We start from the raw sequence: 251,307 nt of genomic DNA, 5'->3' as shown, positions 1-251,307 counted from the left end.
TTTCTTCCGCTTATCCGGGGTCGGGTCGCGGGGGCAGCAGCTTCAGAAGGGAGGCCCAGACTTCCCTCTCCCCAGCCACTTCTTCCAGCTCCTCCGGGGGAATCCCAAGGCGTTCCCAGGCCAGCCGAGAGACGTAATCCCTCCAGCGTGTCCTGGGTCTTCCCCGAGGCCTCCTCCCGGTGGGACGTGCCCGGAACACCTCACCAGGGAGGCGTCCAGGAGGCATCCTTACCAGATGCCCGAGCCACCTCAACTGGCTCCTCTCGATGTGGAGGAGCAGCGGCTCTACTCTGAGTCCCTCCCGGATGACCGAGCTTCTCACCCTATCTCTAAGGGAGAGCCCAGCCACCCTGCGGAGGAAACCCATTTCGGCCGCTTGTACCCGTGATCTCGTTCTTTCGGTCATGACCCAAAGCTCATGACCATAGATGAGGGTGGGAACGTAGATCGACCGGTAAATCGAGAGCTTCGCTTTTTGGCTCAGCTCTCTCTTCACCACGACGGACCGGTACAGCGCCCGCTTCACAGTAGACGCTGCCCCAATCCGCCTGTCGATCTCCCGCTCCCTTCTTCCCTCATTCGTGAACAAGATCCCCAGATACTTAAACTCCTCCACTTGAGGCAGGACGACCCCCCTGACCCGGAGAAGGCACTCTACCCTTTTCCGGCTCAAGACCATGGCCTCGGATTTGGAGGCACTGAGCCTCATTCCGGCCGCTTCACACTCGGCTGCGAACCGCTCCAGTGAGAGCTGCAGATCACGTTCCGATGAAGCCAACAGGACCACATCATCCGCAAAAAGCAGAGATGCGATCCTAAGGCCACCAAAACGGATCCCCTCAACACCTCGGCTGCGCCTAGAAATTCTGTCCATAAAAGTAATGAACAGAATCGGTGACAAAGGGCAGCCTTGGCGGAGTCCAACTCTCACCGGAAACGAGCCCGACTTACTGCCGGCAATGCGGACCAGACTCTGACACCGGTCATACAGGGACCTGACAGCCCGTATCAAAGGGCCCGGTACCCCATACTCCCGGAGTACCCCCACAGGGCCCCCCGAGGGACACGGTCGAACGCCTTCTCCAAGTCCACAAAACACATGTAGACTGGTTGGGCGAACTCCCATGCACCCTCCAGGACCCCGCTGAGGGTGTAGAGCTGGTCCAGTGTTCCACGACCAGGACGAAAACCACACTGCTCTTCCTGAATCCGAGGTTCGACTATCCGACGGACCCTCCTCTCCAGGACCCCTGAATAGACCTTACCAGGGAGGCTTAAGAGTGTGATCCCCCTGTAATTGGAGCACACCCTCCGGTCCCCTTTTTAAACAGGGGGACCACCACCCCAGTCTGCCAGTCCAGGGGAACTGCCCCCGATGTCCATGCGATATTGCAGAGTCGCGTTAGCCAACACAACCCCGCAACATCCAGAGCCTTAAGGAACTCCGGGCGGATCTCATCCACCCCCGGAGCCCTGCCACCGAGGAGCTTTTTGACCACCTCGGCGACCTCGTCCCCAGAGATTGGAGAGCCCAGCCCAGAGTCCCATGCTCAGCTTCCTCAACAGAAGGCATGTTGGTGGGATTGAGGAGGTCTTCGAAGTATTCCGCCCACCGGCCCACAACGTCCCGAGTTGAGGTCAGCAGCGCACCATCCCCACTATAAACAGTGTTGGTGCTGCACCGCTTCCCCCTCCTGAGACGCCGGATGGTGGACCAGAATCGCCTCGAAGCCGTACGGAAGTCTGTCTCCATGGCCTCTCCAAACTCCTCCCACGCCCGAGTTTTTGCCTCAGCGACAACCCGAGCCGCATGCCGTTTCGCCCGCCGGTACCCATCAGCTGCTTCTGGAGTCCCACAGGCCAAAAAGGCCCGGTAGGACTCCTTCTTCAGCTTGACAGCATCCCTCACCGAAGGTGTCCACCAACGGGTTCGAGGGTTGCCGCCGCGACAGGCACCAACAACCTTGCGGCCGCAGCTCCGATAGGCCGCCTCGGCAATGGAGGTACGGAACATGGTCCACTCAGACTCAATGTCCCCCACCTCCCCCGGAACGTGTTCGAAGTTCTGCCGGAGATGAGAGTTGAAGCTCCGTCTCACAGGGGACTCCGCCAGACGTTCCCAGCAGACCCTCACTATACGTTTGGGCCTGCCAGGTCTGACCGGCTTCCTCCCCCACCACCGGAGCCAACTCGTCACCAGGTAGTGGTCAGTGGACAGCTCTGCACCTCTCTTCACCCGAGTGTCCAAGACATACGGCCGCAAATCCGATGAGACGATGACAAAGTCAATCATCGAACTGCGGCCTAGGGCGTCCTGGTGCCAAGTGCACATATGGACGCCCTTATGCCTGAACATGGTGTTCGTGATGGACAATCCGTGACGAGCACAGAAGTCCAACAACAGAACACCGCTTGGGTTCAGATCGGGGGGGCCGTTCCTCCCAACCACGCCTCTCCAGGTCTCACTGTCATTGCCCACGTGAGCGTTGAAGTCTCCCAGTAGAACAAGGGAGTCCCCAGGAGGGGCACTCTCCAGTACCCCCTCTAAGGACTCCAAGAAGGGTGGGTAATCTGAACTGCCGTTCGGCCCGTAAGCACAAACAACAGTCAGAACCCGTCCCCCCACCCGTAGGCGGAGGGAGGCTACCCTCTCGTTCACCGGGGTGAACCCCAACGTACAGGCGCCCAAATGGGGGGCAACAAGTATGCCCACTCCAGCCCGGCGCCTCTCACCGTGGGCAACTCCAGAGTGGAAGTACGTCCAGCCCCTCTCAAGGAGACTGGTTCCAGAACCAGAACCATGCGTCGAGGTGAGGCCGACTATTTCTAGCCGGAACCTCTCAGCCTCGCACACTAGCTCCGGCTCCTTCCCCACCAGAGAGGTGACGTTCCACGTCCCAAGAGCCAGCTTCTGCAGCCGAGGATCAGACCGCCAGGGTCCCCTCCCTTGGCTGCCGCCCATAGCACAATGCATCAACATAAAAGCACAAATCAGAACACTTTTGGGAGTTTAAATAGTCATTTTTAAGCATGGAATAAATTAGATTACAACATCTGATTTAATATTTTAAATGTCAGACAGGCAAAAAATATAATGTCCCTGTACTTGTATTTTAAAGCTGAAAGTAATATAATTTACATGAATAACAATTACAAAATAAATTTAAGCAGAAGAAACTCCAAACAAAATGTCAACATAAAAATAAAGAAGCCAATACTTACAGGCAGTAAAGTACAACCATTAGAACAAAGTACAGTTCTTCCAGTGACAATATTCTCAGTGGAGAGAATCCAGTCGGCTTCTGACACACTGCAGGTAAATGCAACCCAAATCAGACTTTTCCAGGGAAGTCTCAATGGACCAAGTCCAATATTTTCACACACACTTTGTTTGAAACGCAATACAGCAGTTTAACCTACAAAAATAAATAATACTGAGACCTCTCACATGTGACAGAGAGTTTTAGTGACTCACTGATAGTTCAGTTTGCCATCTCACTTTGCAGTCCTGCATTCAATGGTTTGCCCAGCTGTGGCTCACTAAGGGTTGGAAAACAGAGGCCAGGGCAAAAGAGCCTAAATGTTGTTCTTGTCCTGCCATCTGCAGCCACAGACTGCTGCTTAAATATCTAAAGTCCACTTTCAAAAACAAGGAAAAAAAAAAGGTACAAAAATAGGGTGTAATTTTCCTTTCAGAAGACCAGGGTACGCATGGTTCCAATGGCCAGTAGAAAGTTGGTTTCACGATCACCATAGAGCTGAAAAGTGGTCTTGTTTGATTGAAGTTGTTGGATCATCTGCTAACTGGAGCACAGGCAGAAAAACAATCACAAAACAAACCATGTTTTAGGGACTAATCAGTGTAATGATGAATAAGTATCATAAATTTCTTACCTCAAGAATGTGAAGGACAATCTCATGACACGATACACAATATTCTGCTCACAATACGATATATTGCCATATTCAGCAGATGATACAATTCAATACACTTTTACAATTTTCTGAAAGATTTTAGAGGGACAGAGTCATTTTGGTGACATTTTGTGACTGTTATATAGTTGGACTGAATTAATTTAACTGAAAACTGATTAAAAGCACCAACTACACAATACCTGGCTCTGGTTGGACACAGACTTAAAGTCGACAGCTGAACAAAATGAATCAAAGAAGTGGTGAGAAAACATGTTTCTTTTAATTGAAACCATACAAACTAGCTTACATGCATTTGTAAAGTAAATAAAGTGCACAAAGTACCTGCTCTGAATAGTTTGATACCTTTTTAACCTTGACACTTAACATCTGAAGGAATCACTATAAGCCTGATGACCTAATCACTGTCCTGGCAAAGCAAGCAGTGAGTGAGCAAGGTGCCAGTTGGATGTTACGATACATGCGGACGAATATCGATTTTTTTCTAGGAAAGAAGATATCGATATATATCGCAAAATTGATATTATTACACAGCCCTAACGAACAGCATCACTTGCAATTTCCAAAGTTTCTTTTAGATGGTGCAATACGTGATTGGCATAGGCTTCACCATGGCAACAGTTTGGTTTAGGGCTGAAATGATTCCTCGAGTGATTCGAGTACCTCGATTATTAAAATTCCTCGATTAAAATTAACCTGCCTCGAAGCTTCGTTAATTTATGCTTTACCATTTAGCGCACCGTGTTTCAGCCGGAACATTATTTGCGTTGCGCGGAGCTCTGACTTCCGCCTCTGAGTTGTTGACGGAAGCTACGTGTTAGCGGCATAACGTCCAATCTTCAAGTTCGGCCCGCGGGGATTTTACTGATTGGTGATAATTCCGGGTTTTCATCGTTTTTGTGGGACCAATAAACATCCTTAAAATGACCGGCGCGATGCCGGGAGTCCGGCAGCCTTTCTGCTCCGGAGCTGCTGGTTGAACGGCGGGAAGAAGCTGAGGAGGATTTCTACAGGTGAGCGGAGAGACTGAACACGGCGGGCGGCTGAGGGTTGATGCTTACAGGGTAAGAGCAGCTTTACGGACGAACCGCACAATAAACTTATATCATCCCGGTCTGAACAAACGGGAGGCGGAACATGGCTGGTAGATGAGTTTCTGAACGGAGGAGCCGTAAATATCCCGTGTTGCTCCCCCGGTCTACAAAACAGTAACTGGTAGGGAAGCTCAAAGGTGGAAAAAATAGACTGATGTTGATATCCGATAGTAACACTGGTGTTATGGAAGATTTACCAATATTTTATTTCATAATTGTTTTTATCCGATTACTCGATTAATCGTAAGAAAAATCTGTAATTACTCGATTACTAAAATAATCGTTTACAACAGCCCTAGTTTGGTTTACTTGAAAAATAAAACAAGTCTTATTTTAGTTCATGTGCTCAATTACAATATTACATATATTCAAGATGGCAAGACAGTCATTTTAATTAAATCAACCAAAGACTACTTAAATTTACCAATCAAAAATAGTGTTTAAAATATCCTGGTAACAGTGTGGAATATCTAACCTTTTAGACTCATTGCATTTAAGTTTTTAAATTACAGCACATCAAACACTCTCGAACTTAGTGAAATACTAGGCGGAATTGCCCTTTAACCATTTCCCGAATCAGAAGCTACGAATGAGAAGCTTCTGATTCTCATTCGTAGAATCAGAATCAGAAGCTGATTCTGATTCTACGGTTACAAAGCTTGGTAACGGAAGCTACCAAGCTTTGGAAGCTACCAAGAACTCGTGTCGATATTATTTTTAAGCCACAGCTATTGTGGTTAATGACTGTTCAATATATTCACAAGAGCAGCTCTTCAACCCGCGGGTGAAAATTGACATATCACGACATGCTAACTAGCTTCAGTTAGCTTATCTTAGAAAGACAGACAACTTTAAACTTACCTCTCAGTACAGCAGCTGTAGGGTCTATACATGTAAAAAAGTCCTCCATCTTCATCCATGTCCAACCGAGATTAGAGAATTTGCCAAAAGAAAATCTTATAAAAGTACAGTAGATAAAAGCTTAGTTAGGCTGTTACAACTGAATCAACCGTTAATCAGGGCAGTTAAATGATCTCTGGCGTTGCCGTTAGTGATGTGCGGATTGATACTGAAATATCGATTCTTTCGATACCAGAACTTAATTCTTTAAAATCTATTGTCAGATCCAAGGATCAATACTTTCAACACTTTAGTAATTTGAGATAATGTATCTTAACAAGAGCACGTTAGAAAGTAACTAAATTATTGAGATCTTGCCTAAATGAAACGTTGTTAATGGGAACTACTTTTTCTTCCGCCTGGTAAGTATGTAATGTGTAAGGACGTAATGCCCATGCGCAGCGTGCTGCTGACGCTCAGAAATGAACATGTTGACAGATTATTTAAAAAGTGACATGGAGCTATTTCAGCTGTCATTTTATAGTAGTTTTAATAATTAAACAAGGATGTGTTTAGTAGGGTTATTACTTTACTAATTTTTAGTTTGCAACTCCATTTTCACATGTTTTGTATATTTCTGCTGAATTAAAATAATTTATAGTAAACAGGATTGTTCTCAATGTACTTCTGAGTTTAAAATGAGTGCATCAGAGTACATTGTGTTCTTTTTATGAAGCCAAGATATGGATTACATGTTTTTTTATTTAATTAAGAAACAAATTAACTGTCTTTGCACAAAGTATGGGATCTGTATTGCCAATACCAGCTTAAATTTTACTCAGTATTGGATCGGAAAGAAAATCTGTTGTATCGAACATTAATACTATCTCACTGCCATTTTGGGTGCTTTCCCATTTGGATTGTATGATGTCATAAAAGGGGTGACAAACATGATGAATAAAATGTTGTTCAAACTAATATTAGTAACTTATAAAGTAAGAATTTGAAATATAAACCAAAAGTTAAAATATTTATCATGACATTGAGCTAATCAATATTGTTGATTCTAATCTCATTGTGTGGAAAACCAGCCATTTCAAATCACACATCAATAGAAATGTCAGTAAGAGGTCCCACATCTTGCATCAAGAAGATCAGATTAAGGTCCATAGCAGATGGAAACATGCCAAGAATCATCTTGATATATAAACTGATATTGTCTCTGAAATTGTTGTGTTAATGTCCATCCATCCATCCATCCATTTTCTTGCACCCTTTTTCCCTCAGTGGGGTCGGGAGGGTTGCTGGTGCCTCTCCAGCCAACGTTTCGGGCGAGAGGCGGGGTCACCTGGACAGGTCGCCAGTCTGTCGCAGGGCAACACAGAGACACACAGGACACACAACCATGCACACACACACTCACACCTAGGGACAATTTGGAGAGGCCAATTAACCTGACAGTCATGTTTTTGGACTGTGGGAGGAAACCGGAGTACCTGGAGAAAACCCACCATGCACAGGGAGAACATGGAGACTCCATGCAGAAAGACCGGGAATCGAACCCAGAACCTTCTTGCTGCAAGGCAACAGCTCTACCAACTGCGCCACTGTGCAGCCCCTGAAATTGTTGTGTTAATGTCAACCGTTTAAATATTAAATTATAATTTCCAGTACACTCTGCCAACTTATACAAGAGTATAAGTTCATGGCTTTTTGTTTTTTTTTTCATTGACAATAACACAAAGGATTCCAGTTGGACAAAGTCTGTTTTAATTATCTGAAGACATTTCATTAAGTAAGTGATTTATCTTTTTGTGCTTGAAATAAGAAATTTTTCCTTATATAAAATAAGTTGTAGACTTGAAGTTTGATCGGTAAATATTGATATTCTAGATTCTAGCACATATATACTCATAATAAGTAATATTTTCTTAATATCAAGCTTTTATATCATACTGAGATAATTAAGTACAAAACACTTAAAATAAGAAAAATATTCCAACATAAATCCCTCTTGGTGAGAAAAATTATCTTGTCACAAAAAAAACAAGAAAAATCTCCTTAATTTAAGAAATGTAATCTTACTAAGATTTTAGTTTTTGCAGTGTACTGTTCTGCCTGCTCCTTCCTTTCTTCTCAACATGGATACGAATGGAAAATACAGCGAAACATCAGTTCTCTCTAATAACAGGAACTCTACTGAACATTATTCCATTAATGTCGTATATTCCGTTGAAGTATTTTTTTCTAAAGCAAAGAAGTAAAAGAAAACTTTTGCATAAGGATCTGAGCTTCTGTGTAGAAAATGCAGTGAGACCATAAATGTAACAATTTCTGCCAGTAAAGGTCTGGAAGTTATTTTCAAAGTAAAAATATTCAGTATATAATTTTACATTATGCTTGTTATTTTATGATACTGCTTGGTAGATAATAAATTGTGCTCGTTCGGTTAGTTGTATTTGATGTGCTACATTAAATAAATACACCGAGTTATTCGGTAAGTGTCTGGTTTTCCACACCATTACATGACTAATCAGCAAGATCACAATTTAAACCATGTTTTAATTTAAATGGCTTTAACACATCATTTAAACATAAAATTAATCATTTACACAAGATTACAGAAACAATATTTCTTAAACTTCCTGCCTGTAATGAAGAGAGCTTCATTACTGGGTCTACTTTTACTTAAATCACTGAATAGCACTTTAAGTGCACTTTTGGCATTTTATGAACAAGCACTTTATTTAGCACTGCACTTTAAGCAGAGATTTGCACATAAATAGCAATTTGCACACGAGAAGTTTTAATGGTATTTCTTGAGTATTGTTAGTAATTAGCATGTAGCCTTTTGTTCTGGGCTCTGCACAGCTGCTCCTCATTGGAAAGTGAGCTGGTTGCCTGTGGAGGGAGGATAATTGTTACTCAGAGCAATGAGCTACTGGTGGGTAAAACTGAACAAATGTGTGTGCATAATCTGTAAAGTGTGGAGTGCTGATATTGAGTGACTCACCTGTCTTTTCTGTGTCCTCTCCAGGGTGTTTGGGAAAATACTACCCCAGGGGTCCAGACACCATTTATAGGTTCTGGGAGAGGCCATTGAAAAGTCTGGGGAGATAATCGTTTATGGGTTTTTGTGGTGTTTCATTTGGTGTAGGATAAAATATGAAATATTTATAAAAAGTAAATTTAAATGTTTCTATTTATTAAAGTGTATTTTATTTAAATAGGTGGAGATTTGTTAAGGGAGATCCCACTGTGAAGTGGAAGTGGTTGAGTCCAACACAGCTGAGACTATTTAAGCCTTCAGTTTTCACCTGTGAAGAGAATAATTATTGTCTGTGTATTGATGCTGTGAGGAGAATAAACCCACTGCTGTTACCACCTGAGTCTGCCTCCTGAAATCTTCATCATCGTAAAATCCAACCGCAAAACAGCCGCCTTGTTACACTGCCTGAGGGATAAACCCGACTCTCCAGAACCAGAACACGTTGGCTCCTGCTCTGCAGATGAAACCTTGTCTCCCAGCAGCCTTCAGCTGCACGGGGGCGGGGCTACAGCCGAGGCGTCCAATCAGATCCTCGACCTTCTCATGGATTTAATCAAAAACAAGCTGAAGGTTTTACATGAAAATATTTATTTAATATCTGAGCAAAACGAAAATAAAACAATTTCAACACATTATTTATCATCAGAGTCCAATGCAGGAGGAACCCGACTCTACAAAACTAAATATTAATAAAAGTCCTGATTTTAGTCCTGATAATAAAAATCCATCTTCATCATCTTCCTCATCTTCAGTCGTCCACGATGCTCAGCAGGCCGCTCAGCTTCAGCCTGCAGGCCCGTTCTTCTTCTCTGCTCGCAGCGATCTGCTGCTGCAGCTGCTGCAGCCTCTGGGCCAGAGGGACGGGCGGCGCTGCGGACCGGGACGCTGTGGACAGGGACGCTCTGTCCACACGCTCCTCTGTCTCCGGTTTCTGGGAAACCAAAACGACAACAAACTTAAAAAACAACCATGAAATATTAAAGATGTGCATAAAGTGACCAGAGAAGAAGAAGAACCTGAGCTGCTGCAACAGGCGCAGAAACCCGCATGGTGGACGGAGACGACAGCAGGGTGGAGGACGGGATGAAGAGCGGCGTCGCCAGGTGGTCCAACGGGTCGCCGTCCAGCCAGCGCTGCAGCTGCTCCAGACTCCTGCACAGAGAGCGTTACCATGACGACAGAACTGATCAACATGGAGGAGATTCAGGAATAAACGTTTTCCTCCACGGATCAATCCGACCAGATTAGAACCAGGAAACCCAAACAGAACCGCCTGGAAGGTCTCATGGTTCTGACAAGGTCAGAAACTGAAAAATAAAGAGTCAACAGAACCAGAACCAGACCGTCGTCATGACTACCTCCTGCTCTCGGCCTTCTCCTCCTCCAGGCTCTGCAGAACTCTGTGGGCCAGCAGCTCCTCCGTGCTGGGAGTGTGTGTGATGTCCAGGGGTGGCGGCGCGGCCTCGGGGCCCTCTGGGGCCTCCACCCGGCTGTGGAACAACTTCTGCCTCAGGGACGGAGCCAAACGCAGAGCGCTGGGGGCCGGAGCCCATCTGACAGCAAAAACACAGGAAAATTAAAGTTCAGCTTTAATTTTACAGCAGAATTATAAACTGAGTTTTTGTTATCCAGCAGCACTGCTGTCCAAAAATGCTACTTTTTAAATTTTTCTACCTAAACATTTTATATTTAATATATTTATTTAATACAAATAAAGTCAGGAAGGGAAGCAGAAATCATAAATATAAAACTGAAACTGTTTTGAGCTCAGTGAGAAATAAATGTTTTTTCTCAGCAGTGTGAACAGGATTTGGGTCTCTTTGCAAAAACACTTCCTGTTGGTTTGACTAAGTTTAATAAAAGCAGATTTTGGTGCTTCCAGCAGAAAGTCTGGCTGTTAAAGATGAATAGAATCATAAAACTATTCATTTGTCATTTAAAAATAAAACGTCTCCGTCTGGATAAACTTTCTAACTTTGACACTCATGATGTTCAGTTTTTGCAGAAATCTTTCCAGCGGTAGAGAAACCAAACTGAGGTCCAAACGACCGATCAGATCCGATCCGATCCGATCCGGTCAGATCAGATCAGATCAGATCAGATCAGATCCGATCCGATCAAACCTCCGTCTGCAGCCGAGGCTTCAGGAGCTGCAAGAGAAAACACTATAGACCTTCCTCACCCCTCCTCTTCCTCCTGCTGCGTCTCCCTGTGGGTCCGATCCACAGCCTGAACCCAGTCAGCCGGAGGCCGGAACCCGTCCAGGGAACCGCTGGGGAAGAAAACCAGGATCTGTCCGTCCGCCGTCAGCGCGTCTGGATATAATATAAATATATTACTGATGAAACTTCCTGATTCATTTCTAGTCAGTTTAACAACAGAGGGGGGAAGTGATGAATGGGGTCAAAGGTCAGAGTTGAGGAACATCAAAAGATATTCCAGAAAAACCAGTAAACTCTGAAAGACCTTCAGAAAATCTGCAGGATTGTTGATGAAGATGATGATTACTGATTATTATTATTGATGGTTTCATCAGATCAGGGGAAGGTCAGGTCTAGAAGCAGAACCTCCAGAACCACAGGAGGTTCTGCAGGTGGTACCTGGAGCAGCAGGCGGTCCGGCCGGCTGCCAGTCCTTCAGCTTGTGGTCGATGAAGATGAGGACGACGTCGTCCCAGGGAATCCGGCTGGAGGCAGCAGAGAGACCGGCCGCCCCCCGGCTGATGCCGCCCCGGGTCCGTCCGGGCCCGGCGGGCCGGGTGAGCCGGACCCGCTCCAGAAGGTTCTCCAGCCGGGACATGAGGAGCGGCTGACTGTGGCGTGAAGTCGGGATGTGAGCAGCGTAACGAAAGATGGAGGAGCAGAGATCCACCCAGGAGTCTGGAGGAGGAGGAGGAGTTAGTGACCCTGAACATGACCTCTGACCTCATCCACACTCATCTGCTGCCAACCATCACATTAGTAAACAATTAGAATATCAATTATTCTGACGATTAATTGTTTTGATGATTGAATAAAAATAACTGCCACATTCTGCAGATGTTTCATATAATTATTTAACTCATTTTATACATTAAAAATACATAAAATGCAAATAAAAAACTAAATGTTTTCATTTTAAGGTCTGAACTGCAGCAGCAGCGTTTCTGAAGCCAACATGAGAATCTCAGCAAACGGCTGAACTGATTATTAATGAGGTGAATCTAAAACGGCCACTAGACGTTTTTAAAGGTTTTAAATCTTAATATATTTTTATACAGTTTCTGCTCTGACTGTTGTTTTCTGTAGAGTTTGTATAATCCAGTTAACTGAGTACTGAGTACTGAATTGTTGTCGATGACGTTAACCAATCAGGATGAAGGTTTCAGCCGCCCACCTGCAGCATTAGGCTCCGCCCACTCCGGCAGCTGCAGGTCCAGCAGGACGGCCCTCAGCCAGCTCAGGTGCGGCGCGGCGTTCCAGCCCAGGTGAGGGATGAACTCCCTGGTCTCCGGCTGGCTGAACTCGGTGGGCGGCCATGACAGGCAGCTCAGCTCCGGGGACGACACTCTGTCCGCCACGTGGGTCAGGACGGCGTTGTACAGCCGGACCACCGGCGCCGGGCCCTGGCAGGGCAGCCCGGCGGCGGCCCGGTTCTGCCGGTTGGAGTAAACTCTGGGGCAGAACTCCTGACTCAGCGCGGCTTCGACCAGCTGGACCAGCGGCTGGCAGGACAGGGGCGGGGTCAAAGGGCAGCGGGCCATCAGCCAGCAGACGGCCTGGGTCAGCTGTTCAGAGACAGAGAGAGAGAAGAACCGGTGGAGAAACGCTGCAGCTGGTGGTCCGGGTCCGAAACGCTCCAGCTGGAGGTCCGGGTCCGAAATGCTCCAGCTGGTGATCCGGGTCCGAAACGCTCCAGCTGGAGGTCCGGGTCCGAAACGCTCCAGCTGGAGGTCCGGGTCCGAAACGCTCCAGCTGGAGGTCCGGGTCCCAAACGCTCCAGCTGGTGGTCCGGGTCCGAAATGCTCCAGCTGGTGATCCGGGTCCGAAACGCTCCAGCTGGAGGTCCGGGTCCGAAACGCTCCAGCTGGAGGTCCGGGTCCGAAACGCTCCAGCTGGTGATCCGGGTCCGAAACGCTCCAGCTGGTGATCCGGGTCCGAAACGCTCCAGCTGGAGGTCCGGGTCCGAAACGCTCCAGCTGGTGATCCGGGCCCGAAACTCTCCAGCTGGTGGTCCGGGCCCGAAACGCTCCAGCTGGTGGTCCGGGCCCGAAACTCTCCAGCTGGTGGTCCGGGCCCGAAACGCTCCAGCTGGAGGTCCGGGTCCGAAACGCTCCAGCTGGAGGTCCGGGTCCGAATCGCTGCAGCTGCAGGTCCGGGTCCGAAACTCTCCAGCTGGTGGTCCGGGCCCGAATCGCTCCAGCTGGAGGTCCGGGTCCGAAACGCTCCAGCTGGTGATCCGGGCCCGAAACTCTCCAGCTGGTGGTCCGGGCCCGAATCGCTCCAGCTGGAGGTCCGGGTCCGAATCGCTCCAGCTGGAGGTCCGGGTCCGAATCGCTGCAGCTGCAGGTCCGGGTCCGAAACGCTCCAGCTGGAGGTCCGGGTCCGAAACGTTCTAGCTGGTGGTCCGGGCCCGAAACGCTCCAGCTGGGGTTTCGGGTCCGAATCGCTCCAGCTGGAGGTCCGGGTCCCAAACGCTCCAGCTGGAGGTCCGGGTCCGAATCGCTGCAGCTGCAGGTCCGGGCCCGAAACTCTCCAGCTGGTGGTCCGGGTCCGAAACGCTCCAGCTGGAGGTCCGGGTCCGAAACGCTCCAGCTGGTGATCCGGGCCCGAAACTCTCCAGCTAGTGGTCCGGGCCCGAATCGCTCCAGCTGGAGGTCCGGGTCCGAATCGCTCCAGCTGGAGGTCCGGGTCCGAATCGCTGCAGCTGCAGGTCCGGGTCCGAATCGCTGCAGCTGCAGGTCCGGGTCCGAAACTCTCCAGCTGGTGGTCCGGGCCCGAAACGCTCCAGCTGGTGGTCCGGGCCCGAAACTCTCCAGCTGGTGGTCCGGGTCCGAAACGCTCCAGCTGGAGGTCCGGGTCCGAAACGCTCCAGCTGGTGATCCGGGCCCGAAACTCTCCAGCTAGTGGTCCGGGCCCGAATCGCTCCAGCTGGAGGTCCGGGTCCGAATCGCTCCAGCTGGAGGTCCGGGTCCGAATCGCTGCAGCTGCAGGTCCGGGTCCGAATCGCTGCAGCTGCAGGTCCGGGTCCGAATCGCTCCAGCTGGAGGTCCGGGTCCGAATCGCTCCAGCTGGAGGTCCGGGTCCGAATCGCTGCAGCTGCAGGTCCGGGTCCGAATCGCTCCAGCTGGAGGTCCGGGTCCGAATCGCTCCAGGAGCTTTAGGCTCTACCTGCTGGGATCCCTGCAGGTCGCTGGTGGAATCTGGGATGAAGACGAGCAGGAAGTCCGAGATCAACTCTTCCTCCATCAGCGGCTGGAGCTGCAGAGCTGAGAGAGACAGAACCGTGAGAACCGGACCAGACCAGAACTGAACTGAACTGGACCAGGACCAGACCAGGACCAGAACTGGACCAGAACCGGACCAGAACAGAACCGCAAACTAACCGTTGATTCAGTAATTATTTTCATGACTTAACGTTTTTCCATACGATATTAGAAAAACATTAAAAGATGCAAATAAATATTTTAATGTGTTTCTAAATAAAATTAACATTTTATTGCCTAAAATGCAACAACTGACTTTTTTAGTAAATTAATCACCTGAATAATCAATTAAATGTCACCATATTGATTATTCTGATAATTAATTAGACTTAAATTGATCGGGTTCAAATAAATAAATAATAAATGTCTTTTTTAAGTAAGGAAGGAAACTTTTATTGCCTAAAATAGATGAATTTGTTTTTAACATCAACATGTGAAAACAAAACGCAGGAAAATCTGAAGATTATTTCTGGATAAACTGATTAATAATCGGATGGTAAAAGGATCTTAAGGGACTTTTGGATTTTCCAGGATGTGAAGCTGAAGCTGCTCAGTTTGTTCATCTTTCCAGCAAACAGCCTTTTAATAATCTCTGTTCTCCAATTAATTTATCGATTACTAAATTAGTTGATGATTATTTCAGATTAATCGATTCAGCCCTGAACTGGACGGATGGATCCCTGATCGTTGCAGACAGACAGACTGATGCTGGGTCATCTGCCAGGAATCACCTTCTTCCAGCCTCTCGGCGTCCGCAGCGCCCCGTTGCCATGGCACCAGGACCACCAGCGGCAGCGGCCAGTTCCAGCTGCTGATCTGCTGCAGCTGCTTGAGCTGCAGCAGGGCGGAGAGCAGAGGGACGTCCTGCTCCGCCTCCAGGAGGGGCAGCAGCATCATGATGGCCGCCGCGCCGCGCAGCTCGCCGCGCTCCTCTGCTCCGGACAGACCGGCGTCGGTCAGCGGGCCTCTGGACGCCTGGAGAGACGGAGGAAGCTGCTGAGGAGAACCGGGTCACAGAACCTCTGAGGAGCAAAACTTGTTTTTCCTCTTTGGAATCAACTCAACATAATGTTTAAATTTAAAAATGACCCTGGAACAAACTTGACCTCCCGGCTGTGATCTGACCTTCACTGTGATGTGGACTTTGTGAGTTCGGTGTCCGTTGTCCTGCAGGCTGTTGGAGACACAGAGCGTCCTCAGCGTCCCGTCTCTCTGCTCCTCTGACTCTGGATCGGCGCCGAGTTTCACCTCCAGCCAGTCGGACAGAAGCCTGAACACAAACAGCGATCAGCAAACGGGTTCATTTTTAACACTGAAACACGGCGGTGGCAGCATTATGCTGAGGGACTGAAGCCTTAAAAGACTTTCTGTAAATTATGTTACAATAAATGAATATGTGGTGGAGAAATGAATAAATAAATCATCACTGATGGATTATTGAAATAATTGGCAAATAATTTAGCTAATCGATTCATTATTGATAATCTGCTGAAAGAACAACAGAGTCAGAGCAGCAATGATTAATCAGCAACGATTAATGATCAGAAAAATCAACTCAATTTTATCTGCTGTCAAAACAATCAATAAAAAATCCATTAATTGTCTTAATAACTGATAAAATATCAATTAATCATCAGAATAACGGTCAGAATTGAATAATCAATTGTCAGAGTAATCAATAAAATGCTAATTTAACTGATTAATCATCAGAGTATTAAATAAATTAATCAGCTAATTGTCAGAATTGATAAATCTCCAGACTGATTGACAGATTAATCAATCACTAATCAATAGCTGCGGTTCCGCCCGGCCCGTCGTTCCTCACCGGTCCGCCGGGTCGGCCTCCCGTTCGCTGGGCAGCAGCAGCAGAACTTTCCAGAAGATCCGGTCCGTCGGGTTCGGGACGTTTTCCGTGGCCAGCGCCGGCAGATCCAACGGCTTCCAGCACGTCTCCCTGAGCGAAACACCAGAACCGGGTCAGAGTTCTGCTTCAGGACCAGACCCTCAGAGCGACTGGACCCGGACTCACTCCAGCAGCTGCTGGTAGAAGGAATGGACCCTCAGCTGGTGGACGGCGCCGCGCCGCATCCGCAGCAACCTGAGCAAACAGGAGACAGGTTTAGCTTCGCCCTGCGGCCCGGCCCGGCCCGGCCCGGCGGCGACGGACCCACCTGGTGCTGGACACGGCCAACACGCCGGCGTTCCCCAGGTCCACCAGGCCCCGGGCCAGCGCCGCCATGGAGGGCCTCTGGGGGGCGCTGGGGGCCAGGGCCCGCAGCTTGAAGCAGGGATCCACGCAGCACGGGGCCGCAGGGAAACTCCTCATCTGACGCTTCAGCTGGCGGCGCACGGCGACCACATCACGCCACCTGGAGGTCCACACAAAAACTTGGACTAGGCCGAAACTCATCCAAGTTCTACGCTGACGTTCTGACCCGCTTTAACCTTTTGATGAACTTCTGGATCCGCTCCAGCTCGGCCTCCAGAACATCCTCTGCTAGCTGAGCCACGTCTGCGGCTAACGTCTCCTCGATCAAGCTGCCGCAGATCTGATGGCTGCATCGGGCCAGACGCTCGGCCTCCTCGTCCAGAGCCTCCCTGGAAAACAAAACGGGTCAAAAATCCAACAAACACGACGGAAAAGTGAAATCTGAGCGAGAGGATTTTACCACCGGTTCTAAATAAGCAAATGTAACATCTTTTAGGATCTAAATGAATGAAAACAAAGTTAAAAAAGGTAAAAAAAACAAACTAAGTTGTGCTACAAGGAGTTAGCATATCAGCTAAGCTAAGCCTAAAATAGCATCTTGGCGCTAAAAACGTAGCAGCTAACGCTAATGTGAGCGTCCACATTCCCAGAGAGACTCCAAGAAGGATCATTTGGGAAGATGAAGGGATAGAAAAACACTTTGATCGTTTGAAGAACAGATTAAAACCTGGAAACATTCCTGCTGTTCAGTGTCGATTTATTCAGTCACTCAACAGAAAAAATCCCACCGTTGGTCTTCAGATGTCCTAAAAACCTGGACTAAACCGAGGCTGTACCGTCTTTTCACCACGTCTTCATCTTATGGAACGGGTTCAGGAAGTCTTACTGGATCTCGGCGGCGGCGGTTTCCCTCACGACTTCGGCGACGACCTGCTGGACGACCTCTGAGCAGAGCGAGCAGCTGAACTGAGTCAGGAAGGCTTCGCGCTCCTGACGGCGCCTGAGACGCACAGGAACCAGAAACATGGACACAGAGCGGAAAACGTAGAAACACAGAGCGGGGTCCCCCTGTCCTGATGGAGGTCGGGTTGAGACCTGCAGTGCATTGTGGGAACCGACCTGGCCTCCTCCAGTCTGCGTCGCTCCTCAGCGAGCCGCTCCTGCTCCAGCCGGATCTCCGACGCTGAAACCTCCATCATCATCTGCTCCAACACCTCCTGCACCAGAACCTCCATCTGCGCCTCGCTCTCCCTGCGTGGACACCATCACAGGTCACCGGAGCGTCCGCCTGACGCACAGAACCAAACGCTGAGCGTTAGCTTACCGCAGGACTGCTCTGGCGTAGCTGGCGCCTCCGTCAGCGAGCGCTCTGACTTCGGCCTCCACCACTTCCTCCAGCAGCGCCGCCGCCGCCGCCTGGACGTCCTGGAACACAACGCAGCAGAACGTCAGCACAGAACCAAGATGGCGGACGGCAGAGTCTGCCGGCTGCCTCCCACCTCCTCGCTGTAGAGCGGCTGGGGTTTGGGTGGAGGTGACGGAGGTCTGGCGGGTTCAGGCGGAGCGATCGGCTGGAAGATGGGAGCCGCCGGCGGGAACGGCTCTCCGGTCTCAGCCGAAGCGTCGGGAACGACGACGGGAGGCGGCGCCTCGACGTGCGGCGGGGAGGAAACCTCAACGCCGTCAGCTGGAACCAGAAAACATTCATGTGATCCACCGTTCTGACATCATCAACATTCAGTTAAAGCAGAATTATTTATTCTGCGTTAGAGAAAAACAGAAAAAACACACTTTACTCTCTGGTTCCTAAAACATTAACCCGTCAAAAACTTCTGAAGGTTTTTACATTTTTTACATTTTTCCTGTTTTGTCCCAAAAACAGATTTATTTGAAAAGGAAAAAACAAAAAACTACTAAATTGTCAAAGATGAGCCATCAGAACCATGAGGTCATCAGGAGCCGACGGGACGAAACGGTCAGACAAATTATAAAACTAAAATTAAAAAGCAAATCCTGGGACAGTTCCACAGGTGAACCTTTCGCCTGACTGAGATATTAGGAATCAGAACCAGGAAGTGGGCAGGAAGTGAGCAGGAAGTACCGGTCTGCGGCCCGGCGCCTCGGGGGTTAACGTATCCGAGGCCGGGCTCCGCCAGCTGGCCGTCTCCTCTGTATCTGTTGTGGGAGTCGAAGCTGCAGACGGGACGGTGCTGCGGCGGGTCGGGGACCGGACCTCCGTTCACCACCTCCCCGATCAGCGCCGCCTTCTTGGACAGGATGACCTCTGACCTCTTCAGGGACAGTGGGAGCTCCGGCTCCTGGAAGACCATCCGACTCAGCTCCACCAGCCTGAGGAGAACCGCACAGAACGTTCCTCCGTCAAAGACTCGCCGCCCAGACACCCGCCGACCCGGACCGCCGGTCCACCAGACCGCCGACCCGGAACACTGACCCGCCGACCCGGGCTGCCGGCCGCCGACCCACTAGACCGCTGGGCTGCCGGCCGCCGACCCGGACCGCGGCCCGGGCCGCCTCTGTGAAGGTCAAAGCGCCTCACCCGTCGTTGACGTTGAGGCCGTACTGCTGGACGAAGTCCGTCGCTTCAGACGCGCTGCGGAACATCAGCATGCGGACGATGTCGTCGACGGGGAACGGCGTGGATCGCGTGCCGAAGGTGTGAGCCGTGATCAGGACCTTCAGGGCCTTCGATCGGACCTGCAAGCAGAACCACAGCCCAGCGTGGAAACCGTTCAGGACACATCGGACGATTCAAAACCAAAAATCAGCGCTGACTGATCGTCCTCTGGTCAGGGAATCAAACAGGAAGTGATGCGAGCGGCGTTTCCTGTTGCTCCCACCTGGTTGAAGTATCGGTGCAGCAGGCAGCTGGACAGGTAGGAAGCTCCTTTCACCAGCTTGAAGAAACGCACAAAGTTGTTGCTGCTGACGGCCGTGAAGGCTTGAACCGCAAACTTGACCTCTGGAGACTTTCGGACCTCGTCGCGGAACTGCTGCACCTCCCTGTGGGGACAGGAAGTGGTCAGAACGCCGTGAGCAGCGACGGCGTCCAGCCTGGACGGGTGGAAACCTGGAGCTGGTTCTGATCGATGTGTTTTAGCAAACGATTAATCAGATAAATGATTAATTAAATTAGTAATCAATTAAACTCTAAAAAAAAGCATTTGCTGAAAAAACCACACAGAGCTTCAGTTAAACCAACTCTGGACTATAAACTTTATGGATTTAAGATAAAAAATCCTCTGTAAATATTTTCTACTCGGGTTAGAAGAAGTTTTCAGCTGCAGATGAATCTTTGATTCAAAAGTTGAAGCGTTCACTGAAGAATTGCTGTTATTGTATTTAGGCAATGAAATGTTTATCTGAATCTTTGATGTATTTCAAATAATGTATAAAAAACTGAAGGGGTTCAATAAAAACCTGGAAGAATATTTTAGAATAATGATCACAGTAATTAATAAATAATAAACTTATACATTGATTGTCAGATTAACTGATTAGTCCTAATCATCAGAGTGATGATTATAATATCACGCTCAGTTTCAGGCCTCAGCGGTGCTGCAGGTTCGGACCGACTGACCGCAGGATGTCGCCGTCGTTGAGCTTCAGCAGGACGCTGTACTGGCGGAACTCGGCCTCCAGGGGGCAGAACGTCTGCTGCGTCGCCAGATCCGCGTACATTTCCTTCAGACTCTGCAGGCACTTGGTCATGTTCTCGTTGTTGATCTTGGCGTCGAAGGACGACATGTGCTGCTCGCAGAGGTGGTGGGCGCAGTGAACGTGGAACCTGGTGCACTTCTCGATCAGCGCCACGGTGACGGGGCAGCAGAGCCGCTGCTGGGTGATGTCCTGAGCAGAGCGGGAACGTCAAACCGCCGCCGTGGGGGAACCTGCTGGACGCCGGCGCTCTGACGCTTACCTTCCGAATGCCTCGGGTTCGGTTCCACACAAAGTCGTACCAGTCTCTGTGGCTGTCCGGACCCCGGTCCATGATCTGGGTCACCAGGTAGTCCATGGTCATGCTGAGCACCGGGAGGGGCCGCAGCTCGTGAGGAAGAGGCTCCTCCTGGTCGGCCGAGGAGCGGCTGTACTCCTTTATGGCAGCTGCATGATCCACCTGGCAGGAACAGGACAGACCGGGACGAAGGACAGGACATCTGGATGAAGGTTTTCACAGGAACGTCTGGATTCAATAAACTCAGAATATAAACATTTCTATTACTAAACGCAACTAACTGAGTCTGGAAACAAATATTTAAGAGGAAGAGACAAAGTTCTTCACTGAAACATGTCCTGAATCTTGGAGAGACGATCAGCAGCGATTTGGATCAGTTCAGACTGGACCAGACGCCGGCAGGCGGCCGGCAGGCGGCCAGCAGGCGGCCGGCAGGAGCAGCATCATGATGCGGGTTCAAATATTCCACAACGTTCCGGTTCTTACCACCTCCGTGTTCGGGACCGTCTCGTACACGCTGAGCTGGTTCCGTGTCTCTCTCATGTACCTCTCCTTCTCTGGACACATGTCAGGACACGTCCCCACAAACGCCTTGGACAGGTCCAGGTCTGTCCTCTTGGGTCGTCCTGAGGGACACCAGGACACGACTGTGAGGCTTTCAGCTGCAGCTGCAGCAGGCGGACATCGTCCTCACCTTGACGCAGGACTTTGTCTCTCTGCTCCAGGAGACGGTACTTGTCCTCGGCGGTCTCGGCGGCCTGTCCCACCAGGTGGACCAGGGAGGACGGGACGAGACGCTCCGACCCCTGGGACTCGGCCACGTTCTCCTTCTGGGGCTCCGAGTCAAACGGCAGCAGCTTGGCTGGAGACGGCCTCCTCACCGGAGAGCTGCAGGAGACGAGACGCAGAGCTGCAGCCGAACCCGGACAGAACCGGTTCCGATCCGTTCAGACGGACCTACCTCTGCCTGAAGGAGGCGTGGCCGCCCTGCGCTGGAGGCATCAGGGCCGGCCGTCTGAGAGGAGAACAACCCGGCTTCGGCTCCTCCACGTTCGGGCTTTCTGCGGCGGATCGGTCCGGTTCTGCTGCCGCTCTGCTGCCTTTGTCTCCAGGACCTGAAGAGACAAAAACTCTCCATAAACCGACTTTTATTCAAAAATATAACAATAATCTGATGTCTGAATGACCTCAATCCAACCTCCAATCAAAACAAACCATCAAGTTCCTTTTTTAAATTGATGAAATTGAGCTCAACCATCAAACTAAGATATTCTGGTGGAAAAGTTAAAATGATGATTTAACAGTTTTGTTGAGTAAATCTGACCTGCTTCAGTCAGAATGAATAAATAAACGTCACAAAACTTACGAATTTCAACAACCTACGAATAAACCAAGCCGGATGATTAATGGACTTTAAACACTGAAGTTCTTCTGGTCGGCGGATCAACGAGCTGCTTACTTGGTTTCTTCTTCTGCCAGAGCAGCAGCAGTTCGTGTCGGTGCAGAAGCTTCCCTCTCCGCTTCGCTTTGGCAGCCGAAGCCTGAAACACAAAACAGGATGAGAGAGGAGCTGCGTGGCTGCCATGGCGCGTCTTCACCACCAGGCCGCAGCACCGAGCAGCTTCCTGTTCCTGTCAGAAAACCACCACCACTCCCAACAAAACCAGTAAGATCTTTACTCAGTTTGAACAAAGAAGGTTTAAAATAAATCATTAAGAGCGGGGCTACAACTAACGATTCTTCTATCGATTAATCGTCAGACTAATCAATTATTCAGTATCAATTAATCGTCAGAGTAATCGATTAATCATTTGTTCTGAAGATTAATCTGAAGAAATAACTGGCACATTCTGCAGGTTTTTCATTTAAGCATTTCAGCTTATTTTATGCAATATTAGATATAAATATATAAGACATGCAAATAAACAAAAAGTTAAACTCTTAAATAATAAACTTTTTATTTCCTAGAATACAAACACAGTGAGCCTTTAGTGAAGCAAAGGAACATCACGACTGAAAGTTTAGACTTTCTGTTCTTTTAGAAATCGGCCTTTTTTAGAGTCAGCTAACAATTAATCAATGACGAGATTATTATTTCAATAATCGATTAATGATTTCGCCTGACCCCAGGTGTTGGAGTCAAACCAAAGCAGCTGGAGACGAAGTGAAGAGCGACTCACGTGGTCGTCGAAGTGAACCACGGCCAGGTTCTTGTTGGGGCGGCAGAAGATTTTACAGACTTTCCCGAAACGAGCGAAATGCTTCTGGATCACGTCCTTCTTGTTGAGGCTTGGCGGGACGTTCCTGACCATGATGGTGGTCAGATCGCTGGGAGACACTCCGCTCAGGCTGTCCGCGCTGTCCCGGCGGGGCCCACGGCCCACAGGGGTCAACGCCTCAGAGGCTGAGGTCAAAGGGTCAGGCGGGCCTGCAGAGCAGGGAGACGGTCACTAATCCCACAGGAAGACATGTTTGTTTTAACTAGACCACAGGAGGTAAAACCCAGAGGAGACAGAGGAGCAGCAAAAGCAAAGGATGTGGATGAGCAGCTGATGGAGTCATCAGAGGTCATGTTTATTAAATATTAATATTCTGACCTGAATCTTCTGGTTTCTCTGCAGACTCTCTGCTCAGTGGCGGCGCTGTGAGCGTTTGGGCCGGCGGTTCGTCTCCCTGAGCTTCCTCTGGCTCCTCCAGGGCCGGCCTCTCAGGGGGCCCCACAGCAGGGGGCCCCAGACCTGCTGGCCCCACAGCGGGGGGCCCCAGACCTGCTGGCCCCACAGCGGGGGGCCCCAGAGCGGTGGGGGGCCTCGGCGGCTCCTTCGGGGCCTCTCTCCTCACCGGGTTGCTCTGCTCCTTCCGGATCCCACTCAGTGCCCGGCTAATCAGGCCCACTGCGGGGCCCCGGGCCCTCACCACCGGCCTCTTGGCGGGGTGGCGGGGTGAGTCGGCGTCTGGCAGCGCAGGGGCATCGTCCTCGCCGCCCGGTTTCTCGGGGCCGCTGGCGGCCGGGTCATCCTTCCTCTTGGCTGCTTTGCTGAGCCGAGCGAACACGTTGGGCTCCGGGGCCTCCTTATCTTCAGGGCCCAACTCGGGTTTAGGGTCGCCGAAGGCGGGGGGGCGGCTGAAGGAGGAGAAGAGCGTGGGCTGGGTCTGCAGGGAGCTGGTGGTGAAGCTGAAGGAGGACGGGGTGGTGGGCTCCGCCGTGGAGCTGGGGCCCTGCGGGGCCGCCGGGTTGGTGAAGGAGAACCGAGGGCCGCCGCCGCCACCGCCTGATGGCGGGTTTGGGCCGGCAGGGAGAGCGGCCGGCTGGGGGAAGCAGCTGAAGACCAGAGGCTTGGCTCCGGCCAGCAGGGAGAAGCCGGCAGAGGGGCCGGAGGGGGCCGGGCCCCGGCTGCTAGACGGCTCCGGGCTGCCGCTGAAGATGGGTTTGAACACGGCCTCGTTGGGCGGCTTGAAGCTGAACTCTGGAGGTCCAAACCCCCGGTTCCGGTTCACATTCTGAGCAGCGCTGAACACGCTGGAGGCCGGCTGCACAAACGAGGGGTTGGAGGCGGTGGAGCCCGACGGCTTGAGAGGGCTCCTGAAAGCAGGAGGGGCCTTTCCCAAACCTGAATGCTGACCGAACGCAGAGGGCTGGACGAAGGAAGGGCTCTGTCCAAACACAGAGCTCTGGTTGAGTCCGAAAGCCGCAGCTGAGCTGCTGGTTCCCACCGGAGGCTGCCCAAAGGCTGGAGCCTTGCTCATGGGAGCCTGGGGCTGGGCAGGCGGCTGTCCGAAAATGGAACCACTCTGAGTAGCAGGCTGATTAGCCGCAGATGGCTGTCCGAAAATGGAACCACTCTGAGTAGCAGGCTGATTAGCCGCGGATGGCTGTCCGAAAATGGAACCGCTCTGAACTCCAGGTTGATTAACAACAGACTGCTGTCCGAAAACAGAACCAACCTGAGCTGCGGGCTGATTTGTTGCTATTGGCTGTCCGAATATGGAACCACTCTGAGCGCCGGATGTCTGTCCGAAAATTGATCCATTTTGAGCGGAAGGCTGATTTACCGTGGATGTCTGTCCGAAGACGGAACCACTCTGCCCTGAAGGTTGATTAACAACAGAGAGCTGTCCGAAAACGGACCCACTCTGAGATGATGGCTGATTCACCCCAGATGATTGCCCGAAGATGGAACCACTTTGCGCTGTTGACTGATTTGATGGCTGTCCGAAGATGGAATTACCTTGAGCTGGAGACTGATTTGATGGCTGTCCGAAGATGGAATTACCTTGAGCTGGAGACTGATTTGATGGCTGTCCGAAGATGGAATTACCTTGAGCTGGAGACTGATTGGATGCCTGTCCGAAGATGGACACACTCTGAGCTGCAGGCTGATTGGATGCCTGTCCGAAGATGTAACCACCCTGACCTCCGGGCTGACTAACAACAGACGGCTGCCCGAAGATGGAGCCACCCTGAGGGGCAGGCTGGTTCACCACATATCGTTGTCCGAAAATGGAACCGCTCTGCACTGCAGGCTGAAGCGCGGCAGACTGCTGTCCGAAGGCAGGAGGTTGGAGAAAACTTTGTCCCTGGGATCCGCTGGGATTCTGCTGCCCGAAGCCCTGGAACAGACTGGGCTTCATGGAGCTGCTGGGGGCCTGGAAAGCTCCTCCCTGCGGACTTCCAAACGGATTCATGGCGCCGAGAAGCAACTTTATGGGATGTAACCGGATCCAACTGGTCCGATCTGAACAACAGTTTGTGGCTCTGCAGTTAGCATCGGCCAACTCTCACAAAAATCAATAAAAAATGCCCCACATGTTCATTTCTCCCGCTACTCCGGGTATCAGAAAATCGAAACAAAGTCTTACATTTCAAATATACCCAATATATACAAGCTTGAAATAAAAACGATCCATAATTTTACTCGGATTTGTTTTTGTCGTTCAGGGTCCGCTCAAAAAACTTCACACTTCCGGCTTCGGTCCGACGTAGTTTTTAGTCCCCGATTAAACCTATACTCAGTTCCGCGACTCTCGAGCTAAAACAGCAAATATAATATAACATAAATATTTTTATTGTCCCACAATGTGAAAAGTGTGTGCTTTCTATCAAAAAATGAAGAAAAATTGTTGTGTTATTTTTATTTAACAAGTAAACTGTGAATGTTAAGCATTTATAAAGCGAGTTTAACCACTCTGAAGTTTGTTTCAGATTAATATAATCTCATTTTGAAATAATAACCAACGCAAGTCAGTTTAACTCTGTACTATTGAAGTCTGTCTGATCTTGCATAATTTATTCTAATTTCTGTAGAAATCTAAGATTCTGTAGAATAGTTTATTGAATTATCTAATAAATGTACTCAAACATTTAAAAATATGCAATTTAAATGTTTTTTTATGCCTGAAGTCCTAAAGTCCTATAATGAAAACCAAAATATTTAGATGGGTCAAACTTGAACTTTATCCCATTTTAGGCACAGATTCCTCAAAGTACAATTTGAACCTTTAACTTGTGAACATTTAAAAAGGAGAGCTTTACGGGCCGGGGGGCGGGGCCTATGACCGGGGCCCTCACGTGAATGACCGGGGCTCTCACGTGAATGACCGGGCCCCTCACGTGTATCGCCTGCTGGAAACTGTTGAGTGGGGGGCGGGGGGGTGAAGGTTGGGACAGTAACTTACATACACCTTTCTCAACAGGCGAGGGCGCACTTTCTCCATCTAAAATCAGACATTAGAGCATCTTGAAACCATTCCCCCCCCCTCCCTGGCACCTCCAGACCCGGGCCCCGTTCCGGCCTGGGCCGGGGGCAGCCCCCCCCCCCCCCCCCAAACCCCCCTATGGCTCCGCGCCTGGACCTGTTTTGTTTGAAAATATTTACCATGTCCATCCATCCATTTTCTTTACACCCTTGTCTCTTAGTGGGTTCGGGAGGGTTGCTGGTATATTTACCATGTAAATTCTTGAATTTATCCAAACTGGACTAGATGGATCTACAACACCATGGTGAAACATCATTACTGGTGTTAGAAAATGGATGGATAGTTTTACTCTCTTCCTCTCTGTCGTTTCTCTTGAGTATTTCTTCTATTTATCTTAAATTTGTACATTTCTCTCTCTCTCTCTCTCTGTGTGTGGAGTTAATCATTAGTCGAATCTCTCAGCTCATATAGAGTTTAAATGTAAACAAATGTATCTTCTAACGACTCGTATGAAACTTAAATACAAACAAATTCAACTGATAATTAACTACCAGGTTGCGCAAAGGTTGGCACGTATAGCTCAAATGAACATTAAATGTAAAAATACTGTTACATTTAATGAAGTGCATTTTAAGACTAAATATCGTCAGCATTTAGATTCTGAATTGAGGAAAATGTTGAACTAGCCCTTTAATCAAGTGTCAAACCGGAAGTTGTAAGTCAGAAGCCAACTTCAGCACCGGCTTCATGGTGTCACCTTGAATTGTGTTCTGAATGACTGACTCTGAATGAGGCTGTTCTCCTTTACTGAGAGGCTCAGTGTTGGTTCCTATCAGCAGCTAAAGGCTCGGTTCGGGTTCGTCCATGCCGTGAGGTTCCGCGTCGCGTCCATCTCCTACTCGGCTCAAAATGGGAGTAGTTCTGCGGAACCTTCAGAAGGTGGTTCCTCTCCGCCGCGCCAGGCTGCGCAGGGACGTGGACACGCTGAGACACATCCTGGGCATCCAGAAGTTTGACCTGGGCATCATCTGCGTGGACAACCGCAGGATTCAGCAGATCAACAACCTTTACAGGAAGAAAAACGCGCCGACAGATGTCCTGTCCTTCCCGTTTTATGAGGTAACCGATTCCGTTAGTTGTTAAATATGGCTGTTAAATGTACAGCAATAACATTACCGATGGAGTTGCTGTCAAACAAAGTCTATCTAATCTTTAATTAACTTTAAAATTATATTAATAATACATGACAGAACCATATTTTTATTTTTGATTTTTTTTTATTCTGAAATTTTTAGCCAACTTCCTGTGTGACTTCGAAAAAAATCGGAGTCTTCGGTTGCTATGATTCCCGCATTTTCTGGAAAGAGGGACGATGGAGCAGCAACGGCCGTTAAAGCCTTAAAAACAGTCGCTGTGTTTAAAACTCAAAGTCGTTTAAAACTCTGCCTAAGTGGCAGAACCTTCTAGCGACCACAGAGGGGAAAGTTTATGTGTGTGCGATGTTTTATTCCAGAGATATGGAAGATTAAATTAACGGGATTGAAAGAAAAAAAAAATAGCGCCTGAAATCAGTGGCGCTCCCAAAGGAGAGGCCCGGGGGCACACAGCCATATTCTAATATGACAACACAAAAGTAAAACCCTTTTAAGATACAAATACATAAAAATAAGTGTATTTTTTTGTTCCACTTCAATTTTTTCGGTTGTGAGCTGACAGAATACGATACTGAATTGAAACACACCGTGGGACAACTAGACAAAAATCTTATTTCTGTATCTGCATCATATGGAAGCCCATTTCTGCCTTGAAATAAAATATAAAAGCCTTACTAGAAGTTATAATTTCTAGCTTTAAATACTTTTTTTTAAAAGTTACGATTATGTGATACTAGAGCAATACTCCTTAGAGAAACGATGTGATATTTTCTGTCAATTATGTCTTTGAAAGTCAGAATTATGAAATGATGAACCAACTCAAGTGCCATGTGAAGGTTTTCCGTAGCTTTCAGGTGAAGTTATTTCCATCCGTGTTCCTCCAGGACCTGAGGCCCGGTAAGCTGCCGTGTCCGCTGCACAGAGATGAGCTGAACCTGGGAGACATCTTCCTGGGGGTCGAGTTCGTGATGAATCAGTGCCAGAAAGAATCGCTGGACCTTCATGGTGCTCTTACTGTGAGTTACGAGTTTTCTATTGACTCGTATGTTCAGCTGATCACAGGTTCTCACTGCTGAAAAAATTATTTAAGAGCAAATTTACACCAATAAACTGAGAAAATTAGAAAAGAAATTCCATATTTACAAGAAAAAAAGCTGGAATTTTCTGTAAAAAGTTTATGGAGCTTATAAAGTCAGACATTTGCGACAAACAACAGAAGTCTTTAAGACTGAAGTGGTAAATCTGAGACCAGCGTCTGGATATTTTCCAGACTGGAAGCCGTAGCTCCGGGCTTTTCTCCTGGATCAGAACATTTCTCGGGTTCAGATTTCTGCAGCTTCCTCCTCAGTCTCCGGTGTTTTCTGGATCCGGTTCAAGGTGAAAGGTCAGTCTGGACCTGGAGGATTTGGCTCTGCTGCAGGAAAACAGCCTGGATTTACCAACTACACTGGAAAATATCCAGATGTTGGAGGACTTTTGGCGTTTCTCTTTACAAATGCACAAATTTATATTTTAGTGAAATTCCAAGTTTTTTCTTCTTCTGAATTTCTGACATTATGTCATAAATAATTCTACATTTAAGCTGTTAATCAAAGAAAATAGTTTTTTCTTGCACATTAACATTTTGACAGAGAAATAATTCTTTCCTTGTAATTATGTGAAGTGAATCTAGAAATGTACTCGGCCGTTGTTTTCATCTCTGCTCTGCTGCTCCTGCAGGCCGTCACTGCTCACGGGATCTGCCACCTGCTGGGCTACCGGCATGAGACGGAGGAGGAATGGGCCGAGGTGAGTCCGCAGCTCACCGACAGGCGGCCATGTTGTTGTTCATTATTGATCGCTATAATCACTCCTGATCAGATCAGACGGTTCTGTTCAGCTCAGAGTTGCATTCAAACTTTGATCCGTATCATTTTGATTCAATTCAAAAGTACTTTATTCCAAATACAAGTTAAATATTGTCATAACTTATCTTCACAAAGTCGCTGTGAATGATGCAGTGGGCAGGAAGGATCTCCAGTACCAGTCAGTCTTGCAACAAATGTGAAGAGGCCTCTGACTGAAGCCTTGTGCCAACGGCTGCAGATGTTTAAAGTCTGCCTGGTGGCAGAGATGCTGGAGTAGGGGATGAGATCAACTTCCTCCTCCTCTCTGCATCCTTTTCAACTTGTCTGGGGTTTGGGGTCAAAGTTCAGCTGTTTCTTGAAATGGTAATGAGCTGCTCTGAGTGGTAAAAACAACATCTAGTTACCATGGTTACCCAGAGAAGGTGTCGCTTCCTGTGATCCCTGACAGAAACATTCCAGATGAAGAATCTCTTCATTCCTGGATCTTCTCTAAGGAGGGAGAAATGATTAGGAATATTCTCCTAAACAGGATTTTTAAATCGTTTTCATGTCCAAAATGTTTTAACCGTTTTAACATTTTACCAGTAAATGTATGGATCAGCCAGCTGAAGGTCATCAATGACGACATTTTGTTGCAGATGCTGCAGAGGGAGCGATACATCCTGAGCGAATACAACAGACTGACCGGCCGCCATCTTGAGCCGCTCATGAAGGCGTTCAGCCCGGAAACGTGACGGCGGCGGTTCGGCGCCGCGCTCAATGTTTTTGCACCAGTTCAACCCACTGCTGAAGTTCAATGGTTTCTATGTAAAAACACCGACTGCTGGAAGGACATTTACAGCAGAACAAAAGCTGAACCGGTTATTTAAAAAAAAAGAACTAATCCAGTTTGTTTTGACTATAATTTTATTAAAATCTGCTTTCAGGAAGAATCAGTCGAGTATGAAGGGTAGAAAAAGCTTCTCACTCTCACTGCATAAATACATTTCAGCCTCTTGACGCTCAGGTTTCACTCAGACGGCAGGAGGTCCGGCTGGACTTCAGCTCTGCCCAAACCGCTCATGTTAAAAAGAAATCATCTTATGCGGGTAAATTATGACCGACTTGTTTCATTTTACAGTGGATTAAAAACTATAAACAAGGATTCTCCTCTAGATAAATACTGAAGAAACAGGAACAGTTTCTCCTGGGCCGACGGGCCGCTACGCTGCAAACACCAGAACCATCTGCTAGCTTTACACAAACGAAGGTCCAAACATCCAAAACCAAACAACGCTGTCAAAATAAAGCTCAGAAACACGTTTAGAAAAGTTCTCTTAGGAGGCACAAGTTCAAAACCCAGTAATGCCGAGTCCAACTCAGGAGCTCAGTAACTAACGGACAGAACCGAACACAAAGCAGCACCAAAGCAACGGAAAGCATCCGAGCCAGAACCTACGTATTGCACCAAACGGACCCGCTAAACACAGCAAGCCTCCAGCTCTGCCACAGATTTACTCCAACATAGAATTTCTTTATTCAGTAGAGAACTAAAGGATCTGCAAACATGGAACCAGAACCAGCAGCTCTGCTGAAACCAGGACAAAAAACAAAACAAAGAAAAAAACAAAATGGCCTCAGACACGGAGGCAAAGTTTGATCCGCTGAACGTTTGAGTCGTTAACACTTTGCCGTCTGAGTAGAGGAACAAACGGAGGACAGCGCCACCTAGCAGGAACCGGCAGGATGTGCAGAGCTCAGAGCGGCTGCAGGACGTTCCTTCCTGCTTCAGAGGCGCTGCTGGATCCGGACCGCTCCGCCTCCGACAGCTGCTCGAAAACATCCCTGAAACAGACAGACGGCCTCCGATCAGCCCGGCTGACTGCGGAGCAGCTGGAGGGTTTGGGTCGCTGACCGAGCCTCCAGGTCCTGGTCCAGCTGGTCTCCAGGGTTCTGAAGCTTTGGGCCGTTTTCAGTTTCTCAACTCGTTATCTTCACATGGCTTTTATGTTTTCCAAATTTCTCACACTTTGAGTAATTAAGTTTAGTGAATTTAAACATAGCTAAACGTGTTGTGAATACTGCATGCTGTTAAAGGGGCAGCAGGTCTTACACCCCTATCAGGTCACTGTGACCTTCAGATGTTATCAAAACGCTTTAAATGTCAAATATGACTTCAAATAAAATTTGCTTCACAATTTAGCCCCCTAGCCCCGCCCGTTTTGAGGGCGGAGCTAGGTCCACCCAGGCGTTTTGCACAGTTGAATGGTTGCCACGGAGATGAAAGGATTTCTCAAAATGTGTGAAAGTGTCGAGGCAACTCCAGGTATGTTTTAGATGAGGGAATAAACGCTAAAAAGAGTAGATTTTAGGGCACTGCCCCTTTAATCCTGAAGCATTTAACTGCCAGGGGTTGGAAATAAATCCAGGAAACGTGTCTAGTTAAATCAAGAAACTTTCTCATCATCCCAAAAAAAGATTCTGTTTAATACAAGTTCATTCCTCCGGCAGATTCCGACTTCTTAAAAAAGGGGCTCCCACTGACCCGATGGACTGAAAACTCACTTGTGCATGTAGAAGAAGATGTACCCGCTGCGGTCGCGGTCCCGCTGGACGGCGGCCTCCTGCGTGCGCGACACGTCCAGGTCGTTGTAGGTCAGCCACGACTGCTTCTTCATGTCGTAGACGTCGCTGATGTAATGTCCTGGGATGAGATCAGAACCGGCTTTAGTAGAGGAACGGCGGTGAAAACGGGGAGGACGAGGAAGAGGAGCGCACCAGAGGAAGAGCTGCTCCCGATGTGGCTGACGACGCTGATGAGTCTGTAGGAGTTGGCCAGCTCTCCGGCCTGCGGATCGGAGACCAAACGCTCAGTATTTCAGATTTCAGGCAGATTTCCAGGACAGCCGGACGGCCGTTACCTCGGCGTTCCTCTTCAGCGCCTCCGCCTCGGCTTCAGTGTACTCCATGTCCAGGACGTCCTCGTTCCCGGAGTCGTCGTCCGAACCCAGCAGCTCCGGCAGCGAGTTGTTGAACTCTGCAGGGCGACAGAAACGCTGCAGTTCCTCTGGGTGGACAGACAGACAGACAGACAGACAGACAGACAGACGCTCTGCCTACCTTGGAGGCTGAGCTCAGTGGCTCTCTTCAGGTCGTCGTCTTCCCTCATCTCCTGGGCTTCCTGCAGGAGAACGGCCGGGTCAGAGCGGGTCAGAACCGGCACCAGGCTGAACCCCCCACTTTCTTCAAGTCTAACACAACTAGTGTCAATCAACTAGGCAGCAAATCTTTTTGTTGGAGCTGCTTCTGCTTTGAAGACACTGACTATCTCTGTAGCGTCTTTAATATTTATTAATATTTATTTATTGCCGGCGGCACAAAGGAAAGGTTTTGCTGCACAGCGTTTTGTGCTGCTGGGCTCCAGCCCGAGTCGGGCGGCGGTTCTGGTCTTACGTGTTCCTGCAGGCTCTGGGCCAGCGCCTGCTGCAGCTCCTGCTCCTCCCGCTCCCGCTCCTGGTCCAGGCTGTACTGCTGGACCCAGTCCAGCTCGCCCTGCGGCTGCGCGCCCTCCGGGGTCTGGTTCTCCTTGTTCTCATCCATGGTCAGATCCAGAGAGTCCAGGACGTCTGAGCGGCACCAGAACGTGCAGAGACAAACCCAGACATGTCAGTGAAGTTCTGCTGGTCTGGGCCAAAAACAACTTTTACTCCAGTTTGTTTCACACTGAATGACATCATCAGACTGACGTGGCTCTTTAAAGGGGCAGTTTGATGTTTTCCAGGCGCATGTTGCCATTTTAAAGCACAAGCGTTAAAATGAGTTGAATAAAAATGCTGTTCTTATCAAACACGACTTAAAACAAATTCTGCTTTGAGCAAATCCACCAGCTGTTTGCTAATTGCTGCTGGCTAGTCTGAAGGAGCTGAGTGGGGGAGGAGCTGCGCCTCGAAGGCGGGGCTAGGACCACCCAGGCGTTTTGCCTTGTTGAACGGTTGCCATGGAGATGAAAACTCTCTCAAACATACATTAAAGTATCAAACAACCCTCCAGGTTTGTTTTTGATAAGAGAAAAACAGAACATGATGGAAAGATCAACATGATGCTGCCCCTTTAAAGCAGAAGCTGCTGCATTAAAGCTAGCGCCACCTGCAGGCTGCTTGCTGTCCGTTTCCAGCAGCTCCGTGTGATAAGCCAGGTCGTGAACGTCCGAGTCTCCGAACCCGGTGTCGGGGCTGCTGGTCGGCTCGTCCTCCAGCGGCGCCGCAGCAGGAAGCCCGGCTTCCTGTCGGCTCATCTCCAGCACGGCGGCTAACATCTCGTCGTCGTTTATGCCACTGAATTCTGACGAATCCATCGCCGCCGCCGCCGGCTTCTGAAAACACATCAAACTTCAAAACGACACGACCAGACGCAGAGGGCGAGACGAGCAGCGCTCAGGCGCCGAGCTGGACCCGACCTCCTCTGGACGGTCGTCCTCTTCAGGCAGGCAGATGCTCAGGCGCCGCCTGCGGCTCACGTTCACCTTCCTGGTGGGTTCGTCTTCGTAGTCCGAGTCCAGCAGGACGGAGCTGCAGCTGGAGGATTTCCCTCCAACCCTCCTGCACAAACATCACAGAAACCTTTAAAACTCGTCGCTTCAGAAGAAAACCTCAGTCACACATCAGAGAATGGAAACTCAAAATCCAGTGAATCAGAAAACTAGAATATTCAGAAAGTGTCCTAGTATAGTAGTAGAACCAGAACCGGGCTGGTGCTCAGAGGTCCAAACAGGACAGACCAGGAACCTGGAGGTTCTGCTCTGTAGAGCCACTTTGTTTTATTGGTTGATGTAACAATCTGATTTCCTGAGGAATCATTAAATCAGTTGTAACCCTTTGAAATCCTGAGATAAGTTAGTACAACCCTGGACCTCAGGTTCTGGTTCTGGTGAAACTCACCTCTGAGGAGTCGTGGAGCAGTTGATCGACTGCGACGTTTTCAGGGTTCTGGACCTTTAGGAACGGAGCAGAAACATCATCAGCTGGTGAAACAGGAAGTGGAGGTGAAGCGGCGTGCAGCGGGCCGTACGTGGCGGGTTGGGGGGTCCAGCTCAGGCTGACGGGGGCCCGGGTGCCGTCGGTGCAGTGGGACAGCAGCGTCAGGTACCGCGGGATCAGAACCTGCTGGCCCAGCTTGCTGTTCAGGGACAGCTGGGCGTTGAAGCTGTACCTCTTCAGGTGGAGGATGAGGACTCTGAGAGGAAGACACGGGTCAGCTGGTTCTGTTCAGCTCCTTCAACTGGGCCGGGTCAGACAGCGATACACCACTGGACAGGACCGCGACTGTTAGCCGCTGCAGCTAGCGCCTGCCCATTAGCTGCTATACTATAGCTAGCAATGCACACCAGCAGCCGCCATTGCTACACACCCGTTGCCATGGCAACCGACTGACAACAGCTCCACAAGCCGACAGAGAAGAAATTACGTTGAATTGCATCAAACACCAAAAAAAACATCCAAACATTTCCCACAAAGATCAGAACGTTCAGTCTGTTAGTTTTACGTTTTCAGGGTCGATGTTTGTTTTGTGATCAATAAGTGATCGTCTGAACACGGAGCTGCTTGATTAGCTCATTTAAACGTCTGTCAGACGATGAGGATCTTTTTACTGACCTGTTAAAAGTTACACATTGAGCCTCGTTATCTAGTTTCTGTAGTGCTGACAATTAATCGTAAAACATGTAAAACATGGCGTCCCCGTTGTTTGATTCAATGCATAGCAACATGTGCATACAGCAGTCACATGACCTCCGGTCCAGTAAAATACATGGCCGGTTCTGGATTCTGTGGTACCTGGGCAGTTTGCTGAACTTGTGAGTAACCGTTGCAGATTTCCCGCTGCACTTTTCACACGAATATTCAATCTCCTCCATCTGGAAACAAACAGAGCACCCAGCAGACGTTAGGTGGGTGACAGCTAGCATCTTTAGCTAAAGAGATGAGGAAGAGGAGGAGGACTGACCCTGAAGAAGAGGTCCAGGGAGTCCTGGATGGAGCGCAGCGGCAGCGTTTTCTTCCTGCGCGGCAGGTCGATGGAAAGGTCGTTGAACTGTTCGCGTTTGTTCACCACCTCACCGCAGCTGCAACACCAACGACAAGCATCACAGCCTCAGAACCGGCTGGCTAACGCAGAAACCAGGAGGAAGAGGAGCGGGAAGAGGAAGAGGTCTCACCATTTGCAGGTGATGGTGTGCTGCACCTCGAACTCCATGTTGACGGCCACGGGGCAGGTGTAGATGCGGGAGGTGTCGGCCTCGTCGCCGGGTGTCATCGCCGCCTCCGGAGCGTTGTCACACGTCACCGAGGAGGAAGAGGAGGAAGAGGAAGCAGCCGTGTCGATCGCCAGGCTTTTGTTCATCTTCTCTACGTCGTCCTTCAGCTGATCCAAACACTGACTCAGGAACTCGTGAGCGTCCTGACCAACAGGGACAGCTTCAGGTCACGTTTGCTCATTTTCTGGCTGAATTGTTTGGACAATTATTCCGTAACCATGGCAACAAGGTATTGGTTTTAAAACTGGGAGCAGCTGATCAACATTTCCAAACCCTCAAATTATCCCTGAACTACCTGGTGGCCCATCAGACTCGGTTTGATTATTTGTCTCTCTCTCTGCTCTGAGTGAAACCAACCTGTTCCCCTCCTGGCCTGTGGGGGCGCTGCACCAACAACCACTGAAGGAAACCACACAAAACCTCTGAAGACGCTGAGAGCAACTTCCTGCTTCACCAACAAAAACGGTGTCATTTGATTTTAGCGGTTGGAGGATTTCTCTTTAGTCTTTGGCTAAAGACCACGAGCCATTTCTCCTGCTAGCGCTAGGCTAGCACGTTTGTTTTTGTTGGATTTACCCAGAATGCCCTGCTCTCCAGTCCATTCAGCCAGACTGAATCAAGAGTTCACACCTCCCCAAACAAACCAGACTTTCTAAGCAAACACACTGGAGTTGGACTAAAACGGAGCCTTTCAGAGGACCAGCAAAAGCAAATGAAGTGGATTAGCAGAGCTAGCTAACAGCTGATGTCATGTAGAACATGCTATCGTAGAGTTTCGTCTCTGCTGCGTGGATATCATGATGGTCATGAGACACACAGCAACAATCTTTAGTCAGAGGATTCTTCAGATTCGCTGCGACACTGGCTGCTACTGCAGATCCTTCCACTCCACAGCATCAACAGCAACTACACATTTAATCAAGTATTTGAGTTGAACTGAAGCAGCATTAGTGGCTTAGGGGCAACTTCAAGTTCAGTTTCAGATTGTTTTAACCAACATGAAGCTGGTTCTGTCACCATGGCAACTTATGAAGCTCCGCCTCTTCATCTCTGTAACTTGAACTTTAAAATTTGCTCACATTAGGAAAAAAAAACGAATAAACGCTTCTAGAACTTCTTGTGCTTCGTTTCCAGTGAGTCGTCTTGTTTCTGGACCTTCATGTTCACTTGATGGTCAAAGATTTTTTTTTTTAACTTTCTAAAAATCAGAGATAAAATGGCTTAAAAACAGTCTGGACTGATGGGCAGGTGAGCCTGACCTCCACTAGACGACCTTTTAGTTTCCGGTTCATTCGGCTGATTTCTCGGTGTGGGTCTAGTTAAAGTCTCTGCAGGAGCGTGTTAACGCCACAGAAAGGAAGCAGGACGTCTTACATTCTGCACGTTTCCAGAGAAGCGTTCGGCCGTGGAGGAGATGGCGTTCTTCACCTTCCTCAGCAGGTCCTTCTTGGTTTCTGGACAGGCCACATCCTTCTTCACCATCAGGTGGGCGAAGCGCCTGCAGACGGACGCGTGGCGTCAGAGATGGGGTCAAAGTTTCAGTGAAGCGGCCAGCGGGCGAGCCTCACCTGAGCAAGGCGTTGACAGGAACCTTCTTCCAGGTGATGCTCTGCTTCAGCATGTCGTTGGAGAAGGAGGGGAGGCTGAACAGCGACTGCAGGATGGCGTTCATGTAGCACGTGTTGCCCAGGTTGGAGAACCTGCAGAAAGTCACGGTTAATTTGGCGTTGGGTCAGGCTGAAGCTCGTTTGTGCTTCGGGGCCTCACCCCTGCAGGGGCGGCTGCGGCTGCGCCAGGCTGGACGGTCTCTGCTTGTTCCAGCCGTAATCCAGAGATGGACGGACTTTCTTAAAGGGAGTGGAGTGGTTGGGCAGCATCAGGCTTCTCTTGGTGGTGGAGGTCTGAGCGGCGCCGGACGCCCTGAGGACCGTCAATAAACGTCACGCTCTCCGCTGGCAGCGAGCGAATCGCCTCACCTGAGAGGAACTCACCTGTCCAGGAACGAGTGGCTCTGGCCGTAGTCTTTGGTTCCAGATCGGCTGCCGTAGAACGACGTCGGCTGAAGAGGAGCGGAGCTCAGCGGGGCTGCAGACGGAGGAGAGGAGGAAAGATGGAGGTTAACAGGAAGCCAGAGGAGCAACACGACTGAACACCGGAGCTTTTAAAGCAGCTGTCGGTTTAAAAAAGTCACAGGATTTGTTACTTATTTGAAAAAACATCACGATATTTATCAATATTCACCTTTTAAAAAGAAAAAGAAACAAAAACATAAAGCTGCTTTCAAAATAAATAAAAAATAAAATAATCACTAGTCACGTTATTGAATAAAACAAAAACAGGTTTCTAGATTTGTCACTTAAAAAAAAGAGAAAAGAAAAAGGCACTTTGAAAAAAGATTTGTTGTTACTCCCGTATTTGGAAAAGAAAAAGCTGATGAATCTTTTCTGTGTCTTTAATATTGTATGGAGTAAACCTGAGGTGTTACAGAACAATTCATCAATTCATCTTCAGAATAATAATCACAAGCTGCAGTCCTCATTCCCAGACCGTCTGAAACACATTCGGGGCGTCATCATTAAACAGTGGTGAGGCGTTGGGGGCGGAGCCAACCTGAGCTCCGGTTCTCCTCCGTCTGCTTCAGTTTATCTTTGCAGCTCAGCAGAAACTTCCTGGACGGGTCCAAAGTGGCCTTGTTGTTACTGAAATCACAAGTGATAAAGTGTTATTGTTTGCTTTCTGTTGGTAAAACATCAACGTGTCGCAGCAGCAGCTGCAGCAGCTGCAGCAGCAGCAGCAGCAGCAGCAGCAGCAGCAGCAGCAGCAGCAGCAGCAGCAGCAGCAGCAGCAGCAGCAGCAGCAGCAGCAGCAGCAGCAGCAGCAGCAGCAGCAGCAGCTGCAGCTGCAGCTCACCTGGAGGAGTCGTTCTCCTTGGGGTAATCCTCCGTTAGGTCGCTTTCAGAGTTCAGCAGCCTCTTCCTCTTCTCCCCCCTGAAACAGGCAGCAACAACAAGCTGCACCAAACTGACCTGAACACGGCCGGGTTTACAAAGGGACGCCGGCGCCCCTCCCCCACCTGTTTTCAGAGAGTCCGCTGCGTGTCGGCGTGGAGGCCGCTCTGCTCGGGCTGCTCAGAGGTTTCCGCGGGGTGGAGTCGTCCCGGCCGTCGGCGCTCTGCCGCCTCGGCGTGGTCTGAGTGTTTGAGTCAAACGTTCAGCCTTCGTCTCTCTGACTGAGCTCGGCGCTCAGGTAAACACCGATGCTCACCTGTCTGTCCCCAGACGGGCTGTTCTCGTTCTTCATGGGCCGGTTGCCGAGCACGCCGAAGTTGGCACTTCCATGGGACGATTTCAAGACTGAGGGACGACAGGAAGCACAGCTGCTCACATTACAGAGCATCACATACAGATATTTCCATCATTTATTTATTTTTCTGCTGGATTTTACTCTTAATAAAACAAGTTTAGCTTAACTTCATCGTTAATTTTTTATTAAAACATCTTAATAAATCATTTGTTTAGAAAACGTTATAATTAACTCCAGCAGAAGAAACCCAACTTAAAACTGGTTGAACAGTAATAAATGGAGAAACTCTGCCACCTGCTGGTAGAAACTGCACCTGCAGGCACCGTAAACATTGTTTACAACTAAAAACAAACATTTCTACCTGTTAGCAAAGCAAGAACTGCATTAACTTTGTGACTTTTTGTAATTTTATGATTTTCTGTCATCATTCTGAGTTCAATTTAAAACATTTTGATTGACGTTTTTCTAGATCTGACTGAACATGTGTGGTAATTACCCGGTTTTCCTTGCTTCAGTTTCTCCAGGAACTCCTTGGTCCTCTGAACCAGCTGGACGGGCATTTTATCCAGGGTGATGATGCTGCTGTCCTTCAGGGTCAGCATGATCCGGTTCAGGTTCTGGGTAAAGCTCTTCACGTTCTGATTCAGCTGCAGGCAGCAAAATAAATTCACTTCAGTCAAATTCATCCTGCGTTTCCACACTGTGCATCACTTCACCATGAGCAAAGAAATGAATAAAAATCATGCAAAAATTAATTAAAATAGATAAAAACAAATAGAAAAACATAAATACAATGATAAACACACAAAAATACATTTAAAATTATATAAAAATTAATTACGTGGATAAGTAAAATAAAATTAAAAATGTAAAAATAAATAAAAACATCTAAAAATAAATTAGAAACAGAAATAAGTGAATAAATAAAACAAAAAATGTGAATAAATAAAAATAAGAAGAAAAAATATAAAAGAAAAATCAATTAACAGTAAAAACATAACTAAAAATAATAAAACCAAATGTCAAAAATATAAATATTAATACATTATTCATAAGAGTAACTAAAAATAACCCTGCAGTTGGCCGCAGGGCGACCAGGTTCCCACCTGGAAGGTCCTGGCTGCTCCACCGCTGCTGTATCTCAAGCTCAGGCTGACCTTGTTGTCCTTCTCCAGGATCTCAAACGTTCCCTCTCTCCACTTGGTGGTGCCCAGGTCCATGCTGTTGAACCGGATCTTTACTGTACCACCACTGCAGAGTTTGGGCACGAAGGCTGCCATGGCTTATTGCCCCAACAGCTCACCGCCACAAGATTCCTAGAAGCAGAGGAAGGTTTGTGTTGTTAGCATGGAGACGAAGTTATGAGCAGCAGTAATAGTTGGTAACATGGTCAAATCAAAGAGTCTCGTCTCTAGTGCCCGGATGCTGAGTGTTGGCATGCCGGGCCAGTCTGGGGGCTGATATGTAGCCCTCTTCAGTTAGAGGCTTCTTAAGCTTTCATGCAACAACAGAGATGGAAGACAGCATTTAATTTCCTTTGGGATCTGGGATAGTGCTGTATGTAAAATAACCCAGCGTTGAATTTAAGGTTCTAGCAGCAGCTCTGGGCTTTATTCAATGACAACAAAGCCAATGTCGACCGGAACCAATCCAAGAGGTTACAACCCAAAAATATAATCCTCAGAGGAGGCCCAATCTCCCAGAATGATGAGGAAATTCCTCCTGTTTTCCGTTTGTCCATCATTAGTTTAGCCTGCGGTTCGCTTCAGCTAACACTGACAAACTCTCTGCCGCCGCGTTTGATGGCGACGACGTGAATTATTGTGACAGAACAGAACACAGAGGTTCCGGTCCGGATGAGCCCCGGGAAGAACAGCCAAGCCCAGTTAAGCGTCTGGGAGGCAGGGAGCTCCGTCTCATTCTCCGCGGGCGCTGAATGGATGGAGGAGGCCGACATTAGCAGAGCTGCTAGCAGCAGCCGCTAGCTGAGTGGCTAATTACTGCTTGTAACTTGGTGATGGAAACAGAGTCATGGCGTCATTAACTCGTCGGTTCTTTACCTGAAGACGGCGGAGCACGCGCCTTCGGACGCGCAGAATGTGGTTCGGTGTTTGTGGGTTGTCCTCCGGGAACAGAAAGTTAGTTTCGCCGGCATTCACCTGGTCTCCGGTGGGTCTCTTGTTGACAGTGAACGCGCGATGATGGCGGGAATGTGAACGTTTACAACGGAAAGGAGATGGTGATGGGACTTTCGGCTCTCTTCCGGGATCCATGTCATTTCGCTTCATGTGGTAAGAATTTCTTAATTTTTTTAATTAAACTGTTTTAACATTTGTACAAAATAACGTGGCATGTAATAATAAAGAGAGAAAAATACGTCAGTTTGTGAAAGTTTCCAATCTTTATTAAAGACTCGGAATCCATGTAAATAAAAACTGTTTTTTGTTGTAGTTTTCTTATTATTGATATTATTATTAGGAAAAAGAGTTTACTAACAGAACAAAGCAACAGTGCAGCGCCAGCCCAAGGTCATATGAGAGCTTATGACATGCATAAGTTAAATACTAACCCAATTCAAGGAAATAATTTTTGATCAATCAACTGGGCAATTTTAACGTAATTTAGCCCCGTCTTGCCTTTATTGCCCCTGAAACAGAGCTTACTACAAAGTGTGGATTACTGCGCCTTCATCCAGGTGCAAAGTCATTTAACTGTCACACATTTCCACCTGTACATATTTTTGTGCAACTTATTTAACTTATTTATTTACAACTGCAACTCCTCTTACTTTCGACTTTTAAACAACTCTGGTTTGGCCTTGCTGTCAAATGATGTCTTTAAAATAAGAGAGAAACGGTTCGCAGCAGTGAAGTGGAGTTGCAAATAAGTTTGTCAATGAACCAGCATTTTGAGCCGGATCGGTCACGATCAACACATCCACAACACGAGAACGGAGCTATTATTTCCTCTCGCGATATTTGTCACGTCCGCATCTCGTTAGCTTCCATTGCTGAACAAAAACAGAAAGATTGTGTTTACTGAACGAGGAGCAGGCAGCTTAAAAGTGCATATGATGTTTTAAATAGATACAAGTGAAAAGTTTAGAGTTTAATTGTTTAGCTGATACGCAGAGTTTCAGAGTAATAACTGGAAAACAGGGAGAGGTCCGGAGAATGCTGACGACGGGAGCGGTGAGTGTTTAACACGAGCGGATTTTAACTCGCTGTTTTGCTCCAACAAACTCTAATTCTGGTGGATTAGCATCATTATAAACACTGAATGGACCTATTTTACACATTTTGTTAGGGAACAACTCTGTGCTTGTTTTATGACTGATTTACTCCATCTGATGGAATCGTAGCTCCACGTTTTATTTTTCATTTTAAAATAACGATTAATGCTTCAGGTAATTCGGGTCGGTTTTAATTGAAATAGGCGATAATTTGCAATGACACGTTGTTCTAATCATACAAAAGTTAATGAGTAGTTTTTGAAGGATTTATTCATTTTCACTTGACTGTTTTGAACCAGTTTCAGAAAAAAACGCAGAGAATCTAATTTAGTTGGTGTTACAGGATCTTGTTCCAAAGACGATCTTTGTCAGGCCCAATTAGGAGTGGTTAGACTGAGGAAGAGAAGAAGAAACGGACACTTGGTTAAAACTGTTTCTAAGAAACCAAAATAAAGCAGTAAAGAGAGAGGTTTCTATAAAAGTGGAGGATTCTTAGCCGTGGTTCTCAAACTGTGGTCCGTGTACCACTGGTGGTCCAGTCAGTGACAGATTCATTACAAAAAACAAGCCAGTTTATTAATTAACCAACTGTAAAATGTGATTAAACAAGCAGAGATTGAAACCTTTGCTGTGTCTGGAATAAAGTTTGGTTGGTTGAGTGTAATAAGTTACCCTCATGGATGTCTGGTGAATGGCAGCTTCAGCAGCACAAACTAAGTGGATCTGTCAACAACAAAAGCTGCAGAAACCGGAAGAACTTTTATTCAAGTCTGAATTTATGTGCTGTGGGCCTGAAGGAGACTGAACACTACAGTGACAACATTTGTAGCAGTGAATGAATGAAACCATCATTCCTAAAATGAAATATAGTAAACATCAGTATGGAAAAGACTAAAACTTCAATTTATTCAGGAGTTTTCTTTTGTTTCCAACAATTTTGTATTAATATTTTAGCTTTTGCTTACTTCTAGTAAAGGGAAGTATTATGTAAAATAAACTTTTTTTAAGCTTTACATCATGTAATCATGTTGTTCCCTCTTCATAAACATACCTGGATTGTTGCCTTAATTCTTTAATGCATGTTTGAGAAATCATTTAATCTCCATGGCAACCATTCAGCTGTGCAAAAAACCTGGTTGGACCTACCTCCACCCTCCAGGCGAAGCTCCTCCCCCACTCAGTTCCTTCAGACTAGCCAGCAGCAATTAGCAGACAGCTGAGCCCATTATAGGAGCTGCTGCTCAGAGCAACGCTGTTCAAAACAATAAAGGGTTAATAGAGGAGCCATGTTGGGACGACTTCCTGGAGGCGGAGCTTCAGAAACAGCAGAAGTTTTAAAAGAAACAGAGAGCCAATTTCTTTTAAGTCATATTTGACTTAAAAGAGTTTTTATAGCAACTGAATTTACATGGTTACTTGATTGTGCTGTGAGTGGCAGTATGGGCCTGGAAAACAGAAAATAATCCAGCCCTTTTCAAGACTTGCTAAATGTGCTGCCAAATGGAAGCAAAATTCTCCACTGATGGAGGATTGGAACAGGTGAGGTGAGGACGATCCGGTAAATGTTTCTGTTTGGTTCCAGGCCGTCACCAACGTCACGGCGCTGGCCCAGGTGGACCGGGAGAAGATCTACCAGTGGATCAATGAGCTGTCCAGCCCGGAGACCAGGGAGAACGCTCTGCTGGAGCTGAGCAAGAAGCGGGAGTCGGTGCCGGACCTGGCCCCCATGCTCTGGCACTCCTTCGGCACCATCGCCGCGCTGCTGCAGGTCAGAGCCTCGGCCCGCTCCGGCCCGGTTCCGGTCCAGACTCTGGCTGATTTCTCTCTCTGGTTGCAGGAAATAGTGAACATCTACCCGTCCATCAATCCGCCCACCCTCACCGCTCACCAGTCCAACAGGGTGTGCAACGCGCTGGCGCTGCTGCAGTGCGTCGCCTCGCACCCTGAGACGCGGTAAAACCCAAACCCGCCGCCGGGTTCAGTTTCTGCTCCTCAACCTCGGAAATGTTCTACAGAAAAACAGACATTCTGAAAAGTTTTAAAAATGAGCTGGAAAAGAATCACATTTTTAGATTAAGCTAAAATATTTCTGAAATTCAAAGGTCAAAACTTTTCCCACCATCAGGTCGGCGTTCCTGGCGGCTCACATTCCCCTCTTCCTGTATCCGTTCCTGCACACAGTCAGCAAAACGCGGCCCTTCGAGTACCTGCGCCTCACCAGCCTGGGGGTCATCGGTGCGTCTCTTCAGGAGCTCCGCTGGTTCACTTCAATGTTTACAAGCAGATCATTAAATGTTTGTTTTTATAGGAGCTTTGGTGAAAACAGACGAACAGGAAGTGATTAACTTCCTCCTAACGACTGAAATCATCCCGCTGTGTCTGCGCATCATGGAGTCAGGGAGCGAACTCTCCAAAACGGTGAAGTTTTTAAAAAGCTCCCAAACCCTCAGAAATGAATTCTTGAGTCGGACAGTTTATTAAACCGAGCTAAAGATGCGTTTGTTGCTGTTTTGGTGCCAGTAGAACCGAGTCGACCCGACTGTCTGCTGTTAAACTGCCTGAAGCACTCCACACCAAGCTAATGCAACTATGGTCCATAGCAGCCTATTTCTTATTTTTATTTAGATTTATTACAACAAAGACTGAAGATTCCCAGCATCACAATCCTACTTTTTAATTGTTTTCATTATATTTTATACCAAGAGAAACCTGGCAGTTTGGATGTAAACAAAAAGTTTGATCAGCATTTATCGTGTCGTTGAGGCCGGATTGATGTTTGGAACCTTTTTATTTAACTCCTCAGTAACTTCTGGTTATTTTTCTGGTTGTTTTAAAATGGTGAAACATTTTATAATGATTTTTTTGGACATTTTGTTCCAAGTTGTGCTTCATGTTCCCGGATGTCGAGGGAAATCTTTCAGAAAGATCTAAAACTCATCTGATTCCAGTTTTTATTGTTGTGTAAAACCTGCAGCAGCAGAACCAGATGTTCTCCTGGGATGATTTTCCTCATTTCAGAATCTAAACTAACCTTTAAAAAGACTCAAATGTCCTTTCAGTTGAGTAGCTCAGTGGAGTTTTCCTGACTTTATCCCATAATTCCCGTTTTCCCGTCAGGTCGCGACCTTCATCCTGCAGAAGATCCTGCTGGACGACACCGGTCTGGCTTACATCTGCCAGACCTACGAGCGTTTCTCCCATGTGGCCATGATTCTGGTGGGTTTCTCTGCCGGATTCGGCCCGGGTGTTCGCGCCGCTGCAGCGTTCCCATCATGCTCTCTGTCTCCTCAGGGGAAGATGGTGCTGCAGCTCTCCAAGGAGCCGTCGGCCCGGCTGCTGAAGCACGTCGTCCGCTGCTACCTGCGCCTCTCGGATAACCTCAGGTAGACGGGAGGAAAACTCAGCCTTTCTATCATTTCAGGATGTGTTTATAGTTTTTGGGTGAGTTGGCACCACTAGAGGGCGCCGTTCTGACTCCCGGGTACAGCTGGAAACAGCCGTTTATTTTCTCATCTTGAAGTTTTTGTTGCTGTTTGGAGACGAAAACGACTAAATCAGATCCGCCCGGTGTTTAGAGGTTCAGATTTCAGGATTTATTTGATGAATCCCAGCAGAGGAAAAGGTTTGAGCTGCGTCTTTAAAGGCCTGGAAACATTGAATTTAATCCAGAGATTTTCCAGTTTGGAAAAGGAAACAGATTATTGAAAACTTTTAGTATTTTCATATCATTTTTGATGTAAAATAGTTTGTTTCTCCATCCACCCAGAGCAGCAGGAACTTTATTGTGAAGTTTTTGTATTTATAGCTAAATGGTGAGTTTTGCTAACAGTCGGAGGCAATATGGAGGAACCTGGTTTAGTTTGTGAGCCGAATCTTTCCCTCTCTCTCTGCTCCTCTAACATAATGTCTAGTAAAAAATCCACCTTAAAACCAGTTTCCTGCTGGGAACCCAGTTTGTTCTAAAGATTCTGACTGGCACAGAGGTACATTTCCTCTGTGCGCTTCTCGGTGGAATACGTCAGCGGTTTGGATGGACGGCTGGCTCAGCGCCCCCTGCTGGGCTCTTCAGTCGCTGTTGAGCAGCGATTATTGTTTTCATTCATGGAAAGTTTCCACCAAGCTGCTCAAACATCTTCGTTTGGTTCTGCTTTTACTTTCTGAACCTGATTCTGCAGAAAACCCACAGTTTTCATACTTAACATGTAAAGAAGTTCTGTTAAAATATCCAACATTAAAAATATGAGAACATGATGAATAACTTCAAAATTTTGTAACTTTTAATGTGACAAGAGAGATAACGGATGAAATGTTGAAATCTCTATTGGATCATTTTTCATGTCATCACATTCAGCATCATGCAGTGATGATGTTTCCAACCAGCCGCTAAAAAGACGGAGTGATACAATTTATTATTATTTTTAATAACCGTCTAGTGGTGGGATTTGATTCAACATTTTAATCACGTTAATTTTAGGGTCTGTAATTAATTAATCCAGGAATTAGTTTATTTGCAGACTTTTAGTTTTCAGTAGAGACGCACCAATCAGAAAATGTGGTATTAATACTGCTGTAATGGCCAATAAATGATATCGACCGACATTTTGTGCTGCATCGCTATCGCTGTCACATGACCTCCATCAGCAACAAAATGAAAATGAACATCGGCCCAGTTTTACTTCAATGCAGACACATTTCCCATCACCTGTTTGCAGAACATGATTAGTATCAGTCAGGAGCAGGATGCAGTAAAATGCTTCAGACATTTCAAAACAAAGGAGTTTGAAGAACGAGCCAAACATTTCTCAGGACACGATATGTCTGCGTTTGTACCGAGGGATGTTTGTCATTTTTTTATATAGTGGTGGGGAAAGTCATATAATATCTTCAATTATTGATTATTATAATATCAAATATTGTACTGGCCCAGATTTTAATATCGGTTCATTCTTAAAATGTTCAAGTTGGATGAAGTTCTGAGCCGTTGTAGATGGGAACCGATCCGACGCCTTCGGGTTTCCCCCTGGAAACTGAAAACATGAGTTCATGTTTCAAATGTTTCAGCCAAACAAACAGATCAACGCTTCACCAGAGGAAAATGGACTGAAACTGAAATCAAACCCATGAACATGTAGAACAGTGGTCCCTAACCTACGGCCCGCGGGCCGGATCCGGCCCACCTCCACATTTGGTCCGGCCCCCTGAATACCAGAGAGCATTCAGATTTTTTTCATATACCGCATTTTCTGGACTATAAGCCATTAATATGTGGATTTTTCTTCCACCACCAGGGGGCTCTTTAGCAGGAAGTGAATCGTTGGAAGTCAAAATTTTAAATAAAAGAAGAAAGCGCCCATTAAAACAGAATTAGGTTTTAATAGGGAATTGAAATTTGAGAATGTTGTTGATCAGTTAAATAGCACTGAGGGTAAATAGAAAATGTTTCATTTTTTAAAATAATACTGGGATCATTATGAGAATCTGAGGTATAGATATTAGGATCCAGTAGGTGGCAGTAGTGCAACAATGGATGCAAGCTGCTGTTGAAATCTAAAGCAGAAGAAGGAGGAGCCCATTTTCATTTAGCACATGCTAGTAGCAACACGAAGGATCAGCACTTTTACTGTTACTGTTACCGTTTGGAAACTAATCAGTTCAGTTAAATCTAAACTTGGGAACTTTTTCTTTTTCAACCGTAATAAATGTGATATTCAGTTGACCTGTAGTGACTCAGATGTTGGCTGTCCGCCCCTCTGCTGCTGCTGCATCGCTGTGGAAAACCTGGAGCTGCAGAGATATCTGAGGCTTATAGTCTGGAAATATTTTATGAAAATTTATTTAATAAATAGTGTTATTATTTATTTCCTGGATTTTTTTCTGCGAAGAACCCAGAGAGGTTTATTTGATTGTGCTTTCTGGAAAACAACACATTTTTACATTTAGGCTCTCCTGCAATCGTCACACCTTTTCTGTTACAGACTGACTCCGGCCCCCAGCAGAGAAGGGAAAAGTTATGTGGCCCTCAGGAAAAAGTTTGGGGACCCCTGCTGTAGAAACTGAAAATGGTGATTCGTTAGGGGCCCGGTGATTGGCCCCGCCCCCTGGCCCGACACTGACTTGTTCTGCTAGTGATCGGAATAATACTTTTTGTGATGAGATCAAAATGATCCCACATGGAGAAAACTTCCTCTTCCTCTGTGGATCCATGCCGGTGAGTCATATGAGCCGGAAACCAAAGAACACAAAGTATTTCCATCCAACAAAACCCAGAAACGTGTCGACACAGTTTCTCCCTCATCAACACAGTTTGGCACGTTCACATCCAAACGACAGGAACTGCATGGGTCACCTGGTTTTCCTTAAAGGGACACGCGCACCGACACGGGGGTCCGTCCTGTTTGCTTGCCGAGGTTTCTGTCATCTGGCCCATCACTAGTTTCGTCCAATAAATACATTTCGCAGCAATATTACTTATTAGTCGATAGATGTAAACAAGCAACAGTTTTTTGTTGTTTTGGTTTGTTTTTGCAGCATCGTATGACATCTGAGAGTGACATCGTCTCACTCTTAGTTTGAGAATGCCCGATTTTTAGCTCTTCATCATGAAAAGTCCTTTTTCTTCATCCTGGTTTCGTGTCGGTTCCTCAGAGCCAGAGAGGCGCTGCGTCAGTGTCTGCCGGACCAGCTGAAGGACAGCACCTTCGCCCAGGTTCTGAAGGACGACACCACCACCAAGCGCTGGCTCGCTCAGCTCGTCAAGAACCTGCAGGAGGGCCAGGTGACGGACGCCCGCGGCATCCCGCTCGCCCCGCAGTGACGCCCCGGGCCGCCGCCCGCCAGCTGCCACCAACCCTGGTGCTAGGACTGTCCTCAGAGCCGCACACGGCGGACCGACCACGGACAGACACGGGGTTTTTGGGGGGTTTTTTTGGATTACGAACTCTTGAATTTCAGACACGGTAGATTTTCAAAGAATACATCTTTTACTGAGACATGATATTTTTTCTGAACTGTTTGGCAGTAGTGTTTAGGTGAGACATTTCACAGATTAAATGAACAAACAGGAACTACATCAGGTGAAGCGTTGAAAGGTGAGAGAACGCCATGATCAACCAGAGGTTTGTGATGACATCACTTCCCTCTGATGGTCTCGTGAGCTGCTGCTGATACTTCCCTTCGCAGCCCGTCGCCTCCAGCAACACGCTCATGCAACTTCTGATGGGTGAACTGTGTTCTGTGTTGTAGGCAGCAGTTTGTCATGCAGCGTCCTTCTGGACAGGTTGGCTGTTTGTCGACTCATTTGTACAGAGATGATTTCCTGGCCTCTTTATGTTTCTAAATAAACATTTTTTCAACATATTCAGGAAATTATGACTTCATATGTCAATGAAGTTAGTCAGATGCCAGGAGGGAAAATGTTGACTAAAGATGAAATGAGAAATCATTTGGTACCATCTAGTGGTCGGAGTGTGAACTGCGCATGGTTCATGTCTCCACTACATTCAGTTTCGTCAATAAACTCCGTGAATCTTAACCTTGAGCAACGTTGTGCAATAAAAATATACTGAGACTTAGAAATGTCGCCTACATATATTAAAATAGAAATGTAACCAAAATTATTCCAATTTTAGGTGTGAAGCTATTTAGCGACTTCAGGCAACTAAGGAGTGGAAATGATTATTAACTAGCAATAAGTGTAGATATAACTAGAATAATAAATCACGTGAATGTATGTTGATTATGCATCTAAGCCTTAATAAAATAAAAATATAAATATATCGTAAGTACATATTCCAATAAAATGTTTTATAGTCAAAGTGATAGATGTCTAGTAAGTTATACAGTAAATATTTTTTTATATTTAACTATTTAAAAGACTAACAATAAAAAACAGTATTTGCTCAAAAATACATGTTGAAATTTAATTTATAAACCTTATTTCATGTTGCAAAAAAAGCTAGGAGCTCATAAGACAAAACAGCATAATAATAGTTATTCAAAATCATTTTGTTTCTATTCTAAACAAAATCACAATCCAGCTGTGGATTGTGGTTTATCCACAGCTGGATAAACCACAATCCAGCTGTGGTTTATCTGAATAAATACTGAAATTGAACAGCATTTTATTTTTTAAGTGCCTGGTGTCGCTAATTAGCATCACAGCAAAATTCTCACTAATGTTGTGGCGTTCAAATTTTTAATCTTTATGTAAACGGCAAGAAAACTAGACCTGAACGTTTATTTCTGTTACTTTTAGTGTCGTTCGTTTATGCAAATTTAATCCAGTGGCTTGAAAAATCAAAACAAAAAACAGGTTAAATCTAAATGCGTCATCAGGTTTTCTGTCTTATGTTTTGGGGCAGGTAATGAGAGACTTGGTGGAAAGTCCTGGTTGTGGTTTGAAGCTCTGGAGCCTCTCAGCCTTAATGAGGCTCATTTCCTGCAGCGTCCTGGACTCCATTAACCCCGCAGACCAGGACGGATGGACGGGAAGCATCACGGAGGAGAAACACCTGAATCTCATCCCGCTGGGAGACGATTAAAAGCTGCAGCGGCTCAAATGGAGCCGAGTTTCCATCTCCGATCTGATGAGGGAGACGGTTCTTCATCACCAGTTTAACCCTTTATTTACCAGCATTTAAAACTCGCTGTCATAAACATGGAGAAATATTGGTTATTACTGTTAATTAACAATAAATATTGTTAATTACCTGGCCAGAGGTAATGTCATTCAGTAAATAATTACACTTTTAATGCAACTTTGAATTAAAAATGTCATTATTTACAGAATGACAACAAACATTCACAAAGCGTTGCCATTTATTGGTGACATCATCTCCTTGGTACAACGGCGTATTGAGGCCGTTACAGATGAGGGGAAAAGCAGATTGTCAGATTTCTGACCAAAAAAAAGTCTGACATTTAGAGACTAATCTCAAATTTTCTAGAAAAATCACAAAAAGTAAAAAAAATTTCGACTTTTCATGTTTTTCCAGAAGATTTCTGACACGTTGTAAGAACCTGTGTGACTTGGAGAACTGGGTTTACTGGGAGGAAAATGAAGCTGCGCAGCCGGAGATCAGGACTCTGTCCTTTAGTCACTGTTTGATTTGATTAGATTTAAATGCAGCTTTATCAAGAAGATCTCCTCTCTCTACAATCAGAGGAACTGAGAGTGAGCCTTTTATGGAGGTTATTGTTCTCATGCATGGTTTAATGGCAACTGTTCCCAATAATCAGGAAGCTGAAAGTCCTGCAGCGCGGCGCTGATGTGAGAGGAGGGAGTGGCCGGGCAGGAAGGCAGCGGGACGAGGCGGAGCTGGAGGAGGGAGGGAAGGACGCTGCGGAGCCGCTGGGGAATCAGGTTTCTCACACCCAGCAGCAGCAGCAGCAGGACTGGAGGAAAGGGAAGGGAGGAGTCAGACTGGGACTCACTTCCCCTCCAGTACTGCCAGTTTTTAAAAGCCTCGGTCTGTCCTGGAGTCTCTCTGATCCGAGGAGCACATCCCTCAGGTAAGCATCAAGCTGCCGTTTCCCTGAGTCACTCTGAGCTGCACATGCATGAAAACTTTGTTTCTGCTTCTGATTTACTCTGAAAACCCTGCTGGAGTTTCACATTCCTGACATGGATGCATTAAGGAAATCCAGGATTTCAGCTCCAGCTCTGACTGGGGTTCAGCATTCCTGAGCTGCTAAAACCCCAGAAAGCTTGAGAGAGCCATCAGATGCTGCTGGTCACGTGTGTGTGTGTGTGTGTGTGTGTGTGTGTGTGTGTGTGCGTGTGTGTGTGTGTGTGATCAGTGAACTCCCTGATGAAGTGACTCACTGCCCCCAGAATAAAGCAACAGCAGCAGCAGCTGAAGGTTGGGCTGCTGGGAAGAGCAGAGTGATGCTGCAGGAGCTGCCAGCGCTGATGGTACAAGCAAACGTGGCGATGCTCTGTGGAAAGTACGCATCGCTGCCACCGGCTCCTCTCTGGGTTGAGATTCAACTAAAACTCAAACAGTTTGCTGAAGGAAGCCGGAGCAGACAGACAATGAAAGGAAGAGGTAGTTATTGCACAGCAACCTGAGAAAGCTTTTGCTTTCCGGGTCGGTTTATCAGCAGGCAGCAGCGTAGAGGTCAGGCTGGTGGTTGACCGGGTCGCCGCGCTGTTACCTGGTCCTTGATCGCTGAGCAGGTCATCCGTTTCATTGGTCATCGGTGACCAATGAAGCCAAAAAACAGATTTTATGCAATGATTCCACCAAACGCCTGTTGGCAGCACCAACCATGTGCCTCAGTGATGCAGGCATCTGCCTCCAGAGGGTTTGCCACCTCTCAGTGTATTGCAGATGTGCTGAGCTTTGGAGAGAATACGATGTTTTTCCTCTGTGACGTTGCTCCCTTGCTTTACCTTCCTCCATCGCAGCAGCCCGTATCCAAAATCAGATCCGGTTTGTAGCTGGAACTTTGTCTGCTTACTGTTCCTGTTGTACATAGCAAGGAGGAAATGTTGTTTTCGAACTTCTGCTGCTGGTAACAGCGTTTGATGGCCAACTCAGCTCCCAACAGATCTTTGGGCTTTAGGGTTTTTGTCGTTCGCAGCCCATCATCCAGATCAGGGTCCGTCACACGATTTGCCTGCGGACGGAGCTGCAGCAAATGTGTTTTCAGCCTGAGAAACCAGGACATCTTAAGTTTCCTCCATTCTGTGACAATCAATGGCCTTAATTGAATCAGCAGCAGTGGAGTTCACCAGAACCTCCTTTTGAGCTCTGGATCACTGGAGTCCATCTTTTCATCAACAGGATTTCCTGGCCAGAATCCCTCAGACTTGCAAAGGAAACTTACAATCCAGCTGTGGTTTGTAAGGAAACTGGTCCTTCATTCCCCTCCGTGCAGAATCAGCTGGGCTGCTGTTGGAACCAACATGCCTCCACTGGGAGGGCTTGAAATCTCTCTTATGGTGCAGATTCGATTTGCCACAAACGTCTGGAAACGTTTATCCTGATAGTCGATTCAGAGCTGATGAACCGTCTGTCCGGTTCCTCCAGCTCTGCCTGTAGCATCGCGTCCGCTCTGGCAGCCCAGGCTGCAGCTGGACGTTCCAGCCGTCGGATCGTCGCAGCTGGTAAAGGCGTGACTGCGGCCTTGCCCAATAAGAAAGCAAAGTGAATATGGTCTCTGCTGTCGTTCAGCCAGATGCGTGTTGCAGTGCCATAACCGTCTGTACTGACATCAGCAAAACTATATAAATGGCTTTATTCCAACAGCATCTTCATCTTTACTGTTTTTGATTTAATCTACCTTTTCACATTTTCAATAAATTTATCAGTGAACATTATTTTGGCTTTAAACCATGTTTTATGATTTTATTTCCCCTTGACTTGACTTGGAATAAAATCCTTCAGGAATCATGCATCTTATTTTAATGTACGTATCAAGAGACTGTTGTACTGAAACCAAACCATTTTGGATTAAACCTTGGATCCTTTTCTTTAAACAGAGTAATTTAGCTTAGTCTTTCTACCAGTTTTTTGACATCGTAGAGGCCAACCCAAACCTTTAACCCAAAACCCAAAGCGTTACCCCAAAATCCAGAGCTTTAACCCAAAACCCAAAGCGTTAGCCAAAAGCTTTACCCCAAAACCCAGAGCTTCAACCCAAAGCTTTAACCCAAAGCTTTAACCCAAAACCCAAAGCGTTACCCCAAAGCTTTACCCCAAAACCCAGAGCTTTAACCCAAAACCCAAAGCGTTAGCCAAAAGCTTTACCCCAAAACCCAGAGCTTCAACCCAAAGCTTTAACCCAAAGCTTTACCCCAAAACCCAAAGCTTTACCCCAAAACCCAAAGCTTTACCCCAAAACCCAGAGCTTCAACCCAAAGCTTTAACCCAAAGCTTTACCCCAAAACCCAGAGCTTTAACCCAAAACCCAGAGCTTTACCCCAAAACCTAGAGCTTTACCCCAAAACCCAAAGCTTTACCCCAAAACCCAAAGCTTTACCCCAAAACCCAAAGCGTTAGCCAAAAGCTTTACCCCAAAACCCAGAGCTTTACCCCAAAACCCAAAGCTTTACCCCAAAACCCAAAGCTTTAACCCAAAACTCAGAGCTTTACCCCAAAACCCAAAGCTTTAACCCAAAACCCAGAGCTTTACCCCAAAACCCAAAGCTTTACCCCAAAACCCAGAGCTTCAACCCAAAGCTTTAACCCAAAGCTTTACCCCAAAACCCAGAGCTTTAACCCAAAACCCAGAGCTTTACCCCAAAACCTAGAGCTTTACCCCAAAACCCAAAGCTTTACCCCAAAACCCAAAGCTTTACCCCAAAACCCAAAGCGTTAGCCAAAAGCTTTACCCCAAAACCCAAAGCTTTACCCCAAAACCCAAAGCTTTACCCCAAAACCCAAAGCTTTAACCCAAAACCCAAAGCTTTAACCCAAAACCCAGAGCTTTACCCCAAAACCCAAAGCTTTACCCCAAAACCCAAAGCTTTAACCCAAAACCCAGAGCTTTACCCCAAAACCCAAAGCTTTAACCCAAAACCCAGAGCTTTACCCCAAAACCAAAAGCTTTAACCCAAAACCCAGAGCTTTACCCCAAAACCCAGAGCTTCAACCCAAAACCAAAAGCGTTAGCCAAAAGCTTTACCCCAAAACCCAGAGCTTTACCCCAAAACCCAAAGCTTTACCCCAAAACCCAAAGCTTTAACCCAAAACCCAGAGCTTTAACCCAAAACCCAGAGCTTTACCCCAAAACCCAAAGCTTTACCCCAAAACCCAGAGCTTTACCCCAAAACCCAAAGCTTTAACCCAAAACCCAGAGCTTCAACCCAAAGCTTTAACCCAAAACCCAGAGCTTTACCCCAAAACCCAAAGCTTTAACCCAAAACCCAGAGCTTTACCCCAAAACCAAAAGCTTTAACCCAAAACCCAGAGCTTTACCCCAAAACCCAGAGCTTCAACCCAAAACCAAAAGCGTTAGCCAAAAGCTTTACCCCAAAACCCAGAGCTTTACCCCAAAACCCAAAGCTTTACCCCAAAACCCAAAGCTTTAACCCAAAACCCAGAGCTTTAACCCAAAACCCAGAGCTTTACCCCAAAACCCAAAGCTTTACCCCAAAACCCAGAGCTTTACCCCAAAACCCAAAGCTTTAACCCAAAACCCAGAGCTTCAACCCAAAGCTTTAACCCAAAACCCAGAGCTTTACCCCAAAACCCAAAGCTTTAACCCAAAACCCAGAGCTTTACCCCAAAACCAAAAGCTTTAACCCAAAACCCAGAGCTTTACCCCAAAACCCAGAGCTTCAACCCAAAACCAAAAGCGTTAGCCAAAAGCTTTACCCCAAAACCCAGAGCTTTACCCCAAAACCCAAAGCTTTACCCCAAAACCCAAAGCTTTAACCCAAAACCCAGAGCTTTAACCCAAAACCCAGAGCTTTACCCCAAAACCCAAAGCTTTACCCCAAAACCCAGAGCTTTACCCCAAAACCCAAAGCTTTACCCCAAAACCCAGAGCTTCAACCCAAAACCAAAAGCGTTAGCCAAAAGCCTTACCCCAAAACCCAAAGCTTTAACCCAAAACCCAAAGCTTTAAGCCACTGCTGGTGGTTCACCAGGTTGACACGCTGACTGTTACCTGGTCAGATTGAATGACCAGGTATTGATCGTTGAGCAGGTCATCTGTTTATTTCCTCTGCATCTCATCAGTGACCAATGAAGCCAAAAACATATTTTCTTTACGATTCCACTAAACGCCTGTTGGCACCACCTGGTTTCATTCAGCCATCAAAAACTGTGGAACACCTGCCTTCACCAAGAAATATAAACCGCTCACTGACAATTCACCCATTCACAAATTCATTCATTCATCATCTGCTCCTACAATCAGCTGTCAGATTCCAGCTGCAAGTGCAAACGCTTTTATTTTAATCTGACTCAACCTGAGCCGAGGCCAACAGGTAGAAACGGATTCTTCACAGGAGGAGGAGAGGCTGTTCGTCGCTCAGGTTTAGTTGTTTTTATGCAACTAGATTAACAGAAAAGTACAATCAGAATCAAGAAATCACTTAGACAGAGCCTGAGGCAACACGTCGCCCCCAGACTAAAAGGAATTCAACAACAGACGAGCCTCACATCTGGAGAAACACTAACAGCAGCTACAGTGAAGCTCGGTGGTGGCAGTGTGGTGATCTGGGACCTGGACGTCTCTAACTGTTAGAACCATAATTTCAACTGAAGGAGAGGATCTGACCAGCATTTTGTCTCTGAAGGTTTTGGAGTGTCCTAGTCAAAGTTTGGACTTAAATCTGATCAAGATTGTGATGTGGGAGTTGAAACGAGGCAGTTTACGCTGGGAAGCCCTGCAGTAGAACTGAATTTAACCAATTCTGCCCAGCAGAGTGGGTCAGACATCTTCTGCAGTGAAAACACTCACTGCCAGTTTTCAACAAATTCTCAAGCCTTTTCCGACTGGACCCGGTCTGTGTGGCTTGATTTCCTCTTAAGAAATTAAATAATTGGGAAAAAAAAGGGATTTAATTTCTTAGGGAGAAAAAACCAAAACAGAAGCAAAGACTTTTTCCTTTCCGATCAAAACGTCTGGATCTGTTTAGAGAAAAATCTGCATCACAGCCAATAAATCAGAGGGAAGTCGCTCCGCTCCGGGTCGGTTCTGATTCCTCCTCGTCAGCACCGAGCTGGCCTCTCTGCTTCCAGATAAGATTCAGAAACACTCCCATGCTGTGAAATGCCGACTGTCCAGCGAACAAATAAAAGCCCAGCGTCCCGCTGCCAGGAGGAGCCGCTGCTTTCTTCACGCCGTTCCCACAAATTCCTGCAGCAGCAGGGAGGAGATGATTCATTTCAACCAACAAACCCGTTCGCTGGGGAGAGAATCGGCACCAGCCTGCTGGACCAAAACGAAGTCTGAGCTGAGCTGTGAAGTCCAGAGGAAATCCTAAGAAAGTCTGAAAACCCTTCAGAGAATCTGACTGAATGCGATTCTTTTCTAACGTGTTTATTTTGGACTTTCAGGCCAGAGAAATTCACCAACATCTGTATTTTCTTTTACAGGAAAATATTCGCACTCATGTTCCAGAGATAAAGATGGAGCCTGAAGGTTCATGTGAGTATTTGACCTCTTCAGACTGAAGACTTTCCGGTTTAATGAACGCCGAGTCAAAATCCTGAACTTTGACCTAATGGTTGTCATAACAACCAGAACCTCAGTGAATACCAGGTTTTTCCTAATCAGCATCCTGACGGACATAAAGCTGTGCTGCAGGAGGAATTTTAGGATGTTTTCTGTTTGTCATTAAAACAAAAAAGAAAATCCCTTGGAAATATTTTGGTTAAAGGTTAAATTGTGGATTCAAGTTTTTATTAGAATATCAAATTTCCAGTTTTGAACCGGAAAAAAAAAGTCCTAGAAGTAGAAAACTCAGATGTTTCTTATCAAACACAGCCGCCCTGATAAAAAATAAAATAAAAGCTTTGTTCTGATACCTTTTATCTCATTACATCTTTCAAATGGAGTGTAAACCTTCAGCACAAATACAGAGAAACGTTAGCTTAGCAAACAGTGTTAGCTTGTTTTGCTAACAGTTAGCTATAGCACTATTATTGTGGGCTGGATCTAACTGATTGTAGTTTTTGTCCTGATTATGTCAATAATTCCCCTCAGACGTCCAGGACGATCCGCACGTCAAGCTGATGATGGCGGGCTCGACTCTGAGGAAGGTCAAGTCCCGCTCCTGGAAGAAGCAGCGTCATTTCCGCCTGCTGGAGGACGGCCTGACGATCTGGTACAAATCCAGATGGGCGGGGAAGGGCCACTCCACCTGTGAGTGCAGAAACACCGTCAGATCAGGCTCAGCTCCTGGACGTAGAGGAAAACTCACATTACAGCAGCATTTCTAACTAACTGGGCTAACTGGGCTAGCAACAGAAACAAAATGTCTAACAGAACCAGGCCAGATGCTTAGTGCAAGTTATGCATGAAGTTCATTTGGTAAAAAATTAATCTGATACTGAAACTGTGAATACTTTGATCTTTAGAAGTTATACACATTGTCTTGATCTTGTTTTTCTTTTTTGACATTTTTCAAAATGGCCATCATGATGTGACATATTGTTATGAAAATGTTAACATTTTATGGCTATAATTGGCTCAAAAGGCTCAAAAACGGCGGCCATCTTGGAAAATGGACGTCATTCAAATATGAAAAACATACAACCTGAGGGGTTAGCATGCTAATGCTTATCCACGATTGGAAGGTTTTTTACAGGCGTATGCTGCACTAGAAGAAATGAGAGTTTAGCTGAGATGTGTGCACCGCTTTTTAAAAACAATGGATGCTGGTGCAAGATGCTGATCGTAGATCAGCGACTGGGAATCAGACAGTGTGATGGCAGAGTCATGCAGCAGACGTAAAGGCGGTCAGTCAGACGAAGCTGTGTTGTGCAGAGGTGAAGGACCAGAGGCAGCTGGGCTAGCTAACGGTGCTAACGACTGTCTCAGTCTCAGTGATGGACGTGGAGGCGGTGCGTGAGGGCCATCAGTCTGAGGTCATGCTGAGCATCGCCGAGGAGTTTCCTGCCGAGCTCTGCTTCACCCTGGTGTTTCACGGTCGCCAAGGAAACCTGGACCTGGTGGCCGACTCTCCAGAGGAGGCCCAGGCCTGGATCCAGGGAGTCCGGAAGCTGATCCATAAAGCCCAAACCATGGATGAGCAGGAGAGGCAGGACCAGTATCCCCCTCCAGCAGCTTTCCTTTTACTCTTTTCAAATCTGAGTAAAAAATAAGAAATTAAAGATTTTAAATATGAGAGTTCGATTGTACGACTTGAGGTTTTCCTCAGCGTTTCTCAGATGGGTGCGGGACTGGTTCCAGAAAGCCGATAAGAACAAAGACGGGAAGATGAACTTCAAGGAAGTGAAGAAGCTGCTGAAGATGATGAACGTGGAGATGAACGAAGACAATGCCCTGCATCTGTTCACGGTACGGCTCTGACCCAATGGCAGGACAAACTGGAGATTATCAACCAATAATGACTTTAAGACCTGGGCTGATTAACTGACTGACTGCAGGTGTGAATGGAGAGTGAAGCTAACAGTAAAACTGAACGCAGGAAACATAATTAAACTAGAGTAACTTAAGAAAAACTAGACAAGAAATAAGATAAATTCATTAAGAAAAACTGAACTGCAGAAAAACAGGAACCAGACTAATGAGAGTAAGAAACTATCACCGAATATTTATGAAACTCCAAAACAGTCCAAGATCCCAACAGACGTTTTCTGTTGTTGTAAAGACGTCTTCTAAAAACCGGTTCCTTTGTTTCCAGATGGCCGACAAGTGTGAGAGCGGCTCCCTGGAAATCGAGCGGTTTGTCCACTTCTACCAGATGCTGACCCAGAGAGACGAGGTGTGGAAGGTTTTCCAGGACTACTCTGGAGACGGAGAGCGGCTAACGCTGGAGGAGCTGGAGGCCTTCCTGAGGCTGGAGCAGGGCGAAGGCGACCAGAGCTCCCAGCATGCCCAGCAGCTCATCCAGCGCTACGAACCCTCTGAGACGGGTGAATGCATGAGAATCCCCAGTTCAGATCAGGAGTTACTCACACGTTCACAGCAACATGTTCGGGGTTGTTTTATCAGTAAAACTACAATTTATTGAGCAGAAAAGGTTTAGTTTGACGTAACTCCATGCAGTGTCTCTGCTGGTTTCACCAACTCAAATTTAAGACTTTTTAAGACCATTATGAATTAAATTTAAGACCTATGTACAAAAAATATCACATATTTTAAATTGTGGTAGTGCCAAGGTTTTTTATGCAAAATGCACATCGAAGTACGTCGTCCAGCCAACTGGAAATAAATATACACTTAACCCTAATGGGTACAAAAACACTAGCTAGCTAGCAAGGGTATATTAGCAGCTAGCGGTAGCCTCGACTGCTTCAAGTCACTGACTGCAATGAAAATGTCAAACTTTGCCTGACAGAAAAATCCAGCAAGAAAAATAAACTACATAGACTATAAGAGATTAAATAATTCTGCTTTGTGGGAAATCTGGATTTAAAATATGACAATAAGAATTATTCATGACTTCTTTCTAAGGTAACTGTACATCTGTGACTGCATGGGGCAGCAAGCAGACCCACAAACACAAATTATGTCCTTGAAAAACATTCCTATGTGTAAAACATTTATAGGACACCAGTCACATAAAACACTGTGATTCACGTCACCAAAAGGCCCACAGTGGGGGCATTTAATCACATTTTCATTCATCTCTACTGAACAAATAATGGAGAAAAATAATAAATGTAGCCATGTAACAATACAGACAGCTTCAGGTTTTTTACAATAAACTGGAATTTATTGTGACGATGATGATAAAAATATTATTATGATGAGAAATGTATCATGATTAATTATAGCAATATGATAAATGCTCACCCTTAGTCCTCCCACAACAAAATTTAAGACTTGTGATTCATGTATTTAAGGCCAACGTAAGAAATAACAAGGCCTTTATTTTAAATACATGAATTTGAGACTTTTTAAAAATGTACAGGAAAATAGAAACAATCATGTATTATTCTTTTTTTCCAGATATAACGGGTTAGACATTTAAACGTCCTCATTAAGCAGCAGAGTAAAGCCTGTGATGTTTCGTGTCTCTGCCTCCGTCCAGCCGTGAAGGAAAGCTCCATGTCGCTGGAGGGTTTCCAGATCTACCTGTGTTCCCAGGAGGGCTCCATATTCAACCCGGCGCTCCTGGAGCTTCACCAGGACATGAACCAGCCGCTCAGCCACTACTTCATCTCCTCCTCACACAACACCTACCTGCTGGAGGACCAGCTGAGAGGCCTGAGCAGCCTGGAGGCCTACATCCAGTGAGCACTGCACCAACTCACCACCAAAACACGTTTTCATGCTAAAACGGCAGAAAGGAAAATGTCTGACTGTCTTTATGACTCCTGAGTCAAGCTTGTGTCTCTGGCTGCAGGGCGCTGAAGAGAGGCTGCCGCTGTGTGGAGGTGGACTGCTGGGACGGCAGCGACGGGGAACCCATCGTCTACCACGGCCACACGCTAACGTCAAAAATCCTCTTCAGAGACATTATCTCAACTCTCAAAGAGTACGCCTTCAAGGTGAGCACCAAACTTTGAGTTTTTCCAGCTGCTGTGGTTCTCTCTCTCTCTCTGCTCTGAGTCAAACCAACCTGTTCCCCTCTTGGCCTGTGGGGGCGCTGCACCAAGAACCACTGAAGGAAACGACATGAAAACCTCTGGAGACACTGAGAGCAACTTCCTTCTTCACCAGATGGAAACAAGATGGAGGCGTCAGATTTTAACTCTTCAGTCTTTGGCTATAGACCACAGTCATTTCTCCTGCTAGCGTTAAGCTAGCACGTTTGCTTTGGTTGTACTTACCCAGAATGCCCTGTGCTGTAGTCCATTTCCTGATTTTGGAGCAGTCTGCAGTCCGTTTGGCGTTCACATTGCATTTGAACCGAACCAGAGTTCACTTCAACTGAACCCAGACCGAGGTTTGGAGGACCGGAGTTTGGGTTTTTTGGACCAGACAAACAGACTGCAGTTGGATTAAGGCGGACTGAACAGGGCTGGTGGGAATGAACCCTTAGATTTATGGTGGTTTTTAAAATTCTATTACATTTCACAGTTATTAACATATTTTTATATTTTAAACTTTATCAATCAAGTTAATTTGTATAACAGATTTCAGCAACAATGCCATTCAAAGAGCTTCACATCGTAAAAATACAAAGTCATAGAAATGCAGTCAACATCTGAACCATTACATCATCGTAATGTTTACAGCACATCAGTCACTTTAGCTCAACCTGCGGTGGCTCGTTGTTGTCCTGAAACACAGGAAGCGTCACCATGGGAACCGTTCTCCTGACGAGCTGCCTAATTGTTGTCACGGGAAATGCCACTAATTAATTTGCGCTGACCTCTAATGTATTTGAGTGGCTGCGGCAGAGCCTTGACATAATTATCTCATAATGAACCCAAGTGAAAACAACTCAATCCTCAAACCACAATGTCCGCCGGGAGGAGGCAGCGCCTTGAGAAAAGAGATGAATGTCGACCGTTTTCATCACCGCAGGCAAAGCAGAGTCGAATAACTGAGCTGAAACTTACCAAAAACAACAAGAGCTGGTTATAATATTTGTGTTTAATGAGTTTATCCCCCTGCAGGTATCGGACTTCCCCGTCATCGTGTCCCTGGAGAATCACTGCGGCGTGGAGCAGCAGACCGTCATGGCCAGACACCTTCGCCATATTTTGGGCGAGACGCTGCTGACGGCCCCGCTGGACGGACAGATCCCCCTGATGCTTCCCTCGCCTCAGGTCACAGGTTTCACGTTACTGATGGCGACATAAACCCTCCATGTTTTACTGGTTTAGGAGTTTGTTGTTTCAACACTTGAAAGATTTCAGACTTTAAAGGTTTCTTTCTGCAGGCTGCTCCTCCTGAAGGTGTCCAGCACTACCAGGTTTTTGAAAAAGTTTCTGTCTAAAGAAAACCAGCAGAGCAACCAGAAAACTGCAAAACAGCTGAAACACTGATCATTTGGGACAGACGCCCGTCTCTGCAGTTACATTTACCAAAGCAGAACAGAAGCCTGGTGCTGACCTCATTCAGAGACGGCGTCTTCGTGTTTGGGTCGGACCGTCGTCCGGGTTCTGTTCAGACGGATCAATATTCTGGATCCGTGTTGGTAGAAATGGAGCAAATAGAAGCTGTGGTCAGCAACCAGCCAGACTCTGGGATGACGCATCCGAGTTTAACCTGCAAGTTCAAGTTTCACATTTCAACTTGAAGTTCAAGAAACACATTTAAGCAACAAAGCAGCTGAAAGAGCTTCAAATATAAAAGCTCCAAACAGCCACCAGCTGAGAAAACAAGCAATAAACACGACATTGTAAAGTGTTTCAAAGCAGCTCGAACCTGTTTTCTGGAAGTTTGTTCCAGATTTGTGGTGCATAGAAGCCGAATGCTGTTTCTTAATGTTTGGTTGTGGTTCTGATGCAGAGCAGAACCAGAACCAGAACCAGAACCAGAAGACCTGAGGGGTCTGGAAGGTTGGTACAACAGCAGCAGATCTTTAAGCCGATCAGTTAAAAACTGACAGAAATGTTTTAAAGTGTATTCTCTGAGCTGAGTCCTTCAGGTGACAGAAGGCCGACTTTGTAACTGTCTTTATGTGGCTCCCAGATCGTTCCCCCTCAGGTCCACAGATGATCCGTTTAGTTCAGGAAGATCGGAGTAGACTTTCTGGAGTCGGTTTCTGGTCACTGTTTTTTTCCCGACTCTTCAGGTATTTATCATCACTCTGTCAATAAAAAAAAGTTTTTTCCAGACGTTGACCTGAACAATAAACCCTATAGATCCAAAAATCTCATTTTAAAAATTAATCAGCCTCCCTGTTGTTGTCCATTTAGCACTAATACTAAAAGCAGCAGTAACTCTGACTTATAAACTCCTCTCCATTAGAGCACTCACAACAATCAATGCTAAATGAAGTAATGGCGGAGGAACGCCATGAGAGACTCCACTGAGGGTTTAGTCGATGCTTTGCTTCCTTCAGTTAGGAGACAATACAGTGAAATACAATCCGGTTCCTGCAGAGACAAACTTTTCCCTGTGATTCTTCACTACAGGAGCTGAGGGGAAAGATTTTGCTGAAAGCCAAGAAACTCGGCAGGTTGGAAACGCACCTCGACGAAACGTTGACTGATGAAGTCAGCGACGAAGACGAGATGGCGAACGGTGACGCAGAGAGTCCGAGCGCAGAAGATCGGCCGGCGGAAACGACAAACAAGGTGGTTCAGATGCCATCCATCCATCCATTTTCTTGCACCCTTGTCTCTCAGTGGGGTCGGGAGGGGTGCTGGTGCCCATCTCCAGCTAACGTTTCGGGCGAGAGGCGGGGTCACCCTGGACAGGTCGCCAGTCTGTCACAGGGCAACAGAGACACACAGGACACACAACCATGCACACACACTCTCACACCTAGGGGCAATTTGGAGAGGCCAATTAATCTGACAGTCATGTTTTTGGACTGTGGGAGGAAACCGGAGTACCCGGAGAAAACCCACCATGCACAGGGAGAACATGGAGACTCCATGCAGAAAGACCCCCGGCCGGGAATCGAACCCAGAACCTTCTTGCTGCAAGGCAACAGCTCTACCAGATGCGCCACTGTGCAGCCCAGGATGCATCCAAGATTCAGATGATATACTGTAGAGTCAGTTTCTAATCATTGTTCGTTCTCTGAAGTTCAGTCAGGAAGTCATCGAGCATCGATAATGAAAATATTTCTCCTGGTTTTCTGAAAACAGATTCTGTTTCAAACGAATGAAGCACAATGTTATGAATGAAAAAATAAAAATCTCAGTATTTCCCACCTGAAGCTGTAAATTTATTAGAGTGAGGACAGATCTGGCTCCCTCTGGTGGTGGCGGAAAGACCAGGATGTCCACGGATAAGATTAAGGCTTTAAAATGTCTTAAATTCATTTAAAAAAAAAAATTTAAATACTTAAATATGTAAATCATGGCAGGACTATTTAGTTATTTATATTATATGTTTTCTGTGAGTTGTACATCTTCACTGCATTCTATGATTTGAGGTGGTTGCGGCTAGCGCTAACTAGCTGCTAATGTTAGCCAGCTGGCTAGCTGCTTTGGATCTATTATGGGTCAAGTCCACATTTATTGCTCTTTACTGGATGATGTTCGTCTTCACCAAAGACTAAGACGAACGTTTTGACAAGATTTTTCATTGAAAGTGGTTTTTAAAAGTGTTAAATTTAAGTTGGTGAACCGTGAAGACTCAGCCATCTACAGGGGACGCTACAGGCGGGTTGACTTCAACCCTCCGTCTCCACGTTGTTCCTTTCAGAAAAACACATGGAAATGGCTAAAAGACAAATTAACTGCGAGACTGCTGTTACCCAAGTTGTTTTTTTGGTTTCTAATTTTTTTAGGTTGTTTAAGTCTGAATAAACCAAAGATGTTGATTTGAAACATACAGCTGGAGCTAAATCCTGACTATTATACTGTTATTTGAACTCCTGAAGCACAGATGGAGGAAAGTCGTGTGTCTCTGAGGCGAACGCTGCTTGAGGTTTAGCTCCTGTTTACTGGTTTCAGACACGATGTTGATGATGAGTCAACAGTCCCAATGTTCATGTTTATCCAAGTTCATTAAAAATGTTTAGCAATCCAGCAAAATCTGACTTTCCTATCATTTACCAAGCCTCTGCTGGTCTAACCGGATGTTTCCGTAACCCTGAAGAATCAGGCGTTCAAGCAGAAATGCAACCATTATCCCAGTAGTTTGTTTTTTAAATATTGTGTGTGTGTTTTGCAGAAGTCCAAACTGTCCAGGGAGCTGTCAGACCTGGTGGTCTACTGCAAGAGCGTCCACTTTCACGGCTTTGAGCACGCTCGCTCTCAGGCCAAGTGCTATGAGATGTCGTCCTTCTCTGAGTCCAAAGCAAAGAAGCTCGCTAAGGACGCAGGTAAAAATGATTTATTGTAGGAATTATGACTTTTTAGACAGAACATAGTCGGTTCAGGCTGCTGTGTTCCTCTTTAGGGTCAGAGTTCGTTCGGTGCAACGCTCGGCAGCTGTGCAGGACTTACCCCAGCGGCTTGAGGACCGACTCGTCCAACTACAACCCTCAGGACATGTGGAACATGGGCTGCCAGATCGGTACGAGGAAACACCGCCACCTGCTGGTGCCAGCTAAATATTTAAACGTTTAAACATGACTGACTTTCAGCTGAAGGTTTGCATAATGCATCATCTAAATGTGAGTAAACTGTCAGTTATTTTAGAAGCTAATCTTTGGGTGCGTTCACACTGCAGCCTGAAGTGACCCAATTCCGATTTTTTTGCCCGGGCCGTTCACACTGCCAATAAACAATAAATGTGACCTGTATGTGTTCTGCAGCGTAAACGGGCAAACGACCTGAAAGTGTCCCGCATGCGCAGTAGAGGGCGCCATAGCGTCAGCGTTCTCAGTGTTCTGCCAACCGCAGAAGAAGAAGAAGAAGAAGAGCTCAGTGTTTCCGGAAGTAAACATGGAGGCTAACGGTGGAGCTTAGCTTATATATTTGAAGCTGTTGTCCAACCGGAGCAGCAAATTAACAACTTAATCCTCATATAATCCGTCATGGTTGTTGTTTTTCTTCCTTCTTGCCCGCATCAGGAGCAGAATAGTGAGATTTGTTGAGATTCAGTGACGTTCAGTTCGGATGAATGCGGCCTGGTCGTTATGGTCGCATTTGAATCGGATACGTATCGGATATGGATCACATTCTGAAAGAAACCGACCTGAGCTGTTCACACTGCCATGAAAAAATCAGGTACAGGTCGCATCACGTCAGAACAATCAGAACTGGGTCACTTCAGGCTGCAGTGTGAACGCAGCCATAGAATCAGATTCACAAACTGTTTTGCACAGATTTTGTTCATCCAGAAAACTTGAATAATTCCCCCATAAATCTGACGAGTGGCAGCGTTTCACCCTTCTGACCTCTGCACAGATTGGCCATTTCTAACGCCACAGTCAAAAACTAACAGAAATAATTTTAAGTTAGCATAATTAGCAAGTTAGCCTAGTAGCTAAATATTGAATTGGGTAAATAAATATTTAGCTCGCTGAATATTTAGTCTGCTAACTAAACATTAAGTGTACAAACTAAATATTTAGTTAGAAAGCTAAATATTTAACCTTAAAATAAATATTTAGCTTACTAACTAAATAATTATTTAGGAAGTTACATTTGTTGATGCTAACAAGATGAATATTTTACATCACACTAAATATTTATTTTGAAGCTAAATATGAATTTAATGTTTATCTCTGAGCTAAAGAAATAGCTCAGAGATAAGATGGCTAAATACATTTAGCTACCTAAATGTATTTAGCTTACATTTAGTAAGCTAAATGCCATATTTAGCTTACTAAATGTGACATTTATAAATGAATTAATTATAAATATAAAAATGAAGCACAATGTTTCTCTCTTCTGAAAGAAGAAAAAGAATAATCCAAATGATGGCTGTTGGTTTTTGACTTTGCAGCTTTACAAACGTCACAGAAACAGAACTGCTTAACAAACGATTCATTCAGGATGTAAAATGTTTAAATGTGTGCAAAGAAAGTCCGACGGATAAATAAAGCTGGGAGTGTTGAGTAGATGATTCCCTCAGAATCAGACGATTCAGAGAACCATCTCGTCTCTCGGATTCTGAGCTTTCTGATCCATTTTTATGTGTGGAAAAATGAAAGTTAATGAATTTATTCTCCTCTCCGTCTCAAAGTGGCTCTGAACTTCCAGACGGCCGGCCTGGAGATGGACCTGAACGACGGCCGCTTCAGGCAGAACGGTTGCTGCGGTTACGTCCTCAAGCCCGACTTCATGAGAGACGGCGACAGCCGCTTCAGTCCGGACCGACCCGAGGACCGGCCGGGCTACAAGCCGGCCCGCCTGTCCATCCAGGTCCAGCTGTTCTCCAGCGCGGCTCAGAGGGTGTTTGGTGGGTCAGGTGAGGCTCCAGGTGACTGTGTGTGTGTGTGTGTGTGTGTTGCGGCAGGTGATCAGCGCGCAGCAGCTGCCCAAGGTCAACCAGAAGGAGGGATCCATCGTGGACCCGCTGGTCAGGGTGGAGATCTACGGCGTCCCTCAGGACCAAACCAGGGAGGAGACCAGCCACATCAACAACAACGGTACGAAACTCATCAGCCCACCTGCAAAACAGCGGGGTGTTCACCTGGCTGCTGACCTCTGACCTCCAGGGTTCAACCCCGTCTGGAACGAGACTCTGAACTTCGTCGTCCACTCGCCTGAGCTGGCGCTGGTCCGCTTCGTGGTGGAGGACCACGACAAAACGTCCAGAAACGACTTCATCGGACAGTTCACGCTTCCCTTCACCTGCATCCAGCCAGGTGAGCTCTACGGCAAGCCGTTATCACATGAAATCAGTTTAATCTGGAACGTAATTAGAGACGTTTTGACTAGTAGACGCATCTGTAATTTAAGCTCCATACAAAGAAAAGGTAAAATAAAATTACTTTTTCATGTAAAGTCATAATTTTACCTGAATAAAGTTATATTATGACATTATTCTCCTAATATTTCAACTTTATTCTCGTAATTTTACCATTATTTTTTCTTAGTGTTGCATTTTGTCTAAGAGGAAGAAGTCAAAATAAATTTAATCACATTTTGATGATTAAATCCCTTTCAAGATTTATCAAAATATGTCATCTGATGTTCCGACATCTGCAATTACAGTTCAAGGTATCAAATGTACCTGTAATTTGTCAAAATTAAATGTTTATATATCTGAATTAAGAGCCTTCATGTAAGCCCCGTGATGCTGCCACTGAGCTGTCCGAATAGATGCCTGTAGACTTTTGGGTTTTCTGCACAAAATAGTCAGTTGATGCCACAATAGAGAAAGAAACCAGCATTATGGGACAAAAAGAGACGGCAAATGCAGAAATCTGCTAATAATTTCCCCTTTTATTCTCTGCCAAGACTCAAACAATTCACTTAAAACTAAAAGTGCTGCCGAAAGTGAAGCATTTCAAAATGTTTTCTTTCCCTTTTTTAATTTTAACATCAAAATGCTGCATATATCTGTGATGTTTTGACAAATTACTCAAAAATATCAATGATGTCATTCTGACTTTCAGATATCTGGAATGTGATTTCACATACTCAGATGAAACCGATTTTATGTCAAAACGGTTTGCCATACATTTTGCAGAATCATTATTTGTTTTCATGATTTAATTTGCACTACATCTGGCATCATTAACAACATTAATTGTAAATGTGTGTTGAATCTGATTTTATGTTAAACTGGCCTGCCATACCTTCTTTTTTTCCATCCAGGCTACCGTCACATCCACCTGCTGTCTAAAGACGGGACGGCCATCCCTCCGTCCTCCGTCTTCGTTAACGTCAGCGTCTCAGAGCTCACATGAAGGCGTCACGGCGTCTCTGACCTCACAGCTTCGCTGCAGTTCATGTTTTAGTGTTTTAGTTGTTTCTAAACTCATAGAAAACTTTCTAACGTTTACTGACTCACCTGTAACGTCGTTTTTACCTGGACTCTACAGAATCACCTGCTGGGCAAAATGAGATGAAGGAAAACTCCAGTGTTACTGTTTAAGAACAAACAGGAAAAAAGATGAGAGTGCATCATTCCAGTCAGACTGAGGTTTAAATTTAGACTTTGACTAGGACATTGCAGCACTTTGGTCCTCATCTTTTTCTGCCATTTTGTTGTGGATTGTTGAGGCGTGAAATGAACAACGCAGGACTCAACTTCTGCATTTTATTCTTTTTCTCTGAGAATATTTTGAAGCTTAAAGATCCACGATTAGTTGAAACAACAGATTTTATCGTTTATTTCACAAGTAAAAACAACAGGAAAGATACTGTAGGAAGTTTAGTTTTTATACATTTAAATGAAATATTGCTACATGGACAATGCCATGTTGTTCACGCTGCAATGCATCCTGGGTAGATGACGTATGCTAGGTGCTACAGCGCTAGCTCCGTCCAACCAGAAAAGTTTTTTTGTGACTTTAATAACATTCAACTCTTTGAATTTGAACCTGTTGAAATATAAAGGAAATGAAGATGAGGAGGACCAAGCAGAGGAAGAGCAGAAAGTCGTCTGAAAAGCTGGAGTTTGTGCTGCTGCTGCTTGAAATGCTAACCAAGGAGGATAGCATTAGCTGCTGAGGTTTCTAACTCAGTCTGTTTACGGTTAGCATCAGGATCAAAACATTTTCTCAAATACATTAGAATGTTTTTTTACAAAGACGCTTCATTGTCACTTTAACCATCTGCTCATATTTCAATTTGTTTGTTTTAGAATTAGCTCCTGCTAATGTTTTTAGCTCTTGCTAATGGTGTTAGCTGTTGCTAATGGTGTTAGCTCCTGCTAATGTTTTTAGCTCTTGCTAATGGTGTTAGCTGTTGCTAATGGTATTAGCTCCTGCTAAGGTTTTTAAGCTCTTGCTAATGGTGTTAGCTGTTGCTAATGGTATTAGCTCCTGCTAATGTTTTTAAGCTCTTGCTAATGGTGTTAGCTGTTGCTAATGGTATTAGCTCCTGCTAATGTTTTTAAGCTCTTGCTAATGGTGTTAGCTGTTGCTAATGGTATTAGCTCCTGCTAATGTTTTTAAGCTCTTGCTAATGGTGTTAGCTGTTGCTAATGGTATTAGCTCCTGCTAATGTTTTTAAGCTCTTGCTAATGGTGTTAGCTGTTGCTAATGGTATTAGCTCCTGCTAAGGTTTTTAAGCTCTTGCTAATAGTGTTAGCTGTTGCTAATGGTATTAGCTCCTGCTAATGTTTTTAAGCTCTTGCTAATGGTGTTAGCTCCTGCTAAAGTAATAAACAGTAGATCACAAGCCAGTCCCGTTGGTTTGATATCTCGTGTTTAGCAGTTTTTCTCAGTTTAGACGTTTCTGTTTTTAGACTCCAGTTGACTATAAACTGCCTGCGTCACCGGCCCAGCATGCACTGCAGGTGGTAATAAAGATGTACAAGTTTTAAAGTAATTATGAGTTTTTATTCATCACAGTTTTTAGGTCAGAAGGAAAATGACTGTATATTTAGTGGTAGATCCCTCAGATGTTTTCATGTAGAGTCTGAACATTTCGCTGCATGTTAACCTGCCTGAACGAACAGCAACATAACGACGACTGTTGGAAACGAATGTACAAAATGCCAAATATCAGTATTATACATATAAAAATAGACCTTATTAAAAACAGTGTTAACTGATGATGTTCTACCTTATGGCTCATTTCTTTGTTCATAAACACAACGTTTGCTGTTTTTTCCTCAAATGGAACCAAGAGTCGGCCCATAAATATTCATACATCTCAGGATCTTCACTGGGTTTCGGTGTTTAGTTTTGCAGCTCCGTCTCCTTCAGAAACAGCCTCTTCTTCCCTGGCTGGAGGACGCTGCTCCCTGACCGCTGCGGCGTGTGGCGCCCCCTGCAGGGCCTCCTTCAGGGTGAGGATGCTCCGGTCTGAGTCCCGCAGCACGCCCTGCTCCGCCGACTCCTCGGGATGGTGCCTCTGCAGATGTTTGACCACCTGGAACCGCTGCTTGGCTCTGTAAGCGCAGTGGCGGCAGGAGAATGGCCGCTGCTCCGTGTGGGACAGGAAGTGATGTCGGAGACCCGCGGGCCACCGGAATGATTTCTGGCAGAGTCCGCAGACGTACGCTCGGTCGTCCGTGTGCTTCTTCTGGTGGGTCTTCAGGATGAAGCTGGTTTTAAAGGCTTTGCCGCATTTCTCGCAGACATAAGGTCGGAGGTCGCAGTGCTGCGTGTCCCGGTGTGCGCGCAGGGCGTCTGCTCGGTTGGTGCGATACCCGCACTCATCACAGGGGTATGGTTTCTCCCCTGAAGGATTAAACAGCAGATATGTCAGATTACCACTTTATTCTCGTGTTATTACCGTGTTTGTGCCGTTCGTACCCGTGTGCTTGGTCATGTGGTACTTCAGCTGCGTCGCCCATTTGCATTTGTAGCCGCATTCTGGGCAAAGGTACTTCTTCTCTTCTTGGTGAACTCTCATATGCAGCTTCGGTAGAAATGAGTGAAAAAATAGATGATTCTTATATTATTTACAGCAAAGCAGATAAATTCAGCCTAAACACACAGCAGACATCATATTAGTGAGGTGAAAAACCTGAATGCTGACCTCAGGTCAGATCTACATGAAGCAACCGGAGAAACCTCCACAAGCACATCATAAACATTAGCTATGCTAACGCTAAAGTGCAACACCAACATGCTAGCTCGCAGAAGCATTCTAGTTAGCATGTTGGTTAACTACAACTTTGACTAGGACAACTAGTCCTAGTCAAAGGACTAGGATGTAGCTGCTAGGTTAGCAGCTACATGCTATATCTGCATGTAGCTAATATTAGCATGTACATGCTAATATAGCATGTAGCTGCTAGAATTTTCTGGGTACAGAAAAAAAACATAAATTTCTAAACAACATGTATGGAGAACGAGAGGAAACAGAAGTGCTGTGTAAACAGTCTTCACCTACTTCAAAATAAGAGCGCGAGTATAAATGTCTAACTACTTAAAAAAGAGAAGCACTTTAGAATTTATCTGGAAAAAATTATTCACGAGGAGCTGAGGGCACTAAATGTTTTCAGTGTTGGTGAAAATGCTAAAGCTTCCAACGGTAAAGTAGCTCCGTTATTGGCGTTTTAGCGGTTTGACTATGTAGAGCGCAAATCAATGCTAAGGGCCGATTGGGCAGAACTTCAACCATTAGGTAGCAGCAAACTGCCTCTAAGACGATCCTTGGTATGTGTAGAATTTGCATCAATGGGCATTAGCGTAACATAACCAACTCCGGCAGGATTAAGACCAGAAGTGGTTTGACGAAATTTCGCAATGACAACCTACAACCTATTTAATACAACAAGAAAGTGGCATTAATTTTGATATCTGGGTGTTGGTCTCTACCTTCAGCCTGGACGGGTCTGAGCAGGCGTAGCTGCACTGCTCACAGCTGTACGGTTTCTCCCCGGTGTGAATGCGAACGTGCCACGTGATCTTCTGCTTGTTCCGGGTTGCGTACTCGCAGTCTGTGCATTTGTACAAGCGCTTGCTCCCATGTGACCGGAGGTGCTGCTCCAGCACCAGCTGATGCCGACAGGTGAACTCACATGTGCTGCAGCGCAGAGGCTTGTCCTCTGATGACCCCCCCTCATGTTGGCTCAGAAGGTGCTGCGCTAGCAGCGGCCTTGTTTTGGCTGCGAAGGGGCAGAGCTGGCATGGGTGTGCCAGGTGAGTCCTCTGATGAAGGCCGAGGCTTTCTTTAGTCTGAAACTCCTCCTGGCAGGTGCTGCACTTCAGCTCCGGGTGTCTGCTCTGCTGGTGCTGCTTCAGTGTCCCTTCGCTGCTGCATGTAAAGTCACACTTCTTGCATGAAAAGCAGGCCTGAAGTTGGTGCGCCCGTTTGCAGTGGTTCCTCAGAGCAATCTCAGAACTAAACCGAGCGTTGCAGTGACTGCAGATGTGCTGCAGCTCCCCTGAGTGGCACCGGCGGCTGTGACGTCTGACGTCGTCGAGAGCGTAGCCGGCGAAGTCGCACAGCGGGCAGAAGTGTGTGGGCTGTTTGTCGTGGATGCGTTTCTTATGCTGGCGCAGTTTGGACACTGCGCTGAAGGTTTGGTGACAGGCGTCGCAGCTGAGACGGCCGACGCCCGTGTGCAGAGACTCGCTGAAGGAACAGCGGCTGCAGCGAAACGTCCGCGGCTGCTGGCAGTGCAACCGATCCTCTACTGGATCCTGAAGCTTTTCCTCCTTGTGACGGGACAGAGAACGTTTGGCTGAATGAGGGCAGCTGGGACACCAGGCCTCACATGGCTGCAGACGGCCTTTCCTGTCGGTCACAGCTCTTCTCCGACTACATCTTAATGCAGAGATTGGTCGGTTTTCTCCTGAACTGCCATCGTTGGTCTTTCCTACATGGTCCTCCATACTATTGAGTTTTTCACTCCCTTCTTTGTCCGTTTCAGAAACGATCTGACCTGAAGTCTCTCTGCAGGTCTGGAGGTGTTTTTTAAAGGTTGCCAGGTTGGCTGAGGAAAAGCTGCACAGCTCACATTCAAATGTACCGTCTTTTTTAACATAGAGGGCTTTGCTCTGTGATGTTTTAGTTGAAACTTTCTTTGTATTTGCCATGATTTCACCAGCCTGAGGTTCTGATACGGTGGCTGTTTGGATCTGGGCGGTGCGCGGTTCTCGTTGATGTTTCAGTTCTGTGGACGTCTCGTTTGCAGAGGACAGAAGTTCAGTCTGATGTGAACTTTGTGGTGGTTCGGATTGTGCCGGCGCTGCAGCAGGACGTCGTGGTGAAGCCGTGTTGGGTGGAGGAGCAGGATGCTGATTTTTAAGGTGGTGATCGAACCTGCGCCTCTGTTTGAATCGCTCCCCACAGGACGGGCACTCGTGTCCCTTCGTCCTGCGGTGACACAGATGTCTGCAGTGCTGGTCCAAAGCCGTCTCCTTGCTGGTTACGTAGGAACATTTATCACAACGGTAAACAGCTTCCGACGGCACCGCCAGCATCTGGACCCGTCCCTCTAGAACCATGGCGTCTGCTTGGTCCTTGTCGTGTTTCCTCAAAGCTTTCAGTCGGACCTCAGAGGGTGACGGGTCGGTTTCCTCGGCTGCAAAAGCAGAACCGATAGATGAAACTTTATTTGCCCCCTCAGGTGTGAAGGTCCGATCGTCCACAGACTCAACAGATCGACTCGGGTTGGTCGGAGGCTCACTTGCATCTTCCACGTCACTTTGCTCACCAGGTCCGTCTTGCATTCCCAGGTCGTCTTCCTCCATTGAGCTGGCAGGTGAGGACGGGTCTAACGCGGTTGAAGGCGGTGTGCTGTGGCGGTTTCCGTTCTCATTTCTTAAAGCTGTGTTTTGGTCCTCGACGGTCGGTAGAGTGGTCAACACCAGAGTGCAGTACCGCTCCGGACTGCTGGCGGATCTTTCAGAAACGGCTTCATGAACCGAACCGTCGGCAGAGCTTCCTGTGCAGGGATCGGCTCCCGACTGGTTCTGCTGTGTACCAGCAGCTGGAGGTTTGGACTTCCTGTAGAAGTCCTCCATGAACTCTGCTGAGCTCCTCTCCTTTTCCTTCGCTGCGTAGTTCTCCAGCCAGGCTGCGTCTCCAGGGACGTAGCCGTGGACCTTCCTCTTGTGCAGGAAGAGGCTGATGCTGCTGTAGGACGAGTAGGAGCAGAGCGCACAGCCAAACTCCTTCAGCTTGGTGTGTTTGCAGTTCTCGTGGTTCTGGAGCGCCTGCCGGTACCAGGTGGTATATGAGCAGTACTTGCACTTATATGCAGCAGACTTCTTCTCCTGTCCAGAGTGTTTGGCCAGCATGTGGCTGCGGAGCTCATACTTGCGCTTGCAGGCGTAAGCGCAGATCTCACACATGAGGGATTTAGGTTGATGCCGTAATTTGTGACTCTGAAGCTGATCCATTCGGTGACATCGGTAGGAGCATTGATCACAGGAATATCTAGGAGAGACGGACAAAATCACAGCCAATAAAACACCAATAATTTGGGTCATCTGACCTTTTAGCAGAGGAAAAACCTGGTTCATATTTTGAACATGCATTTATAATGCCACATTTTCAAACTAAATAAAGAAAGGATATTTTTAGGTGGCTAAATGTTTTTGTTTCCACAATAAACAAAAGGATCAGTAGAAAAGTGTGTTTGTCATGTCTGTGGTTTTGTTTGTGCCTGAGGTCTCCGGCGTGTTTCCTCATGTGGACGGTCAGGTAATGCTTCCACTTGGTGACGTATCCACACTCAGCGCACAGGAAGTTCTTGTGCTCAGCGTGAACCAGCATGTGTTTGGAGAGGTACGACTCGTCTCTGCAGCTGAACTCACACAAGCTGCACTTGTGAGGTTTCTGACCTGCAGACAGCAGACAGACGTCACGGCGTTTCGGCCGCAGCCAGAGAAACTCGACCAGTTTGTAAAGTCAGTCAGAAAATAACAGCAATAATTTGGATTATTTATCCTGTTCAAAAAATGGGGGTTCATTTTTCACCAAGTTATTAATTTACTTATAAATGTCACAATTTCAAGCTACATAGTTAGTTAGAAAATTAAATATTTAGCTTCAAATTAAATATTTAGCTTCAAATTAAATATTTAGCTTCAAACTAAATATTTAAATATTTAGCTTCAAACTAAATATTTAGCTTAAAGCTAAATATTTAGCTTCAAACTAAATGTTTAAATATTTAGCTTCAAATTAAATATTTAGCTTTAAGCTAAATATTTAGCTTCAAATTAAATATTTAGCTTTAAGCTAAATATTTAGTTTGAAGCTAAATATTTAGCTTCAAACTAAATATTTAAATATTTAGCTTCAAACTAAATATTTAGCTTCAAACTAAATATTTAAATATTTAGCTTCAAACTAAATATTTAGCTTAAAGCTAAATATTTAAATATTTAGCTTCAAACTAAATACTTATCTTGCTCATGAAATTTTTTTTCAGAGCTGAGTATTTAGTTTAGAAATAAATTTCAGCTGCAAAGTAAATATTTATTTATCAAGCTAAATGTTTAGCTCAAAGCTAAGTCTTTAATTTGAAGCTAAATATTTAGTTTCAAACTGATATTTCTGGGTGGATGAGCAACACGGGGGACTCATCAGTTTTCTTCTTTCTGAACAACTCGGATCGTCTCAGCTGGTTTCCGGCTGCAGCCTCACCGCTGTGCACCAGGACGTGTCGCTTCAGGCCACGTTTATGCGCCGTGACGTAGCTGCACTGGGAGCAGCGGTGGATCTTCTCGTTGGCGTGCAGACGCGCAACGTGTTGCTCGTACTCCACGGGGTTAAAGGTCACAAAGGGGCAAAAGTCACAACAGAGCTTCTGCAGGCCGGTGTGGCCGAGGCGCCGGTGCTGCAGGAAGACGTTCTTATTGGAGCAGCAGAAGCTGCAGTCTGAGCAGCGGTAGGCCAGGTGGGTCCGGTAGTGATCCTCCATGTCTGCGTCGCATTTGAAGACGGCGCTGCAGGCGTGGTGACGACACGCCGCCGCCCTGACCCCGTGCTCCTCAGCGGCGTGTCTGAGCAGGTCTTTGCTCTGGGAGCTCTGGAAGGAGCAGCCGTCCTGGAAGCAGGCCACCGGCGCCCCGTCCCTCCGGATGTTGTGTGTCTTCATGTGGGCCTTCAGGGTCCGGCTGTGGAGGAAGCTTTGACTGCAGGCGGGACAGAGGAAGCTCTGGCTGCTGTCGGCCTCCTCTGGATGCCTGCTGGCCACATGGCGCCGGACGGCATTTCTCTCCACGGCTGAATAATCACACAGGTGGCAGCGGTGGGCCTTCTCGCCGGCCTCCCGCAGGCGGTGTATGCGCAGCTTGCTCTGGCTGGTGAAGAAACGGTCGCAGGTTTGGCACTGGAGGTTCGGGTCGGGGAAATGCAGCCGAAGGTGCTCCTGCAGGTGGGAGCGCATCTTGAAGCAGCGCCGACATTTGGGGCAGGCGTGGGTACGATACACGTCCTCCGACCCCTCAGAAAGGAACGCTGGAGGACAAGAACAAATCCGCTTCAACAAACAACCCCAACTCCTCAGGAAGCACGTGGCGACTGTGGGGAGAAACGACTCCTTTAAATGCAGCAGAACCAGGCTCAGCATGAGTGACCTGGGGTTTACCTGCAGGTGGCGCTGAAGTGTCGGGGCTGTTTTTCTGCACCGCTTGTTTCCCTGCTGGTGACCGGCTCCGGCTCCCTACAGAGACGCAACGTTTTCAGGATGAAGAAGAAGAACCGGCCTCTGCTGTTCTGGTGTTTACCTGGACCGGTCCGGACCGGCAGCTTTGGACAGCGGTGGGAGACGGACGTGGACGTGTCCGAGACGTTCTGTCCACATTTATCACAGACATGCTGCACCGCCTCCATCATGCCTGAAAAACACAACAAGCTTCAACAAATTCTGATTTCCTTACAATTGAAATTAATAACCTAAATTTGGAAAAATATCTTTGAATCTTTTTGAAAATGAATCTTTTTAAACATTTTTTAAATTATTTTCAGTACATCCCCTGATGTTTTGTTTACTTCAGCCTTTTATCATTGACAGAGAAATGTTATGCTCTTTTTAACCACGTTATCAGAAGAAAACTGGAAATTTGCCTCGGAGCAGAGACTCAAGAAGAGTAGGGATTCAAAAAATAAAATAAAAAATAATAGACAAAAGGAAGGAAAGGGCCGATCATCAGTAAAGGGCCGATCATCAGGAAAGGGCCGATCATCAGGAAAGGGCCGATCATCAGTAAAGGGCCGATCATCAGTAAAGGGCCGATCATCAGGAAAGGGCCGATCATCAGTAAAGGGCCGATCATCAGTAAAGGGCCGATCATCAGTAAAGCAAGGTGGAGGCTGTGTCATGGTTTGGTCACACATTTTCAGCCAGCAGTGTGGGGTTTCTAGGAAACAGCTGAAATTTGAGCATGAAAGGAATCCCAAACTGTCATGAACTTCCAAAATAAAGCCGTGTCTCATTGATCCATATGAAGTTTTCTGGTTGCATGTTTGAACAAATTCCTGCTTTTTTTTCTCCAGTTTTCCCTCTGGAATATAAAAAATGAAGGTCAAACCAAGACTTTTGCACAGTTCTACATCACTATGAGTTACAAGCCGCTGGTAAAGAGGCAGCAGATCTGTGTCACGGTAACAGAGCTGCTGCAACAACAGGTAATAAACAGATTTATAGTCAAATAAGTCGGAAGCCAGACCTCCTGCCTGAGCTCTCACCCTCACTGTCCGCCTGACAAACAAAAGATCAACATTCAGGTTTCGGTTCTCGTCGCCTCCTCTCGTTTCTGGACTCGTTAAAATCCCTGATTACACGCAGACTGACCTGCTGCGAGCCTTTATTTACTCATTAATGTTGAGAGAACGGAAAAGACCGACCGTTATCGCTAGCTTAGCCTCGGTTAGCTAACTGCTAATCAGGCGGTGCTGAAGTTAGCTTCCGATTTGTCACTTCAGTAACGTTAAATATAAAAATAATATATGATATAAAAATCTTTTTTTTAAATTTATTTTAAGCCTAAAAAATTATAATTAATTTGGTGTTCTTAGATTTCACCACAAAACAGGCTAAGATTACATACTACGTATTTGATTATTACATAAACGTAAATTAATTTGTTTTGCAATCTGAAAGTAGGTTCAGTTCTAACTTCCTCCTGACATGAGTAACTAAAGGTTCCCTACAGATAAGTATAATAAGTTAACGTTTGTGGGTATGACTGGGTGAAATTGATTTTAATGTATTTATTTACTTAATATAATTTCAGCCTATTTAACCTTTATTCATTTACACTGATTACTTTTTATTAATCAAATAATATAGTGGTATTTGAGTGGGAATAAAAATAGGTATTTTGCGTGAGATTTTCTTTTTGTGTTTTCTTAGTAAGTAGACATTCTGCAAAGATTAGAATAATAATGTTCTGAATAATCTGCGACCAGGTTCAGTCCAGTAAAAAGTGTTTAAAAAGTTTAGTTAAAGTGGCGTAAAAACTTAAAATAAGAAGTGAAATTTATCTTTGTTATTTTCACAAATGGAATAAAAGTTTGACAAATAACAAGGAATCGTTAAATAATCCACGTGTTGTACTAGAATTGAAGATAATCCAGATTACATACAAAGGCGTAATAATCGTTTAATGAAGCTTCGAATCTGAAGCTAACTTCAGTGACGATTATCTGAACACCGGAACATACAATGATGGGTATTGGTGGACAGTCGGAATGTTTTTCCGGTAACACAGGAAGTGTAGTAAAGGTCGCTGCATCACATGGATCCTTCGGGCTGCCGTGGATTTTACATCAATTGAGTTAAAACTCTGGTTCTAGGAGGGGACGCGGGACCAGCATCATGCCGCTGTCGGACTTCCTGGACGGCCTGAAGGACAACCCGTACTTCGGTGCTGGGTTCGGACTGGTCGGGGTCGGGACAGCGCTGGCCGTGGCCAGAAAGGGAGCCCAGGTGGGCATGGTGTTTTTCCGAAGGAACTACATGATCACCCTGGAGGTTCCCAGCAGGGACAAGAGCTACCACTGGCTGCTGAGCTGGATCACCAAGCACGCCACGCACACGCAGCACCTCAGCGTGGAAACCTCCTACATGGCACACGAGAGCGGACGGGTCCACACGCAGTTCGACTTCCACCCGAGTCCAGGGAACCACATCATCTGGTGAGGAAAACCTCCAGCTCCGTTCAGTTAAACTTTGTTGCGCATCAAAACTGGTTTTTACGGCTGCTTGCTGCCTTCAAGTACACCTCGTTAATTTAATCATTGTAAATCGTCGCATCATTTTAGAGACTTCGCAGCTATCTTGTTCATATAGTATGTTGATGTGTACTAATTGTAGTAAAATCTATTAATTCAAATAGCTATTTAAGTATATTATCTACAATATATTATTTATAAAAATTTTTATACAGTGTCCTTGAACGCAAGCGCGACCGTAAGAACAACTATAGAAGCGCAACGATTTTGAAAGGTATGTTTCTGAATTGTTGCTCGTGTAACCGCAATGTTTTAATATGCGGTCACACAAAATTTATTGACACCCGTGTAGTTAAATAATTTTGACCTTGTTTTGTATAACTTTATTTCTTTTTAGCAAGAAACATTCCGTATGGTCCAGAGACAACGGATGAAAAATAGGGTTTTGACCAATTCTGGCCCATTTACAAAAATGTTAATGACTGTGCAAATAAATGAATACATTTCAAATAAGCACACACGCACAATCAGTATTTGATATAAAGAAGTCAGCTGGATGTGGTCCACCTGGTGTCCAGGTACGGCAGGAAGTGGATCCGGGTGGAGCGGACCAGGGAGAAGCAGATGCTGAATCTGCAGACCGGGACTCCGTGGGAGTCCATCACCTTCACCGCTCTGGGCAGAGACCGGCAGATCTTCTTCAACATCCTGCAGGAAGGTACACAGGAAAACCCTGAGCCTTTAATTAGGCCTGTTGAAAATGATCATTTTAGTAATCTAACAGTTATTCTGATGATTAATTGAATACAAATCTAATTAATCACTTTCAGAAAAAAAACTAAAAACAAAAATGAACAAAAAAAAACAAACAAGAGAAATCATATTGTATATACAGCATTAAAGTTCAAATGTTTTGACACTTTTTTTTCATTTTATAAAACATAACGTTGTATAAAACAAATTTAGCTCTTTCTTCCTCCGTATAAGTTAGGAATGGTTTTAAAGAAGCAACATTTGTGTATGTGACGTTTGGCTAACAGAAAGTTATTTATGTCGTAGTCGATGTTTGGTCATTAATAAAAACACAGAATTTAACTTCCTGTTTCCGGTAAATGAGCTCAGATCCAGTCAAAAGGATCCGAACCTTCGACTCATGAAATAAATATTCAGATAAATTTAGTTTCTTAGCTTTTACTTTGGAGGCGCCAGTCAGAGCTGAATGTGTTGTGATGGTGTCGTGCAGCGCGGGAGCTGGCGCTGAAGCAGGAGGAGGGACGGACCGTCATGTACACGGCCATGGGCGGTGAGTGGAGGCCCTTCGGGTTTCCACGGCGACGCCGGCCCCTCAGCTCCGTGGTGCTGGAGGCCGGCGTGGCCGAGCGCTTGGTGGACGACGTGAAGGATTTCATCGGGAACCCGCGCTGGTACACGGACAGAGGTGAAGGACCGGTTCTGGTGTCGGGCGGTGCCGACCCGTCCAGGTCGGGCTGCCGGTTCTGATCCCGTCTGTGTGTGTTCAGGGATTCCCTACAGAAGAGGGTACCTGCTGTTCGGGCCCCCAGGATGCGGGAAGAGCAGCTTCATGTGAGTCGTCCTGCTGCGGCGTGTCGGTCTGAGCGTTCCCGTGGTTCTGACCCGGTCCGGTTCTGTTGCAGCACGGCGCTGGCCGGCGAGTTGGGCTACAGCATCTGCCTGATGAGCCTGAGCGACCGGACGCTGTCGGACGACCGGCTCAACCACCTGTTGAGCGTGGCGCCGCAGCAGAGCATCATCCTGCTGGAGGACGTGGACGCCGCCTTCGTCAGCCGGGAGCTGCTGCCCACCGAGAGTGAGAGCCGAGCAGAACCGGCCGACCCGACCAGAACCAGAACCGGAACGCTGACCGGTTCTCCTCCTCTCTTCCAGACCCGCTGGCCTACCAGGGAATGGGCCGCCTGACCTTCAGCGGCCTGCTGAACTCGCTGGACGGAGTCGCTTCGTCTGAGGCCAGAATCGTCTTCATGACCACCAACTTCATCGACAGGTGCAATATTGATTATTGATCAATGATTATTGATTCAAAACAGTCTTGAGTCAAAGGAAATGTTTCCCATTGCTCAATGTTTAAAAAATCTCTTTCCTAAAAAGTCTTGTTGACCTTTGACCCACAGTTAAAATTTCCACTTTTTACTCCTCAGGTCCAAAACAATCCATTTGATAATTTGTGAATAAAATTTTTTATTTCAATTTTTACCACAAAAACTGCATCAGACCTCAACAAACAATTACAGTAAAATCTTTTATTTTCTGTTTATATATATATATACATATAAATATATGTTTTTTTAAATTATTATCAAAAGATTCAGCTGCAAATGAGAGAAAATGCAATGAGTTTATTACAGATCTGATTGATTTTATGCATTTATTTTTTCAAATACTTTTTAACCTTAATTATTTAATATAAAGGATGTTACTTGTAGCTTCACATTTTATTCTTTTCCAATCTGTCATTTAATTTAAATAATGTAGTTTAATGTAAATCTTTCTTTCTTGTGGTCCTGATCAGTTACAATAAAGCGTTTCATGGTTTTATCTCCTCCTACGGCGGCTCAGATGGATCAAAAGTGCTAAAGCTACAACGCAACAACAAAAACACGAAACAAAGTTATGACAGAACAACCAAAAGCTACAAAACCAAAAACCACAACAGACGTAAACAAATAGGAATAAATCTGCCAGCAGCTTTCGTTGTTGCCTTTGCTTCCATTGACCCTTCTGGGCCACCGTCCTCCCCGATACTTCGGCAATTTCAAGAAATTCTGACTTGTAAGAGCCATTTTAACCTGTTTGTTTTGGTCTGTTTTGCATAATGTGTGTGTGAGTGATGCATTCAGGAACACCAGGAGAAAAATAGACTCCAGATTACACAGACATTGCTATAAAATATATATAATTGATCGTCACAATGTTATTTTATGCATCACCTGTGACATAAAAACACTTCAGATGTGTGAGATATTCTATTGCCACAATTTTGTAATTGTAATTTTAAGGAAATATTTGTACTTTTAAAAATAAAAATATCACCAGCATAACGGGAACTCACTTCAGTTTGACTTTAAATCCGAAGAAACTCGGATTTAAATTTTTATACTTTTAATCCATAGATGTGCATCTAAAAGTTTTCTCAGAACCTTTTGGAAGTTCTTCATGTTCTGGTTGTTATAACTTAGCCAACAGGCTCTGCCTACAGCCTGCTGCTATCTTTGCTAACCGCCTCTCTTGCTCTCCCAGGTTGGACCCGGCGCTGGTCCGGCCCGGCCGGGTCGACCTGAAGCAGTACATCGGTCACTGCACCGCCTGGCAGCTGGGCCAGATGTTCCGGCGGTTCTACCCGGACCAGCCGCCGTCGGAAGGAGATCGCTTCGCTAAGCTAGCGTTAGCCGCGCACACGGAGATCAGCGCCGCTCAGGTCCAAGGACACTTCCTGCTGCACAAAATGGATCCAGCAGGATCCATAGACAATGTGGCCCAAATACGAGGATGATGGATCGGAACCGGACAGAATAAAGACTTTATTTAACAGGAAGCCTCTAGTTTATTGTTTATTAAGAGCAACAATAAACCAGAGTTGGTTAGATATACAGTTTGTTTTATGTGATAATATTTCTTTGTAAAAAGCTGCCTGTTTCCTGACCCAAAGTTTCTAAATATTGGAGTAAAAAAGATCATTTTTGGTTATCTGGGAATGTTTAATTCCACCTGCAGTTGTCTCATGAAATATTTTGAAAAAAGTGACATATTTTAAGATGTTTTGCTGCAGATTCTATGCTGAAATCTTTCTTTAAATGCAAACAAAATGAATCAAAATGAAAAACAGCCAGTTACTTGAACGTTCAGTGGTTCAAAAACATTATAATGAGATTGGACCACTTTGTAATTTAAACTTTCCTAAGGAGAAAGTTCATATTTCGACAGTCAGCTGAATGTGCAGTGGCAGCTGCTCCCAGATTTTGCCAAACATAACAATGAAATGCATATAAATTGTACTATATGCGACAGTTTTCTCTACCTAAATGTAATCTGTATTATTTACACAACATTTCCACCAACTAGCTCTTCAGCAGTGAATTTAGCGAAGCTATGAAGCTAAATATCCTAAATAAATGTCTTGTTACTGGGGAAATTGATCACATTTGGCCAATCAGCATCGCTGACCGTAATGTTCGCTCTGCCGTAAACGCAGGAAAGTCTGGTTGCCATGGTGATGAATTGATAATGGCGGCGGATAGATGAGGAGAAGTTCAGACTAAATTCTCCATCTTGAATCGGAACAGTTGATTTTCAAGATGGCCGCTAAACTACTGGTTCTGTTTTTTGCGTGTTATTAGTTTCAGCTTCCATGTTGCTGTTTACTGTCTGTTGGATCTGCAGCTACATGCTAACGCCGTTAGCCTAACGGTTAACTCACTTCCTCCTGCTTTCTTATTGCTCATTGGTTAATATTCATAGCTTAGGTTTTATGGATAAAATGGCTTGTTTTCAGAAAATCAGCATTTTTAAAAGTGAACCACATTTGAAAGCTTATTTTGAAAAGTCATACTTCTGATAAAAAAGTAGTAATTTTGAAATGAAAGTCCGAATTGTGTAAAATAAATAAATAAATTCTTAAGAAAAAAAATGTCATTCTGTGAAAAGGTTTTTTTTTGCCATTGGCCCTAATCCTCTGTATTTCCACAAGTTTTGTTATGATAAAGTCAGAAAAAAATCAGAATTTTATGAATGAAAAAAAAAATCAGAATTCTGAGATTAAAATGATAATTTGAAAAAAAAAAATCATTTTTTTCTCATTATACTCTCCCACATCTCCTTAATCTTTGCTGTGTGCGTAATGACGCCCCCTGCAGGTCTGGAGCCGCAGGCTGCAGCCCTCTGCCTGAGCTCTGGTTCTCCCTGTCAACGGGTCGGTTCCGGTTCAGCGGTGAACTGGACTGAAGCGAGCGGCTCTGCTCCTCCCACTGCGTGTTCACACAGAGCAGTAATGGCTGCCTGGTTGTCACGCAGCGCTACCTGTGGGATCTGCAGCCCGCGGCGGCCGCTCTGCGGCGGTGCGCTGCGGTGGAGCTCCTCTGCCCTGCAGGAGAAGCTGCGGTCGGTGCAGGACCTGCCGCAGGTCAGCACCCTGGAGATGCTGTACCGGGTTCTGGTCCAGGGCTACTTCTCCTCTCTGCACATGCTGCAGGTCAGTCAGAACAGAGCTCTGGGTTAAATGTCCAGCTGTCAGTTACAACCCATCGTGCTTTCTGATTAATCTCTATTTTCTGGTGTAACTGACCAACTTGCACCTTATTTATTTAGGTCTTGGTGTGTTAAACAGAAAACATGAGCTTTGATCTCAGATAAGAGCTGAACTTCAGGAAAACATGGCTGCAAATGTATATTTATTAATATTACTGCTGCAGCAATAGAGCAGCTCTGCTTTGTTATTGCGTGTTAATGCTGCATGTAACCATGTTGTGCTGTCTGAAGGTCTATGAGAAGCAGCTGTATGGACCCATTTACAAAAACGGACGCAACGCGGTGTCAGTGAGCAGCGCCGAGCTGCTGGAGGAGCTGGTCCGGAAGGACGACAGGTTTCCCACCAGAGGAGACATGGCTATGTGGACGGAGTACCGCGAGATGAGAGGCCTGGGCTACGGACCCCTCACAGAGTAAACACCGTTCACTTCCTGTTCCTTCCCCCGGTGGAACGCTGCAGACAGGCTGGTCTGTCATCAGTCAGCCTCCAGCATCAGTCCGATCTTGGCAGAACTGCTGGAGTTCATCTGAACTCGATGGTTTCCAATCAGAAACAAAACGGATTGTTTGTTGGGGCACCAAATTTTAACCACACAGCTGTTGATTAAGGGTACAGTCACACCTGATAGTCCAGTTTCAGGTTCGATTGGGGGCTAAAGTTCGAACATCTGAATCGTTTGAGGAACCTGTTTCCCTCCTCGCCTGTGGGGGCGCTGCACCAGGAACCACTGAACCAAAAACCTCTGAAGAAGACAACGAGAGCAACTTCCTTTTTCTAGAAATGTAAACAAAAATGGAGTGCCATCAAATTTTAGTGGTTGGAGGATTTCTCTTTTGTCGTTAAGGACCACGACTCATTTTCCCACTAACGCTAGGCTAGCACGTTTGTCTTGGTTGTATTTTCCCAGAATGCCCTGCATTGTAGTCCACTTCCTGTTTCTGGTCCGCTTGGTATTTACATATGCATTCACCAAAGAATAAAGCCTGCTGTAGAGATTGGAGCTTCATACACGGTGAACAGGGAATGGGCCTTAAGACGCAGCCCTGAGGTACCTCAGATATAAGTGGAAATGTTGCAGGTCCCAGGTGGAGGGACAGGCGGGCAGATCCAGATGACCTGTTTTACAGGAGAAAGGAGCGAGTCACAGGTTCCACCTGCTGCTGCACCGTCATGCGAATGGAGGGGAGCATTATGGGACCGTCAGTCCCATAATGTCCCGTTTCTGCCATTTAGCGGCACATTTATGTCACTGCTATTTCAAAACGGGGTCAAACCCTAAACTAAAATCACAATTGAACCAAACAAATGTGACCACGCAGAAACGGGTCACTAATGAGGAAAAACTGAGATTTAAAAACTATCAACTTGAAAAATACATTGGAAAAATGCTGAAATGGAGGCAATAGAGGTTTAAACTAAAACATAATGGAGGCTCGTAGAATATAAATAGCTACTGCAAAGGAACTGTTCAACAAAATGATTGAACCTAAGAAGTCTAAACTAACCTGATCGATCGATCCAGGAGGTCAGCTTCAAACCAAACATTTTCCTAAAAGCTCGTGAAACTTTTCTGATGTTTGTGCTGCCAGGGAAGGGGAGCGCTGGTACAAGCTGAGGGCGGTTCTCAACAAGCGGATGCTCCATCCCAGGGATTCGGCTCAGTACGACGGGGTGATCAACGCCGTGGTGACGGACTTCATCAAACGGATCAAACATCTGCGTCTCTGCAGCCCAACAGGCGACCTGGTTCCTGACATCGCCAACAAGTTGTACCTGTTTTCCCTGGAAGGTGTGCGCCATCAGTGTCCATAAGTATTGAGACTCTGAGAACAGATTCTATTTGTTTTTGATTATTTAGGTTTCCCCTCTCAGGTATTTCCTCCATACTGTTTGAGACGAGGCTCGGCTGTCTGAGCGAGGAGATTCCTGCCGGTACCCAGGAGTTCATCACCTCCATCTCTCAGATGTTTTCCAACGCCCTTCCTGTGGCCATCTTCCCAAAGTGGAGCCGCAGCCTGCTCCCTTACTGGCGGCGCTACATCGCTAGCTGGGACGGCATCTTCAGCTTTGGTGAGCTGCTGAAGCTTCACAGAAGGGAACCAGTGATAGATGCAAAAAGCCAAGTAGCTAGCAAGAGTATATTAGCAGCTAGTTAGCTTCAGCCACATAAGACTCCAGTCACAGATCGCAATGAATATTTCTGTGCCTGACAGAAAAGGCCCGAAAGGTTAACTGGCATTTTTTAATGAATTTGAGACATTTTAAGACGTTGTAACTTTTGGTTTTCCTTCAGGTTGGTGCTAATTCATCCACTGTAACCGACTTACTGCTTTCACTGTTCCACCTGCTGCTGCTAATTGTTCCACTTACCTCCATGTCTCTACTCTCACTGAAGACCACAACGTCATCGGCAAACATCACAACCCGTAGTCTCCTGTGATAGCTCTGCTTTTGTGTCTTTGATATAATCCCATCTCTAACTATATCGCCTGAAGCTCTGTGATCAAATGGAAGATATTGAAGAACTATGCTAAGCTGAGTGGGTGTTGGAGGCAACTGCAGCAAAATTAAACTGTCGGGTCGTCTCTATTTATTCGACTTCTGTTCTTTAAGGTAAAACTTTGATCGACAAGAAGATGGAGGACATCCAGCAGCGAGTGGACAACGACCAGGATGTGGAGAACGAATATCTGACGTACCTCCTGTCAAACTCCCAGCTGAGCACCAAAGATATCTACGCCAGCGTGACGGAGCTGCTGTTAGCCGGAGTGGACACGGTACGTGACTCATTCCTACGATAATAAAACCCAAACCCGTTTTTATTGCAGGGTTTGGTATTCTGACTCTAACTAGATTCACAATCCAGTTAGATTCTGGTTTATCTGCACAGTGATTTAAATGTGTCTTTGTCTCAAAGACCTCCAACACCTTGACCTGGACTTTGTACCAGCTGTCCAGGAACCCAGAAACCCAGGACAGACTTTATGAGGAGGTTTCCTCTCTGGTACCGGCGGACCGGATCCCCTGCGCCGCAGAGGTCACTGCGATGCCGTTTTTACGAGCCGTGATCAAGGAAACTCTCAGGTCAGACAGCAAGGAGAGGCTTTGGTGTTAACTACATGCAGCCTGTTTATAATCTTAACTTATTTTTTACAGGATGTACCCTGTGGTTTCTATAAATTCAAGGATCATAAAAGAAAAGCCTGTTGCTGTTGGTGGATATCAGTTTCCAGAAAATGTGGGTCTGGTTTTTGTTTTGTAATCCAATAAAGTAAATTTTCTCCAGATTTAGTTTTTGTTCACTGGAAGATTTGATCCAATTTATATCAGAACAATAGAAAACAGGATTGTAATATTTCCTCTGTTGTTTCTCCAGACTGGTTTCACGTTCTGCCACTACGCCATCAGTCATGATGAGAACACCTTCCCAGAACCGTACCGGTTCAAGCCGGAGCGGTGGCTCCGTGACGGCCGCCAGAGGCCCAACGCCTTCGGCTCCATCCCGTTTGGCTACGGCGTTCGAGGCTGCGTCGGTCGCAGGATCGCAGAACTCGAGATGTACTTGGTTCTGTTTCGGGTAGGTACAAAACCAAACACAACATCATGATAAAGAAGCGTTCACATCCACATTCAAACCAAACCAGAGTCCACTTCAACCGGACCCAGGCTGAGGAGGACCAGAGTCCGATTAGCATTTACCTGACTCTAAGCAATGCAGCCATTATTTGTATTTATTTATTTCAAAATGTAATTAAAGAAGTCAAATTCATAGATTTATTACACCCAGATTGAGACTTTGAAAGCGTTGGATTTCTGTATAAAAAAATCTGTGTATTAGTTTTATATAATTCGGTTTTCATTGTCTTGGAGACATAATCAGTAAAATAAATGCTTAAAGTTTATCTGTCAATGTGTTTTCTACAATATTCTAAATTATTATGTATTTTTGGCATTTTTTCTCAGCTTATTCGAGAGTTTGAAATCAAACCGAACCCCACTGCGGATGATCTAAAGATCGTCAGTCGGTCCGTTTTGGTGCCAAACAAGCAACTGGACCTGCACTTTGTGGAGCGACGATGAAGGAACACTTTGATTTAACAGTTTAGCTGAACGTCCCAAAAGTGCTGCTTCTGTTTTGCTTTCATGTGAAAACTTCTATTTAGCTAAAACTAAAGTTATTGACAGTTAGCCTTTAGCTAGTTAGCTAGAGGCTAACTGTCATTAGCCGACCATTCTATGTGCAATCACAGCAGGACCGTAGTTAGGTCTGGATGATGGAGTTAAACTTACATGCATTTCCACACTTTAATTATTAATGGGGAGAAAAACTACTGAAGCCCTTTCTGTATGCTAACGTCAAAGCTAGCTGCTGCTAACAGGCCAGGCCTTCCTCTTTCTGGAGAGTTTACAGTCACTGGTGTTGATGTGCAGAAACAATCTGGACGTTAACAAAACAGTTTTTTGTTTTGCTAAATTCTAATGTTTGTGGTTTAGTGTGTAATTTATATACGGGGTTTCTAAAATGTATATCATTAGGCCAAAATTGTCAAGTAAAATGCTAGGAGAAATATTTTGTAATGTATTTTGTAAACCAGTATAAAAAATGATTATTATGTACTGGTTCAACTAACTATAAGCTAAACAGACAATATTTTAATTTAACAAATAGTCTTTTCTATTGTTGTTGGAAAGCATTTAAATAATTGTAGATTGAAAACTTAAATAGTTTGCCTTATTAAAAAGACATTTGGGTTATTAATCCTTTTGAATTGGTTAGAAAAAACAGTAGAAAATAGAAAACAGATCTGGATGAACGAAGTCTGAGTTTGACGGATTCACTGGATTCATGTGGTTCTATAATATAAAGAGAATACAAAGTGTGGCTATTAAAAGATGAATACTTTATTCATCCACTGTAAAAATATTTAAATTAGTTGGAAATCATTTTTATTGACATGATAATTAGAAATAAAAGGCAGTAGGGTCAGATTAGCGTCATTCTTGCTTTATACTCTGGGTTATTTCTGTTTTTGTCTGTAAATGTGATTGTAGGTTTAAATATCTGATCATGTTTGTTATAAACACGAATTATGTTCAATTAATTTGCATTTTATAACGTAATTAGTAATATAATGTTTTTACTGATGTGGTATAATCTACATTTGTCTTCAGTTTTATTTTTCTTGTTACACAAATTTAAGAGATAATTTTCATCTTCCACAGATTTTATAAATGTAAAATAATTAAATTATAGCATATTTATCTAAAAATATGAGTTTCCTCTTTTCTGATCCGTCCGTCCGTCCGTCCGTCCGTCCGTCCGTCCATCCATCCATCCATCCATCCATCCATCCATCCATCCATCCATCGTTGGATACTCTCCTGCTGCTGTTGCCTGTTGGGAGCTGATAGACGGAGGAGTAACGACTCTTTCTCAATCCAGAACTTTGTGGAATGAAGCATCATAATCTGCATGAGAAGATTAACTTTAGCTTCATAAAAATCGTTAAAAATTTTCAGAACCTGGTCAGGAAAAAGTCAGAAATCAAACGTCCTGTTTGATACGTCAGCCGGTCCAGAACTTCAGTTGCTGCGTTTCCATTACAAAACTGTAAATATTCTGCTGGTGGTTCAACTGCAGTTTTTCCACTAAATAAGAAACACAAGTAAAATCACAGATGAATAAGTTTGTTCATGCAGTGAGTCATTAAAAACGTGCTCCGCCATCATCCGATGGCTTCCTGTCGTTTTCTTCTTCGTGGATTGAGACACGTTGTGAAAAAAGTGTTTTCGTTGCAGTTTTTCCGAATTAAGCCAAACAGTTATATGGTGAATGAAAACGTAGCTGGTGACTTCTACATCGAGACGAACTGGGTAACCAGATCATCAGCTCATGTTAAATTGCTCAGAGCTTTGTGCCTCTGGTAAGGCACAGACCTCCAGCGGATGGGAAAGTTTGCATTGTCAGAACTTATTTGGCCAAAGTCTTTCCATCTCCCTTTACTGCATTAAATCTTTTTCAGAAAACCTAAAACCACCCAAAAACAAACGTAAAATCCTTTTTGTGAAACTGAGGAAGTTATTTGATTTTGGACATTTCCAACAATTATTTCTAATGCGACACTTTAAAGCGTAGATTAAAAAACGTTGATGGAAACACGGCTAGTGCACACCTGTGAAGGTCAACCATCAGGTCACCCTGAGCCTAATGAGGGAAATGACCAACAGGTGTGCAGGCGGCAACAGACCCACACACACACACACACACACACACACACAGAGATCCTCTGAGCAGGAAGATGACTCACTCACACTGCAGGACTGAGAAACGTAGTCAGTTCCTTGAAGATGTTTCTCTGAGACATTTCAGTTTGGTATTCAGCGTAAGGGCTCCAGAGTTCAGGAAAGTTCAGATTCTCTAAACAGTCGGACGTTTTGCTGTCAGCAGCTGGCGTTTATGTTCAGCCCCAGAGGTTGTGTAATCCAGAGCGAGGAGTGTTCACATGCTGGGCTGTTCCCTTAAAAGGCAAACCAAGCTTCATTGTTAGGAGCAGATCGGCTTATTAAGACGTTTCACAACAACTCCGTCCGGACAGATTACACAACTCAAAAGGCTTTAAACCAGAGAAAACTGGACATTTCCTCAGACTCCTTCCTTTGTGGTTTGTGTCTTCAGATCTGGACGGGTTAAATCGGCTCCTCCCTGCAGCAGCAGCTTGGATGTAACAGGATCCGCGTGTTTTCCACTCGCCTCCTGCCATGGCTGCGTGGCTGTTGAGCAGAGCGCTGTCAGGGAGAAGCGGCGGTCTGCTGCCATGGAGCCAGGTCTGCTGCCGGGAGCGGTGCCGGACCGCTCCCTCCGTCCTGCCCGCCCTGCAGGTCAAGCCTCGGGCCGCCTCGGACCTGCCCCGGGTCAGCGTCCCAGAGATGCTCTACAGGATGCTGGTCCAGGGCTACTACAACCGTCTGCATGAGCTGCAGGTACCTGACCGCTCTGCAGCTTTCTCACCTACAGCCAAAGCCTGAAGCGCCTCCACATCCTGGTGCTAACAAATCTAACGCCGGCAGCACGGTTCTGTTGGCGTTGGGTATGTTGAATGACCAAAGCAAAGGCAGGTTTTGATCATGCATTTGCTTTTCATGACCAAAGCTAATGCTGCTCAGGTAGCATTATCTTTGTTTCTATTGGAGACGCACTGATCAGATCGCTAAAGACGTCACTACTGGATGTTCGGACAAACGAAGCAAACAGAACAGCGATATCTGAAGAGCGCGTAACGTTGCTGGAGATTTGTTTCCATATTCCTGGATGCAGAATCTCAGTGTGGAGAAACCTAAACAATGGTTGAAATGTAGAAGCCTCAAAGTGAGCAGAGAGAAAAGCAGCAATGGCTGAAAGGCTTAAAAATCTGTGCTTAACGAGTTCCCGCCGAGTAATAAAATATAAAAATATTCACTCCTCAATGCTTCGCGGTTCATTTTTCCAATTGGATATCAGTTTGTAAAAACCTGTGAATCGATTAGATTCACTGTCGCTACATCAGCTCTGTGTCAAATGAAACGATTCTGCAGCTGGAGTTTATTTGCAGTCGGCAAAAAACGATTGGTGGGAATAAAACTGTGCATATTAATCACCTAAGTTAGCTTAGCGCTTGTCCGAAGCTAAAATGGCCGCCAAAGCGCTGATCTAAATGTAGTAGTTTTACGTCATTTGTGAAAGACCCTGGTATAGAAAATAATTCTAGATATCTGTGACGATCTTTCTGATCCACAAGGGCATTTCTATTGAGTCTAATTCTATGCGTTATTTACAGGGGCGGATCTAGAAAAATATTTATGGGGTGGCAAGAGGGTGGCAGGGACTTTTTCGTATATATATATATATATATAAAAAAAAAAAAAAAAAATTCCCTTCTCACCCTCCGCGGGTGGTCTGTTTCATCCTCTGAGCTCGGGTCCTCTACCAGAGGCCTGGGAGCTTGAGGGTTCTGCGCAGTATCTTGGCTGTGCCTAGAACTGCACATTTCTGGACTGAGATGTCTGATGTTGTTCCTGGGATCTGTTTGAGCCACTGCTCCAGTTTGGGGGTGACTGCCCCGAGGGCCCCGATGACTACAGGCACCACTGTGGTCTTCACCTTCCAGGTCTTTTCCAGTTCCTCCCTGAGGCCCTGGTATTTCTCCAATTTCTCATGCTCCTTTTTCCTGATGTTGTAATCACTTGGTATTGCTACATCCACCACAACGGCTTTCCTCTGTTCTTTATCCACCACCACAATGTCCGGTTGGTTCGCCATTACCATCTTGTCTGTCTGGATCTGGAAGTCCCACAGGATCTTAGCTCGGTCATTCTCCACCACTTTTGGGGGTGTTCCCCACTTTGATCTTGGGGCTTCCAGTCCATATTCTGCACAGATGTTCCTGTACACTATGCCCGCCACTTGGTTATGTCGTTCCATGTACGCTTTCCCTGCCAGCATCTTGCACCCTGCTATTATGTGCTGGACTGTCTCAGGGGCCTCCTTGCACAACCTACACCTTGGGTCTTGTCTGGTGTGGTAGATCTGAGCCTCTATTGCTCTGGTGTTTAGGGCCTGTTCCTGGGCGGCCAGGATGAGAGCCTCTGTGCTGTCCTTGAGTCCAGCTTTCTCCAGCCATTGGTAGGTTTTCCTGACATCAGCCACTTCAGTTATTTGTCGGTGGTACATCCCATGTAGGGGCTTGTCCTCCCATGATGGTACTTCCAGCACCTTGTCTTCTGTTCCCCATTGCCTGAGACATTCGCTGAGCACATCGTCTGTTGAGGCTTTGTCCTTGATGTATTTATGGATCTTGGATGTTTCATCCTGGACAGTGGCTCTCACACTCACTAGTCCTCTGCCTCCTTCCTTACGGCTCGTGTACAGTCTCAGGGTGCTGGATTTGGGGTGGAATCCTCCATGCATGGTTAGTAGCTTCCTAGTCTTAACATCCGTGGCCTTCATCTCTTCCATTGGCCAGCTAATTATTCCGGCAGGGTATCTGATTACTGGTAAGGCATAGCTGTTTATTGCACGGATCTTGTTCTTGCCATTGAGCTGGCTTCTCAGGACTTGCCTTATTCGTTGGAGGTATTTGGCTGTGGCTCCTTTCCTTGTGACCTCATCGAGGTTGCCATTTGCTTGTGGTATTCCCAGGTACTTGTAGCTGTGCTCTATGTCTGCTATTGTTCCTTCTGGGAGTGAGACCCCTTCTGTGTGGGCGACCTTCCCTCTCTTTGTAACCATCCGACCACACTTCTCTAGTCCGAATGACATCCCAATGTCAGTGCTGTAGATCCTGGTGGTGTGGATCAGTGAGTCGATATCTCGCTCGCTCTTGGCGTACAGCTTGATGTCATCCATGTAGAGGAGGTGACTGATCATAGCCCCATTCTTGAGTCGGTATCCGTAGCCAGTCTTGTTGATGATTTGGCTGAGAGGGTTCAGGCCTATGCAGAACAGCAGTGGGGACAGAGCATCTCCTTGGTATATGCCACATTTGATGGACACTTGTGCAAGTGGTTTGCAGTTGGCTTCAAGGGTGGTTTTCCACAGCCCCATCGAGTTTGCAATGAAGGCTCTTAGAGTCCTATTGATGTTGTACATCTCTAAGCATTCAATGATCCAAGTGTGAGGCATTGAGTCATAGGCTTTCTTGTAATCAATCCAAGCGGTACACAGGTTGGTGTGTCGGGTTTTGCAGTCTCGGGCAACTGTGTGGTCTACAAGGAGTTGGTGTTTGGCTCCTCTGCTATTTATGCCTATGCCCTTCTGTGCCTTGCTCATGTATTTATCCATGTGCCCGCTTATCTTAGCCGCTATGATGCCTGACATGAGCTTCCATGTTGTAGAGAGACAGGTTATTGGCCGATAGTTGGATGGGACTGAACCCTTCGAGGGTTCCTTCTGTATCAGGATTGTTCGCCCTTCAGTTAACCATTCAGGGTGAGTCCCATTTTGTAGCAGCTGGTTCAGTTGAGCTGCCAGTCGCTCATGGAGGGCAGTGAGTTTCTTAAGCCAGTAGGCATGGATCATGTCAGGTCCTGGTGCTGTCCAGTTTTTCATACCCGAGACTCTGTCTTGGACATCTGCCACAGTGATGGTTACCGGGGCTTGTTCAGGGAGGTTGCTGTGGTCCTCTCGTAGAGAGGTTAGCCACTGTGCATTGCTGTTGTGGGACGCCTCCCTTTCCCATATGCCTTTCCAGTATTGTTCAGTCTCCAGCCTGGGTGGGTCTGCTCTGTTGTTATTACCCTGCCATTGAGAGTACACTTTAGCTGGTTGGGTGGCGAAGAGCCGGTTAATCCTCCTGGCTTCATTCTCTCTCGTGTATCTCTTTAGGCGGCTGGCCAAGGCTTGGAGCCTTTGTTTGGCAGTTTCGAGTGCTTCAGGTATGGGCATCTGGCTGTACTTCTTGGGTACTGATCTTTTCATTGCACCCCTTTGGAGCTCTGACAGTTGACTCACTTCCCTCCTTGTTGTCTTGATCTTAGCCTCTAACCGTCTTTTCCATGGTGGGTATTGGGTCTCATGGTTGCTCTTATAACCAAGCATCTCAAGGATCACTGATGCTGAGTTGTATATCAGCTCATTGGTTTCTGTTATGGTGTTGGTAGGGATCGTTCTCAATGCCGAATTCACATCTTCAATGAGACTTTCTGATGGTACTTCACTCAGCCGTTGTAATTGGCGTCGGGGTCGTCTGGTGTTCATTCGGGCCATGATTCTCTCTCTCAGGTCAGTTGCTGCCTCGTTCAGCTCAGATGGTTCGTTCATTACTGGGGCTACATACCCAGTCTCTGGGCGGGGAGTCGTAGTTGACTCCCTTCTGACCTGGCATCCTGGCTCCTTCCCGTAGCACTTGTGTCGTACCTCGTCAATCTCCAGTTGTGACAGCAGTTGCCGTTTGCGGATGTTGGAACACTGAGCTACTAGTTGTTTGGCAGTTAGTGTTGACTGGGGATGTCGAGCTAACCATTCCTCCCACAGTCTTTGCATGTAGCCCCTCTGACTAGGATTACTTGAGTAGTAGCATTCCAACAGATCCATGTTTTCATCTCTCGCCCATTTCCGTCTTGTTCCAGTAGCCCACTTTTCATCAGGGTGCTCTGGTCCCCCAGCACCTGACGCAGACCTTGTTTGACCGGGCGACGTCTGAGCCGGCATGTCATGCTTATTTGTGTCTCTCATGGTATGAGGTAGGCTATATAGCTCCAAGGGTCTTGCCTAAGGACCCACACTGACAGCTCAATGTCACCGTTGTAACTTTTTGCCCCAGCCCCCAGCCTGGCCTCGAACCCGGGTCTCCCGGGTGGAAGACTGGTGACTTACCTATTGAGCTATACAGTCAGCTATATATATATATATATATATATATATATATATATATATATATACGAAATATTGTTTTTAACTTGCATTGTTTCAAAATGAGCTTCATGTAGCACCGAGGCTTAAATACAATTTCTTAATGTAGTATAGTTAATTATTTTCACATCTTTCATTCTCCTGCTAATTGATGTATTACTGGACTGGACAGCACCTATTGGTCACTATGTGATTCATTGTGTCCAGAAAACCATTTTATCCCAATTCAGGACAAGGAGAAATCTGTCACAAAAATATTAGTAGCGCCATCATTTGTTATTAGATATATCTATTAAATACGACTTAAAATAAAGATTAGAAAACTGATGATTGATAAATTCTCCATGATTATAAATCTATAAACAGTTTAGTTTCTGTTAGTTCTGTCAAGATGCAAGAAAGGGTGAATATCTACTTAAATTGTGATCCATCGTTTTATTTTAAATATGCTGTAGGAGCCGTAGTTTGACAACTGTTATAAATATCACCATGTTTTTAGAACACAGGAAATTAGCTCAGTTTTTGTCTTGTTTTAGGAATTGCAGCTTCTGCAGTGGCGCCACAATAAAGGTACAATAAAGCTGATAAACAGGTGAAGAACCAAACAGAACCACTTCTGACTGTTCGCCAAGCCAAACATCCAGTAAAAGTTCCACCAAGTCACTACTGAGGCACTGGGGTCAAGATTCTAGACACGGTTCAAAACAAGGTTCAATGTCCAAACTTATTGATTGTTCTTGGTGATTTATTTTCCTCTTTCATCAAACAATTACAGACATCAAACCTTCATTTGTTCTCATGCTACCACTCTGAAAAACCATCGGCCCCAGACCCAAATGCCTGCTGGTCCTTCTCCAGGCCCCTGGACTGATCTATGTGGACTGACCCACATTACTGCCTGTCTGAATTTAGAAAATAAATAAGAAAATAATAAAACCAAAAAAATTAATAAAATCAACAATTATCAACCTACAAATAAACTCTGTAAATAATACCAAAAATAGAAATTTAAGAATAAAGTAACAAAATTCAAATGGATGAAGAAATAAAGCAAAAAATAGCTCCAGCAACTTTTATTCCGCCTTTTCTCGCTGTGTGTTGGTTATTACACACGACCCGTTGCCTTGGCAACCGACAGACAACAGCTCCACGAGCACATCGAGCAGAGATTACCGATCAGGGTAATCAACACCAAAAAACAAACATTTCTACACTTATTATTAATAAGTTTTCGCCTGAGCACAGCGGCGGCTGATCAGCTGATTGAATAACCAGCTGCTCTACTGATGACGTGGTGGCGGGTTGACCTGTTTTACTGCCAACGGAACCAAAACACACCGAACTGCGCAGCACATGCTAAGGCTATCAAAGTCAGTAGCAGGCTAACAACAGTTAGCCTAGCATAACTGACCCACTGCTCACTTGTTCAATATTTTCTTTAAATTAAAAAGTTTTTCTCACCTGTGAAATCTGAAGCCCTTATTACCATTATCTATGGCTGAATTAACTACTAAACATCATTTGCGTGATTGTAGTATTTTCCTGACCACCGATATTCCTGACTCAATGGACAGAAATGACGCATCATGTGTGATTTACGATAAATCACATAATGTCCAGTAATATATCATCAATGCTGCTGCCTCGCGCTCTGTCCTTCTCTCGCGCTTCCCGCTACTTAGCAGTAGGTGTCAGGTTACATTGTGTTGCATTCAATGTTGTCGGGGAAAAAAGAGTTTCATGCGCTTAACGTCCGATTTGCCATAACTATTTATTGAATTCATTGTCGCTAGCTGGGGCGGCAACAGGGGTGGCGAGGCTCTCGTTTGGGGTGGCAACTGCCACCCCGCTAGATCCGCCCCTGCTCAGATATCAATATCGGAAGAGAAAAAAAAGTGGGTCGGTACAGCCATAGTTTCTATGGCAACCACCAGCTAAAGGAGCTAAAGGAGGGCGTAGCTCTGCTGGGAGCGTTCAGCTGAGGTCAGGTTACTGGTTTTTATCAGGATTCTGATCGGGTCTGATCGGATCTGATCGGATCTGATCAGGTCTGATCAGGTCTGATCGGGTCTGATCGGGTCTGATCGGATCTGATCGGATCTGATCGGGTCTGATCGGGTCTGATCGGGTCTGATCGGATCTGATCGGGTCTGATCAGGTCTGATCGGGTCTGTTCGGATCTGATCGGGTCTGATCAGGTCTGATCGGGTCTGATCGGGATTCTGATCGGGTCTGATCGGATCTGATCGGTTTCCCTCTCATCTCTCCCTCTCAGCTGTATGAGAAGCAGCTGTATGGACCCATATACTGGAGCGGGCTGAAGTCGGTGTCGGTGAACACGGCCGAGCTGCTGGAGGAGCTGCTGAGGAAGGACGAGAAGTTTCCGTCCAGAGGAGACATGTCTCTGTGGACGGAGTACCGAGACATGAGGGGGTTCGGATACGGACCCTTCACAGAGTAAACCCACAGTTTGTAAAAAACAAATGAAACTGTTGTGATGGATGTAAAACAGCTTTTCAGGATAAATGTCATGAGTGGATGAACTGAAAGTGAATCACTGGCCAGAATTTTGCAAAATTTTTTCCTTCCAAAATCTAAAAAAAAGAAAAAAAAATCGGACATACTGGACACACACACGTTTTTATTTATTAAAAAATATATATATAAATCGCTTTTTGTTACCACATCGATCACAGACGATAACTTGACATCAGCTGAGGCTGAGGCAGCAGAGTGGTGGAAGTAAGAAACACTGCCACCTGCAGGTCGGAGTTGCCATCAGTACAATGTTTTGAGAAAATGTACAATAAACAGAATTGATGAAGTTTGTCAAAGAAAAGATGGACAGGAGCGTTTAGCTCAGGATCTTCTCTTAAATTCTGGTTTAGTCGACATTATCGCAACCTGCAGGCAAAACACAATTACTGCATTTTTTATTTAAGTCTCAGACTGTTTAGACCTGATTTTTAGTTTTGAAACAGACACCAGGAAAGGCAGTTCATCCAATAGTCCCAAGCTAACACGTAAAAAAATAGCGACTCAGGACTCCCTATCACTGGTTGCCATGGTTATCCCCGCCATTTCTTGAAGGGGAAACCCTGAAAATGACGTGTTGTATTGAAATAATATAATGAACTGTGGAAATATTCATGTGTCCACGAGGTTTTTAAATGCAAAACTCATGTCTCAGTATTTCCACACTGAAAGAAAAGCATGCTGGATGTTTTTGTGTTTCCTTCATTTGCTCTTGGTGCAGCGCCCCCACAGGCGAGGAGGGGAACAGATTGCTCAGCTGAAAGTGAAGCACATGTAACTTTGGTCCCCAATCGAACGAATTTATCACACTATCAGGTGTGAAAACACCTAAAACTGGCAATTCTGTAAAAACTGTAAATTCAGTTTAAACTTCTGTTTAATCAAATAAGGATTAAACTGAATTTTTTTTCATCTTTTTTCATTTTTTCGTCTGAGCTATCTGGGCTTTGAATGGTGTTTCTGCTGTACATGTAGCTGAGCTGCGGAGCTCCTCAGGGTGCTGTGTTCGCACCACTTTGACCAAAATATCCTTTTAGTGCGTAGGTAAACATTTTGTATATTTTGTCATGCAGCACAACCAAAGAAGACAATTCACTCAACATCACCAACTTTGGGCTTGATATTAATTTTCTCTCCATTCTTATGAAATGTGATGAGCTGTTTGTGCTTCCAGGGAAGGGGAGCGCTGGTACAAGCTGAGGGCGGTTCTCAACAAGCGGATGCTCCATCCCAGGGATTCGGCTCAGTACGACGGGGTGATCAACGCCGTGGTGACGGACTTCATCAAACGGATCAAACATCTGCGTCTCTGCAGCCCAACAGGCGACCTGGTTGTTGACATGTCCAATGAGCTGTACCTGTTCTCTCTGGAAGGTGTGCAGCAAACATCATTCCCAAGAACCAGTACTCTGACATCCGGTTTTTAATTTAGGGTTAATTGTTTTTGTCATCCAGGAATCGCCTCCATACTGTTTGAGACTCGGCTCGGCTGCCTGGAAAAGGAAATTCCTGCCGGAACCCAAGAATTCATAAACTCCATCGCCCAGATGTTCTCCAACAGCATGGCTGTGGTGATGACGCCCAAGTGGAGCCGCGGCCTGCTGCCGTTCTGGGGGCGCTACATCGCTGGCTGGGAGGGCATCTTCAGCTTCGGTGAGTTGGAGAAAACAACTGGTGAGCGTCGCAGGCGGCTGGTGCCACAAACCACCACGTTCTGCCGCCATGTGTCTGGAGAAACAGTCACACAAGAGATGGAGTTTATAAGTCACCACTTTCTGATTGCCAAAAGGAAAACTGCGTTCATTTAGGCCATTAAACATTAAACATTATACTGAGCTCAAACACAAAAAGCAGCTTTCAGTGACCTGAATAAACGCAGGTTTTTGTTGTTCCGATGGTGTAAAAACTGCCTTCAGACTGGATTTAGTCTGAATCCTGACTTGATTTATTATTTTTGTTGCTGTTATAAGAGTACACTCAAGAAGAAAGATCAAACAATACATATAAATTATAAAATACAGAGCAATAGAAACAAAAATCACACACCAGGGGGAGACTCTCATTTTAGTAACACAAAACAAAAACACAAGGGGACAATTCATACCCAAAATTAGTCCTGTCTCGTTGATGTGAAGTTTGTCCATTTTTCCCATTTGTCCAGGCATTGCTGTGTCCTCAGTCTGACTTGCTTCATTTTTTTAACCAAATGTGAGGAAAAGGTAGCAACTTGTGGCACTTTTGGGTTGCCGTAGGTTGTAAGAGTTTAGGACGCTCCAGAAACATCCTGAGTGAGACGTAGACGCTCATCTGAGGGTTTTAACCATAACATCATTGGAAAGCATAAATACATGAATCATCATTCGTTTGCCTCGGAGCTGATTGGCCGAAGAACTGAGAGTGGAAATAAGGAAAACTGTAAATGTTGTAAATGTGTAAATGTCTACGATAAAGCCAGGACGGTTTCCACCGTGTGCATTTATTCATATTAAGGTATATTTGGTGTTTAAACAATTAAAACAGGCAGTTCTTACAATATTAACTGATTTTTGGTGTAACATCAGGAAGCAGTAAACTCTCCCTGAACTCTTAGCTCAGCTGAATCCAACAGAAAGAGAATTATGAGCCCTGATCAAACATAAGAGACTGAAACAACACCAAGCTTCATTCCTGTAGCTAAAACTTTGATCGACAAGAAGATGGAGGACATTCAGCAGCGAGTGGACAACGACCAGGATGTGGAGGGTGAATATCTGACGTACCTCCTGTCCAACACCCAGATGAGCAGTAAGGACGTCTATGCCAGCGTGACGGAGCTGCTGTTAGCCGGCGTGGACACGGTACGCACACAAGTCCTGAACAAGTCAACATCCTGCTTCGTTTAAGTGTTTCTGACGCACCAGATGCTTAAAGCTCTGTCCAGGAACATTCGGTGTTTATCAACTTCGTTGGTATTAATTTTAAAGCTACTTTCTGGTTGCATGTTTGTGTCTTTGTCTCAAAGACCTCCAACACCTTGACCTGGACTTTGTACCAGCTGTCCAGGAACCCAGAAACCCAGGACAGACTTTATGAGGAGGTTTCCTCTCTGGTACCGGCGGACCGGGTCCCCTGCGCCGCAGAGGTCACTGCGATGCCGTTTTTACGAGCCGTGATCAAGGAAACTCTCAGGTCAGACAGCAAGGAGAGGCTTTGGTGTTTCTAACCAGAATCACTCTAATAACCACTCACCGTTAACAATCTGCTGAACTGATCTTCAACAGGATGTACCCTGTGGTTCCTATGAACGCACGGATCATAACAGAAAAACCCATTTCTGTTGGTGGATATCAGTTTCCAAAGAAAGTGGGTCTGATTCTTCTTTATAATCCAGTATCATATACTTTGCACATATTTGCTGTGAGCATCTGTAACGCCTTTACAATTGATGAGAAACATTATGATGAAAGGTTATTGGCTTCAGAAACAACTGACCTTTAACTTATAATTTAAATGTTTTAAGTCTCCTTTCCTGACCAGCTGGTTAGAATAAAAATAATCCACACGTGAATCTGCGGCGTCTTTTCGGGTTGGTTTCCCAGACAGAATGTTTACCAGGCTCAAATTTATGTAACCTTTTGTGACATCAGCAAGATGGCGTACAGATCAGTCTGTTTAATAAAATGGAGGCCTAACACTAGTATTTACTGTGGGTGTAAAGGTTTATGTTGGGCGGATGTCTTCTGGAAGGTTGAACTGGGCCGTGCTAACGTTCCTGAATCTTTTGACTCGTCTTTCTCCAGACTGGTTTCACGTTCTGCCACTACGCCATCAGTCATGATGAGAACACCTTCCCAGAACCGTACCGGTTCTGGCCGGAGCGGTGGCTCCGTGACGGCCGCCAGAGGCCCAACGCCTTCGGCTCCATCCCGTTTGGCTACGGCGTTCGAGGCTGCGTCGGTCGCAGGATCGCAGAACTCGAGATGTACTTGGTTCTGTTTCAGGTAGCAAACAATGCAACATCACGATAAAGAAGCTTAAAAAGGTTCTGATTCCAGAAAGATTAGAAATTCAGAATCATATCATAAAACATTAAATAGTCCTAGGACACAGCCCTGTGGAACGCCGTGACCAACTGAGTGATGCTTCCAGCTAAGACAAGGAATTTTGATTGATGTTTGATTCTGGATTCAGATACAATCCAACCCTGGAATCTTATAAATAATGTTTTAACACTAAACAGGAATAGAGCGGAGCGTCGTCTGCATAGAGTTTATAGTTTAGTTATAGTTTATAGAGTTTATAGTTTAGACTTTATTTCATTTGAATAATTTTATGTAAGTTTAGAAATGATGGATTGGTGAGAAGTTGAAGCGTTGACTTCAGAGATTCAGACACCAAACTGGATCTCTGGTGTTGAAAGGTCCTGGTTCTGGTCTTGGGGGTCTCTAGACTTTACTAGAGTTTAGACTTTATTTCGCCTGCTGGGAGAAATAAAGACCTTTTCTCAACACAGAACATTGAAGCAGCATCATCTGCATGAGGACATTATCAGACAGTAGATCAAAATATGATCCAAATAAGAAGCTTTAATTTAACACAGAACCAATGAGCTTCCACAGAAATTCACTGAGGCATGAAACATCCCAAACAGACCAGAACCAGGACCTGTCAACACCTGATGAGATCCAGTTTGGTGTCTGGATCTCTGAAGTCAACGCTTCAACTTCTCACCAATCCATCCATTTCTAAACGTACATAAAATTATTCCAGTGAAGCTTCACTGTCTTTTTTTACTTTCTGTTTTTTGCCTTCAGCTGATTCGTCACTTTGAAGTCAAGCCAGATCCGACGACCGGAGAATTGAAAAGCATCAACCGTACAGTTCTGGTTCCAGACAAACAACTGGACCTGCACTTTGTGGACAGATGAAGAACCAGACCTGCCTGAGTCCGACCAGGTCGACTGGGCCGTGGGATGACCACAGCTTTACGGGAGAGTGGCAGCAGATCTGAAGCAAACGGCTCTTTCTCATTTATCACTGCAATCAGCACATTTAATGTTTTTACTATGATCAGTTCCAGCTCCTGTGGATGAACCATCAATTATCTGACTTTTTATATGGCTTATGCTGTAAATAATAGATTTTGTTTGCTCACTTTATGTAAAACACAAAATAAATCTGTGTGCTGGTGGTTTTGCTCTAACCTTCATCGTTTGGAGCAAAGTGCTGAACGAGGCGCCGTTTATTATGACGGAGAGATCAAAAGACTCAAATATGTGGAACTGATTTTGAAGATTAAACAATCTTATCTGCCGTTACATAACCAAGCAGCTGTGGACCATGAGAGCAGCAAGAGGCGGCAGGTTTGATTAGTTAACCAACTAAAGATTTAGATCCAAACTAAATATTTACTTATCAAGCCAAGTATTTAGTTTGAATCTAAATCTTTAGTTAGAAAGCTAAATATTTAGTTTTAAGTTAAACATTTAGCTCCACATTGAATATTATGAGCTTGCTAAAATTAACTAAAGTCTAATCAGCTCTGAGCTTTCTAAATATTGATACAAATACTGATTTTTAAGCTAAATATTTAGTTTTTAGCTAAACATTTGGAGCTAGCTAAATAATGTGAAATGAGATATTTAACTCTTGGCAAACAATATCAAAATATTTTGCTAGGAGAAAAATATTTAATTTGCTAAATAAATATTTGGGTTAGAGCTAAGTATTTACATTCTGAACTAAATATTTTGCTTAGTAAATATTTATTTTGGACCTAAATATTTAATTATCAAGCAAGATAATTGGTTAAATATTTTAATTACATATTTAATTACTTATTGTGGAATTTATATGAATAGCAGGGTGAAAATATGACTAAAAAATGATCCCCAATTCTTTTTCTCATGGCTAAATGATCCATATTGTTGCTCAGGTTTGACTGTAACGTTGGTGTACTTGCTTTGCTCTAAAGCAAACAGCAGGGGGCGGTGTTACGACATCAAACAGCAGTTGAACTTCAGAGCCAAATGTTCGCAGTAAATATTTGAGTCCAGACTAACAGATGCCGCTGAGTTTAAAATATGAAAAGAGGAACGTGGTTTAGTTTCATAGCTGGTAGTTAAAGTAACCAGAAGCTTTTTAAAACTTCTCCAACATGTGCGCTTTGATCCTGAGCGACAGCACGAAGAGCCAATCAGAGAGCGGCTTGTTGGGACACACGTAAAGGTGAGTGAGTGTCGCTCCAGCCGCAGCCTGCAGACTACCTGTTTGTTCCCTCAGACTGGCGGAGCAGCTGCGGAAACACCTGGAAACTTCCCCGCAGGGCTGATCGGGTTCTCCAGCGCGGTGATGCCGGCCAGGCCGCGGGCAGCTCGGCCGCAATGAGGTCCTGACTCCTGGCCGCCTACAGCCGCAGGGAGCCGCGGGGAACCGGGCGAGAGGCCGGGAGGAAGCCGCTCTGCTGGATGGGTCTGCGGAGGAGCTCGGATGGGATGCACGGTGAGCTTCATCTGCTGCGAAGAGGACTTTCTGCAGATGCCCCTTTACCAGCATGAGGACGAGAAGAAGAAAGAGGTGAGGAAGCCGCAAAAGTCTCAGGAAAGCCATTTTAATCTGGTCATCTGGTTTTTATAAAGTTTTCCTTAAGTTATAAAGTTTAACTGCTTTCCAGTCCAATTCTTGAACCTTTAAGCAGAAACACCATGTTCCCATGTAGTGGTGGGCATTTAATGTGATACATTTGATCATAATGAGAATTTTGATTTATTTTTACGATAGGTTTCATGTTTTCATCCCTGTTGTTGGGATTCATACTTTTACCGTTTTCTCCACTGTTTGGTCATCGAAAGCCTCAATAAATCATAAATTCAGTCACCATGAGCAGCTTGGTGATATAAATAAAACTTCTTTATGTGACTGGTGTCCTAAAGAAACTCATTAAAAATGGGAATGTTTTTAAGAGCATTATTTCTGTTTGTGGGGCTTTAACTGCTGTTACTCAGTCATAAAGTTACCAAAAAATGTAATAAATAGTTTTTATTGTCACTTTTCAGTGTGATACTGCATAATATACTAAAACCATAGATGATGTATTAATAAAAAGTCAAGTTTTGAATGTTTTATTCTTCCATTTGAACACTTAAAAAACAGTCAGTTGTTTTGGGCAACAAGTTACAGATTTTTTTGGTGTCTGGAAAAAGAGCTGGTCGTTGCTCTGTTACCTAGCAACCACAGTGGAGTTCCACCCGTTACTTAGCAACCTAGTCCGTTTGATCAGCTGGTTTTCCCACTGTATGCGCTGCACAATGGCTGCTGGAAAACACAAGACAAGTGTTTTGTTGTTGTTGATTTGCCATCCAGAAACCACTTGCTGCATTCTGATTGGTTGTGCAGGAGGCTCCACTTCTGCTTTTCAAAGCTGTATAGTATAGATCGATCCTAACCTGTTCGTGGAAGAATAATAAAACTTTAAGTCCATCTGGTCTCTGATCCTCGGTCAAATCGTAGGTTTTTCTCCTCAAACTGTCTCCAGGTTCTCGAACTGAGTCATTTTTCAGCTGGGGAACATCTGGAGGACCCAATGCCTCCATCTTAACCTGCCTCTGTGTGGGAGGCAGGTAGACCAGGTAGACCACAGGTGTCAAACTCAAGGCCCGGGGGCCAAATCTGGCCCGCCGTAGCTTTTTATGTGGCCCTCTGGACTCCAAATTACATCAATAGGTTCGTCCAGTTTTTCACAAATCTGCAAAAATCACACAAAATCAAAAAATGTCCACATTTTTGTCCTGATTTTACTGCTAATTTTCTCAAAATTGGTCAAAAACATTGAATCCGTAACCGATAGAGCGAGTGATAGAATCACATTTAACGTAAATACTGTAAAAAAAATAACAATTACAAATATTTCTTAATATTCACCACAAAATCTGTCATTTTGATTGCAAAAATAAACACTAAAATAATCAGAAATCCAGGAGTAACAGCTATTTATTGATATTTTAACAGTTAAATTGGTTTTATCAATAGATTCTGGTGCAACCGGCCCTTTAAGAACATTCAGATTTTTGATTCGGCCCAAAATAAAAATGACTTTGACACCACTGAGGTAGACCGTTCACCTTAATGAAAGGAAGCTGGAAGAGTCCCACTTCCTGTCTGCAGCTGATCACAGATCCATCTGATCACAGATCCAGCTGATCACAGATCCATCTGATCACAGCTGGATCTGATCACAGATCCATCTGATCACACCTGGAGGACCTGGGCTGGTTTGGGTTGTATCCGCTCCTCTCCTCCTACACAGACGTCTGTTCTGATTCTCTGATGTTTCTCCGTCTCTTCTCGTGGCGTTCAGCTGCGTTGTCGTCCATCAGAGCAGCAGGAGGTGAAGCCGGTTCAGCTCAGAGCTGCTGTTTCCCTCCGGTTAGCGATAAACCCGGCTGAGGTCCCAGCAGGGATCCGGAGTCTGGTGGGAATGCTGCTCTGACCGGCACTGCCGTGTTTCAGCTTGTTTTAACATGGAAGCATAAATATGTGGATGTTTGCGTGACAGATGATATCTGATCAACGATTTATCCAAAAACAACAAGAGAGACGAGCGAGTCCTGAAGACATCAGGAGGAAAAGCTTTTGGTTCATTTTATTATAAATACACATCTAATCCCAGCAGGGATTATTGAGAAGAGTTGGAATAATTTCTCTTTGTGGACAATCTGATGCCAGATTTCTCCTGAGCCTCGATCCTTAAAGGGGCAGCATCCTGTGAAATCTACATTTTTTGAGGTTTACATCTCGTTATTTTGTTATTCCCTCATCATACACATACCTGGAGGGTTGCTCTGATTCTTTCATGCTTGTTTGAGAAATCCTTCAATCTCCATGGTAACCTTAGAGGTTGTCATGGAGCACACACAAAGCGCAGCCTGTCTCTTTAAGAACCTCCTACTCGGTAAGAACAGGAGGTTCTTAAAGAGACATAGACCCAATTTCGAATCACCAACTTTCTTCTGAGTCATCTTTCATGTATAGAGCATTTTTATATCAACATAAAGTAACATAATTACTTTATTGTGCTATAAAGTGATCCTATGTGGCTGGAATATACATAATACTGCCTGTTTTTTATTGAGTTTTCTTGTTTTTTAACATCTCCTCTTGGCTGTTGGACTGTTTAAGTAGTTTATGGAGAGACATTTCTTATATAATAAAATACCATAACATACAGGACCCAAAGGGGTCGGGTGCATTGTGCTATGGGCGGCAGCCAAGGGAGGGGACCCTGGCGGTCTGATCCTCGGCTGCAGAAGCTCTTGGGACGTGGAACGTCACCTCTCTGGTGGGGAAGGAGCCGGAGCTAGTGTGCGAGGCTGAGAGGTTCCGGCTAGAAATAGTCGGCCTCACCTCGACGCATGGCTCTGGTTCTGGAACCAGTCTCCTTGAGAGGGGTACAAGCGGCCGAAATGGGTTTCCTCCGCAGGGTGGCTGGGCTCTCCCTTAGAGAGAGAAGCTCGGTCATCCGGGAGGGACTCAGAGTAGAGCCGCTGCTCCTCCACGTCGAGAGGAGCCAGTTGAGGCTCGGGCATCTGGTCAGGATGCCTCCTGGACGCCTCCCTGGTGAGGAGTTCAGGTCCCACCGGGAGGAGGGGAGACCCAGGACACGCTGGAGGGATTACGTCTCTCGGCTGGCCTGGGAACGCCTTGGGATTCCCCCGGAGGAGCTGGAAGAAGTGGCTGGGGAGAGGGAAGTCTGGGCCTCCCTTCTGAAGCTGCTGCCCCCGCGACCCGACCCCGGATAAGAGGAAGAAAATGGATGGATGGATGGATGGATGGATGGATGGATGGATGGATGGATGGATGGATGGATGGATGGATGGATGGATGGATGGATGGATGGATGGAACATACAGGTTTACTTTCTTGCTTTACTAGAAGCTACCAAAGAGTTATGATGCAACGTTTTGTTGGGGTTTGATTCTGATGACATCACAACTCCTTTTTTTCCTGCAAAAATGTCTCTGTAATATTTTAAAAGACGGAGTGATGGAGTGGTGGATGGAAGCAGCTGAAAGTCTCTTTTCTCCACAGAAGTTTAAATGTTGTTCCACTCAGATTTTCTGCAGTTTTTTTCTGATTTGTGCTGATTTTCAGGCTTTACAGAGAAGAATCGTAATTCCTGGACTATTTTAACGCACCTGAATGTGCGCACCTCTGGAACCAATCGGAAAATTCAACTGCAGTAACCACCGTTCAACCCAAAGAGGGCAGCACTGCGGTGGTTTCATGGAAAAATATATCAGAATAAATCAAATTTACACAAAAATGTCAGAATTTACAAAAACAAAGATGGAAAGGAAAGAATTATTTTTAAAAAGTAAAAAAAAAAAAGCTAACTTAATTTGGAGGTTAGTTGCTCTTTAAATGTTGATTTTAGATATTTATACAATTGATTTATTTATAAATAAATCAATTTACTGGTTGCATTGTTCAGGATAAACAAACTTTGAAGGTGGAAGAAACATTTCAGTTTAAATACGGGTGTGAAAACCTGAGTCACTGAGTTAAACCAAGATTATTCAGAACTTTAGATTTCTGATAAAAATAATTTAACCTCTAAGATGAGACGGCACCCGTCTCATTTTACCTTTTCCTGGGTAAAATGAGACGGGTGCCTCTAAAAGTTAATAAAAGAATATAAAAAGAGTTATAAAAGTAATTCCTAATTTGCTTTTATTTGTCAAAAATCCATTTTAAAAAGCAGATTAGCCTCTCAGATTCGCTCTCAGCTGTTTGTTTTTCTCCGGCTGCACGATGGACTCACACTCCAACAATACACAGGTTGTGTCAGTGTGTGTTGGTGTGTGTAGCATTCCTGTGTGTTTCCTGCAGAGCTGCGAAGCTGTGAGGGTCCTGCATGCCGACGAACAGCTGAGAGCTGGACTGGAAACGGCTTTCAGATCAGATCAATGGGTTTGCTGCTGTATTTTACGGCTTTAAATGGAGCTAAAGGCTGATTCTGGTGCTAACAGTTGCATATTGTTTCTTGTTTCTGCTCCGTAGTAAACTTGAGCGAGCCGCTCCCAGCTCAGAATAGCAGATTGAAACTCTGGTGTCAAATGTTGAGCAGCTGATTGTTCAAATAAAAACCGATTGCTGATCGGAGGACAAGCTGCTGCTGCTCGCGAATGAACAATAACTTTTATTTATGGAGGTTATTTATATTGCACCAAATTTGCATCAGTTATTTTCTGAAGGAGGTCTGATGCGGTTTAATTTAAATATCTGCTTGAGTTGATTAAAATGCAGCAGACTGGAGTTTTTATTGTATTTTTTCTTGTTTTACAACCAGAAAGTGAAGTCTGATGGAGCTGCGTCCTGTTTAGATGGAGGCTTAAACAATAAAAACGAACTTTCTGAAGGAAAACCTATAAAAATGTTTTAGAGCTTAATTATTCTGCTTCATTGTGTTTATAACAACATTAAAACAATAAACTTGTCAAATAAAATCTTAAAACGACTGGATGGAACTGTAAATAAAATCCTGGAGAATTATTTCGCCTCCTCAACGTTTTCTTCTTCTGCAGTTTTAGTTGTTTGATCAGAATCTGCTTGATTGGTCAAGATTGTGCAGAAACATATTTATAAATAATAGAGACGGATGGTCTGAGGGAAGAAACTGTGTCTGTGGCGCCGCCCTGCAGGTCAAAGTCCAAACAGTTCATGTCCAGCATGTGTGGGATCTGCAGAGATGTTATCTGCTCTTTTCCTGACCCTTGACCTTTCAATCAATCGATCAATCAATCAGATTCATTAGCACAGCAATACAGTTCAAAGTTCTTTACGTCAGAAGCGATAAAAGTCGCCATGCAGTCATCGTTTGATCTGGACAGAACTTTTATCGTGTCCAAAGTTGAAAATGAAGCTTGAGAACTTCGGAAACAACGCAGATGGTGCGGCGCGTGATTGGTCAGAAGGTTAATGGCCGTCTTTCATGCAGAAATGTTGATATTTCTCTGCAACTCGTCCATTTCCAGTCCTGATTCTGTAATTATGCACATTTTTATTGATTCTTCACTAAATAACTACAAAGGTTAAAAACTCCTGGATGGAAATTACAACAACGTCATCCACAGAGGAGTCCGGCTGCAGAAAGGGGGCGCTCTCGCTGTGTTAAAACAAAATGGAGGACGACTTTAATGTCTCTGACTCGTACAGCGGACTGGAGTAGATCATGAGGATCCTTCACTCACCGATAGATTGAAGATGGAATCATTATCAATAATCGTTTGTAACTGAAAATGGATTTTGAATCGAGTCGTGCCTCAAATATCAGAGATCGGATCAGGAGATGGTTGAAGGTTCCTCCTCCTCAGAGAAGAGGCTCCGTCATCCAGGATGTGGATCCTGCAGAACCGGAGCTCTGATTGGCTGGATCTGATGGATGGGAGTCACTGAACGGCTGAACGTTGCTTGGAAATCAGGAGAAACAGCCTGAAACACCTGAAGGTTCATGTGTTCATGTTTCCCATCGGTTTGAGTTTCCCACCGCGGCGTGAGGCGGCTGGCGGGTTGGGCGGTTTGGGCTTCCTGGGTTGAACATGAAGGTATGAAGTGAACTCCCAGTCACCTGCGGCCCTCGCTGCATTCCAGCGGATGTTTTACCGTTCGGCACACAGAGCGTCCTCTGTTAGCGTCCCTGGGAGGCCGGCGGTTCCCCTCGGCCCGGCGGCGTTGAGTGGCCGCGCGCCGCAGAACAACGCCGCCTCTGTTGGTCTGCTGGGGGGGGGGGCGATTCAAAGGTCAAGTTTAACCGACCTCTGGAGAAATGTTTTAGTTTTTGGCTTTAGATTTTGGATGTGTGGAAATGAGAGAAATAATTTCTCCAGGGTAATAAAAACGCTTCATTAACGGCCACCAAACATCCCAGAGTTTACACTGGAGAGCCACCATGAGGTCAGTCATAGCAGATTATGATTCACAATAAATTATCCCAGAAATTGTTGCAATAAGTAATATTTTCATTTTGAGACCATTTAATAATAATAATAGTGGCTTATTAATGCAAGTATGTTCAATCAAAGAGCAAAAATCTTAAATTCATAATAAACATTTAACACCAGAACTGAAAAACATCTTAAATATTCAAAATAAACAAAGAAAACAACAATAATTAAAATGGATTAAAAACTCTCTGTAACCAAAACTGCATTTCAAAAAGTAATAATCATTAGACGGGAAAAACAGGTGAGAGTGGCAGGAAGTGTGAGCTGGGTGTCAAATGTTTGCAGCGTTTCTCAAAATGGCGGCTTTTCAGTGACGTATAAGGGGAGCGTCTCCATAGCGACTGTTGCAGAAATGGAAATGATCATTTTAATTTATCATTATTAATTGATTGATTGCTTATTTTGATAGGTGTTAAAACTACGGAGGCACAAACACATGAATGATGGAAACTCCAATTCACAGGAAAATAAATGCAACAGAAAAGTGAAAGCAAACGGAAAATGCAGAATGTAAACTGGCTCCAGCGAAGCAGAAAACCTCCAGACCACTAGGGGGAGGCAGCCGACAAATCAGCTGGAAACAGACGGGATGCGAAGAAGAAAGTTAAACGAAAAGGTTCGTTATACTTCACGTCTTTCTACAATCATAGAACAGCACCGTCTGTGTGAAGGCAGTATGGAGGCAGTGTAAAGGCTGTGTGAAGGCAGCATGGAGGTGGCGTGAAGGTGGTGTGAAGGCAGTCGGGAGGCGGTGTGAGGGTAGTGTAAAAGTTGTGTGAAGGCAGTATGGAGGCGGTGTGAGGGCAGTATTAAAGCTGTGTGAAGGTTGTGTGAAGGCAGTATGGAGGCAGTGTGAAGGTGGTGTGAAGGCAGTATGGAGGCGGTGTGAGGGCAGTGTAAAAGTTGTGTGAAGGCAGCATGGAGGCGGTGTGAAGGCGGTAAATCTCTGCTACGTTTAGATGAGATGAATGAGTTCATCTCAGACCAACAGGAAGCGTCGACTCGATGAGTTTGGATTTGCTCTCGGAGTCGAACTCGGCTGTTTTGCATTCATGGGATCAGAGAATCCGATGAAGGATTATTTGTTCGGCCAAGTCGTTTATGCGGAACATCGTCCAGGAAGTCTGTGGAATCAGAGGAATAAAGACGCTTCATTGAGCTGCTTAAAGTGACTCTGATTCAGCAGGCTGCAGGTCAGATGATGGATTAAGGCATGAAGTGACTGTATGTTCACTTCAGTCACACTGATGTCTGCTTTTTAAAATGTAAATCAGAAGCTTCCTTGCATCGCTGCTACATCACACACTCTGTTTGGCCCTCTACCAGCGGCTCCTATGGCTTTGTGTTCCTCTGAAAGTGGCCTTTATCCTCCAGTTTTGTTGATTTTTCTCCATGTGTGGGAGGAATTTTCTTGTCTTCTCTCTGATACTTGGCAGGGCGATGAAGCATTTGCTCTTGGCAACGTTGAAAAGCCCCCCCAAAGACTCTCTCTGGGGGCTTTTGTAGCCTTTCAGTGCACTTCCCAGTGATGGACAGGCAGCTCCGCTCGCCCACATTTCATCCCTTTTCCTCCAAAACGTCCTTTGTTGATTTTTCGTGGTTCCCTTTTCTTCCTTTCAGGACTTTTTCAGGAAAAGTCGGATGCTTCGGGGCCGTGAGGGTAATTGCTGTCACGGTGGAGCAGGAGTTAGTCGGGCTCCCACGTCACCCAATCATGTTTTCATCATCAGGAGAAGTTTTTTCTTTGGGGACGTAATAAATCTCCCCTCTGACGTGCTACAGTTGCTCTGAATGCAGGCGCGAAGAAAGACCCCAGGATTTATTTTCCTCTCTTTACTTGAACACCAAGCCTTGTAACAAGCTGAGGCAGATCATTGTTGCTGCTTCGCCCTCACTGGTCCTGCAGCGGAGCGGTTTGCACACCAACACATTCCGATGCTGCAGAGGAATTCCAGAGGTATTCACACCGGAATGCTCGTCTTACTGGACTGAGAGGGAAATGATCTGAGGATGCTTTGCTGTAAGAAACTGTGGCTGCGCTAACACTAATATGCTAATTGTAAAGAGTAGCTCACTCATGTTAAGCACTTCAAAACATCGTATTTATCTGAAGTTGATGCTGCAGCGCTATACAAATACTTTATGTAGCAGCAGATAATGCTAATGTCCCATAAAAACATTTGACAGAAGCTAATGCTAAACTGCTAACTTCAACATAACCATGTGCTAATGATACATAGCATTTCATCGACACATGGTGGCTACCAACACGTTTGAAATTATTGCTTTGGCATTATCTAATTACTATCTTTGTACAGTGCTTTAGCGTTAGCATAACTAATGTTTATGATTAGCACTTTAGAGTTAGCACAATTAATGATTTAGTTAGTGGTGTGTGGAAAATGTATGTATGGGAAGCTAAGTGTGCTAAACATTTTCAAATTTAGCGCTAAATGAAGAATTAGCTCTGCACATTAGCAGATTAGTGGATTAGCGGATTAGCAGTGTTTCAATGTTTTTATGCATATTTTGAAGTAGTTTAATGTAACAGAAAATTAAAAATAACTGCCTCAATTTTTTACAAAAGTTAAAAGTTGTTTTGCTTAGCTGAGGTGATTTTTGGCTTTTCCAATAAAGAGCTAAAGCTCTAAAGTTTCCCAGCCCAAGACGTTTGCTAGAGGTAGCAACATGCTAGGTTGCTACCGCTACTTCCTGTTTCTAGCTGGTGTAGCGTCAACATCTGGTTGATTTGCTTCAAGCTAACAGATGGAAACATGCCTAATTCGCATTTCCATTTTCCCACCATTTTAAAAGTTCACATAACAATTGGATGGACACATAACTGCTAAGGAAGTTAATAGACTCTCTGAGGCCAACATAATAATAATAATAATAATTTTTAAAAAATGATATTGTTCAGTCTGATGTACCAACCTTTTAATGCTCCACAGAAACTATTGATTTCCCAGGAAATGAGCTTGATAATAAAGTCTATATCAGATAAATGCGTCTCTGTGACGGTAGCTGAGTCATTAGTTCCCTGACCCCCCACCAGGCCGTCAGTCTGTCAGTCTGTCTGTCGTGACGTCAGCCTCCTGGACCCCACCAGTCTGTGCAGCTCTGCCACGTTCAGCTGAAACCGGCTGATTCTTTCTGGGTTAAAGTTACATGTCTGGAATTTGTTGCATCTGTTTTTCATTACTTGGATGATTTAATTTTGCTCAAACACTCATAAGTTCATCGTGTTGCTGACATCACAGCCTCCTCCCTTCAGGGTCTCTGTCTCTCAGCGTCATTATGAACTTTCTCTGTTTTTATCCTCATGCAGCTTCATTTGTTCAGTGAAATATGTCACAGGGTTCTGGTTCTGGTTCTGGTCTCCATCACTTCTCCTCTCTTGGTCCAGATAATCACCTTTCTGTCCGGTTCAGGCTGTTCAGGCTCTGCAGGAGTTAAAATCCTGGAGTTCAGCTTCACATTTTCTCAGGACTTTTCCTGATAATTGGTGTGAAAACAGATGGAAATGTTTTTGTTTATGTGCTTAAAGTGAATCATGTTTCTCTTTTGTTTGATGTCAGATGAAAAGAAACTCAAAAGATTTGTTACCATTTTGGCTTTTTATATTTTTTCCACTTTTGTTCTTCTTTCCCTTTTTTCCCATTTTTCCATTTGTTTGTTTTATTTTCTATTTTCTTCTTTTCGTTTTTCCCTTTTTCTTGTTTTTTCTTTGTTGTTTTTTTTGGTCTTTTGAATCTTTTTTAGCTGTTTTTTGTTTTTGTCCACTTTTTCCCTTTTTTCTTTTGCTTCATGTCTTTCTTCTTTTCCTCTCTTAGTAAATTTTCCTTTTAATCATTTTTGTGTGATAATTTTGCAGCCTTGGTTTTGCTGTGTTCATCTCTGGTGTTATGTTAGGACGATTCTCAGTGGTGATCTGTCAGATTTTAGGACGGATTCGTTTCCATCTGACCTTCTCGGCTCCTCGTTCTTCCAACATCAAACTCGTCGTCCTGTGCAGCTGCTGCTCTGCGACTGGCGGCTCTGCAGTGACTTTTCTAAACGACGGAATGACAGGAAGTGTTTTCCAGCGCCGTTTCCCATCTGATCAGTGTGAGAACTCGCTCTGCTGCTCTCGTCTCGGCGGTGGCTGAACGTCGTTTTATTGTGAAAATATCATCTGGAAACGAGACAGAATGATTCGGTCTTTGTTTCATAACCAAGTGCAGCTCTGCCTCAGTCTTTCTGTGTCTCAATGACATATTTTAAAATATTTTTATTGTTTCATCTGGATAATAAAAGGTATTTAATGCTGGAGAAGCTTTGGTTTAATGAACAGACCAGCAGGTTTTTATCTCTGACCTCACAGTCTGACAGAAACAATGTAGCAAACAGTCGTATATTTAGATAAGGTGTTGGAACGAACAGAGCGCGTTACTTTAACAGAGCCGTTATCAGGAGCAGCTTATCTACACTCACACCTGATTTCTCCTTCCTTTCTCCTCTCTTTCTCCTCTTTCCCGCTGCGTTCTTTGTCTCTTTGTCATTCGGTGTGTTTTTATTTTACTGCTGCTAATCCGCGGCGCTGCCATGCCTACAACACAAGTGCAGATTAAAATTAGACCGTGAGATTAGAGTTTGGCACGTCGGGGTTTCTGTGGAGCCAACGGAGCGGGGAACGCACAGCCGCTCCAGATACTTTAATTAGGACATGAAGAGGATATTTATAACTTTATACCAGGATTTTTTAAACTTTGAGTTAAATTAGACCATGATTTGATAAAGTGCAGAGCTAATACGAGGTTTATTTGTTTGGTCTGTCGTATGCTGGGAACAGCTGCGCCTAAGAGGACGAATGCAGATCGTCATGGTAACTGATCATGATTGTAGAGCTGCAGCTAATGATTATTTTAAATCGGCTATTCTGTCGATTACTGTGACCATTAATCAATTCAAAAAGTAACTTCCAAATTTCAGGAGGAAAATCCTGCTGGAGGTAAAATATTTCCTGAAACAAAACCTGAAGAGTCTGGATGCTCAGCTGATGCAGCAGCAGCAGCAGCTGCAGCAGCAGCGTCTTTTGTTCTGCCATTATTTGGCCTCGGATCATCCAGCAGCAGCTTTTGCCTCCAGTCCGGTCCAGTCAGTCTGGGACTCCGCTCCGTCTCTTCCTGCCTCCTGCAGTCAGAAACCGAACCGCTGCGGCTCTTTCATCAGGAAGGAGGAATCCCACATCAGGCCAAACAAACGTCAGGCCGTTTGTTTGGCGTCTGGGTGGGTCTCTGTCCGTCCTTGTCCAATGAGAAAGAGACACAGGCAGAGACACAGGCAGAGACACAGACACAGACAGAGGCAGGGGCAGAGACACAGACAGAGACACAGACACAGACAGAGGCAGAGACACAGACAGAGACAGAGGCAGAGACACAGACACAGACAGAGGCAGAGACAGAGACACAGACAGAGGCAGAGACATAGGCTGAGACAGAGACACAGGCAGAGACACAGGCAGAGGCAGAGACACAGGCAGAGACACAGACGGAGACACAGACGGAGACACAGACGGAGACACAGACAGAGACACAGACAGAGACACAGACACAGGCAGAGACAGAGACACAGACAGAGACACAGACAGAGACACAGGCAGAGACACAGGCAGAGGCAGAGACACAGGCGGAGACACAGACGGAGACACAGACGGAGACACAGACGGAGACACAGACAGAGACACAGACAGAGGCAGAGACACAGACAGAGACACAGACAGAGACACAGGCGGAGACACAGACGGAGACACAGACGGAGACACAGACGGAGACACAGACAGAGACACAGACAGAGGCAGAAACACAGACAGAGGCAGAAACACAGACAGAGGCAGAGACACAGACAGAGACACAGACAGAGACACAGGCAGAGGCAGAGACAGAGACACAGACACAGACAGAGACACAGACAGAGACAGACAGAGACACAGACAGAGACACAGACAGAGGCAGAGGCAGAGACACAGGCAGAGACAGAGACACAGACAGAGGCAGAGACAGAGACACAGGCAGAGACAGACAGAGACACAGACAGAGACACAGACAGAGACACAGACAGAGGCAGAGACACAGACAGAGGCAGAAACACAGACAGGCAGAGACACAGACAGAGGCAGAAACACAGACAGAGGCAGAGACACAGACAGAGACAGAGACACAGACAGAGGCAGAAACACAGACAGAGGCAGAGACACAGACAGAGACACAGACAGAGACACAGGCAGAGGCAGAGACAGAGACACAGACACAGACAGAGACACAGACAGAGACAGAGACACAGGCAGAGGCAGAGACAGAGACAGAGACACAGGCAGAGGCAGAGACACAGACAGAGGCAGAGACACAGACAGAGACACAGACACAGACAGAGACACAGACAGAGACAGAGACACAGGCAGAGGCAGAGACACAGACAGAGACAGAGACACAGACAGAGACACAGACAGAGACACAGGCAGAGGCAGAGACACAGACAGAGACACAGGCAGAGGCAGAGACACAGACACAGACAGAGACACAGACAGAGACACAGACAGAGACACAGGCAGAGGCAGAAACACAGACAGAGACAGAGACACAGGCAGAGGCAGAGACACAGACATAGACAAAGACAGAGACACAGGCAGAGGCAGAGACACAGACAGAGACAGAGACACAGACAGAGACACAGACAGAGACACAGGCAGAGGCAGAGACACAGGCAGAGGCAGAGGCAGAGACACAGACACAGGCAGAGGCAGAGACACAGGCAGAGGCAGAGGCAGAGACACAGACAGAGACACAGGCAGAGGCAGAGACACAGACAGAGGCAGAGACACAGACAGAGACACAGACAGAGACACAGACAGAGACAGAGACACAGGCAGAGGCAGAGACACAGACAGAGACACAGACACAGACAGAGACACAGACAGAGACAGAGACACAGGCAGAGGCAGAGACACAGACAGAGACACAGACAGAGACACAGACAGAGACACAGGCAGAGGCAGAGACACAGACAGAGACACAGGCAGTGGCAGAGACACAGACACAGACAGAGACACAGACAGAGACACAGACAGAGACAGAGGCAGAGACACAGGCAGAGGCAGAAACACAGACAGAGACAGAGACACAGGCAGAGGCAGAGACACAGACATAGACAAAGACAGAGACACAGACAGAGACACAGGCAGAGGCAGAGACACAGACAGAGACAGAGACAGAGACACAGACAGAGACACAGACAGAGACACAGGCAGAGGCAGAGACACAGGCAGAGGCAGAGGCAGAGACACAGACAGAGACACAGACACAGGCAGAGGCAGAGACACAGGCAGAGGCAGAGACACAGACAGAGACACAGGCAGAGGCAGAGACACAGACAGAGGCAGAGACACAGACAGAGGCAGAGACACAGACAGAGACACAGACAGAGACACAGACAGAGACACAGACAGAGACAGAGACAGAGACACAGACACAGACAGAGACACAGGCAGAGGCAGAGACACAGACAGAGACACAGACAGAGACACAGACAGAGGCAGAGACACAGACAGAGACACAGACAGAGGCAGAGGCAGAGACACAGACATAGACACAGGCAGAGGCAGAGACACAGACAGAGACACAGACAGAGACACAGACGGAGACACAGACAGAGACAGAGACAGGACAGTCCTCGTCCAGGCCGGTCCTTCGGCGTCTCAAAGTGACTGTAAAGTGGATTTTCTTGAGCATGACCTCTCTTTGGTTTGCAGACGCCTCATTCTGACCTTCTGTCACATGGGCTTAGAGTCGCAGGGCTGGAAGAGAGAAGCAGTTGTCGCGTTACCTTGGAAACGGGTTCAGTGGACCTGATTTCCCTCTTGGTGCCAGATGTTGACAGATGTGCAGGAGCTCATCTGTCTGTTCAAGAATCTGGCAGCACAAAGTTTTTGAACAAGAAGTGATAATTATTTTGATTAATTGTGATTAATTGGTCACAGATGCTGAACTTTAATCATAATATTGGCTGAATAAAGACGCAAATGACCAGAACAGCGATTTTAAAATGGTGAGAAAAAGATGTTTTACTGAAAAGAAGCTTCTAATCAGGACCTTTCTGCTTCTTTCTTCTTAATAAACTCAACCTTTTCAAACTCCTGCTACTGATGATAATTACATGCTGATAATGAGCCGTCGTCATGGTTACGGCAGATGCTGAGGAGACGTCTGAGGCGGTTTCCTCAGCATCTCCACGCACAGACCTCAGACCGGCGGCCATCTTGTTTCATCTATCCAAACCAGCCGTACTGGTTCAGGGTCACGACCTTTAACCTTTACCCTGCTAACTGAGGGCTGTAGAGACAGAGATGAAACTCTGGTGTTGATCTGAAACTATTAATCGGATTAATTGTGATGAAATGGTTATTGAAATAATCGGCTAAGTTAGTAATCGATTAATCATTAACTGGCTACACAGACACAGTCGGAGCATTAAAACAACAAAACTACAAAAATATGCAAGAAAAAATGATCAAGGAATTTAATTATTGTCGTCTCTTAATGTATTTCCAGCCATGTTAATCATTTGAAACAAATAAATGTCATTTTTCTCTCTCAAAGCTCCTGGATTCACCTGTTTGGTTTGTTTTTTTTCCATGCTGCGTCGGATCATGAGTTAAATGAGTCAGAACGTGTCAGAACCGGAGCGTGTGCAGCGTTAGATATGATCTTTATTCACAGACTTCATGACTAATTTAGTCTGCTTATCAGGTATCAGTTATTTATGTAAGAACAGCAGCTGCTTCCGCAGCCTGCAGTGTCTGAAGGGACCAGCAGGGGGCAGTGAGCGCTCTGAGCTCTCAGAAAGCCGCCCCTGTTTCTGAAGGATTTCTGAGGATCCTGGAGGTTTCAGGTTGTTCAGGATCCATTCCACCTACATGAACACAAACCGCCTCATGTCCGCCTGCGTTCCCCCTGCGTTCCCCCTCTGGTTCTTATGTTAGTGATCAGATTGTATGGTAAATATGGTAAATATCATGGTAAATATGTCAGGTGGTAAATATCCAGTTTCTGTGTGTGCAGAACAGAAACATGGCCACCATTTTGTCAGCCAGAGAAGAAAACGCCTCCTCTGCGTCTGAAAGTCGTGTTGAGACTGCGGCCATGTTGATGTCTCATGGATCCAACATGGCTTCCATTAACCTCGGTTTCAGAGGGACGTGCTTGACCTTTAACCTCCCTGTTCAGAGTGTTTCTTTGTTTGTCTGCAGCCATGAGGCAGGTGGCTTATTTTATTGGCTTCATAATAATAAGAATAGAAGTTTGAAGATGGTATAAAGTTTGTTTTCTGATGGGCAAAGAAAAAATGTCATTGGAAACGTTTGAATCTGCATCAGGATGCTTCCAGTCTGGACTTTAAAAAACTGAGAAAACACAACAAGAGCTGCTAATTTCTGTTTTTCTCCTATTAACAAACCATGAGGAGGATGACTGGATGTAGTGTAAAAGCTTTGGAGTCCTCTGAACTTGATAAAGTGCTAATTCTACCATTTAGCAGCAGGTTTGGACCTGCTGCCGTCTGATTGGACCCTCCTGTTGGACTTCTCTGGGTTCAACAGATTTTATCTGTTTGGAGCAGATCAGAGAAAACAATCGACTCTGGTTGCTCCCACTTTCCATGCAGTGATCTCTTGACTGCAGCTTTCCACGGCGCTCACGTGTTTCCTTCTGCGCCGCTGGAACAATGCAGCTCAGGAAGCTGGTGGGTCGGAGCCAGACTGCTGGGCTGGTGCTGGTCAGTCGTCCCAACGCTCCCAGTCCATCGGCTCTGGATCTGTGGAGGGAATAACGGCTCCTGGTTCTTCAGACCCAACTCAGCGATGTCCCTCTGGCTGGTGAGTCTGTCAGGGGTCAGGGGTCAAACCCGACAGCACAGCGTCAGACCTTTTGATTGTTTTGAAACTTCTTTCTGCAACGAGCGTAAAAGATTTCTGGAGTCGTTTGTCTTTGCATTTAATTAAGAGCCTCCAAGAAAACAGGGAAAAGTTAAAAATGAACAATAATTTTGGTTATTTAGTTTGTCATAGGAGGGAAAGAAATGCAAAAGTTTATGTTTCAAAGTCAAATTTTCACTGTTATTCATTAATTTGTAATTGTCATAGGTCCAAACTAAATATTCAGAGCTAAATATTTAGCTAGCAAACTAGAAATTTAGATGGAGGCTAAATAATTAGTTAGTTAGTTTGAGGGTAAATATTTAGCTGATATGCTTTTTAGTTATCAAACCAGATATGTATCTTTTGGACAAATATTTAGTTGGAGGGTAAAATTTACCTCAAGCTAAATAAATTTCTAGTTTTAGCTTCAAACTGGAGATTTAGTTTGAAGCTAAATATTTGGTTAGCAAACATTCAGTTTAATTAGTTAGCATCCTAGCATAACTAACTATGCTAACTGGTTTAGTTTGAAGTTTGAAATGAGTGAATATTGAGAAAACAGCTGGACTTCAGACGGACGGTTCTGGTTCTGATGTTCTGGTTCTGATGGCTGTTTTTATGGATGTTTTCTGACCGGATCGTCTGATGGAGTCGGTTCCCGTTAACCCGATGATGTCGCCACCGACAGCGTGACTGGTCACTTCCTGTTCTGAGGGGAACAATGACCCGTGACCCGGTGACCTCTGGTCTAGCCGGGCTGAGCGCTCAGCCGGCCCGGTGTGACCCGGCCGAAACCGACCCATTGTTTGTCCTGCAGAGAACAGGAAGACAACAGGATTGTTTCAGTTCAGGAGCTGAGCAGTAGCTGGTTACATTTACTGCAGTAACTCACTGGAGTATTTTTAGTTTTCATCTTATTGTGAAGTATCGATAAACTTCCCTCTGTGTAACTTCACCAAGTGACAAACTTCTTTTAGCCAAAGATTCACCAGATTCACACCTGCAGTTTAAAACTTCATCGGTTTTTATGGGAACAAAATGATTTGGGAAAATTGTTTCTTTTGCCTATTGTTGTTATTTTGTAATTATTTAGACTAATTATTTTTCATATTTCTCCTTAAGATATCAAAGTTTTCCACATAACTTTACATTTTGGTCCGTCTGGTGATGTAATTTTTACCTGAGTCGCCTTTTTACCAAAAACTGGACGGCTGCTTTTACTGGAGTAAAAATCCGTTGAAGATGTTAAACTGTCATCATTTTAATGACGCTGATCTTCTGCCCTGGCTGAAGTATTTGCCTCTCTGTGGTTTTTTTCCTTCTTTTCTTGCTTTCCAGCTGCAAATGTTTGTTTTGTTGAGATTTTAACGTGACAAACTTTTCAGAGAAATCTGAAAAGTGTGGTGTGCATTTATATTGAGCTCATAAATAAAATCCAGTGCATCAAGCTGCCTTCGGTTGATCCAGATGTTCTGGTTCTGGCCTCAGAGAAAAGTGTTTCACAGTGGGAAGGTTCTGTTCTGCTTCTGAAACCCGGTCCAGCCGTGAATCCTCAGGCGTCTGTCACTGCTTGAACTTGGACTCCAGAGTCTGTAGAAAAGTCAGTAGCTGAGGGGAAAAGCAGCCAAACAAGCTGAAAACCAAAATGTCTGCTTTCTGTGGACGCTGACTTTAGTGTTAGCTGCTACATGTTTAGCATTGAAATGCTATTCTAGGCTAGCATCGCTTCGCTGAGAGGTTTTTAGAACAGTGTTGGTCTTTTCCAGTGTCCAATCAGATCAGTTTGAAGCAGAAATGAACCCTTGGTTGGCTGAGAGAAGCGGCTGCTGTTAGCAGATGATAGAGGGTGTTGGCGGATGTTGGCGAGTGTTGGCGAGTGTTAGCGGATGTTAGCAGGTGTTAGCGGATGTTAGCAGGTGTTAGCAGGTGTTAGCCGATGTTGGCGAGTGTTGGCGAGTGTTAGCGGATGTTAGCAGGTGTTAGCAGGTGTTAGCGAATGTTAGCGGATGTAGCTGTGCATCCGATTTACTGCCATACCCAAAACGTGTTCAAACGTGTTCTAGCTAGAGATTAACCGATCTGATATTAATATCTGCATTGGTCCCGATATTGACAATAATTTGGATATCTGTGACGATTTATTCAGTCTAGTTCTATGCTTTATTATTTATTTTACCTTAATTAAACTTTCTGAACCATTTGAAAGAAGATATGTTTGTGCAGTTAAATTTTGTTACTTTATTCCTTTCTTTTTTTTACAGTGGCCGATATTCTCCTGATTCCACTGACTGAATAAATTATTTTTGTTTTTACATGTTTGGCCAAACTTAGAAAACTAGATTTAATTGTTCTGTAATGTTACCAAATTAATTGATTACTTTTATGTCTGTATTTGAAAAAAAGGAAACGTTTTAAATCAGTTCGGTTGTTTTTCTGTATCAATCGATACTCAGATATCGGTATCGGTATCGGAAGTGAAAAATCTGGATCGGTGCATCTTCAGTTCCAGCTCTGGAATCTTGTATGTAAAAAATGTTTTAAAATTAAACGTATCAAATATTTTCTCAGAAGGTTGATCCGGTTGGTTGTGGGTTCGGTCAGAAGGCGGTTCTGTATCATTTGTTCTGGTTCCAGGCGGGTTGGACCGGTTCCAGATTGAAACGCTCCTTCGTTTCCCCGCGCAGTGCAGACGCCCCACTGCCCCCCAGCCTTTTCTCATCACTCTAAGTGCCTGGCTCCATCTCAGGCGGCGCTGCCCGACCCAACCCGCCCCGCCCATTTATGTCCTTAATGCCGCTGCATCCAGAGACGAACGGCTTGTTGGATGGAGGGATGCTGCAGGACAAGAGACGTGATTTTCCTTTAATTGGATGGAAAGCGTCCTGTTTTCGTCCCCGGTGAGACGAGCGGAGCCGGACGGGTCCAGGACGGGTCCAGGACGGGTCCAGGACGGGATGGGAGGATTTCACTGGTGTCTCCACATTGTCTTCAGTTGGGCGAAATTGTTCTTCCTCTGCATCTTTCCGTTTTGGAGGCTGCGGAGCAGCAGCAGCCAGGTACAGCGGAGCAGCGCTGAGAGGCTGAAGGACGGAAATAATTTCATTTTTATCTTCAGTTTGTTCACATTTCTGTTTTCTAAAAGCAGCTAGAAAACGTCGAGCCTCTCAATGGAGCAACAGTTGCTTCTCTGAGGTCATCGCTAATGTCTTTCCACCCTGACGCTGTGCTAACACACACACACACATGCACACACACACACACACACACTTATGCAGACTGGAAATCTGCCTGGAGTATTGGGAATAATGATGCAGGGTTCACTTCCTGTCTTGTTCTTGCTGAATATTGTGAGAATTTTGCTCATTTTGAACTTCAGCATCTTAAAAATTCAGCTCAGTATCGTCTACTAAATATCACATCCAAGCGGTTCTGTTCCTGCAGCTGACAGGAACTCAGTGTTTCGGTTGTTTTTCAGTTTTCTGGAAGTTTGATCCAGATTTGTGGTGCATAGAAGCTGAATGCTGCTTCTCCAGGTTTGATTCTGGTTCTGATGGAGAGCAGAACCAGAACCAGAAGAGCTGAGAGGTCTGGAAGGTTGCTATGACAACAGCAGATCCTGGAAATGTTCTTCAGCTGATAGAGGGCCGGCTCTATGTGAAGGTTAAGGTCAAAGTTCAGCCTGATCTCTGGTCTCCAGCTCTAGATTTATTTCACTTAGCTAGGCTACTTAGCGGAAGCAGAAGCTAATGCTAAATCTCTACCATCAGTATCATGCCTGCCCTTGAGCAGCGATTTAATTTGGACATAAACATGCTCCATAACCCCTTTAGGTTCTGTGTTTATGTCTATATCTGGCTCTCTACTGTCTGCCTTTTGTTTTTTTCTTGTATGAAATATCCATCCATCCATTTCCTTACACCCTTTTCCCTCAGTGGGGTCAGGAGGTGCTGGTGCCTCTCCAGCTGGCGTGCCAGGCGAGAGGCGGGGTCACCTGGACAGGTCGCCAGTCTGTCGCAGGGCAACACAGAGACACACAGGACACACACACTCACACCTATGGACAATTTGGAGAGGCCAATTAACCTGACAGTCATGTTTTTGGACTGTGGGAGGAAACCAGAGTACCTGGAGAAAACCCACCATGCACAGGGAGAACATGGAGACTCCATGCAGAAAGACCGGGAATCGAACTTCTTGCTGCAAGGCAACAGCTCTACCAACTGCGCCACTGTGCAGCCCCTTGTATGAAATAGTTTTTGAGAAAAAAAGTGAAAACACGAGGAGAGGAAACAGAACCGCTGTCCATATCACCTTCAAAATAAGAGCATGAATATTTGAAGAATTCAGTCGATAAATATCGAATGTTGATATTTATTCATCTGAAAGTTTACAGAACAGCCAAATAAATTAGTTGTTTAGAATTTTTATGGAAAAATGTAGGTGGAGTTAAGTTGGCTAAAGCGCTAACAGATTAGCAGATTAATGTATCAGTGAACTTGCTATGGAGGATCGCACAGAGGAAGATGAGGCACCAGACCAACGATGAAGACGATGATGCAGGAATTCATGCAAAAGGAGCCCCAACCAAACATCATATAGATAGATAAATCTTTATTGTCATTGTCACAAGAACAACGAAATTTAAAAAGTGCCGTAAGTCAGTGCATATGCTAAAAAAAAGAAAAAAAACTTGTGTCACACTTTACATATACTGTAAGAAATACATAACAAGTAGGTGATAAAATAAAATAAAAATATCAAAGTGAACAGAATTCACAGAAACCAAATATTTCTCTTTAAAATGTCCTTTCTATTGATTTGACATATTTGTGGGTCATAAATAATCAACATTACTAGAAATTGCGGCTTGAAACAGTTCAGTCTACGTCCCTGATTTCAGAAAGGGAAACTTGTCTTTTATTTCCATCCACTTCATAAAGAACATTTCACTTCTCTCCTGTTTGTAGTTTCCTGCTCTGGTTGGTTTCCCTTCATGCTGTGGCTGCAGGCGGCCTGCAGGGGGCGGCGTTGAGCTCTGAGCTGGTTGGCTCAGAGCTCAACGCCGTTTCAGCACATGTGAGCTGAGGGGGGCATTGTTTCAGCAGAGGGGAGTCAGAGCGGGGCCGGGTGTGTCCCTGGGGGGGAGCGGGGTGGGGAGGTTCTTCCTCTCCGTGTCAACAACCCCCCTCCGACACGCCCCCCTCTGTCATCACTGCTTCCTGTTTCTGCTGCTCTCTGGGCTCATTTTGCCTCGTGGCCACCAGAGGGCGCTGCAGGCACGGCTGGGAACAGCCTGAGGTCCTGCTGAGCTCGTCTTCATCGTCTTCCTCTTCATGACGGCCTCCAGATTCTGTTTGTCACCGTGGTAACTAAAGCTGGTACCAAGGCCTGCTGGGAAATAAAGATTCTCCATGAGGATCATCATCAGGAGGAAATCTGAAATGTTCTGGTATACGGCTTTGTTCATTTATCGCTGTTGGTTGTTTTTCTTCCACTCAACTTTCCATTAGAATTGGAGTCCTGCTTCTGCTTTCTAACTCTCTCTCGACCCGTTTAGCTGTTTCTCTCCTAGATGAAGCCACTAAAGGAGCTGCTACTACCGTTAACTTTTTACAGTAACAGTATTTATGGTTTCATCCAATTCTCACACAAATTTTTATCAACCTTTTAAAATGTCGTAAAAATGCAAATTATCTGTGTTTCCATGAACTGGTTCAGGGAATCAAACCGGCTTTGTAAAGCATGATGTCATCATGTTGACGCTACGCATGGCTGGAGTAAACAGGAAGTAGAGGATGCTAACTCGCATGTAGCTCGAGGTTTGGTGCCTCTGGTAAGGCACCGAGCCACCAGTGGATGGCAGCGTTGAGTCAATGCGACATGTTTCCATCGTCACTTTAACTCTATTGTTCAAGAAAAGACAAAAACTTTTTGTAAAACTTTTTGGAAAATTTAGAAATTTATTCTGAATTTTTCCGTTTCTGTCCAGCTTTTCTGATGCGATACTTCGTAAAAAGTCAATGGAGTCACGACTTTAGGAAGTTCTCCTGGTTCAGTTCTTCTGTTTCCTCAGGCCAGGCTGCTTTTTCTGGTTCTGGTTCTGGTTCTGGTTCTGCTGGAGGTTTCTTCCTGTTAACGGGGAGTTTTTCCTCTCCACTGTCACCACATGCTGTGCAGGAACAGGTTAGCGATCGGCTAGTTGGTTCCAGTTATCGGAATCTGTTTTCATTTTATTTTATTTTACCGTACGTCAGTGTTGTATGGAAAGCCAATTTAACATAAAATCAGCTTTTACTCCAGAAATCTGAACCTGTTTTATGAACAGACATATTAGTCTGAAGATTTTTGAATTGATGAGTTAAAACAGTATTGAATTTTTCCCTTTGGGAATCAATATACTATTTTTCAGTTGAATTGATATTAAATAAATTATGCCAGATTTATCATTAAGTTGTCTTCAATTATAAATATCTACAATTAATTACTGACTTTCTGAAACATATTCCAGGTATTAACAACTAAATTATAACTAGTCATGAAGTAAATTTAAGAAGTTTTACTTTTACTTTTATTTCTAATTAAAGATGTATTAAAGATATATATGAGATTTTGAGCAAAATATGACTAAAACTAAATTTCTAGATTTCTACAACTGTTAGTTTGACTCCAAATGAATTAGAGATATAATGAAGTTTTTTTTCATCCAGATTATTTTTTTATTGTGTATATTTTATCAACATTTTGACCAGTCAGGATGACATCACTGATATCTTTAATAATTATTCTGTCAAGTTGTCGTTTCTCTGAGCTTCATGCTAATAACATTAGCTCATTAGCACCTGGATGCTAACTCCTCAGTTTCAGTTTTTATTTTGCTTTAACTTCAGCATCGAAGTTGAATTTGATTTAATTCAACTTCGAATGGACCGGACTGGATGCGCCTCGATTTGAGAGATGCCAGACGGACTGGACTTTCTGTGTAGTCGTCATGGAAACGTATAGAAATAAAAACCAAACAGGATGAGGGTTTTTCTGGGCGTCTCAGTGCGGAGCTGAGGAAATGCCAGCAGATTAACGCTGTGTGTGTGTGTGTGTGTGTGTGTGTGTGTGTGTGTGTGTGTGTGTGTGTGTGTGTGTGTGTGTGTGTGTGTTTCTGGGTGTGTCTGGCTCTGTGTGTTTGAACAGTGTGTGAGAAACTGGCAGACCTGTATACAACACAGCGGCTGATTGTGAACCTGAGAGGGTGTGTGTTTACGGCGACGGAGGGTGTGTGTTTACGGCGACGGAGGGTGTGTGTTTACGGCGAACACCGAGCATGCTGGGAAAACCTCCGACTGGATGGAGAACATCTGGGAACGTCAGTCTATCTCCAATTTAAAAAAAACTAAAATTATTGATCACTTTTCTCATTTTTTCATCTTAGAACCAAGAACTTTTCTGTATTTTATGAACCTGAACTGAAGTAAAAAAAAAATTATTCAGGATTGTTACCATTTTTTACAAATAAAATCTGAAAAGTGCGGTGTGCACCAACCTCCTCTGGTCTTCTAGTTTAGGTTCCACTTGTTTTGAACAGACTGAAGGTGAAGCTTAGACTGGACTTTGACTAGGCCATTCTAGCCCATAAATCAGCTTTGATCTGAACCATAACATCTCAACTCTTCCTCTCCTGATTTAACTCTGTACGTCCACAGCATTGTGCTGCCACCACCGTGTCTCACCATCCTCTCATTTTTTCATTAGATTCTCACACCTTTTTTTTTTTTTTTACATATTTTTTTCCTGTATTGGTTTTGCTGAAATTTGGAACGTTTTTATCCAGATCTACATTTGAAGCGGTACTGTATGTAAACTTATGGACCGGACTGGATGAGAACCTGATTTTCCCTCCTGCACATATTAGATGTTGCTACTTGAGTTTTTCTATCCTGAATTTGTTTTTGTTGAAAGTTTTAATCGCTCTAAATTAAAGTTTTAAGTTTTTTTGTTTTTAATGCAGATTTTCCAACCAGGTCCGAGATCCTAAATGTGGCGGCTGCATTTCCTGTTGTCAGGGGAAACGTGTGTGTTCATCTGAAGGGCAGACGGAGGCAGAGCTGATGAAATATTAAAAAGGACGCAGAAACAGGAGGGGGAGGGGGAGAGGCGGGGTGCAGAGGGGAGGGGGGGGTATGAATGAAATTAAAAGCAGTGAGAGTTGGAGGTCTGGAGAGAGAGAGGGAGAAATGGGCGAGCGGAGCACCCCCTCCCCCAGCCGAACCCCCAGCTGGAGGAGAAACGCTTTGTGAAAGTTTCCCTCAGAGCGACGGAGCGGCTCAGAGAGGCAGCCTGGTTCTGATCCGGAGCGGACAGCGGAGCACGGTGGGGTCCAGAGGGGTCATGACCTTCCTGCTGCCGGCGGCCGGGCTCACCCTGAGGAAGCGTCATGCCGTCCGTCTCCCTCAGCCTGCCTGCGGCTCGGACCTGGGTCTGCCTGTCCTGCATGTTCTGGGTGAGATCCGTCAGAACCGAGGCTGAGCGGCGCCGCCGGGTCAGGAGATGCTCTGGGTGGTCCGACGTGTCGGGGGGCGGGGTGCGGGCCCGGCTGCGTGGGGCCCCGGCGGTGTGGGGACTCTGAAATGAACTGCTGCTTGCTGCTCAGGGGGAAAGTTTAGGATTCATTGAGTGGTTCTGGTGGTTTGGTTCTGATTTGGCTCAGAACGTTTGTTGAGTTTGGGTCGTGATTAGTCGTGTGAATCTTTTACTATCTCATGTTGTTATTCTGAGTTTTGGTTATGATTGTTTCTGCTCCAGTCTGAACGACAGCTGGAGACTGTAAAGCACTTTTCATGTTTATTGAGCTTTAAAGGGCAGTTTTATGTTTAAGTAACTATATTAGTAATTATTACGCTTGTATAACATTATGCTGTTATAAAAATGCCATATAAAATATATTTAAATATATTTAAGTCATATAAAATATGACTTAAAAGAACGTTTACTTTGTAATCTTAACACCTTGAAATTGGGCCTCTGTCTCTTTAAGGAGCTCCTGCTCTTCCTGAAGCTCCGCCTCCAGGAAGTCGTCCAACATGGCTCCTCTATTAACCCTTTAACGTTTTTACCAGCGTTGCTCTGAGCAGCAGCTCCTGTAATGAGCTCAGCAGCTGTTTGCTAATTGCTGCTGGCTAGTCTGAAGGAGCAGAGAGGGGGAGGAGCTTCGCCTCGAAGGTGGAGCCAGGTGCACTCACGCATTTTCACAGCTGAATGGTTGCCAAGGAGATGAAAGTATTTCTGAAACACAAAGGAATGGCCCTTTGAATGGCGTGCTCCGGTCCGGTCCGGTCCGGCCCGTGCTCTGGTCCAGTCCGGTCCGGCCCGTGCTCCTGTCCTGTCCAGCCTATGCTCCGGTCCGGTCCGGCCCGTGCTCCGGTCCGGTCCAGTCCGGCCCGTGCTCCGGTCTGGTCCAGTCCGGCCCGTGCTCCAGTCCTGTCCAGCCTATGTTCCGGTCCGTTCCGGTCCGGTCCGTGTTCCGGTCCGGTCCAGTCCGGCCCGTGCTCCGGTCTGGTCCAGTCCGGCCCGTGCTCCAGTCCGGCCCAGCCTATGCTCCGGTCCAGTCCTGTCCGGTCCGGCCCGTGCTCCGGTCCGGTCCGTTCCGGCCAATGCTCCAGTCTGGTCCAGCCTGTGCTCCGGTCCAGTCCGGTCCAGCCTATGCTCCGGTCCAGTCCGGTCCGGCCCGTGCTCCGGTCAGGTCTGGTCCAGTCCGGCCCGTGCTCCAGTCCGGCCCAGCCTATGCTCCGGTCCAGTCCTGTCCGGTCCGGCCCGTGCTCCGGTCCGGTCCGTTCCGGCCAATGCTCCAGTCTGGTCCAGCCTGTGCTCCGGTCCAGTCCGGTCCAGCCTATGCTCCGGTCCAGTCCGGTCCGGCCCGTGCTCCGGTCAGGTCTGGTCCAGTCCGGCCCGTGCTCCAGTCTGGCCCAGCCTATGCTCCGGTCCGGCCCGTGCTCCGGCCCGGTCCAGTCCGGCCCGTGCTCCCCGTGTTTGGACCTCCCTCTGACATTCCGTCCTTGGCGCTGCGTTTGTGCGGGTGTGAAGCGGCGTTCCCGTCGCTGATCGCCGCTCTGAGATGAAAGCGGTCGGGTCTGAATGGACCTTTTCAGATCCGTCCCTCCTCATCGGGCCGCTCTCCTCCGGGACCCGACCGCACCGCCGGCGCCCGGCGGGGGGCCGGATAATCTCACTGAGCTCTTCATCAGTTAATTACCATTCTTCCTTTTGAGGAACGGGGGGCGATGCGGAGGGGGGGGGGGTCCGGGTCGTAAAGGAGCTCAAAGCCCCCCAGCTAAGCCGCGGGTCACTGATTGACTGGATCAGAGCAGGGCGACAAAGCGGGCTCACTTAAAGGGGCGAGGTTCAATCTGAGCCCCGTGTGGAAGGCAGAGCTTTGTGTGAAGCCTCTTTAATTTGGACCCCCCCCTCAGCCTCCCGACGCTCCGGATCGTTTAATATCTCTGATTTAAAATCCTTTCTCAACTTAATCCTCAGCTGTTTGCTTCCAGCTTCATTTCCAAACACGATTCTACGTTTTCCAGGAACTTCTGGTTTTCTGTTTGAGCCGGAAAACGGTTCTCATCCTAAACTGGAACTTTGTTTGGCCTAATTTCTGCAGAATAAACAGAAAAAGTGAGACTCGGGGTTGAAACGAACCCCAGGAAGGTTCGGGTGGGGAGTTGTTCTCGCTGAGCGTTTTAATGAATAATCGTCTTCAGCTCATAGTTTCTGTTCACAGTGGGATCCTAATGATGAACGTCTGTAGAAATGGAATAAATCCTTCATTTAAAATCACATTTGGTGGCTTTGAGCCGATTGTTCTGAGTAGATCAGCTCAGTACGTCGAGTCACAGCCTTCATCGCCGTGACCTTTCACCCCACAAAGGACCTCCCTGAATGTTGAAAGCCTCCATTAGGACCATAAAACACTGAAAGAGGACAATTAACAAGCTGCAGGTCAGGGAATTTCAATAAACTCGGGTTAGTAGTTTAACATATAAACTGCTAAAACTATAAATATGTTTAGAACTGCAAGTGGACTTTATTAAATAGTTTAACACTGTGAATGTAATAATAGTTTCTTTGTCTGAAACTAAACTATGAGTGAGTTTTATATCATCTTAAATGTTTCACTGGAACCAGATTATTATCAGGCCTGAGTTTGGTGTTTCATCGTTGTATTTCATGATTCTGAGGTTTGGAGCTCATGTTGCTGCTAACTCCTTCACTGCGAGGATGAAAGTCTGGGTTCCCCGTCCAGGAAACGGACCTCAAAGACCCAGACGGGCTGGAGGGTCAGCAGGAAGGATGCTCCCGGATGAACGCCGATTCCTCCTCCAGCAGAAAGAAAATCCAGAGGAAAGTCCTGGGAACTTGAAGGACGCAGGAAATGAAGCCAAGACGCTTGGGGCAAACAGTCGGCGCAAAATAAACACGAAGCCTTCAGAGGAGAGCTTCACCCACCAAACACACTGAATAATTAATGAAGGCCAAAACGGAGTCCAGAGATTTGATCAGGTTTCTCAGAGATGACCTCGGAATGAACCCAGAGTTTTTAAAGGTGTTAACATTCAGGAGTCGTCCTTATTCCGGATCAGATTGGTGCCGAGCGGCTGGGAAAGGTGTCAAAAACGGCTGCTGGTGATCAGAGGCGTGGATCCGATCCGTCTGAGCTCAGCATCGTCAGCGATGGGATTGAAATCACTTTTTCTTTTTAAATCCCAGCTTTACCTAGTGAGGGACTGAAGGTGACTTACTGTCACAAGCTGACCGTTACGGCTCTCACATGATGCTCCATGTGATTTACATGAAAGTGTTTATTTAAAATTTAATGGACATGCAGACAGAAAAGAAAACATGTGGAGAAATGGAAGGAGGAGAGAAAGTCATGAGGAAACAGAAGTCTGCAGAAAGAGAGGAGCACAAATAGGATAAGGTGATTTTCTGACCGCATTGAAATGAGTTTATTTTGAAAAGCTGCGATCATGTGATCCACAACTGGATGTTACTGCTGGTGGAAAAGACGAAGAAGACGACAGGAAGTAGGAGGAGGAGGATTTTTAATGACTTTTTGTTTGAACAAACTCAGTCGTGTGACTTAAATTGCGTTTCTCAGTTAACAGAAACATCACAATTGTAAAATCGTTTTTTTTTTCATTAGTGAAATATTGACACTTTTGGGGCCGTTTGCAATGGAAGCAGGTTGTGACAGTTTCCAGCTTCCTGTTGTCATCAGGACGTCTCTCCCTGCTCCTTTCCCAGCTCCAGCCTCCTTTAAATCCTCTTTTCTTCCAGTCTGGAGTTATTTTGATCCCAGCCTGTCGTAAGACGAGCGTTTTAACTCCAACATCGGACCCATCTGGTTGCATCGTGGCGATCGGTGATTTTTCTAATCTGTGGCTGGTTTCATGTGTGAAACGTGTGAAGCAGCAGAATAAAGGGAGGTTAACGCTTCGCTCCACTGATTTATGCAACTTGTGGAGCTTTGTTTGGTCCCCCCACCACCAGCAGACCCCCAGCTTTGTGTTCGCTCCACTGGACACATTCGTCTCAACCCTCCGGAATCAAACCGTGCGTCACTTCCACCGTTATCCTGTCAGAAACATTTATAATCCTTTTTACTCCTATTTTAATGAAATAGTTAGGCTTTTTGACCTCCTTTCTCAACTCAGGTGAACATAAAGGTTGTGTAATTTTATAGTTTGTTGCGTAAGAAGAGCCTAATCGCCCTCATTCTCAGCTCCACATGGTTTCATTGTCCTCTGAAAACCAGACCTGGTCATTGACCCTTTGACCTCTTGCAAGGTCCACAGACATACCTGATTTAAACCCGTGTGGATGGCCCATCATGGACGACATGATGGTGGTGTTAGTAACACACCTGCTATCAGTTTACCTGAACTATTCAGAACACCAAACTCCCTTTAAAGACAGAATATCAGAGATTTCTCATGAAGAACAACCTGAAAATCCAAAATGGCGTCCGTCCCAGATTAGCTGCTGTTTGTAGCTACAGTGCTGGATTGAGTAACATGCTGAGTAATGGATGGGTGTTAGCTTGTTTTGCTAGCAGCAGTTAGCATGCAGTGAGCACTTCCACACTGTTTTGTTTTCCTTGTTTTTAGTCCTCAGATGTGTCATGACCTTAGTTCACCTTAAGCCTTTGCTATCACAGTTAGCATGTGACCAAAAGCTAATTATGATTTAGATTCATTTAAAAAGCCCACAAATTATTTTTTGCCTTCTGTAATCTAAAATATTTTAGAAGTTATGGGGAAATAATTTACATCAAGCATATTTAAAACCTTCATCAAGTTTATCAAGGATCAGGGCAGCTAAAGTAGAAAGCTGATGGGAATGTCTATAGGTCACATTCTATATGCTGCGGTTCTATGCTGTGACTCAGACATGTCAGGTTCATAAACTAACTTCTATGTTTCAGGGATGACATGTTACTGGTTCTAATGATTAGCCTGGTAAAGAGTAGCATTAATATTTAGTTTTAGTTTGTTTTGTTGATGTTTATCTGGAAGTCGGTGAAACTTCAGCAACCCAGGAGCATAAACTCATAAATCTAGCTGCACTTTGGACGTAACCGTTCCAGCCAGGCTCTTTCTGCTGACTGCTAGCAGAAGGAAGCTACATCAGCTGTTAGCGGCTAATGCTACGTAAGTAAACATTCATGCTGGATTCAGATTGACCTGGTTTGGCTGTTTAACTTGTTACCAGATTGTCAGGTTTACTGGGCTGCTGCCGTTCGAGGGTCAGCTTCCACTCAGCAACACGTCCTGAATAATGAGTTTGTTTCTCTGCTTTGTGGTGCAGTAGGAGAAACTTTCACAATAAAAATCTGGACTGTCTGAAAGTTCAGATGTTTAAGGAACTGGACTTAATGCCATACAGAAAACCTGAAAGAGCTATAAACATTCTAGTACTAGTGAAAATGTAAAAAAACAAAAATAACACTAATTTACCTGCAGTGTTCTTGAATAATTATGGCCTAACTGTCTCCAGTTGTACCTTGAGTAAAAAAAAAAAACGATTATCCATCTGCCGCCATCATATTTGACATAATTTTTGCCTTTCTGCAGTTATTATCTGACTTCTGTCAGTTTTATTGGTTCAAATATTTCTTTTGATCTTTGTAAATTATCAGTTGTTCAGGTTTGTCTTTCCAAGTGGTTATACTCTAACTCAGTGTTTTTCAACCACTGTGCCGCGGCACACCAGTGCACCGTGAGTGATCGTCCGGTGTGACGTGGAAATTATCCAATTTCACCTGCCGGACTATAAGCTGCTGCGTCTTTCCTACACTTTGAACATGCGGCTTTTCTGTGGATTTTTTTCGACCACCAGGGGGCGCTTTAGCAGGAAGTGAATCATTGGAAGTCAAAATTGTAAATCAAAGAACTCGCTAATTTTCATTTAAAACAAGCACACGCTAGCAGCCATGCTAGCAGCCATGCTAGCAGCAGACACGACGGAGAAATGTTTTCAAACTCACATGATGCAGCTTCTAAGTTGAGGAGCATCGATCTGGCAGGACAGGAGGGAAATGAAGCCGCTGCATGTAAACTCAGCGTGAACAAAACCGGATCTGGAGACGGAGAACTGCGGGACGCAGCTCTCTGCTGCCCTCTGCTGGGTCCTTATGGGAAACCGAGAGCGGCAGAGATACCAGCGGCCTGCAGCCCGGTGCGGCTGATATATGCAAGTTTCCAGGGCGGTTTAAAAAAATGTGAAGGTACGGTTTATAGTATGGTGCGCTCATAGTCCGGAAAATATGGTAACTGGTCTTAAAAGATTTTTTGAAAACGATTTAATTATCTGCAAATAATGCCATCTTTGAGTGTTTCTGTTGTAGTGACAAGCGGCGTAATCATGTAATTTTATTATCACAGTAGGTACAGAGCATTTTACATTAAAACAAGAGAATTAGTGAATGTTACTACATTCACCACAGTGTTGTTGCTGCTCAGGTGTATTTCTGAAGTGGACATGTTAAGTGCAATTTGAAATAAGAAATGCAAAATATGATAAAAAAATAAATTTTTGTTTGTTTGATTCCTAGTGAAGACACTTTGATAAGAATGACTATATATGTAAAATAGGCGGCTACAGAGTATCTTTGTTTACACTTTAGGTTTATGGTGCCTCGTGATTTTTTTCAATTAAAACAATGAACCTTGGCTCAAAAAAGGCTGAAAAACGGCTCTAATTCATATCCTGCAAAACTCTTAATATCCTGCCTGGTTAAGACGGACAGAATATCTGGACACAAACGTCATTTTCTAATATTTAAAACTGACTTTGACCTTTCGGTCACCTTGACCCCGACATGTTGAAGTTATGAGTTTAATTAAAACGATAAGAAAGTGACTCCCAGCAGCTCGTTGACCAACCTGACGTTTCGGGTTAAGCTCCTTTTATGGGAATGTTTCAGCAGAGCTGCTGCTGGTGTGAAAACCCAGAACCGGTTCTGGTCCAGTCGGACTTATGCTGCCAGAGGCAGAACGTAGCGGCCAAGTCAAACTGCTGTGAAATGTCCTGCGTTTGTTTCTGCACAGATAAAAAAAAACCACAAAGCTGACCCGGTCAGCTGCAGCCTGGTTCTTCCTGACCCGGCGGGTCCGATCCGCCGGCAGGTGACCTTGACCTCTTGACCTCTGCTGTGGTTCAGACCTCGGTTCTGCTGATGGTGCTGGTCGTTGTGGACTCCAGATGGTTTCATGTTGAGCTCCACTCGACGTGTCTGGTTCTCAGTTCGCTCTCATTCATGTTCTGCAGGAATCATTTGTTTTCTTTAGTTCTGAAATCGGTTCTCTGCTTTGTTTTGTTTGAACAGAAATCTAATCTCTGTGATTTTCTCTGAAAACAAATGAAGCTGAAGCTTAATATCCTGCTTTATATGGATTTATGTAACGCATACCTGAGTCCAGGCCAGGATATTAACATGAGAAATGGAGAGGAAACGAAGACAAAACATGGAAACAGGAAGAAATTTCTGTTAATTTACTCATTAACATGCAGTCGCCTCATAAATATTCATCAGATTTAATAAACGTATTGGTAGAAATGGGGGCTGCACAATGGCGCAGTTGGTAGAGCTGTTGCCTTGGAGCAAGAAGGTTCTGGGTTCGATTCCCGGCCCCGGTCTTTCTGCATGGTTTCCATGTTCTCCCTGTGCATGGTGGGTTTTCTCCAGGTTCTCCGGTTTCATCCCACAGTCCAAAAACATGTCTGTCAGGTTAATTGGCCTCTCCAAATTGTCCCTAGGTGTGAGTGTGTGTGTTCATGGTTGTGTGTCTCTGTGTTGCCCTGCGACAGACTGGCGACCTGTCCAGGTGACCTGTCCAGGGTGACTCCGCCTCTCGCCCGGAACGTTAGCTGGAGAGGCACCAGCACCTCCTGACCCCACTGAGGGACAAGGGTGCAGGGAAATGGATGGATTGGTAGAAATGGACTGAATAAATCCAGAATGATTACTGTCTCTTTAAGTGATGAGGGACACCAGATGATGATGTCATGGTTTTGGAGACTTCTGATTGGTTAACAGAACCAGTTGAGTTAATTGGAGCCACAGCCAGACTGAACCGTCGTTTTGTTTTTGTTTCCAAACTCATAAAAAATGAATCAACTTTCATTTCTGCTGGTAAATGAAATTAACTGGAACATTTGTAGAAAACCAGCTGGAATCAATAAAAGTCCTTTATGAACTATGAATGAATACATTGAATTCTGAATCTGAACATAAATAAAAGCTGTAACTGCTGGACTCAGACAGGATGCAGCCATATTACAGCTAGCATGTTAGCATGTTAGCATGCTAGCTGGTAAGCGCAGATGACTACAGGCATCTGATTGGTGGGCCGCTGCCTTCTCTCTCTCTCTGGGTCCAGATTGTTTTATTGTTCTGACTCGGTTCTGACCCGGGTCCACTTCCTGCTGCCGGTCCGATCTGTTAGCGATGACGTTTCTGTCCGTTACTGGATCCACACGACCTTTAACCCCAAAAGTTTCCCAGAACTGGAAACGGATCTGAATTTAGCCGGGCCGTCACCAGAACCGTGTGGATAATGTGCAGGTTCACAAATCGCATAAAGTTGTTGCTCCACTTGTTGCTGATGGTTTTTTGAAAAGGTTTTTGCTAGTTGAGTTTTTGAAAAACTGGTGCTAGATTTGCTAATCGATGTTGTGAGAAGTTGACAGATAAAGTGGAAATGTCGCTAATTTGGCTGCAGTGTTCTTAGCCACGCCCCTCAGCGCCTCCTGACTCCGCCCACTCAGGTGGATTGTGTGTCTGGGGGCGGGGCTTCAGTTCCACTTCAGGTTCATCACTGGATTACTGGCAGATAACCAGAGATTTAAATTCAGATCAGCTTCAGCTTTTTAAAGTGAAAATAATCAGCACCTGCTGCTGAAAGCCGCCTTTACTGGCGTTTCTGCGTGATGTCATCCGCTGCCCCAGCCAACATGGCCGCCTCTGACTGAGGTCATGTTTGAAGCGTGATCAGAGGTGAGATCGCTCGCTGCTTGCTGACGTTATTCAGCTGGAATGTCTGGTACCGGTCCGAGTCTGGAACGGTTTAACATTACCTAACCGGGCCTGGTTCTGGTCCAGGTTCTGGGCCTGGTTCTGGTCCAGGTTCTGGGCCTGGTTCTGGTCCAGGCGGACGGGTCAAACTGAACATCCTTTAAAGGAGATGTGATGAGGCTCCGGCAGAAAGGAAACCAGTTAGTGAATTAATACCTGATTGAAATATTGTTTCGTCATCCTGCCTCCTTAGTGCTGGCGACCTTTGACCTCTCTCACCTTCAGCTTCTTGCATCATCACATTATTGTAATGATTTGGTCTTATTGAAAAGTTTCATTTTCTTGTGGAGACATTTTGATCCCATCTCAACCTGTCAGTTAGTTTGAGGTCTGGTCTTTGACTAGGCCATTGGAAAGCTCGTTTCTTTTCCTTCTGTGTTGTAGGACTGCTGCTGTGTTCTGGATCTGTGACCTTTGACCTGCTGACTGAGGCCTACAGAGTCAGACGGCGCTCTGAGCTGGATCTGTGTTCCTCTTGGGAAAAATCTTTTTTTTTACTTTATTATTTACAACTTTTTAAATGTTTTCTTTAAAATCTTTTTAATAGTTTATTTTTCTTTCTCTGGAGGAGGATGGACTTCTGATGACCTTTGAACCCTTCCCAGGTTGACGGGGGTTCCTGATGTCAGTATGAAACAGTAAACTGAAAATATGTCTAAAAGTAACAAAAGTCCAAATAAAAACATTATTGAAGGATCTGAAACTGTTTGAAATGATAAAGAATCTTTCTGCAGGAGTTAATCAGAGATGTATCGGTAAATATTGATCATTGATCAGTTTTGGCAGCGTGAACATGTGACAGTTGGTAGGAGTGACGGCAGGGTGAGGCAGCGCCGTCGTCTCATTAATGCGCCTCCGTCCACACAGTTGCTGCCTGTTAGCGCTCGTGTGCTAATGAGCGCTAGGCAGGGATTAGCGTGCGTCTCTAAGGGAACGGGGCTCAGTTCCCAGGAGGGGGGGTGGGGGGTGGGGGGGGGGGCTGTTCCCACCCCGACCCGCCTCCTGGGTCCTCTCTGCCTGTCTGGAACCATTTCCTCCCTCTGTGACCCGGTCCGTCCCACCGGGTCCCATCATGTCCCACCATGTCCCATCGTGTCCCACCAGGTCCCACCGGGTCCCACCATGTCCCACCGTGTCCCACCGGGTTCCACCATGTCCCACGAGGTCCCACCGTGTCCCACCATGTCCCACTGGGTCCCACCATGTCCCACTGGGTCCCACCATGTCCCACCGTGTTCCACCATGTCCCACCAGGTCCCACCGTGTCCCACCAGGTCCCACCGTGTCCCACCGGGTTCCACCATGTCCCACCATGTCCCACCGTGTCCCACCAGGTCCCACCTTGTCCCACCGTGTCCCACCAGGTCCCACCTTGTCCCACCGTGTCCCACCAGGGACGTTCAGCATTTCCCCCAGTAAGCTAGCTTATTGTTCACTAAGATAAATGCGTTCACGTCAGTCTGAGTTAGCGCTCAGGTCATATGGTACTGATGACATGCTAACATCCATGCTAGCTAGCATCCTCCCTAGAATGTAGTAGAGAAATCTACTTATTTTTCAGAATATCTTGCAACAATCAATCTTCTGCAACTGCTTAGTGTTTACTGACTCAACAAAAAATAATTAAATCCAGGTATTCTGACTCGTCCAACATTAGTGTCTGACCTCAGAGATGCTCAGAATTCCCATAAGCTTTTCCCTACATTTTGGATAAATTCTTCCCAGAATTTCACATGTGGATAAACTTCAAAGTCGTATTGCTTCCCTTTCAGAGCTGTGAAAGTTTCCTGAGTTTTTCCAGGAACTCTCTGCACCGTATGTAAAGATTTGACCTGAACAGAAACGGAGAGAAGAAGCAGAAAAAGTGGAAACAAAACATCAGGAAAACTTTAAAATATTCAGGGAAAGTCCGACTCTGCTCTGCTCTACTTCCTGAAACAGAATAATTCAAACAAAAACAAACCCAGTGGAGGCTGTGACCCCCCACCTCGCATTCCCAGTGGGCCTGACTGGTCCAGTCTGAGTGTGAATGGGAGAACTGGGAGAATGCGGCTGAATAGACAGCTGAGACTCGGTGCTTTAATGAAGCGGCGCTGATGTTTGTCTGGACTGGAAGGAAACGCTTTGCATTTTGTTAAAAGTTGTTCACTGACGAAATGTTTCAGACGGTTTCTCTGAGCGGGACGCCAAGTTAGCAAAAGTTTAGTTGCTTTTTCAGTGTTTTTATTGAAAGGCTTAAATCTGTAAAATTATTCCTAAATGTTAGTTTTCAAAGTGTGATGTGCTCCTCCACTAGAGGGCGCCAGAGTTCTTTAAAAAGTAAACCAGAAACTGCAAACATTTAAGCGACTTCACCGCCAGGATCAGAACGGATCGCTTTTTGGTAAAGTGAGTAGAGCTAAGTTTATAGTTGATGGATTGAACTAGGCCATCTGCGCTCCAGCATGTTGGCTCCTGGGCTCGGTTGAACCCCTACAAGTTCCTGTAACTCTGCACAGATTGCGCCAACTTTCTCCTAACCTGGACGATTTAGAAGGTGCTCTTGCAGAGGAGGTTCATCTGTACCGGTAATTATATGATCCGCCCATTAGAGCTCATTTTGCTCCAGGTACAGCTGGACCTTTTCTGCAAGAGTAATTCCAAATCGTCCAGTTTGGGTGAAAGGTGGCGAATCCGATCTTCGGGTCCGGCCAACACTCCGGTTCAGTGCATGAACTTTAAACCCAGCCTTAAGGAGACAGTCTGGGTTAGCTAGCTCTCACACGCCTCGAAAACCCCTCAGTTAGAAAATAACTCGTCCTTCCTTCCTGTAGTTGCTGCTTGAAGCTTTCAGCATGTGGAGGTGAGTGAACCTTCATGAGCGCAGACAGAGAATCTGCATAGAGTTACATGAGGTTAAATTACTTTATTATTATTGGACCTTTGCTGAGATATGCGAGTGACACTTGTTTACATTTTGTAGCAGTTGGTGCACACATTTTCAAATGGATTTAGGTCTGGACTTTGACTAGGCCATTCTAAGACGTGAATCTGCTCTGATCTAATCCATCCCATAATATCTCAGTATGCAACCTCCACTCCAGTCTCTGGGTTTTCTTCCTGTATTTAGTTTCATCCAACTCTGACCTGCTTCCCTGCCCCCACAGCATGATGCTGCCACCGCCATGCTTCACCAGGAGGGTGTAGTTTTAGTTTTTATGCCAGCTACACAGTGCCAGTCTCTCTGACCATTTTCCAGCATAATAGCAACACGAGAACATTCAAATGAACATGTAAGACTGGAGCTGGAAACATTTCAAACAAGCAAAACAACAGATAATAAATGAATAAAGTCTCAGTAAACAAACGGAGAGCAAAGCTCCAGACTGAACACTTTGATCATCCAGGTTTTGTTGTAGACAAACAATGAATCATTCAAACGGAAATTGGGTTTGTTTTAATTTATCACGTGATAAATTTGTGCTATTTTGCCATCAGTTCATGTTTTCTGACGTCTCCATGGATATGAAAGCAGGTAGAGACCCCCCCTCGCCCTCGCCCCCCTCCGTTGTAGTTAATTCATCTGGAATCTGGAAAATGTGTTTCATGCATAAATCATTCCTAATGACGCTGAAACGGGTCGCCCCCCCCCCCCCCCATCATGGTAACTCTAACTACATTCATTCCCTGCTGGGACTGAATATATTAAATTATCTCGTATATTAGATTATCTGGGTTTAGGGAGCCTCTTCCCAGAGCCTGACTGCGCCCCCTGCTGGTGGCGCTCGGCGCTGCAGGCCTGTCTCCTGCCAACATGGCGCATCCTGCACAGCCACGGTCATTATTCCAGCCTGAGCAGATTAAGCTAATCGCGTTATGTCGCAGTAAAGCGTAGCCGGCGGAGGAGAGGAGGACCGGTTCTTCTGCCGTTACCATGACAACCAGAATTAAACAAACACTGGGCTTTCTCCAGACCTGATAAAAAAAAAAAAAAACATGATGCAGCAGTTAGAAACTTTACATGAAGAAAACTTAGCAATAGCAACCAGGGAGCTTCATTTGCTCTGCAGCTTAAAGATGAAGCTCAACTTTATGTCCAAACGGCTGATTTATCACCAAACGGCTGATTTATCACCAAACTGCTGATCTGATGATCCAGCTTCATTTGGGCGGCACAAATTACATTAAGAAGAAATTACAGGAATCTGTGGAAAAATCCTGGTGTTGGTCCAGTTTGTAGTTATCGTTTAATCTCGTTAGCTCACCAGCTCATAATGTTGCAACAGTCAGTGTTATTCTTCAGTCTCTATAATAACCAGTTCATTCATTCACGTGAACTGATGGAAGTTTGTTTTCTGTAAATCATGGACTGACAAACGAGGGGAAAAAAAATCTGAATTAAAAAGAATTTTCAGCAGATTTAGTTCTTTTCCACTCTGAGTCAAACCAACCTGTTCCCCTCCTGGCCCGTGGGGGCGCTGCTCCAAGAACCACTGAAGGGAACAACACAAAAAACTCTAAAGACACTGAGAGCAACTTCCTTCTTCATCAAATGGAAACAAAAAAGACTAAAAACCACGTCGAATTTCACCTGCTAGTACTAGGCTAGCATGTTTGTTTTGGTTGTATTTACCCAGAATGCCCTGCGCTGTAGTCCACTTCCTGCTTTTGGAGCGGTATCCCAAAAAATGGTGTATGTATTGGATTTTACATTTATGCCTTGAGTGAAGGAAATGACTCTGAATGCCTTTGTGTGAATTAAACATGATTGTTCTTTGGCCCCCGCTAGCTCCGCTCTTGGAAACGGGGCTACAGTCTGGCAAATCTGTGGTCAGTTGTTGTGACAACACAATTTGTTGATTTTATTTTGGACTTTCTCTGAGTTTAGCTGTTTAGTTGATCATATGCCTGCCATCACCACTACATGTCCTCGGTTGCCATAACTACCACCTGTTTTCTTACTGAAGCTTCAGCTCCTCAGTTTAGTTCACAAAGACTCTTTAAAAATGTAAAATCTTGTTTTGTCCTGTCTGCCCGTCCCGCAGCCAGAGGAGTTGGAGGCGCTCCACTCTCACACGTTCCGGGTGAAAACGTTCAAGAAGACGAAGCACTGCAGCGTCTGCAGACAGAGCATCGCGCAGGACGGACTCGTCTGCAGAGGTGAGTCAAACCCTGAATGCTAAAGCGCTACATCCCTGTGGTGTCTAGACCAAGCTAATGCTAAAGGGCTTGTATCAACATAGTACATAGCAGAAGTTAACTTAGCGCAAGCTAAGTGCACTAAACTTTTTCCAAGTCAGTAATAACACTAAGTGAATAATTATGTTCTCCTACTAGCGTGTTAGCACATTAGCGGATGTGGCCCTCCACTCTTGATTACCAAAACGTAAACATTATTCAACTTAATGTTTACAAAACAGCCAATTAAATTTACACTTTCATAATTTATCCATAAAAGCAGAAGAGCTAAATAATTAGCTCCACTGTTGTGGGCATTAGTGGAAGTGTGCCCCCTGCTGGTGATCACTGTCTCACATTGGACTGGGTTGGTCTGGAGGTTTTTCGTCCCTGTAATAAATCAAGTTTCATCTTTACTGGGGGTGAAAACCTTTTGCTTGCTGCCGTTCTGGAGGAGGAAGTGTCTTCCCTGATGTTTGGTTCTGCAGAAAGCAGAGGCCAAATCCCTCGCTGCTGTAGTTTTCCACGACTGCACTCCGGCTGGACCGCCGCTCCAGCTGCTTCCTGCCTTTCTTCCCAGATCAGCAGAAATAAAACGGTGTTGACGTTCCGTCCGACTCTCAGCTGAAGGAGCCCAAGGTTTTCTTTTAGTGTGGATCTTCTCAGATCAACCTCCATCACATGTCCTGGAAAAACACAAACACTTCCTGTTTGGCTCTGCAGCTGCAGGTCATGATGATGATGATGATGATGATGATGATGATGATGATGATGATGGTCTAGCTCCCAGTGTAATGGGATTACATTTTAATCCAGTAATATCCACATGATGGAGCCAAACCGCTCAGATCTGGAGTCAAGAAATCAAACTGGAGGAGCCAGTGAGCCCCCTGCTGGACGGGCTGAGATACTACATCTGTTCAAAGCGTTTCCGCAAAGCAGATTTATGAAGACAATCAAAGATTTTAGTTTGTAAATGAAGACCTTTAGTCTAATATCAGAAGCTCATCTTCTCTTCCTGCCGTTCTGCTTCAGTTTTCTGATCCGTATTCATGATTTACCCAGAAAACCAGCAGCAATTCACCGTGTTTAAAAAAATGTTCAAAGAAAAAATGACTAAGTGTGATTGGTTGACAGTGTTGGTAGAATTTGATTAACATAAAAATGTCTTTATCTCTTTACCTAAACACCAAATATTGAGTCTTAAAATGATAAACACACAAAAATATCATTTTCAGTGAAGCTGATGTAAAGTTGATTAAAAGTAAAATAATTGACTTTTATTGAATACTAAGTTACAATAGAGTAACTTAGTATTCTTAAGCTTTCAGTGTTTCATTTTAATAGGTGTTGGCTGCACAGTGGTGCAGTTGGTAGAGCTGTTGCCTTGCAGCAAGAAGGTTCTGGGTTCGATTCCCGGCCTTTCTGCATGGAGTCTCCATGTTCTCCCTGTGCATGGTGGGTTTTCTCCAGGTACTCCGGTTTCCTCCCACAGTCCAAAAACATGACTGTCAGGTTAATTGGTCTCTCTAAATTGTCCCTACGTGTGTGTGTGTGCATGGTTGTTTGTCCTGTGTGTCTCTGTGTTGCCCTGCGACAGACTGGCGACCTGTCCAGGTGACCTGTCCAGGTGACCCTGCCTCTCACCCGGAACGTTGGCTGGAGAGGAACCAGCAACCCTCCGGACCCCATTAAGGGACAAGGGTGTAAGAAAATGGATGGATTCTAATAGGTTTTATTTTCCTAACGCTGATCGTTTAGTTTATTATTGCCTGAAGTTTGGTTCAGGATTTTGATTCTCTGTTATTGGTTTTTATATGTTCAAGTGAATGCAGGATGTAGGAGTTACACTGCAAAAACAGAAAGTCTTTTAGTGCAAATAGGTTAGAGCACCTGAAATAAAACAAAACTAACTCAGAAGTAACTTTTCAGCAAGAAATAGGAGCTTATTTGAAGTAAATTATTGAATATTGATGACTTGTTCAATATTCATGGGGAAAATGTCTTATTTGTAGAAAAACAAACACACACACACACACACAAACAAATACTCCAGAGTAATATTTTCTAATATGAGATGAACTAATCATGTTTTTAGGATTTGATTCAGATAAAATAAAATTGATCTTCAGTTTATGATGCCCATCTGGTGGTTACCAGATAAATAAAACGCTTCCTGACCACCAGGTGGCAGCAGAGATGCATGAACGTGTTTCTGGTTTTCACTGTAAATTTCCCACAAACTCCATCCAGATTGTTTGACACACACACACACACACACACACACACACACACAGTAAGGCGACAGAAACCAAACAGGAGTCGGTGTCTGTTTTTGTCAGGAAGATCCGAACATGAAGCGAATCGTCAGCAGAGATTCTTCTCTTCCATGTCGGGAAAGCAGCAGCAGCTGGATGAAGGCGAGGCGTTTCCTGCTGAACTCCCACCCGGACCGGGCCGGCCGGGGGGGGTAGGGGGGGGGGGGGACCCGGGGCCGGAGGGGGGCGTGGCCTGGGAGATGACGGGCGCCGTATGAGTCAGATGAAGCTGGTGATTACTGACATTAATACCAAGGAACACAGAAACTGGACCGTCTGTCATCATCTACACATTACAGCAGCTAATCTGCAACTACATGGCCTAGTCAAAGTCCAGAGCTCAGTCTGGGATCCTCGGATCAAAAATCTGAGGATCAGAAAATTTGGACAAAATTCCTCCTCATTGACCCGAAAGATTATTTCACAGGATCGTTTTCCCATAAAAATGGGAAAAATTAAGAGTTCCGGTTTAAGAGTTCTGCACGGTGAAACGCCCAGGTGTGTGTTCATGGTGTGTGTTCACGGTGTGTGTGTGTTCATGGTGTGTGTTCATGGTGTGTGTTCACGGTGTGTGTTCACGGTGTGTGTGTTCAGAGTGTGTGTTCAGAGTGTGTGTTCACGGTGTGTGTGTGTGTTTACGGTGTGTGTTCATGGTGTGTGTTCATGGTGTGTGTTCATGGTGTGTGTTCATGGTGTGTGTTCACGGTGTGTGTTCACGGTGTGTGTGTTCATGGTGTGTGTTCACGGTGTGTGTTCATGGTGTGTGTTCATGGTGTGTGTTCATGGTGTGTGTTCACGGTGTGTGTGTTCATGGTGTGTGTTCACGGTGTGTGTTCATGGTGTGTGTTCATGGTGTGTGTTCACGGTGTGTGTGTTCATGGTGTGTGTTCACGGTGTGTGTTCATGGTGTGTGTTCATGGTGTGTGTTCACGGTGTGTGTTCATGGTGTGTGTTCATGGTTTGTGTGTTCAGAGTGTGTGTTTACGGTGTGTGTTCACGGTGTGTGTGTGTGTTTACGGTGTGTGTTCAGAGTGTGTGTGTGTTCAGTGTGTGTGTGTTCAGTGTGTGTGTGTTCACGGTGTGTGTGTTCATGGTGTGTGTGTGTTCAGTGTGTGTGTGTTCATGGTGTGTGTGTGTTCAGTGTGTGTGTGTTCAGTGTGTGTGTGTTCACAGTGTGTGTGTGTTTACGGTGTGTGTGTTCATGGTGTGTGTGTGTTCACGATGTGTGTGTGTTTACGGTGTGTGTTCACGGTGTGTGTGTGTTTACGGTGTGTGTTTACGGTGTGTGTGTTCACGATGTGTGTGTGTTCACGGTGTGTGTGTGTTTACGGTGTGTGTTCACGGTGTGTGTGTGTTTACGGTGTGTGTGTGTGTTCACGTTGTGTGTGTGTTCACAGTGTGTGTGTGTTTACGGTGTGTGTGTGTGTTTACAGTGTGTGTGTGTGTTTACGGTGTGTGTGTGTGTTCATGGTGTGTGTGTGTTCAGTGTGTGTGTGTTCAGTGTGTGTGTGTTCACAGTGTGTGTGTGTTCACAGTGTGTGTGTGTTTACGGTGTGTGTTTACGGTGTGTGTTCAGTGTGTGTGTGTTTATGGTGTGTGTGTGTTCAGTGTGTGTGTGTTCACGGTGTGTGTGTTCACGGTGTGTGTGTGTTTACTGTGTGTGTGTGTTCACGGTGTGTGTGTGTGTTCACGGTGTGTGTGTGTTCAGTGTGTGTGTGTTCAGTGTGTGTGTGTTCACAGTGTGTGTGTGTTCACAGTGTGTGTGTGTTTATGGTGTGTGTGTGTTCAGTGTGTGTGTGTTCACGGTGTGTGTGTTCACGGTGTGTGTGTGTTTACTGTGTGTGTGTGTTCACGGTGTGTGTGTGTGTTCACGGTGTGTGTGTGTTCACGGTGTGTGTGTGTGTTCACGGTGTGTGTTCACGGTGTGTGTGTGTTCACGGTGTGTGTGTGTGTTCACGGTGTGTGTGTGTGTTTACGGTGTGTGTTCACGGTGTGTGTGTTCATGGTGTGTGTGTGTTCAGTGTGTGTGTGTTCACGGTGTGTGTGTTCATGGTGTGTGTGTGTTCACGGTGTGTGTGTGTGTTCACGGTGTGTGTGTGTTTACGGTGTGTGTTCACGGTGTGTGTGTGTTTACGGTGTGTGTGTGTGTTCACGTTGTGTGTGTGTTCACAGTGTGTGTGTGTTTACGGTGTGTGTGTGTGTTTACAGTGTGTGTGTGTGTTTACGGTGTGTGTGTGTGTTCATGGTGTGTGTGTGTTCAGTGTGTGTGTGTTCAGTGTGTGTGTGTTCACAGTGTGTGTGTGTTCACAGTGTGTGTGTGTTTACGGTGTGTGTTCAGTGTGTGTGTGTTTATGGTGTGTGTGTGTTCAGTGTGTGTGTGTTCACGGTGTGTGTGTTCACGGTGTGTGTGTGTTTACTGTGTGTGTGTGTTCACGGTGTGTGTGTGTGTTCACGGTGTGTGTGTGTTCACGGTGTGTGTGTGTGTTCACGGTGTGTGTTCACGGTGTGTGTGTGTTCACGGTGTGTGTGTGTGTTCACGGTGTGTGTGTGTGTTTACGGTGTGTGTTCACGGTGTGTGTGTTCATGGTGTGTGTGTGTTCAGTGTGTGTGTGTTCACGGTGTGTGTGTTCATGGTGTGTGTGTGTTCACGGTGTGTGTGTGTGTTCACGGTGTGTGTGTGTTTACGGTGTGTGTGTTCATGGTGTGTGTGTGTTCACGGTGTGTGTGTGTGTTCACGGTGTGTGTGTGTTCATGATGTGTGTGTTCACGGTGTGTGTTCACAGTGTGTGTGTTCACGGTGTGTGTTCATGGTGTGTGTGTGTTTACGGTGTGTGTGTTCACGGTGTGTGTTCACGGTGTGTGTTCTCGGTGTGTGTGTGTTCACGGTGTGTGTGTGTTTACGGTGTGTGTGTTCATGGTGTGTGTTCACGGTGTGTGTTCTCGGTGTGTGTGTGTTCACGGTGTGTGTGTTCACGGTGTGTGTGTGTTTACGGTGTGTGTTCTCGGTGTGTGTGTGTTCACGGTGTGTGTGTGTTTACGGTGTGTGTGTTCATGGTGTGTGTTCACGGTGTGTGTGTGTTCACGGTGTGTGTGTGTTTACGGTGTGTGTGTTCATGGTGTGTGTTCACGGTGTGTGTTCTCGGTGTGTGTGTGTTCACGGTGTGTGTGTTCACGGTGTGTGTGTGTTTACGGTGTGTGTTCTCGGTGTGTGTGTGTTCACGGTGTGTGTGTGTTTACGGTGTGTGTGTTCATGGTGTGTGTTCACGGTGTGTGTGTGTTCACGGTGTGTGTTCTCGGTGTGTGTGTGTTCACGGTGTGTGTGTTCATGGTGTGTGTGTGTTTACGGTGTGTGTGTTTACGGTGTGTGTGTTCATGGTGTGTGTGTGTTCACGGTGTGTGTGTGTGTGTGTTCACGGTGTGTGTGTGTTCATGATGTGTGTGTTCACGGTGTGTGTGTTCACGGTGTGTGTGTTCACGGTGTGTGAACAGAGCGGGGGAAAGTGGGCGGGGAGGAAGAGCCCCGCCCTCTGATTGTGTTCGGCGGTCCGAAGTGGACCCGCCCGGACCCGAGGGGGAAAACGGTCCGAGGAGAACCGGGCCGTCCCCCTGCCTCTTCCTCCTCCTCTTCCTCTCTGCTCTCCCTGCCTAAGAAGGGAAAGTTGGACCGGTCCGGTCCGCAGTGCCACTCTGCTCTCACCCAATAAGGAAGTTCTGGCCGTCCTCCATGCGGGCCTGGGCCGAGGCTCACCAGGGAGTTCTGGCCCGGCGGACCGGTTCTGCTGCTTATCGGGCCGACGGACCAGTTTCTCACACAGCAGAGGAGCTGAAATCACAGAACCACCAGAACCAAAACAAACCCGGCTGACGGGAAACAGACGCAGGGACGGGTCAGAACCGGGTCCAGAACAGAACCGGGTCCAGAACAGAACCAGGTCCAGAACAGAACCGGGTCCAGAACAGGACCAGGTCCAGAACAGAACCGGGTCCAGAACAGAACCAGGACTGCAGCTTTTAGCAAATAGTCATATTAGAAAATAAAGCTGTAAATTTATCAGGACGTCGTTTTGATCAGAAAAATCTTCTGTATTGATCAGGATCTGATCATGTGATTCTACAGGGGGGCCCATGAAAAACTAGCCTCATGTTTTTACTTTGTTTTTTACTTTTTCGTACATTTCAAAGTGTACGAAAACAACCCGCGAACTTTACAGCAGATCAGAGACGATATTCGTAAAGCAATTCAGAGCAAAGCATTTTGTTCCAGCACTTTCTGTAAAGAACGAATAAAGATTTTGGCATTTCAAGTTCCTCCTTTCTTCATGGAAATACTGCAGTAATACTGTATTAACGCTAACAGTTTAATTTGCATTGATGCAAAGATAAAACGTCCAGAGACTCAGATGAACAAATGGAGGATCAGAAATGGAAGAAAAACAGAAAATCTAATTCAAACTCTTTATTTATTCTGTTAATTATTAAAAATGATTAAAATCAGTTATTTAATCTGAGCTTTGATTGAATCTTGACAATCAGCTCATGTTTCTGCTGTGACTCCGACATTCCTGTCGCCATGGCGATGACGGTGCTGGGAACCCAGCGGGTCGCGGTGTCACTCGCGTGCCAAAGTCTGTAATCAGGAGGTTCTGACCCAACATGCCGACCGGTTCTGAAATAGAACCCGACCGGGCCGTGATGTAATTACACACCAGCTTCCCACCGGCTACACAGCAGCCGGTTGACAAGCCTGAAGTCTGTACTCACACCGCTTCAACAGGAAGTACACCGCTTCAACAGGAAGTACACCGCTTCAACAGGAAGTACTCACACCGCTTCAACAGGAAGTACACCGCTTCAACAGGAAGTACACCGCTTCAACAGGAAGTACAACGCTTCAACAGGAAGTACAACGCTTCAACAGGAAGTACTCACACCGCTTCAACAGGAAGTACAACGCTTCAACAGGAAGTACTCACACCGCTTCAACAGGAAGTACAACGCTTCAACAGGAAGTACTCACACCGCTTCAACAGGAAGTACAACGCTTCAACAGGAAGTACTCACACCACTTCAACAGGAAGTACTCACACCGCTTCAACAGGAAGTACTCACACCGCTTCAACAGGAAGTACTCACACCGCTTCAACAGGAAGTACTCACACCGCTTCAACAGGAAGTACTCACACCGCTTCAACAGGAAGTACTCACACCGCTTCAACAGGAAGTACTCACACCGCTTCAACAGGAAGTACAACGCTTCAACAGGAAATACACCGCTTCAACAGGAAGTACTCACACCGCTTCAACAGGAAGTACTCACACCGCTTCAACAGGAAGTACTCACACCGCTTCAACAGGAAGTACACCGCTTCAACAGGAAGTACTCACACCGCTTCAACAGGAAGTACACCGCTTCAACAGGAAGTACTCACACCGCTTCAACAGGAAGTACTCACACCGCTTAAACAGGAAGTACACCGCTTCAACAGGAAGTACTCACACCGCTTCAACAGGAAGTACTCACACCGCTTAAACAGGAAGTACTCACACCGCTTAAACAGGAAGTACTCACACCGCTTAAACAGGAAGTACTCACACCGCTTAAACAGGAAGTACTCACACCGCTTAAACAGGAAGTACACCGCTTCAACAGGAAGTACTCACACCGCTTCAACAGGAAGTACTCACACTGCTTCAAAAGGAAGTACTCACACCGCTTCAACAGGAAGTACTAACACAGCTTCAACAGGAAGTACACCGCTTCAACAGGAAGTACACCGCTTCAACAGGAAGTACTCACACCGCTTCAACAGGAAGTACACCGCTTCAACAAGAAGCACTCACACCGCTTCAACAGGAAGTACTCACACCGCTTCAACAGGAAGTACTCACACCGCTTAAACAGGAAGTACTCCGCTTCAACAGGAAGTACACCGCTTCAACAGGAGGTACTCACACCGCTTCAACAGGAAATACAACGCTTCAACAGGAAGTACTCACACCGCTTCAACAGGAAGTACTCACACCGCTTCAACAGGAAGTACTCTCAAGGCTTCAACAGGAAGTACTCACACCGCTTCAACAGGAAGTACTCGCACCGCTTCAACAGGAAGTACTCGCACCGCTTCAACAGGAAGTACTCTCAACGCTTCAACAGGAAGTACTCTCAACGCTTCAACAGGAAGTACTCACTATGCTTCAACAGGAAGTTGTCCAAAGTGCGTTCATCCGGTGTTCATCTGGATCATTTGATCAGTATTGGTTTTATAAAACAGACGTATTTTGTTGCAGATATCTGAGTCTGACACCAGAACCAGAACCGGGCCATGTTCTTGTTGGTATCGGATGTTTACGCGCTGCTCCGCGGTCGGACGGCCGGCCGGGGGAATGCGTCTGGCCTCAGGAAGAATAACTCATTACATGAGGAGGAAAGCCTTCCAGGAAAAGCACACGGCGCTCCGCTTTGTTTGGAAAGCCGACACCTCGGCCGTGTTTGGGTTCCCGGTTCTTCCTGAGGTTCTGACGGTTTACGAGCTGCTGGTCCAGGTGCTCCAGTCGGCCCAGTCTCTGGTCCCGGGCCCGGTGGGAGTCCACAGAGGGGACATGGAGACGGAGGGCCAAGACGTCCAAATGGATGAAAAACAAAATATTTTACCCTGATTTGTTATTTTAGATTTGAATTCTCTTGGTTTCGGACCTTTTACGGTTCGTTCTTGCGTAACCGGAATGAATGCTGAAGCAGAACCAGGAGGGAAAGTTTTTATGTTGGAAAATTAATCCAACAGTTATGAAAGCTTGTTTTTGGTTTGGTTGTTTTCCATTTAGATCCATGAAGCTTTCCCTGAAAACCAGCTAACAGTGGTGAGCGCACATCCGCTGCAGCCGAGCTAATTTTATCTTGGCTCTCTTTAGCTAAATTTGAAAACTTGGTTTCCTTTCAATACATTTTTTCAGATAGATGCTTAAGTGCTATTTTAACGTATTGATGTGGAAACATTCAGTTTAATAAAGTACAGCATCTGTTTTGAAGTTGAAATTTTAGTTGTCGACTGTTAAGAATTCATCAACGTTAGCCGCTAATGTGTTGGTAGGTGAGCATTTACCAATTCTGCCCTGTGGAGGGCGATATAACACGTCATTGATGTATGTATATCAACATGATTTAAATTAGTGCCTTAGCATTAGCTTCCACTAATTGTTATGTAAGACTATCACATTAGCATAGCACACTAATGTTTAAAAGCAGTGCTTTAGGGTTAGCATTGCTAACTCTTCAGTTAGCGGTGCTCAGCATGGCAGTTGTTCTTCAGGAAGTGATATTTTAGCACCGACTGTTCTGTCATGGCTTCAGTTTTGTATCTGCTGAGTGTTGCTAACTCTGCTGCTGATTTAGCCTGGATGGAGACGCGAGGATACATAAATATAAACAGCTAACTAACTGAATAATCCTTAACAGTTGGTAACCAAAACATGAACACAGATATTTTAGCTTTATTCAACTGAAAGTTTACAAAACAGCCACATAAATTAGAGCTTTAGGATTTATCCAAAAATGAATTCAGGGGATGTGCGCTAACCATTAAAGTGCTAAGCTAAAAAGTAGCTTTGATATTAGCATATTAGTGGACATTTGCTCACCACTGCTAGCTGGTTTCCAGACAAAGCTTCAAATAGATCAGAAGTGATCAACTAAGGCTAAGTGTGCTAAACATTTTCAAAGTCAGCAAAAGAGCCAAGTAGAAAATTAGCTCAGCTATTAGCACATTAGCAGGTTTCTCATCCTTCTGCTCGTGTTGAGATGTTGGGCAGGTCCAGCTGCTCAGAAAAGCCTGTTTGGACGTTTTCATCTTAAGTGTCTGTGGAGTTAATTTTGTTTCTCTCTGCGTTTTCTCCAGTTTGCCGAACGGCGTGCCACAAGAAATGTGAAGCCAAGGTAAGAAGCAGATCATTCTTCACCAGTTCACACCTCCAGACTCCAAAGGGAAGCAAGGGTCTTGATGAAAAGCTGCTTTTAGGCCGGAGTCGGCTTCCTTTTAGGGCCTGTCGATGCGGAGAGGAGGGGGTCCCTGGAGAGTTTATGGTTCAGGAGGAGAAAAAGAAATGCTAAGAATGTCTAAACAAGCTCTGAATGTACCAGAATATGTTTACATTGGATGAGCTTCTGCTTGTTGGAGATCGCCTCAGGTCTAAAAATAAAGCCCTCTGGATGGAGCCGTTTGATCCTCTGAATCGTCTTCCTGTTAGAGAAAGATGGCGTACATGAACCGGTAGCGTCCATTTAGCTCTACAGCGCAAACGCATCCCCCTCCTCATCCAGCAGGGAGACGGCGTCTTGTTGCCGACGACGGCAACTTTCTGTTTTACTCAGGAAGTGCAGGGAGGGAGGCAGCGGGGGGCTCCCATCACAGAAATCACCAAACTGATTAACATGACCAAGTTTAACATTTATCACATTGTAAAAACTATTTAAATGTAACTTAAAGTGTAAAAAGCAGCAACAGATTCAACAGTAACAGGAAATGCAGCTGAAATGTAAAAGCGTCCATGAATTAGATGGAACATAGATGAACGTATCGTTATTAGAAATGGTGGATAAAATGTCAAAATTCAAAATAACTTTCTCAGTTTCACAAAAAACGTTTTTGCACTCGGTCAAAGTGGTTTTTGTTTTTTTTCCGTTTAAGAGCTAACGCGTTAAAGATGGACACAGGTTTAATGAATAAGACGCAGCGAGCGTCTCATCCGCTGGCAGGTCTGTGCCTTACCAGAGGCATGAAGCGCCGCAAACCTCCAGCTCAGAGATGTTTGCTCCATGCTAGTTAGCAACCGCTACTTCCTGTTTATTACAGCGACACGTCAACATATTACATTTTAGGGAGCCTGGTTGGCGCCAAATTCAGATTTATTTATTTATTCTTGGCAACATTTTAAAAGTTCACTTGAAATTTGCATGACAAGTTTTCAGTTTGTTTCTCTGGAGCATCAGAAGTTATTTAATATGATGTTTATGTCAGAACATCAACAATGGCTTAAAAATCACACCTCCAATTTAAATTATGAGTTAGATGACCGAACCAGGAAGGAGCTGCCAAATGTGTCATTTTATCCAGAACCAACCAAAATGACCAAATATGGTCATTTCCTTTAGACAGATGGCTGGGTGCCTTTTAACCTAAACCTTACTGCAGCCCAAACTAACAAAGACGTCTCCATTAAACCATCGGTTCTGATTCTGTCCGACCCGCTCCGGGCTTTATGCAGATGAAGATCACAGCGGCTGATAACGTTCAGGAAGCCGCAGGTCAAACCCGACGTCCAGAACGGACCAATCTGCCACTTTCCATCTCCAAACCCGCAGCATTATTTCCTTTTCCAAACATTTCGGCTGATATTTGCCATCGCTTTGGGCAGGAAGTAATTAGCTAACAAGCCTGAGATGAAAAACAAGGGAGTGACTTGGACAGGGTCAGGCGTGATCGCTATCGTTTCTCAGTCCAGACTGAAGCAGAAGATTGTTTTTAAAAGCAGAACCAAACCTGGTCCCGTAAACCACCTTCTGGAGGATATTAGCTTCATATTTAACTTCCAAACAAATGGTCATCAGACCTGTTTGTTCACAGCTGGATGTAAAATATGTGTTCAGTCTTGTTTGTAAAACTTCTCATCAAGGTGACGACGGAGAGGAGCCAAAAACAGCAGCGAAGGGAAGCAGAGCGATTAGAAACGGCAGGAATTTCCTCTAAATGTCTGAATCCTTTGACTTTTCCTCCATTTTCTCTGGAAAATGCTTTCAAACAGCTGAAGCTTCATTCTGCCAGAGGTGCATTTTCCTTTTCAGTAAACAAACAAACAAACAGATAAACATATTAATTTCCACAAGAAATGAGAACAAAACAGGCTAATTACATCCTGCTAACTGATGTTAGCACAAGGTTTATGAGATTAGTCATAAACGATCAAGATGCAAACAAAACGTTTCGTAGGTTTTGTTTGTTGTAGAGAGCTTAATATGCAGCTTGTTGAGAATAGCGTTTGAAACTTATTTTAACCAGCAGTCGACACATTTCTGCTAATTTGCTAATAACCGAGCTAATTCTGAATGTGCATTTTTGCTAACGTTGAAAATATTTAGCGTAAGTTGCTTTACTTGGCTGCTTTGTAACCTTTCACAGTTTGACATCTGTGTCGAAGCTTAAGAAATCTTCACGTAGCTAGACGTTTATATTCATGCTTTTATTTTGAAGAGGGTGAAGGCTGTTCCATTTAAACGCTAGTTAATATTTAACACTGGAAGACATTTAAATGTCCAAAATAAATAAAACAGTTATGAAGTCTCTGTGAACAAAATTATCCTTTAGAAAAGGACTAGATAAAACCAAAACAACAGAAATCCTGTTTTTGGTAGAAAGAGAACAACAATAAATCAAGCAAATGGAAATGATTGATCTCATTTTGATTTATCGTGTGATTAATTGGATTATTGTGAAAACAGTTTCTGCTGATCTCCAGCCATGAGGCCCAGCTGTTGCAGAGTGAAAACACTTTTGATGTTTAGCACGACGTCATCAGCATACGGGGCTGCACAGTGGCGCAGTTGGTAGAGCTGTTGCCTTGCAGCAAGAAGGTTCTGGGTTCGATTCCCGGTCTTTCTGCATGGAGTCTCCATGTTCTCCCTGTGCATGGTGGGTTTTCTCCAGGTACTCCGGTTTCCTCCCACAGTCCAGAAACATGACTGTCAGGTTAATTGGTCTCTCCAAATTGCCCCTAGGTGTGAGTGTGTGTGTGCATGGTTGTGTGTCCTGTGTGTCTCTGTGTTGCCCTGCGACAGACTGGCGACCTGTCCAGGGTGACCCCGCCTCTCGCCCGAAACGTTGGCTGGAGATGGGCACCAGCACCCCTCCCGACCTCACTGAGGGAAAAAGGGTGCAAGAAAATGGATGGATGGATCATCAGCATACAGCTGGATATGAGAACTGCTGGCAGCTTGGACTCCATCATTAATGTAGACAGAAAAGGTTTGGCCCAAAGTGGAGCCCTGAGGCATACCTGGAGGTTTTACCTGGTTCTGACTAGATGTCTTCAGTCTTCAGCTGTTGGACGCGGTGGGTGAGATAATAGATGAAGCCAAACTCTCCACCCAGAACTTCACCAAGTCGGATGGCATCAAACCATGAAGAAGCTCTGGTTCGTTTCGGCTCAGTAGATATAGAACAAGATAACTGCCAGAATTAATGTCCTGCTGATATTTTTGTTTGTTAAATTACTGACAGCAAATTCACCAAATCATCCCGAGGTGGAAACTGAGACTTTGTTTTTCTGGAGCAGTAATGAAATCCATCTGTTGAGAGGGAAACGGTTTTGATCTAGAAGGAAAAATGTCCAGAAAGCAAAGCGCAGTGACGCGCCCTCCTGCTTCCTCCTGCTTCCTCCTGTTTTTCATTCCTTACTTCAGGATAATGAAGCACTTGTTTTCAATTTTCCACCTCTCCAAATTCTCCAGATGAATGTTTTGACAAAGTGGAGTCTGGGTGACTTTGTTATTTCAGATTTGTTGTTTGTGACCCTTCAGTGCTTTCAGTGGGTTCGTGGTCCTGTTAAAGGCCTCTGGCGCGCTGATGAATGTCTTCCCCTTCATTCCCACTTGTTTGCCAAAGGAAACGCTCATATCTCCTTCTGAGGAGCTAATTATGAAAACATTTCCAGTCGTAGTTTAGTTTTTTTTCTTCATGCTGAGCAGGTGCTACTGGAACTTTTGGAGGACAAATCAATTTATGCGGTAATAAATAACAATCACAGTGATTGGCTGAGCCACTGTCCTGTCCTACAGAAAGTTTCATGGCTGTTTTGGTAATGGGTGCAAATCAGGAGCTAATATTTCTGAGGTATTTGAGTGGAAAAACATTCAGTGGTACAGCCAGCAATCATTTCAGACAGGTGAATTGTTTAATGATTATTGATGGGATTATATCAGGACACTGAACGTTACCAAGTCAGGGTCCTTGAAACACTTTTAAAAGAATACATTTCTGCCTTTTACTGGTGAAAACCTCTTGTGGACTAAAGGTGTTGAAGGCAGGCAAGTCAGAAGTTTTTCCAACATTTTTCACATATTTGAACGATCATCTGAAGATTTAAATTTCCTGCTTCAGCCAGGAAGACAACGCTCCACCTTTCCTTTATTTATTACCTCCAAACCGTTCAAACACCTGCAGACTCACATGTGAGGAGATTTTAAAATCTATATAATCAGATAAATATGGGTGAACTCAGCCCAAAGGAAAAGGTTTGTATCCACATATTAATATTAAATCATTGGTAATATAAACACATTTACTTCAATGTATAACGTATTTATAGGACAACATGTTATTACATTCTCCTTTTAAACTTTTAATACCCTTTATTGTAGTTTTAAAGCAGGCTGGGTTAAAGGGGGAAGCTGTCAAATGTCAAGCTAGCATGCTAAGTAGCTAGCATGTTGATAGCCACAATGCTACAGCCAAAAACAAAGTATTTTTGATTAAAAGTTGCATAGCAGCAGAGATTATTCGATTCTTGTTTTATGTTTTTTGTACCAGTTGATGTTAGATAAAGTTTTAAAGCAGGTCGGGGCTAAAAGGGGAAGCTGTCAGATATCAAGCTAGCATGCTAAGTAGCGGCTAGCTCTGCAAGCTAAGAGTGCAGAGTGTGATCGCCCTGCAGAGGAAGTGGATTCAGTTCATCGTTTCCAAATCCACAACAAGGAAATTATCCATTGGCTGTCTTAAAAAGTCGCTGGATGATGTCATCGCCTTATTTGCATTTTTGCATATTTGAGTAGAAGAGAGTGATATTAAAAATACTCAACATTAAGAACTACAAATAAACTTCATGAAATGAATTAATAATGTGGATATTTTGCCTGAACATTCACTACATCAGTCAGTTCTCTATAATATCAAATGTACCGAAGCACAGAGGCTCAGAGTGGAGGAGGGGAGATCCTGACCGAGGCTGAAAACAGAAAAACATTATGTTGTGTTAACTACACCAGCAGCTTTCAGCCGCGTGTCTCCGCTACGGAAACATGTCTCCAGATTTCCTGTTGGAGGATCTGAACATGATGAGACTCGACGTTTTTGTTTGATTTGTCCTTTGAAGTCAAATGTTGTCCCTGGACTTGTGCTTTACATTAATACTCCATCAGTAGATGAACCAATCACTGATCATATCACGTTCAACAGATTCAAAATTAATTATCTAATAAAATAAGCGCAATCATTCTGCAGGTTTTTAGGTTTTTCAAAATAATTTTCCTCTAAAACCGACAAATGTTGTTAAAAGAAGCTCAGATTTTTACCAACCTGCCCAAAGTTGGTTTTTCCATCTAAATGTTTAGGAAAGTGGAAATGGTCCCTCGGATCGGTGCAGGTGAACCTGCTCTGCCAGAGCGCCTTCCAGGTCGGCCATTTTGAGAGTAAGGTGCCCTGGCAGAAGTGTCGGTCATATCAGTGGGACGATCTGTTCATACGGAGCCACAGTAGCTGCAGAAAGAGGCTGAGGCTGATTAAAGACGGGCGCAGCCAGCAGCTATCATGCTAACTCAATTAGCAGTCAGTGGACAGAACACATGCTCAGCAGCCTGCTGTCCAAAACATCAGGAGCCTCAGCGCGCCGACTCCCCAGCAGGGAACATCATCCGCTAAGAGGTGTTGAAAAATGTCAAACTAGAACGTTTCTGGATTTAAAGCAGTGAGTTTAGTGTTAAATGAGCCGTTTGAGCTCAGGTATGCTAATAACAGGGCAGCTAGCTGCACTGATATGTAGCAAGAGCAACAATCTGTCATGTTCTCAGCTGCAGCAGCAAACAGCTTTCACAACCAGCGCTGGCTGCCGGCCAGGGGTTTGGTAAGAGTACAGTAGTGAAATGTGCTTAGATACACGGAGAAAACAAACAGGAACGCCCAGCGCTGCACTCCGTGGAGTAATCAGGAGTTTAGGGAAAGAATGTCAACAATGGGCCGAGTGAGCGGCGGAGACAGTGATGGAGGAGCCGGGGTTTAAGACGCCGCTCCCCAGATCTGCCAGCAGCGTCAGAACATTTTGCGTTTCTGTTCACACACGTGAACGTTTCACGTCCAGCTTCCTCTGCTGGCTGGAAACGACCCCAACGCTTCGGTTTGGCCCTGTCTCCTTCAGATCCCCACCCAGAAATCTGCTCATTGCTTCCAGGCGCAGGATTTTCCTGATGCAGCAGGAGCGAAGGCGCTCTGATGCTGTGGGAAAGCCTGAGTCAGACTCTGGAACCGGACCGGACCGGACCGCTCTCTCTCATTAACTCTTCATCTTTCTGTCTGGACGTAGAGGCGAAACGATCCGGCGTTAAATCCTGCATGCAGGAGAAACATGGATTTCATGTTGTTTTGATTTCATGCTTCAGTTTTAGAGATTTTTTTTTCACAGATTTTTCTACTTATGTTTTTGTACTTTTCTAAAACTTTATTGAGAAATTTGAATCTAATTCAGTAGACTGTCAGTGTGATGGTCTGGAAACACTAAAGAGTAGCTTTCGCCAAATAAACCAATGAACTGTTTTGGTGTGTAAATCGTCTCATTTAGGGCTCCACCTTTATGTTTCTGTGAAAACTGTCTTTAATTCTCCAACACCAAACTGTCTGCGCTGCCCTCTGTGGGCTGAAGGGAGCTACTGCGGCTGATTTTTAGCCTCTTTTCAAAACAAGTTGCTCGATTTGACGCTAACCGATTTTTGTCCAAATTTGTCGCGAGTTGCTTTTTAAAATAAGTCGTAGATTTGAGGCTAGTCAACTTTTTCACTATTGTTGCTAGTTGTTTTTATGTTTTTTTTTAAACAGTTTCTACGTTTGACGATATTCCCTTTTTTGAAAAATTGGCTAATTTATTGCAAGTCACTTTTCCAAATAAGTTTAAGTCGTCACTTGTCTTTTTTTTTTTCCTAAATTGTGAGATTTGTCACGTTTTGAAACATTTTTAGAGACTTAGGTTGTTGATTTGCTGCTAGTTACTTTGCCAGAAGAGTTGCTAAATATGTGACTAAGTTGTGAGATTGGCTACCTGACCCCTGACCCTCTACTCATCCAGACTCTTGGCCACGCCCCTCTGTGTCTCTCGGCTCCGCCCACTTTGGTTGGATTTTTCCAGAATTGTCTGGGGGCGGGGCTTAAGCTTAAAGTTTGTGAAACCAGAATATTCTGGTGAATATCGACACATCATGACACCTGAGCCGCCGTGCTTCACAGTGGGATTCATGTAACAAACTTTCAGCTCTTCCATCCGTTTGAATTGTCGTTTTCCGTTTCCCTGTAATTGGAGGTAATTTAAACTCCGTAGCCTCAGTTTGATTCTACGTTTCTCCTTAAAAACATTTGGAGTGAAACATTTGACTCCATTTCAGTCAAAAATCCAACCAACCAACATCAGCTGCCTTCGTCTTCACGTAGGAGACGCCTGCTGGAGGAGCTAGTCATTTCAATTCATTCACGCAGAAGCAGCAGCTGCTGTTCAACACTGTTGGGTTTCTGTTACTCAGCTACAGCTAATTGTGAGTTGATTGGAGGCTGATCGGATCGCAGCCATGCCACGAAGCTCCAGGTCTGGAGGGAAGAGGAGCTCCGGTGTTCCGGCCTGACAAATGAAAGAGAAGCTTTAGTTAGAATCAGGAGCTGGAGAAATAATCCCAGCGTTGCTTTTTCCTGATGGTTCAGGTATAAAACCAGCCGTGTGTCCTTCCGTCCTTCCTTCCTTCCTGACTTCTTTCCTTCCTTCCTTCCTTCCTGCCTTGTCATTAATAGCGAATGAAATGTCCCGACATCTGGGAGCGAGACTGCAGTTAAAGGTGCTGCCTTCCATATAATTACCTCCTGCCAGCATCAAAGCGGCGGCCATGTTTTCCATGTTGACGTATAATTTTTAATGTGCAGCAAATTTGCAGCAAACATTCCTGAGTCTGTCTGCTGGGAAGCAGCAGAGGAGGCGGCTGCTGCCGTCGGCTCCGAGCCGATCAAACGTTTATAAAGGTTCCTGTCAGGTGTTCTGGTCTCACTGGTTTCGCTGGTTTTCTCCAGAAATCCCACAGAATGGGAGGATGGAGAGGAATCCACTGAAACGCTTCTGATTGCTGTAATTACTCCGCCTCTTCATGCTCGACGTTTAGCCGCTTTTCACCAGAAACTTTCCACTTCAAAGCCAAACTCTCAGCAGTTTCCATGTTTTGGTTTCTGCCAGGCTAATTAGCGGGATATTATACACATTTAACTGTTAGTTTTACGGTTCTGCTCACCTCTCCAAGGCGAGGCAGAGAGCAGCAGCAAACCGTAACACAAATACGTGATTTCCTCTGAAAAATGTCTTATAATGGAGCCAATTTCAATAATATGAAGTCATAGTTTCTCTTTTTTATGTGAGTTTTTGAGGAAAAGAAAATAACCCACTGTTAAATAAAAATGACTGAAGTGTCTCACAGGTACTGAAGAGTTCATAAACACACCACAGTTCATATAATATCTATTAATCCCAGAGAGAAAAAAATGTAACGATCTTCAGAGAGTTGTTGTGGATGTTTATTCTGCAGGCCGCAGCAGCAGTCAGTGTTACAGTGAATCTGAAAAGGCCTCTGACTGAAGAACAGTCAACATGCTCAACATCCAGGTGACGTGTTGCCATAGTAACATGTCCTGGTCATGGGGACCGGTTATTATAATCGTACAGTTTATCGTTATCATTACGATAAACAATATTGTTTATTTTCATTATGAAAAAAGTTAGCATGATAAAAATTCAGATTTACTTACCCGATAAACTGATTGAGAATTTTCCATCCATCCATTTTCTTTCACCCTGTCCCTCAGTGGGTCAGGAGGTGCTGGTTCCTCTCCAGCTAAGGTTCCGGGCGAGAGGCGGGGTCACCTGGACAGGTCACCTGGACAGGTCACCTGGACAGGTCGCCAGTCTGTCGCAGGGCAACACAGAGACACACAACCATGAACACACACACTCACACCTAGGGACAATTTGGAAAGGCCAATTAACCTGACAGTCATGTTTTTTTGGACTGTGGGAGGAAACCGGAGTACCTGGAGAAAACCCACCATGCACAGGGAGAACATGGAGACTCCATGCAGAAAGACCGGGAATCGAACCCAGAACCTTCTTGCTGCAAGGCAACAGCTCTACCAACTGCACCACTGTGCAGCCCGATTGAGAATTTTATAAATCCCAAACCTGCCGACAGGTTTGGGATTTTGATTTCTGGATTTCTTTCAGATTTATGAACTTAAACATTAAATGAGTGAAACTTGTGAACTTTTCAGAAAATATTAATAATAATAATCATTAAACCGGCGCCTCGTCCTCTAAACCGTTAGCTTAGCTCTGCACCGAGTCAAGAGCCTCTTTCATGCCAGTTCCTCTCATGTGGCAGCTGTGCAGAAAGTGAGAGTTACGGTGTGTGTGTGTGTGTGTGTGTGTGTGTGTGTTGCAGGAGGGCGACTCATATTTAACCTGTAACCTGAGAAGCTGATAACAAGCAGAGAATGAGGAATGAGCATCAGATTCCTCTGCTTCTCTTCTCCTTACGAGGGAAATTAAATTGATTTCTCTCTTTTCGTGTCTGGGTTTGGATCTAGATTTGTAGGTCTAGGTTTGGGTACTTTTTGTTTGGGTCTGTTCTGGGTTTGTGGGTGTTGGGTCTGTTTTGGGGTCCGGGTCTGATTCCAATGTTTTGGTCTGGGTTTTGAGGTTCTGTTCTGGGTCTGGTTCTGTTCTGGGTCCGGCTGTGGAAGGAGGTGGATCGGTCGGAACCAGAGGGCGGAGGAAGCCTCCCAGTGCTGCACTGCGCCGCCTCTTTCTCCTCTGGCTGCTCTCTGCTCCTCTCGCACATTACGACTCCTCAGGAATTTTTATGCTCATTTTCTTGGAGGAGGGCTGAGAGGGACACACACACACACACACACACACTCACACACACTCTTCCCTCCCTGAAACACACACACACACTCCGGGCTCCGGCTCCGCGCTGCGCCACGGTATCGCAGCGGATCTGGGCTCAGCCGTCCGGCGCAGGCGGGAGGTGGCGATGCAGCAGTGAGACACGGAGAGACGCAGCGATCCGGACGGGATGGCCACGGCAGTGTTCCAGGTGAGGAGGGCCGTTTGCCCCGGTCCGGTCCGGTCCTCATCAACTTCTGCGTTTGCTCGGCCAGAGCGGCTCTGTGTTGGTGTGAAGGACCGGACCGGTTCGGATGTGAGAGCGAGCCTTCAGGAGTTTCACGCCGTGTTGCTGTAATCTGTGTGTTTGCCGTGTGAAGCTGGGCTGGTTTCTCTCCGTGTGTGGTCTCCACTGGAAGGACTTTTCCCGGTTCGGCGGGACGAACCGCCCCGCGGTGAGAAACCCGGCGGCGCGGGGGAAATCTCTGCCCAGGCTTCCAGCCCAGCTGCCTCCTCTTTATTCCTGCTGAAGGGAAAAGTTGGTCAGATTCCTGCAGAGATTTGCACGTCCAGCTGTTCAGAGACAGCTGTGAGAGCGGAGCAGCTTCTGGGTTTTTGAGATCAGATTAATTCATCTTCATGAAAACGGCTGTTTCGTGTTAGACCAACTTCTAAACGCTTCATTCATATAATCCTGCATCATTTCCGACTCTCCTCGCTGTAGTTCATACATGTGACATTATTATTATTATCTATCATGTGATTTGGAGAAAGGAAACCAACTGGGGTCAAACTGGGGTTTAGTGCAGCTGTGAGAACTGGAACAATACGCAATATGAACATCGCTGTTAGCGCCGATATTAACGATATATTTCCAACCGCATCGCTGGTGACAAAAACCTCTGAAGACACTTAGCAACTTCCTTCCTCACCAAATGGAAACAAAAATGGAAAAGGCGTCAGGTTTTATCGGCTGTAGGATTTCTGTTTTGTTTCTGAGTTGGCACGTTTGTTTTGGTTGTTTTTACCCAGAATGCTTTGCATTAAAGTGGACTAAGCAGACCGGTGGGAATGCAAAGACATCTAATGTAAACTTTGAGCAAGAATTTTGGATAACCTGATCAAATAAATCATTTCATAATTTTAAGCCTAGGATAATCAAACTGTTTGCTGATGATGGAGTTTTTTATTTATCTGTATGAAAACCAAATCCAGTCTCTGTCAGATAAAACGGCTCCGGTCCAACTAGACGTACGTCTTGACTTGGTAGACAGAACCAGCATCCAGCTTCACCGTGAATCCGAGCAGAACTGATTTTGTTTCTGCTGCAGTATTTCTAGCTAAAGTTAATCTCGTTAAGTAAGAGACTTGTTTTCTGCTGACGGAATCAAATGATTAAAAATGTCTCGTTTGAGCGACAGAACCATCGACGGAGCCTCCATTTTGAAAGAGTTTATCATGCTAACGATTAGCCGTTAACAATGCTAAAGCTAGCATCTGCAGCCTGACTAAGCTACGCTGCGTTCCAGCTAACGTAGCCGTCGGGATTCCAAAATGGCGGCGCCCAAAACGCCGTGGTTCCTGATGTCTACCGACGTTTTCAGCGTCACTTTCCATAAGCAAACGCTGTGAGCTGCAGCCGTTTATGTAACATTGATCTTAGACACACCCTCACTGTGTCTTATAAAATAAACATGTTTTCACCACAGCTTACTAGTGTTGATACAAGGAGCGGCCATATTGAAACCATCAGCATTATGAACTTTACTCTATTTTATGAAATAAACAGCAGAAAGTAAATTGGCAACTGGGATCAAACTAAAGTTCTTATTTTGGTTGGAGGCTGTAAGTTAATGTTCAAGTAAAACCAGACTCCTCCCCACCCCCTGCATGTGTTTGGGGGGGTAACCTCCTGAAAAAAGTGGCTGGGTGTGTGTGGGAACGGGCCTTCGGCGTGTGGACTCTTCATCAGGCGGAGGAAGACGAGGAGCGGGGCTGTTTAGGAAGGTGTGAGTGGATTGACCGCCTGTCTGGGATTTGGGATAAAGCAGCGGTTCATGGACCGTTTCAAAACCAAAAAAAACACACCAGCGTGGAGTTTCATGCTCCTCTGCTGATGTAATGCTTCTGCTGTAGATGTGTGTGTGTGTGTGTGTTTCAGTCCTTGCAGACACAGATTAACTGCTTGCATCACTGTCTGTTAAGCTAAGCTTTTTGTTTTTCAGCCACCATCGTCTCATTGGCTGAGCAGCTTCTGTTAATGAGTAATTAGGTTTAAATGCACGTCTTTAATTAGCTAATTATCATTTTTGTGCGTTGGTACTGTACTGTGCGCGCTGCGGTCCGATCCACCCGCCGTCCTCTGGGCTCCATGTTGGCAACCTGCAGGACTTTACTCACATAAATAAGCTGCAGCCGTGCCAGAGCTCCAGCTTTTAGTGTAATTAATAGCATCCAGTCAACAGAGCGAAGCTTTGTGTTTATGGCGACGCGCTGCAGCAGCGACTCAGCAGGAAGCTGCTGTCCCAGCACTGAATGGACCAGACAGACCCAAAGGGTTTCACCATTTATTGGTGCTGTTGAGATGACAACAAAAATAACTGTTTATAGTTAATTTTTTGGGTAACTTTATGGCTCCACCGACACAAATACAGCTTTCCAAAGCGCTTCTTCAGGACACCAGTCACATAAAGTGTGATCTGTGTCACTAAGCTGCATATTTTCAAACTTAATATTTACTGATACGCTTATTGAACAAAGAAATGCTAACAGTTCAACAGCACAGGCAGTTTGGGACGTTTCAAACATTAAAATATTTAGCCATTTGTCCCACAAAAGCTGGACTCGCTCGTTTGTTTTGGCTCCATTTACCCAGAATGCCCAGCTCTGTAGTCCACTTCCTGCTTTTGGAGCGGTCACTGGTCCGCTTGGCGTTCACATTCAAACCGAACCAGAGTTCACTTCACCCAGACCGAGGTTTGGAGGACCAGAGGTCAGAGGTCAATTAGCATTCACACAAACCAACCGGACCGGACCGGACTTTCTAGGCGAACGGACTGGAGTCGGATGGAACCGAACAGATCTGGTGTGAATGAACCGTTAGTGTTTTTATTTGTGGAAATTCAATGCTAATATTGCAGGAAACAGAAAAATTGTTGAAACTTGCATTTGCTGGATTAATCAGTGAATCGTTGAGAGTAATTGTTTAATTTTATATGCGTAGTAGGTGAGGAGATAAAAGTTTCATGTATTCCCTTGTTGAATATCAAACAGTTAAATGTCATTATTATCAGTTTATAAATTAACAATCGATGATGATGGGATTTTTTGTGACTCCATCAGTCATAATGACAAACAGCAGAGCCTCTAGCGCCCCCTGTGGTGAGGCGATTATCCGTCTCCTTCCTTCAGGTTGTTGAATATCCTGGCAGACTGATACTTGGACTGGTCCGTTTCTCCTCCATGTGAACGCTATGTGAAGCATGCGGCTCTGGCTGGAGAACAGAACCTGTTTTCTTTCTTCTCTTATCGGGACTGGAGCGTCGGGGGAAAGCAGTCTGGTTTCCGTGCTTTTAGCCGCCATGTTGTTTGGGTTTTTATGGCTGATTGATTGGGTTCGCCGGCAGGAAGACGGGAAGCCGAGCTGAAGGTTCTGCATTGTTACACAGCCTGGATGCCGATGTTTTCTCTTCATCAGATGTTTGAAATCAGACCATAATGCTCCTCCAGCCTGTCCGGACCTGCAAACAGCAGCTGTGGTCCTGCTCTCCACAATGGATTAATATTTTTGGCAGTGATGTTTGTTCTGGAAGCGCAGCGCAGCACTGATTAATTGGAGCGAAAGATTGAATCAGAACATCTGGTACCAGAGGTCAGGAGGAAACTCCTCATGCATCAGGAAAACAAGGAGTCTGTCTGTTTAATTAACCTGAGGTTCAGTGAAGATGCATCCAAAAGAACGAGACCAAGGAGCGAAAAACGGATCTAAGCTCTGCAGAGTCGGAGCTGTAGCCTCACAACTATCTGGGTTTAAATTTTTTCTTATGATCGTTTATCTTCTATGGTAATTCACTGGTGTAAACATGATGTAAAACACATGAATGATTCAAACTCTAAAAGACAAAAACACAAAAACAAATTAAACAAAAAATGCACCAAAAACAGGAAGTATAAAACGGAAGTCCTCCAGGCCACCAGGGGGAGTCGACCACCAAATCAAACGAGATCAGACTCCCAGTAAAGACAGGATGTCCAGGAGAAAGCTGGACTAGGGCTGATCAATATGGTTGCAAAGCTGTTCATTGATTATTATTGATTAGTTTTATTGATTAGTTTTAAATATCTGAAATGTTGACAAACTGATGATGCGTTTCCTGTTTTCTTCGTTTCCTCTCAGGCCGTGTTTTTATATGAATCTGTTATGAGGCGCAGTGGTAAACCTGAAAATGTTTACCACAGGCTGTTGCTAGGCACCCAAAGCGCGAGTGAAGCCTTTCCTCTGCCTACATCCCCCAGAATGCTTTGCGGTTCTGGATTGGAGTTCACTGAAATTATTCAACATTGTGTCAGACATATTATCTATTGATGCTGATCGCATTTTGCGTGATAGATAATCAGCCCAGATATTGAAATTTGTGCTGATTTATCGGCGTATTCCTGAATATTACGGACTCCAGACTCCCCCTGGTGGCTGGGAGGGGTTTTACACTCACTGATGTTTTTGCTATTTGCAGCATTTTATCTTCAATCTTCTGAAGTTGAAGCTTTTTCATTTGCATTAGTTGTTTTGTTTGCATCATTCATGTGTTTGCTGCACGTTTTCACCTGGTGAACGTTGTAATTTTAACCAGCTAGTAAAAACCAGTAACCATGTTGGGTAACTGGTGCCTGAGCTGTGACCTGTGGGAGGTTCCCACCGACCAGAGGACACAGGAACCAGTTGTTGGTCCAGTTGAAGGACAGTTCCAAGCTCAGACTGAAGATAAATTGCATCATTGCAGTGACTTCAGTAATAATCACAAACCTTCAGGTAAAACTGCAGGACGCCATGTTTGACCTCCTGACCCCTGGTTCACTGCGCCTCTCGGTTAAACCAGCTGTTCTTAACGAATGAATCAGCTTCGTTAAGAACAGCTGACTCTCGGCTGTAAAATGGCTGCTGAAGCAGGACAGGACCTTCACTACAGGTGTGGACCCAAAGAGCAGCAGAACCGGCTGTCTGTCGGTTCAGGACTGCTGAGTCCAGCTCTGGTTTCCAGAACCAAGACGCCACAAAGACGCAGTTTAGACCCATTTAATGAATTAAATGAATAAAAATATCAAACAGCTTGGATTTAAGGATGGCTGATATGAACGAAAAGTTGATCGCCATTTTTTTAATCCATGCTCCAAACTGTAAACCTGCAGGTTTTGTTAGGAACGTTTGGACCAATCAGAATTTTAAGTAGAAAAAATATATTTAAAAAAACTGGGATTATAATAAAAAAGCATCTCTTCTAATAAATTTACACAGAACATTCCTGGAAGTGTCTTGATGGTTTATTTATTTCCGTCTTTCTGCTTTAATGGCTTTTACCGAATCAATGCAGATCTCTGGAAACAAACTGGAGCTGACTGGTGCTGTAAACACGTCCCAGTAAGGCGGCGGCCATCATGGCCCAAACGAAGATAAAAGAGAAACAAATGCAAACACGCACAAGAGCTCCTCGTGTAGGGACGTAAATCACTCCCTCAGACACGGGGAACAGTGTTTGGACTCCGTCGCTTTCATGCCCTCTGCTCCATTATGCTCAATAAATCTGAGGCTTTCCAAAAGTTTCCCTTCAGGGACGCAGAGAAGCCGTAAGTTTCCCATCAGCTCTGGAGGAAAAACGCCGTTTAAAGAGGCAGGAACTGACGGATGGCGAAACGCAATCTGGACAACTGAGATTACATGTGGAAGCCTTAAGACTCCTAAAGCAGTGATTGCCAGAGATGGCCTGGTCAGCCAGACACTTACTTTCAGCGCTGCGTCAGGTTCTGATGATATAAGAACCGGCGCTGGCACAGTCAGCCGTGACGGGCCCAGAGGAGCCTCTGGTACCAGTTACACTTCACAAATTGAATTTACACACCGAATACTTGAGCTGGGCCTTGCCAGATGCAAAGATCTGGATGAACATGAAAGCTCTCAGGGCAGCGATGTGTTTGTGCTGCCAGAGTTCAGATCCAGGAAGGTTTTTTTTTTAGCCTCCTGGCATCGCTCTCCTGTCCTCAGTGAAACCAGCTAACCTGCACGCTAACCGACTCTCTGCTCACAGCAAAGCTCTCCAGCATTAACTAACTAATGAGTCAGTTTATCATCGATGCGCTACGGGTTTCTGGAACAAAGCACATCATTAGCGGGGGGTTTTAAACGTATTTAGACCTGCAGAATGACATAAATCCCATTAGTCGGCTGTATCTGGAGTGTGTTAGCGGCTAACAGGAAGCTTGCTTCATGTGAGCGCTGAACACGGCTGACACGGACGTTTGTCTACAGGAAATGGGGCCTTGTTTAACACTGTTAACATAAGTATGTATGGTATGCAACAACACAATTATCCCTTATTATATTACACTCATTTGAATACAGCCGATAAGCATCAGTGTGCGTTCCTCCTCCCAACCACCACAGCGCCGGGGTGTGGTTTCATCTGGACACATTCTCTGTAACGTACTTTCTTTGGCTTCATGGCTGTAATGTATGCTAATAAACCCCAACGTATTTAATGGGAGAAATAAATGAGGAGCCTAAAATGGCATCCGTTTGCTGGTACTTGGAGCGTAAAGCTAACATGCTAACGCTTTCTGCTTGACTGGAGTCTAAACAGTTTTATAGCTAATGTAAGTTTTACTTATGTTAAATGTAAAATTGGAAGTAGTATTGTCTAGCTGTAAGTATTTTATTTATTTACTCCTGGTTGTATAGAAACGCAACGTCATCAGCATTTGGAGCATGAAGCTAACATGCTAATTCTGTCTAAATGACTGTAGCCTAAGTACAGTCTATAACTGTAGCTACAGGAAGTTTTACTACTGAAAACGAAACATTTTAGGACGTCTTTCCTGTTATTCTGCAAAACCTCAGAGAAATTTTCAAGCAGAAACCAGAAAGAAATGGTAAATTTTTAAGCCGATATCTTCCAAGACGTTGAAAACGCTCCATGAGCAGCGAGCCAGTGAAACCTTGGTCTGATCATCACAGAATCTCATAACTTCTTTTCCTCATTAAATCTATTTTCCGATAACTTGAAGATCAGACGTTGACCTGTGAAGCTGCTGAGGGGTCGTCCTCAGAGCCATGAATCATGAGTCGGTCATGGGTGACTCACATGCTTCAATTTCAATCTGATTGACTATCAGATTAGATTAGCTGAAGGTTTTAGTCTGGAGTCTTTTTCACACTTTGGTTTCCTCCGGTTTGGTGGCGGTTCAGGCTCTCCGGGTTTGATCCTGGTTAACATATCAAAATGCTTCATTACATAAAAAAACAGGAACAACATTTACATTTTAAGAGAGTTAAACCTCCGAAATAATTTAGTAAATATTGAATAAATGTATTATTGATTTAAAATGTTACCTTTTTTTTTTTTGGCAAAAATATATAGTAAATTGTTCTTCTGCTTAGTTTGTATTTTCTTTCATTAATTTAGGTAAAAACATCTTTATAATACACTAATAATAAACATTAAGTTTTAAGTCAGTGAACCAATCGGGTTGAATTAACCAAATATTTTCTGGCATTTTTCTAAACATTGATGGAAAACGTTGAAGTGATTTTGACAGTTTACTCCCCCTGGTGGCCTGGAGGACTTTCATTCTGTGGAATGAGTTTGCAGCATTTTCTGTGGTTGCAGAATTTTTTCCATTGCATTTGTTTTGTTTATTGCAGGTTTTTCTGTAATTTTCTGGTCTTTGCTGCGTCGTTTTGTGTAGATTTGGTTTTTTTCCTGTGTTTTGGATCAGTTGGGTCTTGGACTCATGCTGTTTGCCATCTTGGATTCTGTTATAGAAAACCCAGAGAAGCTGAAATGTTTGATGACAGGAACAAAGAACTGTTAGTGGTGAGTGATTGGGTGAATGTTGACATAAATACAAACTATTTACAGTTCCAGTAACCTTCATGTTTTCCTTAAGCGTCGCTTCAGTCCCAGCTGCTGCTTGGTTTTCCTGGTTCTGCTCCAGCGTTTCTTCTTTGTTTCATGTGGATTTCTTAGATTTCTCTGCTTCAGGGAGACGTTTAGTTTGTCAAAACAACTCCTAGTTCTGTTGTCTCTGCTTTTTGTCCCGTCACCTCAGCCTGGATCCTGTTGTCTTGCAGGCGTGTAAGCAGATACTGTAAATATTTTGTCGGTATCTCGGCCTGTGATGGTTTTCTTTCTGCAGGTGGATGGGCTGTCAGCGGCGCGCCGTGCAAACATGGAAACACAGAGCAGACCTGCTGAGTCCGCTGCGATAAGAGCCGACTTATTCAGGAATAACTTTAAGATGGACGTAAATACTGCGTCCATTCCACATGCGTGCCTTCATCTGCTGATCGGAGCTCATGATGGAAGGAGACGATGTTTCCGCGTCTCAAACCGAAGCGCAGCGGCTCCTCCAGCAGAAACACAGAATGTGATTAGGGTCATTTCCTGTTTAGAGAGAGCATTCCTGTAATCCAGACGGAGGAGCAGCCATGAAGACACACAGAGTGACTCACGTGTTTCTGTGTGGTGGTTTTCCACCTGCTGCCCGTTTCCACCTGGTTTCCTTTAAGCGCCGCTGATCCATAACGCTGATCAACTCTTAGAGGTTTCCTTCGGATCACCGTTTAACGTTGGGCAGATGAGCTGCTGGACGGTTATTTCAGGGGGTTTTATTAGTGATGGTTTCAATGTTTGAAGTTTGGTGACAAACATCAGATGAAATGTTTTTCCTCATGTCCTACAAGCTGCATCTACGTTTAGCTAAAGGTGAACTTATGTCTTCAATAAATCAGTAAAACTTTTAATTGGCTGAAAAGTTCACTGTAATTTACTTGATGATGAAAACCTGAAATTCAGTGTCTCGGAAAACATGGGTATTCAGAAAGTTGAGTGGGAGGAAAAAGTGGATCACCAAGAAGGATAACATGGTTGACATTAGCGCTTTAGCGTAAGCTTCTGCTATACACCGTATTGGGCTAGTGCTTTAGCTTTAGCTAATGTTTATAGTGGAACTAGTGTTTATGATTTGTGCTTTAGGCTTAGCGCCTGCCTGGTGAACACCTCTCTGCCTGCTGGACGGTTTTCAGACTTCATCCCGTCTCAGCAGGAATGCGCCGCAGCAGCACTAAGCAGACGCGTCGCTTTCTGCAGTTCATGCAACGACATGATTAGTGTCGGATAGAGGAGATGAGAGCAGGCCTGGGGAAAGCTGCAGGTCCGTCCTGCTGGAGCCATAAAAACGGTTTTAAAGGAGCATCAAACCGTCGACTCCTCTCAGCTGATAAAACCTCCAACTGCTGGAAATGAAGTTTGCAGGATTTTTTTCTTCCAGTGTTTGACGGGAAGGAAACATCCTGTTTGCCTGGATCCTCATCAGGATGGATGCCATCTTTTTCTATCATTTCGGTCCTGGTTGAAAGCCATTATCGTTGAGTACTTCCTGTTTATGGCGGCGCTGAGCTCATGGGACGACCTGGACCGCAGCCGGGTGCTAATCGGATCAACTGGACCATCATGAGGCCTTCTGGCTCGGTGTCATGTAGGTCTGTTAGAAAAAACACGAAGGAGACGGAAAACCGGAAGAAAGAAAATAAACAGGAAGAGAAAAACTGACAGAAAATGAAAACATGGAAGCTGCTTTTTGACCACCGGAGGGCGCCAGACATTTAAAGACACATCAACGCATTTTGGCGCCAAAGTAAAAGACAAACATTTTATCTGTATTCATTTGTTATCAGTGATGTTGGCTGGTACTGACCAGAAGTTTACATACACCCAACATAAAGACACAGCCACCTTTGGTCCCTCAATCTGAAGTGAAATCAGAACAAATTTCCCTCGTTTTTAATTTGTTAGAATCACCAGAATTAATTCTATTTCCAGTTTTTAAGATTTGTTTTGTAACTATTTAACTATCAGGAATGATTGTTTAAACTGGATGATTGGGTCAAACCTTTTCCAGAAGATTCTCCCAGCAGTTTGCTGGAGTTCTGGTCCATTCCTCCTGACAGAACCGCTGGAACTGGGTCACAGGACGGGACCGAGGCTTTGTGACGGCCACCAAACCATCGACTGTCACCAGTCTGGGTCGCAGTTTGGGCTTTTGTCCATTTTTACTTCCTGGCTGATGTCTTTGGATGTTGTTTCAATATTTTCACAGAACATTATTTCGTCATGATGCTGTCAAGTTTATGTTTAGTGCACCAGTAAAACGTCCCCACAGCATGATGCTGCCGCCACCGTACTTCACAGTGAGGACAGTTTCTTCCTCTGAATGTAACGATGGTCGTTACGTCAACCGTCAGACGTCTCAAAGGTCTTGGTCCAGTTGTCCAGTCTGGATGTTCCTATCGTAGTAACGGCTTCTTCCTCACTGAGCGGCGTCTCAGCTCATGTTTCTGCAGGACTCGCTCGGATTCAGTCCGGTTTGCTTATACAGAACCAATCAACAGCAAACGTCCTCTAGAGACACTTAAAGTCACTTCATTTCATTTATTTATTTCGAATAGACATTAAAAACAGTCAAAAAAGAACAAGAAAACAAAATAGAATGAGACAAACTTAAGAAATAAAATCTAAAACAAATTATTTTGCCCATGTGACATGCACTTTTATATTTTCTGTTCGAAAAGGAGCAGGTAGAAGATACATCTTATAATGTCCTTCAATTCAAACGTTCCAACGCTCCAACTCATCCTAGTCATAAAGCATTTTGCTCGATTAATTATTGACCAACATCTTCACAGGGTCTTGGGTTTTTGTTTGGGAAACGATTTGGACATTTTGGACCAGAACCGTCCTGATCGGTACGATGGTCAAACGTTCCCATCATGTCTGTACCTGACCAGAGGACAAGACTCCTTCACGCATCGGGACGAACTGGACTGGACTGGACTGGACTGAACCGGACTGGGACTGGACCAGACGGGGACTGGACTGGACTGGGACTGGGACCGGACCGGACCGGACAGGACTGGACTGGACTGGTCTGGACTGGATGGGACTGGGACCTGACTAAACCTGACTGGACTGGACCGGACTGGGACCGGACCGGACCGGACAGGACAGGACAGGACAGGACAGGACTGGACTGGACCGGACCGAACTGGACTAGAACTGGACCGAATTGGACCAGACCGGACCGGACTGGAGCAGCTGGTTTGTCTGATTTCCGTAACTTTCCCATTGGGTCGAACCAGAACGTGAAGCAGTAAAACACTTTCTGTTCAACCCAAACATCAGTTAAAGTTCTGGTTGGTCTATCTCAGTGTTTCTCAACCTTTTGAGTCCACTGCCCCCCCAGCCTTCATCCAGGTCCCTCACCGTCCCCCCAGCCTTTATCCAGGACCCTCACCGTCCCCCCAGCCTTCATCCAGGTCCCTCACCGTCCCCCCAGCCTTTATCCAGGTCCCTCACCGTCCCCCCAGCCTTCATCCAGGTCCCTCACCGCCCCCCCAGCCTTTATCCAGGTCCCTCACCGCCCCCCCAGCCTTTATCCAGGTCCCTCACCGCCCCCCCAGCCTTTATCCAGGTCCCTCACCGTCCCCCCAGCCTTTATCCAGGTCCCTCACTGTCCCCCCAGCCTTTATCCAGGTCTCTCACCGTCCCCCCAGCCTTTATCCAGGTCCCTCCAGGTCCCTCACCGCCCCCAGCCTTTATCCAGGTCCCTCACTGCCCCCCCCGTCTTTATTCAGGTCCCTCACCGCCCCCCCAGCCTTCATCCAGGTCCCTCACCCCCCCCCAGCCTTTATCCAGGTCCCTCACCGCCCCCCCAGCCTTCATCCAGGTCCCTCACCGCCCCCCCAGCCTTTATCCAGGTCCCTCACCGGCCCCCCAGCCTTTATCCAGGTCCCTCACCGTCCCCCCAGCCTTTATCCAGGTCTCTCACCGTCCCCCCAGCCTTTATCCAGGTCCCTCCAGGTCCCTCACCGCCCCCCAGCCTTTATCCAGGTCCCTCACTGTCCCCCCAGCCTTTATCCAGGTCTCTCACCGTCCCCCCAGCCTTTATCCAGGTCCCTCCAGGTCCCTCACCGCCCCCCAGCCTTTATCCAGGTCCCTCACCGCCCCCCACCCCCCAGTCTTTATTCAGGGACCTCACCGCCCCCCAGCCTTTATCCAGGTCCCTCACTGTCCCCCCAGCCTTTATCCAGGTCTCTCACCGTCCCCCAGCCTTTATCCAGGTCCCTCCAGGTCCCTCACCGCCCCCCAGCCTTTATCCAGGTCCCTCACCGCCCCCCACCCCCCAGTCTTTATTCAGGGACCTCACCGCCCCCCCAGCCCTTATCCAGGTCCCTCTCCCCCCCACCAAAGCTTTGCAGGCTACTTTGCACTGACTATTATTTTATCATTAATATTACTATCACTATTGTAGATGTTTTGATTTTTATGTTTGTTTCTGTATTTATCATCAAAATAATTTCCCAGAGAACAAAAAAGCCATGAGAATAGAAATTATTTTCACAGGCGTCTATGAAAAATGTAATGAACATTCAAGTTAAAATCTGTAGGCCTAACAGCCAATCAGAGTGGAAAAAATATTATTCTTTGCCATTTTCTAGTTAAATATTCCACAAAATGACCAGATAAAAGATGTTCAACATGCCAGTTTAAACTTTGAACTATTTTATCTATAATGACTGAGCTGCAGCATTAAAACATGGATAGAACTGTAACTACATTAATCATAGCTCTTCTTCTATTCAGTGTTTCTGGTGGTGCAGCTCTGTGCTGCCTTCAGGAGAATGGGACATCAGAGCATCATCCATACAACTTCACCCTCATGGCATTTATTGTGCAAACCAGAGCTTTCAGTGGAAAAACAAAAGTTCCAGGTCCTTTTAATGCCATACAAATATGAGACAGAAACATGGATAATATCTTTATATAGACTTGTCTATTGATTATAGATTAATAGTTTTACTGGACAGAAATTACAAAGAACAAATCTGGTTCTTATTCAGATCCTAATGAGTCAAAGTGTCATGGAGTCATCAGCCTCATGACATTAACACTGACAAGAAAAATAATATTGAAAAAATAAATATATCAAATCTAATTAAAACATAAATAAGATATCAGTTCTTTACTGTTATGGTCTAAGATATATTTATTCTCAGTATTAGATGTGGTCTCAACAAACCCATGACACTAAAACAATATTATTTGACCTTTTATCTGAAATAGTGTCTGTTTATTCTTGCCATACAGTCTCTGGATTAATTATTGCTCGAAAGGTCTTGCCATACCAGTTTATTCCTCTGTATTTACTTTAGTTTCTTAGTTTATTCTTGCATTTTGTTCTTCATTCATTTCCATTTAGTTTCCTTTGATTCGTTTTATCCTCTCTTGGTTTATTGTTATGTCCACTTTAGTTTCTTTCCTGTTGCTACATTTATTTTATCGTTTATTGACCATCAGTAATCTTCACTCATCACCTGCTGCGCCGCCTAATCATCATGTGTTTCACATCATGTGTTGATTTTTTCACTGTTCAGCGTCGGATTCTCTGTTTTTATGCCATAATTCACATCTAGTTCGTCGCTCCGTTTTATGTCCCGCTTCTCCTGTTTCAGAGTTTTGCGCAATGTGAACGTCTTTTTTTTTTTACCCCTTAAGGTGCAGGGCGGTGGGGAAGCGTATCGATGGGGAAAAGGCAGACTGACATAAACCTTTTACAACAACGGAAACAATTTCTGCATTCTGATTATTGAAATTTAAAAGTGCTGTGTTGCTCTATCACCCCGTTTCATACAGGACCACTTACAGCTCCGTGTTAACGCTATAAAATGAACGCTCTCTATCGTGGTATCACCATGGAGGGATTTCTTTATTTAAATGGGTTCATTTTTCAGAGGGACACACAGTGAGGGCATCGTGATTTTAGAACATGTTTATAAGAGCGATTTTCTGTTGTCCTTCCATGGAAGCGGGCAGCTTTCAAACAGAAATAAAACACTTTTTAATATAAGTTGCTGCTTAACATGATCACAGAACTGCCAAAACATATGTACAAAAATCCTCAATAAAACATAAAATATTAGAAAATCAGACACCTGACAAGTGAATCACAGCAACGTCATCAGCCGGTGTAACGCTGAACTGATGCAGTGAAGCTACTAGCAGAAGCGGAGCTGCGCCATGAAGCTAACAAACACTGAATAGAAGAAGAGCTGCCATCGATACAGTTGCAGTCAAGCTTAATGTTTCACAAGACAGTTTTACCAAGTTGCTCAAAGTCTAAACTGGTATTGTTGTGCATATAAGGTGTAAAGTTTACCTTCGACCAAACGCCCCCCAAAGGCATCCCAGCGCCCCCCTTTTGTGAAAATGTCCGCCAGCGCCCCTGCCGTCCTCTGAACGCCCCCTGGGGGGCGGTACCGCCCACGTTGAGAACCGCTACTCTATCAGAAGCTAAAAGTTTTGAAGTCATGCAGCCTGATTCTGACCAAACGTAAATAAACTTCTGAATCTGAAGAGAGTCAGATTAAATGTTGCTGCTTTTCCAAATAGAAGTAGATTTAGTGATTCTGACCTGAAATGAGGCGTTTGATGAACGGCAGACATTTTGAACCACTCTGCTTGTTTCTCATTCGTCTGACCGCAGAGGAGGATCTGACCAATGGGCTTTCTGTTTGTTTCCAGGTGTCGTCTTCTTGTGTTCCAGCTACAAACTACGAGCTGGTGAGTCTGAACTTTGACTGCTCCTCGTTTTGTTGATGTTTTGTGTTGCTAACGCATGAATTCAGCCTGAGTGTGACGTCGCGTCAGTAGAAGCGGAGCGCGTTTGGAGAGCAGGCAGCGAGGAGGACTCGGGCTGCGTTGCCTTTTTTGGTATGGCTTTAAGAAGCCGTGTTGGGCTTGGATGGGATTCCTCACATGTTGTGTGTTTAAGTGGTTTTGGGTGCCTGACAAACCAAAGCAAATATCCCCTGCACTTTACTGCCCTTACAGAGAAAACGTCTGGGTTTTCTTTCAATAAAAGCTGCCATAATTAATCAGGAACATGTTGTTATCCTCACAGATGCTTTTTGCTCGAGATGTTTTCTGCATGAAGACATCTGGTTGAGATGTGCACAGGGAGGGAGGCGGGGGTGAAATTCACTTCTACCTTTCTGAGCTCACTCTCCCACAACCAAACCGGCAATGTTCTCTGTTCATCGTGGATATGCTGAACCATAGACCGCTCTGCCAGGAATCTGCTGACTAATCATAACGTTTTGTCCCTAAACTTAACGATAAAACTCATGGGTAACCCTCAAGTCATTTACACACCAAACCAGAACAGGAATGTTTGTAGGACGCTGGTGTTTCATCACAGCTAAATAGTTTTACAAACCCCAAAAAGAGACTGCGGACCAATCCAAGCCCGGTTATTTTCATCCAAACTGAAAGTCGCTGCTTGACCTTAAACTTGTGTTTTAGTGCTGAAAACCAACAAAGATTAAGTTCTCATCCCTAAATCTTCCCATAAATCTGCTGTCTAACGCTAATGACGCTGTTTAGTGATGACTAAACCGGACCCAAGCGCCTTCTGTGCCAGAACCTAACAACTGCCTCTGTGGTCTAAACCCAACCATGGAGCCGTCGTCTCACCACTTTCTAACGCCAAACAAGTTTTTCTTTATGCCAAAACATAAGCAGCTGCTTCATCATTAACGTGCTTCTGCATTTATTGTCACATTTGTTTTGTGTAAATCCTAACCAGGAGGGCGTTGACAAAGTTAGTAACCAGGAAATTGTTCCCTGATCCTAACCTGTAATATTTAATGTCTGAACCTGACCTGCATGTTTTACTTCCTAAATCTACCCGTAAAACAGATTCCTGAATAATGGAAGACCTGATATGCTGCCAGTTGGACTAATCCAAACCAGACAGCTTCGGTTCTTCGGTCTCTACTGGACTTGGTTGCTCAGCAGTCATGTTTTAGTTGCCTCGTCCCGACTTAACAGGTTGTTTTATAACGTAACTGTGAAACTGTCTATTGTCACCTAGTCCTAACCAAGTGACCTTAGTCCTTGAAACCAACCAAAAAACTGCCGCCCAGACCTTCACAAGCAGTTTAGTCTTTAAACCAAACAAGAAAACCATCAGAACTTCACCTGGTCTTAACCAAGTGATTTAGGTCCTCACACCCGTTCCCTGGCCTTCATTTGGCAGTTACAGTCTCTTCTCTAAAGTTAACTAAAAAGTACTAACCAAGCAGGTTTATTTCTCAGTCCTAGCAAGGACACGTTGACTAGTCCTCACTTGGCAGCTAAGGAATGGTTAAATCTGGGGACTATAGTCCCCAGATTTAACCAGAAAACCAACCAAATGGGTTTTAGTCATCAAACCATTTGGTCAGATGACTAACCAACTGTCCTCTAACCAATCCATCTCACAAAGATCCACTTGGCAGTTAAACTCCGAAAACCTAACCAAAACTCTGCGTCCTAGAACTAACCGGGCAGGTTAACCCTAACCAAAACTCTGCGTCCTAGAACTAACCGGGCAGGTTAAACCTAACCAGTCCATCAGCTGGTCCTAAAAACTGGTTTTAGTCTTTAAATGTAACAAAAACCATCGCCTAGTCCCGAGTCAGCAGTTTTAGTGCTTAAACCCAACCAGAAACTTCCAGAACCAGGACCTGGACGGGTCAAACAGAACCAGGACGGGTCGAACAGAACCAGGACCTGGACGGGTCAAACAGAACCAGGACGGGTCAAACAGAACCAGGACTGGTCGAACAGAACCAGGACCTGGACGGGTCAAACAGAACCAGGACGGGTCAAACAGAACCAGGACCTGGACGGGTCGTACAGAACCAGGACGGGTCAAACAGAACCAGGACCTGGATGGGTCAAACAGAACCAGGACTGGTCGAACAGAACCTGGACGGACAGAACCAGGACCTGGATGGGTCAAACAGAACCAGGATCTGGATGGGTCAAACAGAACCAGGATCTGGATGGGTCGAACAGAACCAGGACGGGTCGAACAGGTCGAACAGAACCAGGACGGGTCGAACAGAACCAGGACCTGGATGGGTCAAACAGAACCAGGAGGTGTCAAAAGGAACCAGGACTGGTCGAACAGAACCTGGACCTGGACGGGTCGAACAGAACCAGGACGGGTCGAACAGAACCAGGACGGGTCGAACAGGTCGAACAGAACCAGGACGGGTCGAACAGAACCAGGAGGTGTCAAAAGGAACCAGGACTGGTCGAACAGAACCTGGACCTGGACAGGTCGAACAGAACCAGGACGGGTCGAACAGAACCAGGACGTGTCAAAAGGAACCAGGACTGGTCGAACAGAACCTGGACCTGGACGGGTCGAACAGAACCAGTACGTGTTACATGTAGTCTGGATGATGAGAACAGCTGGGAATTTCTCAGTTTGGTGTTTTTCTGCGTAATGTAGATGAGTAAGACATTCCTGGTGCTTCTACAGTATCTGTCACTTCCCAGCATGCAACAGGAGCTGGATGACGCGCTGCGTCTCCACGGCGTTCCCACCGCTCCTTGTTTGGCAGATTCCTGCTCTCGCTGCTGGAGCAGAGATGATTTAGTGATGCGTTCAGGTGCCGTCTGACTGCAGCCGCCATATTTTACCTTCCTGAAGGGAAACTGTTGGCAGGGAATGCGACTCTTTTCTCCTCTAAATCCTCAAAATTCCAGGGATTTGGATGAACTACATCTGGACACAAAATAACTTTAATATCAGAAGATTCAGCTGATCATAAAAGAAATCAAATATGTTCTCTTTTTTTTTCTTGCGTTAGCCACAAAAGTTATTTATCCGCAGCGTTTTCCAGGTCAGCCTGATCCCAGCGGTACTCACTCCTACCATCCTGGAAAAAACCAAACCTGACGTTTGGATTGACCTTAAGCCAACCACAAGCCAGCAGTCCTGCTGTAAAGACGGAGAGATTACAAATGAATCTTCAGAAGAGAATCTGGGCCGTCGTGTTGAAGGGTGGCGCTAAAACGACGAGCAGCAGGAATGATGTGTTGCACTCTGACGCTCAAGACGAGACCAGGAAAGAATAACCTGGTTCTGGTTCTGGTTCTGGAATCTTCTTCCTGGTTTTGGGCTTTGACACGTCGTTACATTCATTGCATGATGAGAATGCCACCATGTTGGTTCATAAATACCACAGATGTTGGTTGATACTTTTCCCTCTCACTCTAAGGATACTAACAGAAGCGCTCTGCCGCCATCTGGTGGTCAGAATGTGAAGTACAGCAGGTTCAAGGAAGTGGAACAATAACAATAGATATACTTATTAATACTTCTACATCTGATATGTCAGAATAGTAAACATGTCACTAAAATTATAAAGGTTATCTGCAAGTTTAGGTATGTCGCTTTTTTGCGACACTAGGCAGCTAAGGAATGGAAATGAATAATAAAATGTATTTTTGCAGAAATAGTAAATTCTGTGCATTTACTTCCATTATAAAACTTTGAATCAAATCATTACATGAATAAATATGTAGTTACAGAAGAACATGCTGTAATAACAGAGTAATAACTAGAGATGTTTACTCAGTTATCAGGCTGGAGCTAACGATTATTTTACTAACTAATTATTCTGATGACTAATCAGAATAATGATTTAACCTCTTCAGCTTATTTTATACAATATTAGAAATACATTCAAATATGCAAATTAACTAATAATTTCATTCCTTTAAATCAGATAATCAAAAACTTCTTGCCAAAAATGCAACAACAGGATTCCTTCTGCAGCTAGAACCAGAACCAGAACCGGAACCGGAACGGAGAACAGGTCCGTTTAGGATCTGCAGTCAGATGTTCTGGTTCTGATTAAATTAACAGAAAGTTTAAAGAGATGAGAATCAAAATGAGGAAATTTAGTGTCAGAGATTTCTGGAAAAGGAAAAGAGGGAAGGAAAACATCTGTTCCTTCAGATTTATTCCTCATTTTTCATCCTTCCTTGTTTCCTCTTTTCCTTCTGTCTCTTTTCTTGTTTTCTGTTCTCTACCTACTTTGTCTCATTCTGTTCTTCCTTTCTTCCTTCTTTGCTACCTTTCTTACCTGTTGTCCTCTTTCTTTCCTTCCCTCCTCTTTCTTCTGACCTCTCCTTTTCTTGCTTTCTCCCTTCCTTGTTTCCTTGCTTCTTCTCTTCCCTCTATCCTTCTTTTATCCTTTCTTTTCTTGTCCGTTGTCTCTCTCTCTTTCCATCTGTGGTGCCTTTTGCCGTATCTCCCTGCTGAACTTCATCGTTTCTAAATGGAAGAACAGGGAATTCTGGGAAGTTGAGTCTGTTGAGTTTTTCCCTGCAGTGTTTGAACCAAACACTTTAATCAGAGAATTAAAGTGAATCTAGTTTAAAATCAGTGAAGTTTTTCTGTTGCTTCCATTTTGGGAAACATTTACAACCTGTTTGGTTTTTTTAACCCTTTGTGTCCCGCGCTGCCTCTGAAGCAAACATGCAGTTCCTTCATCCCTCCAGCAGAGGGCGCCGCCTGCCTCTCTGGTTTCCTGTTTACCTCCAGCACCAGACTGGTTATGCAGTTTCTTTTTCTTCCTGCAGTTTTACATATCTGGAGACCCGCCCAACAGATTTGTTGCCATGGTTACAAGTCGCTGTCACTTTAAACACATTTTAGTTCATTAAGTGGCCAAAAAAAAAAAAGGATTTGACATGAAAGGGGTTTAAAAGATGGACTGTGCTGGGTTGGGGCGCAATATGGAGGCGGTGCGCTGGGCCCATTAAGCAGATTATTACTGTAAAAATCTGTTTAGTATGAACACAAACATAAACATTCAGGTCATATGTTTCTCATATTTCCCATTAGCATTTCAGGATGACTGCCATTTTTCAAGATGGCCGCCGTTTTTCTGCCTTTTAAACTAATTATCACCATAAAATGTCACTTGATAACAAATGTGTGAAAGTAAAACAAACCAGAGGGAATAATGATCCAAACATCGTTAACTCAGAACTATAAACATCATAAAAGTTTATTTATCTCTGCAATCCGAATAATAAAATTTCATTTCTAGGAATGCTCATGGAAAGTTCAGTGGAAGGAAAAAGTGTTACCTGCATCACAGCACCTGAATGAGTGAAGTTGGTTTCCTCCTCAGAAGCTTTTATTGTTTATCAGAGTTTATCTGAACGTTTTGATCCGGTCCGGTGGTTTGAATCTCCCGGTTCAGTTCTGGAAACTCGGAGCGGAACCGGGTCGTCTTGACAGAGATGTTTCTGTTCTCAGCCGTTTCCCTCAGAGGAGATAAAAACCAAAGTTTTCTTGGCCGAGTCGTTATTTTTAGTGTCTGACATGAGAAGCTGACGCTCAGCTGACTCGGCTTACGGCCGCGGAGCGACTCCAGAGAACCGGACCGGCTCGCTGAAGGAGCCACACATGTGTTTGGGGCCGTGCTAAAGATTTCTGCTCTGCTGCAGTAAAATCACATTTTCTGATTTAAAATCAGCTTCAGAACCAAATATAGAGGAAACTTGTTTTAACCAGAAACTAAAATCAGTTTTAAAGTGAAAATCAGTCGACTCAGGGGTTTGGATAAATATGACCAACTGGGTCAGACCGGACCGGACTGGACCGGACCAGACTGGATCGGACCGGACCGGACTGGATCGGACCAGACTGGACCGGACTGGACTGGATCGGACCGGACCAGACTGGACCAGACTGGATCGTACCGGACCAGACCGGACTGGGCTGGATTGGACCGGACCGGACTGGACTGGACTGGATCGGACCGTACCAGACCGGACTGGACTGGATCGGACCGGACTGGACTGGATCGGACCAGACTGGACCGGATCGGACCGGACTGGACTGGATCGGACCACACTGGACCGGACTGGATCAGACCGGACCAGACTGGACTGGATCGGACCAGACTGGACCGGACCGGATCAGACTGGACCGGACCGGACTGGACTGGACCAGACCGGACTGGATCAGAACGGACCAGACTGGACCCGACCGGATCAGACTGGATCGGCCCGGACCACACTGGACCGGACCAGACTGGACTGGACCAGACTGGACTGGACCGCCAGCAGGTGCGAACAGAAGATGGCGCTCTCGGATCTGAACGGTTTCCACATCATCTGTTGTTATAATGAAGCAAATAAGTGGAGAATCTATTTAAAATAAATAAAATTATGTCTTTATTATAACTTTATTCTGCAGAGAATCAGAATTTCTAATCTTAGTGATAATGAATCAAGTCAAAATGATCAAAATCAATTTTAGTCTGCTTAATTTTTTGTAAAATTATATTTTGAAAACAGTAATTCTTTAAAAAATGTTTTATTTAAAAAGTGCCAGGCTAACCTAACAATGGTGATTTAAGTTGCAAGATTTCATGCAGAAACCTATTTTTGTTTAAATTTAACCTGTTAAACTTTATAAAAGTGTTTAAATCAAATGTTTTTTGTTTAAATCGTCTTTTCCTTTGTCATTCAAATAATTTAAACAGAATCTTGAGACTGCACAGAAAAATCCTTTCTGAATCTAATCACTGAAATATTTGTCTTTGTAATCAGTGATGTTTCTGTTGAGGACAGGAAGTAGCTGTGGCGCTAATGCAAAGTTTTAGCGCTAATGCAAAGTTTTAGCGTTAACGCAGCGTTTTAGCGTTAACGCAGCGTTTTAGCGCTAACGCAGCGTTTTAATTGTAGCGCAGCGTTTTAGCATTAACGCATCGTTTTAGCATTAACGCAGCGTTTTAGCGCTAACGCAGCGTTTTAGCGTTAACGCAGCGTTTTAGCGCTAACGCAGCGTTTTAATTGTAGCGCAGCGTTTTAGCGTTAGCGCAGCGTTTTAGCATTAACGCATCGTTTTAGCACTAACGCAGCGTTTTAATTGTAGCGCAGCGTTTTCTTCTCATTTGGCTCATTCTACAAAACGAGGCGTTTCCAGCTTTGAACTCTTCATCGTTTGAACCCGATAAAAGTTGCCTCTGAAATGAGTCATTTAATACGCCGTTCAGTTGGTCGTTACTATGGAGCTAAAGCTAGCATGAACAGGTTGCTATGACCGATAGCATCCCATAATGATCCCCCAACATCACTAATAATCATCCCTTCACAGACCAGCTTCCTTTTGCTGAGAGACCGGAGTCTCAGGGCTCAGGTCCGAGCCGAGCCTCCAGTTTCATCGACTGACTGAAACCTAAACTTTTAGATGTTTAAACTAGAATATTCCTAACGACTCGACTCTGAAGACGTGAACTAAAGCTTCCCGTGTTTTCCTCCGAATGTGGACCAAACAAAGTTTTTCTGCTGTCGGCTCCAACGCGCTCACACTTCCTCCGGCCATCTGGCTGCAATTACACAAAGAGGAAACGCACGTTGAAGCAGAAGCAGCCGGCTGCATAAACACACAACAGGCTGTGTGTGTGTGTGTGTGTGTGTGTGTGTGTGTGTGTGTGTGTGTGTGTGTGTGTGTGTGTGTGTGTGTGTGTGTGAGATGCCTGTGGCTGCGCGCCGCAGGCTGCATTTAGCGCCGCTAACAGCAGCCCGCTGCGTCCTGCAGGCACAGCGGCTCTCTTTCCAGGACTGGAGGGACGAAGGCCGGCGGTTTCATCTGGGCGTTCGCCGGGTATTCTCGGCGTTGGGTCAGACTTTAATTTACCCCCTGACTTCTGTCTGTTTATGCTGCGGCTCCCTGCAGAGGCAGGTCATGCTGCGGGCCGACGCAGGCGGCTGCTCTGCTGCCTGCGACAAACCAGACATGCTCAAAACTTCCAGAGAATTTACGGATAATCGAGTGGCTGCTGCCGACTGATTGACTGTAATTGACTGATTGATTTGACTGTAAATGTTGATGAAATGCAAAGAGCAGCTACAAAAATGTAAGGCAACTTCCTGTTTGCGTCCCGGTTGCTGCGGTAACCGTATGACGCTTCCACCACTCCCAATGTTGGACCAAAACAAACACCTCTTTCTCTGCAGATGACGATATTGCTCAACCAATCATAGCCTCTGTAATAGGCTCCACCCAGATAAAACACCTAGATCTACTGAGCTATGGAGCTACATTGAGGACAATGTTTGTTTAAAAAAGAAATGTAAAAAAAAATTACAACACTGAAAAAAAACGTTGACTTGAAAATATTTGTAAAAAAATTTTCAGTTTCAAATTTATGACTTCCATTTTTTTTTTCACTTTTTTTTCAGTTTCAAAATGATTTTTTGCAACAAAAAGAAAAGATTATTTAGTTGCAAATCTTTTTTCATGTTTAGATTTTTGTTCAGTTTCATATCGTTTTTCAAAGTTTTGAAACAGTTTTTTTCACTTTTATTTATTTTAAAAAATAAACTTCTTGGCCATAATGTAGCTCCATAATTTATTCAAGGTTAGCAGCTGCTGGCTTTAGCTTCACATCTGATCCGATACTGACATCATGCCATGGTCAGACACAGGTTCTGGTTCTGGTTCTGGCCGGGTTCAGCCCAGAGATGTAAACTGATTCTGATGGATAATCTAAACCCTGATGACCCGTTTTGTCCCAAAAACCCAAAAGTTGGTCAGAATTCAGGCAGCATGGTGATGAGGAAGCTTTTCTTCCCTCCCTCCGTCCCCCCGTCCACTCCCCTCTCTCTCTCTCTCACTCGCCCTTCTCTCTCGCTCGCCCTTCTCTCTCGCTCGCCCTTCTCCCTCACTCGCCCCTCTCCCTCACTCGCCCCTCTCTCTCGCTCGCCCTTCTCTTTCGCTCGCCCCTCTCTCTCGCTCGCCCCTCTCTCTCGCTCGCCCCTCTCTCTCACTCGCCCCTCTCTCTCACTCGCCCCTCTCTCTCACTCGCCCCTCTCTCTCACTCGCCCCTCTCTCTCACTCGCCCTTCTCTCTCGCTCGCCCCTCTCTCACTCGCCCCTCTCTCTCGCTCGCCCTTCTCTTTCGCTCGCCCCTCTCTCTCGCTCGCCCCTCTCTCTCGCTCGCCCCTCTCCCTCACTCGCCCCTCTCTCTCGCTCGCCCCTCTCTTTCGCTCGCCCCTCTCTCTCGCTCGCCCCTCTCTCTCGCTCGCCCCTCTCTCTCACTCGCCCCTCTCTCTCGCTCGCCCCTCTCTCTCACTCGCCCCTCTCTCTCGCTCGCCCCTCTCTCTCACTCGCCCCTCTCTCTCACTCGCCCCTCTCTCTCGCTCGCCCCTCTCTCTCACTCGCCCCTCTCTCTCGCTCGCCCCTCTCTCTCGCTCGCCCCTCTCTCTCGCTCGCCCCTCTCTCTCGCTCGCCCCTCTCTCTCGCTCGCCCCTCTCTCTCACTCGCCCCTCTCTCTCACTCGCCCTTCTCTCTCGCTCGCCCCTCTCTCTCACTCGCCCCTCTCTCTCGCTCGCCCTTCTCTTTCGCTCGCCCCTCTCTCTCGCTCGCCCCTCTCTCTCGCTCGCCCCTCTCTCTCACTCGCCCCTCTCTCTCGCTCGCCCCTCTCTCTCACTCGCCCCTCTCTCTCGCTCGCCCTTCTCTTTCGCTCGCCCCTCTCTCTCGCTCGCCCCTCTCTCTCACTCGCCCCTCTCTCTTGCTCGCCCCTCTCTCTCTGTCCGTTGCTGTATAAGGCCGTGGATCCTCTGGTCTTGGCTGATTTCGGTGGTTTTGTCTCTTTGTGTAAATATTTGTCCAGTTGGGAGATTAATGAGTCTGACTCACTGAGCGACATCATGGCCGCCGCCGCCGCCGCCGCCGCCGCCGCCGGCTCTTAGATATGTAGTTTACTGATTGCTGTAGTTTTTGTGTCTCATGTTGATGATTTTCCGTTTTGTGCTCCTCCTCAGGCTCCGAGCAGCAGCCTCGCTCTCAAGCATGTAGACACCATGGTGAGTCCATACGCGCCGTCACTGATTCTTTGTTCATGCTGTCATCCAGTCCTTACTTGGATTAGACCGTCCAGGAATCAGTTCTTCTCACGGATCAGTTGGATGAAACAGAATCCTGGAGCTGAGATCTTTACCAGCTTCAGTTTTTAAATTATTTGTATTAACTTTTATTATTTCATATTCATATTATTATTTTATAATGACTTTATCTGTTTAATTGTAGATCTATATTGTTAAAATCATTATAATAAATGTATTATTTACTTTATTATTATTATTGTTCAATGTTTATTTTTTATGGATTTAATTTTTTTCTGTATCATAAGTATCATTTATTATTATCTATTTATTACTGTTTGTTTTCACTATTGGAATGATTATTTCGGGCTGCACAGTGGTGCAGTGGGTGGAGCTGTTGCCTTGCAGCAGAAGGTTCTGGGTTCGATTCCTGGTCTTTCTGCATGGAGTCTCCATGTTCTCCCTGTTTATGGTCGATTCTCTCCGGTTCTCCAAAAACGTGACTGTCAGGTTAATTGGTCTCTAAATTCTCCCTAGGAGTGTGTGAGTGTGTGAGTGTGTGAGTGTGTGTCTCTGTGTTGCCCAGCGACAGACAGGTGACCTGTCCAGGTGACCTGTGACCCCGCCTCACGCCCAGGCAGCAGCACCTCCTGACCTCACTGGGGATGGATTATTATTTCTAATAACTGTTTTTAGTGTTGTCATTAACATGGTTTATATATATATATATATTTTTTTTTTTATTGTATTTATTTTGCTATGAAAATTATCATTGATTATTACTATTATTTTTCATTATTTTGTTATTTTTATTTTATTTCTAGCTACTTTTATTAGTTATTTCAGTGTTTTTTGCTCTAATTTTTTAAAAATTATAAATATTTTCTTTATAAGTGTGGTGCAGGTTAAAGTTTTATATCATTTTTATTATCGTTAAAGTCTCTGATCCTCGTTACTCCAGAAATGTGCAGCAGATGAATAATCCGACATCCAAACCTCGACCAGTAAAATCAGGTTATCAGCCTCAGCTCTGGGTTTCTCACATCCTGGATCCTCAGACTCTGTTTGGTTTGGACTCGTTTTCCTCTGGCGGTTTCTTTCCAAAGCAGAATCCCACGGTTTGTCTTTGTTTGTGTGTGTGGTCGCTTTTATCGGCATTTCCGAACTTCGCCCAGACTGGAGCGCCCGCTCGGTTTCTAAACAAGGTTTTCTACTTTTAGCCTCGATCCAAACTGGGAGCAGAAAACAGGACTAGAGGTTCTGCCTGTGATGCTTCCTGCAGGGCGGCGAGTTCGGGTCGCTCCGCCGCTGATGTCAGGCGGGCGCCGGCTTCGCTTTGCCTCGCAGCAACAATCGGTCGCCTCATGACTCCAGCGCTTCGCCTCCTCTCTGCTTCTCTTTCCACCTCTGATCCTCAGATTCATGGAGAGAAAACGATGTTGCTGTGAACAAACACGCTTCAGTCCCACATGGGGGGGAGCTTTGGAGACGGGGAGGCTGAGCATCAGGGCAGAGCTGGCTGGAGGGGGAGGGAGGCCGGAGCGCGAGGGGCGGAGGGGGCGGAGGAGTTCTGCTCGGCCCGGCTGGCCTAAAATTAGAACTTTTTTTCTGCTGGGCTGAGAGGGAAAAGGGAGAGGTCTCCGGAGGAAAGTTCAGTGCTGCGCCGGAGATGAACCGCGGCGGCTCTCTGCGGCGGCGGCTGTCCTCCCTGAGGGGGGCATGGCGCTGGAGCACAGGTCACCTCTTCAGGAAGGTAGGATGCGGCCGGGCCGCGGCTCGGCTCGGCTCGGCTCGGTGCTCCTCCATCCTCCAGCTCTGTCTCTGATGTGTAATTTGTTGGGCTGGTTGTGAAGTCGGCCTCCAGATGGTTCTCATCTGGTCCCACCTCCTCCGCCTCTCCAGGATTCACGCGGGGCGTCTGTCCCGCTGCCGGGCCGGGTCGGGTCGACCTGGAGGCGGATTTAACCGCCACAGCTTCAGGATTTAAGGGAGCGCCGATGGTTTCTGCTGCTTCACGTTTTTACAACCCAGACAGTGAAAGTTTGATTTCCTTTACTTACCCACATGGCTGCACTTTGATTGAAACGTTGTGGCTCATAAAAAGCTCCATTCAGGAAAGCAGAGCTGCTCTCCATGCTGGAAGCCGGAGGCTAACGATCGGGTGGTTCTGTGCCGGCCCGGTTCGGCTGCAGCTTCGTGGGAACTGCAGGAGCAAACCCACGCAGTCCGAAGCGCCTAAAAATGCCTGTTTTATGCTGCGGCTCGGCCTGCAGGAATGTCCTCATTAGAGCGTATCGCCTGGATCTCCAGATTCCCATGAATCCCCCGGGAGCTTTCCTGTAATCATCAGAATGGAGGAATGCTGCTTTCCTGACGTTCCCCTGCAGAATGTCAGGATCTTCTGGCTGCTTCTCATGGGAAACCTTCTGCTCTACGTGCCTTTATTTAAGAAGACCTGATCGCTATGGAGACGCTGGATCAGGTTCTGGGTAGAGCGGTGGGGTAGTCATGATGTGGGACCAGCAGTTTGTGCAGCTCATTGAACCAGCAGCTGCTTCTGAGTTCCAGCAGTTTTGACAAATAAACGTTGGAGGTGAATATGAGTCAAGAGTCTGAGGGGATGAACCTGGTAGCCAGACTGGGAGTTTTATCTGGTTATCTCAGGGAGCGGACTGGTTAGTCGTCACGGTCTCCATGGTAACCAGCTCCTCATTCGGATCGTTTTTCACTCTGAGATCTTCCTGCTGCTGCAGATGGGTTCAGTTTGCTGGAGGAGCACAAGGGGTTAACCCACCCCATCCCCTCAGGGTCATGTGACCCCCCCGCCCCCCACCAGGAGGGGGCAGGGGGTTGGGCCTCCCGGGCCTCCATCTCTGTCGGGTTCAGTGGAGCCAAACACAGTCAGCCACCTCCAGATCCAAACCTCCCTGCTGCTGCAGGAACACGTCATGTGAACCAGAAACCACACACACACACACACACACACACACACACACACACACACACACACACACACACACACACACACACACACACACACACACAGGCTCATGGTCTCCATCATGTTGAGGTTTTTACTGTTTCGCTCTGATCTGCTGACTGAACCATGAAGGAGAACCGTAAAGATCCGAGCTGCAGGCGGAGAGCAACTTCCTGTAGAAACAGGAAGTTGCTCTGTTAGATGGTTCTACTGCTGTAAACTTTACTGAGTAAGAGAAGAAGAGATCTGAGTCCAAATGAAGATCAGGATGGATGGATGGATGGATAATTGGTTGGATGGTTTTCCAGACCCCGTAGAAACTCAGCTCCCTGCTTTGAAATCCTGGAAAATCCTTGAGCTGAACCGTTTTCCCTTCAAGGTTTGAGTTGTGTAAATTCTGTGGTTTCCAGCTGTGTTTCCTCCAGTCCCAGTTAGTCGGGTTTTCCTCCCAGTAGATCAGACCGATCTGATCGGAACTCCTGGTTCTGGTCCTGGTCCTGGTGAATCTCGGGCCTCTGACATGTTTTTCTACAGATTCTCTGTTTCTCTCCCATCAGGTTTCAGTTCATCAGTTTAGATCGAAGCGTTTATCTCTGATTTCTGATGTTTGTTGGTTTTCTGTCATTTTCAGGGTTCAACAAAATCCTCAAAGAGCGTGGAGTCACGGAGACGACCGTCCAGGTGGGTTTGCTGTCCGCTTGCCTCAACATGTGCAAACGGACAGTTTCTCTGGTCTCATCAGTCTGTCCAATAACTAGTGATAAAAATGGAGAAGTAAAGATCAGGAAGCCATGTTTGTTGTTGACTTTTCAGACTGTTTCTCCAAAAACTACTTGTGACAAATCGAGAAACGTTTTATAAAAAGGAACTAGTGATCGTTTAGCAACGTTTTAAGATGAAAACTGAGAAAAGATTCTAGATTTCTGTCTTTCAACAATAAATCTGGCGACTTTTTTCAAAACAGCAGCTGACAAACCAGAGAGGCGACCCACATTAGAAATGAATCACACAAGTTTAGTAACGCTAACAATCAGTGCTAGCAAGGCTGCTACTCCACCTCCTGACTCGCCACCAGGGGGCGAGTTGGTTTTACACCAGAATGTGGGGCTGAGCGACGCTGGAACCAGTAAGAAAACCCAACTGCAGTACCAACATTCAGCCCAATGAGGGCAGCACTGAGACCTGTTTAGGTTAAATATTGTAGAATTAAACATGATGGAACCTTTAGGGACCAATTTAGACGTTGGATCTGTAAAAAAAAGGTTTAGGTTTCGTTCTGTCGGATTAATTCAAACTTAACGACCCAGTTAGTCAGTTCTGGTTCTCTTCTCCTCTGACTCGTGTTAACTGACCCGATCTGACTCCGAGCCGTCCCGTCAGAATCCTTCCCTTCATCACATGATGAACTTGTGAGGCGCTCACATTTCTCTGAATCCCCTCTCGCTGTGCGGCCGCACGGTGCGTCAGCGATCAGCTGCAGGAAGTGACTGATGTCGCCGTGGACTCGGTGTTTATGCTGCAGGCTCTGCCTTCTCCATATTAGGATGTTTGAGGTGAAGGAATGTGAGCGAGCGGCAGAGCTGCTAACGTCTCTGATCTGTGCTGTCTGCCTGCAGGAGCGCCAGTCTCCTCCAGGCGCTGGACGAAGGCTACGAACTGGACCTGATCTACATCACAGAGCGGATCATCTCCGTGTCGTTCCCCAGCAGCGTGGAGGAGCAGAGCTACGCCGCCAACCTGAGGGAGGTGGCCTCCATGCTGCGCTCCAAACACGGACACAGCTACCTGGTACCAGAACTCTCTCATGTGCTTCAGCTTCATGTCCAGCTGCCATCATGAACGGTTCCTGTCCAAACTCGACCGGCGGAAACATTTTCTGAGACTCAGCTAACGCTAAAGTCCAGCAAACCACACGTTTACGTTTGTGATGGTAAAAGGAAGAAAGGCTTTTTCCAAGCAGCAGTTAGCCTGTAGGTAGCATCTGATGGTTGTCATGGAGATCCATGCCACTAGTTCATTAACTGTAGCTTTGGAGACGTTTCCACCTTCTGCTAATTACAGAGCTAATTTTTAGCTTAGCGCTTTAGCATTTACATAACTAACCAGGAGAGTTATTTCAAGAAATACTTGCAAAAATTCACATTTCTGAATCGTTTTGAGGGGCTTCATCACGATTTCCTTATGACACATGGCAGCACTTTAGCATTAGCTTCTGGTAAATCCATGTTCATGTAGTGCTTTAGCATTATGTGCTTTAGCATTATGTGCTTTAGCATCATCTTCCACTAAACTAAGCAGATGCGTTTGATTTTTTAAAAGGTTTTGTTGGCTCTAGTTGTCTTTATTTGAAAGTAGTTAGACAGGAAGGAGGGTTATGAGGGAGGGGGAGGACATGCGGCAAATGTCACCAGGCCGGGAATCGAACCTGCGACCACTGGCATGAGGACTAAGGCCTCATTACATGGGTTGTGCTTTGCCCCTGCGCCACCAAAGCACATGCTTTTGATTTTTTAAGGATTTTAACAAAACTAGGATATAAAAAAATATAAACTTGACAAAATGAATTAGTCTCTCTAATGCGTCAAAACGCCTCTGTTAATATTTCCTTTGTTTATGTTCAGCTCTTCAACCTCAGTGAGAAGCGCTATGACATCAGTCAGCTCAATCCGAAGGTGAGTTTCTGCTCTCCACTCGTCCCTCCCACATCCTGGTTGCTCTTCATCGTATCCTCCTCTTCCTCCCTCCCAGGTGCTGGACTTCGGCTGGCCTGACCACCACGCTCCGGCTCTGGATAAGATCTGCAGCATCTGTAAGGCCATGGACACGTGGCTGAGCGCGGACAGCCACAACGTGGTGGTGATCCACAACAAGGTGAGGCTGGGCCGGGTGCAGTTCCCTCTGCAGACAGCAGGGGGGGCTGTGGGCTGCTCTCTGATGCCCGTCCTGGTGGAACGGGGCGGGGTGTTTGTTTGGGTCAGGTTCCACTCGCAGGCTTAGGAAAACACAATCAGAACCGTCATCATGGCTGCTCGGCTTTATTTACTCTTTCGCCCTCAACAGTGCCACAAAATCTCAACTTGACCAATATTTCCCTGTTGTTGCTTCACGTTAAACTTTTGTGGCGAGCCGCACTCATCTGGCGCCAATAAAAACGACATCCAAGAGCAATTACCGAGCTGATGCCCCCAAATCTCCGAACGCCTGGATGTTTTCCTGTCAGACCCGCCGCTCTCCTCGTTTTCAGGCTGCGTTCCCACTGGGAGGTTGCCATGACGACTGCAACTTTTTAAAATTATTATTATTTTGCTCTAAAAGTTGGGAAATGTAGCTTGGAGGGAACCGGGCCATGTCGGGTTTCAGCAGATCAACAAATCATTTCCACTGCCTCGGCGCGGATCGAGCAGCTGCAGTTTATAAGGCAGAAACGCTTTGAGGAGAAACGGGAGGGAATCACTCCAACCAAACGGGAGGGAATCACTCCAACCAAACGGGAGGGAATCACTCCGACCAAACGGGAGGGAATCACTCCAACCGATCTGCTGCAGAGAGAAACGGGAGGGAATCACTCCGACCAAACGGGAGGGAATCACTCCAACCGATCTGCTGCAGAGAGAAACGGGAGGGAATCACTCCGACCGATGCCAGAAACCAGAGAAAACAGCAGCCAGGAAACCCTTCAAACTGCTTCACACTGTCATAGCATCCGTCCATCGCCTGTTTTCAGGTTTTAGGTTCAGAAACCTCTTGGCTGAAAAAGTTAACAAGTGATTTTAAATTGGGCTGCTGCTGGACGGCGCTCTCCTTACTGATGCCTCTCTGGTCTGTTTTCAGGGGAACCGGGGCAGAACCGGCGTGGTGGTGGCAGCCTACATGCACTACAGCAACATTTCTGCCAGGTGGGTCTGGAGTCTCCGATCAGGCGCCATGTTGATGACCGGACGATGAGGAGCCAAACATGTGATGCTCTCAGTTCACACATCTTCCTCAGGAGCAGCAAACGCTGAGATACGCTCCATATAATTATGAGCAGAAAGCAGCGAGTTAGCTAAAACTGTCTCTGCATCATAAGACTCGGATTATGCCAGACGGTCTCTGCTCTTTTTTTCATGGGTTTGTTTTTAGGATCAAACGGTAACAATCAGACGAACACATGATGTTTTCAGATCGGCTCCCTTCACAAGCTCCAGTTTCTGCCTTAATCTGATTATCCTGGAAGCTTTTCTGAAGCTGACAGTAAGCAGCCTGAGAGCCTTTATTAGCAGCAGGCTGCCTGAATGTGATGAATCTGATGGATTATGGGTAAATCAGATTTACAAATACAAGATGGACGCCTTAGAAACGGTAACATTGCTACGTTAATCATGAAGGTGGTGGTGGTTACGGTAAGCGGCTCTGCTGGTTGCAGACGTCCTAACCTGGCCTCTGTCTGCTGCAGCGCTGACCAGGCTCTGGACCGCTTCGCCATGAAGCGCTTCTACGAAGACAAAGTTCTTCCTGTGGGCCAGCCGTCTCAGAAAAGGTCAGTGACCCAATGACCATGTGATCTTGTTTGTTTACAGGTCCAGCATGTAACCAACAATGACTGTAGATCATCTGTGATCTGTGGTTCTGGTTCTCTGATCCTTCAGGTATGTGGAGTATTTCAGCGGCTTACTCTCCGGCCAGATCAAGATCAACAACAAACCGCTGTTCCTTCATCACGTCATCATGCACGGCATCCCAGACTTTGAGTCCAAAGGAGGTCAGTGTCCCATCCGGCTCTCCACCTCATCCGACGCCTCCAGCCGTTTTCTAACAGCTGTTTCTGCCGCAGGTTGCCGTCCCTTCCTGAAAATCTACCAGGCCATGCAGCCCGTCTACACATCTGGGATCTAGTAAGTCCTCACAGATGCTCACGCTCAAACGCTTTTACAAGATTCCAGGGATGGAGAACTCGTAAGGGCTGGATAATAAAGCCCCTGATTGTCCTTTATTGCCTAGTAGTATCCCCTCCTCTCTCGTATAGGAGGTATAGGATATTCATTTGTGACTAGAGAGCCAATGAATGAGGCAGTCGGGCATCTGTGTGGACGCCCTCAGGGTTGTTCCTACATGAGGACCCTTCAGGGTTCCCACGGTCAGAGGGGAAACACAACTTCCTTTCAACCGAGGAGACGATTCAGCTCTTCTTCTATGGTAAGAAGAGCTGAAGAAACGCTTTAAACCGATGAGTTGGGAATCTACAAGAAGATTTCCCAACTTCTGTAAATCTCAGATCTTCACTGAGCTCCTTGGTCATTTTACTCCCAACATGCCTTTTCCCCCGTTAGGTTAGAAAACCTTCCGGACCTTTCTGCACCAGGTAGTCACTCCTGAAGAACGAATCGGCTCATATCCACCCAGGCAGTGGGATGGCGTTGGCCGTTTCCACCACTGTAACCAGTAAGATGATGTCATCATCTGACATTTTGTCTCTTCTTCCTGCAGCAACGTTCAAGGTGACAGCCAGACCAGCATCTGCATCACCATTGAGCCTGGTCTTCTTCTGAAAGGAGACATCCTGGTAAGAACTGAGCCGAGCCACAGAGCAGGTGGTGACTGGGAAGGAGTTCAGGTTCCAACTGGTTCCAGTAAATGTCCAGAAACTTCCCAGGAACTTTCCTTTGGAATGTTTGGATCTAAATCAATAAACGTTTAGTCATGGGAAGCCAACATTTGATGTTTAATGAATAATAATATGTAAAAAATATCAGTTAAAAGCCCAAATGTTCATATCTGTGTGTCCTCACTATGCATGGAATATATTTAGCTGGTCATTTCTTTAAACTTTCCTTTCTGTTGTCCACAAGCTCAGATGTGCAGCTAAATGTTTAGCTAGCAAGCTAAACATTTAGCTAAACAAATATTTACTTTGAATCTAAATATTTAATTTGAAACTGTGGCATTTAGGAATGAATAACATGGTGAAATTATGAATCCCCTCTTTATGTTCTTATAAGCTAAATGACTCAAATTTCTGCTTACGTTTCCTGCAGAGTATTATCAGCCTGGCGGGCCGCCAGGCTTTACTTGCGCCCCCACCAGGTTAAGCATCGTTTGTTTATTTTAGGGGTTTTTTAATGTTCGCCTTTAAGACTTTAGTTGGTATTGTTAACATCGTCATCCAATAACATAACTACCTAGTGATGTTTCAAAATTTTCACTCAAAAACTCGGTGGGCTGCTGGATCCCGGCCCCGGCATCCGTACCGCCGGGCTCAGCAACGGAACCCTGCTGCACTCTGTAACTTTACAATGGAACCCCATAAAAACCTCTTCCTGACCAGAAACACGTTTAAAATTCTATATTTTCCTCAGTAATGATCATTTTAGATCCCGTTAAAAGCGTCGGGCCCAGCAGGCAGAGGGAGTCCGGGTTCTGGGGAATCTCGTTGGTTTTTTCCCAACAGGACGGCCGAGGAAGAGCCGGAGCCGTACGAACGGGGGATTATTGACAGAAGCAGTAAAACGAGGGGAGAGACTGCAGGCCTGTTTGTAGAGCCTCGTTGGCACACGATGTGTTTCTGGAAGCCGCGATGCAGCAGTGTGCCGCTGCGGACTGCGCTAACCCTGAGAACCGGTTCTTTAGGAGAACCGGACCGCCAGTCGTGTTGTTGGTTTTATTTCCATCCTGTCGCTGAAACCATAAAGTTCTCCATGAGCCGAGTCCTCCGGGTCCATCAGAACAACCACTCTGCGGTTCTGCTTCTGGCCACAGACCCAAACTCGTATCTCATCCCGTGTTTAAGGCGGACTAATGGATTCTACTGAATTAATGATCAGATGGAGCGCCGCCTGATGCTTCTTGTTGTTGTGATTACAGGAACGGAGATGATGTCATTGTGGGCCGGGGGCCAAGCCCCAGGGGGGCCCGGGGTCTCAGATTTAACTTTAGGATGGAAATTTATCCTGAACATTGATGCCGATTCATTTTTGGACGTACAAACTGAATGAATTTCTGCACATTTAGGTTAATTTCTTATTTCTAATGAACATCAAACGACAAAAACAAAAATAGCTTCTGGTTTTCCATCCGGTAGAAAACAGAGGGACTAAATTAATGCATCAAATCATCTATTAGCATTTAGATGATTTTTTATTGAACTCAGTTTGGTCACTGATGCGTTTAATGAGCAAGAAAAAAAAAAATCAGATTTCTCAGTATTTGAGCTGCTGCTGGTCATCCAGGAGAAACTGGCTGATTATAAAACTGAATCCAGAAAAAGAATCGTTCGATGTTGTGACTGAATCATTCCTGAATGTGAACACGGGTCCAGATCTCATGTTTATAGAGGAAACAGGAAGAAGCTGCTTCTGGTTCAGAGCAGTTAGGACATAATAACCATGTTCCCTCAGGTTCTAAAAGCACATTTGGAAAAATGTAATTTGTTCATATTTTTGTTTTTGGTTCCTTCTGGAAAGAAATGTGAACATTTGGTTGTTTTAAATCGACCAGTTTTGTATTTATTTAAGGTTTTCTTCTTGATCTGTCTGGAGCCAAAACTCTAGAAATGAGCATTATGCTGCCACTTCCGTGCTTCAGCATAAGGATGATAACGGCGAGAGACAAACTTCATATTCCTTCAGATTTTCCAGACGTGTTAAAAGAAGCTGCCTCTTCCACCAGAGAAAGTTTTCTTTGTTGAGTTTGCGGTTCGGCTCAGGGTTCTGGTGGTACCTCTGGTCTCACTTCGAGGCTCTAATCCTGTATCCAGGGCTGTGCGCAGACATTTTGGGGGCCTGGTGTTCAAGTGGGGAAAAGGCTTGAAGTTCAAACCATTAGCCACATGCTAACAAGCTTTAATCAAGCACCATTACATAAATGTGACAACTTGTTAATGTAGCCCAATGCTACTTTGGGTCACACAATATAAAGACATTTTAAATATTGTTCTCAGAAGGACGCTTCCTTTGTAGAGAGGTTAAAGGTCATGTGCTCCAGCACCACATAGCGTCTCTGTGCTCATTCCTGCCACCCAGACAGGCTCCTGGGTCAGAGGTATCAGGACATGCGGTGCTGTAGCAGTCTGAGAACCATCCAGCGGTCTGAAGCTGACCTCTGTCTGCACTGTTTGACCCCCAGCTGAAGTGCTACCACAAACGCTACCGCAGCCCCTGCAGAGACGTGATATTCCGGGTCCAGTTCCACACCTGTGCCATCCATGACCTGGGAATCGTGTTTGGGAAGGACGAGCTGGATGAGACGTTTAAAGGTACAGGGAGCTTCTCTGGGTTTCACCTGTTGTAGAGATGATTCATGCTTTAAAACGCTTCCTTTGTTCAGATGACAGGTTTCCAGAATATGGAAAAGTAGAGTTTATTTTCTCCTTTGGACCAGAGAAAATCCATGGTAAGCATCAGTGAGTTCGAACCTGTCTTTGAGTCCAAGCTTCTGATGTAAAGACATTCACGTCTTCTGCTCCTTCTCTTTGTACTTCTGGTCAAGGTATGGACCACCTGGAAAACGGGCCGACCGTCTCGGTTGACTACAACACCCAGGATCCTCTGATTCGCTGGGATTCCTATGAAAACTTCAACCAGCTCTGCGAGGACACCACCGATGGTGAGAACCAGAGTCTTTATTCGGTCCAAATATTCAAGAGGAGTAAAGCTCTGCAAACATTGTTCAGGTGGAACAGCTGATTAAATGCTGGTTCTTCTGTGCTTCGTTCTTACTGAGCGGAACGGGTTGGTGTTGGGTCGGTGCTGGTTGGCGAGTCGGAACGGGTCGGTGCTGGTTGGCGAGTCGGAACGGGTCGGTGCTGGTTGGCGAGTCGGAACGGGTCGGTGCTGGTTGGCGAGTCGGAACGGGTCGGTGCTGGTTGGCGAGTCGGAACGGGTCGGTGCTGGTTGGCTAGTCGGAATGGGTCGGTGCTGGTTGGCGAGTCGGAACGGGTCGGTGCTGGTTGGCGAGTCGGAACGGGTCGGTGCTGGTTGGCGAGTCGGAACGGGTCGGTGCTGGTTGGCGAGTCGGAACGGGTCGGTGCTGGTTGGCGAGTCGGAACGGGTCGGTGCTGGTTGGCGAGTCGGAACGGGTCGGTGCGCCGTTTTATGACTCTCCTCCATGGGCTTTAACCAGTTCTTCCCCAGTCCACCAGATTTCTGTGGTCCTTCCTCATTTTTGGAACCACCTCAGGGTTGGTACCAGCCGGTCCAAGCTGGATACTGTGCAGATGATTTGATTGGCAGCAGACCACATTCATTGATTGGCTCGTAGATTTATGCCACCATCATGGTGAGACTGTAGTAGATGGTGAGACGGCGAGTTGCAAATGGCTAATTCTATGGTCAAACCTTGAGGTTTAAATTGTGGAGGAAGAGTTCATACAACGCCAACTGGACGGGCCAAACCGGAACGAACAAGTAGACTGAGAGATTTTGGAGAAACTGGTTTGGGGACGCACACAATGACATCATCAGAGCGTCGACCACAGCTCCCAGTCACACACTGGAGACACACCCAACTTGGCTATAACAGACATTAACCACTGAGAGTGAAGCCAGGGAGCGGAGAGGCCCAGAGAGAGAAACTGGACTCTCACTTGGTGGCCAGAGGTAAACCCAAAATGCCAAACATCATCCTAGTGCGACAAGTGTGGTTGTCACAAGCAGTGACGTCTTTCTGTCCATCAGTCAATGGACTGACTGACCACTGACCGACTGGCTGTTGTCGGTGCTGTGACGCCTGTAGCTCCGCCCTAACCGTACCGTTGTCCTGTGAACCTATAGCTGAAGGAGTGATGCAGAAACAGGCAGAATGCTGAACCGCATCGACCCGTTCTGACCCGATCTGGAACTCTAAGGTCTAGTACAAGGACTGAGAGTTTTACAGACCATCCAATGATGTTGGACCTTTTAGTTTGTCTAAATAGATTTGTGTTTCGTGGACGTGGAGATTCGCTGTGGCGTGATGTGTGGAGGTCGTCTCAGCTCTTGGGTTTTGTGCAGCCATCTGGTTCCTGTAGGACCAGACTGAGAGCTTGGTCCGCTCTGGGACTCGATCCCACCAGGGTTGGGTTGGTTCTGTTCAGAGGCTGCAGGTCTTGGTGCTGAGCAGTTGGATGAAGACGGATCCATCCGCTCTAGATGTCACAGTGTAAACAGGTTTCTGTGTTTGACAGGACTGAGCTATCATTGGCACAAAGACCTCTGAACCAAAGCTGCTCTTGTTTTGTTGTGGGCCGAGACGGATCGAGACGGACCGCACCGTCCCAACGATCTGCTCTGCATCAAAAATATCCTCACTTCATAAACTTGTTGTGTTTTAATATGTCCTGAAAATCTCCCCACCCGGGTGTAAATGATGGCCGATGGTGAAGGGAGACGGTTTTATGGCCCAAATCATCTGCGGTGAAATTATCACAACAGAGAAGCCAACCGGGCCCAGGAAACCCGGGTCTGCAGACATTCCTGGGCCGAGCCACAGGCATGGAGCGAGGTTTCCCCTGAGGCGGCCGCGGTCGCTCCGAGACCAGAGCGCCGCTTTCTGTGCCACCCAAAAAAGGAAGCGACGCCACGCCCTGAGGAGCCAACCCGACAAAACACTCAAACAGGAAGTGTGTGTGTTATGGAAGGGGTCAGGCTGCTGTCCTCACATCCCCTCCCCCACCTGTTTTTATTAGACTCCCAGTTAGTCAAAGGTCAGAGGTCATTTGGCTTCCCTTTATCACAGCTCATAAAGTGTTGCTGCCTGAAATAGATGTTGCTAAAATAGAGCAGGTGAAAGTCTCACCTCATTCTGTGGAGGTGTGTGTGTGTGTGTGTGTGTGTCGGGGTGTGTGTGGGGTGTGTGTGTGTCACATCATCCTGAACTAGTGGGATCAAAACAAGACAAAAACAGCAGCCATTTTTATTTGAATACATTTTAATGATTCGTCTTAAATTCTGTTTAAAAACTGAATTTAATTGATTTTATATTAAACTTTAATTTATTGCAGTTTTTACTGTAAGGTTTGAATTATATGTATATAAAATATTCAACATGATGAGACTGAACTGGCTGCATGTTGTGATGATGTGATTTTTGTAGCAGAACCATTTGGATCTACTTCAGACTCATGAACAGAACCAGTCTGACCCGGACTGGTTCTGTTCGGGTCAGAACCAGTCCGGGCCGGAGCGCTGGCCCGGCCGCGCTCCGGGCCAGCGCTCCGGCCCGGAACCATCAACCGCCAGTCAAAAATCATCTGTTTCACACGGTTCTGCTCAAACACTGAGCTTCTGGTGTTTCTGCTGAAAATTCAGCCAGAGCTACACAGAGATGCTTCAGATCCAAGCAGATTCATGTGGCAGCTTGGCCTAGTCAAAGTTCAGAACTAAATTTGATTGAGCATCTGTGGAAGAATCAACAATTGATGTGGGAAAAGTTAATTAACACTTGAGAGAGGTTTCAGCTGCAGTTTGTCGGTCTGAGTTCGTCCTTCCAGATGACTTTCGGTGGATTCCTGTCAGAGCAGGGAGCACTCAGCGTCTCACAGACACAAACATGCTGGATAGTTTCTGTTCCTCCCTTGTTTATCAGAGTTTGGAGGCAGGTTGTTGTGTTTTTGCTTTTCCTCGGCTGCAGGATCAAACTCAGCTGGTTTTTATTCCCCGGTTCGGCTGCGCCTGCCGCTGCTCTGAGGAGCTGCAGGAGTTAACGCAGACTCCTGGTCCGGCGGCGCAGCGGGGCGGCGACTCTGCGCTGCTCTGCTTCAGACTGCTGTCTGCAGCTCAGGGTTCGGCTGTGCTGCTGTTTTTCTGTGACGCTGCGGGGAGAAAAGCTGGGAGGACACGTGAGTCGGACCCTCCGGACGCAGCGGAGCCACAGCCTCTGATTCACCAAGTAACATCAACTTATGCATTTATCCTGCTGTCTGGATGTTTTAGCTGTGTGAATGTCGATGTCGGTCCGGGGCTTCTGTCCGTTTTGTCTCGATATTTTGATCATTTCTGGGATCTTCCTGGAATGACAGAGGAGAAAAACCTCCAGAGGTTTCAGCCGGCTGCAGTTTAGTTTCAGTGATTTAGAGACTCATCAGCCCTGAAGGTCCAGATGTTCTCAGCTGTGGTCAGGTTAACTGAGGTTCTGGTACCAGAGACTTTACTACAGCAGTAACGTCTCCAGGACCAGCTCAGACCTCCACTGACCTTGATTTCTCTGTAAACAGATTTTCTCCTGCCACAAAGTTGCCGTTTCTCGTCTTCCAGCAATTCCTGGATGACCTCATGCATGTTCGCTCCGGGTCGTGGTTGTTTTCCCAGCCGAGCCCGGTCCGTCTGTCCGGTTGCAGACCAAACAGCAGAACTGGGCTTCAGGAAGTCAAACTGAAACTTTGAGTCCAGAAGGATCCAGGTTAGGATTGGAGCGAATTAAATTAAGACGCTGCCAGGACTTTGTTTTCAGCTGTAATGTGAAGCTTGTTTGCGGTTTAAGGATGAATAAGAAGCAGCTGGATCACTGAACAGATCTAGACTTTAAAATCAACTTCATTCATCTTTAGCATTTTGTAGTGATTGATCTGTAAAAAAACAATTTAAACTGGATTTGACCCGGATGTAAGTAATGCACGGCAAACTAAACAGCTAGATTCCCAACATCGGCCATCAGTTACATTTAAATATTTATTTGATTGAAATTATTAAAAGAAAAGTGGATAAAGTTAAAATGAGATGTTTTTTTTTTTTAACTAATACTCCAAAAGGAAAACATAAAAAGAACTGGGCCGAACGCAGAACCCTGAGGAACTCCTACAGGTTATGGCTCAGGACCTGATTCATGTAAACGACTGGTTGAAAGGCAGCGTTTGAACCGTGTAACGATGCTGACCGGTTCCCACCGCCGGGTGACCTTCAGTGGTTCGCTGAAGGTCACGTTCCATCAAGGAATAAAACCCAAACCTGGCAGGTTTGTCCGGGTCGGTTTGTCGGGGCCGGTTGGCGCTGACGTCTCGGCCTTTGTGTTGGCAACAGGCTGCCACGCTATCGGCCCGAGTCTGGTCCCAGGCTTTGGCAGATTATTCTGCTTTGACTCCAAACAGCTCTGGTTGCGTAACGACCAAGATGGAGAACTAAAGGTCCTCCAGTCGAGGCACAGAGACAACAAGTGCCTTGTGCTGTGGAGTGTCCCTGTTTGGATCATGAAGGGGCCACGGAGGCAGAGGGCCTCTGCAGGGCGACCGGGGAAACGGAGCTTTGTTAACAACCAAACGCTTTGTTTAAGGACTTCCAGGAGAATTAATGGTGTATCTGCCTGTTTTCTTGGTCTGTGAGCTGCAGAGCGGTCCGGTTATCTGCTGTCCATTATGTGTCTGAATGAATGGGAGGTCTGTTATCGTCTAATGGAAACAGCTTTATTCCAGCTGTTAGCAGTCAACAGCACAGCTTTATACAGCTGATTCGGCTGAACGAGCCAAACACGACCAAGGATGTGATTAATTATGGGCCTTTATCCATCTGGAATAAACCATACATGGACAGAGTTATGAGGAAGCAAAACGAGGTTACAGCAGATGATGCAACCCGATATCCGTACGTTAGCTGCTTCCTTCTGGCCAAAGCTGCTGACATTTTCAGAAATCAATTTCCATATCACCATCTTTCTAGCTAGCTAGCCATATTTATACACACTTTAAACTAACAAAGGTGTTGAACAGAAATCATAAAAGCATCAAATACAAATCTTTCCCCCTCGACTCCCTTTCTTCTTCTTGCTAAGTACTTTCCTTGTGTTTGTTAGCTAGCTAGCTAGCTAGCAATCTATTTCCAAAAGAATCTGAAACGTTTGAAGCCAAATTAAGAGCATGAACCACCAACCTTTGGTTTCCAGTCGTCCTCCCAGCATTCCCAAAAACAACATGAACACATGACTTCTGTGGTTCTGCTGCCTTATTTATTGTCCTCCGGCCCGTGGGACCTGTTAATGTGGGTCGTTTATCTTCCTGAATAGGCCCGTTCAGCCGAGCTGTGAGACAACGAGGCCTCGGCTTCTCTATGAACTCATTCTGGTTCCACTGGGAAACTCGCTTCTCTTTGGTTACCATCTGTCTTTTGATACTCCCATCACTCCTGATCCTTGTCATAACACGATACTCCTCATTCCACATGGAGCCATGTTTTATCATCATGAAGCGACTATGTTGGCACGTCCTACATCAGTGGCTGGTCGCATTAGAGTTTGGTTTATTGCTTCATTCTCATCAATTGTCTTTTGAACCAACGTTATCACCCCAAAACCCAAAAGAGCCCAAAAAGATTGAGATTGAGGTCAAGAACTGATGAACAGAGTCAGAGGATGTTGAGTCGTTTCCTTCAGTGGTTCCTGGTGCAGCGCCCCCACAGGTGAGGAGGGGAACAGGTTGCTCAGAGCATTTAGTTGGTTTGACACGGAGCAGAGAAACAGAAGTCTACCAGACTAACAGGTGTGGAAACGCTGCTGGATCTTTGTCTTAATGTGGCCACCAGGTGGGGCTGTTTTCACTCTGGTGCTCATGTCAATGTTTTAGCTGTTGCTACTTTCTTACGTGCGGTTGCTGTAAAACTGCTGACATCATGATTGAAAATCAATTACTTTGCTTGTTCCATTATGTTGTCCGTTATTTTCCAGTCCTAAACACTTTGCACTTCCAGATATCGACTCACCACGACTTCTGATGAATATTTGATGAGCAGCAACACGAGTGCTTACTGGGACTAGTGTTTTGGGGATAAAGGGGTTGTGCACTTTGCCAGTTCCACTCAGATCCAGCTATGCTTTACTGCATATTGTTGCAGATCTTGTGTAAGTATTTCCAAACCCTCTGTAAGAATCACTGAGCTCTGGCTTTCAGTAAAAGTAGCCTTTGTTGGCAAATCAATCGTTCAGCTATTACCTTTGTCCAAATACGGCCGCAGACTAAACTTACATACGATTACGGCATCATGCGCGGCCTCTGGGGCGTATTAAATGTAAATACATGTAGCGCTATTCTGGTCCTGCTATGAGTCGCCGTGGGGAACATTCCCAGAACATGCTTCATGACTGCTTTTTATTAATGCAGCACTTCAAACGCAGAGAGGAGCTGCACACGTGTGTATGGACGCCGCAGGAGTAACATGCTATTTCCGTTGTAACGAGGCATCTACTGCCACGGGGGTCAGAGGCCAAAGTTCAAAGATGAAGAGGTCAAACAGTTGCACCACATGGCTCACAGAACCTTAAAATATCTGGCACCACCTAAACGCGCCTTAGATTACATCCGTAAAACGTTAAGAGTTTATCAGCTGCTGTTCTTGTTGATGAGGATCTGAGAATGATCATTTCCCTCCACACCAGCTCAGCACATGCTCCGTCTTACCACATGGACGGCTCAGTCAAAGGTTATTTGTAGAGGCTTATGTGGATTCATTTCAAGCAAACGAAAACAGCAGCAGACGCATCAACATAAATAGTCGTTTGGACTGCAGACGAAAGTGTAAAGTGACGGATTAGATGTCCGGTAGTACAAGAGGAGATGCTGCTCGTTCGTCACATCAGTTTAAGGACGGATGACTAAAGTCCTGGAATCGTTTATCTTCCTCATCAGGGGAAGAACAGAGACCTGGGACACTGAGACGCTTTGGGGAAATTTGTTGGACATTTTTAGCCTAATTAAAAATATTTTTCATATTGTTATGGACATAAACCTGATTTGAATTGGTGTAAAATATGTTTATGAATTTATTCAGAGGTTGGAGTCTTCTGACAAAATGCAGTAAAGGGACTGAATGGTTCATATCTCCAAACAGTTCAGAAAGAATGATTCTCTCATGGCAGTAACTGAACAGAAACAGTTGGTGGTTCTGGTTCTGGTCGGCCTGCAGCAGGGCGGAGTTCCTCCGGCTCTCAGCTTGTTAAATCTGATGTTGGATCAAGTTCCTCTTTCCATTGCAGCCGCGTTTTTAACTGAGCAGCATCCAGGTGCAAGGAGAACCGCTCCTGGATTATTTCATGTGTTGGTATAAAAAAGGTTTTCATCAGAATTAAGTGTGTAAAGGAAGGATGTGTGTAATAGAGCTGGATGAGGCTCCATCAAACCCCGTTCTGTGGAATTCAGTGGCCCCTCAGCCTCCACCTACACGCATCATCACACACACTGTTGTGACAGACCTCCCACATGCCCTAACAGAACAGGCAGCCTGTGGAGCAGAGCGGACCTCAGAGCACCGGCAGCTCCAGCTCAGACACAAAGTGGCTCCGCAGACGGAGGAGCAGCCAGGAGCCGCTCTGCTGATCCGGCTTTCCCTCCTTAGCTGGGGGATGAATGGTTGTCTGTCGCTCACACAGGTAGGAGACCTGCTGGCTTCCTGCCGTTTCCCTGGACCAGGCTGCAGCGCAGCGTGTTGAGGTAGTACGTCTGGGATTGTTGACTACAGGACAGGTGATAAAAAAGGTGCTGAAATTAGAGAGCGCAAAGGGCTTCCTTCATGGGTAATGTCTATGTTTATCTGAGCGTTAAACGTGTCTGCAGGACTCTGCACAGCTTGATATCAGAGCGTTTTTATGAGCTTTACAAATATGCAGTGATGACTTTTTTCAGACCAGCTGGACGTTCAGTGGACATGTGACAAGATTTGGGTTTGAACTGTGATAGTTGGTATCACTGCTGGCTTGCAGCAAGACGACTCGGATCTTCCAGCATGGAGTCTGCATGTCCTCCCTGTACATGTGTGGGTTCTGCCCAGGAACCCCAGGTTCCGGCCAAAGTCCAAAAACATGACGACAGGTCGACTGAGCCGGAATATGTTGGCGAGCAGAATGACTTTTCACCTGGTTGTTGACTGAAATGGGTTTTGGTTCTGCAGACACCTGGCTGGTTTACCTGAACAGTGAAGGAGAAAACGAAGTGAAACAAAGCTGGACATCAGTTCTGGTTTGTGTGGATGTACCGTTTACTTAGCAACAAGAATCTGATGCAGGAAATCTGCCGCCACGGCTCCACCTGGAGGTAACAACGGTCAGAATGACGGACTCTTCTGATCGTCCTTTACAAAGTTTACAAACAGCTGAAGACATCCCAGAACTCACCAGGTCAGCTTGATGTCCAGCAGTCGGACAGAAATGGATGCTGAGGTTGTTACTATGGCAACACACACAGAGATGAGTAAAGGTGGATGAATCACATGGTCACTGCCCAATTCTCCTCTGTTTGTTTTAGTCTAAATTAAATGAATCTAGCAGATGAATAAAAAACAGTTTTAAAACTCATAACTGCATATTTATTAAATTCCACTGCAGGACTTGGCCCTTTATAAGTTGTGTTTAAAGCTATACTGAGTGTCGTTTCTTGATCATCTGTGCATCACGTCAAACATGAAGACGTTTACTTTCTATGCCAGCCTCCCTGGCCGTCTGCCTGGGTCAGCCCAGGAGGCGCCCGGCCCACCGGGCTGCGACAGCGCCCCCTATTCACTACCGCTGAGATCAACTGCAGGCTGCAGAGACACAGCAGCTCCTCTCTGTTGGACAATCAGACAACGGTACATGTTCATGCTTTGATACGGGTTTCTGAGAAAGTTTTGTGGAGGATTGAAGAACCAGGTATTGCTTTTATCTGAACTCTGACCCCTGTATGACGAGCAGAAAGTTGACTGCTTGTTCACCGATGACAGAAAGAGCTTTGTTTGGGGCTCTGTTTTAACTTGAAGTGCCTCTCCTGATGTGTTGTGCTCGTTTCCTTCTGGCCTTTCTTTGTCAGTGAGAGGAAAATTTCCAGTGATGACTAAATCTTTCTGACTGGGACACCCTATATCCTTACAAGCCTTGGCTGCAGCTGGAGGCTGTAAATACTAGAAAATCTTTGTCTGATTGACCAGTATTAGTCAGATGGCACATATTTATATGGTTAGCTAAAAAGAGGGCAAACCCTGGTGATTTCATATTTTCCACAGCACAATCAGCAGTAAATGTTCATTTCCTGAAGCTGGTAGAAAAGTGGAAATGCGCCAGCAGAGCCGTTGGCTGCATAGCCGTTCTTCATAGCTGCACACACTTTTCTTCTTAATGTCTTGATTTATTTTTAGTAGATTGCTCAGTTGAATCGGTAGTTGCCGAGTCACTGTGGCTATGGGAATGTGTGGGCAGCTGAATATAAATGGGTTCTGAAGAACAGACACGTTGTTGATCAGACTCTAAACAGACTCTGTTCTATTTGTTTCAGACGTCATTCACACCCAGGGGCCTCTGGACGGGAGTCTCTATGCCAAAGTTCGTAAAAAGGAGTCTGGTGAAGGAACGGTCACGTCTAATGGCCTTCCAGCCACGGCTGCTGAACACGCTCCACCTGCTGGTGACCACGCCCTGTCAGTGAGCAGCGATTCAGGAAACTCCACTGCCTCTATCAAAACTGACCGAACGGATGAAGCCACATCAGCACCTCACGCTTCCACTGTGAGCCAGACTCGCGTCGCCCTGGATGAGGCGTTACCTTCAGTCCGTCAACAAGCTCCACCAGCACAACAACCAATAAGTCGCAAGGAGAAGAAGGAATTAGAGCAACTACTGAGTGGACTGGAGGGGCCGTTGCACAGACAGGCCTACTTGTCCACGCCAACATCTGCTGCCGCTGCAGGAATGCTTCACCTGGTTCCCGCCCAGGTCCATGTAAATGGGCACAGTGGTATTGATCGTGAAACGGACATCCTGGATGATGAATTGCCCACCAGTCAAGAGGGCAACAGCGTGGACAGTCTGGGGACGTTTTCCTCCACAGATGGACGAGCTACACCAGCTGATCTTTACTACCAGTCTGAGTCACTTATCAATGGCCAGGAACCTGTGCCGTATCTGGAGCGCAACATCCCAGAGAAACCTCTGGAAACCATTCAGCCACGTGTCGGCAGATCTGATAAACCTGCTGCTCTGATCCAAAGTGATTTAACTCCATCACTGGAAAATTACATGGCTACCCAGAACGGCAACTTGTTTCGTTCTCGTTCCTTTGGTGCCGAGCCAAAGTCCATGCCACAGGCTCCCACCCGCACCACCAGCAGCAGGGACGCCGTCCAACGTGGTCTCAATGTCTGGCAGCAATTTGGAGTTCCAGAGGAGCCAGTAACTGAAGGAATCACATTCAGTCCACTTCCATCTGCATCAATGTCCACTCACCACAGCCTGCCGCAGTTCCCACACCGCCACAGTGCCTCTCAGGAAGAGATCGAGCAGTCTATCGAAACCCTTAACCGACTCATGTTGAACCTGGAGCCCAGCCGTTCAGTCGTATCAAAATCCCAAAGTGCTCCACTGAGGGACATGGTGGTGACCACGCAGCCGTCCTTCTCCCAGAGCCAAACCAGACCGTCCCTCCAGACTGATGCTGCCCTGAACGTAGCAGTTCCAGTGCCCAGCCTGGCTAGCAATCTGTCAATAACTCACACATCATCTGGGAAGCCAGGTTCACCAGAGCCCTCACCTTTCAAAGGATCTCCAAATTACTCCTCTGCAGCCAGTGGTCCATCACAGATCCCTCCCTCTTTAGGCCCCCACCTTCAGCTCAAACCCATCAGCACATTCCCAACAAGCATCCAGCCCTCAGATGTTTCAGAGTCCCAAAGGAGCCCAAGTTCTGCCTCAGCATCATCTCAGCCAAGAGACGCTGAGCCAGAGGAAGTCTTCAATGTAGAAGGTCTGGTGGCCCAGAGGGTGGCAGGTAAGACCTTTTCATCTGTTGTGATAGAAAATAATGTCCTACCTTTTTTTTTATTATTATTTTTGGGCTACTAAACATGTACACACCCAGTTTGGCCCTAGTGTTTCTCATCTGCCATCAATATGAAGAAATTAAATAATCTGGAATAAAGTTGGGCTGCAGTTTCTTGACATCTTCTAATCTGCAAACATCGCCAATGCCAGATTTTGCAGAGGTTAGAGAGCATATTAATGATGTTACTATTCAAAGGTATCAGTCAGGAGAAGGGTACAAAATGAGATCTACAGCATTATATCAACTTTCTAGAGCAGTTAAGCCATTCATGTTTAGAAACAAAATAGGGCGACTGACAGAAAATATATACGTTTCAAAAATTACACAGAAACAATGTGGCCGTCCAGAGGTCCACCACCGAAGGGTCAGCAGAAAGTACTGGTCAATTCCAACTTTATGTCTGGACTTGGTGTAAAGACAGATTCATTCAGGGAAAACATCCAGGCTTGGCTGAAATCTCCTAAATCCTTGTGGGAGAGTCTTCTGTATTCTGGTTGGAAGGAAACCAACTGGAATGTTTGGACCACAATTCCAGAAGTTCTGATCGGCACAAAAACAACACGGGTCATCACTGAAAGACAACAAGCCCTATTGTGAAACGTGGTGGTGGCAGAATGTGTGGTTGGCTTTCTTCAGACGGAGCTGAGGTTTCATTTAGGCGGATGAAGTTAAGAGTAGTAGAAATGTGTGGCTGTCTGCCAGAACCTGAACCGGTTGTTACTTTTCATCTTCCGTCTGAATCCAAACCCAAAACAAAACAAAACATTACCAGAAGAAAATATATGTTTTGGTGGTCCAGAGATAAATCTGATCTAATCTGTGGGGTCGCCTCCCAATTTGAAACGTGAAAAACTTTTACAAGGTGGTGAGTCAACATTAGGCCTCGTTTCCACTGAGGGTACCGGGCGGGTCAGGGTACCGGGACAGGGTACCGGGCGGGTCAGGGGACCGGGCGGGTCAGGGTACCGGGCGGGTCAGGGGACCAGGCGGGTCAGGGTACCGGGCGGGTCAGGGTACCGGGTGGGTCAGGGTACCAGGCAGGTCAGGGGACCAGGCAGGTCAGGGGACCAGGCGGGTCAGGGTACCGGGCGGGTCAGGGTACCGGGCGGGTCAGGGTACCGGGCGGGTCAGGGTACCGGGCGGGTCAGGGTACCGGGCGGGTCAGGGTACCAGGCGGGTCAGTACAGGTTCTGTTTCCACCGTAAAATAGAAACAGAACAGCAGCTTGTTCTGCGTCATTCTGGGGTCTCCTAAAGGTTCGGCCCGGTTGGGGCGGAGCTGCTAACATTTTGTCCACTGCTTGGGGGACAGAGAAAAGTCATTGCTTGCAACAAGCACAAGACCTGACAGTTCGTCACTCGTCAGCGTGACATCATGGTGAGACTGGGTTTATCCCCGCCGGCCCAGTGACAGTCTAATTGGGTCTAATTGTTCAGAATTTAAGTCTCATTAAATGTGTAAACAATCTCTAAATAATTCATCTTGGTTTCAGAACCTGGAGTTTTTTTCTTCATGAAGTCCACACAGTTTGCCCTCATTTGGTCTTTATCTTTTTGAGCGGCAGGACAGACAGAGGAGAAAAATGGCTGAAACATCAACATGCTCTGGTCTTATCTCGTTTCCTGGCCGTCTCCATCACTCAGCCTTAAACAGGAAGAGGTTTCCAGTCCGGCAGGTTGACAGGGTCCAGATAAAAGCTTCTGACATCCTGCAGATCTGACCCTGACCTTAAGGCTTCTGGAATCAGACACAAGCTTCAGTTCATTTTAGTGCTATTCAAATGTTTAACTTACTGTTTTACTTTAGTTTTGCTGTCATGTGAGAGAACGATGTGTGTTTTGAACAGGAGCACATGATGTCTGTTATCTTCTGCTGCTGTTATTTTCAGATGACCTCATCCTCCCTCTGCTCGTCTTTCTAGATTATCATAATCTCCTTTCTTTCATCGTTCATCTGTTTGTCCAGAGTACTCGGCTCGAGTCCAAAACATCAACCCCAGCATGACCTCTTCTCAGTCTGAGCACCGCCGCTCTCACTCCCTGTCGGGTTGGTTCTCCCAGCCGGACTGAAGGAACGCTTCAGGAAAACAGGACATGGTTTTCCTTGTGTCTGAGCGTTCCTTCAGTCTGAGTTCAAATCTCTTTCTGCTCTGCCTTTTCAGTGTGGTGGGCTTTTGTTGGCGTTGAATCGTCTGTTTCCGTCATTCTCTAGCTTGAGAAACACCAAACTCCCTCACCACTCGTGTTTGTTCTGAGCTGCAGTTTCCTCTCTGAAGGTGAAGGAGTGGTCCGAACAGACCAGAGGGGATAACTTTAAAGTTTCACAAGAACGGGACAGAGGAGGAACAAAGGAGGCTCTGTTCCTGCCAGGAGAGAGAGTCACAAGATCCGCATTGCCAAAGTTGGGGAACAATGCTGCAGCCAGGATACACTGGCCTCATTCAAATCCACTTTTATCACTTCAACCATTTTCACCATCTACAAAAGCAGACAAAGTAAATGCAGGCCACAGTTGTCCTGGTTGGATCATCAGTGGGCCTGAGTTTGTCCTCTGGTGGCAGAATCTGCACCGCAGAGGAAGATTCAACACAACCACAAACCGTAGAGGTGGAATTAGGTAATGATGGGATTCACATTACGTCGCAGCTGCCTTTCCTTCAGGAACAGCTAGTTTGGTTGAACAGGGTCGTCTTCAGCCTCCAGCAGGAGCAGGTGTGGCGATCAGAGGAAGCCACATGGATCTCAGACTCGCCTCCATGCTGCGTCCACAGAATGATGGGAGAAAAGGCCTCTCGGTTCTGGGATCAGCAGCTGTTAACCATTAGCCGTTACCGCAGTAACGGCGTACTGTAACAGGGAGGTGTGTGTTTTTGGACCCATCTGGGCCTCAGTGGGTGTGTTTCAGTTTTAAAAGCAGGAAAAAAGCAGATTTTTCCTGAATATGAGGCGAGTAGAACAGCTGTTCTCATGTTGGGTCCATTCAGCCTGGAGAAATGCTGAGACCAGGCGGTCGCCCACCACCGCTCCGTCTTCAGTGTCTGCAGACTGAAGTACAGCAGCAGAGTAAATTGCATTTCCACTTTAGCTCAGAAGCCAGAGGTTTCCCACAGTCACAATCCAACATGGCCACCTAATGTGAAACTGTTATGAAAGTTGAAGAAATAAAATGTTTATTGGCGTTTCTGATAGTTTGTATTGGATCAGACCAGCAGTGTCAGTGAGCTGTTCAACTAAATATTTAGCTTAAAAAGAAATATTTGCCTTCAAACTATATATTTGGCTTACTAAATAAATATTTAACATTTTCACATTTTAAAGGACGTCCGTCAGTAATAAAGAGGGCGAAAATGAAATCCTTCATTTGGATGTGAAGCATCTGTTGGTGATTCTTCCTCCTGCAGAGGAAACTGCCTCCGAACAAACACAATAAACTAAAATGTTCTTTGTCTTAAACTTGTTTTTTCCTGTTTTCCTCCAATAAGCACAGATCTTGACACAAAATGTGATGATCTAACACACTGATTCTGTTTCTGCTTTCATGTCATTTCTCTAACTTCCCACTTTACAGTTTGTTGCCTATTTGCATAAAAATCTTAACTCGTCCGGTTTGTTGTTGTAATACTGCTAACTTTCTGCCTGGCTCTCCAAGTCGCAGCAGATTAATGAAAACCAGCTTAACTCGGCGCTTTGAGGAGCCGCCGGTGTTTGATTTGCTGAAAACAGGAGCCTGTTTATGACTGTATTCACCCAGGTTGAGAATTTAACAGCATTTATTGGATATGATGCTAAAATGTTTGTGTGCGTTTGCTCCTTTAGCAACTTTCTCCAGCGTGCATGTTGTATATGAAAGGATGGTTTGCTCGGACCATCAGGCATTTCTCATCTTTGACCTTTAACCCTCATTTATACGTCACCTCAGGGGTCCAGGCCCGTTCAGCACCTTCAGATGAACCGACAATCCTTCCCCGACGTCGCATCACCAGTGAGGGACACTCTGATGACGCGCTGTCCCCAGATGCGCCTGTTCGTTCTCCAGTCCGGTGCGTTTCTCCAGAGTTCGTCAGCGCCATAGCCATGAACCCGGGGGGACGGCCCAAGGAGGTAGAAAACCTGCTCCAGAAGCATCAAAACATGTAAAGTCATTGTTTTCTGACTGGGTTTTTTCCCGCCTCTACAGAAAAACATGCACAGCTACCGGGAGGCCTTTGAGGAGATGGAGGGAGGCCCCATCAGTCCGACACCCACAGCTGGTGGTGAGGCGTTACCCCAAACCCCGGCCTTCCCCGTCTCACCGCAAACCCCTTACTTCAATCTGTGTAAGTCCCCCCTCTGGCTGACAGATGGCACTGTGGAGCTTTGACTTACTCGTGTAATTCATACATGATTGATCATTTTTAAAATACAAGTTAAATTACAACCAACTTTTCTTCTTGAGATTTCCCCCACATGAAAAAACAGGAAAGAAGATTTGAAGGATTATGATGCTGATAAAAAAAATGTGACCATTCAATTTAGATGTTTAAACTCTTCTTTCTATTAGTGTCTTATGGGTCATGTTGTCTTAATAACTTTTTTCAGTTTATCAAGTTCTGTTCTAGTTGACCTTTTGCCAAGATGACCTCTGAAAAACATGCAGGAATCATGTTCCTTCATTGGATTTCAGCTTCGTCTCAGTTTATGTTCACACAGCAGGTGTTGATGCTCCATTATGACTTTGTTGCGTGTTTGTTCATTCTACTAATTGAACGTAATCAGACTTCTGTTTATGGAAGCAACAATGGATGCCGCCATCTATGGATTGATTTTCCATTATGGATCAATTTATCCCAAATAGTTGAAGTAGCTCACTGTCTTTCTGTCGATTAGCTCCATCCAAAGAGTCAGCACTGCTTACTTCAGCCATCGTTTGTGTTCAGATTTATTGTGTCTGGATTCTTCTGGTGTAGTTTGACAATACATGTAACACGTCAGCGTCAGATAAAATGAAACATGATTATCGGATAGGTATCTGATTTGTACCGCATATAAAAGTGGCATAAATCCAATTTTTTAGGGTTAATAGATTTGAATTGGGTCACTCAGAGTGCCAGGCAGAGATGGGCTATGGGTGGCCTTCACCTGTTATATGAACGTAGCCTAGAGGCCAAAGCACACCGCATCCATTTTGGTGCCTGATCCAACAGGAAGTCAGGTTGGATGATGTAGTCACCAATTAAAACGGGGTCACATGGAGATTCCTCCATGACCGCATCGCCAAGGGACCAAGATAGCCCTGGGGTCTATTTTGGTCACAGCAAATTGAGGGGAATGTCATGAGTGAGACACGGTGGCAAAATAAAACATGTGCACTTTGGGGGGATATACAAATTTAAATCTTTTACTCGCCGAAAAAAGCAGTGTACTTACCCATGGTCGGAGCTCAGAATTACCAAAATAAAGTAAAGAGAGACACGGCGATCTTCAAGCAGCTTAGAGCTCACTGCCAAACTGACTTGTGTTTATGCTGGTGCAATTTTCCAGTTCTCTCGCAAATACTCGATCTCCGTAGAGAGACTGCTGTGGTTGAGTCTTCGTCAGGAAAAAATTGGCGAGTCGAATGCAAGTGATGCGTTTTGGACCCAATTTAGCTTAATTACAACTGCATGCCTAGTTTTTAGTTACACAGCTCAGTTCCTCTGCTGTTGTCTTTACATCCTCCTAAACAGGAAATGCTGTTCTCAAGAACACTTAGTTTTCTCAGCTTGACACAAAATGCAGTGTAGAAGTAAAAATGCCCAATTCCCCAGCCAATCTTGTTGAAAGTTTGCGGATCAGTGCAGTCTGTTCTCAATAGTAGATGCTGAAGGTGCTTCAGTCTTCATGTCTCTCCACACTCGTACCATCTATGACCAAAAGGTGGGGTTTCAAAAAATTGATTGCGATTCTTTGGTAAGTGGAGGACGCACGGCACTCGATGAGAGTCCCACCGTCCCAACCCGTCAGCCATACTGATCCCTGAACCCTGTTCTGCTCCTGAGTGTCTCCCTGCCCATCACTCATCACAGCCCTGCACGGCTTTGGCGTGAAAATCACTCGAGAGCAGCACTGTGATGAGACTGCAGAGCAGTCAAAGCTTCCAGTGAAAACTGAAATGATGTTTTTACAAACCAAACTCTCAGCAGCTGCTGCTCTCCCTGCTCCTGTGACTGAGTTCCCATTGCTGCCCTGTTTCCCTGCGCAACCTGATTCTTTCATTGTTACCTTTTTGGCATGAAAAATGGTGAATCATCTCAGTGATTGAGCAGGAATAAAACCTTTTCCCAGAGACATGATTTCACCAGTGTTTAGTTGTTGCATCGAGTCGAGTCTCTCCCGTACTTCATTCAAAGCTGAACAGTGGACGTGCGGTCACATGGTTGCAGGATGTTCATATTACTCACACCTTACATACAAGACGCAGACCACCTGGGGTCACCCTGGGGCTTCCAGGAGTAAATGCCACCTTTCTTCTCTTCCATCGACAATGACACTGCTATTTTCATTCAAGAGTTTTTTAGCCATTTTGACAATCTTTTTGTAGGTATTGTGTGAATATCCATACAAATTACCATGTAATTTATCACCATGTCTGATAAATGCTCCTAAAAACTATTCATGTTGCCTGCAGACACAAAAACCGGATAGTAGAAGAGGATCAGTGGAAGTGAAATAGTAACATTACCATCAGGGCAAAAATCAGCATAAAACATGGCAACAAACTTCTGGACAAATTCCACATTTTGCACAGAGCTCAAGTCTGGTGACGAGAGACGAGGAGGAAAGGAAGACGGTACAAGATAATGCAGCTTTTATCATGGAACTGATTTCAACGCTTTGGATGAAGTATGGGAGAGCCTGTAGTTTCATACATCTTTATAAAAGTTGTTTAACTGATAATGTATGAGTCTGTAAATCCTATTTCTTAGTTTTAACTGGTAGGAAAAAAGTGTCAATCAAAAGGAGCAAGCAGGTATTGCATTATTATGTTAACCTTTTATGATCAGAGGCTAAGACATAAAAAAATCTTTGACTTTATTTCAGTTTATTTCAGTTTTAACTTGGATGTGTTTACGTATCTTTAATGCCTGATTTGCTTCATGGGTCCAGACAGGCAAAGACCCCAAAACCTGTAATCAGAGGTTCTTCATAGGTTCAGCTCAGCTCTGCTTTAATGCACCTTGTTCAACTAGAAGTCAGGTTGGGTCAGAGTTTGACTGAGATTGGTCACATGCATGTTTTGACCCTCCATCAGAGCATGAAGCATGGGAACTCCCACATGAACATGTCCGTCTTTGTACCACCCAGACATGCTGACAGTTCCTTACCTGGTTGGTTGTTCAAATCACATTTCTAGGAGTTGACAGAGATAAAAAATAGCATCCTAAATGAAACCACAGTTTGTAAGTCATACGGTCAACAGGTAGCAGCTGTCAGCATGGCTGTAAGTCTCTCTTTGTGTGGTGCTAACTGCCCCGTTTCCCTCCAGGTCGCTCTCCTCCTGGTCTTGCCAAGACTCCCCTGTCAGCCCTGGGCTTGAAGCCTCACAACCCGGCAGAAATCCTCCTCAACCAAACAGGCTCAGGTTGGTCCTGAAACCATCAAGATGTCTTTGGGGTCATAGGTCAGGGATTACTGTGCAGTGGCCTCCTAATCACTGTAATAAGACCTTCAGGTCATCTGAAGAAACAATGAAAATGTTTAAATCAAAAGGATGGGATGTTGATCTGCTTAGAGCTGTAAGCTCCAAGAAAGATGACACCACCATTACTACAACTGTGGATTCCTACATCATGTTGTTCTTCACAATATGTTGTTTCTGGTTATCTCCAATGATGCCAAACAGATGATGAGAGCAGTGAAAGGGAGGAAGGTAAGGATTAGAGATCTTTGCTGGCACTCAAGCTCATAATCAGTAGCCACCTCATTCATCTTAAAAGGCGTTTATCATCACTTTTATAACTTCTGTTCAGGCTAATGGCTCAGGACAGGTTCATTAACCCCCACCAAAAACACCTGTCTGAATTGAAACACACTTGAAAGTATCACAGAGTGTCAACGTTAATTTTAAAACACAAAACTTGGGTATCGATGCAAAAACAGAAAAAACACCCAACCATGACAAAAGAAGTCATAGTCTGCACTTTGAATGGGAGTTCATAAAGTGAAGGTTAATATAGTGATTCACTCCATGAGGAGGAAGAAGTCAAAAGAAACAAAACAGACCAAAACCTTACCCAGAGATTCAGGGTGTTTTCACACCCGACAGTCAGACTCAGTTTTATTGGGGACCAAAACTGCAATTTGTTCCATTTTTAGCTGCTGCGGTTTCTCTTTCACATTGCACAGAGTCAAACCAAGCAACCAGTTTACCCGCTCACCTGTGGGGGTGCTGCACCAAGAACCACTGAAGGAAACGACATGAAAACAACAGTTTCTGCTCCGCTTGGCATTCACATGTGCCTTAGAATTGCACTAGAGTTCACTTCGGCTGAGTCAAGACCACCTATTTTTGTAGGTGGACCATTCACACCTCCCCAAACAAACCAGACTTGAAAAATCTGGCTCAGTTACAGAAACATGCTGCAACAGCTCATTTTTATCATGGATGTTTTTTCCGGTTAGACTTAATTCTTGTGAATAGCTGCGTCCGTCTCTACATCTGATGTAGCTGCATTTTATTGTGTTGCGTTTTTATCCCTCAAGCTTTGGTTCGTTCCTTCATAGGAATTCCCATTGTCCAGTTTCCGTTTACTTCCATAGAGCTCCTCATTTCCTGGACGTGCTCCCTCTATCCTTTCACTTCCTCCAATAAGAGGGCACACATCCACTTGATCCCGGCTTTGAGAAAGTTTTTTCGTCTACAGAGAAATGTGTGTGCCTTCGTTCAGTTCCAGGAAACGAATCTTTGTTGATATATATAGTAATGCCATTTTGTTTTAATGGGCATCTATCAAAAAGGTAAATGTGTTTCAAAAAAACTGACTGGATTTTAAAAACAACCTTTATTTGTCTTATTTTAAAAGGTTTGTAGGTTTTCTGACAGGTGATGGTGGTGATGCGCCCTTTAAGATCCGTCTCAGTTGTCCTCGTCAGCATCATCAGTTACTCATCGTTTTTTTTTCTTTTTTAAAAAGGAGCATTCGCTATTAGTTCCTTTTCCTTTGATCTGATTGTTCCATTGCATTAATCTCTTGCTCAAGGGAAAAAAATATATAAAAACACAAATCAGAAACCAATCATCAACAATGCACAGCATGAGGCTATGCATTTAAATCTTACACTCTTCTTTTTTAAATCAAGGCCCAAGAAGCTATGTGGAGTCTGTGGCGAGGTCAGCGGTGGTAGGCGGACAGCCACCAACATCACCTCGGAGCCTTAGTCCACCTGGAGACATCAAGAGTCAGCAGCGAGGTCCAAGCCCAACCACTCATACACTGAACCCACCTTTATCCAGCAGCAGTCCCATCCAGGACTCACAGGGGTGAGTCAGTTACAACTCCTGGTCCTCGAACTAAGGCTACATTCATACACCAGGCAAATGCGACCCATACAACCCAACTAACAGATTTCTTCCCTCAATTGTAGAGATCTCCAAGCAGAAAGCAGCATTAGCACTCCCTCCCAACCGACTGTTGATTCTGGGTTCCACTCACACCCTCCGGAGAGTTTGTACCCTACTCGCACGCCATCAAATCAAGACCTAAATCCATCCACTTCTCCTTACCTGGACTCCTGCTCTCCAACCTCCTCCTACTTTGGATCTACAACCCCAACACTGTCCTATCTTGGTCCTAGCAGCCTACTGGGAAGCTACCCAGGCTCTGATCCCAGCCCACCTCTCTCAGAGCCCTCAAAGACCACACATGGCCATGAAAGTCTCCAGCTACAACCGAACATCCACAGCTCAAACTATAATCCCGTCCTCCAGCAGAACTTCAGTGTCAAACAAGATGGATTCATCCAGACAGGTCAAAAACCCCCATCTAACGACTTTGAGGTAGTAATGGCAGATCTTGGTGGCAGTCCAATCCTTGGTCGTCATCTGCCTCACGGAACACAGAGCAGTCCAGTTCTCAGCAGACAGACTTCTCAGCACAGTCCAATCCTCAGCCGGCAGCCCTCCCTGGGTCAGCCCATTCAGAGCAGTCCTGTGCTTAGCCGACAGCCATCTGTCACACACCCTCAAGGAAGCCCAGTGTTGGGCTGTCATCCATCTGTTACACAAATGTCCCAGAGAAGCCCCAGTTTAGATCGTCACCCCATGCACAGTGGTTACACCACACCAGATGAAAGACATGGGAACTTGTCGAGGCAGAGTAGCTCTTCTGGATATCAGGGGCCACCCACTCCCTCCTTTCCCATTTCCCCTGCTGGCTACTCGGATGGGGGGACGATGGGGATGAGTGTAGGTTTCAGGCAGGGTAGCCCAGCCCAAGGCTTCCAGCCACAGCTCCCAGAGAAGAGACGCATGTCGAGTGGCGATAGACCAAATGGAGCACCGTCCTATGGGACGCTAAATGGGAAGATTATGTCCCCAGTGAGTGGAGGGAGTACTCCTGGCTACTTCCACACCCTCTCAGACTTTTCACGGTTCAATATGCATGGTAAGAACATACATTTAGAGAAAGCACTGTCCTCAAGACAAGATTTATAATGTGATCAAAGAACCTTCAAGCATTTTTCTATAACTGTATATCATCATATCACATCTTTCACAAACAAAGGTTCTCATCTTAGTTTTATTTTTACTGCAGATGGAAGTCCGGAGACCAAGCTGAATGTTAAATTTGTTCAGGACACGACCAAGTTCTGGTACAAGCCGGACATCTCCAGGGAGCAAGGTACGCTGCTTTTAGACTGTTCGAGTTCACATTTTCAGCCTCCGTGGGGTAACATGTTGTTGGAAAAGAGGTTCCTCACGTTCAGAAGGAGGAGTGTGGATTTTAATCCTGGCTTCGGGATATTTGACCAGATCTTTAACTTAAATAAATTATTGTTCGGTTGTCTTGACCATGTGTACTTTGTGGATCTGGAGGAGGATCACTAAACAGGTCCCTTGAGGTATTTTGTGTGGGGTGAAATTATTTCTTTCAAGGGCTATTCTCTCTTTGTATGCCCAAAGCTCTGGCTGTATCCACATTTTCAGAACAAATTTGTCTTGTTCCTATTGTGGGTTGGAGTGTTTTGTGTTTATGAACTGTATCTGAAGGTGTAGTTATGAAGGAAAGGACTATCTGTTAATCTCAGGTTACCATCTATGGTTCTGTTGTCTTCAGCATCTGAGGGGAGCAAAAAGTAATCAGTTGAAGTAATCAGGTTGATCAGGATGCCTCCTTCATGTCTTCTTCATAGAAGCGGTGAGGAACTGGCACTAGCACCAACCCCGGTTACGAACTCAAACCTCACCGGTGGAAAAGTCGTTCTTGATATGAACTTATCTTTTAGGGTGTTTTTAAGCCTGATTGTCTAGGGCACTGTGTTTGTTGACCAAAGTTGCAACATATATTGACATTTCAGCAGGTATGGTTCACTTTTACACTGCCTTGTATCAAACAAACCACACCCTTTAAGAAATCCGTTTATCTCCTCTCCTGTGGGGGCGCTGCACCACAAAACTCTGAAGGAAACGATACGAAAACCTCCGACACTGAGCACAACCTCCTTCTTCACTAACTGATAATAAAAAAGGAGTGGTGTCAGATTTTATTGATTGTAGGATTTCGCTTTTGTCTTTGGTGCAAGACCACAAGCCATTTCTCCTGCTAGCGCTTGATACACACATCTGTGTTGGTTGTATTTAGCCATTCTGTACTGCACTGTGGTCCGCTTCCTGCTTTTGGAGCAATCCCCAGTCCACTTGGCATTGCATTCGAACAGAACCAGAGCTGCTGCGAATGCACCCTTGGTTTCCCCCACCAAACATAAACCTGGACACTGGCCGGACCACTTCAAAATTCCTTTTTTTGTTTGGCATTATGATTCAAGTAAGGAGTCATTTACAGTTTATCTTGTGTTCTTTAGGCTTGGTTAATGCTGGGATGTTCACATACTTTTAGAAGGTGTTATGTTTTCATTTAATGCTGCACAGATGGTTAAATCTTCATGGCTTTCACTCTGAGATGATGGACATAATATCAGTGACCCTGTAACATCGTTTTGTAGAAATAATGAATATGCATGTGGTCTTTGGTTTGGGTCAGTTGCCACCAGCCATCCTGCATGCATTTTCTCCCTTGCATTATATTGCATCATCTTGAAATTGTGCACAACTGCAATGACATCAGGCACATGCAGTTTATATTTAGTGCAGTCCCAAAGAGTGAAAACCACAGCATATGTAGAGAATTACTGAATATCTGATTCATCTCTCTTAAACTGTCACATGTGCAGAAGTGAGCCAGTAAGGACTAAAGCTCGTCTCCTGAGTGTCTGAAACAAGTCGTCATGCTGGAGACTAAGCCCGTGGCTTACTTCTTCATTTTTTTTAATTTGCATCATTTTAGAGCTTTTTAGCTTCTTCCTATCTTTAAATGTTAGCACTCAAATCTAGTTAGTGTCACCACTTTGCTATGGCTAAGAGATTAAATTGAGAAATTACAACAATCTGTTTTTTTTTTTTTGTTAAAAATATTAAACCAGAGTAGTGACCCTAGTGTTGTCATGTTCCTGTTACTCCATCTGCTGGAACAAAGCTCATCGTTTTGCCCATTATTCTTTAAAAATCCATGCAAATCAAAATCTGGACATTAATCTCATGATATACTGTTCTAAAACAGTGTTTCCCAACCCTGGTCCTCAAGGCACACCGTCCTACATGTTTTAGAGGTTTCCCTGCTTCAATGTGCCTCACTCAACTGATTGCAGTTCAGCAAACGCCTGTTAATCAGTCATCGATTGAAATCAGCTGGTCTGAAGCAAGGAAATACCTGAAACATGCAGGACAGGGGGGCGTGATGAATGGAGTTGAGAAACAGTGTTTCAGAAGGTTTATACCAGAACAGTGTCTGGAAATTGAATAATCAGAGATTATCTTGTATACAAGTTGTCTATACATTATCAGTGGAGCTCTACAGAGGCACAGTGATTGGCTGGTTGACCATCTGAAGGCGGTCCCAGGGCCCAGACGACAAAATGTTACTCTCAATATCCACACTTCCTCTGATTCGTAAATATGCTGTGTGATTACAGCCATCAACCTGCTGAAAGACAGAGAGCCAGGAGCCTTCGTCATCAGAGACAGCCACTCGTTCAGAGGGGCGTACGGCTTGGCCATGAAGGTGGCGTCCCCTCCACCCTCTGTGCACCAGAGCAAGAAAGGTAGGAGGATTATGTAATGCAGCCGCTGTTGTCTTGACTTGGCCCCAGTTAAGGTCGAGATAATATCGTGACAACAAAGAACTGAGAACTGGTTCGATGTTAATCGGTTGTTCTGTGCCATGCAGGTGACATCACCAACGAGCTGGTGAGGCACTTCCTGATTGAGAGCAGTCCTAAAGGAGTGAAGCTGAAAGGCTGCCCTAATGAGCCTTATTTTGGTAAGCAGAACATCAGCAGGCATCTTTGTACAATTAGACAAGTTAAACATAAGTACACATCCGCTTTTCTCTAACTTATTAAAATGTTGTCTTAATAATTAAAAATGTGGGCTGTTTTCAATGGTTTCAGGTCATTAGAGCAAGGGAGCCACGTTAACAGTTTTATCTATAAAACCTCGACTGGCTACTTGGATGATTGAAAACTGTCCTGCATGAAACCAATATCTTTGATTTCCTGAACCACTGTTTGAAGAAAATGTCTTCTAGAAACTAGCAGCAGGTTCTGAAGTTAATTTCGAGGCCATCTTCAATCCAAAAAGGTCCAATCAGCTCTTTAATAATACCAGAACCGTGCCCCAACTCACCCTTCCTAGCAGGAAGTGGACCTCTGTGCCTGTTACTGATCCACCAACAGGACCATCCATCTGGTCCTTCAAGAGTCTCTCTCACTTCATCCATAAAGCCTTTTTAGAATCTCTCTTCAGACATTTCTTGACCCAGTCTAGATGCTTCAGATTCTTGTTGGTCAGGTGAGCTCTGAACATCTTGTACTCTAGTTCCTCCAAGTAGGTGGCAGATATCGACTATGGCAGATGGATTCCTGGTAGCTTCAGGCTTGATTCTTCTCAAATCCTTTGCAAGTCATTTGTGTCTTTTTCTCTCAATCCGCTTCTTGTGAACCTGTTGACTATTTGACCCCAAACATTTGATGGTTCTGTGATCACACCTTGACATATTAGCTATTTCAAGAGTGCTGCATCCTTTCGAGAGACTTTTGGTGATTATTGACTAAATGTCTCCTGATTTTCTCTCACGAGTTGAGGCTACTTTGAGTATGAAAGATTAATTGAAAGTTGTTTTTCTGTCTGGCAGGTTGTCTCTCTGCTTTGGTCTACCAGCATGCCATCACACCTCTGGCGCTCCCCTGCAAACTCCTCATCCCTACCACAGGTATTGATTGACCTTCCACTCCGTTTAGAAGCATTGCTTTGGGGGTTTTTAAGGTTGTAAATGTGCTTTCTGTAGATCTGATGGAAGAAACTCCAGAGGTCACAGCTACAAACCCGCTAGCTGAAAGGCTGAAACAAGGAGCAGGTAACACATCTAAAAGCATCTAATTCTGCTGTTGAAAGTTCAGTTATCTGGTGTCAGAGGCAGCGATTAGATTCTCACAACCTGACTCCTTGTTATCTCAGTGCAGAGGGCCCCAGCTGAGTCCCATGGTAAAGCCATTTTCACATCTGGAATGTGCATCTTACATGTTGGTCTATGTTCTTAACAGCAGCGTCCAGCATCTCCTCAGTAACCTTTCTGTGGAATGATTTTCCTCCTCAAACTCCCAGATTCCTTCCTGAAGCATGATCCACATTAAAACCTTTTCTGCATGAACAGAGGTGATCCTGCTCAACACGTTTGATCCATCTGGGGTGATTTCTCTCTCTTCCCAGCATGCAACGTTCTCTATATCAACTCGGTGGAGATGGAGTCCCTGACGGGTCCCCAGGCTGTTGCCAAGGCCATTTCTGAGACGCTGGCTGCTGCTTCGCCCCCCACCGCCACCGTTGTGCACTTCAAGGTGTCTTCCCAGGGCATCACGCTCACAGACAACCAGAGGAAGTAAGTCGGAAACATCCTCCCCATTCTGACACCAGTCAGAGTAACGCAAAGTTTCGGTTTTATCTTTAGGCCTGTCCTTACCAGATACATGACGCTGCAAAATGAACTAAATTCAGACTACCTAACCACACATTCTCAGATACAGACTGAGTGTTGTTTAGATAATGTTTAGGTGAATAAACTCAAAATGACCAAAACATTCTGGTAGAAACTTTCCACAGCAACATTTGTAAGCATGATTTTTCCTCTTTTCCAGGCTTTTTTTCCGACGCCACTATCCCGCCAACACCGTCACTTTCTGCAATACAGACCCTCAGGACAGGAAGTAAGTCAGACATAAATCTAGTCATGATTTCTTTGGTGTTCAACCCTTTTCTTGTTGCATGTATCAAAGCAAAATGTGAAACAAAACTAAAGCAGTTGCTAGGCTACTATAACCAACTTTTCTCTCTAAAAACTGGATTGGTGGAGAATTTCCAACAAATCCGACATGCACTGGTGGGCACCGCCAACTGAAACGTTAGCTGTGCTACTCACATAGCATGCTATGTGCTAATGTTAACTAGTGAAACATCAGTTTCACTAACCCTAAAGTGCTCTATCAACACACCATATCAAACTTCAATGCAAATATTTGCCCTTGAAAGACTACAACCCTCAAGAATCAATTTAATTTGACATTATAATTTACATGTTGTATAACACCTTTAGTATTTATGTTTATATCTTGTTCTCTTCTGTCCATGTTTTATTTGAAGAAAACTTGAGAGGAAACAAAACTGCTGTGACTTCAAAATAAGAGCGTGTATAAATGTCTAATGAAAGTTCATAAAACAGCCAAGTAAATTACTGTTTAGAATTTATTTGTAAAAATATTTTGCGAAAGCCAAGTGTGCTCAACGCGATCAAAGTTAGCAAACGCACTGGATGAAATATTAGCTCACTATTAGCAAATTAGAGGAAATGTGCCCTCCACAATTTTCTTTTGCAACAAAAATATTTAGGCCAAGATGACTAACAATTGTAAATACGGTGTTAATTACAATCTAGTTTTAAATCTGTTAGAAAATGAAGGGATTGCAGATTTGTAAGCATTTTTGGGAGTAAAACCTTTGAAAGATCAGAAGGATTTTAAAATTGCAATTTAGTTTCCTTAGAGGAATGTAAAGAAGCTTTAGTTGTGACTAGAGCTTCATTTTTCATCATTACTCTGCATTTCACTGTGTGTCCAGGGAAAACATGAGAAAAAAAATCCCTAACTTGTGTATCTTTTACCCTTCCAGATGGAGCAAACCTGAGGGCGGCCCGGCCAAGTGAGTGACCGCTCCATCAGCAGCGTTTCCCGCCCAATCCGACCTTCCTCCTCTTTAAATCTTCTTTCTTTTCAGGTTCTTTGGATTTGTGGCGCGGAAGCAGGGAAGCACAACGGACAACGTCAGCCACATCTTTGCGGAGTTGGACCCGGACCAGCCGGCCAGCGCCATCGTCAACTTTGTGTCGAAGATAATTGCCTCGCAGACCCGATGAGGAGCGGGCTGAACCTCCCTCCCTCTTGGCCCGGTTCCTTTAAAACCTTTGGTTGCTTTTCATTTCTTCTTCGATGTCGCCCTTTTTTCTTGCTCTGTCTCCTTTAAGACGTGTGGTTGTTCTCAGTCGGGCTTCAGAACAGAGCGGAGGAAGTGACAGATGGGGGGTAGCTGTGTTTGACGGTGGGATGGGGGGTAATTAAGCCTCCAGGGAAGAGGGAATGATTGTGTGCAAATATTAACATTTTTATGTTGTTTTTTAAGGAGGAAGTGAAGTTGTGTGAAGGTGGATTGTTTATCTTTCAGACTGCTCAACCAAAGATTTAACAAAGGTAGTCCAGGGTGTGAGCCGTGCACCGCCAAGGGAGGGTCACAAGTATTCTTTTGTAAAACAAATATGGCTGCTTAATCCAAAACACCCAAGTTTCTGTCTGTATGTACTGATACTGTAGGTCAATCCTGCACCACTGCTGTCTTACATGAAACTGTTGGACATTCTGCAGCTGGTGGGGGTCTGTAAATATTCTGAATGGCTTTTTATTTTGGAGTAGGACTAGTAGACGACATCTGGCGTTTGTTTTCTAAAGCTTTGAAAAAAAAAATATCCACGATGTCTTAAAGATGCAGGACTGAAGCTGATGACCGTCACTGTGCCCTCGCTTCACGTCCGCCACCATCGCAGCATTTAGCTCACGACTGAAAGGCTCAGAGCTGATCGTTCTTTACGGCTCTCGGGTTTTTGTCTGTGGAAACGAGTCGGAACGCTCACCCTACCCGAAAGTAAGCTATACCTATAGATATATATGAGTTCTATATATAAACTTCCATTGGTTTAAGATATTTATTTTTTTGCTTCATTTTAACTTGTATACCTGTATTATAAAGTATACATTACTAAAAACAGAGAAGATGGCTGAGAAGTTGTAAAGCGTGTGCTTTTAAAGTGCATCACTGTCGTTTTGAATGTTTTTCACGTTTTGTTTTCTTTTAACACTCTTGTTTTTTGTTTTATTGGGGAAATATTTTGTATCAAAGAATATTATTGAAGTCCAAATTGGAGTTGATCTAAAGTGAAGCCAGAAACAAATGATTTGTTGCCTTGAACCTGCCTAGAAAGTACATCATCCACATTCAGTACCTATGTGGGATGGCATAGAGGTCCGGTCCAATATGGGTTTCATTCTGATCCCTCAGAGTCCGTTTAATCTCTTAAAACCCAATGAAGCAGCAGCCATGATGAACAGGTCAGAATCTCTTTACCTGTAATGTAAAACTGGGTCCACTCACTGACCACAATGGGTCACCACGACCTTAACCATCCAGGAGGAACGGTCTGACCTGACTGCGGATCATTTAAGAAGACGTAAACGTCTAGAATTGTTTCATGGAGCTTAGCGACATAAAAGGTCACTGCTGACCGTCCAGAACCCTCAATGCCTTGGCCTATACAAAGCAAAAACCAGGATAAAGAAGCGCAAGGTTGTGAAAATTAATGCAATTGCATCTAGACCAGAACATGTAGGACATAAAGATGTTAAACGAGGTCGTCCAGAGCTCACACACTCCAATAACACAACAGACCACAGCATATCAGGACTGAGGCCTATACAAGCACTGGGCCCAATGCAAACCCAAAATCTCAACCCAATTAAGCTCCATTGATGCATTGACTAACAAATTTAAACCTCCTCATATTCCCAAAAGACAGGAAAGATTTCAGGATGAGAACTGATTCAACCGGACTCTTCGTCTGCAGACGCCACATCGAAAACCCAAATCCTCCCAGTCAGGTTAAATGAGACACTACTGCCCTCGAGTGGTGCAGAACAAGAACTACAACAGATTCTAATTCAGTGTTTTAACTGTGTTGGATGAGAAATCAACTCTGAGAAATTAAGAACTGGTTGGCAGCAGGATGATTGATTAGACGTATTTGGAGCCTTATGATAAATTTTTTAAAAATGCAGCACTTACAGGGTTTTTGTATCTAGAATGTATTTATTAGCTGGGGGGCTTGCGCGCTCAACTGTAACCGTAATGCTGCAGACTAATCTCTACACAGCATCCAGTTTTACTCAAACCAGGCCCGTCGGTAGTTTATAGATGCTCGACTCGGCTTATGCAACAAGAAAAAAATTTAAAAACGTCGGTTTTTGCTTCCAAAACAATTATTGAAGTAAAAGGACTTTGAGCTAAGAGTCCAGATTTGTCTGGACTGTAGAGTGTATGAATGAGCTACGATTTCTGTAAAGAGCTTTGTTGATTTTGGTTTGCTACATGGTATGCATTTTATCATTTCAGGTTGATAAAAACATTAAAAAGCAGTACAAATCAACATGTTGGAGTCTTATTTTGGTGTATTTTACTTTTGAAGAGTCGGTTTCTTTTGTTGACTGGAGAAAAATCCCAAAAGTCAAACTTTATATGCTTCTTTGGGTGATTATTACTGGGATCTTAGGAAAGTGGTGTGAAGATTATTACAATACAAACTGAAATGATTTAAGATAGAATTTCTGCATGGATCTTGTAAAGTTTTAACTCTAGTTGGTATTAGATAGGAAAATAATCTTTAACCTAATCAGTTGCCATATTTGATCATGTGTGGTTTCTAAAGATGGCCTGCCCTTTAATAAAAGGGTTAACATTTTTAAAAAATATTAGTTTTTTATATTATGTTAATTCATTGTGCAATAATTCAGTTAGGGTTCATCAGTCCACCTTCAGCCATTTTAAGTTTGAACTTGTATAAATTAGTCCGAAATGATGAGTTTCACAAATCAAAGTTAGGTAAAATAAATAAATAAAAATAAATAAAGCAATTTAGGAAAATTAGTCCATGTCTATCATGTTAAACGGAATTTTGAGCGGTATTATTGAGGCATTTTATGTGATTAAGGTTTAAAAATATGGAGTCTGGAATAAGTCTGACAAGCTCTTAACATTTTAGATTAGACTGAAGCTAATTAATACAATATAAATAAATGCAAAGCATGTTTTCCAAAAAGCGGTCAAATTTGCCTTTAGTAGAAGTGATTAATCGCAATCTACTCCAGTAATTAGACGGCACCCGAAGGTGCACATTAACTCTATTACCTACGGTAGCAATAGCGGCCCCTTTAACTGCAGTTAGTCTAAAATCATTCTAAACGTTTCATTACCTAAAATAAATTGGGATAAATAAAAAAACATTTACGTTTTTAAAAAAAGCGTCTCTCAATAGAACAGCTAGCATTGCTGCTAACTGACAAACGGCGGGTTTAGAAATGCCAATAAACCTAGAACGTTCGTTTAAATGTTTATATAACATTAAAAATGAATAAAACTGTAAAAACAAACAAACAAAAACAACATCGAACTCACCAGCGGTGAAATCTTCTTGTTTCAAAGCCAGATGTTCTGCTTTAACCACCGGGAGAAACGGCAGAATCTGCAGAAACGTTCAGGCGCGCCACGGACACCACAGGTCCGAGATGTGACATTTTGTTTAATTTATTAAACTGTTAATTTATTCAAACAAACCGCCCCCAGTAAAAGTAATCTATAAAAACATGCATATCAGTAATGGCGGCTCTAAGACGAACCACTGCAGCCTGGGAACAAAAAGGTTATTAGATGTTCTGACATTTTTGCTGTGGCAATTTGTTTTCATTTTAAAACTTTAGAGAAAAAATCAATCTGAATATGTGGTCATTTTTATTCTGAAAATTTTTATCCTAAAAGTGGCTTAGAATAATACAGAAAACTGAATCGTGGTAAAATCAGTTGTTTACATGTAAGGCTCACCTGTAATAATGCGCCTGGCCACTTGGTGTCACTGTTTCCTTTTCAGACAGGCAGTTGCCCTCTGGGCTGCGCCTACCCTGTAGCATCGCTGCTTTTGGGGACTTTAATTTCATGTTTTTCCAATTTCATCTCAATATCTGCTTTTCTTGCGCATACAGCCTTAACATAATGATAAAAACAATACATTTCTTGATAAATCTGAATAATAAACATCGTATTTTAGAGATTTCAGCAGGTCAGGTGCTTTGTTTTCCTATATAAAATCTTCACACAGTGCAAAGCCTCATTCTTCACAGCCTGTAAAGGTTCTTTTACAAGTAAATGAAGTTCAACCCTAGTTCATGGGAAAATGTAACATCACCACTGGAAGTCCTGCATAATGCTTCCTGAGAGGAAGCATTATGCAGGACTTTAATCCTTTCATCTCCCTTACAGCATGGGATTGAATTGTGATTCTGGAAAATGGTAATTTGTGCCTCCACAGGGAGTCCAGATGATGAGTTGGGGGTCTTAGATTGCGGTTTTGGGTAGAAGAAAGGTTGTGTGTGTGTGTGTGGGGGGGGGGGATCTGCATTTGGGTCAGTCTCCTTTCGGATTCTGACACATTTTTCACTCCAAGCCCAACTGTTGTCTTGCATCATACATTAACAGCCTGCTGGGTAGGTCTTATTGTAAGTGTAAATTTCAGCAACATAAACATATTTTCTGTCTTTGCTGTGCTTTCTAGGGCTTGTTTCACCAGAAAGAGCTGCTGCATTTCCTCTCAAGACCCTGAGAGTTTTCTGAGCGCCTCTGTGCTGGAGCTGAGGAGACCGAATCTGGTTTTATGAGGACATAAATGGGTAATTTAGGCTTTGTGCCTCCAGTCGCTGTAAACATTGACTCCATACTTCATCTACCAGGTTCCACTGAGGTGCTTCAAGCTGCCTGATTGTTGCTGTTGTTTATGATTGGGAGAACAAAGACAGAGAAGCTGCAGCTTTGACCTCTGACCTTTCTGCAGGTCAGTAACTGACAGACCAACACAGACAGATGTGTTTCATTTCATGTCAGCTGATGAGCTGAAACAGGACCAGGACTTTACAAAAGAGGAGCATATCAAAAGAAAGATAGCGCTTTAGCTAACTTTGTAAACATTTTCTCAGGATAAATTCTAAGACGCTAATTTCCTTTGCTGTTTTTTTGGTAAAGCTTAAGTTGAATAAAGTTTGACATCTGCGTCAGAGTTTTGGTTAACTGGTCAGAATTCTTCACGTATTTAGATGTTTACATTCATGCTCTTATTTTGAAGTCTGTTTACACAGCAGTTCTGTTTTCTCTCCTCAGTTCTCTCTCATTTTTCCCCCCAATAACTTTATATAAAACAAGAAACATACAGGACCGATATAAAACAGATCAAGACTAACAAAAGTTCAGTATCTATAGAAAATGTAAACTATTAATGTCACTGTTAATTAAACTGGTGCCTGAGGATTGGAGTCTTTCCAGAGTAGATATAATCTGAATTGAGGTCAACTCATTAGCATATTAGTGTAACTAATACTGCTTTAGTGAAGCTAACTTTTCAATTAGCGGTGCTCAACACTGAACTGCTAAGGTGGTTAAATATGAACATGAATCAGTTCATTTGAACTTGGTTGAGATGACTTTAGTTCCTTTTCAAAGGGAACTGGTACAGCAGTGAATGTCGTTAGCATGTAGCACCTTTTAGGCTCTAAAATAATTTAATGTTTGTTAAAACAGCAAAAATCTAAAAGAGAAAACAGAAAACTGAACATAAAAACCCACAAGTTATGAAAGAAAGTCTTAAAAGGGACGAAAACCTTTGCTTCGTGGATGGAACCAGTTGGATGATCTCTGGGTGTGTTCGCTCATCTCTGACGTCTGCGATGAATGAAGGAGTCCATACGGGTCCAGGCGGAACGGCCTCGTCCTGAACGCTATCTGTGACTCACTGCTGCTCCATGTCAGAGGGAGTGTTTCCATGTTGGCGCCTGTAAAGGCCAGAACCGTCACCATCTGGACCGTAAGGGCCGTCCTGGGCTCCCACCTTGCATCCCTGACTCAGAGAGAGGCTAAAAATATAAAAATCAGGATGTGATTCCAAAACACACGACAGCCCGGGGAAGTTTCTCTGAATCTGGAGCTTCATGTTTGTCTTGTTTCCATAAGTAAAGATAAAATGACTCAGACTCTTCAGATAGGAGACGTGATGGAGTCACACATCTTAGAAATCATGCCAACACTTTCTGTAAAATTGTTTCTTGAAGTTTGGGATGTATTCATAGAAGAAACGCTTACTTTTGTCACCTCTGCAACACTTTTAAGAAAAAACTTAGGCTGTTTAAAATATGCAAATTTGACACAAACTTTATCTGGTGTTCTTGAGAAAATCCAACCAAATGATGAATGCAACTCCAAGCAGCTTGTCACTGAAGCATGTAAAATCCAGAACAGAATCTAGATTTGGATTAATCCGCTTTAATCCAACTCCAGTCCGTTTGCCTAGAAGTCCGGTTCGTTTGGGGTGTGAATGTGACCAAACTTCTCCAAACCTCGGTCTGGGTTCGGTTGAAGTGAACTCTGGTTCACTTTGAATGCATATGTGAACACCAAGTGGACCAGAGACCACACCAACAGCAGAAGTGGACTACAGTGCAGGGCATTCTGGGTAAATACACACAAAACAAACGTGCTAGCCTAGTGCTAGCAGCAGAAATGGCTCATACTGTTTAGCCAAACACTAAAGAGAAATCCTCCAGCCGCTAAAATCTGGCGCCTCCATTTAGCTTCCATTTGGTGAAGGAAGTTGCGCTCAGTGTCTTCAAAGGTTTTCATGTCATTTCCTTTAGTAGTTATTGGTACAGCGCCCCCACAGGCCAGGAGGTTTCTTCCTGTTAAAGGGGAGTTTTTCCTCCCCACTGCTGCCCCCTGCTGGCCAGGAGAACTTAATGCTTCAGGTCAGCAACTCGATGCTCTGATCAACTTTATGCCGTGAGGCCAAAATCGTTGCACTTGGTAGTTGTAAAAAGTATATGAAGACAAACATCTTGTGATTTTTTTTCTTTAAATTTGATTTGCTGAATCATTGTTGATACAAAACATAAAAAAGGTTTGCACAGTTGCATTGTTTTCTGATTTTAGCGCTTTGAGTAAAAGCAGGTTCATGTTTGTGGTTCCAGTTTCTCCAAAGTTAAGACAAAAGCTGCCAATAAATGGAAATCTATTTTTGTACCTCATATTTTTTAAAGAAAATGTTATTTATCTGTAAAATCTTGCTCTACAAGATGAAGAAGTGTTTATTTGCATCAACCACCTGTGTTTGCATTGAGGTTTCCATTGTTTGATATTTAGGATCAGTTGGAATGAATGTGTGTTGTTGTGAATCGGCGCCGTCGACCCATCCTGATGTTGCATTATGAAGTGTTTTGTGGGGCCCATCAGGTGGGCCCAGTTGTTTCTCCTCGCAGCGCCGCTGGCTTTGGGGACAAATAAATTATCAGCTTGGATTCCTGCTGCTGTGTTTGGCTCCAGGCGCTTCATCTGTTGTGCGTTAAACGCTGGAAAGCAGCATTATTGGGAAGCTTTATTAACTCCATCCATTTTCCAGTTCGTGCCGTTTTCTATCATAATCTTTACATATGAAGTGGAAAAGTGAGCGAACGAGGCCAGGTTTTAAAACCCGGGCTGCTGCTGAAGGCCGGGATGAGAAGCGCTCCAGGTCAGGTCAACAGACTCGCACTGGAGGAGAAATCTTTACGACGCTGGAGAAAATATGAAACTTCAGACCAGAACTTGGTCAACTACGACCTCAGACTTCCTTTGTTTGTTACGCTTAAACATCAGAGACGAGCTGAATAAATACAAACCTTTGTCCCCCATGTTAAAACATGAATCAACTGTGATGAGTGGAGTCAGAGATTAGCGGTTGGAAGATTTTTGTTTTGTCTTTGGAAAAAGATGCGTGTGTTTCGGTTGTTTTTACCCAGAATGCCCTGGTTTTAGAGCGGCGTCTGGCCTTGGATTAAACATGGCTGATGTGGACGGCGCTGCTGTGTGAACCTCATCATGGTGGAAAAGCCTCCAGCGCGTCTGAGTGAGATACTTGCCAGAAGTGGAGGAAGCAGTTTTTAGGTTTAAGGGCTGATTACTTTCCAGGCTGGTTTGATTAGTTTGTTCCTTCACTAAATGAAATCATTGCTTGAAAACAGCTGTTTGTTTGTCTTCGTCTGATGAGCTGAAACATTTTAGGGTGACATAAAATAACAGTGGAGCCAGAGGAAACGGTCAAATACAAGAAAGAAGTTGATGTAATCTGACGAATATCTGCAAATATCTTATTTTTTTATGGGTTGATCAAATATTTCAGTGTAAAATCTGTAACATATATAGAAACTATCAGCTTCAGCCTCTTTGTTCCCCCGACATTCCCCTGTCCCTGCAGCCAATCAGCACGCCTCAGAGACCTGAAGCAGATGGCTGCAGAGGTCACCAGGGGTCAGCTGAGGTCAGCTGAGGTCAGGTCGGAGCGCCGAGGTGTTGGAGGTCGTTGTCAGGATGCAGGTGGGTGAGACTCATGTCTCACACAGATGTGCTGGAGTCAGAGCTGTGAATGATGAAATGGAGGTTTAATGATAATAAAGACAAACACAGAGCAGCTGAAGCCTCCAACATGGCGGCAGGTTAAAAACACATCAAATAAAAAGTGTTTCTCTGGTTTCTCTTTGGTTTGGGTTCCTCAGCGTCTCAGCTTCACTTCACGCAGATGATGTGATTTTATTGATGTTGATGATGCATCCATCTGAAAACCAATGCATGTTGGTTTAATTCAGAAAAGGGTTGACAGCAGGGCATTCTGGGTAAATACAACCAAAACTAAAAAGCTAGCTCTTTAGTCTTAACCAAAGACTAAACAGTTAAAATCTGTCGCCTCCATTTTAGTTTCCATTTGGTGGGAGGAAGTCCTTCGGAGGATTTTGTGTCGTTTCCTTCAGTGGTTCTTGGTGCAGCGCCCCCACAGGCCAGGAGGGGAACAGGTAGCTCAGAGGGTTTGGCTCAGAACTGCAGCAGCTGGAAATCAAACCGAGTCCACTGGACTATCAGGTGTCAAAATGCCCTTAGATTCAACAAGCTGTCTAGAACCGATAAAGAGGCCCTGTTAGGTTTGGCTCATGTGGTTAAAAGTGTGAGAACCAAAGTGAGAGGAAGACCTTCACACGCCGTGTGAAAGAACCGCAGCAGCTGGAAATTAAACAAATGTCGCAAAGTTGGTCCCCAAGCGAACCGAGTCTACCGGACCATCACGGGTGGAAACATCGTCATTTTTCATTAGAATAAATCAAGTTGTAAATGAGATCCAGCTGACTGACCTCAGCTTGTCGCCCAGACTCCCTGCTGTGAGCAGGTCACGGGGTCCAACGAGCCGCCATGATTTACCGAAACACAGCGGCGTCCCCGGGGACGCAGACTGAGGAAACACACGGCAGCGACTGACACATCAGGGTGTGTGTGTGTGTGTGTGTGTGTGTGTGTGTGTGTGTGTGTGTGTGTGTGTGTGTGTGTGTGTGTGTGCGTCACTGATATCTCTGGGAAAGTCTTCTGCCGCTCAGACCGGATCTTGGCTGGCAGATGGGTTCGCCTGGTGGGACCGACGGAAAGCCTGTGTGTGTGTGTGTGTGTGTGTGTGTGTGTGTGTGTGTGTGTGTGTGTGTTTGTGTGGGTGTGTGTGTGTGTGTGTTTGGGGGGGAAGGACGTAATGCTGTAACCGTAGCAACAGTAAACAATCACTGGTATCGAGTTCGTCCCTGATTTCTCCGTGTTTTCCCCGCTCGTTGCCTTTTGCAGGATGGGAGTCAATTCTTTGAAATTTATGACCTTTTTAAGCGCTAAACCAGTTCTGGTGTTCTGGACGGTCTGCTCATATGGGTTTGGATCGCAGCGGGGGCCTGAGGTCGCTCATTTATCCCACTTTGTCAAGTCGAGCCCTCCGGTGCTGAAGCGCTTTAACAGACGCGCTTTGGATTCATTTGCTCACCGAATATTAAAGAGGAAAACTGATCCTGACAAGAAGTTTCCCGCCACATGATTTACGGTCCAGAAAGTGCTCCGTATCCTGTCGTCATGGCGACAGCTCCCTGCCACACCTGTTGTTATGGCATCTCCCATGTGAGGAGTCGCTGGTTTAATCACAGAAACCCATTTCTACATTCAATTTAAGCTTCAGTTTTAGTTTTTTTGCTCGATCTCAGGCGTCGTTTTGAGCCGTTTTGCACTAAAATGATCTTTTGAAAAAATATGTTTTTTTTAGATATTAAAATAAAGACAACCAACATTTTTGCAATAAAGCAAAGGCAATGGATACATTTTGTTCTATGAGATGATATGAAAATGTCTTCATTTCTCTTCCTCTAAAGTTCAGTTATGTAAACTTATTGTCTGGAAACAGAAAGTTTCCAACCTAATAACAAAAAAGTTTAGAAATACGCATATGAAACTGGGTCTATATTAATAGTTTTATATTTCCACAAAATGTGTTCTTTTATGTATTTGTCTGCTTCTACTTGACTGTTGCTGTGTTCCTCTGTGTCTGCTATAAGGGGTTTGGTCCTCCAACTCCGCCTTATTTTCTTCTTCTTTTGTTCAGGGTCCTCCAAGACTATTATAAATATTAAGTTATTAATTTCCTCTCCCCTTTTGTTATTTGTTCCACTGGGGAGAGGCAAGTTTTATAATCTATTGTAATCCTTTCATTTATATTGTTCAAATGTTTATTTTTCCTTCTGTATTAATGATAAGTGTTTGGATATTTTCATTTGAGTTGCTATTACACCTTTATATCATTTGATGCATGCTAACTATTATTTTGTATAGATCGGGTTGGAGAACTGGAGCACATGCTAGGTGCTAATGCTAATATCTCCCGATTGACAGATTAAATAAACGGAGACCCTCCAATCCCAGACTTGATGTCTTGTGGTTTGTCTGATCACCACACAACGCAGAAATCCACCGGTCACACATAACTGATTATTTTCTTGAGGAAATTTACTGCAGTTCCTCCAACAAGTCTGAACATTTTCTCAAATCTGCTGTTTTATATTTTATCTGTATTTTAAAACCGTTTTACTTTTTATAAAGAGCCACAAGTTAGTTAGTTAGTTAGTTAGTTAGTTAGTTAGTTAGTTAGTTAGTTAGTTAGTTAGTTAGTTAGTTAGTTAGTTAGTCTGCTGGTGAACATCTCCAGAGTGAGTGAATTTCCCAGAGGGCCCGGCTCTCCACTCATCGCCGATCCAAAGCGTTAAGCAGCTTTACGGATGCTGAAAACGAGCCGCCACACCTGCTGGAACAGAAACAGAGCGAGGTCAAAGGTTGTCCCCGACCTCCGCTGGCTCAGTGCACAGCTGAATGTGATTGGGTTCAGGGGTCAAGGTCAGGGAGCAGACGGGCTGGGGGTCGCGACCTCGTGTGGCCCGGCTTGATTGAGCGGTCTCTCTGGCCCGACCCTTAAAGCACCTGCACCTGCCTCTGCAGTCGCTCTGTTTCCATAGCAACACCACTGTCGGGGTCAAAGGTCCTCATGTTCAACAGGAAGAGAGAGCCAGACAACACAGAGGCCCGCCAAAATAAAAGAGGAACATAATTACAATACTGCAGTAAACATGGTGGTGGCAGTGCGACGATCTGGGACTAGTCTGGGTCTAGTCAAAGTATGGGCTTAATTCCTACTGTAGTGTGAGTTTAAAGAGGCTGTTCATGCTGGAAAAGGCTCAGTTATGCCAATCCAGCACAGCAGAGGGGTCAAAGTTCATCCACAGACATGGAAAACATCCAGATGTTTCCAGGAACTGGCAGCAGCTGGTTTCCTGCTTCCTTTAAAATTTATTCATCTGATCTTTGATATGAAACAGTTCAGCTGAACAAAACTCTTTTTTCCCAGAACTACAACCAAATGAAGCGGCTGGTAGACGTTTAGAGCTGCCGGGACGGAGCACGAGTCTGCTTGAGCTGAAGCGGAGGAGACGGATGCTGAGCAGAGAGCTCAGAGGAAGGCGTGTTTGTTCGGCTCGCTGCGTGTTAATGAGCGGCAGATGGCCACGCAGGGCTGCAGCCTGCAGCTCCAGGCGGCCTGGCAGGAGGCTCTGGCTCCTGGCTGACCTCTGCCTCCACCAGGCTGCCCTCTCTCACCTCCTCATTAGCCTGGCTGCAGCGGCCAAACGCGGCCGGGCCGCCCTGCTCCTCCATGGCAACACGCTGCCTCTCATTCCTTCGCTCCTCAGGCTCCCTGGTACCAACACGCCGCCAACCGGGTCGCTGATGCTGCTGCTGCTGCTGGAGGTCGGATTTACAGTGAAGTCCCAAACAGTTCTAATTATTTAAAGAGGCCAAAAACTAACAGAACCTGGTTTACTGATTTGCTGATGAGCTCAGCTGTGGTGCAGGGACAAAAATGTCTCTGTCCCAAACCAACAGGGAGTTTCTGGCCCGGCTCGTATCGGTCCTTTCTGTTCGGCAGAAGTTCATTTAAACTGCTTTAAATCAAACAGTGGTGGGCACAAATCTGTTAACCTGCTCTTAGCAGATCACATTTTTTGCTTGGCACTTTTGCATTTTGCTAACTTTGCAAATGTTCAATGCACTTTGGCTCCAGGTGTGTCAGTAAATAAACATATGCAAAAATTCCCATGTATAAATGTTTTGAGAGCCTCATGTCCTCATGACACCTGGTGGGTCCAACATGTTTGAGCATTAACATTAGCGTCTGCTAACTTCCCTGCTCTTCAGCGTTAGCAGTGCCGAGTATGATTGGTGCTTTAGGGTCAGTCAGCTAACTGTTTGTTTTAAATCAAAAACAGACTCAAACAGTGGAGGCCACACTTCCGCTAATCCGCTAATAGCAGAGCTAATTTTGCGTTTAACGCTTCGGCTTTTTAGCTAACTTTGAAATGTTTAGGGTACTTAGCTTTCATGTTAGTAAACACATACAGGTAAAAATTCACATGTTCTTCATGTGACACATGGTGAGCTGAATTTACTGTTAGCTTCTGCTAACTAGCCTGTTGGAGAAGCATCACTGGAGCTACTGTTTATGATTAGTTCTGCAGCAAACGTTTTAGAATTAGTCTAGTTAATTTCAGCTGCTTCACATCCTCATAAACTTCCGCTAATCCGCTAATAGCAGAGCTAATTTTCCATTTAACGCTTCAGCATTGTTGTAAACTTTGGGAACATTTAGCTTCCAGGGTGCTAATTAAATAATTGGCACCCTAATTATATGTCACACATATGACATGTTTTGTTGCATCGCTTCGGTCATCCGGATGGATCCTAACAATTATTGCCATGAGAACAGGATAAAGATGGAAATTCAAAGTAAAAGCCATGAATCGGCTCATTAAGCAGGAGCTCTGAAGAATGACCTTCTCACAACTCCAGCCTTTGGTCTTTATTGCAGACAGAAGGTTCAGGCTGAACTTCCAGCCAAACAGGAGGCGGCGCAGGGTGAAATAAGACACAGGTGGAGTTAAAGAGGTGCTAAAGAGACAGAACTGCCAGGAGGAGCGTTCGAGAAGCCAATTTGTTCAACAAGTTGAACTCTGACGTCTCTCACCTTCATTCTGCTCTGGCAGTTTTGAGTCACGTCCACATGGAGCAGCTTTCAGCTCATTGTTTTAATTTCATGGCCTGAACTTTGAATGAGTCGCTGACTCTGTCTCTCATCATCAACCCCCCTCCGATAGCATCCAGACAGCTGCCACACGGGTTCAGAGCAAACGAGCAGCTGGTGGAGCTGGACAACGGTTTGAACAGATGTGTCTCTGAGAAGACGTCCAGACGGTTCATTTACCGAGCCAGAGATCCTTCAGACGGGCCGAGTGAGCAGAACCTGGGAGAACCGTCCAGAGCATACGCGTAGGAAGCGGTTTGGACGGGGGGGGGACATGTCCCCCCCCAATATTGGAGACAGTCACATTCGTCCCCCCCAATAATTTCACCTCAGTTGCAAAGAATTTTAAAATCTTCCACTCGCATGCTTTTATTTTGAAGGCGCACTCTGCCCCGCCCCCCTCTGAACGGCTCAGAGTAAAGGCAGCAGCAGAGAAACTCAGTTTGAATGAAGTAAACTGTCTGTCAGGAATGTTGCCATGAATATCGCTCGGTTATAACATCTTGTTGTCAGTTTACTTTCATATATGGAACTAAATCTTTTTGGTTAAGCTGTTTTAATTCTGGAATCGTCACATGTCCAAAATTTTACTGCTAACTTTGTTTAAAAGTTAGCTAGTCGAGTCACAATGATTTAGATTGAAAAAGCAGCGAAATGAGCCTTTTTATTATTTAAAGTGAGCAACACCTGATCATACTGACCACTTAACGTGTATTTATATTATATTATATTATATTATATTATCCATCCATTTTCGTTCACCCTTGTCCCTCAGTGGGGTCGGGAGGGTTGCTGGTTCCTCTCCAGCTGGCGTGCCGGGCGAGGGGCGGGGTCAACCTGAACAGGTCGCCAGTCTGTCACAGGGCAACACAGAGACACCATGCACACACACACTCACACCTAGGGGCAATTTAGACTGACCAATTAACCTGACAGTCATGTTTTTGGACTGTGGGAGGAAACCGGAGTACCCGGAGAAAACCCACCATGCACAGGGAGAACATGGAGACTCCATGCAGAAGGACCGGGGCCGGGAATCGAACCCAGAACCTTCTTGCTGCAAGGCACACTGTGCAGCCCCTATATTATATTATTTAGATATTTAGGAGAACAGCAGAGCTAGAATGACGTTGAAAGGTGAAGAAGCTCTGGTGACATCTTTAGTTTATTGAAATATGTATGAACTGTTTTTAAGTTTTAAATAAGCTAAATTATTTTATTATGAGAAGATCAGGCATAGGAGAGCCAGGTGGAGTTTCAGAGTGTGAAGATATAAAAATTATATTAATTATATAAAAAATTATATTAATTACTGGAGACAATAAGACAAGTGCTTGAGGAGAGGTTTAAAAATAAATTAGTGAAATTTTTGCTACACAGTAAATAGAGTTGAGAAAATTAAGTTGTTTAAATTTTCATTCTGTATGATAAAAACATACTTTTTATATTTAGTTCACATTCTGATCCTGTATATCACTGTAGTGTCTGTTGTGAATCCATGAATCCCTGCAGGAACATCAGGCTGCAGAGAGTCAGAGGGAGGCAGAGACAAAAAACATAACTAGATATTTTTAGTTAAATGTTTGCGGCTGAAAATGACAGGAGAATAAAAACATTTAGGTTTTTGCCTCAGTGTTTTTTATGGATCATGTTTGGTAAGTTACTGAATGCAGAGCTGGAACATGAGACTGAGTTAACAGCGAGGAGCTAAAGGTCTGTTAGACGTGAAAAGTATCATTTTTATTTATTTTGTAGATCAAATTGTTGCACTGATGTAGAGAGATGTTCAAGAACAAAACTTGTTTTTTAGATTTGATTTTTGTTGGTCAAACTGCTGCATTGAGTTTAAAACTGCAGAGTCCTATTTTATTATTTGTTTTTTTACTTTGGTTTTAGAAAGAAGTAGAACGAGTTCAACTGCAAGTCAATTTATATCAGTGCATTTTGACCAATAATCAAATGTCTTTTCACCAATAGGATACATCAGAATCTGTTAGCCTGTCTGTGCTACCAGAGTATGTAGCTTGCTAGTTGTGAGGCAAATGCTAAAGTGAGTGTTCGTCCTGGAATCCTGATTATTGGATTGTAAATAGTAACACTTGTTACTGAAACCAGGGTCAGATTAGAGAAACGCATTACTGATGTGTTGATGGAATAATTGTTTGACATTTCTGCTCAAAATATTTACTGATCTGTCAGGTTTCCGATATGCGTCGCCCCCAAAGACAGACTCGTTCCTACGCCCTTGGTCCAGAGAAACATTCAAACATCAGAGACATTCATGCACTGAGGAGGGACGCTCTCTCTGCTCGAGTCTTCAACAGCTGTGTTTCTATTGACCATAACTTTTTGCAAAGTGAAATTATGAAAATAAATTAGCTTAATGGAAACACCAACTTTGAAAAAACTCAAATTTTTCAGTAAAGTATTGCACTAGGATGATGGCGTTTCAGTGACCTGACCAACAGCCCGATGTTACTACTGGTGAAAATGCCAAAGAAGACGACAGGAAGTGGTCGGAGGATGATGGTTTGGTTTTGTTTCTTCTGGTTCCATCAGCATCACAGTTGATAAAAGGTTGTGCATCATTCCAACGCATTGAATCCATAACTCTTCTGTAAAATGGCCGACCACATCGTCCCCAAAACGCCGCATACGTAGCTGCTCCCACGTAGGCGGGGCTTGTTACTCCAACACCTGAATAAGACACCAAAATCTCCTCTGATTGGCTGATCCATGAATGTCTCATAAAACTCAAGATTTTTAATGGTTTACCATGTGACCAACCTTATTCACATGTGACTTTAGTTTAATTTCTTATTTTCGACATTAGCAGCATATCGACAGACATGAGCACACGTTTGTGATGGAAACGCAGCTGGTGATTATGGGATTGTTTAGATTACAACAGATGCTTAGAATGTCCTAGTCCAATTCCAACTGAGAAGATGAGGAAAGACTTCAAAACAGAACATCTACAAGAAACTATTGTCCATTCAGCTCAATGCAAAGTGGTTCCCATGTTTTTGGAAGCTGGGAGACCTTTAGATTAATAGTGATCATTCAGACAGAAGAACTTAATTTAGGGGTGACCTCTGACCCTAAAGCTTTCTTAGACGTGAATCCTGGCAGCTTGGGATTGGTTCAGCTAACTTTTCCACTTGTCCTTGCAGAACCACATCTGGCAGAAGAAAAGACTCCTGAAACAACCCCGGGTTTAAGATTTAACGTTTCTGTCTGACCTAAAATTCGGCTTTCGCTGATATTTTCTTTTCCCAGATCCAGCTCTTGTGCCCAGAGTTTCTGTGAGACATTTGGCTTATGTAACATACGACCATGTAAACACACACCCTGTGCCTGGTGATGGTGCTGACATCGATTCCCGCTAAATCATTCCACGGCATGCGATGGGCGTCCACCTTCAGCCTCGTTAAAAGTATTTTTAGCTTCGGTCTCAAGGTTCACACAGCCCGTCCTTCTGAACATCTTCCTGATAAAAAAGGCATGAAATATGATGTGTTTTTAATGTGAAACATGCTCCGGCACGCTCTGTTCTCGAAGTGTAAACACAGCTCCAACCTCCGAACGAGCAGCCTCGTCCGTCGGTGTCAGGGAGCGATGTTCCCAGGGTGGATCTGAGGTTTAATCGACAGGCCACAGAGTATTTTAGCCACATCTGGGATGGTCATTACAGGCCTGAAGCTGCAGCGCAGAAGGGAAGAGGACGTGTTTTAGTGGAGAGGACGGTCCGGCGAACAAAACGGAGGAAGGAAACCAAAAGTGGGAGGAAGAACATTAAAGAGAATGTTTTCCTTTTGGTGCGGTGGACTAGCGACCTGTACAGGTGACCCCACCTCTCACCTGTTGACCGCTGGAGATCGGCACCAGCACCTCCATTAAACGTGTTGGATAACGGACGGACGGATTTCCTCTTGATTCTGTGATATCTGCCTTTCTGCTGCAAACTGGACCTCAGTTTGTAAACTAAAGTCCAGTCCTGGACAGAAACCTGCTTAATCCACTCTAATCCAGCTCCAGTCCGTTTGTTGAGGAGGTCTGGTTTGTTTGGGGAGGTGTGAATGCTAACCGAACTGATGCAGACCGACAAACAAACTCTGATCCTCCAAACCTCGGTCTGGGATGGGTTGAAGTGAACTGTGGTTCAGTTTGAATGCATATGAGAACACCAAGCGGACTGAAGACCAGAAGCAGGAAGTGTAACACAGTGCAGAGGATTCTGGGTAAATACAACCAAAACAAATGAGCTAGCCTAGCGCTAGCAGGAGAAATGGCTCACGATTTTTAGCCAAAGACTAAAAAGAAATCCTGACGCCTCCATTTTAGTTTCCATCTGGTGAAGAAGGAAGTTGCTCTCAGTGTCTTCAGAGGTTTTAGTGTCATTTCCTTCAGTGGTTCTTGGTGCAGCGCCCCCACAGGCCAGGAGGGGAACAGGTTGGTTTGACTCAGAGAACCACAGCAGCTGGAGGTGGAGCAGATGTTCTGGTTCCAAATCTAACTGAGTCTACCGGACCATTGGGTGTGAAAACATTCTTAGATTCAACCCAACTTATGAAATCTTTAAGAAAGCCCTGTAGAGGTGGAAGAACCAGGAGACCTACACTTACAACCAGCACGAGTTACCTTATGTCGGAAAAAGTCCAGTTTGGATTGGTAATAAAATCAGGTCGACGATTCCAGTTGTCTTCTAGTTTCACTTTGTAAATCATCCCATTACCTTCGATTCACAGATGGAAAGTTAAAGCCCCTTCAGGAACCAAGACAGAATCGTTCGTTGGCCTGGCCTTGTGGAAAAAGAGGTGATGAGCAATGGAAGTCGTCTTGGTTTTGATTCAGCCACTCAGGGCGTTTTCACATCTGTCGTTCGTTTGCTTTGGTCCAACTCAGTTGATGGGTTTGATAACGTAACTTTTTCCACTGGTTTGGTTTCTTTTCACACAGAGGAAACTCAGCGAGAGCCAGAATCTATCACCTCCAATGGGTGTAATTCATCCATTCATCCATCCATCGTTTATACCTGCCTGACCTGGCAGGGCTGCGGTGGAGCTGTGCCTAACTCCAGCAGCCATTGGGTGAAGGTCAAAGGTCACTTAATCCTCTTATGAGTGTGTTTCTGGGTTATCAGAGAAGTACATTGACTGAGTGAGAAGTCTTGAAAGTTATGTGTGACTTTAAGCTTTAGGATAAAGAAGGACAATATTTATTTACCAGTTTCTTTACTGCATCCCACAATGCATTGCAGACCCGGTTGAGGTGTTTGGATCAAGCTGGTATCCGTGTCCTTTCACTCCAGCTCTTGTTTGTGTCCGAGATGAATTGGAGAAGATTTTCTCGGTTCGGTTGTTTTGGTTGTTTCTAGGCAAGTGAACGGCACCGGAGGAACCGAGCCAGCGCTGCCATTAAACGGACCTCGGTCTTTAAGAGCCACCTTTTGAAGATGATCATGACCCATTTAGGGCTGAACCCAAACTGACATTCCTACCTTCACACAGAGGAACACACTGACAGCTGGAATAAGATATAGCGGTCACCAGAACAGAACCAAAACAGCCAGGAAGGTTTTATGGTTCCCCAGAGCTCAGCCACCAAACCCAAACTATTTCCCTGTGATCTTGTTCTTCTCTATGAATCGCAGCTTTTTCCTTCCTATGTGCCGATTTTAGTGAGTCCTGTTCTTTCCCTGTAGTCTGGATCCAGTTGAAAGGTGGTGAGCTTCCTGTGCTGGGTCCACTCCAAGGCCCCACTGAGCATATGAAAGGTCTGCATAGGAAAAGCCTAAATCAGCTGCTGAGGCTGAAACTCATTAATTCCTGAACAGAGTCGGTGGTTTGGGATGACCGGAAGATCAGCAAAAGGGATTTTTGTTTTATGAAACAGAGAGCTCTGCCATCGACCTGGATCCGGAGATGAGGGGAAAAAGGTGGAGAAGTGAGAAAACATCCCAGATCTACAGCGAAGAGCCTGGCTTCTCAAAACATGAGAGACGGATGATGGAAAAACACACGACTACATTTTCCACCGCTCTCCTCCAACAACAGCTCGCGCTTCCATCCAGCGCCGGTGCAGCTGTATCTGCTCGTCTGCTTCCTCTCATCTGCAGCCAGGTGATGTTAGAGGAGCGCTGTTAGCGGCGGTCTGCAGTCAGTCTGTAGTCTGCAGTCAGTGTGCAGTTGGTCTGCAGTCGGTCTGTAGTCGGTCTGCAGTCAGTCTGTAGTCTGCAGTCAGTGTGCAGTTGGTCTGCAGTCGGTCTGTAGTCGGTCTGCAGTCTGTAGTCGGTCTGCAGTCAGTCTGAAGTCTGCCGTCAGTCTGCAGGCGGTCTGCAGTCAATCTTCAGTCGGTCTGTAGTCTGCAGTCAGCCTGCAGGCGGTCTGTAGTCAGTCTGTAGTCTGCAGTCAGTGTGCAGTTGGTCTGCAGTCAGTCTGCAGTCTGCAGTCAGTCTGCAGGCGGTCTGCAGTCAGTTTGCAGTCAATCTGCAGGCGGTCTGTAGTCTGCAGTCAGTCTGTAGTCGGTCTGCAGTCAGTCTGTAGTCTGCAGTCAGTGTGCAGTTGGTCTGCAGTTGGTCTGCAGTCAGTCTGTAGTCTGCAGTCAGTGTGCAGTTGGTCTGCAGTCAGTCTGTAGTCAGTAGTCAGTCTGCAGTCAGTTTGCAATCAGTCTGTAGTCTGCAGTCAGTCTATAGTCAGTTTGTAGTCTGCAGTCAGTCTGTAGTCAGTTTGCAGACGGTCTGCAGTCAGTCTGCAGACGGCCTGCAGACGGCCTGCTGCTTCCATGGGTCCAACCCAGACTCGACTGAAGACCAGTAATTCTGTTTTCTGTCCAGACAGACAACAGAATTTCATTTCATTTAAAATCTGGAGGAATATCTAAAATGTGAAACATGTCATCGTCCCACGGCGGCTTCCAGCAGAGATGAGGCCGGATTGTGTTTCTCTTTAACTGCTGGAAACAAAACAAGCTTCATTCCTGTGATGTCACAAAGTTCGTGCATCACTTGTCCTTTAAATGTGTTTCTAATTTATTTCATCGCCTTGTGAAGACCTCCTCCCATAAAAGTTACAATAAATAGATACAAAACATTTACCTGCAAACGTCTAAAAATGTGATTTCCAAGCCAAAATCCTCCTTTTATTTCTTTCAGGTTGACTTTAAATAAGAAAAACAACATTTACAGGTTTTTACTTCAAGTTTTTAGTTATGTTAAAAATGATTTTAGCAAAATATACATGAAGAATAAAATGAATCATGACAATTAGCATATCACCAGAAACCTTATTAGTAACTGATATACTAGCTAATGACATGCTAACTAGCATGTTGCTAGCTAACATTGACTAACTTGTTAGCTTAGCCATATCACTGCAACAATAGAACCGAAATAAATGGCTTTATATTTTGGTTTTCTAAGTTAAAATGTTGTTTATGAGTTACCGTTATTTTCCGATGCCGTTCCCAGATTTCCCGTAAATTCCTGAGCCTTTGTGAACTCATCGTGTCTCATCGTGTTTGAGCAGCTCGGCTTCTGAACTGTCAGGTTCTTTTAGGTTTGTGTTTTTTCGAGCGACGTGCTTTGAGCTCTGTCACATTGTGATGCTTGTGGCCATGCTGGTGCCTCCATCAACATGGCGACCTGAACGTACGCAACGCGCCGCTGTTTACACAAGCTTTATCTGCAGGATTTACTTCTACAGCTGATTACACAGCCGTTTGAAGCCTGTCTTTGTAGGCTGTCAGAGTTTAAAACTCTGAGGTCTGAATGCTGACAGATGATGAAACTGATGTGAATTTGAAGAATATGCACAGGCGCCTTGAAAACTATTCCTGCTTTTCTGTCTTGGCTTCATGATTCCAATCAGACTAACTTTATTTCTAGACAATCAGTAAACCAACATCCAAACAGAGAACATGAAACAGCGAGGAACTTTCCCAGGAACCCAAATTACTCCACAGCTCATCATCCAGAGGATAAAGTCGAGGTTTTTACCTGGATTCAACTGAGCAGCTGGTGATTGTTGTTGGACCTTAGCAGACATTCATGCTAGAAAACAGTTTGAAATCCTGCATGTTTGTGGTCTGCAGTCCATTCAGCCTCAGCCCAACTAAAACGTCTGTTTTGAACCTTTCTGTTGACTCTCAGGTATTATTTAGTGACTCTCATGAAGTCTGAGGGGCGTCGCTTCACTGACCTTTAAAAACCTATAAATCTATGAATCATAGACAATTTTACCACTTTTAAAGGTGACTTCAATAATTCAAGACACACAACTTCAGTAAAACCTTATGTGCTTCGCAAGAGGTCAGCATAGATTGATCA

At 45.3% G+C, this 251,307-nt stretch overlaps 10 protein-coding genes across 38 annotated transcripts; 7 read left to right on the top strand and 3 right to left on the bottom strand.

The window, feature by feature from the left end:
• Positions 1–9,481: 9,481 nt before the first annotated feature.
• Positions 9,482–25,556, bottom strand: mcm3ap (minichromosome maintenance complex component 3 associated protein). 2 transcript variants are annotated; one of them, XM_081604720.1, is made up of 29 exons: positions 23,331–25,556; positions 23,160–23,300; positions 22,743–22,990; positions 22,022–22,103; positions 21,524–21,677; positions 21,257–21,450; positions 21,049–21,188; positions 20,527–20,724; positions 20,188–20,456; positions 19,448–19,610; positions 19,147–19,304; positions 18,691–18,938; positions 18,089–18,276; positions 17,914–18,014; positions 17,709–17,840; positions 17,476–17,589; positions 16,826–16,978; positions 16,552–16,749; positions 16,410–16,478; positions 16,206–16,334; positions 15,506–15,650; positions 15,112–15,355; positions 14,286–14,383; positions 12,292–12,682; positions 11,517–11,795; positions 11,099–11,231; positions 10,275–10,469; positions 9,933–10,068; positions 9,482–9,847 (listed from the first exon to the last, which is right to left on the bottom strand). In XM_081604720.1, the coding sequence occupies exons 1-29, from the start codon at positions 25,246–25,248 to the stop codon at positions 9,665–9,667; spliced, it is 6,801 nt and encodes a 2,266-aa protein (XP_081460846.1). In that variant the 5' UTR covers positions 25,249–25,556; the 3' UTR covers positions 9,482–9,664. The 2 variants fall into 2 exon arrangements, with proteins under 2 accessions (XP_081460846.1, XP_081460845.1); XM_081604719.1 differs by having other exon boundaries at positions 23,160–25,556.
• A 1,219-nt stretch (positions 25,557–26,775) lies between these two features.
• Positions 26,776–30,192, top strand: ybey (ybeY metalloendoribonuclease). The gene is made up of 4 exons (XM_008404219.2): positions 26,776–27,378; positions 28,298–28,429; positions 29,133–29,201; positions 29,899–30,192. The coding sequence occupies exons 1-4, from the start codon at positions 27,169–27,171 to the stop codon at positions 29,992–29,994; spliced, it is 507 nt and encodes a 168-aa protein (XP_008402441.1). The 5' UTR covers positions 26,776–27,168; the 3' UTR covers positions 29,995–30,192.
• Positions 30,149–41,129, bottom strand: usp37 (ubiquitin specific peptidase 37). Of its 2 annotated transcripts, none has more exons than XM_008404218.3 (24): positions 40,913–41,129; positions 39,959–40,168; positions 39,349–39,499; positions 38,814–38,902; positions 38,623–38,738; positions 38,460–38,537; positions 38,160–38,248; positions 37,541–37,634; positions 37,317–37,469; positions 37,118–37,249; positions 36,924–37,047; positions 35,451–35,692; positions 35,240–35,357; positions 35,071–35,150; positions 34,307–34,471; positions 34,177–34,230; positions 33,696–33,837; positions 33,386–33,608; positions 32,693–32,865; positions 32,360–32,420; positions 32,161–32,276; positions 32,018–32,087; positions 31,805–31,943; positions 30,149–31,084 (listed from the first exon to the last, which is right to left on the bottom strand). In XM_008404218.3, the coding sequence occupies exons 2-24, from the start codon at positions 40,130–40,132 to the stop codon at positions 30,997–30,999; spliced, it is 2,871 nt and encodes a 956-aa protein (XP_008402440.1). In that variant the 5' UTR covers positions 40,133–40,168; positions 40,913–41,129; the 3' UTR covers positions 30,149–30,996. The 2 variants fall into 2 exon arrangements, with proteins under 2 accessions (XP_008402440.1, XP_008402439.1); XM_008404217.3 differs by having other exon boundaries at positions 33,386–33,611; positions 40,913–41,125.
• Positions 41,130–41,794: 665 nt separating this feature from the next.
• Positions 41,795–50,728, top strand: cnot9 (CCR4-NOT transcription complex subunit 9). Of its 2 annotated transcripts, none has more exons than XM_081604744.1 (8): positions 41,795–42,043; positions 43,667–43,852; positions 43,922–44,037; positions 44,210–44,319; positions 44,393–44,502; positions 45,202–45,300; positions 45,376–45,467; positions 50,528–50,728. In XM_081604744.1, exons 1-8 carry the CDS (start codon positions 42,026–42,028, stop codon positions 50,622–50,624), a joined length of 828 nt encoding a protein of 275 aa, XP_081460870.1. In that variant the 5' UTR covers positions 41,795–42,025; the 3' UTR covers positions 50,625–50,728. The 2 variants fall into 2 exon arrangements, with proteins under 2 accessions (XP_081460870.1, XP_008402436.1); XM_008404214.3 differs by lacking the exon at positions 50,528–50,728 and adding an exon at positions 48,730–49,440 and having other exon boundaries at positions 41,800–42,043.
• Positions 50,729–51,440: 712 nt separating this feature from the next.
• plcd4b (phospholipase C, delta 4b) lies at positions 51,441–70,927 on the top strand. Of its 3 annotated transcripts, none has more exons than XM_017302469.2 (16): positions 51,441–51,594; positions 57,138–57,189; positions 57,748–57,906; positions 58,585–58,813; positions 58,935–59,064; positions 59,411–59,642; positions 60,764–60,965; positions 61,079–61,223; positions 62,298–62,450; positions 63,765–63,926; positions 65,479–65,629; positions 65,707–65,823; positions 67,441–67,619; positions 67,714–67,846; positions 67,916–68,065; positions 69,021–70,927. In XM_017302469.2, exons 2-16 carry the CDS (start codon positions 57,171–57,173, stop codon positions 69,110–69,112), a joined length of 2,253 nt encoding a protein of 750 aa, XP_017157958.1. In that variant the 5' UTR covers positions 51,441–51,594; positions 57,138–57,170; the 3' UTR covers positions 69,113–70,927. The 3 variants fall into 3 exon arrangements, with proteins under 3 accessions (XP_017157958.1, XP_017157961.1, XP_081460867.1); XM_017302472.2 differs by lacking the exon at positions 51,441–51,594 and adding an exon at positions 56,743–57,029; XM_081604741.1 differs by lacking the exons at positions 51,441–51,594; positions 57,138–57,189 and having other exon boundaries at positions 57,748–57,868.
• On the bottom strand, positions 70,690–78,738 carry znf142 (zinc finger protein 142). 4 transcript variants are annotated; one of them, XR_014086716.1, is made up of 9 exons: positions 78,474–78,737; positions 77,513–77,623; positions 77,374–77,448; positions 76,428–77,306; positions 75,442–75,619; positions 72,644–75,212; positions 71,633–71,738; positions 70,938–71,557; positions 70,690–70,844 (listed from the first exon to the last, which is right to left on the bottom strand). XR_014086716.1 is itself a non-coding variant. In XM_081604740.1 (8 exons), exons 2-8 carry the CDS (start codon positions 77,619–77,621, stop codon positions 71,037–71,039), a joined length of 4,437 nt encoding a protein of 1,478 aa, XP_081460866.1. In that variant the 5' UTR covers positions 77,622–77,623; positions 78,580–78,738; the 3' UTR covers positions 70,690–71,036. The 4 variants fall into 4 exon arrangements, 3 of the variants coding, with proteins under 3 accessions (XP_081460866.1, XP_081460865.1, XP_008402443.2); XM_081604740.1 differs by having other exon boundaries at positions 70,690–71,557; positions 78,580–78,738; XM_081604739.1 differs by having other exon boundaries at positions 70,690–71,557.
• A 340-nt stretch (positions 78,739–79,078) lies between these two features.
• On the top strand, positions 79,079–83,684 carry bcs1l (BCS1 ubiquinol-cytochrome c reductase complex chaperone). Its single transcript, XM_008404222.3, has 7 exons — positions 79,079–79,925; positions 80,540–80,679; positions 81,205–81,399; positions 81,482–81,545; positions 81,617–81,789; positions 81,867–81,984; positions 83,238–83,684. The coding sequence occupies exons 1-7, from the start codon at positions 79,606–79,608 to the stop codon at positions 83,488–83,490; spliced, it is 1,263 nt and encodes a 420-aa protein (XP_008402444.1). The 5' UTR covers positions 79,079–79,605; the 3' UTR covers positions 83,491–83,684.
• A 1,244-nt stretch (positions 83,685–84,928) lies between these two features.
• Positions 84,929–92,008, top strand: LOC103461863 (sterol 26-hydroxylase, mitochondrial-like). Of its 4 annotated transcripts, XR_014086717.1 has the most exons (10): positions 84,929–85,185; positions 85,473–85,654; positions 86,832–87,031; positions 87,115–87,312; positions 87,856–88,019; positions 88,160–88,326; positions 88,399–88,480; positions 88,619–88,819; positions 89,206–89,404; positions 89,453–90,405. XR_014086717.1 is itself a non-coding variant. In XM_008404227.3 (9 exons), the coding sequence occupies exons 1-9, from the start codon at positions 84,985–84,987 to the stop codon at positions 91,931–91,933; spliced, it is 1,410 nt and encodes a 469-aa protein (XP_008402449.3). In that variant the 5' UTR covers positions 84,929–84,984; the 3' UTR covers positions 91,934–92,008. The 4 variants fall into 4 exon arrangements, 3 of the variants coding, with proteins under 3 accessions (XP_008402449.3, XP_008402448.3, XP_081460869.1); XM_008404227.3 differs by lacking the exons at positions 89,206–89,404; positions 89,453–90,405 and adding an exon at positions 91,919–92,008; XM_008404226.3 differs by having other exon boundaries at positions 89,206–90,405.
• LOC103461862 (sterol 26-hydroxylase, mitochondrial-like) lies at positions 92,002–104,333 on the top strand. The gene is made up of 9 exons (XM_008404224.3): positions 92,002–92,223; positions 98,904–99,085; positions 100,338–100,537; positions 100,619–100,816; positions 101,837–102,000; positions 102,165–102,331; positions 102,424–102,505; positions 102,943–103,143; positions 103,957–104,333. The coding sequence occupies exons 1-9, from the start codon at positions 92,002–92,004 to the stop codon at positions 104,068–104,070; spliced, it is 1,530 nt and encodes a 509-aa protein (XP_008402446.2). The 3' UTR covers positions 104,071–104,333.
• An 876-nt stretch (positions 104,334–105,209) lies between these two features.
• On the top strand, positions 105,210–231,869 carry tns1b (tensin 1b). 18 transcript variants are annotated; one of them, XM_081604728.1, is made up of 35 exons: positions 105,210–105,718; positions 144,740–144,854; positions 155,083–155,120; positions 179,980–180,018; positions 190,086–190,127; positions 193,757–193,806; positions 194,742–194,913; positions 195,747–195,797; positions 195,874–195,996; positions 196,957–197,021; positions 197,561–197,644; positions 197,754–197,866; positions 197,939–197,999; positions 198,592–198,667; positions 201,226–201,355; positions 201,427–201,494; positions 201,585–201,705; positions 211,298–212,785; positions 214,805–214,885; positions 216,758–216,939; positions 217,016–217,091; positions 220,343–220,438; positions 220,700–220,726; positions 222,157–222,337; positions 222,442–223,460; positions 223,611–223,697; positions 226,045–226,173; positions 226,299–226,391; positions 227,265–227,342; positions 227,418–227,486; positions 227,588–227,614; positions 227,840–228,008; positions 228,265–228,333; positions 229,292–229,321; positions 229,397–231,869. In XM_081604728.1, the coding sequence occupies exons 1-35, from the start codon at positions 105,632–105,634 to the stop codon at positions 229,533–229,535; spliced, it is 5,475 nt and encodes a 1,824-aa protein (XP_081460854.1). In that variant the 5' UTR covers positions 105,210–105,631; the 3' UTR covers positions 229,536–231,869. The 18 variants fall into 18 exon arrangements, with proteins under 18 accessions (XP_081460854.1, XP_081460848.1, XP_081460847.1 ...); XM_081604722.1 differs by having other exon boundaries at positions 105,211–105,718; positions 201,427–201,492; positions 201,589–201,705; positions 217,016–217,154; XM_081604721.1 differs by having other exon boundaries at positions 105,212–105,718; positions 217,016–217,154.
• The last annotated feature ends 19,438 nt before the right edge of the window (positions 231,870–251,307 follow it).

The sequence above is a fragment of the Poecilia reticulata genome, chromosome 2, assembly GCF_904066995.2.
Source record: "Poecilia reticulata chromosome 2, P_reticulata-male-v2, whole genome shotgun sequence".
NCBI classification, from domain to species: domain Eukaryota; kingdom Metazoa; phylum Chordata; class Actinopteri; order Cyprinodontiformes; family Poeciliidae; genus Poecilia; species Poecilia reticulata.
Note: the sequence above shows the minus strand (reverse complement) of the source record. Positions and strands in the feature narration are given on the sequence as shown.

Coding starts and splice junctions, on each gene's coding strand:
- mcm3ap (XM_081604719.1), bottom strand. CDS start 25,248: ATGAATCCGTTTGGAAGTCCGCAGGGAGGAGCTTTCCAGGCCCCCAGC. Junction 22,991..23,159: donor AGAGAAACCAGAAGATTCAG/GTCAGAATATTA, acceptor CCTGCTCTGCAG/GCCCGCCTGACCCTTTGACC. Junction 11,232..11,516: donor CGGACCGCCTGCTGCTCCAG/GTACCACCTGCA, acceptor TATTATATCCAG/ACGCGCTGACGGCGGACGGA.
- ybey (XM_008404219.2), top strand. CDS start 27,169: ATGGGAGTAGTTCTGCGGAACCTTCAGAAGGTGGTTCCTCTCCGCCGC. Junction 27,379..28,297: donor TGTCCTTCCCGTTTTATGAG/GTAACCGATTCC, acceptor GTGTTCCTCCAG/GACCTGAGGCCCGGTAAGCT. Junction 29,202..29,898: donor CGGAGGAGGAATGGGCCGAG/GTGAGTCCGCAG, acceptor ATTTTGTTGCAG/ATGCTGCAGAGGGAGCGATA.
- usp37 (XM_008404217.3), bottom strand. CDS start 40,132: ATGGCAGCCTTCGTGCCCAAACTCTGCAGTGGTGGTACAGTAAAGATC. Junction 39,500..39,958: donor GAGCAGCCAGGACCTTCCAG/GTGGGAACCTGG, acceptor TGCTGCCTGCAG/CTGAATCAGAACGTGAAGAG. Junction 33,612..33,695: donor AGGACGACCGTCCAGAGGAG/GTCGGGTCCAGC, acceptor ATGTGTTTTCAG/AAGCCGGCGGCGGCGGCGAT.
- cnot9 (XM_008404214.3), top strand. Junction 44,320..44,392: donor CACCAGCCTGGGGGTCATCG/GTGCGTCTCTTC, acceptor TTGTTTTTATAG/GAGCTTTGGTGAAAACAGAC. Junction 45,301..45,375: donor CCCATGTGGCCATGATTCTG/GTGGGTTTCTCT, acceptor CTGTCTCCTCAG/GGGAAGATGGTGCTGCAGCT.
- plcd4b (XM_017302469.2), top strand. Junction 62,451..63,764: donor TGATGCTTCCCTCGCCTCAG/GTCACAGGTTTC, acceptor TCTTCACTACAG/GAGCTGAGGGGAAAGATTTT. Junction 65,824..67,440: donor GAACATGGGCTGCCAGATCG/GTACGAGGAAAC, acceptor TCCGTCTCAAAG/TGGCTCTGAACTTCCAGACG.
- znf142 (XM_081604740.1), bottom strand. CDS start 77,621: ATGATGGAGGCGGTGCAGCATGTCTGTGATAAATGTGGACAGAACGTC. Junction 77,307..77,373: donor CACTTCAGCGCCACCTGCAG/GTAAACCCCAGG, acceptor TTCTCCCCACAG/TCGCCACGTGCTTCCTGAGG. Junction 71,558..71,632: donor CCACATGACCAAGCACACGG/GTACGAACGGCA, acceptor TTAATCCTTCAG/GGGAGAAACCATACCCCTGT.
- bcs1l (XM_008404222.3), top strand. CDS start 79,606: ATGCCGCTGTCGGACTTCCTGGACGGCCTGAAGGACAACCCGTACTTC. Junction 80,680..81,204: donor CTTCAACATCCTGCAGGAAG/GTACACAGGAAA, acceptor GGTGTCGTGCAG/CGCGGGAGCTGGCGCTGAAG. Junction 81,546..81,616: donor TGCGGGAAGAGCAGCTTCAT/GTGAGTCGTCCT, acceptor GTTCTGTTGCAG/CACGGCGCTGGCCGGCGAGT.
- LOC103461863 (XM_008404226.3), top strand. CDS start 84,985: ATGGCTGCCTGGTTGTCACGCAGCGCTACCTGTGGGATCTGCAGCCCG. Junction 85,186..85,472: donor CCTCTCTGCACATGCTGCAG/GTCAGTCAGAAC, acceptor TGCTGTCTGAAG/GTCTATGAGAAGCAGCTGTA. Junction 85,655..86,831: donor GGCTACGGACCCCTCACAGA/GTAAACACCGTT, acceptor TTGTGCTGCCAG/GGAAGGGGAGCGCTGGTACA.
- LOC103461862 (XM_008404224.3), top strand. CDS start 92,002: ATGGCTGCGTGGCTGTTGAGCAGAGCGCTGTCAGGGAGAAGCGGCGGT. Junction 100,817..101,836: donor GGAGGGCATCTTCAGCTTCG/GTGAGTTGGAGA, acceptor TCATTCCTGTAG/CTAAAACTTTGATCGACAAG. Junction 102,001..102,164: donor TGTTAGCCGGCGTGGACACG/GTACGCACACAA, acceptor TTTGTCTCAAAG/ACCTCCAACACCTTGACCTG.
- tns1b (XM_081604721.1), top strand. CDS start 105,632: ATGGGATGCACGGTGAGCTTCATCTGCTGCGAAGAGGACTTTCTGCAG. Junction 197,645..197,753: donor GGCCAGCCGTCTCAGAAAAG/GTCAGTGACCCA, acceptor CTGATCCTTCAG/GTATGTGGAGTATTTCAGCG. Junction 214,886..216,757: donor CCGCTCTCACTCCCTGTCGG/GTTGGTTCTCCC, acceptor ACGTCACCTCAG/GGGTCCAGGCCCGTTCAGCA.